The 288358-nt window shown below is 41.1% G+C and overlaps 3 protein-coding genes and 2 pseudogenes across 4 annotated transcripts in view; 3 read left to right on the plus strand and 2 right to left on the minus strand.

The window, feature by feature from the left end:
• The window catches only part of LOC149440062 (aspartyl/asparaginyl beta-hydroxylase-like), a 6266-nt gene extending 166 nt beyond the window's left edge, over positions 1 to 6100 (plus strand). Inside the window, exons 2-4 of the mRNA XM_089658981.1 lie at positions 1155 to 1246; positions 3015 to 3148; positions 5524 to 6100. Of these exons, the coding sequence (XP_089515107.1) occupies positions 1155 to 1246; positions 3015 to 3148; positions 5524 to 5674 (377 nt within the window). The 3' untranslated portion in view covers positions 5675 to 6100. The remainder of the gene's footprint in view (positions 1 to 1154; positions 1247 to 3014; positions 3149 to 5523) is intronic.
• Positions 6101 to 9081: 2981 nt separating this feature from the next.
• LOC149440063 (U2 spliceosomal RNA) lies at positions 9082 to 9256 on the plus strand (annotated as a pseudogene).
• An 18125-nt stretch (positions 9257 to 27381) lies between these two features.
• LOC149440064 (clavesin-1) lies at positions 27382 to 175607 on the minus strand. 2 transcript variants are annotated; one of them, XM_089658979.1, is made up of 7 exons: positions 175423 to 175607; positions 171120 to 171192; positions 150204 to 150733; positions 97958 to 98132; positions 62168 to 62278; positions 54991 to 55226; positions 27382 to 27635 (listed from the first exon to the last, which is right to left on the minus strand). In XM_089658979.1, exons 3-7 carry the CDS (start codon positions 150590 to 150592, stop codon positions 27548 to 27550), a joined length of 999 nt encoding a protein of 332 aa, XP_089515105.1. In that variant the 5' UTR covers positions 150593 to 150733; positions 171120 to 171192; positions 175423 to 175607; the 3' UTR covers positions 27382 to 27547. The 2 variants fall into 2 exon arrangements, with proteins under 2 accessions (XP_089515105.1, XP_089515104.1); XM_089658978.1 differs by lacking the exon at positions 171120 to 171192.
• On the plus strand, positions 91511 to 96553 carry LOC149440065 (uncharacterized). The gene is made up of 4 exons (XM_089658977.1): positions 91511 to 91712; positions 93612 to 93776; positions 94326 to 94987; positions 96410 to 96553. Exons 1-4 carry the CDS (start codon positions 91511 to 91513, stop codon positions 96551 to 96553), a joined length of 1173 nt encoding a protein of 390 aa, XP_089515103.1.
• A 93711-nt stretch (positions 175608 to 269318) lies between the features above and the next one.
• LOC149440066 (U2 spliceosomal RNA) lies at positions 269319 to 269436 on the minus strand (annotated as a pseudogene).
• Between the last annotated feature and the right edge of the window lie 18922 nt (positions 269437 to 288358).

The following is a 288358-nucleotide window of genomic DNA, read 5'->3' on the forward strand; positions in this document are numbered from 1 at the left end:
AGTAGGAAAGAAAAATGCTAATGAAATTGATTTAAAAAAAAAAAAAATGAAATAGATTTTTATGCATATGTGATAATGTTAGGTAAATTCAAAACCAACATATCTGTACTTAGTGGATGCTATCATACTTGATAACCCACAGCTTTTGGATTTTCTAGAGATATTATACTGTATCTCCACTTGAGTTCCCTAAAACACCCACCTTCTTTGCCTTACTATTACCGCTGGATCTACATATTTTTCATTATTTGGAAAAAAACAAAGGCACGAGGTAGGAAAGAGACTTCTTGGTCTGCAGTGTGAGAGCACAGCCAGGAACTTCAGATTTGAGATCTTACCGGAGGGAGTTCAAAGAGGGTGTTCAATGCAAGACTGTCTACCTGTAATTTGGATACATTTATTAAACCTAAAAGCAGGCACTTAAAGGTGGCTGCATATACTAAATTTTAGTCTCCAGAGCACCCCAGGAGTGCCCAAGCCCAGGGCACCGTGTAAATATCAATATCTCAGCTGGAAGATTAGCACTGTGCAACACTCTTGACTCTCTTGGACATTTTTATGTTGCTAAATACAGATGCGGGCGATGGGAGACTTGGATCTCCTGGTAGCTTCCATTTTATACAGTCTCTGGGGCTCCCAGAATAAAAAGAAATATGTACAGAGTAGAATCTTTAGCCATTTAGATAACTTTATCCACCTGAAAGATTCGCTTTCAGATTTCAGATGCGTCAGATTTACTTGGTTTCCATGCAGGTTTCCTTTACATTTTCCATTCACCCACTGACAAAAAATGGCCATGCAATTTATTAGATTGGCTACACAAACCTATGACTAAAGTGTGTAGAAGTTCAGTACCTAACCCAGATTTTTAGACAACAAATAGGGGTAATGAAGGTGGTAGTTTTATGACCATGTGTGCTGACGGACACAGGCAGCACATGACAGCCTGTTTGATAAACATTTGTTAATTAGATGTCATTTTGAAAAATATTAATGAAGCAAGATGGATTTTGAACCTGACCTACCTGAAGTTAGACATTTGTTCATGTCATTCTGAATGCTGCTGAATTGAAATGAACAAGGTCTGAATGATGTGAGACAAGTGGAGTTATAAACAGAGTCTTTCGTTCCATGAATGTTTGTCTTTTCTTTAGGTCGGAAAAATGAAAAGTCCTGTACCGCTGCACCTAGGACATGTGCTTTATTAGAAAGATTTCCTGAATCCATTGGATGCCGCAGGGGGCAGGTACAGTTCATCAGTCTTTTTCTCTAAGCCCAACAAATGTGGGTAAAGGCCCGGCTGGGGTGTATGGGGGTCTCTAATGATCCAAGATTTCAATACATTGTAGTAGAAACCACATCATTTGATATGCCCTATCATAATTGTATAATTAACTACCAAGATCCCAAAGTAATGGCATGCTAACTTCTGGAGTCCAGATTTTATTGAGTGTTAGCACTGCCACTGTATTTTAATATGCATGTTTTGAGCTAAGAGAACATATAGAGTAGCACTTGTTGAGTACACTGCTATATTTTGCAACAAAATGCTTGGTTCAGATCACATTTCTATTCCGCTCAAGCATTTAGTAATGACGGGCACTGCAGAGCATCGATTGCAATTATACACACACCAGCCACTTTATTAGGTACACCTGTTCAATTGCTTGGTAGCACAAATTGCTAATCAGCCAATCACATGACAGCAACTCAATGCATTTAAGCATCTAGACGTGGTGAAGACAACTTGCTGTTCAAAAGTTCAAACCGAGCATCAGAATGGGTAAGAAAGGGGATTTAAGTGGCTTTGAACGTGGCATGGTTGTTGGTGCCAAACGAGCTGGTCTGAGTATTTAAAAAACGACTGGGATTTTCATGCACAACTATCTCTAGGGTTCACAGAGAATGGTTCGAAAAAGAGAAAATATCCAGTGAGCGACAGTTGTGTGGACAAAAATGCTTTGTTGATGTCAGAGGAGAATGAACAGACTGGTTCGAGATGATAGAAAGGCAACAGTAACTCAAATAACCATTCGTTACAAACAAGGTATGCAGAATACCATCTCTGAATGCACAACATGTCGAACCTTGAAGCAGATGGGCTACAGCAGCAGAAGACCACACTGGGTGCCACGCCTGTCAGCTAAGAACAGGAAATGGAGGCTACAATTTGCATAGGCCCAGGTATGGTAGGGTCAGAATTTGGCGTAAATAACATGAAAGCATCAATCTATCCTGCTTTGTATTATTATACAGGATATATATAGCGCCAACAGTTTGCACAGCGCTTTACAAAATGAGGTAGACATTACAGTTACAATACAATTTGGTACAAGAGGAAACAGAGGGCCCTGCTCGTTAGAGCTTACAATCTAGGAGATTTTGTATGAACTGTTCAGGCTGGTGGTGTAATGGTGTAGGGGATATTTTCTTGGCACACTTTGGACCCCTTAGTACCAACTGAGCATTGTTTAAATGCTATGGACTACCTGAGTATTGTTGCTGACCATGGTCATCCATTTATGACTGCAGTTAACCTATCTTCTGATGGCTACTTCCAGCAGGATAATGCACCATGTCACAAAGCTTAAATCATCTCAAACTGGTTTCTTGAACATGGCAATGACTTCACTGTACTCCAATGATCTCCACAGTCACCAGATCTCAATTCAACAGAGCACCTTTGGGATGTGGTGGAATGGGAGATTTGCATCATGGTTGTGCAGCTGACAAATCAGCAGCAACAGCATGATGCTATCATGTCAATATGGACCAAAATCTCCGAGGAATGTTTCCAACACCTTGTTGAATCTATGCCATGAAGAATTAAGAAAGTTCTGAAGACAAAAGAGGATCCAACCCGATACTAGCAAGGTGTACCTGATAAAGTGGCTGGTGAGTGTATATAGAGATCTGATCATCACATTAGAAGCACAGAGTGCTGTGTCCTAGCGAAGGGGTCATTGGTAGTATTCATGACATGACATTTCTTAAACTTTTGTCTTTGTGCTTAGATAAAATATTCTGTCATGCACCCTGGAACTCATGTGTGGCCCCATACAGGACCAACAAACTGCAGACTGCGAATGCACTTAGGACTGGTTATACCAAAGACCGGTTGTAAAATAAGATGTGCCAATGATACTAGGTAAGAGTATAATGTTATATTCACATGCCTTATATTTGTAGTTCTAAGTTTGATCTTTCTATTTTTAAACTTCCTGAAAAACTATGTTGTATTGTCAGTTAAGAATAGGTCATTACAAAAAGAATTTAGCATGAAGAACCGAGCTGTGATAGATGATGCAGCCATCATGGAGCTTGGGAATAGACATCCTAAATTATTCTCATTGAATAGCATTTAATTGCTGCTTTTAGTTTAGTGTATCAAGACTCCAAAAGCTCCCCAGTCCATTTTGGGGTCCCTGTATTGTATCTGTTCAAATATGCATGTCACAGAACAACACACAGTTTCAGGATCTCTCCAAGTTCCTTAAAGTGTTACTAAACCCAGGACCCTGTATTCTGCTCCAGAGCGAAGTAAATTATACTTAAATTTGCAAAGAATACCCAATCACATGCAAGGAAAAAAAAAAACAATATTTTTGCTTGCACATGATTGGATGATGAAAGTCAGCAGAGCTTTCCCAGTTACTAAGCTCTGGAGCAACTGCAATTGCAAAGTGCACAGTCTATTTGCCTTTAGTAAATCAACCCACTATGGTGACACTTGTAGATTGTTTTTTATTCAGCAGGAATTCCTAAATCAAAGGCAAACTGACAGTTCTTGGTCCCAATAATACTTAGAATTGCAGCATAAAAATGGTTGAGCACCTCTGATCTAGTCTACAAGTATGGTGATACATATGAAAAAAAAAATAATTAATTTAATAGGTCATTTTGGAAAGAAAGGAGAATTGTCTTAACATTAGTGCAACATTGCATTGAATTCGCTGCAGTGCTTTTATTTTTTCCCTTGTGTGTACTTTTTTAAACTTTTCCCATATTTTTTCACTTCGAGAAAAAGTATATATTTTTTTATTAGCATACACTGACCCGTAGAATGGTGAGATGTCTTGCCATTCAATAGCATATCTAAATATTTCTGATTCCTTCCATGCTATCATCTAATCTTTTAGTTTTGTGGTATTGCAATAGTAAACTTCCTGCTGCTTTGTTTTTTTTTATTTCAGGCATATATATATATATATATATATATATAGTAGTTTTTGTTTAGGTTTTTTTTCAGTTTTAAGCAGAATACTGTATGTGACGGTTGCAGAATTTGTTTTTTTATGCCAGCAAAAAAAAGGGCAATTTTCTACCACTTGGTAGATAGATCTAGATAGATAGCTAGCATTACTCATACTTGATATAGTAATTATTGCTTCTCAGTGCCACAAGGAGGATATCCAACACACATAGAGATTCTTACTTTATAAATGGAACATTCTGTAATTTTTATGGTCACCATAGCATTTAAACCTCCATCCTAAGGGCAGTCCCACAAGTGTAATTGTAACACTTTAAATAAGTTGTCATCACAGCATGCTAATTGATTGCTTGAGTTAGAGACTCCTGCATGCATTTACACAGAATATATATATATATATATATATATATATATATATATGTGTGTGTGTGTGTATATAACGCACACACACACTAACACCTTAGCAGTTCCTCTCACTTTAACTAAGGGGCCAAGCCCAACCCCTGAAAAACAACAGTAATCCCCCCGCCACCAAACTTTATACTTGGCACAATGCAGTCAGGCAAGTACCGTTCTCCTGGCAACCGCCAAACCCAGACACGTCCATTTGATTGCCAGACAGAGAAGCGTGATTCATCACTCCAGAGAACACGTCTCCACTGCTCTAGAGTCCAGTGGCAGCGTGGTTTACACCACTGCATCCGACACTTTGCATTGCACTCTGTGATGTGAGGCTTGGATGCAGCTGCTCGGCTACGGAAACCCATTCCATGAAGCTCTCTACGCATTGTTGTTGTGCTAATCTGAAGGCCACATGAAGTTTGGAGGTCTTTAGCTATTGACTCTGCAGACAGTTGGCGACTTCTGCGCACTGTGCACTTCAGCATGCGCTGGCCCCGCTCTGTCATTTTATGTGACCTACAACTTCGTGGCTGAGTTGCTGTTCCTAGTTTGTTTTAATACCACTAACAGCTGACCATGGAATATTTAGTAGCAAGGAAATTTCACGGATAGACTTATTGCACAGGTGGCAACCTATCACTGTACCACGCTTGAATTCACTGAGCTTATGAGAGCGACCCATTCTTTCACAAATGTTTGTAGAAGCAGTCTGCATGCCATGTGCTTCATATTATAAATGGAGGTGATTGGAACACCTGAATCCAATGATTTGAGGGCAACCAACACACTGTGTGTCTACGAGGTGTAGAAGAAACCATACACAATGAAATCAGCTCTGGTTTTTCCTACAGCATATGGGTTGAGCAAGCTTTAAGGAAATGTTTTCATATGATATTGTTATTTTACAGGAGTTGGGCAGAAGGGAATGTGCTGATTTTTGACGACTCTTTCGAACATGAGGTGTGGCAAGAAGCGGACTCCTATCGGTTAATATTTATTGTGGACGTTTGGCACCCAGAGCTTACACAACATCAAAGGAAGACTCTGCCTGCCATTTAAATGTGATGTGAATGGATTTAAAGAGCATAATCAGATGAAGGAAATTTGTAAAGCACTAAACACACCCTGATATCACTGTTACACATGTACAGTGTGGGTATTCCTGATATTTCTTGTATATACAACATCATTTTTGTGCCAGATTTCTGTTGGTGATGGTTTATAGTACAGTTTCTTTGAATTTATGTTCACTTATACTACTATTCTGAAAAAGGTAAACCACTATTAATTGTTCTGTAATACTTTTTTAAAACCTGCCTCAATGTACTGAACTATCAGCACTGTATTCTCTTTCAAACATCACTATGTACTGAGCAAACATTTTTATATACTGAACAAATTGTACTATATGGGTTAAATATGAAGAAAGTCCTGGTTGTACAGCTGCTACTTTGTTTATTTGAATAAACCTGGAACTGAACTGTATATTTTCACTAGATGGGCGCGAAAGCGGTTCTATTGGTGTTGGGTGAATGCTGTTAAAGTGCCTGCTGGCTGGATGGAAATCTATCTGAAGATCACCTTGCTGGATTTTTCTCCACCCTTGCTATGGCCTTCTTTTCTAGCCCATTGGGCTTCAGGCCACGTGTGGTATCTAAGTTTGGTTTTCTACATTTTGTAGTAAGTAATATTGAAATTTTCCATTGAGAAATTGTGGCTCAATTGCAAAAAAAATGCTTGTGTCTCTTTTACACAATAGAGTCAGCCATTGTGTAAGTTGCCACTTTGAGCCTACATTTTATCCCCCTTGCTCTTATTTAGCACATACACTTCCCTAGCTGCACGTATTATAATTCTAATAAAATAATTCACTAGACATACAGTATGTACTCCATAATTCCTTCATTCCTTTTGAAAGAACTGGTGTTCTACACTGTTGCGGAAATAGATTTAGTGACCTGCAATACACTATAATCTTTAAAGAAGAGATCATGCCAGAAGATGAAAAAGTTTGTGCACATCACATATGATCCCATTTAAATCTATGCAGGGACTTTCAAATAAAATGGCATTTTTTAGTGCTGGCTGTAGCTGCACCCCAAGCTAAAGCCCAAATTATGGGCATTCCTCTGGGGTGTTACAGCCAGCATTGAGCCACCGCCCTACAGTGTACACAGATCCCACACAAACCCATTCCCTTTTCTGAAAGCTGCCAAAAGAAAAGGGGAAGTCTGAAGCGCTGCTCTCTGATAATAAAACCCTGTGCCTCTACTTCGGTCTTCCTTTTTACTGCAAAGAAAGATTACAGACCAAAGAATCTGCTAACCTTGACCCCTTTTAGATTGGAGGAGAAACAGTACAGCTGTAACTTTTAGCAACCTTGTGCTCTTCACAAAGACACTAGCCCGCAACAATCCACACCAGCTACTTCACTAGTCTAGTCTACTGTAATAACTGGTGTAGGTTATTGTGGGCTTGTGTTTTTACGAATTACTGCTCTGCTCTCCAGTGTGGTAATTCAGAGTCCTCATGCACATGGGACGTTTTGATAACACTGGTAATGTTAGCTGTGTAAAATCATGTTAAAAACATGAGTTTTTCAGCTTTTTTTGTGGTTTTGCATTAGCGTTTAGCGGCGTTTTTCGTGTTTGCATTTTTAGCATTTTTTTTTACCAAAAAAAAAAAAATTGGAGGGGGGGGGGGTCAAAAAAAGTCCAAAAATGCCAGTTTGCAGTGTTTTACTGCGTTTTTCAACGTTAGAGCTTTTTTACAGCTAAAAAACTCCACTAAAAACCCACTAGTACTGGGTTTTTTATTCCATCCAAAAAACGTCCCAGCCAAAAAACGTTGATTACAGTCTATGTGTGCGTGAGCACATAGGATAACATGCTGGGGGGTTTACTAGCTGTAGAAAAAAACGTCAACAGCCAAAAACATCAAGTGTGCATGAGGACTAAATCTGTACTGTTTCCTCTGATCCAAAACAGGTTGCAGCTTGTGGGTAGGCACTTTGGTCTGTAATCATTAGCTTTCTTTGCAGTTAAAACAATATTATTATTATACAGTATTTATATAGCGCTAAAAGGTTTGCTCAGCGCTGTACATTATAGTGGGGGACTGTACATGAGACAAACAGTAACAATACAATACACGAGGGGGTCAAGGGCCCTGCTCTTTCGAGCTTACAATCTAGGATTGAAGTAGAGGCATACAGCTTTACTATTACACTGCAGATTTCCCCTTGTTGTCTGGCAGCTTTTAGGGGGCAAAGGGGTGGGGTTGTGCAGGCTCTGTGTACACCCCTCTCCTCTGCACTGTCAGTGAGAGCTCTGTTGCCTTCATTCAGCATTGCCAAATAGGAGTTTCAGAAAGGGGGAGATGCTCAGGAACCCCTGCACAATTTTGAATGAGACCCAGTACAATGTGCACCGATTCCCCTGGAAAGGTTTAACAAGCATTTTCATCTTTTAGCGAGACTTCTTTAAGTTACATCAAGACCACCGTGTTTAGGCAGGTAAACTTCTAGCCATATTTTCCTGCACCTTTGCTATATGGCCCTTACCTTGAAAGTTCATATTCTGACATAAATATCTATGACAATTAGGAAAATGTCTTTTTACAATTGTGAAAGTACAGCAGAATATTTGACAGAGTTTTATCATTGTCCTTTACATTTCTGCAGTTTTTTACTCTTCATTTTCTTTAAAATGTAAATTGAAATTCATCCATTCTCCCAGCTACAGAGAATTCTGAGAAGTGATTATAAGCCATACCAGGGTCAGTGGATTATCAGCGCATTTAATACCTGGACTGACCTAAAGCTACCTCATAGTCATTCACACAACCACCTGATGCTACTTTTGACTACAGTTAATATAATTGCCTTTAAATGATGAAACCAAGTTGGCATTAAGGATGCATGTGAAATAAAAAGTTTCACATTTTTTAACCTTTTTCGGCTTAAATGGCAACTTTATACATCGTCTACTTTAGAGTGTAAAAGTTGCATGTAAAATATTTTTGCTTTCATTTCCTTGTTCCTTTTGCAACTTGTCCCCCAATCTTCCTGAGAATAAGCGGCTTTCTCGTGGACCTCTGTGGGACTGATTTACAGTGGCTGAAAGCTGGAGCAAAAATGGGACAGTATCTTACAGCAGCCAGTCATGTTTCATTGTTTGCTTCAAATTCTTGTCCTGGGTAAATGCTGCAGTTTTCTTTGCTCTGTCTTTGCTTGTGTTCCCCAAGGCAGAGAAAGACAGGCACCCTAACTGACAGTACCTGGAAGTCTCACTAACCAGATGGATTGGAAACAAGGATATTAGGTTGGGTGTAATGTACACAATACAATCTTCTAAACCCCAACCCACTAAACTTTGTCATCAATATCTGTGCCTATCCTTATGAACTTTATAGAAATCAGTTTTTGAGTGTTTTTCCTTATTACTGTATTAGATATTAAGCAGTCCATCACTTCTCTGCCTTTTGGCTAAGATCAAGTGTAGATATTAAGCATTCCAACATATCATGATGTTTCCATGCCATTTCTTAATAGTATGTTTAGCATTTGATTATGTTTTTAGCTGTTACAGCCAAGTTAGATGAGTAAATAGATGTGCAATCCTCTGTAAACATGTTGCTCTTCATTAAATATCCTTGTGCCTTATGCAGCCACTTACATATAATTAGGTATTGCTTTGGTTTAATGTTTGACATACAGTTTATGTTTATGTATCCTAATGACTCGTTATAAATATGTATGGGATGCTTTTTCTAGCAGATCTTTTTGTTCATGATTTTTTCAAGTGAGGTGGTTCACACATTAGAATTTGTTTTGATACAGTATTTTTTGTGTTTATATTCCCAAACCTAAAATACATTTTGAAATATACTCCCATACTCTTCCCTATTCCAGCCAACAACAGTTGTACATCTAAAACACAGTCAGAAACCCTTAGGTGCTTAAATGATGGCATAGGCATGGTCAGAAACCCTTAGGTAGCCATATGATGGCATTAGTTGGGTAATTCCACAAGTAAGATACTATCAGTTTGCTTAAGTTACATAGTTAATCTGGTTGAAAAAAGACACAAGACCATCCAGTTCAACCAACAAAGTGGCACCCATTATTGTATTATGACTACAATACAGGCATGGGTTTGCAGTTGGGGCAGAAAACAGCCAAAAGTTAAGCAGGAGGGTGCAGTTTTCCTATTCTGAACAAATATTTCTGCTGGCCTGATTAATATGCATGTGATTAATTCCCATTTCTGGTTCTGAGCCCAAACATGCAGTGATATGAGGCCTAATTAAGCACTAATTAGTATAACGTTTTCTAAGTGCTTTCTCTGCTTAATTAGGTAAATTTAGATGTTATTAAAGCACATTGCCATTACTTTTGCTGTATTGCATTGATATTTGATAGCATTTGAAGTGCTGTTACAGATGTAGTTAGTTTAGAGTCCTTTCATCATGTTTTTGCTTTAAATCAAAGTTAATTACTCCTGTAAAAATAATTTTCTATATTAATACCTAGACAATTGAATGTCTGCTTGAGAGATCTCTAACACACAGTAATGTCAGTGCTTTCTAATTAATATATATCAAGCACCAGGTTATTTTATGTCAGCTGTCAGACTGCATGATCCTTCCTAACGAATAGTTCATAAGTGGGGTTTTATATAAAGATATTTTATGTAACACCTAATAGATTATTGCAACAGGAAATGTCAGTCAATAAAATAGACAAGAAAAAATGAAAGAAGAAATATAAGTACATGTTGAGTAAGCATTTTGTATAACGCATACAGTGCAAAAACTTTGTTGCTGGCTGACCATTGCAAATTCCAAAGCGTAGATAAGGTAGGTTATACTTCAGCATGAATTTTTTTGTAAATGTGAGAAAGGGTCTAAAGTAGGGATAAGGAAAATTAAGCATTTTATCATTTCCCCATGGAGTAGATGACATGAATGTGGTTTTCAAGGGTTTTAAATGGATTATGGAAGATGCTTTAAATTATCCTGGATGGATGTGCTCTTGTGCCTCCAGTTTTAGCAAACCAACCCCATTACTGGACTAAACTGCTGCTGCATTAGTAATATGTTATATGTTACACTCTGAGTACGGGCGTACCATGTAACATGTTACTAAAGGTGAACTTACTGTATCCATTAGTGTACTGATGCCATGTTAGTTATTCTAGTGATTTTTTTCAGCTTTATTCACAGGACAAATATTTTGTTTCCTAAATAAATGTCTACAGTTTTCTATATTTTACTTCTTTTGTAAAAGTGTTATTCTATTTTGAAATAGAAAACTTTTTGATCCTTTAGCACTAAACGTGCGGGCTGGATTGTCAAGTTCTATTTTATCACAGATGTACTGAAGCTTGTAAATCGACTTTCAGAAAAACATCAAAATTTTCTTTGCTCCCTTTTTTTGTTTGATGACTTGACTAGAATACATTATCAATGAATGCAGAACAGAGTTTTTTGGAGGGGTTTTCTTTGTGTGTAGGCTTTTTAATGTGTGTGCCATCACACAATAAATGCAGTTTTGTAAATAAACTGTTTTTGACTAGATTCCTTTTGTTTCTGGGAATTAACAGGCCAAATTATATATCCTGCTGTAAAAGCAGGATATACCATTTGCCAAAGGCATCTCTACATACTAATGTAAAGGTATAAGGACAAATAGATGCAGCGACAGTTTTACATAAAAGTTACTTTTCAAGTCTAGAGAAAAGAATTAGAAATAAAAATGGTCAAAGGTGATCAAATAAGACGTTTAATAAATGGGTCCCAGAGGGAAAGAATTATGAAAATTTCCACCAATGTTTTCTGTTTTTTCCTGACCGGTAGCTAGATTCAGAACCCAATCTAATTTTATATTACAAACATCATACAGTAAATTGCTAGTACCCCTTCACTGATTGGAGTTTTATTTTTTTTCTGGTAATATTTGTGTTTTGCCCATGTTTACAACACAGCTTGTGATGATGTGAAGTAGATTTTATATCTGGGCTAAAATAATGTGAAGTTTTGTGTGTATAATAATGCCACCGTAAATAGTTTGTAAAAGGGATTTATAAGAAAACCTGTAGATTGGACTCCATTGTATTGTAATACAGGAGACCCTCTCAGCATTACTTGGGACAGAATTTTCAGTTACAGATATATCTCACATAGCAGTGCAGCCACTAAAAATGTAGAAGCATTGTATTTCAAAATGCGAACACAAGTCTACCAAGTGATGTCAATTGTGCCATCACACAGGGTCCAGCTGTTGCTTATAAAGAGGGCAGTGAACGGTGGGATCCCCTCGTGTTACTAAATGTAGGGACCTAAAAAAAGACAATTTTGTTTATTCGTTGAAACCAAAATATAAAGACTCAGCTTGAATACTAATGCACAACTTACAAGACCCGTTACATAAATGTATATCTGAGAGAAACAGTTGTATATTATTAAAATGTAACAGCATCTTTGGTACATTTATGTAGTAGTCCTCCTCCTTACCAGTCTTATATTTACATCATGATTCAGCTATAAATCATTGATTAGCTGGTAGACCATCTTACCTAAATCCTCCCACCGTAATGTATAGCATATGCACTTCCATTCATTGCTATGAAGCGTTAGGCCATAGTAGGTACACTTTAAGACCATCCACCTGTCATCACATTCATAAACAATGCAGGAATCCATGTAAAGTGAACTTATACATAACATAATAAAATTAGTTGCTGAATTGAATCAGTAGCATTCTGCATAGTTACCAAATTTCGAATTTTCAACGAGTAAGACATTTTTATGGTTTAAACTCCTTTTTCCATAGGAGTGCAATAATGGCTCAAATAATTTGGAAAAATAAACTAGCAAGGACAAACCGCGTCAAGCCTCAAAGTCTCAGTATTACGAGACAAAGACTTATAGACATTTTAACCTGTCTGGTGGAGGGCCTGTGAGATTTTTGGGTAACCTTACAAAATTTTAATTTCTCACCCTATACTGGAAAACATCAAGTGGTGGGTTAAGGGTATTGGAACCCTGATGTTTGGTTTAATGATGTCATCCAACAGTATGATGATGGTGTGACTTGTAGTCAATGTGAATAGTAGGCTGACCACTTCTGCACATTAATGGATTTCTGTAATTGTCTTGGATTGTGTTTGAATTAGGTAAATTTAGAACTGAAGTGCCACACCATAAAATTCAACTCCAAAAGATAGTTTTTTCCAAACGTAATGTGTATAAATATATCTTTTTGGGAGGCATACCCTAACCCCTCCATCATTGTTGAAAAACAACATATAAAATAAAAAAAAACACTATTAAATGTTTATTAAAAAACATCAAAGTTAGGATATGGAGTTTAGTAATGCAAATATATTTTTTGTACTATAAATCTAAAATTGGTACAGGCATTTTTAAGATGAATTGAAAATTGAGGAATGCATCCAGGAGAAAAGTAAGACATTTTGATTCAAAGGATAAGTTCACCTTTGGGAAATGTTACATGTTCCACCCATGGGTGCAATTCTTTTCAGGCCCGTAATAAAAAGCAAATAATAAATGTACATTTGTTTACCTGCAAAAAGATGTTCATTTATTATTTTGAACATATGCTTTAAACTTCATCAGTAATCTTATGGAGCAGGGGTACTGAATTAAAATTCACAGAGGTCCGTTTGGTAACATTTTCTTTCTTTCTGCAGAGATCCAAAACTAATTTTTCTTCTATTACTCAGGTTTTTCACATTACAGCCCCCTTTGCATTAATGCCCTCAGTCCCCCCTTTCCCATCACAGCCCCCCCGTACATCACAACTCCCTTTCACATTAGAGCCCCCCAACATTATAGCTCCACTTCCATCACAGCCCTCCTTCACATCACAGTTTTTCCTTGACATCACAGTCCCCCTTGCAATCACAATCCCCCACATCACAGCTCCCCCTCTCCTGACATCCCAGACCCTTCATATCACAGCTCCCTCCTCTCACATCACAGCCCCTCATATCACAGTTCCCCCATATAACAGCTCTCCTCACATCACAGCCCCCCATAGCACAGCTATCCTCACATCACAGCCCCTAAGTATTATAGCTCCCCCCTCTCAAATTACAACTCCCTCCTATCATAGCCCCCCATTTCACAGCTCCTCCTCCTCACAACACAGCCCCCCATATCACAGCTCCCTCCTCTTGCAGCCCCCCCATATCACAGCTCCCTCCTCTTGCAGCCCCCCCATATCACAGCTCCCCCCTCTCACTTCTTAGTCCCCCATATCATAGCTCCCCACTTTCACTTCTCAGTCCCCCATATCACAGCTCCCCCCCCTCACTTCTCAGTCCCCCATATCACAGCTCCCCCCTCTCACTTCACAGCCCCCCATATCACAGCTTCCCCCTCACTTCACAGCCTTCCATATCAAAGCTCCCTCTCCTCTAACAGCACCCCCATATCACAGCTTCCCCCTCTCACAGCCCCCCACATCACAGCTCCCCCATATCACAGTTCCCCAATCTCAGCCCCCCATATCACAGATCCCCCCTCTGATATCACAGCCCTCTCTGCTTCATAATCTTCCCCATACCTTAACACTTTGGGGAGGGCGGAAGGAATGGCGGGGTGGACTCTTGTTCTGTATGTACTCATCTGCTGCCATCGTCGCCGCTGCTGTTGAAATCACAGCAGAGAAGAGGGTGGGAGGATTGAAAGGAAGGACTCCTCTTCTGAATGTACTGGCTTGCTGCCCTCACTGCTGAACTCGGAGGAGGGCAGGAGGAATGGAAGGACAGACTCCTCTTCTGAATGTACGGCCACTGCTGAACTCAGAGCAGGGAGGAGAACGGGAGGCATAGAAGGTTTCCACTGAGGGTGGGAGCTGCTCAACTCTTCCTGGTAAAAAGTGTTTTCTGCCCTCCTCCCTGCTGAGTTCAGTGGCGGCAAGCTGGTACAATCAGAAGAGAAGTCCGCCTTTCCATTCCTCCTGCCCTCTTCCCTGCTGAAATTCAACAGCAGCAGAGACAATGGCCACGGCAGCAGAGTACATACAGAACAGGAGTCCACCCTGCCGTTCCTCCCAATTACTAACAGCTGCAGCGGCAGGAGGAGAGGAGTCCACTCAGGCTGCTAAGTGGTGTGGCCGCAGACCGGACAGGACTATCACTCGGTCTGTATTCGGTCCACGGTCTGCCATTTAGTGATGCCTGTTATAGAGGCTGGGCAGTGGCTATGAGTTCAGTTGTTTGTACCAATTTTAGATGTATAGTAAAAAACATATGTTTGTTTTTTTGAAAAGAAAAGGTATACCATAATAATTTGATGTGTATGTTATCTATCATATTATTTTTTTATGTTGTGTTTCTGCCATGTTTAAGAAGGTGGAATATTGTTCACAAAACCCATTAGCTTTTATATGCAATTTATGAATAAACCTATCTTATGAACTTGAATATTGCTGCATGGTGCTTCAATCCTAGAGATACCTGTACTAGAAAATGGACAGGCTTGATCCATGTCATTGTCCCAACACCTGGATAGAGTATGTGTATAATGGGGGCAGAGAACAGAGATGGGCTGTTAGAAATATAACTGAGCAACAATTTGCCTAATTTAAAATGTAGATTCATGGAAAGCAAGTACCAGAGGTGATGGAGCAGAGAATGCCCAACTTTTCACTGTTTAGATTTTGATAAGAATTCAGACCTCAAGATAAAGCTGCCTATTTTGTACTTGTTTCAGAGTTTTTGATATTTTTGTAATGAATGTTTTGATATCATACTTGTGCTTTGTAGACACATTGTTTAATTATTTTAAGAAGACCTTGCTCTTTTTGAAATAAATTCTGTTACTAAATAAACCCTGATTTGTGTGTCTGTTTTTCATGCATGTAATCTATACTTACATAATTGTTGTGGGTCAACCACAGAATGAAAATGCTGCGATGAGTCTGTCCTGTTTTAGTAAAGCGAGATAATGTATCACAGTAGGCCTGTGTTGATGGCATTGGGCTGGTATCAATGGGTAAAAGCAGATTGGTTTTAACATCAGTTCAAGATGCACAATAGGAAAAACAAAAGAAGGCACACCAGCCTATACATTATCCAAAGCATTATGTATTCAAAATAAAAATAGGTAATTATACGTACTGTATGGGCAGCACAGTGGCTAAATGGTTAGCACTTTCACCTGGTAGTACTAGGGTCGTTGGTTCGAATCCCAGCCACGGCACCACCTGCCTGGAGTTTGCATGTTCTCCCTGTATCTGTGTGGGTTTCCTCCGGGTGCTCCGGTTTCCTCCCACACTCCAAAGACATGCTGCTAGGTTAATTGGCTCCTGTCTAAATTGTCCCTAGTATGTATGTGTATGTATGAATGTGAGTTAGGGACCTTAGATTGTACACCCCTTTAGGGTTAGGGACTGATGTGAATGTACAATATAAATGTAAAGCGCTGCGTAAATTGACGGCCCTATATAAGTACCTGAAATAAATACTTACAAATGTGAACATATAAAAGGCTCATCTTTAAACACTAGGAAAGACCTCAATCAGAACCACTGTATTTACCCCAGGTCTGCTCAGATGACATTCAACAAGCTTAATCTGCGGACATTGACGTGTTTCAATGGTGTCCCCTCTTCCACAGAGCTCATTCACTAAGAACATTCAGAGTTAATTGTCAGGTTCATTTGACCTGCTTCAAGCTGCTTTTGCATTCCCGTAGATTTGTATAGGTCAAGAAGAAGCTCTGACTCATTCAAAGGCATAAACTCTGAAATCCCTGTGGTACATTTGTTTTGTAATTTATTTATATTGTCCTTCCCTATTACCAAGTACAAAATAAATTGGCCAGCCATTGCCAACCACAAAAAATTCTGTATATTTTGTTATAAAAATTCAAGCAAAAACAAATGCTCTAGCATAGATTTTATTTTAGTGATGAAGAACATTGTGCAAAAGAAAACAAAAAAACAAAGTCTTTGGCACTTGAATTAAGTGTATTCTGCTGCCATCCACACACTGTAACCTTCATTCCATAGAGTTGTGGTTACATTTTAAATATAGAATGTTAAGATGCATTATATGCTTTGCCAGCTCTGTTAAAACATCTGCAATTAAACAACAGATGGGGTATAATCAAATGTGAGCTGTTGAGAGATCTGATTACTGTCACCACGTATTAGTACCAGTAAAATTAAAGAAACATGAAATATTCAGTGGCTGAAAAGAGCTCATTTTTAATAAATGAATACTCTGGTATACCAGATATTACGGGATTATGCCAGATGAGGATTGTTTTACTGCATTCTACACACTACACAATGAAATCAGGTAAATGTGCATGTTTGTGCTATTGGAGGAGAGGTATACTGCACATACATCCCCAAAACTGGCCTATCTCAAAGAAAACCTAGTGACCACCCAGGAAAATCCCATTTGGCTAAATTATGCAGGCCATAGATGATGTATTTTTTTCATTCAATCAACGGGTTGAATGAAAAAATAAAAATGGTTCAGTAGGTCATGTGCTGCTGGTAGGCTACTATTAAAGTAAACTTGTTGCTTTGCCCTTCTTTTTAAGGGTACAAAATGAAAAATACATGTACAGGGTATTCTGATGAAAGAAATTACTATTAATAAAGAACTGAAATAAGGAGATAGCATATTTACTGCTCTTTTTAACTTCATCTTGCAGTATGTAAGGATAACCTATAACCCTAATATACCAGGAAGAAATTGGGACTTTCTAATAAATAAGGTGAACAAACTAGTAAGGAAAACTGGGGTTGATTTAGTAAAACTGGAGAGTGCAAAATCTGGTGCAGCTGTGCATGGTAGCCAATCAGCTTCTGACTTCAGCTTGTTCATTTAAAGGATAAGTTCCCCTTTGGGGACATGTTGCATGTTCCAACCATTTTTAGGGTGTAACATGTTTCCGATTCTGCAGCCACTGCCCGACTTCCCCCCCTCCCTGTGACAGCAGTACGGGGAGAAGTTCCCCGCACTAGCTGTCACTTTTTAAAAACAGCGCGCCCATGCGGGGCTCTGCGCACACGGCCACGTCATTCATTTACAGTATTAGATGAATGAATAGACAAGTCCCAACAGCCTTAGCGGCTGTATGCTTGTAGTTCTCCATGAACTACCATGGTAATGTGAGCGCTGTGGTAGTTCATTGAGTCTTCCTATCAGAAGTATCGGCTTGCCTGTATGGGATGAACGAGCAAACTGATACACTGACAGTTTACAGGAGACTTGCATGGCATCAGCAATCTTCTGATCGCTGGTACAATGCTTTACAGGCACCTACTACAAAAAATAATGCATGCATATTTTTTTGCCTGCAAGAACAAATGTGCATTTATTTTTTTTTGCAGAAAGGTGAACTTAGCCTTTAAGCTTTGACAATAAGGCTTGGTTTACACCTATGCAGTTTGCTTTTTATCCATTTCTGCAGTGCTTTCTGTGGTGAGTTTAGCATTGGATGTGTTTTTTATGTGCTTTGCTTTTTTTATGCTTTATTTTTGGCCAGTTTGTTGTTAAGCAGATTGAAAATGCAAAACACGTCAAAAACACACTGCATGCTTTTCTGCAGCTTCTCCATTGAAGTCCCTGACCCTTTACAAAAACACAGCAGCTGAAAAAAATCATAGATGTGAATGTGCCCCATAGGAAACCACGTTATATGGACTGTAGTGTGTTTCTGCAAAAAGCACCAAAAACAGGTGCGAACCAGGCCTAAAACCTGGAAGCTTGCTTGGTTTCTATGCAGAGCTGCACTAGATTTTGCACTCTCCAGTTTTATTAAATCAACCCCACTGAGTACATGGCTATGTCAAGGAAAAAGAAGGAACTGAAAAATGTAGAGAGAATCTATTTTGAAACTTATCGTTACATATTCACAATGACCTGAGTACTAGTGAACTTTCAATGAAGAAACTGGGTGAAAAATTATCAGCTGAACAGCAGCTACATCCAATCAAATGCAATCACTGTTAAGGAAGACACCTGCTTGAGTCAACTGTCAGAATACAATAGCCCACAGTGACAGATGTGTCCATCCAAGCTGTTTAGCGTGGATGGATAATCTACACTGCTCCAAAAAATTAAAGGAACACTTTTTAATTAGAGTATAGCATGAGGCCAATAAACTCCTAGGATATTGAACTGGTCAGTTAAGTAGCAAAAGGAGTTCTTAATCAGTTTCAGCTGCTTTGGTGTTAATGACATTAACAACACGTGCACTAGATGGGCAACAATGAGACAACCCTCAAAACAGGAAAGGTTTTACAGGTGGAGGCCACTGACATTTATTTCCCTACTCATCTTTTCTGACTGTTTTTCACTAGCTTTGTATTTGGTTAGGGTCAGTGTCACTACTGGTAGCATGAGATGATACCTAGCCCTACAGAGGTTGCACAGGCAGTCCAACTCCTCCAGGATAGCACATCAATACGTGCCATTGCCAGAAGGTTTGCTGTGTCTTCCAGCACAGTCATAAGAGCATGGAGGAGATTCCAGGAGACAGGCAGTTACTCTAGGAGAGCTGGACAGGGCCATAGAAAGTCCTTAACCCATCAGCAGGACCAGTATCTGCTCCTTTGTGCAAGGAGGAACAGGATGAGCATTGCCAGATCCCTACAAAATGACCTCCAGCAGGCCACTGGTGTGAATGTCTCTGACCAAACAATCAGAAACAGACTTCATGAGGGTGGCCTGAGGGCCCGACAACCTCTACTAGGCCCTGTGCTCACTGCCCGACACCGTAGATCTCGATTGGCATTTGCCATTGAACACCAGAATTGGCAAGTCCGCCACTGGTGCCCTGTGCTTTTCACAGATGATAGCAGGTTCACTCTTGAGCACATGTGACAGACAGAATGTTATGCTGCCTGTAACATCGTTCAGCATGACTGATTTGGTGGTGGGTCAGTGATGGTCTGGGGAGGCACATCCATGGAGGGATGTACAGACCTCTACAAGCTAGACAATGGCACCCTGACTGCCATTAGGTATTGGGATGAAATCCTTGGACCATTGTAAGACCCTATGCTGGTGCACTGGGTCCTGGGTTCCTCCTGGTATGCGACAATACCCGACCTCGTGGCGAGAGTATGCAGGCATACACCATTTGTTGTCTGTTTAGGAGGATGCCCCAATTTTGTCAGTCATGCATACAAGCATGTGGGGACCATAAAAAATAATGAGAACCATTTTGAGTTGCTGCAATGAAATTTCAGCAAAATGTATTAGCCTGCTGCATCATTTTTTCACTTTCATTTTCGGGGTGTCTTTAAATTCAGTCCTCTGTAGGTTGATAATTTTCAGTTCCATCAAACGATGGGGCATCCTTACGATTCTAACACATTAACCAGTCCATATCAGTATAGATATATCGGGCAGCACAGTGGCTAAATGGTTAGCACTTCTGCCTGGCAGTACTAGGGTTGTTGGTTCAAATCCTAACCACAGCACCACCTGCCTGGAGTTTGCATGTTCTGCCTGTGTGGGTTTCCTCCAGGTACTCTGGTTTCCTCCCACACTCCAAAGACATGCTGGTAGGTTAATTGGATCCTGTCTAAATTGTCCCTAGTATGTGTATGTGAGTGAATGTGAGTTAGGGACCTTAGACTGTACGCCCCTTGAGGGTTAGGGACTGATGTGAATGTAAATATATATGTAAAGCGCTGCGTAAATTGACGGTGCTATATAAGTATTTGTAATAATAATATCCAGCATGATATTTTCCCCACTGAGATCTGATGTGTTTTCAAAGTGTTCCCTTGATTTTTTGAGAAGTGTATATGTGAATGGCTAGCCTTAAGTGGTACTTTGTATGTTAATGCAAAAATAAAAGCACCACATTGTCCCCTAATTGCATATTGGATGTTATCAGTATCAGATCACAGTCCTCTGTATAAACCTGTTGCCAGGAAACCCCTAGAAAGGAAAGAATGGGAACATGTAGCAAATATATAATGGGGGTTTCTCAAATTTGTCTTCAAAAGTGAAAGTACACTTTAAAAACTAAAGTTAACATAGATAGTAAGTTGTTCAAAGTCATTCTGAGATTTAAAACAGCACTAAAAGAAGAATAGTGAAGTCAGCGTATAGTATGGAAGCATACAGGTGAAACTTGAAAAATTAGAATATCGTGCAAAAGTTCATTTATTTCAGTAATGCAACTTAAAAGGTGAAACTAATATATGAGATAGACTCATTACATGCAAATCAAGATAGTTCAAGCCGTGATTTGTCATAATTGTGATGATTATGGCTTACAGCTCATGAAAACGCCAAATCCACAATCTCAGAAAATTAGAATATTACATGCAATCAATAAAACAAGGATTGTACATAGAACAATATTGGACCTCTGAAAAGTATAAGCATGCATATGTACTCAGTACTTGATTTGGGCCCCTTTTGCAGCAATTAGTGCCTCAATGCGGCATGACATGGAAGCTATCAGCCTGTGGCACTGCTGAGGTGTTATGGAAGACCAGAATGCTTCAATAGCGGCCTTCAGCTCTTCTGCATTGTTTGGTCTCATGAGTCTCATCTTTCTCTTGGCAATGCCCCATAGATTCTCTATGGGGTTCAGGTCAGGCGAGTTTGCTGGCCAATCAAGCACAGTAATCCCATGGTCATTGAACCAGGTTTTGGTGCTTTTGGCAGTGTGGGCAGGTGCCAAGTCCTGCTGGAAAATGAAGTCAGCATCCCCATAAAGCTCGTCTGCGGAAGGAAGCATGAAGTGCCCCAAAATCTCCTGGTAGACGGCTGCATTGACCCTGGACTTAATGAAGCACAGTGGACCAACACCAGCAGATGACATGGCTCCCCAAATCAACACAAACTGTGGAAACTTCACACTGGACTTCAAGCATCTTGCAGTGTGTGCCTCTCCATTCTTCCTCCATACTCTGGGTCCTTGGTTTCCAAATGAAATGCAAAAGTTGCTCTCATCAGGAAAGAGGACTTTGGACCACTGAGCAACAGACCAGATCTGTTTTTCTTTAGCCCAGGTAAGACGCTTCTGACATTGTTTGTTGTTCAGGAAAGGCTTGACAAGCGGAATACGACATTTGAAGCCCATGTCCAGGATCCGTCTGTGTGTGGTGGCTCTTGATGCACTGACTCCAGCCTCAGTCCACTCCTTGTGAAAGTCCCCAACACTTTTGAATGGCCTTTTCCTGACAATCCTCTCCAGCCTGCGGCCATCCCTGCTGTTTGTGCACCTTTTTCTTCCACACTTTTCCACATAACTTTCTATTAATGTGCTTTGATACAGCACTTTGGGAACATCCAACTTCTTTTGCAATTACCTTTTGAGGCTTTCCCTCCTTATGGAGGGTGTCAATGATGGTTTTCTGCACAACTGTCAGGTCAGCAGTCTTTCCCATGATTGTGATTCCTACTGAACCAGACTGAGAGACCATTTAAAGGCTCAGGAACCCTTTGCAGGTGTTATGGCTTAATTAGCTGATTAGAGTGGGACACTTTGAGCCTAGAATATTGCACCTTTTCACAATATTCTAATTTTCTGAGATTGTAGATTTGGGGTTTTCATGAGCTGTAAGCCATAATCATCACAATTATGACAAATCACGGCTTGAACTATCTTGATTTGCATGTAATGAGTCTATCTCATATATTAGTTTCACCTTTTAAGTTGCATTACTGAAATAAATGAACTTTTGCATGATATTCTAATTTTTCGAGTTTCACCTGTATGTAATAAAAGAATATGGCTGCTCCTATGTATAAATATACTTATTTCCAAATAGTACCCTGAAAAAAGAGTTTTTCATTGCGCTGATCACATTTAAATAAGAAACTGTGAACATGCTCTGTCTTTTGAAAAAATGAGTCCTTCTAACATTGAAGTTAAAGGTTTAGACATATAACAGTGAGTTAACGTTAAGCTTAAAATACTTTTCACCTACAATTTTAGTGACCTAACTTGTAATGAAGTATGTCCAATATTGTGCAGGCAGCTGAATTCTGGAGAAATCTTCCATGCAAGGTGTCTGGTCCTCTTCCTGTCTCTGAACTTCCATTGCAGAGGAGATTTATAGGCTTGGGTCTCCAGACTAAACTCTATAGAGGAGGGTCAGGGACCTGCCCCCTCCTCCCTTCTTATTCAATAAGACAAGCTTGTGTATAGTGTTCACTGCATAAAAGATGATCTGTGGATGAGGGAGTTTCTGATGAATGACAGGATTCTCGACCCCTTCACTGATCAACTACATGCAGTGTAGTCTATACACAGGTTAATGGATAATAAGTCAATGAGATGGCAGGAATGGGCAGACTCCCTTCAGGAGCTTCTTCTATTTAGTTCTGTCTGAAGATCTGAACCTATAAACTCCCACGGTGCTGGAAATTCAGTGCCAGGAAGAGGACTGGGCACTCTGCACAAGATATTTCTACAGAATGCAGCTGCTTGCACAATGTGGGACATACTTTTTTACAGGTTGGTAGGGCCACTAATGCTGTGGGGGAACAAAACAGGTAAATATTTAGCTTTAAATTGTTTACAACTATTTATATCCTTCATTAATGCTGTTGTAGGTCCCCTCTATTATACCTTACAGAGTTCAGCAGAGTGGGGGAGCCACAGGGGAAGATCTTGGATACACAGCAAGAAACCAGTGGCAGATTCAGACTAGCCAAATCCACCCATAAGTGAGGATGGACATAAGTCATTTTGTCATGGTTCTAACCCCATGATGTGCAGTATGACTTTTTTCATTGCAGCACTATTTAAAGTGTTACTAAACCCAGGACACTGCATTCACTATATATCAGCTCCCACAGAACACAGAATATGGAAGTGCAATTATTTTAGTAAATAGAAACTAAATACCTTTTCTCATCAGCGTTTAGAGCAGTCTTGAGTCTCCTATCAGTGTCCACCTCAGCCCTGGTTAAAGCTTGTAGGAGGAGTTTTCTTTCTGCTCTAGGATGATGAAAAACCCCTGACCTCTATCTGGACAGTGCTGATTGGCCCTGTGCTGATCACATGCACTCTCCCAAGAAAATAAAAACCTCTCTAGCAATACACACTAAACTGCGCATGTGCATGTGGCTATGGATTTAGTCTGTCTTATCAGGAGATAAGACATGGACATTTGAACAAGAGGAGGGGCAGAGAAAACAGGATCAAATGACCTTTTTTACACAATGCAGAAGATTAACCCCTTAGGTTCCACAGTGAGTATAACAAGCATGCTTTACTGCATATACAGACTGATTTTACTGTCGTGGGTTTAGTAACACTTTGGATGACCCTTTTTTAATGCATTGATAGTTTAGTAACACGTTAAGTGGCAAATAGCATATCACATTTTAGTTGCAAATATAAAATCGGCTACATGAATGTTTATAATTCTAATAGTAAAAATCAGAACTGTATCTAAATGTCATTTAAACACACATTTTGCAGTTTTTAGAGGGCAGCCTCGCTACACAAACATTGAATGTACATATTAAAATACTGAAATTAATACATTTATTTTAGCTTTGTATCTCTAGCTCCCTTTTTAAATAGTACGAATTTAAATCCAATTTAGATCAAATGTAAAACACAGGAAGTCCTAATTAAAAATATGATCAATAAGAATGAATTAAAAAATTGTATCTAATGAAACCAATTGCTCCATCTTTAATAATTAATGTGGTATATACAGTAAAAGAGAGCGTTTCCTGCACACCATGTCTGCAGAGGCTTGTTCACCTTTCACATGTACTGTATGTACAGTATGTATGTATTTGGCTCAGCAGAAATCTGTATCAACTGAAATGCCCAGATATGGTTCTGACCCCCATCTACTACTACGCACCCAGTGCACAGCTTCTCAGCTTTCCCTGCATTTCTACAGCACCACCTGCTGGTAAAATTGGAGACTGTACCTCATTCACTGAGACATGAGGACCCTCTACCAGTGATATACTTTTTGGGAAGGATTCAGTTGCAATTAGGGCAGGGCTTCCAATCTTCAAAAATTAAAAAAGAAAGAGCTCCCCGTGCTATTAAAGATGAGAAAAATTAGGCACACAAATATAATAATTGAAAGCAGCTACCACCCAACAGTGCAGTCTCTACACTGAGCTAAGATACATAAATTACTATGATGACTTCCCTAATTTCAATATACTCTTAAAGTGACATACACTCAATATATCAATCTAAACAAAATATGATAAATACAACACATATCATATACAATGTATTTACAAAGTTAAGATCTAGTAAAAAATGTGTAATCAAAAACAGTGTTCATAAACAAATCATCCAATATAAAAGTCCCACACACCATTCGTACAATCCCCAATCAACTTCAGATTCTTTTTAAAATAAATAATTTTCTTCGACCTGAACAATCACCAGAGTGCCTTTCACCACACCTTATGGGTGTCTTCTCATCCGGTCTGTAGGGCCCCACTATAACACAGGAGGTCAAATGCGCTTTTTTAACATTTAAACGCTGCTCCTCTCCCAATCCTCCTGACATAATGGTCACCGATCTCCCAGGAATAGAAGTGGCATAAAGGAAGCATAAAACAAACCAATAAAGCACACTGCTGATTCTTTTTTATTGTAAAAGACTAAAATGCGCTCACATGTAATTGAAGATAGGCATATCAAACAGCATTATTAAACTTCTCCTTCACCTGGGCAGAGGCGGGCAGTAACATCATCACGTTGGGCAGAGTCAACGCGTCATGTTCGGATGCTGTGTTTATGAATACTGTTTGATATGCCTATTAAATATATGTTATTTTGGTGTGTGTCAGTTTAAGAGTATATTGTAAGTGCGTCACCTTTCTAGTAATGTATTAATCATCAAAAATGGCTAGTGCTCTAAAAATGCTAATTTTTAATGGTAACCAAAAAAATAGTAAAAATCTTCTGGTTTTGCCTGTATACAAAACACTCAATGATGATTTTAAGGCTTAATGCTGCCAGCAGAGTAATGTCAGCCTGTTTCAGTCTTGCTCTTGTGATGTACAATGGTTGGATGTTAATACATGACATCATTACAACAACTCTACTTATACGGGGTCACGTTTAAAGTTAACCACCACAATTATTATGGCTAGTCTAACATTGGTGTGGTGAATTGTCCATGGGAATGTTGAGCTGTCATTCAAACAAACTTATACTGCGAACACAAATAGGCTTCTATTGTTGACCTTTGTTTTGAAAATACCAGTTGCCTATTATGTTGGTCTAAAAAAGTTCACTACTTTGAGTCACTGTCCAGAAAGAAGTCCTGGATTTTCTCTGACTTCACCCTCTGCGTGCTTTTCCAGCACAGTTATTCAGAAAGCGCTGAGGCTAGAGACAGCCAGGCAACTAGAGATTTCAGAAGCATATTTATCTCAGTACCGGTTTCTAGAATAAAATAAATTTCAGTTACATACCCCTGAATGGTCTTCCTGCTCCTGAGGGATGTGTTGTTGGAGACCTGCCTGAAATGCTACACTATGGTGTCAGAAAACTCCAGTAATCAAATTTAGGTGGAATATGGCTTCTGATGGGCATTCACTTTCAAAGCTTGTGGTATTGATGATTTCAAAGAAAACTAAACACTTCATGTTTGTTTAAGAGCCTCTGTATGTACTATCTTGAGAAAGACCACTGCAAATGTATAATCCATGTGCCACCTGCTGGTAATATCTGCTATTGCAGTGTGACCCTAAAAGACAACAGGTGCTAGAACCATGGTATGGCTTTGCTTGTCCTACACTCCAAATATTGCTGGCAACAGCATTCTGCCATTGCTGGCAAACAGTCATGCCAGGTAGACACCCTTCCATGTTATTACTGGCACACCCCAAGTCAAATAGAGGATTTGCATGGTTTCTTGTTACATCCATCTAAGCATGTGCGCAGGTCTAACTTAGCTTGTTCATCCAAGAACTCAACTTACACCCAAAACAACCGTACAGTGATCGCAGGGAAAGGGCTCTTCTATAATATATATTGTTTACTTTGTATTTAATAATAGACTTATATGGCAAGTAAATATCATTTTGTCAGATTATTGTAAAGGTATATCTTTTAACATTCTGCTGGTGGTTTACGTGATAAAATAATTAAATCTCATGGGTCCATTAATCATGATCTAAAATACTAACTGTTAAATCTGAACTCCAGGCAGATATAAAAAAAATTCCAGTTATGTATTCCTTTAAAAAGATTATTAAATGTATTGTTACTTATGACTAGCAAAATTACCTGAATCTGTATTTACATCAGCATCCTGTAATCTCCTATACAGCAGCAATCATGCTGAGAGACAAAGGCTTATCACTCATAGCCAATCAGGTTCTGCTGTAGTGCACAGACCTGTCACTCTAACACTGTGAACATGCCGACAGGAAGGGAGAGCACAGTGAGTACCTCATCATTGTTATCGTGCTCCTTCATTGTGCGATCACAGACTAAGACAGGTTCCTGGACATGTTTATATGTAGTGTAGTCTACAGAAAAGTTTCAGACCTGTGCTGTGTGGCAGGAGTAGTGAATTCCAATTCTATTATTAGAAATTAGAAATCTTTTGGCAGGTTAAACAATTCCCATATATAATATCCACCTAAGTCTTTGTTTGCCTGGAGTTCAGCTGTAAGCCTTTTCTAGCCAAAAGACAGCTATAATACATTTCCCTTGCAGAGGGCAGCATATATTTTACAACATGGAAAGCTCTAATGCACTTTGTCTGGGTCCTTTTTGGCAGTAAAAGAACGTCACAGTTATTTATAAAGTTGATCCTGTTTATTGGCACTATGGTTATGAAATTAAATAGGTCTTTGCACAGCGACACCTTGTGCAATTAGCTGGTGAATATTCTGCAGAGTGAGAAGAAAAAAAAAGACCCATCTGTGGAATCTACAGTGACTGCAATGATGCTGGGGGGGATCAGTCCAGGGCAAGAAGCGGCTGGGTGTTCTCGTTATCTCTGTGGTCCTCGTGCATCAGTGTGCCAGGCTCTACCACTGACTGGGACCTGCAATGAGAAAGAAGTGTAATAGTTACTGATAATACACCAAGACACTGTTGATGGAATGTTTTGAAAGAAAAGCGGTTTTTATTCTTATTAAATAAAAATAAATATCATAAGGACAAGTTAGAATATATCTCTGTGTACCCCCAAACAAACCAAGGCTTCATCCCTTTTGACCACATCAGGCTCTTTTACCTCTATGATCCACAACAGTCCAGCTTCTTTTCTCTATAGGCATGTCCAGGGATGTCCCTACTACAAAACAAGTGGAGAGCCCTAAAGGGCAAAGTAAATGGTTCATTTAGTTCCCTCCACCATGGCAGCATATAATCACATTTCCTTCACTACCCCACCATGCCATGTATCACCAGGAACCAAAAGAAATACTGAATAATCCTGGTATGGAGATGCATAGATGGGACTCATTCCATGTGACATCGCTGGGCCAAGTAGCACTGTCACACTGGAGTCTATAGCCCTGTGTATGTTATAACGTCAGCATCTCATAGCTTTACTTTGTTCCCAATGGCTGAATGGATTGATAAGAAGGTAAGTACAGTGGGGATCGAAAGTTTGGGCACCCCAGCTAAACATTTGTATTAATGTGCATAAAGAAGCCAAGGAAAGATGGAAAAATCTCCAAAAGGCATCAAATTACAGATTAGACATTCTTATAATATGTCAACAAAAGTTAGATTTTATTTCCATCATTTACACTTTCAAAATAACAGAAAACAAAAAAAATGGCGTCTGCAAAAGTTTGGGCACCCTGCAGAATTTATAGCATGCACTGCCCCCTTTGCCAAGCTGAGACCTGCCAGTGTCATGGATTGTTCTCAATCATCGTCTGGGAAGACCAGGTTATGTCAATCTCAAAGGTTTTAAATGCCCAGACTCATCTGACCTTGCCCCAACAATCAGCACCATGGGTTCTTCTAAGCAGTTGTCTAGAAAACTGAAACTGAAAATAGTTGACGCTCACAAAGCTGGAGAAGGCTATAAGAAGATAGCAAAGCGTTTTCAGATGTCAATATCCTCTGTTCAGAATGTAATTAAGAAATGGCAGTCATCAGGAACAGTGGAAGTTAAAGCAACATCTGGAAGACCAAGAAAAATATCAGACAGAACAGCTCGCAGGATTGTGAGAAAAACAATTCAAAACCCACGTTTGACTGCACGATCCCTCCAGAAAGATCTGGCAGACACTGGACTTGTGGTACACTATTCCACTATAAAGAGATACTTGTACAAATATGGTCTTCATGGAAGAGTCATCAGAAGAAAACCTCTTCTACATCCTCACCACAAAAATCATCGTTTGAACTTTGCAAATGAACATATAGACAAGCCTGATGCATTTTGGAAACAAGTTCTGTGGACCGATGAGGTTTAAAAGAACTTTTTGGCCGGAATGAGCAAAGGTACGTTTGGAGAAGAAGGGGCACAGAATTTAATGAAAAGAACCTCTGTCCAACTGTTAAGCATGGGGTTGGATCAATCATGCTTTGGGGTTGTGTTGCAGCCAGTGGCACAGGGAACATCTCACGAGTAGAAGGAAAAATGGATTCAATAAAATTTCAGCAAATTTTGGATGGTAACTTGATGCCATCTGTGAAAAAGCTGAAGTTAAAGAAAGGATGGCTTCTACAAATGGATAATGATCCTAAACACACCTCGAAATCCACGGGGGATTACATCAAGAGGTGTAAACTGAAGGTTTTGCCATGGCCTTCACAATCTCCTGACCTCAACATTATTGAAAATCTATGGATAGACCTTAAAAGAGCAGTGCGTGACAGACAGCCCAGAAATCTCAAAGAACTGGAAGACTTTTGTAAGGAAGAATGGGCAAAGATACCTCAAACAAGAATTGAAAGACTCTTGGCTGGCTACAAAAAGCATTTACAAGCTGTGATACTTGCCAAAGGGGGCAGTACAAGATATTAACTCTGCAGGGTGCCCAAACTTTTGCAGACGCCATTTTTTTGTTTTCTGTTATTTTGAAAGTGTAAATGATGGAAATAAAATCTAACTTTTGTTGACATACTATAAGAATGTCTAATCTGTAATTTAATGCCTTTTGGAGATTTTTCCATCTTTCCTTGGCTTCTTTATGCACATTAATACAAATTTTTAGCTGGGGTGCCCAAACTTTCGATCCCCACTGTATATGCGTCTGTGGTGACTTGCATAGAAGTAAGCCTATTGCTCTGCCCTGCACATGTAAAGCACAGGTTTACTTTAAGCCCAATGTCTGAAAGGGATTTAACCCACTGCACCCAGTGTAAGAATATATATCTCTTCCTAAGGCCGCATTTCCATGTATAGACTGTCATTTTATCTTGTTCACATTCTTAACACAACAGAAGCCTCCTTATTATTGCAGAGAAAGAATACAAATCACTTGAAACCATGTATGGCAGCATTATAAATGTACTTTCTATTTTAATTGCAAGTGTGTCCTTGGTCTAGGTCAACATCATTAATCTGATTGCAGTTCACAGTTACTAATGCTGAACCATACTCTTGCACCACAGTATCCACACTGCTTCTCTTCTATTCAAAACCAATGTAACATATTCCTTTTATATAGACTGTCAAATAATTGCCTTTATTCAATAAATCAATGCAACTTGCTTATTCCATAGCAACCAATAAGATAGGTTTACTGTGGTCAAATCAGCATTGTCCAATAACACTTGCCAATCATTTATCAGATTATTAGTTTACTGTAGTCAGACCAGTAAACCACACCAACCAATCAGATATCAAGTTATTATGGAAACCTCAGTTAAAGATGAATTTTAATAAACTCATTTAGAAACAGAACTAGAATGGACTATTGTGCTAGGTAGGTATCCAACATCCCTGATTATATACTCAAAACCAAGAAACCCCTTTGTTAATTGGAACTTTTAGAGGCTATATCAAAAACCAACAATTAGTATAAAATATGAATTCTTTATTCATACAAATATTAAAACATACGTTAAACCCCAAAGTGGTACTATTCTTACAGCTACAAATATCAATTTGTGCATGTACAGGGCTATATAGTAAAGCCAGAAGGTTAAAGACTGCATAGATAATCCAAAAATACAACACCCTGTTCCAATCACCATGGAAAGGTAGATATAATTTTCCAACAAAATGATGGGAGGTGTAAAACTGTGGAACCACCCTGTTCTAGTTACATATTCCTATCCTTGGTGTCAGGAAGGCTTCATAGGTGTTAATCCTTGAAATTACATAGTTGAAATTGTGAATTGTTGTCAATAACACAAATATCTGCAAGTTCATGGTGATTAGAGTTCTAACTGAAAATAAATCGAGGTATTTTCTTGACTTAGAACTGCAGAAGTGACTTTGATAAACTATGAAAGGGCTTCAACATTACAGAACAAGTCCAGTTGAATGTGACTAATTACTACTAGATATAACATGACCTACAAAATCTGAACTTCCACAGTCATGTATAGTATAGGGCCTCATACGCACTAGGCACCAAAAACAATGCTTTTAAGGGCATTTGACATTTTTTCAGCCTCTAAACAACCCTCTATGTCAGACCATGTAGTGATGGGCAGCACGGTGCTTAAGCAGTTAGCACTTCTGCCTGGCAACACAAGAGTCATCGGTTTGAATCCCAACCATTGCGCTACCTTCCTGGAGTTTGCATGTTCTCCCTGTGGCTTTCCTCTGGGTACTCTGGCACCCCTAAGACATGTTGGTAGGTTAATTGGCTCTGACTAAATTGTTCCTAGTATGTGTATGTATGAATTTGAGTTAGGGACCTTAAATTGTAATCTCTTTAAGGGCTAATGTGAATGTACAATATACTTGTAAAGCATTGTGTAAATTGTCAGCGCTATATAGCTCCCTATAATATTAAATAGGAGTTTAGTGGCAAAAAGACCCCAGGGCTTGTGTGTTCAGGAGAGCAGTGTTTTGGTGCAAAAAAAGCCTAATGCGTGTGGACGGGGCCTACCCACCTTACACATGGGAGTACCCTTCTAACATGTGCACACTCATCAATGCCCAGGACCAGGTGGGGCTGTGATCATGTGAAAGGCAAACCTTATAGTGCTATATACTGTAAATCCTGTATAAAAATAATAATATTACCCTGGTTTAGAGATGAGCCATACACTGTGTGCAGTAGTTAAATGTACAGAACATTCTCTGTGAAGTGTACTGTCTTGTGTTACTACACACCTTCCTCATTGTATGTTGCATTTAGGAGGGACACTGCTGAACCTGTGCCCTCTCCACCAGTCCAGCATACCTCTGCCACTTTACTCCCAGTGACAGAATGGGGTCCTGCCAAGCACTAGTGCAGACCTCATACATTGTCTCACTTAACTCCTTCACTCTCCCATACCATTGATCCCAGTTACCTTTGGGGAACCGACCACTAGAGGGAGAGCCAGATCACTGACCCCCTCACTGCGGGAGGGCCTGTCACACTTGCCAGGTACTATACTTCATGACTGGCTGCTATACACTCCCACCAGTTCTTGGTTACCTGTGGCAACTTCTCTCTAACTCCAACGATCCCCTTCAAATCAACCTTTCGTAGTGGCCTTACTTTGTATCCCATATGTGCTTTACAAGCTCTGTTCTTCTGATACGCCACATGTTACTATGCATCCCTTGAATATCTTCAGACCAGATCATTTTGAAAGACTTTACTGAAAACTCTTTTGTGATCATGTCCAAACAACTGTCTTACAGTTCCAACCCTACCTAAGCTGAGCCTGGGACTACATGATGCAGCAGCCCCTTCTTAGCATCCCATGTGTAGGCTCTCTTGGATGTTGCTGATTACATGCTTTGGCTTGTCCTCTCTGTATTTCCCATTCAGGTAGCTTTAGCTCTGAGCCCTTCCCTTTGCATTTAGGGTTACAGAAGGGTGCAGGACTCAGAAAGCCCGGAAAGAGTCTAGACACAACCCCTTACCATCCTGGGCAGCCTGAACAAACTACATGAATACAACAACAGAAATACATTCAATGGCACCCCACAAGCACCTGTGTAGCGTTTGAGTGTTCATTCATGTCAATGGCCAGAATAAATTAATATTCTGGCCAATGAAATGAATAAATGCCATATTGCTTGACGTGTCTAAACGCATTTGAAAAAAACGTGACTTTAAGCATGTTTTTAATGCTGATTTCTCCTGCCAGGAGCAAGCTGTTTAGAAGAGTTGCAGTGAGCATGAGGCCTTAAATGTATAGTTAAAGCACGGCCTGTAAAAAAGGAGGAACAGTCATGACTGGATGGATACCTTTGGAGTCTCACACCACTATGGTGACTACAGTTACTTCTAGCTTGTACCTCCAGTTCTAGCAGCTAAACAATACAGAATGTGTATGACTACATGTTTAATGGCAGTAAGATGTCCTGGCTTTTCCTGCTTCGCTGCTGTCATAATTCAGATTAAATTATATAACTGATGTCTTAAGGTATTTTATATTATTATTTATGCTTCGCTCATGCTATGATATTATAGCAAACTACATTTTATCAGTTTTCTCATTACTTCCAAACATGCAAGCTGCGCCCTGTTTAATTACATATAAGCACATGAGTGCAGATTAAATAAAGCTTCTTATACATCAGCCTTATCTTGGCTCTCATTATTTCCACAATAGGTGCATCTTGTGCATTATTCACTTCCAGCTCATTAATGGTGTTATCAAGCCAGGGAAATATTAAACTAGCAGCTCACCCAGAAGAAAGACATTAAAAAGGTTTAGTGTGATTGCTTAACCAGTCTTATAACAGAACCAGCCAATAGGAAGAAAGAACTTTGGTATAATTAAATGGTGGCCTGTTTTTTTTAAATTGCAACTTATTAAGATGATTAAATATATGCATGGCACCCCCATAAAGGATTTGTTTGTGCTAACTCCTTCCATACAGGTTATATTATAAGCCTAGTATAGTTTTTTTTTTAGATATGTAAATAGCAGATATCTGCTTGAAGTGAATAATACTTTAAATGTGTTGAAGTGGAAGGCAAGTCAACACCTAACTAAGCTTAAATATACTCTCACCCCATTCTGAGGGTATTCTATCTACCCGGTAAAAAGAAAGATGTCTATACTTACCATTTTTGAAGTTGTCCAATCCCATCACACGATCTCTCCAGCGCCAGCTTCTGTGTAGAGGAGAAATCACCAACAACAGCTGCAGAGCCTATGTGATGAAGTCACCCATAGGCTTACTATAGGGCATCTATTGTTGGCTATCTCTTCTCTACATTGAAGCTGGTTCTGGGACCCAATCATGTGACTGGACCGGAGAGATTTCAAAATAGGTAAGTATAGACATCTTTACTGTTACAGGGTAGACAGAATAGTCTTTGAATGGGCATGCAAGTAGATTTAAGCTTAGTTTTGACTTACCTTTCACTTTATCGTTAAAGCATTGTTTCTATTTAAAGTTTATAGCTATATATGTACATGGGAGCAGCCATATTTTATATTCCCAAGCTCAGCTTCTGGTTTTGAAGTACTACACAATGATATAACACTTCCAGACTGAAAGCTGAGCCTGAGCATATAAAATCTAGCTGCCCCCAGGTGTATTTTAGGTTGTTTTTATACTTACCTCTTCAGGCTGGTCACACGACACCACAGGGTCCTTTTCATCTCCCCATCTTCTCCGAACTGGGTGGCCTTTATTGATGCAGAAAGCAGTGCTGAGATGGTGATACCAGTGCCACTCTCTGCACGTTGTGAATGAAGAACTTTATAGTGAAGACCTCTCATGGAGTGGGTCATGAAACCGTGCTCTTTTTTTTTTTTTGCCATAGCCCCTCTATGATTTATAGTTCAGCCCAGAATTGGGCTTTCACTGCTCCTTTTCAAAAGTCCAGTCTAGAAGTCTGATAATTCTATGAGTCATACATCTATAAACCTGACGACTCAGTGAAAACAACACAATCCCCACATGGCTGGTCTTTTCAAGCAGTCAAATACACAGTCATTTTAGGGACTATTCTACTCATTTTTATTTGCAGGTATGCCTTTTTTACATTCCTGACAGCTTTCACTATGTATACCCACTCCCAAAAAATCCACACCCTCAAATTAAAGGGAAAAAAGCAGCTAGATTTTTTTTCAATCAAATCATTTCTAAGTAGCTCAGTCAAACCAGGTGATTAGCATTTGCAGCATGAGAAGTCAGCAACAGCAGGTTTCCTTTTCTAGAAGTCAGATAAGAAATCATTTTAGTGACTATTTTATCCCCTTTTCTGCCTAATCTGAAAAATCTCTACTTTAAATACATACACAATGATATGGAATCTTTGCAGATTGTAGAATGTGGCAGCTTTCTAGTGATCTGTTGTTTGTTGTGATCCATAGTGTGTTAAAGAAAAATAATTATCATGTAATTTACTAAAGATTAAATGAAATTACTAAGCGCTTGTATACTAATGTTAGGTTCTTTTATAATAACCGGTTCACTTACTTGAATTAATTTGCAGAAAGATATTATTAAAACTAATTGTTTCCTTCTATATTCTTGGAATGTTAAAAGGGGGCACAAAATATGTGCCCACTTACATGGGCATGCGGCCGCCTCTCCCTCTAATTGATTATAGGGTTGTTAATAGGTTTAATTAATCACAGGGAAACGTAAATTAAAGGTTAGTGTCCCTTTAAGAAACTGCAGGAGTTTGAGCGGGAAGAAAAGTAACCCACGTGACCCAGGGAAAGTTCTAGAATTAGGGGCTTATTATATAAGGAACCGCCTGAGGAGGAATTGTGCCAGTTGGTCAGCTCCCCACCCTCCCAGCCCTTCTCGCATGGCACTTTATGTGGTTTGTCACCCTTTCGGCAAAAAAAGGGGGGACTTGTGTTGTATTTTATTTATACTATGCTCGAGTCCTTAATGGCTGAGCAATTCAGTTTTGGATGTTAACATTCAGTAGTATATAAAAATAATAAGAACATTTTAAAGATATTATATATTATTTGAGTATTACACCAATAAAAGTGCCACGACCAAAATTTATGCCAACAAAAGCGTTTTGTGTCATTATTTATTTATAGGTAGTAGTATTCAGGGGAGGGAGTATGTGCGGCCTGCATTCCCATGTCTTGTTGTGGAACATAGAGACAGTTATTTTTCTTGATTTATGGTGAGGTAATTATGAGTCTAGAGGTCAAGCTGATAAAGTGTTCCAAGATAGCAGAAATGAATGTCTCTCGTAATTAATCTTGTGCTGCTGTTCAAATTCTTAAGTAAAATGTTTATGTTCGGTCAGGTCCTATATTTCAGCTGTTCAGAATAGGGGCTTAAAAGTCTTCATTTTTGGTCAACAGACCAAATCCTTAAAAACTGAACCATTTCGAAGGGTCTCCTTGCATACTAATGACTCTACTTTCTAATCTTTAATTTTACCTTGGAAGGGCCCAGTAATACCAAAATGTATTGCATTGAGCTTGGCAACCTTTGCCCAATGCAGCCCGCCACACTGACAAGGTAATGCCCTACTTTTTTTTCACCAATGCTCACAATGTATCACAACATGCTGCAGTGCATAAAGAAGAATAGGATGTAATTTTGGTATTTTAATAAAGTTATACAAGATAAAATGTAAACAGTGCAATGTGATTTATTCATCACAGCACAGCATACACTAGAGGCCATGTTATAACATGGTTGATGTGTATAGGCTCTAACTTTTCTCTTCTAAAAAAAACTCTTTCAAAGTCTTCACCATGTGAAACGGTTGTTGAGTGTCTTATCAAGTGTTAAGTATCCCGTTGCAATAGACATAGCCATAGGGGACCTCTCTGCAAGGGCATATATGTGAAGTGTATTGTGTGCAAATGGCTTTGTAATTCTGTTCAGCCAGTCTTGTGTTGCACACCTCTTAACACTACAAAGGACATGACTTCTGTGTTTTTTTTGTTCTGCTTTGAAGCTTCTATTGTCATCTGTCTGCTCCAGCCTCCCCACCAGATAATGAATCATCAGCTCTGTACGGTCAGCAGGGAGGTGACCTTGAAAGTTTTAAGGCTGGATGAGTAAATCGTGGACTTATCTTCCTTGCTAAGGTTTTATTCCATAAATGTGCACATTACAAGGCTGGCTGAACAGAAATCTGTTGGCAGGAAGATCTTATGATATTTAAGGAGTCAAAAAAATATATATATAAATGAATCTTTAAAAATCCTCCACTCATTACCCTTTCCCAGGTCGCTGCAAGGCATGGTAACTCACTGACCATTCAGGATAACACTAATGCATTTGTAAGCATGTCAGAGACTCACGCAAGAATGCCCAATGTCAGTCTATATTTTGTGACTGTACACCTATGAAAAAGCCTTCTTCATCTCAATTCCTGTCTGCCCTGATCTGCCTTAATCTTGCCTTAAAATCATGCTGATAATTTATACATACAGGCTTACCTCGGGTTACGAACGCCTTGGTTAACGTAATTTTCGGTTTACAAATGAAAATCCATCGAAAATAATGCCTCGGTTTAAAATTTTTTTTCACAATACGAATGGATTAATTGGTTTTCAATGCATTTACAATTTTTTATTTATCATGTCCCTGTACAGTACTATGCCTTTAAAGTTCATTTTATAAAGAGTTTTGAACAAATAAGACTTTTTTTTACTATTTTCTGACCTCTGAAACGGATTAATTGGTTTTCAATGCATTTACAAATTTTTTTTTAATCATGTCCCTGTACAGTATTTATGCCTTTAAAGTGCACGTTATAAAGAGTTTTGAACAGATAAAAGACTTTTTTTAAACTTTTTTCTGACCTCCGGAACAGATTAATTGGTTTTCGGTGCATTCCTATTGGAAACTGCATTTCGGTTTACGAATTTTTCGCAATACGAAAAGTCCCACAGAACACATTAAATTCGTAAACCGAGGTACGCCTGTATTTATATTACTAGTGTTGTGATGTGCTATCAAAGGATAAAAAAGGCTCTCCTAAATGAAAGGGGGACCTTTGGCCTCTACCGCTGCATTATGCTGCTCGGTGCACTTACTGTATGCAGTATTGTGATACTTGGAGGGCTTAGGAAGTAAATATCTAGTGCTACATATACACACCAAGCAAGGATAATAATTGCTGGAGTCTTCTTTCTTCCTACCTAAACAGAAGTCATCAACAGGAACATCTGTGATACATTGTTCTAATTATGCAGATATACAGTAGCTCTCAGGGATTACATTTTATTATGTCCATGTACTCCCTCCCTTTTATGAGCAGATTGACATTCTGAATTTTAGGTGTCTTATTAGCTGCCTGACATCAGTTCTTATACCAGATACTCAAAACATTCAACAAAGGTGCTGTCAGGATTACACAAAAAACCCCTAATGCTTTAACCGTCATTGTCACTATACTCCAGCAGTACAAACTCAGTGATAGATATCAGTCCTGTGTTTAGACAGGAGAGTGGTCAGACTTGGAGGAGTCTAACAGCTTGAATCAACATTTCTGTCCTAATAGGAAGAGAATACAAGCGAATAAAAACACAAAACACCTATCCCTGGAAAACCCTAATGCCCCCAAGGACAGCTCAAATTTCAGATGATTCCTACTAAATTATCTAAAATTTGAGCCATGGATGGCCCTGTGGGTACAACCCAGGTTCAACAAAAGTTGATTGAAAATTGGAATATTGGTGGACATTTATTAACTGTACAGTAACTGCATCCTATCAAATGCAGTCACTGTTCATCAGTGCGCTCAGACAGCCATGGGTGCTGCAACCACCCGAATACAATAGCTGGCAGTGGAGACTCCACACTGTTAGCATGCATGGTATAATCAAATGATTTTCTCTCATTCATCCTGTAGGTAGAACAAGGGAAAATCTTGTTATGTATGGTTGCCTTGACAATGAACGTCTCTTATTTGGTTTGCTAAATATACAATTGAAAGCGTTTTGTTAAGGCTCCATTCACACTAATGTGCAATTTGAGCCGCACAGAATCACATGACAAGGGAAATCACATTATTATTAGTTACATAAATGCAATCAGCATTGTGCAATTCCAAAAAACAGTGCTACTTTGGAAAAGGAATATGCAAAAATGCAACCAAGTCACATCAAAGTTGCACTACATAATCACACTGAAAATCATGCCAAAATTGCATTGCATTACTGTGAACTGAGCCTAAATCAGAGGATCTTGACAGAAGTCATGTGTGCTGAAACTTCCTGAGCTCTCCCGTATCCACCCTCCCTATGTTCCTGAGATGAGAAGAAAGGAAGGTGTTCTGTAGTCCTAACAAATTTCCTGACAATGATTTAGCACTACATTTGTATATCTCTGAAATAAAATAATATACTGTATATATTCTGGACAGAAAGGAATACAACAACTGCAGATAGCAAGTGGAAACGCACATATTTTTAAGGAAGCCAACCCAAAAGCACACTGCACTGTACATAAGCTTTAGACTATAGTAACAGATGGAAAAAAAAATAAAAAGATGATTTTATTTGTAGGACAGTTGTATTCAAGTGATATTATACATTCAAGTGGTTTTAAAGGCAGAAGGTTTTTTACCTTTGTACATTCTATGCAGCAAAGTAAAAAAAAATGATATGCAGCTCCCGCCCCATCCCACCATTATACTTACAAAAGCCTAATCTTGATCCAGTGATGATGTGCATGAGGGTAGAGTCTCTCTTGGCTCTCTCCTTCCTCATTGGTTTAGAGACAGCTGCAAGACCTATTGGCTCCTGCTGCTGTCAATCACAGCCAGTGAGGTGGGAGCTGGGCCTAGCCACAGAGTTGGCTCGGGAGCGAGCAAAGCACAAGTGTCCCCAGAGCAAGCAGCTTGTGATGGAGGCACTTGGTGAGGGTAGGACCCAGGAGCGTCAGGGACCCGAGAAGAGGAGGATTGGGGCTGCTCTGTGCAAAACCATTTTACATAGCTAAAAACAAATACAAAACGTGTCACGCTCCACTAATAAGTGTGAAATATATTCAACGGACTTATTTATAAACAATATAAAATTCAAAGTATTTTCAATAAATTATAAACATATGTGAGTCCAACTTTCCTGTGCAGTCCTGAAACTGCGTACCTATTTTAAACGCAATCTCACAATTTAGGTGTCTTCCTCTAGTCTAGTGAAAGATAAAGAAGTCCACAAAAATGTTTACTTATGTGCTCCTTCACCAGTGTGCGCTCACCTGATTTATATGACCAAACTATTAAGTGGGGTCAAAAACCTCAAAAACGTAACGGTTTGGTCATACAAGTCAGGTGAGCGCACACTGGTGAAGGAGCACATAAGCAAACGTTTTTGTGGACTTATTTATGTTTCACTAGAGGAAGACACCTAAATAAGCACGGATTGTGTTTAAAATAACCATGCAGTTTCAGAAGGACTGCACACGAAAGTTGGATTCACATATGTTATTTATAATTTATTGAAAATACTTTGGATTTTATATTGTTTATGAATAAGTCCATTGAGTATACTTTACACATATATTAGTGGAGCACAACACGTTTTGTATTTGTTTTTGATTACAGTGACACAAAATTATGAGTGTGTATGGTGTGTAGGTGATCCACTTAATTATTTAGTATTATTTTTATTAATTATATTTTTATGTTTGAAAAAATATTTTTTATAACACATACAACTATATGTAAAAAATGTATAGCACTCCATTCAAAGTAGTGTTTATATATATACACATATTGGAGATATAGATATTTTAGATATACAATAATTTTTCACATAATAAATACACCATAGTAGCTCACAGGAACTCAGCTTTATAATTCACATAGTATGACATGTTTGCTATTTTTAAAAAATAAAAAATCTGCCTTTACAATCACTTTTAGTTGCAGCAGCTGATTTAATTATTTACGGAGTATACGGCTCCTTTTTTTCAATCCTTGCCTATTTTTCCACATATTTCCTGTTTTAGGGTGGATCCTCATTTAGCATCCTATAGGGCCATCCTTGCATACAGGGACTAGAGCTGTGCCTGGATGTCTAGAGTCTGTCTGCATCAATAGAAACACACAGCCCTATAGCCTAAGATGGAAAGGCACTCCTCTGCTCCTCCTTCCTCTTTCTCCCTCCCCTCCCTAAGACCTCATGCACATTGCAACTCTTCTAAACTCTTTTCTTCTGGCAGGAGTAAGCAGCATTAAAAAGGCGCCTAAAGCCACTTTTTTTCAAAGGCTCATTTAAGTTCAATCAGGCATGTCAAGCATTTTGGCATTCATTAATTTCATTGGCTGATCACTGAAATGAATGAACGCTCAAGCGCTAAACGCACCTAACACTGAAGCACATTTACATGCATTTACCTGTGTTTAGACGTGTGAAACTTTTTTTTTATAAAATGGTCCTCTCCGAAATGCACTGGTCCTGTTTTTGTTTCTGCCCCTAAACTCCCCTTCCTTTAAACGTCTGTAAACGCCTATCTGTGCATGGACAGATAGGCTAACATAGAGATGCGTTTAGCGGCAGAAAAAAGTAAAAGTCAAACACCCCTTATAAGTGGCTTTTTGACACCTAGTGTGTGAGGCCTGAGCTAATAAATTGATAGGAAACAGCACTGTCTTCTATTATCTCTTTCACGGGCAGACTGGAAGTTCAGGAAAGTTGCAGAGAGAAAGTCAGAGCCAGCAGCATTGAAAGTCGTAAACTGCAAGTGTTGGGATAAGAATTTTAACAAATAGTTTATTGGGGAATGTTTATTTTATTTTATTGTGCCCAATGTGTTCAGCAGTGAAATGCTGACGGTTTAATACTACTTCAATTCATTTTATAGATAATGGGCTATAGATACAACTATAGCCATATAATAACTGAATTCATGTTTTAGCAGTTGACCATGCTAGACTACAGTGCAGTCCAAGAAACAGAAATAATTTTCACTTGGATTTTGATACTTTGCATTGATTCTTGCAATATAATTCTAACATAATATCTAGAGCCAAAATACCATTGTATTAATAACTTCAATACAATATCCTTGAAAATAAGATGTTATCACACAGCAATAACTTATATACTTATTATATTATTTCTTTCAAGCTGCAGAGGAGAGCCTGAGCTATATACATATATATATACAGTGTGGGAAAAAAGTATTTAGTCAGCCACCAATTGTGCAAGTTCTCCCACTTAAAAAGATGAGTGAGGCCTGTAATTGGCATCATAGGTAGACCTCAACTATGAGAGACAAAATGAGAAAAAAAATCCAGACAATCACATTGGCTGATTTGGAAAGAATTTATTTGCAAATTATGGTGGAAAATAAGTATTTGGTCAATATCAAAGGTTCATCTCAATACTTTGTTATATATCCTTTGTTGGCAATGACAGAGGTCAAACGTTTCCTGTAAGTCTTCACAAGGTTGGCACACACTGTTGCTGGTATGTTGGCCCATTCCTCCATGCAGATCTCCTCTGGAGCAGTGATGTTTTAGGGCTATCGCTGGGCAACACGGACTTTCAACTCCCTCCAAAGGTTTTCTATGGGGTTGAGATCTGGAGACTGGCTAGGCCACTCCAGGAGCTTGAAATGCTTCTTACGAAGCCACTCCTTCGTTTCCTGGGCGGTATGTTTGGGATCATTGTCATGTTGGAAGACCCAGCCACGTTTCATATTCAATGCCCTTGCTGATGGAAGGAGGTTTGCACTCAAAATCTCACGATACATGGCCCCATTCATTCTGTCCTGTACATGGATCAGTTTGCGGAGAAACAGCCTCAAAGCATGATGCTGCCACCCCCATGCTTCACAGTAGGTATGGTGTTCTTTGGATGCAACTACGCATTCTCTCTCCTCCAGACACGACGAGTTGTGTTTCTACCAAACAGTTCTATTTTGGTTTCATCTGACCATATGACATTCTCCCAGTCCTCTTCTGGATCATCCAAATGCTCTCTAGCAAACTTCAGATGGGCCCGGACATGTACTGGCTTAAGCAGGGGGACACGTCTGGCACTGCAGGATCTGAGTCCCTGGCGGCGTAGTGTGTTACTGATGGTAGCCTTTGTTACATTGGTCCCAGCTCTCTGCAGGTCATTCACTAGGTCCCCCCGTGTGGTCCTTGGATTTTTGCTCACCGTTCTTGTGATCATTTAGACCCCACGGGGTGAGATCTTGCATGGAGCCCCAGATCGAGGGAGATTATCAGTGGTCTTGTATGTCTTCCATTTTCTAATTATTGCTCCCACAGTTGATTTGTTCACACCAAGCTGCTTGCCTATTGTAGATTCAGTCTTCCCAGCCTGGTGCAGGTCTACAATTTTGTTTCTGGTGTCCTTCGACAGCTCTTTGGTCTTCACCATAGTGGAGTTTGGAGTGTGACTGTTTGAGGTTGTGGACAGGTGTCTTTTATACTGATAACAAGTTCAAACAGATGCCATTGATAGAGGTAATGAGTGCAGGACAGAGGAGCCTCTTAAAGAAGAAGGTACAGGTCTGTGAGAGCCAGAAATCTTGCTTGTTTGTAGGTGACCAAATGCTTATTTTCCACCATAATTTGCAAATAAATTCTTTCCAAATCAGCCAATGTGATTGTCTGGATTTTTTTCTCATTTTGTCTCTCATAGTTGAGGTCTACCTATGATGCCAATTACAGGCCTCTCTCATCTTTTTAAGTGGGAGAACTTGCACAATTGGTGGCTGACTATATATTTTTTTGCCCCACTGTGTATATATACAGTCAGGTCCATAAGTATTGGGACATCAACACAATTCTAACATTTTTGGCTCTATACACCACCACAATGGATTTGAAATGAAACGAACAAGATGTGCTTTAACTGCAGACGGTCAGCTTTAATTTGAGGGTATTTACATCCAAATCAGGTGACCGGTGTAGGAATTACAACAGTTTGCATATGTGCCTCCCACTTGTTAAGGGATCAAAAGTAATGGGACAGAATAATAATCATAAATCAAACTTTTACTTTTTAATACTTGGTTGCAAATCCTTTGCAGTCAATTACAGCCTGAAGTCTGGAACACATAAACATCACCAGACATTGGGTTTCATCCCTGGTGATGCTCTGCCAAGCCTCTACTGCAAATGTCTTCAGTTCCTGCTTGTTCTTGGGGCATTTTCCCTTCAGTTTTGTCTTCAGCAAGTGAAATGCATGCTCAATCGGATTCAAGTCAGGTGATTGACTTGGCCATTGCATAACATTCCACTTCTTTCCCTTAAAAAACTCTTTGGTTGCTTTTGCAGTATGCTTTGGGTCATTGTCCATCTGCACTGTGAAGCTGCGTCCAATGAGTTCTGAAGCATTTGGCTGAATATGAGCAGATAATATTGCCCGAAACACTTCAGAATTCATCCTGCTGCTTTTGTCAGCAGTCACATCATCAATAAATACAAGAGAACCAGTTCCATTGGCAGCCATACATGCCCACGCCATGAAACTACCACCACCATGCTTCACTGATGAGGTGGTATGCTTAGGATCATGAGCAGTTCCTTTCCTTCTCCATACTCTTCTCTTCCCATCACTCTGGTACAAGTTGATCTTGGTCTCATCTGTCCATAGGATGTTGTTCCAGAACTGTGAAGGCTTTTTAGATGTCATTTGGCAAACTCTAATCTGGCCTTCCTGTTTTTGAGGCTCACCAATGGTTTACATCTTGTGGTGAACCCTCTGTATTCACTCTGGTGAATTCTTCTCTTGATTGTTGACTTTGACACACATACACCTACCTCCTGGAGAGTGTTCCTGATCTGGCCAACTGTTGTAAAGGGTGTTTTCTTCACCAGGGAAAGAATTCTTCAGTCATCCACGACAGTTGTTTTCCGTGGTCTTCCGGGTCTTTTGGTGTTGCTGAGCTCACCAGTGCGTTCCTTCTTTTTAAGAACGTTCCAAACAGTTGTTTTGACCATGCCTAATGTTTTTGCTATCTCTCTGATGGGTTTGTTTTGTTTTTTTCAGCCTAATGATGGCTTGCTTCACTGATAGTGACAGCTCTTTGGATCTCATCTTGAGAGTTGACAGCAACAGATTCCAAATGCAAATAGCACACTTGAAATGAACTCTGGACCTTTTATCTGCTCATTGTAATTGGGATAATGAGGGAATAACACACACCTGACCATGGAACAGCTGAGAAGCCAATTGTCCCATTAATTTTGGTCCCTTAACAAGTGGGAGGCACATATGCAAACTGCTGTAATTCCTACACCATTCACCTGATTTGGATGTAAATACCCTCAAATTAAAGCTGACAGTCTGCAGTTAAAGCACATCTTGTTTGTTTCATTTCAAATCCATTGTGGTGGTGTATAGAGCCAAAAATGTTAGAATTGTGTTGATGTCCCAATATTTATGGACCTGACTGTATATATATATATATTTATTGTGCAGGATAGCGGGTTTTTTCTCATTTACTTTGCCACCATTGCAGCTTTCTCTCAGTCTACTATGGGTATACAGCCCAGGCTAACCTAATAGCAATCTTTCTTCCAGAAATTGGTGTAATAAATATAATCTAATTCAAACCAATACATTGAATGTGTATCACAACACTTCAGTTGAAGCAGAACTTCAGAAAAGCAGATCATATATATGAACTGTAATTACTCCCAAAGGATTTGTAAATGTACACAGCTAGTCTTGTAATGCAGGCACTTCTGTCGTTGCTGTTTTCATATTTACCTGTAGAGCAGATCTAAAAAACTTAAGAAAAACAGAACTGCTTCTTATGGCATACCTTTCCATGTTATTTTCTTTATTTTTGTACATTTTTTTGCCTTTGCCAGGCAGAATTTTTTAGAATTGCTTTACTATATTCATGGCAACAGTACAATTGTATAAGGTATCCAGGGATTCTCATCTTCCTGATCATGTAGCTAGTTGACTGATTTTTTTAGAACTCTGCATAGAGCTTGAGAAAAAATGTATTGACAGGTACCTGCTCCGACTTCCAGCTCAGTTTGTCACAGAAAACTGAGCACATGTTCAGCCCCCCCTCCTCCTGCAGTCTGCTGGGACACTTCACAGGTCCCAGGAGACTACGGGACCAATCACAAGGCACAGTGCAACTTATGCATGCGCAGTAGTAGTGCTTGCAATGCTAGCGCCAGGAACCTGGAGGCTAGTGAAGAACTAGCGCTGGACCCCTGGACAGACAAGGGTCTACCCACATGGAAGAAAAATATAGTTTAAATATATTTAAAAAATATTCTTCCCAAATATATTGACATATATTTGAAATACTACAAGTTTGGCCATATTCAATATATATTTATATATATAAAATACATTAAAAATATTTTAAAAAATACATTTTCAAATATACAGTATGTCTTTAAAAATACATTTAATCAACATTTTTGGAAGGCATTTACATATATATGTAAAAATCTATGTTAAAATTACTTTTTTATATGTTAAAAAAAATCTGAAGAATATATAAAAAATTCATTTCAACATTTTATAAATATACTATTATATATATATATATATACAGTCATGGCCGAAATTGTTGGCACCCTTGATATTTCTCCAGGAAATCATGTATTTCTCACGAAACGTATTGCATTAACACATGTTTTGCTATACACATGTTTATTCCCTTTGTGTGTATTGGGACAAAACAAAAAAAGGGAGGAAAGAAAGCAAATTCGACATAATGTCACACAAACCTCCAAAAATGGGCTGGACAAAAGTATTGGCACCCTTTCACAACTGCGGATAAATAAGAATGTTACAAGCATGTGATGCTCCTGTAAACTCACCTGGGGCAAGTAACAGGTGTGGGCAATATAGAAATCACACCTGAAAGCAGATAAAAAGGAGAGACGTTCACTTAACCTTTGCATTGTGTGTCTGTCTGTGCCACACTAAGCATGGACAACAGAAAGAGGAGACGAGAACTGTCTGAGGACCTGAGAACCAAAATTGTGGCAAAATATCAACAATCTCAAGGTTACAAGTCCATCTCCAGAGAACTAGATTTGCCTTTGTCCACAGTGCGCAACATTATCAAGAAGTTTGCAACCCATGGCACTGTAGCTAATCTCCCTGGTCGTGGACGGATGAGGAAAATTGATGAAAGATTGCAACGCAGAATAGTCCGGATGGTGGATAAGCAGCCCCAAACATGTTCCAAAGACATTCAAGCTGTCCTGCAGGCTCAGGGAGCATCAGTGTCAGCGCGAACTATCCGTCGACATTTAAATGAAATGAAACGCTATGGCAGGAGACCCAGGAGGACCCCACTGCTGACACAGAGACATAAAAAAGCAAGACTACAGTTTGCCAAAATGTACTTGAGTAAGCCAAAAGCCTTCTGGGAAAACGTCTTGTGGACAGATGAGACCAAGATAGAGCTTTTCGGTAAAGCACATCATTCTACTGTTTACCGAAAACGGAATGAGGCCTACAAAGAACAAAACACAGTACCTACGGTAAAATATGGTGGAGGTTCAATGATGTTTTGGGGTTGTTTTGCTGCCTCTGGCACTGGGTGCCTTGACTGTGTGCAAGGCATCATGAAATCTGAGGATTACCAAAGGATTTTGGGTCGCACTGTAGGGCCCAGTGTCAGAAAGCTGGGTTTGCGTCCAAGATCCTGGGTCTTCCAGCAGGACAATGACCCCAAACATACGTCAAAAAGCACTCAGAAATGGATGGCAAAGAAGCGCTGGAGAGTTCTGAAGTGGCCAGCAATGAGCCCAGATCTAAATCCCATTGAACACCTGTGGAGAGATCTTAAAATTGCTGTTGGGAAAAGGTGTCCTTCCAATAAGAGAGACCTGGAGCTGTTTGCAAAGGAAGAGTGGTCCAAAATTCCGGGTGAGAGGTGTCAGAAGCTTATTGATGGTTATAGGAAGCGACTGATTTCAGTTATGTTTTCCAAAGGGTGTGCAACCAAATATTAAGTTAAGGGTGCCAATACTTTTGTCCAGCCCATTTTTGGGGTTTTGTGTGACATTATGTCATATTTGCTTTTCTGCCTCTGTTTTATATTTGTTCCAATACATACAAAGGGAATAAACATGTGTATAGCAAAACATGTGTTAATGCAATACCTTTTTTGTGTGAAATACTTGATTTTCAGGAAAAATATCAAGGGTGCCAACAATTTCGGCCATGACTGTATATATATATACTGTATATACCGTATTTTTCGCTCCACAAGACGCACCTGACCATAAGATGCACCTAGGTTTTAGAGGAGAAAAACAAAGGAAAAAATATTCTGAACCGATGGACTGCAGACATAGTACAGGAGATGACCAGAGACTGCGGACACAGTACAGAAGGACCAGAGACTGCGGACACAGTACAGGAGAAGGACCAGAGACTGCGGACACAGTACAGGAGAAGGACCAGAGACTGCGGACACAGTACAGGAGAAGGACCAGAGACTGCGGACACAGCACAGGAGAAGGACCAGAGACTGCGGACACAGCACAGGAGAAGGACCAGAGACTGCGGACACAGTACAAGAGATGACAAGAGACTGCGGACACAGTACAGGGAATGACAAGAGACTGTGGACACAGTACAGATGACCAGAGACAGCGGACACAGTACAGGAGATGACCAGAGACTGCAGACAGTACAGGAGATGACCAGAGACTGCAGACAGTACAGGGGATGACCAGAGACTGCAGACAGTACAGGGGATGACCAGAGACTGCAGACAGTACAGGGGATGACCAGAGACTGCAGACAGTACAGGGGATGACCAGAGACTGCAGACAGTACAGGGGATGACCAGAGACTGCAGACAGTACAGGGGAGGACCAGAGACTGCAGACAGTACAGGGGATGACCAAGAGACTGCGGACCTTTGGGGAGGGAGGGGGCAGCAGGTACCTGAATTTGACAGGTACCCGCTCCCACTTCCACGGAGTTGTCCTCCCTTTAGTGTGAACACCCAGCTGTGACAGGTAAGGTCCTGCAGCAGAGAAGAGCTGAGCGGCCGGCCCGGTATTCTGACACAGTGGCGGTGACGGAAATACCGGACCGGACGCACTGACATTTTCCTCCCTTTTTTAGGGGGAAAAAAGTGCGTCTTATGGAGCGAAAAATACGGTATATGTATTAAAATATATTGAATACTGCCAAAATTGTAGTGTTTCAAATATATGTCAATATGTTTGGGAAGAATATTTTAAAAATATATTTCAAATATATTTTTATTCCATTTGGGTAGGTCTAGTGTAGCTGCTGAGTTTAATTTATTGGGGGAGCCTGGAACTCCTCTTTAAGGTTCTAGTGGTATCTCAACCTGATATTTCAAGGCAGGACAGCTGAGATGGTTCCTGTGTATACTCCTCACTGAACCAGTCACCTACTACATCCCATGTGGTCGGTAGTCACAGTTGCTTCCTGCAGGCCCTTAGCCTCCAGCAGTAAGTATCTTCAAGGATAACACCCAGGTAAAAAGAACACTGCTTCTTTCCAACCCCTAGACCCAAAGGCCTAGGAAGAGACAATTCTCCCAGCACGTATTGCCAAGCACCCAAAGTCTTCTGATTGGCTAGATCAGCCTTCCTCAACCTTTTCAACACATAGGGAACCTTGAAATAACTTTTAGGTCTCAGGGAACACCTGATAAAAATTACTTTATCTACAACTCATGATACATTATTGTTATTATCAGTGGGAAGATTGCTCCGTACACTTGTGAATATTGTGAAGAATTACCCTCTTACACATAGCTTAAAGGATCAATGGTGCCAAAGGGAACTTGCTTATTGCTCAAGGAACCTCTAGCAACCTCTGGAGGAACCCTAGGGTGCCTTGGAACCCTGGTTGAGGAGCCCTGGGCTAGATAATTAAAGAACACTAGAAGTGACGCTATTATTTAATATGTGGTGGTTTACAATGAGTTAAGTCCAACAGGGTGTATGCCACCTTGTGTAATTATCTCTTATTTACAATTGACAGTTTTACTGAGAACCCTACTAAACTCCACCTAAAACAGCCCTGATGGCTCCATGTCAGCACAGCAGGTATTGCCCCCAGCAGGTATGCCCCCCCCCCCATCCTTCCAGGACCTAACTCATAAATTTGAGCCCACCTGCAGCCTTGGCGTTCTTCTTTTCTCCTCCTATGTGCAGGACCTAGGAGTGCTCCTTTACCTGGCTGATCTAAATGGCTGGATGCCAAAATGCGTTTGGGTTTAGATTGGACACGGTCCATGGTGTACCAGCTAAATAACCCATAATCCAGGGAGCCCCTCTGCTGGTCCTCAGGGCAGCTTTCATCATGGCTAACAGCCTTGTTTGGAGTCCATGTACATTTGGCAGCTGTATAGCTGTATTTAACTGTAGGGTTGCCACCTTATTCCTTTAAAACTGAACACATATTAATTGCACAGGTTCCGATGCTAATTCAATGCAGATAAGGCACTGAGTGATTTTAATTACCACCTTAATCAGTCACAGAACCTGTGTAATTAATATGTGTTTGGTTTTAAAGGGATGAGGTGGCAACCCTAGTTAGCAGAATCTCCCCTAGGTACAGCAGAGATTGAGTGAGCTAAATTTAAAAATGCTTTGTATCCAAATGAATGCTGCATTGCTAGGTATTTTTGTGCTAATGCACACCCTGAGCTCCCCACAGGTAGTATTCTGCATACCAGGTGCTCAAAGTAATACTTTGTCTGTTCACATATAGCATTAAACCGTTGGTGGCTTCTCATGTTTGCTTTACTATTGTGTCATTAGACCCAAAAAAAAACAGCATTCTCAGAGAAGGCAGAGGAGTCACCTGTGGATGACTACTGTAACCAGCTATTGCCTGTTGAAGTATAAGAAATCATTTATATTTTTTGTGCTCTCCAGTTTATCAACCAAAAAAAAAGAAAGAAAAAGATAAGGTCTTTATGATGTCAACTATTCCCTTGGATGGTTTGTGTACATTGCAGAATGCTATTGTAATTCTGTTGCAGATTCCTACCTTTTGTTGCTCTTCTGAACAAAACTTTTTCATCATTAACCACCTGGTGAAATCTCAGGGCTGTAGATGGAAGCTGCAGGATCAGCCTCCCTTTAGGTGTAGTTAACCCTTCAGAATTTGTTACCAAGCAAATTTCTACTGCATTGAATTTTGTTTTTAATGTTTGTGTTAATCGCCAGGCAAAACCCTGTGAAATAGGATTATCTATTCTGGCAATGAGCAGTCTCAGAGCTACCCCAACCAAAACTGCCCTCTTCAGGCGCTTCAAAAAAGAAGATGCGGATGAGCATGACTGTGTGAATCTTGTTTTGTTCAAGCAACCAAAGATGAGAATGACGACAACTTCCAGGTTGTGGCATTCATTAGATAAGTAGGCAATTCACTCAAAATAAGTTTCCACTTACACTGAGAAAGGGTTATCTATTCTATCAAGGAGCAGTCTGTTAGCCTTCCAGGCAAATAGCCCTCTTCAGACTCTTCCAAAAAGAAGAAACAGATGAGCATGACTGTATGAACCCTGCTGGTTCAAGCAACCAGGGATAAAGATGTGGACATCTAACAAATTGTCACATTCATTAAAAATGTGGTCAATGCATTTTAAAGGAGTTGCTTCCATGCAGCCTGTTAATGGATCATACATTCTGCCAATGAGCAGTCTCAGAACCTTCTAGGACAAATCAATCCTTGTCAGATTCTTCCAAATAAGAATATGGATGAACATGACTGTATGATTCCTGCTTTGTTCAAGCATACAGTGATTAAGATGATGGTGACCAAGTTGTTCCAATTAATTAAGCATGTGGTCAAGACACTCCTGGCAATGTCCAGCCTTCCTTTTAGGATCATTAAAACTTTTCTCTGAGCCTTCTCAAGCCAATCAATCCTCTGCAGTCTCTTCTGAAGAAGAAGATGAGGACAACCTTTGTTCAGATTTTTGATTTCTTCTTTTGTACAGTTGGTGATATGCCTTTAAAAGAGAAGCAATGCTGTGGAAGTATTTCAAATACCTCCAGAGGACAGCTGGACAATTACCTTATAGTGACTGAATTTAGTGCTCGTTCTACAAGCATTGATGTCAAAATTGCCTTTTAAACAGGGATGTGTTGAAATCACCTCTTTTGTCAATGTGTCCCTTATGGGATCGGCTAGATACATGACCTTACCATTAGAAGTTGCTGTGGCCTTTATGGACGCACTAAGTCACTGCAGTGTTTGGGAAATATTTCTTCCTTCACGTCTCATACTGGTAGCAGAAATTGCCTCACTCCAGCAGGTCAGGTAGGCTCAGTTGAACTCTTGTTCTCTTTCAATTCGGGTTTCTGGACCAGTGGAGGTCAGAGAGCCTAGGTTAGAAGATATGGATTACGCTCTGTATGATACCCCTAAACTTGTGGTTGGAGAAGCAGACTCTTCTATGTCATTTCCTTCTAACGACCTAGTGTCTGGTGGTGCAGTCAGACACCAGCAAAGTAGTTGGGGAGCCCTATTTCAGGAGCAATGGGCTCAGGGCCAAGAGCCTTTTCAAGGGTTCAAGATGGTGTCCAACATTCTGGAGTTGAGTGAGGCATTTCAGACTCTCCTAGCAGTCAGTCACCTCATCCGGGGTGGATCTGTCCTGGAGAAGTCAGCACAACGACTGTGTCCTACATTCGGAAACAAGGGAACACTCAGTCTCTCTCTCCTGAAGGAGTTTTCTCCGATTCTAGAGTTGGCCCAAGTCAATCCTCTGTAGCTATCTGTGGCCTATGTGCCTGGTCATAAGAATCTTGAAGCGAACTATTTGTCCAAGAAAATAATGATTGGTCCAAACTATCACAAGTCTTTCGAGAACTAACGGACCTTGGTAGAGTCCAGAGGCAATCAGGGTGAAGATGCTGATTGCAGAGTGGATGTCCAAGACAGCTTATGCCTTTCTGATGCTCTCTGATTCTAAGCCCCCTGCTGGGGCTGTGGCTGGGAAAGGTGGCAGTTCTGATGGTGATCCCAGATTGTCTGAAGGGGCCTTGGTATTCTCTGCTCCTTATGAAGAGTGTTAAGGATCCACTCCCTCTGCTGGTAAGATCAAATCTTCTCCAATGTCCCATTCGTCCGCACCCAACAGGCTCAAGCTGATGGCCTGGGTATTGTGAGGAGTGGCTAATAGGTCTCCGGTGCTCTGTAAAGGTTGGGAACACTCCCATGAAAGCAAGTAAGGACAGCATTAACAATGCCTGTAGTAGAATATGGCATAAATTCACAAGAGTGCTGCTGATCAAGATTTTACACTGGTCTCTTCACAAGTCTATCACGTTTTGAAGTTACTGCAGGTGGGGCTTCATTTAGGTCTATGCATAAGTATGCTATAGCCCACATTTCAGGCTATTTCTGTCTTCACCGGCATACAGTGGGCATCCAACACTTAATTATACTTTTCTTCAAGCTGCAAAGTGTTTGAAACATCCCTAGGGGATTGTTGTTCCAGAAGTGGAATCCCCCCTTGGTGTTAGACCTTTTTTCATCAGATGCCTTCAATTGAAGTGGCCCCCTGTAGTACCTCTCACTGAAAACTGCTTTCCTGGTGGCAATTACATTAACCAGAAGAGTGTCGGTATTAGCGGCCTTCGGGTTTAAAGAACCCTTTCTCACATTTATCCCAGGCAGGGAGGTACTCGGTGGGGTGCATTGGACACCTTGGCTGCCATTGTGCTATTTGCTGGGTGTCCAGTACACTCTTGTACCTTTAAGGAGGGGTGGGCCCCCTCAGGTTCACCTGCCCTAAGTCTATCCATTAAAAATATGTGCATGTACTATGAGGGCTCTCAAAATTTGTAGAGTTAGGATCTGCAGAATATCGGGGTGCTGTGAAGAGGCTCTGCATCTTATGCATGTGTTTGCAAATATGTGCTAAATAAACCCCTGTTTTTAACGCATACTGTTGGACAGGCTAATTCGGTTTGTTTGCAAGCTGGTTGGTAAGTTGAGCTAGGAAATTTTCTCTTTTATTGTTTGACAAGGGTGGTACTCATGCTGATGTTCAAAATCGTGCCTAAGTGGCCTTCAGAGTCCATATCACACAAGAGGTTGTCCTTCCTATGTCTCTCTTTGGGAGTACCCAAGACGTTAGCCCATCAGATGTGGGCCAAGCTTTAAAATGTTACATCAAGGTGATATCTGGTATCAGAAAGTCAAAGTTTTTGTCATTACAGGTAGAGAAGGGTATTGATTTCATGGCTTCCAACAAGATTATTGCTTCTTCGTTGGTGAAGCTCATCTCCTTGGTCCTAAAGCTGAAAGGGTTGGCTGTGCAAGGGGGATCACAACCCTTTCCCCTAGAAGGGTCTTGACCTTGTGAGCGGCAGCAGACTGATTGTTCTCAGAGATGATCTGTAAGGCAGTTACATGGGCGTCAATATATATGCCATAGCTCATTACTGTATTGAAGTAGCCTTAATGACAGTTGAGTTTGTCAGAGGCATCCTGGCTTCTGCTTTTAGCCAGAATTGAAGAGTGTGTAGCATTATCCCTCCCCTGTGTGGCTAGCTAGTTCCCAGCTGTGCTGACATGGAGGCTTCAGGGAAAACAGAGAATTGAATGACAGATACTTACTGTAATTTTCCTTTCCCGACAAGCTTCATTTCAGTGCAATTCCAACCCAGCTTGGTAGGACTAGTTATGGAGCGCTGAGGCTGCAGGTGGGCTCAAATTTATACATTAGGCCCTGGAAGCATTTCGGGGAAGGTCCCATACCAGCTGTACTGACATGAAGCTCATCAGGAAAGGAATATTACGGTAAGTATCTGTCTTTCAATTTTCCTTTTGTTGTATGATGTTATCAATTAACCCTAGATTTTTGTCTTACAAAGTACATGCACAAAAAACACCAGCATAAAAAATGTTCCTGTTACAATGCTTTCACTCATTTCATTGTATCTAGTGTTGCTTTATAAAAAATGAATGATAACTTGAGCATAAATTAAGAACGCATGAGGCAAATACTTAAGCGGAAAACCATTAGCAAAAACAATAATGTAATTATGTAAATGACTGGGGATTTAAGCTGGCCGTACACCAGTAAAATTTCATTAGAAAATGTTTGTTTTCGGAAAGGTTGTTTTTGATTTTTATAAAAGTTAATGGGGTCAAAGCGACAATAATTTTTTATCATAGTGATGAAAAAAGTTGAAGGCGAAGGATAGAAACTTTTTCTCAAGCGAACAAAATTCTGACAGTAAATGCAATTTTTGTTTAGTAAATTCCATTCATTCCAAAATTGAATGACACACAAAAAAAAACTTGGGAGTGGTGTTGAACAACATTTGCTACTGCTCTGATGGCATTATTGGATGTACTGATTTTTCGTATAAAAAAAATTGTCCAGTATATGGCCAGCTTAAGAGTCAGTTTTGGCAAAGTAGTTACTCGATAGCTAGATAAGAAATGAGTACCTTTTCATGAATTTTGGAGAACACTCTGTTTCTAAATTGGTAGGTGCATACTTCACGTGCATAGCGTTGTAGGATGTGTGAGTGTACTCATTGTCATCGTTGTAATCAGGACCAAGCAATGTCCTAGCCCAGGTGCCCATGTCATAAGGCGGAAGGGTTCCGCCAAATTCAGATGGCAAACATTCTGGGTGGATTAGCTGGTGCAGACTGTTCAGATTGTTCCCATGAAGAAAAATCTGTGAGAAATAAAAAAATATATAAAAAAATACTATTATGGATAGTGTAGGATGTTTTCGAACACACATTATCATATTTAATATTGAAAAAAAATCTTTTTAAAATGAAAGATGGGAGGATGGGTGGGTTTTACTCATATAGCACACAATACTTGTATGTGCACACCTACCCTTTAGGTTGACCTCCTGCAGCGATGTGACATCCATGCTCCCCTTCATTGCTTCGCTCATGACTGCTGACATTCTATTGGTCTTCTTCGGGTTCCCTGTAGGTTTATGTAACTCCTACACATGCATGCTGTGTTTACATTGTCCCACTACTGCAATTCCATTGCCAGCATTAGTTCTTCAGATGCCAGGAATGAGATGACAGTGTACGCTACATTGCATATGTACCACAGGCAGTGTACATAAGATGAAAATTTGCTGGAAATCTGGGAAAGAAGTTGTTTTTTTTGTTTTTTTGCAAAAGAGACTTTGCATTTCACTATTGCCAAAAAAAATCTACCCCTAGCATTTTTTGTTATTAATAACTTCAGTTCTGCAAGTCAAAAACCATCCTTTACCAGCTGGATTTTTCATAAAAAAAGTAATTTCTGATTGGTTGCCGTTTACTCAGTTTGATTTAGAGAGAATGCATAAAGGTAAAAAAAACCTTTACAACCACTTAGGCTGCATGCACACTGGATTAAAAGATAACTCCAATGCTCTTGGCACAAAAAAACGCTAATTTTGAGTGTTTATTTTACTAGCGGTTACCATTTTTTCTGCCAGGAAAATACTCTCAAAAATGCAAAAGAGAAGGGTTTTTTTCTGCCTCTAAATACTGAGCTTAACAAAAATTGCCTCTAGACTTCCTAATGTGCATAGACACAGAGGATAACATTAGTCGAATAAACAGGCAAACCGCTAAACTCCTCTAGGAGCTGCATTTTTTTAAGCCAGTGTGCATGGAGCCTAAGTGGTTGTAAAGGTTTTTGTACCTTCATGCATTCTCTGCATTAAGGTAAAACCCTTATAGGTTCAGCCAGCCAGCCCCCCCCCCCCCCTCCAAAATACTTACCTGAGCCTGATCTTGATCCAGTGCTGTGCACTAGAGATGCTCTCTCTCTCCACTAAACTCAGTGAGAGCAGTGGGAGCCATTGGCTGTTGGTGCTGTCAATCAAATCCAGTGACAAGGGGGCAGGGTTAGACGCATACGGTGAGGCTTGGGATCAAGCCTGCAAAAGTGCTCCTCTAGCAAGTAGCTTGCTAGGGGGGTACTCGGCAAGGAGGAGCCCCAGAAGAGAATGATCAGGGCTGCTCTGTGCAAAACCATTGTATATACTGTAAGTAATAATATGTTTATTATTAAAAAAAGACCCTTTACAATCACTTTAAGATGAACAGGAAAATAAATATTTTCATATCAATAGAAGAAAAAAATGCCTGGAGGATTGTTCAACACTTGCAAGGCTATTGGTACACAGGTGATTTTTAGTAGTTCAATCACACTCTCTTTGTACCATGTTACTTTTGGTGAGCTGCTATGAACAAGTTGCAAATGAACAATCTTTTTCCCATAATAACACATTGCTGCAATTTAAGGGTGAACTCCATGCAGATTTAAAAGACACAAATTAGTGCAGTTCTGTATTCATTATTACATACCTAAATGTATTTTTAACAGTAATCAGAATAATACTAAGTGCAAGGAGCATGCTGATAGAAGGAGAGTGCAGAGTGACAGAAAGATGAGCTCATTAGCCTTTTACTTTCCATCCACAGGCTGAGGGACAGACAAGCCCTTTAAGTGTTACTGAACTGCAGCGTAGAAAATCAAGTCTCCTGGCCTGCCAGACAGGGTTGTGCTGGGTGGTAGAGATGCGTAAATCTCAGAACTGGATAGACAGAAATACAAATCCTTTAGCAGGTAAACAGTTTCCTTATATGTACAGTGCTGTTAAAAAGTATTTGCCCCTTCCTGATTTTTTTTTTTTGTGGATTTGTCACACTTCAATGATTCAGATGATCAAAAAAAATTGTAATATTACACAAAGATAACCCGGGTAAATACAAAATGCAGTTTTTAAATGATGGTTTCAATTACACTGTTCAACAAATTTTTATTTTTTGCCAGTTTTGGAAACAAAAGGATCCATTTCTTAATGAATTTCACATTCTAAGTTCAAATATAACAATGAAATTTGTCAATTGGCTCTAGTTTTTCTGTAAACGGAAAGTTTCCTACTATAGGCGTAATGACTACATAATGCACAATAATTATATAGATAGATGTCTTTCCACAAATATAAAGCAAGTGATATTGACTACATAACAAAGCCTAAATGGCATAATATATTGCCTAGGATTACCAAGAAAAATTATAGCTATAAGCTAAGTTGAATCATTTTAATACTTAGGATTCTCACTAGTTTTGTCTTCAGTTTGTGTCAGTTTTGCTTCTCTTGGCTTTTCTCTTGTATTCGAGGAAAGGGCTCTCTCTTACAACTGTCCAGCAATAGTCAGCAAGCATTGATGGGCTCCATTTACCTTGATATCTTCTTTCCATAGCTGCAATGTCTTGATGGAAGCGCTCTCCGTGTTCATCACTCACTGCTCCACAGTTTGGTGGGAAAAAATCCAGATGCGAATGTAGAAAATGAATTTTTAGAGACATGTTGCAACCCAGATTTCTGTAAGTCTGGATGAGTTTTTCTACCACTTTCTTGTAGTCTGGTGTTTTATTGTTTCCAAGAAAATTTGATGTCACTGATACAAATGCTGTCCAGGCAGCCTTTTCCTTTCCACGCAACAGAGAAAGAAACTCATCATCATGAATAAGTTTATGAATCTGTGGCCCAACAAAGACTCCTTCATTTATTTTTGCAGCACTAAGTGCTGGAAATTTGCTAATCAGGTACTTGAAACCTGCTTTATTCTTGTCCATTGCCTTAACAAAGTTTTTCATTAATCCCAACTTGATGTGTAATGTGTCTCCTATCTTGCAGCCAAAATACAAGTTGTAGGCTTTCTTAATCATTCCTGTTATCCTCCTTTTTTGTGAGATAAAAGTTATTTCACCGCAGATATAGCAGAAATTATCTGCTTTATTCACACAAGTTCGAGGCATTACTGAGTAGCCTATATAAGCATAAAACGAAATGTAAAGACGCTGTCGAACTACAATCAGCTATAGATACTGCAGCTTTTATGCAGTGAAGTGATGCAATTAAAGGCTAATATTGCATCATCTCAGTATACATGCAATTTTCTATTGGTCACCAGTATCAATTCTGCAATATGCAGCTGAAGTTGCATCATAATTTTGAATGGCTTACGTCATTAGATGGGTGAATATATCATGGAAACTAGAGCCAATCAACATTTTTTAGGGTCATTTTCGTTTTCAGCACCCCAAAATTATGTAAGATTAGCTAATTTTATGCCCAAAACTTTTTACCTGTTGAACAGTGTTATTAGTGTAAGGGAAAAAAAAAACTGTCCAAACCTGCCTGGCCCTATGTAAAAAAATAATTGCCCCCCCCTTCCTTACTAAATCGTAATAGAACTGTGCTTAGCCACATTTTTTGGAAAGCTGAATTAAATTGCACTTGCCACACCCAGGCTTGATTACTAACAGACCTGTTGAATCAAGAAATCACTTCAAAAGAATCTGTCTGACAAAGTGAAGCACTCGAAGATCTAAAAAAGCAACACATCATGTTGCGATCTAAAGAATTTCAAGAACAGATGAGAAACAAAGTAATTGACATATATCAGTCTGGAAAGGATTACAGAGCCATTTCTAAGGCTTTGGGACTCCAGCAAACCTCGGTGAGAGCCATTATCCACAAATGGAGAAAAGTTGGGACAGTGGTCAACCTTCCTAGGAGTGGCCAGCCTACCATAATTACTCCAAGAGCACAAAGACAACTTATCCAGGAGGTAATAAAAAAACCCAGTAAACATCTAAAGAACTGCAGGCCTCAGTTGCTTCAGTTAAGGTCAATGTTCATGATTCAAGAATGAGAAAAAGACTTGGCAAAAATGGCATCCATGGGAGAGTTCCAAGACAAAAGCCACTGCTGATTAAAAAGAACACAGAGGTTTGTCTCCCATTTGACAAAACAGTCTTGATTATCCCCAAGATTATTGGCCAAATATTCTGTGGGCTGATGAGACAAAAGTTGAACTTTTTGGAAGTTTTGGAAGAACTACATCTGTAGTAAAACTAACACAGCATTTCATAAAAAGAACATCATACCAACAGTCAAACATGGTGGTGGTAGTGTGGTGGTCTGGGGCTGCTTTTCAGCTTCAGGACCCAGGCGACTTGCCATAAATAATGAAAACATGAATTCTGCGCTCTACCAGAAAATCCTGATTTTAAAATTAAGGTTTTGGAGTGGCCTAGTCAAAGTCTGGACTTAAATCTGATTTAGATTCTATGACATGACCTTAAACAGGCTGTTCATGCTTGAAAACCCTCCACTGTAAGTTAAAACAATCCTGCAAAGAAGAGTGGGCCAAAATTCCTCCACAATGATGTGAAAGACTCATTGCCAGTTATTGCAAACACTTGATTGCAGTTGTTGCCAACAAGGGTGCCACAACCAGTTATTAGGTTTAGGGGCAATTACTTTTTCACATAGGGCCAGGAAGGTTTGGACAGCTTTTTTCCCTTAATAAATGAAATCATCATTTAAAAACTGCATTTTGTATTTACTTGGGTTATTCTTATGTAATATTAACATTTATTTTATGATCTGAATCATTTAAGTGTGATAAATATGCAAAAAAAAAAAATCAGGAAGGGGCAAATACTTTTTCATAGCACTGTATGTCATCTGTGCTGTTAGCTGTTTGCCTGGAATTTAGCTTTAATGGTGTAACAGAAAATATTACAGTCCATTTACACTATCTGTTGTGTTTCTGCATTGAGGTATATTTTAAATGGGCTGACAGTACAGCTCCATACATTAAAAATGTACCTGCACCCATTTGTTATAGTTTTGTTATTAATGGTATATAGATTTATTACCAACAGAGGAGATTTGTTACCAACAAGAGGTGCCACTTATACAGTTATCAGTAACTAAGTTCCCTATACCCTTGCATCAAGGGGGTGAGGTGGTATGAGGACACCTGATGGCCATAGATGACTGCCATCCTAAGGGTGCCCCACACCCTTGATAACAATTCCTAAGGGTGCCCCACACCCTTGATGACAAGTCCTAAGGGTGCCCCATATTGTTTTCTCCATCACTCTTGCTTTCCTTGATGCTAAAGGGTGTTTTATCCCATGTTGCACCCTCTCTTTGAGTGGGTCCTGGGTCTTGGGACTGAGGTTTCTTGTATCATTGGAATACACATCTGCATGTACGAACCCTATATACATTTTTAAAGTTCCACAGTTTTGTGATGAAGCAGTTGTTAACCTGTAAAAGGCATCCAAGAGTTATACTACTATATTCCTTGGTTAGAATAATATTTCATATAAAGTAGTAAAATGTGTCATTAGCTGACCAAAATATCTGTATACTGGCAATCTGGGATATTGTATGGGCTGTGTCTGTGGTACAATGTAATGATATACCATGTGAAAAACTCACTGTTATCCTAGGGTTGATACCCTGGTTCATGGTAACACATCTTAAACATTTTTTTATTATGCACAAAACGTTTTGGTACAATAAAATTTTGAAGCAAACGTTATTTAAAGTAATTATAAACCCTTAAATTTACCCAGCAAAGGGACTGGCCTTAGATGATACACAGAGATTAAACAAAGCCTCTTACATAAATTGTACCTGTCTATCTGCAGTCTTTTCATTTGTACATGTGTTCAAAGTTCAGAATTTATAAAGCCTGTTAAAAAACAGGTGGAGGAGAGCTGAATTTGCACCCTGCAGAGCTCAGTGAGGAGAACTCTGAAAGCTGATTGGAGGAGGGACACACCTCCCCCCCGCCTTCACATAGCTCACAGGAATAGAACCGAGGCTATCAATCTGCTAAAGGCCCCTCCCCTGCTACAATTTTTCTCTTGATGTCAGGAAAACTTGTCAGATAGAGGAACTAGACAGCAGAAATAAATTATACTTAGTGTTCTTGATGAGACAAGAACACACTATAGAGGGATATGCTTTGTTCATATGTCATGTCTGAGGTTTACAACCACTTTAAAGTTCGTCATTGATAATTGTATGATTGGAACATGAAAAGTCCTATTTCATTTCTCCTCTATGTTAGTATACTATATAGTACAGGGATGTGGTGCATTTAAATATATGGCCAGACACTTGTAGTTCACCTATATATAAATGTATTATTGTTTATAGATTCACTAGCATGTTTAATTCTTACTAGCAGCTATTTTATATGGCCATCAAACAGTTAACACCTTTTCATGTATCAAGCAATGGAGTTGAAGCTATGAGAACAATTAAATGATTTTAAAGAAAAATTGTTCCATTCTCATGATAAGAAAAGAATGTGCATCTGAGCGTTAGCACATTGAAAAGAAAAGCTCTGGGCTCAATAGATCCAGGTAGAGGAAGATAATGAAATTATGAAATGGAACACCTTGTGCTGTAAACAGATATACTTGATTATTCACAGCAGCCAAACCTTCCCTCCATTGCATGTAATTACAGATTCTTGGCTCTGTCAGGAGGTTTAATATATTTTCCCTTTATCATATAAGAAATGAGATTCCAACTGGTTCATTCCTGTTCTCTCTGAAGATCAAAGATACCCATAGCAGAGTGACTCCCACTGAATATAATCCATTGTCACAGTTTTATTGATCAGGCGCAGACAATCTGCAGCCTACAGCTGTGACCACGGTATGTCACATGACTTCATCTCAGAGGTCACCAGGAAAATCAGGTTAACTAGAGTCTGTAGGGATTTAGAGGCAAGCCAGGAAGCCAGCCTTACATGTGTTCACAAGCCTTACCCTTTTCCGGGTCTTGTCTTTAAGAAACGGCTTAATTATTGTATACAAAGCATGGATGTACCACGGCTGATTGACAAAATGAACGCCTCCGAAACGGGCTGGAAAACTGTCCTAGAAAAAAGAGAAATACAGGAGCTCATTACTGGACATAATCTCTCTGCCAGTTGGCTACAAAGGCAATCCATTATACATGTGACATGACAATAACACAATTGTACCACCACAATGAATGGAAACTGCAACCGTTAAATTCAGATGGACATTAAAGGACTGCTATTGCCAAAAATATTGTATTGTGTGTTGTAGTTACAGTAGTACTTGTAATGATGGTATTTAGTTTATAAATTGTCTTTTTTTATTACACATTTTATAGCCGCATTCATCTTGGCATCAAAATCATCATGAACTTACTTGAAGTTACTATTTTATAAGTATTCTGGAACATTTGCTGTATGTTCAGCCAACATTTACTCAAAATTCACTAGATAACATTCACCCTGTGCATATAGCACATTTCCATGTACATTTAGCCAAGATTGCTTGACATTCATTCACCTGTTTTTGCACAAGAAAAGGTGCTTACTGTAACATCCATTTTAGCGATAAAAGGGTGAATATTACCTTCCTTGCACATTCACCTGATATTCACTTCACACATTTGAAACTAATGTTCAACAGATGTGGAACCATTGTATTATGGAAATTCAGTTATTGCCTACAGAGCAGTGGTGTTCAACTTTCTTGATATGGGGGGTCTCAAGTGTGGTCCTTAACATCACCAAAGGTCTGCACATAAAGTTTGGTTAATACTCATTATCAGAGACAGCAAACACACAACAAGATACAGTATAAGACTATGGGCATGATACAAGAGATGGTCAAAGACTACAGACATGATAAAGAGATGGTCAGAAATTGGGGACATGGTACAGGAGATGGTCAGAGACTGCACACTTGGTACAGGAGGTGGTCAGAGACTAAGGGCATGTTGCAAGAGACTGTCACAGACTGTGAACATGCTATAGGAGTTGTTGGCAACTGGGGACATGCTTCAGGAAACAGACATAGACTGGAGATATATTACTTGAGACTTATCAATCACTGCTATAACAGGGCAGTAGATTAATTAACAAATATTACCACAAATTAATGTATGCAGAGGTCCTGAGGGCTGCACAAAACATGTGAACTGCAGGTTGGGCACCAGTGCTATAGAGAGTGCCAAACTTGTGTTTAACAACATTTTAAGCACTTCTAGGCCTAATTTACTTTTTTGCTTAATAAAAGAAATTACAGGAATAACCACCACACTGGGCATGCCAGCTGGTATACTCATGGCAAAGGTGCAGTAAATATGCAGTTCCCTGGCATGATGATACCAGCTAGCATGACTTTCAGTTCTGGGGGCAGTATTAAAGGACTTTCCCAAAATTGGGGATATCCCACTCAAAATACAGATACTGGGTTCTTTGAAAACATGAGAAGTAAAATGGAACTCTGCACCTCTTTTTTGGATTCCTGCACTGGTGGAGACCTATGTAATGCAAGTATTGGAAAAGTTTACAACAGTAAAACTATTGTGTGCGTGTAATGTTTTATTCTTACTGATCCACATTGCACAGTGATTTGGTTAGGGATTCCCAGGGAGGGGTCTACTTGTTCATCACTGGTGGTAGTTGGCACATAAAGCTCCCTCTTGACAACATCCTCTTCTGGACACTAAGGGTACTTGTCAGCATCAGGGATTTGTGCACTGGGAAGGGTAGCCCTGTTTTGGGCAACCCTTTATATGCATGCCTGAAGGGCATGAAGGCTGGCATCAACATGGCAGGAGGCTGCATACTCTTTACCCTATTGTTATGAGGATGTAAGATGGCATGCTCTTTTTACAGCTTTCTGTAATAGTGATATTCATTAGCTGTTCACTGGCTGTAACATTTGGCTGACACACATTCACCCTATGATAAAAAAGAGTGAATATAAGCATATGATCAAATATCAAAAGAGTGAATTGACAAATATGCACTGGCAAAATTGCTGCTGAATTTTGAACTTAAATATACTCCTTAAACTATATGTAGCATTACCCCCTTAGAAGTTACAAGAGATTTGGGTCCCCCTATAGACCTGCACAGCCAGGCACCATGTATTTCCTTCACTCAGACTTGCAGTACGAGGCAGTAACCAGTCCTTGAGCTTTGTTTTGAAGTTGTATTAGGGGGTTAGAACTTGGATGGGGTAAGAGGTGTATAGGATGCTCAAAGGAATGGCAACTGAGGACAAACTCCTTAGCAACTATGTACAAGTCTTTACAGCAAAGTTTATCTTCTGGAGAGCTAGCCAGCATCTCTTGTAGTACCACCCCAGACCCCAGATGACTCCTCTCCTCATCCAGCTGTACTGGGCGCAGGGCAGACTGACAACTCATGGGGCCCCCATGCAATAGGGGGATCATGGGGCGCCTGTGTCCTTGCCCAAACTCAAAAAAGCCTATGAAAAAGGTACCAGGGGCATCTCTTCGGGCCCCCTACTGACCCCGAGCCCTTGGGCAGTGCCCGAGTTTGCAAATGGTCAGTCTGCCCCTGACTGGGTGAATCTCTGGGCAGGGGATCCAGTGCCTGCCACTGCAGTGTAAACAGTCCCAGGTAAGATATCAAATCCAGTTCCCCACTAAAGTGCTTCTTTTCACTTACTGGCCCAGGGGGTGCAGGTTTACTCACTTGATCCCTCTCTTGTGCTGCCGGAGGGTTGGTGGCTGCTACCAGGCATTCTAGCTGGGCCGCTCCTTCCCTGCCATCCTCTCTCAGGGGGGCAGTGAAGTCCCAAGTTTTCAGTCTTAGAAGGTCCTCCATCTGCAGGTGATCCCCTCTTCCATCTGGGCCCCTCACAGGCTCCTGCCTTCAGCCTCACATCCTTCTCTCTCTCTCTCTTCTGAACTCTCCTCCAAATCTCCTGCTGCTGCTACTCTTAAAAGTTGTCCTGGCCCATTAAAAAACCTCCTGTTGGGGATTGACCAGGATTCCCTAAGAGTACAAACCAGCCACTCCTTTAGATCTGCCCATTGCCTCTAAACCTCTCTCCAAAGCTCTAGAGCAGGGGGAAATTCCAGAGGGGCTGGTCTGCAGAGCCTCTCAGCCCTGAATGAAATTTGACCTCCCTCTGACTGTTGCACCAAGCTGCTACTCAGCCTCTGCCTAATAGAAACTAGCTCCCCTAGCTACCTAGGAGGGTGCTACATTTGTAAAGACAAGATCTAATGAAACCTGACATGAGATTGGCAGCTATCAGTTACTGCTCTCTGTTGCAATTTCCAAGTAATTAAATAGTTGCAGAGAGTGACAGTTGAACTGTTTACTGAAAGAGATCATTTCAGAAATCCACAATATTAGACCATTCCATTACTGGCCAAAACTGACCAATGGGTGTACCTTATTGCCTACCCATTAAAAACAAAACAAATTGAGATAAATACAGTGTGGCATTGCTAATCAAGTGGTAGCCACATCTTCTAAAAGCTGTATTTTTGGCAATGGATCATTATATATTAATGTGTAATCAGTGATGTACAGTATGTTGCTGCAAGTGGCTACTACGTGCTCTAAACAATGCATATTAAACACTTTAGATACAAACAGTGTCCAGCAGAGTTCTTCATTAAAAGCAATCTAATAAAAAGTAACATCGCTACTGAAGAAGCCTTAGATTGAAGCTGACACTTGCTGACTTCAGGACTATGTTACTCACAGTAACTCTGAATACATTCAGTTTTAATACCTCAAAACTAGTATTTCTTCTTGTTTACTCCTTTGCAGCCTAATGGGGAGCAAGTTGTTTTCTCAACCAACATGCTGCTGTAGGTGCTGCTGAATTCCGTGTGTTGTTCTCAATACACTTGCATCCTTGGTGAATGGTGGCGATATTCTTTTTAGTCACTGGTTACTTAGAACTTTCTCAAATTGTTTGAGCTACATTTTTTGGTGCTGCTCATTAAAGCCTCAAGTAGTTACTCTTGCCAAAGGACTTTATATGGCAGCTGACTTTTATTTATTCTGCAAATATGACCCAACCCTAGCAGTCTGAGTTTTTGTATTTGAATTTGTTCTTCAACTGAAGGTTGATGGTCACAATTTGTTCAAACTGTCTTGTTCCACTGGCAATCAGGAAGAGAAACACCCAAAATCTGTGTAAGGCATTGCATATTGAAGACTTCAAGCTTATTCATGTAAAGTTTGAGCAGAGTCCATTTTTGTGATCCTTACAGGAGAATTGGCAGCATCAATGTTTGGAAGGGGTGAATTTTTGTCTTGGTGGATATGTTAGCCTTCTTCCAGAGACACCATTTGAGCAAGCCCCATGCTACTGTTGCCTGGCCAATCCTGTTGAGGACTTTGGCGTTGGATGCCACCTTCTTCTCCTGCACCAATAACTCAAGGTTGAATTATTGTGCCTGCCCAATTTGGATTCAATCAAAGCAAACTCTGCTTTGGATGGTCTCAAGCCCGACTGAAAAAGAAGGATGGTCACCCTGCTGTGGTGGACATTCGAACAAAACTAGTATAGAGCCCAGAAGTGCAAAAACAGCAAATTCAATTTTAGGATTCTCATCTCATTAGGATTATCATTCCATTTAATACAGTACTAAAACATTTTTCTAGAATAACAAAATATCTTGGCTCCCTTATCTGCCATTGTTAATAAAATTAAATGTAAAATTCTTATTAAGTCACACATTTTAAGGCTTCATTATGATCTAAAGAATGTGCATACAATAGCGCAGACATCCCAATGGCTCCTGAAATGCTGATTTTTCTCACCCACGTAATCCCTCAAGACTTGGGTAAAACCAGCTGAACGGATCTGTTTAGAGCACAATGAATGCCTGCATATAATGAACTGTGGACATTAATTCCCACTGAATAAACAGAGATGCTAAGCAGAAATAAGAGATAATTAAATATTAACATATTATTTGCTTCTGAAAAGCCTGTGCTTTACTCAGATATTTAGACATGAGTGAATAAAGCCACTGAGGTAATTAGTTCATAGTTACACTAAGCTATTATATTTCTACTGCAGTGTTGGATCAAGGTCGTCAATTGTCCAGAAAGTACAGGCACACCATAAAAACAGCAGACTGCAGCTGTAAAGCCCTTGAAAATAAATGCTGATTTCCTAGCAAGGAACTTACGCTTGGCCTAGAATAGACAAACTAACAGGTAAGCTTAATACCAAACTCCACAAGGAATTACATTCCAGACACCCCACTATAGCTTCCCAAATCTGGTGCTTTCATGGATAGGGGAACATGAGACATGCCCCCCTGCTTCCCACAATGCACTGTTCAATGCTCAAGCGCCCAATCGCTAGGCATAAATTGAACTCCAACCTTACTTTTAGTCTTGCACAGTTGTGCAGGCTTCTCTCCTGTACTGAAAGTGACCTCTCTAAGCTTCTCACATATGGGCATTAACTAGGGTGATCTGCATGCAAATCTCTGCCTAGAAACTCCCACTCATCCGAACTAACATCCACCCATCAACGCATTTGGATATTTGCATAATTCCTCCAAGAGCCAGCCCACTGCTAACATCAGGGCTGGAGGTTCTTGACAGGAATGCTGATAAAACCTGTCTTCATTTAATACATGATTTTATTTGTCATTATTGGGTCTCTGTGCTTCTCTGCACAGGCAGTTCATGGATGCTGGAAGGGTCCGGCAGTGTGCTGTGCACAGTTTCTTGAAAACATTACACCCTGCCTCAATACTCCTCTCAAGTGTCCTCAGCCCTAATGCAAGCATGAGTCGGCAGGCTCTTGGGACTCGCCCCATTGCAAAACTTGGTGGATTGATTAAATGGAGTTTTTTTTTGCACAGAGCACCAGTCACTTTCCTATAAAAGATTTGTAACACATGAGTTTTGTACGCAAGCACTTTGAAGATTTGAAATGCACATTATCCCTGGTTCACACTGGATCCGACTTTGAAATCGTATGACTGCACTTGAAGTCACTCAATTTCAAGGCCACATGTCAGTGCAATTTCGGGTGAAACTTGGATGACATCAGTGCGACTACAGGCACAGAAGTCTATGCAAGTTGCATCTGAAAATTGCAAACAATTGTGCATGAACCTTATTTTCAAATTGATGTGGCACCACAAAGTCAGAGTAGCACTAATTTGAACGGTTTCATTGCCGACAAGAGCATACAACTTGTCATGCGATTTGAAACTGTCACCCCAGTTTGAACCAGGGCTTAGTGTTGTTTTGCACTTTACAAAAACTGTTTGCACATTTTGTTCATGCTGAACATGTAATATATTGATATATGAAAGCATATCATATTTTTATTATATTTATTGATTGAAAGGGAAGTAAAAGTGAGAACACTTTAGCAGTCTTCACACATTTCTTCATAAGTATATTTTTATGGTTTTGGATTAATTTGAATATTTTGTGTGATCTATTATTGTACACTGTATGTCGGGATTTATGCTTAAAGGGTAAGTGCAGCCCTTTTTTTGTTTATATCATATGGTGTATGAGTTTACATACCATTGAGAACAGCAGCTACCTATAATCGTATGTACCTTTGGGCAGGTGCTTTAGAGATCAATGTTTCTCAACGCCCACATGTTATCCAAAGCCTCTATAACTGAAAGAACTGAAATCTAGTCAATAAAAGGGGCTGGCAAGAGAAAATAAAGCTGGGGATGAATTGTTTTAGATGACGAAGTATAGTCTTCAGCCATGAAATTAGGTGGATTCTATCTGACTTGCTGTTCTTTCAAATGTACACTGTTAGAACAACTGTGCAAGACTAAAGGTAAAGCTGGAGGCCAGCCTAAAATATACCTGTACTTTTCACATTCAACCATGAGGTTACTCAAAGCAAACGACCACCCCTCCACAAAGTGACAATACTCAGGCCTGTTTATTGCTTGCACTTGGCTGCTTAGGCACCCAAAACTGCATTGTGGGAGAAAGGGTGGATAGTCACATGCTCTCCCATACCTGGAAGTACTGCGTACCATATTTGACTCTGGCAGGTAATTGAGACATCAGGGGAGTACAAGCAGGTATAAGCAATAAGGAGGAACGATCAAGTGAACCTGTCACTTTGCCTGGGGGTAGTATAAAAGTATAAATGCATAGAACCATCAATAAAATATTTCATAATAGTTTATCAGTGTTGTAAATTAGACACTATGTTCATTGTGGGCATTCTGGGAATATGTCTCTTCATACACATCCTCATTCACTAAACCTTTTCTCTCACTGGATTGATCAGAATCAGTATAATACCAGATGGGTAGCACTCAGTATGGTGGGGAGAATTATTAAAAAGACAACTTCAGCAAAGAACCTTTAAACAATTCAACAGCTTTGGCATATTATGAAACCCTCTGCTAACATCACAAAAATAAATAAATGTCAGTAGTGAAGACGCCAGTATAGGAGCAGAAGAAGCAAATGAAGCAATGAATGGTGGAGCAATGGAATGGTAGATGGAATGTGACAGGTAATGCTTTAAATTAGGTAGCTTTAATTTCAGGTAGAACATTTGGTATGTTTTCCTGAACCCATTAAGATATTCTCCCCGCCAACTTGGCAGACTTTTACCCCCAGTGTGAAACATTTTCATACACTCCAGTGTTTATAAGGGTCTCCTACATGATCTAATTACCACAAACAGTTCTTGATGCCTTTGCATGGTTTAGGAAACTGTCTCCTGTATTGGTGATCTCTCTTCCTATTTATTTGTATTGGTCCGTGTACACACATCTCTGTTTGCAGTTCTTGGATGATGCCGTTCATTCATTGTTCATTCATAACACACCTCTGTAATTGTACACAAGGATTTTGTTTGGCCATAAATGTGTTAATACAATTTCCCGAGCACCAAGTGACAAGATTAAGAACCAATTTGGCCTTACAACTAGTGAGTATTGATTCTGGTGTCTCTGGGTCATTTGTTGACAGCTGCAGTTTTTAAAACAAGAAGAGAGGAAAAATTGGGTTGAGACCATATTGCCCTATTACACACCTTGTTTCTGGCAAAGAATAAAAAAATTGTTCCTACAGAGAACTTCCTGTGTGGTAATGACTATATCACTTTCCTCTGATGGTAGCACCCCTTCACCTCCTCCCAATAATGCTGAGACATAAACTAGGCAAGGTAGCACATGGATAATATATTGGTAATAAGAAATATGGATAAGGCACATATTTACAAGTATGCATGCTTAATTTTTAACTTGCATTTTCATGGTGTATGCATTAAAAAGATACTTAAGTTCTGCTTTAACATACAGTATTAGCACTCTCTTTTCTTGGCTATTTGTATTGGTGAGTGTACATGCATCTCTATTGTTAGTTCTCAGTCTAAGCCACTCTTTCATAACACACCTCTGTACTTGTATTTAAGGATCCTGTTTGGTCACAAATGGGTTAATACGACTTCCTAAGCACCAAGTGACAAGATTAAAAACCAATTTGGCCCTACAACTAGTGAGTATTGATCCTGGTGTCTCTGGGGACTGTTAATACAGTTGGAAAATGATTGCTGACACAGACAGATAACGGTTATCATCTTCCGAATGTATTTACCAACATGTTTGGTAATCTTCCTATTCTGAACAGAGAATAGCCTGGAGTCATTTTTTTTAAGGTCACAATCTGCAATATTTGACCAGTTGACCTAGGCTGTCCATTGGTATTAAAGGATGGTTGGCATCAAGGCATGATTTGGTCACCTTCAGTGCTGACAATCTAAAAAGTGCTCAGAGGGTTTTTATAAATGTGCCAGTTCAGCTGTGCAAATATCACATGATCACATCATATGTGAAGGAAGAGAAGAGGAGGAGATCAGCACAGGAAGACACAGCCAATGGTGTTATTCCTGAAAAGAAAAATAGCAATCCATACAGGTTTTCTAACATGCACTATCTATTGTTATCCCGATAACAGTCAATGAGTGGCATCCAGATCTTTACCAATCTGCCCACAAATAGCCTGATCGAGTAATCATCAATTTATGTCTATGGATAAATTAAAAGAGGCTACAGATGGGCAGATTTCTTACTGAGAATTCACAAGTGGGGAGTTATCTGCCTGTTGATTGAGCACTGGGACCTGCTGTGATCCTTTCCCAGCAGTGACAACAATGCTCATGCTATACTTTGCTCCATAGCAGAAGAACTGGTTAGAAGCACTGACAACTTGTTAGAAAAATGTAAGTGTATATAGCCACTCTTATATTACTAACACAATTATATGCATTGTAAAGTGTACACAGATATTAGAAGAAGATCTCAGGCAGGTTCCTGACATCTGCTCAACACTTCCTAACACCCAGCTTGGAGCGGTGAATCTAGCCACATGGCCTAGTATAACACTGGATCTAAGCTTAAAGGTTGAACTCCAGGTGTGGATATCTTTACACAATTACATCGAACCAGCTTGAACCAATGTAACTATATATATATATATATATATATATATATATATATATATATATATATATATATATATATATATATACATATACATATACACACACATATATATATATATATATATACACATATATATATATATATATATATATACACACATACATACACACACACACACACACACACACATATACATACACACATACACACACAGTTGTGTTCAAAATAATAGCATTCAGACATTACTAACCTGATCAATCACTATTTTTGGTAGAAATGATATTTCTACATGGCAAATAATTTACTAGCAGGTGTAGTAGAGTAACAGAAATCCAAAAAACCCAACAGTCATGACATGCATGCTGCTGATTCTGTGTAATTGAATCACTAAATGAAAGGGGCATGTTCACAATAATAGCAGTGTGGAGTTCTATTAGTGAGGTCATTCGTTCTTTGAAATACAGGTGGTAATTATTGCCCTTATTTAAGGAAGGAAGGCAGCAAATGTTGTACATGCTGGTTACAGTGCATTTTCTCTGAAATTCTGAGGAAAATGGATCATTCCAGACATTGTTCAGAAGAACAGCGTACCTTGATTAAAAAGTTGATTGGAGAGGGAAAAACATATAAAGAAGTGCAGAAAATGATAGGCTGCTCAGCTAAAATGATTGCAAATGCTTTAAAATGGCAACCAAAACCTGAAAGACGTGGAAGAAAGCGAAAAACTACCATTCGAATAGATAGAAGAATAGCCAAAATGACAGGGAATCAGCCAACAATCAGCTCCAGGAAGATCAAAGAAGGTCTAAAGTTACCTGTGAGTACTGTTACAATTAGAAGACGCCTATGTGAAGCCAAACTATCTGCAAGAAGCCCCCGCAAAGTCCCACTATTGAAAAAAAACACATGCTGAAAAGGTTACAATTTGCCAAAGAGCACATTGACTGGCCTAAAGAGAAATGGCGCAACATTTTGTGGACTGATGAAAGTAAGATTGTTCTTTTTGGGTCTAGTGGCCGGAGACAGTTTTCAGACAACCCCCAAACACTGAATTCAAGCCACAGTACAACGTGAAGACAGTGAAGCATGGTTGCGCAAGCATCATGATATGGGGATGTTTCTCATACTACGGTGTTGGGCCTATTTATCGCATACCAGGGATCATGGATCACTTTGAATATATCAGAATACTTGAAGAGGTCATGCTGCCTTATGCTGAAGAGGAAATGCCCTTGAAATGGGTGTTCCAACAAGACAACAACCTCAAACACACCAGTAAACGTGCAACATCTTGGTTCCAGACCAACAAGATTGACGTTATGGAGTGGCCAGCCCAATCCCCGGTTCTTAATCCAATAGAAAACTTGTGGGGTGACATCAAAAATGCAGTTTGAGGCAAAACCAAGAAATAGAGAAGAACTGTGCAATGTAGTCCAATCATCCTGGGCTGGAATACCTGTTCACAGGTGCCAGAAGTTGGTTGACTCCATGCAACACATATGTACAGCAGTTCTCAGAAACAATGGTTATACAACTAAATATTAAGTGATTCAAAGGAAAGTAAAATCTTCAAACATTTTTCAGTTTATATAGTGAATGTTTGAGTTTGTAAAGAAGAATACAAACACTGCTATTTTTTTGAACAGTCTAATATTCACTTTTCTTCAATTTTTTTTAGAGGAACACAAATTTGATATACTTTTCTTCATGTTTTGATTTGGAATAGAATGTGGTGTACCCAATGCATTTGTGTGTATGGAGAAAAAAGCTATTAGAAGGATTTTCAACACACTGCTATTATTTTGAACTCAACTGTAATATATATATATATATATATATATATATATATAATCATATTTAACTGATCCCCCTGAAAGCTGGAAATCACAGTATCTCCCCCTCTCGGCAAAGGTGACAGTCTCTCAATGCCATTGAAACTGAAATCTGAGAGATCACCTCCATGACAATCCCCAATGTTTCCCATCATTTTAGGGATTGTCATGGAGGTGATCTCTCAGATTTCTGTTTCAATAGCATTGACAGACTGTCAATTCTGCCGAGAGAAGGAGACTTTGTAGTAGGGAAGCGTGGTGGATTTTAAAATCCAGACTAGATCACCACAGGGGTTAAATGTCAGATGGGATCTGGACTTACATTTACAACAGATTTTCTCCTTCCTGTTTCTTACATTTTTTCTATATTGTTGCTAATTTTTGCATTTTCTGTATGGCGATCTAGCTCTCTTTCCTACCCTCTGCAAGCTTTTATTGGCGTGTGTTTTTTGTTTTTATTTTTGTTTATTCTGAATGATGTTCATGCGGTGATTCTGATTCAGGCTGTTTCCCATGCATTCCACCTGTTGAGTATTTTGCCATTATGGTGATCAACTAATTGATGGGCTCAACTTGTCTCTCTACCACCATATATATATATATATATATATATATATATATATATAGTTTTCATTTTTTATGTTCCATGGTACATTATAGGTTACGACTAAGGCTTTTTAGCTGAAACGTGTCAACCTATTGTATTTGTGATGTAATCTTTTGTGGTCGCATCAATAAACAGGATGATTTTAGTGCAATGGCAGTCGTGCTGATCTTTTCTTACCCAGTGTTAGAAATGAGGTCTCTGTCAGAGGACATGTGTCTTACAGCAGGACAATGACCCAAAGCACACATCAAAAAGCACCCAGAAATGGTTTGAGACAAACTCTGTGAGTACTAAACTGACCCACAATTATTATTATATTATTATACAGGATATATATAGCGCCAACAGTTTGCTCAGCGCTTTACAATATAACAGGAGACAATACAGCAACAATACAGTTCAATACAAGAGGGATAGGAGGACCCTGCTCCTTGGAGCTTACAATCTAGGAGGGAGGGGCTAGTGGTACAAAAGGTAGTAACTGTAGGGGATGGACTGGTTAGAAGAGTAGAAGATTCCATTATTAGCTGAGGGCAGGATAGGCTTCCCTGAAGAGATAGGTTTTCAGAGATTGCCTAAAAGTGAGCAGAGTAGGAGATAGTCTGATAAATTGGGGTAGAGAGTTCCAGAGGATGGGGGAAGCTCTGGAGAAATGCTGGAGATGAGCATGGGAGGAGACAAGGGAGCTAGAGAGTAGGAGGTCTTGCGAGGAGTGGAGAGTACGGTTTGGGTGATATTTAGTACCCTGGCATGAGGGGAGGGACTGATGATTGTGTTATTGATCTTGATGGAGAAGTCAGGGGAGGGGGCATGGGCTGGGGGGAATACTAAGAGCTCAGTTTTGGAAAGACTGAGTTTGAGGAAGTGAATTGACATCCATGCCGATATGTCACTTGGTAGGTTAGTAATGCGAGAGGAGACTAAAAGGGTGAGGGGTAGAAAGATAGATTTGTGTGTCATCAGCATAGAGATGGTACTTAAAGCCATGGGAGTTTATCAAGTGACCAAGGGAGGAGGTGTAGATGGAGAAGAGAAGGGGTCCAAGGACAGAACCTTGAGGGACCCCTACAGAAAGAGGGAGTGAAGAGGAGGAGGCAGCGTTATAGGCAAGGCTGAAGGAGCGCTGCGATAGGTAGGAGGAGAACCAGGAGAGAGCAGAGTCTCGGAGGCCAAGAGAGTGGAGTTTTTTGAGGAGGAGGGGATGGTCAACCATCTCAAAAGCCGCAGAGAGGTCAAGTAGTAAGAGTAGAGAGTAGTGGCCATTGGTTTTAGCAGTTAGTAGATCATTTGTGAGTTTTAGTAGGGCAGTTTCAGTGGAGTGTAGTGAGCGAAAGCCAGACTGTAAAGGGTCAAGAAGGTTGTTGTCAGTGAGGTGGGAGCTCAGGCGAACATAGACTAAGCGTTCTAGGAGTTTAGAGGTAAATGGCAACAGGGAGATGGGTCTTAAGTTGTTCAGGTTGGTGGGGTCCAGGAAGGGCTATTTAAGTATGGGAGTGATGTGCGCATGCTTTAGAGGGGAGGGGAAAACACCAGTAGAGAGGGAAAGATTGAAGATGTGAGTGAGGGAGCATAGTATGGAAGAAGAGGGTGACCGTAGTAGTTGTGAGAGGACAGGATCCAGGGGGCAGGTAGTGAGACAGGCTTCTGAGAAAACCTTAGTGACCTCTTTAGTAGTAGCAAGGTCAAAAGAGGAAAGTGTTGAAGGAGGTTTAGTATAAGGTATGCTACGTGGGATGGATGTCTGTGCAGTGGCGATGCCCCTACGAATTGCGTCAATCTTGATTTTTAAATTATTTGCAATCTCATGAGCAGTGAGTGAGGTACTGGGTGGAGGTGGAGAAAGTAGAGAGTTAAAAGTAGAGGAGACGACGAGGACTGAATGACAAGGTATTAATAAGATTGACAAAGTAGGCTTGTTTGGCAGCATGAAGGGAAGAATTGTATGTTAAGAAAGCAGATTTATATAGGGTGAATGCTTGCTGAGATTTGGTTTCACTCCACAATCACTCCAGCGCACGACTATGTCATTTAAGATTTCTGGGGTCGTCAGTCTGCCAAGGTTGTAACGGTCGGGGCCTGATGCTTCGTGTTGTTAGAGGAGCAAATGAGTCTAATGTGGATGAAAGCAAACTGTTGTAGACAGTAGTGGCCAGGTCAGGGCAGCATAGGGGAGAGATTCTGTCATAGAGGCGGTCAGTTGCAGAGTGGAAAGGAGCAGGGTTCAAGTTGTGAAGGTTTCTGCGGGTAATTGTTTGCTGCTTGGAGGGATAGGTGTTTGAAGATGAGGACACTGTGAAGGTGATGAGATTGTGATCAGAGAGAGGAAAGGGGGTGTTTGTGAGGTTGTAGGGAGTGCAAAGATGGGAGAAAACAAGGTCTAATGTATTCCCATCAGAGTGAGTGGAGGACTGTATACATTGTGCTAATGCAAAAGATGAGGTTAGGTTGAAGAGTTGGGATGTAGCCGGGTTGTTGACATTAATAGGGATGTTAAAATCTCCGAGAATAATAGTGGGTAGTTCAGAGGAGAGAACGTAGGGTAGCTAGGCGAAGAAATCATTAATAATATAAGAAATAGAGAAAAAAAGCGCCACAAACTAAATAGAACAAAAGCTGCACTCCTAACCAAAAAAAGGTAAAAATGTGAATAAATCAAAGAGTGCGCTAAATATAAGTAAATACAAAAATTATTAGTTTAAAATAATGATGTCTGTGATAAAAAAATATTATATAAAAGTCCATCCACCATCACAAAGTAATTAAACAGTTCTGAAATCTTGTATAAATCAGACACCGTGCAAAAAGAAAAAAAAAAAATTCACCACCGAATGAAATGGGTACACTCACCAGAGCTCCATGCTGACCAGATTATAAATCAGCAAAGATAGCGTTTGTTCTGGGAGCGAATTCCGCCCCGTGGGGACGTCGGATGACGAAACTAGTAGGGCGGGGCTTCTTTTGGATGTGACGTCAGGACACTCTTCGTAGACTTCAGCTGTGATATCGCGGTGAGCGAGGCTCGTCCCTGCTTTCTTGAGGCTGTCATTGCTGGTGTCGGCTAGACACCCTGTTTGTGAGTGCATTTCTGACGTTTTCATAAAACAATTTGGTTTTAAACGTACTGCACCATGATTTCCTTTTTTGATTCCCCGAACATGATGTATGGTATGGAGACGTGATGACTACCTGCTGTTAAGGCTATTCCATATTGTGCTGATTGGCTGGTTGCAGTGTATTGCTCCCAGTTTGGATTACTTCTGCTGATCATCGCTCCCAGAGAAACGCTATCTTTGCTGATTTATAATCTGGTCAGCATGGAGCTCTGGTAAGTGTACCCATTTCATTCGTTGGTGGATTTTTTTTTTTTTTTGCACAGTGTTTGATTTATACAAGATTTCAGAACTGTTTAATTACTTTGTGATGGTGGATGGACTTTTATATAATATTTTTTTATCACGGACATCATTATTTTAAACTAATAATTTTTGTATTTACTTATATTTAGCGCACTCTTTGATTTATTCACAAAGCAATCATCAAGAAAGCGGGACACCGGTCCAGGAGGCCGATAGATCACTGCAATCCTCAGAGAAATGGGAGAAAACAGCTGGATACAGTGAGTCTCGAAAGAAGAGAAGGATAGAGAGGGAGAGTTAGGGAGAACTTGAAAGGTGCTCAGTGGGGATAGAAGCAAACCAACTCCACCACCTTTCCGACCACTGGGTCTGGGTGAATGGGTCCAGAGGAGGCCTCCATAGGAAAGTGCTGCGGGAGAAGAAGAATCTGCTGCTTTAAGCCAGGTTTCTGTAATAGCTAGTAGGTTAAGGGAGCAGGAGACAAAAAGGTCATGGACAGAGGTGAGCTTATTGCAGACAGAGCAGGCATTCCATAGTGCACATGAAAAAGGGAGGGTGGTTTTTGGGAGCACAGGGACTGATTAAATTGAGGGGATTGCTGCTATTCCCGGAAGAAAGAGGATGCCTGGTGTGGGGGTGAGATACTGGAGGACCAGGGTTTGGGGAGCTATCCCTAGAGGTTAAGAGAAGAAGGGTGAGGAAAGTAACATGGGAGCGGGATGTACATGAGTGTACATGCCTTCCAGTCCTGGTGTTTGGGTCAGCAGGTGAGTGAAGTATCAGCAGGAGGTGATGAGAGCAGTAGTAGGGAGATGGTAGCAATGAGGGTGAGATGTACAAGTTTTGGGGTGGAGCAGAGGGGTAAAGAAATGAGATTTTGGGAACGCAGGATAGTAATATGAAAAGGAGGAGTGGAGGGGACATATTAAAAGGTACACGGAGTGGGACCAAGACTTGTAAGAGATGTTTCCCAGGGTGTTTGCTTTCAGTCTATCCAGTGCACAGTAGAGTTTCTTGTTGTTGTATCTTCCTGCTGCTTGAGTTATCCTGCTTTAGTTCAACTGCTGTGTTCAACTGCGTCTTAGCACTCCATCAAAAACAGCACTCACGCAAAAGCAGCACCCCATCTCTGACTATGCCCCCCGATCTGTGACCTCCCCCCATGAGCTGATCTAAATTTATAGGGAGATGGTCAAATGAGCACTTTTCTCCGCCCCAATTAGGAACTGATAATCACATGAATGGGGGGGATGTTTCTCAAACACAGACCAAACACAGGCCACAGTCATAAAAAGAGTGCAACTAGAGGTGAGAACTAAATCAACATAGACAAAAATATATTTACACTATTTGTTCTGAAATTAGTCAAGATCTCAATCCCATAGAGCACTTGTGGAGACATCTCAAACCAGCAGTTGAGAAAGGAATCCTTCCAACCTGAGAGACCTGGAGCAGTTGGTGAAAGAAGAGTGGTCCAAAATTCCAGTAGAGAGGTGTAAGAGCTCATTGATGATTACAGGAAGTGATTGATTTCAGTTATTTTTTTGCAAAGCGTGTGCTACCAAATATTAAACTGAAGGTGCCGAAAATTTTGTCCAATCCATTTTTGGGGTTGTGTGGAATGTGTAAGATTTGTTTTTTTGTTTCTCCACTTTTTTGTGCCATACCAGTACAAACAAAAGAAATAAACATGAGAATGCCTAAACATTTGTAATTGCATCAATTTTCTGGGCAAAGTAGTGCATTATTTGACAGAAATGCAGGGGTGCCAATATTTTTGGCCATGACTGTATCTAACATGCTCTGTGTATGCTCTATGGTAGTAATTACTATGCCTGAAGACAGTGACTGTGGATACTGTCCAAAGGCATCTATAGCAACTGTGATGTAAGAACAGGTTTGGTTGCCCAGCAAATAATTTATTAATTGCTTATATTGATTTCTTTGTCTGAATCAATTATCCTTTTTAGCACAGGCAATAAATGCTATAGCACGCTCATTTATATTTAACAGGCTTTTTTATGTGTGCCATGTTGAGCAATGGGTGGGCCTGCAAGCAACTCTTGGCTCAAAAGAAGTAGATTTAACCATGAGAAGACCACACTGTTTAAGATTTCAGCGTAGTCACACTTTGAATGCAAATTCAAATGCAACACTGTACCCAAATTAATTTTATATCATAAATTTTATATCATTTATATTATTTTTCGCTATATTAAGGATAAAATTAGTTTCTGTTATAAAATTTAGCAAATAAATATTCTTTCTTAATAAATTTAAGCCAAATGGATTTTGCTACATCTCTTTGATGAAAAACACAAATCAGTGTATATTATTTAGTCTGTGTAAAAATTACCTATAGTCTGCAAACTATACTGTATATTTGAAAATTGATCAATCCTGATGTCCTTCTCATTTCTGGAGGCCCTAAATTGCCAGGAAAGTACAAATACACCCAAAATGAAAAATAGAAAGTCCAAGGCACGTAAGAGGTATGGTGAGTTTTTGAAGTTCAAATTGTTTTGGCCACATTTTAGGGGGGAAAATGAAGAAATTACATACATTTTTTTTTCACAAAGTTGTTACTTTAAGTTCTTTCTCAAACACTGCATTAGCATACTTATAACCACACCCCAAAGTAATTCTGCTATTCTTCCCAAGTACAGGGATACCACAATGCTATAGCAGGCTCATTTATATTTAACAGGCTTTTTTATGTGTGCCATGTTTCATAATAAACACACAAACACAGCATTAACATACTTATAATCACACCCCAAAGAAATTCTACTATTCTTCCCAAGTTCAGGGAGACCACACTGCTATAGCACGCTCATTTATATTTAACAGGATTTTTTATGTGTGCCATGTTTCATAATAAATACACAAACTCCTGGACTACAAGTATGGTGGGCCATAGACGGCTCAAATTTCAGCCAGTTCCTGCTAAATTGGCCGATTTGTGAGCAATGGGTGGGCCTGCAAGCACCACTTGGCTCAAAAGAAGTAGATTTAACCATGATACTACATTTTATGAGACTTTTTCACAGACTTACCGCATACATGGGCCAAAAATCCAAGGAGCACTTTCAGGCTTTTTAGGGACATAAACTATGCATATAATTTCCTAATTTTCTATCATATTTTTAGAGGCCCTGGAGCACAAGTAGAGTGGAAACATTCACAAAATGACCCCATTTTGAAAAGCAAACACCCTAAGGTATTTTCCAAGAAGCAAGTCTTTTGAAAATGTAATTTTTTTGCCACAAGTTTTTGGAAATTGCGAAAAGAAAATGTATTTTGTTTAAACAAAGTTATCTATTAATGAGATATTTCTAACACACAGCATAGGCATTCTTAGAATTATGCCTCAAAACACATTCTACCATTTTTGAGTATGGGGATACCACATGCATGAGACTTTTTCACAGCCATAACAACATAGAGGGGCCCAAAGGCCCCCATAGGCTCTCTGGGGGCATAAATTAAATATCTAATTTCCTGTAAACCTTTCATATTTTTTAAGGCCCTGGATAGTAGAAACACTGACAAAATTACCACATTTTGGAGAGAAAACAAAGGTATTTTTAGAGACTTTTAAAGACTGCATTTTTTTCCCACAAGTTTTACAAAGTGAGGAAATAAGATAAAAATGATTTTTTTTACATAAAGTTGTCAGTTTTATAAGATATGTTTCACACACACAACATGGATATAATTAGAGTTGTACCCCAAAACACATTCTGCTACTCTTCCTGAGAATGGGGATACCACATGTTTGAGACTTTTTCAATGATTATGGACTTATTATGTACTGGACATTGCATCTTGTGTATCACAAAAATCAACCAATAGTATCAAGTACAGCGTACTGTAAAGGTCGTCTCTGTACAAGTGATCAGGGAATATACCTTAATGTAGTGTCACTTATAGCAGTCCCATTCCAAGCCTTGACTAGTGGCTGCCCCCAGGAATGCTATGTTCACTGGCTAGGAGGTACAGGAGGCTGAACAAAGGGTGAACAAAATTATTCCAGTGGTTCCAGTAGTGGGGGATGGGTGGGACTGATGTCTCTCAGGAATGTAGTCAGCAGGATGTATAGAGGAGTCAGTTCAGTTCAGGCAGCAGGCAGAGATATGGTCAATAAACAAGAAAAGGATTTGTCCGGAAAAAGGCAGAAAGGAGGTCAGTAAGACCAGGGTCAGTATAGATGGTAGGCAGAGGAAACACTGCACTGGTGTGGCAGTGATCAAGAACATTTTGCATATTGCTGGCTGCACTGGCTCTGGTGACACTGTACTGATGTGGTGGAAATCAGGGAGACTGTTTATTGCTGCCCAGGCTCTTTTGACTGTGGCACTGGTGTGGCTCGCGAACCGGATAATTGTTGCTAGCTGCACTGGTCTGGTGGCATTATCACTGGTCTGGTAGTGATCAGGAACATTGTTCTGGTCTGGTGACACTGTGACTAGTGTGATGGTGATCTCATGATCAGCCAGTCACACTGTGTGCATTCTGGGCCTCGCATGCTCACCCACATGGAAGTCAGTTTGTGAGAAACACCTGTGTCCTTGCATCTGGTGAGTCCCAATAGACATTGTTGGGACTGCCTGCACAGGGATGCATGAAGCATCTGTGCATCCCTGTGTGGGTAAACATGGCCCTTGCACAGGATACACATTGATACGTCTCATATAAACGAGGCCTATTAGTGACACAGGGATCATTACTGGCTATAGTATTTGTCACAATCTGGGTCAGGTTCAGAGACCAGTTGCTACAGCAGTTGTAAGGCTTACCTGAAACCAGCAGGATTGGTACACCAGCGGCCCACCCTGGGAATAACGCAGGCTCACCTGAGGTGCAGGGTCTAAGCATCCACCGGTCTTCCCCAGAGCTCCTAATGGTGGAGATGGATTTGGCTGCGTGTGAATGCCAGGTCGCAGATCTCAGGATCACCCCACCAGGGAATGAGTAGGCTGGAAACCAAAGCGGATCAAACAGTTCAGGGATCAAACAGAAGTGGAGTCAGTCACAAGCCAAGGGTCGGTCACCAATTGTAGTAGATAGGATGAGGCAGAATCGTAGTCAGTAGCAAGCCAAAGGTCGGTAACGTAGATGAAGACAGCAGCAGGAACAGTAAGCAGGATATTGGCTGGTAAGGCACAATAATCTGGCAACCAGGAAGTGCAGAGACATGGCTTTTATAGGAAGTTCATGGGAGGAGCAAGGAGTTCAAGGTTCAAGTCAAAACAGGGCAAAGGCAGGATCATCCAAAGAATTGTCAAGGGAGCTGTCCAGCATTCCAGGTGGCTCAGTGAGAAGAAACACTGTCCCTCACTGCAGAAGGCCCAGGTTCGATTCCAGGCCCTGACAGTATTAGTATTAGGTCTTGTTCACACAGAGTGTTTTGATGGCAGGGAGACCCGGCCGTCAGAACACCCTGATCAGTGGTGCCAGCTATAGCCTGCGGTGTTGATCAAGTGGGATTTATCCAACATCCTGGTTGTACTGAAATCGATTGGTATATCAGCTTCTGTACAACCACGGTGCTCATACATGAATCGAGATTTGGCCAATCGCTGTTGAACCAGCCAAAATTTTCATCCATGTATGTATGGACAGTTTAAGACACTTAGGTTGATTTACTAAAACTGGAGAGTGCAAAATCTGGTGCAGCTTTGCATAGAAACCTTCCAGTTTTTTTGTCAAAGTTTAATATAACAAGCTGAAGTTTGGTACATCAACCCCGCGGAATCTCTGACTGCTAATCCAGCAAGATTTGGAATGAGGTTTCGTAATGTCAGTACTGTGCTGCTCACTGTTCTTCTTGCTGAGGATTCTGTACTTCCTGAAACTGCCCTGCTTGCTGCTGCTGCTGCCTAAATATTGCCCCTTCAGTCAACATATCAACATGTCATCTGGGGGTAATTCTGACTCTGGTCTTGTCTCTAACAAGATGACCGCCCCCACAAAGTGACACAGTGGAGAACACGGCATGGTAAATCATTAATGAGTAAAAAATGAGCTGCATGTTCTCCACTGGTAATACTGGTGACTAGTTCTTTGCCTTTTTTTGGGCACAGCTTCCAAAATTTAGGTCCTCTTTAAGGGATGCTGAGATAAGGAGACAAGTCACATGATTCTCTGAAACTCAGACAAGAATTCTTGATTTTTGGAGTTAACTGTATGGGCCATTGGAAGCAGACAGACAAACATTTTGCTTCTAAATGATTTAAAGTTCACCTTTTTGACAAAAATAATATATGCACATTTTTTTGCAGGCACAAAAATGTGGATTTATTATTTTGGTCTGCAGGAGCCTGCAAAGCATTGCACCATTGATCAGTAGGTCACTGATGCCATGCAGGTCTCCTGCAGATCTGTCAGTATATGTGCTTGCCGTACGGAATGTTCGAGCAAGCAGATATTCTGAGAGGAAGAATCAATGAACTACCACGGCTCTCCACAGCGCTATGGTAGTTCATTGAATACTACAAGCTGACAGCCACTAAGGCCACTAAGAACTCTGTGAATGAGTGATGCGGCCGTGTGGACGGAGCCCTGAATGGCCGAGATGTTTTCAAACCTGACAGATAGTATGGGGAAACTTCTCCCCATACTATCTGTCAGAGGGAGGGGGAAGGGCGGACACGGCTGCAGCTATGGGAACATATTACATGTTCCACCCTAAAAATGGGTGGAACATGTAACATGTTCCCAAAGGTTAACTTAAATTATTCTAACAATATTTTTAATGTAACCTTGTAAAAGTATGCCCCTTCTACAGAAAGCAACAGGAAAAATTGTACAATAGAAAAGCTAATATAGATATGAAATGCTTGAAAGAAGAGCTGTCTGTAGAGCTCCATGGCATATCCCAATTTTAATTCTTTCATATCGTGCACCCTTTGTGTGCCACCACATTGTGCAGTGTACCATTGTCCAGAAGATGCTAAACAGGCTAACCAATGGTGATGGTACAGACAAAACTACTTACCGTACATTTCACATAATAAAAAGTAAGATGTACCCCTGCAAAGTAGAAGGTAGCTCTTTACCTAATTACTTCTTGTCTCTGCACTGGTAACCTCAGCTGTTTTGTTCTGCCCAAAGTGGAATGCTGCTCATATCAAGTAGTCAGGAATTCCCCAAAACACATTGGGGGGAATTACTAAAACTGAAGAGTGCATAATTTTGTGATGTCTCTTACGTATAGGGGAGATTTATTAAAAGTGCTGCACAAAGAATCTTGTGAAGCTGTGCATAGAAACCAATCAGCTTCCATTTTTTGTCAAAGCTTAATTAAACAAGCTGAAGTTAGAAGCTGATTGGCTACCATGCACTGCTGCACCAGATTTTCCACTCTCCAGTTTTAGTAAATCAACTCCATTCTGTACATTCTGTAGATCTGCACCAGCCTTTAACTGGATACTGAAAACAATGCAGTTTGTGGTGTATGATGGCGTACTACAGTAATAAAGTGTTACAACGCATGTGCCAAATCACAATGTGTGCGACTAAGTAGAGGATCAATTGAGTGAAACTACTGCAATAAAAAGAGTCTAGAATGCAGTAAAGAAAATCGTTGTGTGTAAAATATCAGCATTGTTCTAGCAATGAGGCATCTGATTAGCAGCATGTAATTCTATAACTGTGTAATGTGGCTTTTATAGCCTCTAGAAAACAATCACATTCTGTATAGGAAACCCTGTGCTTTCACTTGAAACAAGGCCCAGAACAGCAAGGCCAGCTTTCTATGCTGCAGGTTAGAAATTACCAGCCATTTTTATGTATAATATGTATTCCAAAGGTTTCAGTTCCCTTACTGCAGAAAATTATACAGTGACGTAATGGCCTCTTCCAGTAGTGTACGAGATGCTTCTAGCATGTCAGGTTCAGCACCTGCTATATTACACACTTCTTGTAATAGCTGTAAACTTTAAAATGCTTAATAAAATAATGCCTTATCCTGCATATTTTCAAGTCAGCCAATTTGTATTCATGTGGTCCCTGTATTTTTCCTTTTTTTAATCTAGTGATCCTGTCAGATTTAAATATCTTGGATCATTTCAATGCTACATTGCTGCTGCTGCTGCTGCTACAACAGCAGCTTTGGAATTCACCCACTGGCATGCATTGTCCATCACAAGCAAGATGGACATGATGGAGAATTTGAGAGTTCCCCATCAAGCACCACCTACTGTCATTTCAATGTGACTTGCTTTATTGGTTGGTAGAATGCTGGCGGCCCTCATCCTAACCACCAGTCAAGTACATCTAAAATACATTTAAACATATTAATAAAGTAATGAACAAACAACATCCCCCTCCCCCTTTGAGGGTCCCAACTTTGAGTTGGTCTTAATTACTGCTAGTTTTTTTATCTGTGAAATGGTGGTAATTCTTTTAGAATCTGTGGCAGCTGTAGTGACAGATTCTAAAAGTAGCAGTGATAAAAACTACCTGAATCTGGCACACATGTACTTGTACTAAAACTGGTGCAAGGCTTTCATGAATGGACACTGGCCATGTTAAAGGGCCATACCACCAAGAAGGTGTCGTTAATGCTTTATTGAATTTCCCTACAAGCTTCCTATTTTATGTGAGCTGCTAAAGCTTTCTCGAAACAACATACCACCATAAGCCAAACAGCAATATACATGAGGGTGCCAGACAGTCATAAATGATTGCTTTTTTTGCATTTCAACCTGCAGCCAGCTATGATGTTCTGAAAAAAAATTAAAACTGCTTTTCCTTGCTACCAGTACTCTTTGTGCACCTCTGAATTCCTATTCCTCTACTTACATGATTGGTTCACTGTTTTTTCAAAAGGTTTTCACAGAGCTTGAGGCCAAATTATGGGCATCCCCCAGATTTAAGAGTTTCATCACCCACATGTTCAAGGTACCATTAAGGTCTACACCAATTTCCTCAAAAAAAGACACAGTTATGATTCTGTAATGAAGTTTGCTTAAGTACTTCAAATTGAACTAGTTTGTCTAGGGGTGACTGTTTTTTTTTCCTTTTTAAAGCGGAGTTCTGGCCCTTGCCACCTCGCAAAAAAAATTAAAAGCCGTCAGCTACAAATACTGTAGCTGGTGACTTTTAATATTAGGGCACCTACCTGTCCATGCATCCAGTGGTGTCCTCAGACTGAGCCAATTCTTCAATTGGCTGTCGGGTCCTGGGGCCACCATCTTGACTAAGGGAAACCAGCAGTGAAGCCGACGGTTTCCTACTGTGCATGCGCAAAGTGCACTGTGCTTTGTGAATGGCTGCAGTCCTCTGGGACCTTGAAAGTGTCCCAGAGTGCTGCAGGGTACCCAAACTTCGAAACCTGAATCTTTCCCCAAAAGGTGACAGATGTGGAGGAGGCAGAAAAGCAGAGCTTCCATTTTAAAACTAGAATTTGACTTTAACACTTTGTTTGCATTTACTTAATACAGAAGAGGTGAGATAATGATCACTCAGTCTGTCTATGGTGGACAGATGCATGACAGCCAGCAACTCTCAGGAGGAGCACTGGTCAGGAATACTACTCTTCTTGAAAAAGTACTCTTATACGTAAGAGGTTACTTAAAAGAGAAGTATGGGATGTTTTTTTTTTTTTTTATTCAAAATCATACCTAGGTGGATGTTGCATCTGTCCCCCACCGGCTCTAAGTAAGAGAACTCAGCAATCACATAACCGCTGGTCGCTGAGTGACAGTGGGTATCAGTCCACTGTCAGTTGAAAACGAGTCACATGAGTGCAGAACTAACTGTCTTCCTGTGATCCAAAGGAGAAGTGCAGCCAAAATAACTTTGGCTGTACTTCTTTAAGCAGACCCATGTGGTTTAAATAGTTTTATTAAAAAAAAAAAAAAAAAATTATATATATATATATATATATATATATATATATATATATATTCAATTATGGTGAATTCACAAAACACCTACTTCCCCCACCAATAAAATTGAAAACGTTATCAAAAGTCACCCCAAAACACACAGTCTAGACTACCACTCATGACAAACATTCATTAACCTCCTAAAGTAGAAAACCAGACTGTGTATTTTGGGGTGACATTTGACAATATTGTTATTGGTAGAGGAAGAAGGTTTTATTGGATTTGCCATATTATTCTCCATCAAGGCAAAAGGCAACAGTATCTTCATTGAGTACAGATAAAAACAAACAGAGGGTGCACTGGCCTAGCGCATTACCTTTAAAAAATGTTTTTAATAATGATAAAAGTAGGTATTGTACTCACAAAATGTCAATACAGTCAAGGGTACATCGTGAAAGAACCGCTTTGTCCAATCCGCACTACGTGTCTGTCCATAATGGGAACTCTTGTCCCTTCCTCAGAGCCAACTCAGAGTTGGTTCTTTCACGATGTACCCTTGACTGTATTGACATTTTGTGAGTACAATACCTACTTTTATCATTATTAAAAATATTTTTTAAAGGTAATGCACTAGGCCAGTGTGCCCTCTGTTTGTTTTTATCTCTACTCAGTATATATGGACTTTCCCAGTCTTTGGAGGGCAGCAAGGCATGCATATCCCAAGAAACTCATGATGTGGTCCTATCCCTACAGAATCCATCCCTAAGCGCAGGAGTATCTGGGTTTGCCATTTTCTTAACAGTATCTTCATGCAGCATTTGACAGCAACCAATCAATTGACATGATCTGTTTTGTACTATTATTGGCAATCAATAGATCACTGATCTGTTGGTGTACTGGGAGACAGGACAGGTCCGGATCATCTCTGCCCTGTTCTAAAATTACCACTGGAGCTCAAAGAGAACCCCAGTAACTTCAGTGGTTCTGAGGCTGTAATTTTACATGTAATATTAATGTGCTTGTGCCACAAAGAGTTGTTAAAAAAAGCTCTAACAGGACAGGAAGCTGATGTTACCTTTTTGCTTGGTTCCTAGCTGTTGCAGTCAAGTTTAGTAGTAACACTACAAACAGATATGGCTGAAAACCACTTGTTGGCTCCACTGGCCTGGGGAGTTGTAAATAAAATTCCATTTTTGTTTTTAAATTAAAATGATTCTGATATACAATTTTATTATTACGCTGAGATGTATAATAATTTTATGTATATTTGTATCACCTTGAGATGACATGTTTTTGTTTGCTTCATTTCAACATATGCTGTGCATTTTAATCCAGAAAACATTGTGAGAAAATTAAGCTGCAGATCTTCAAATTGCACTTAGTAAATAGTATTCCAGCTGTAATTATGATTTTAGCAGCAATAAAAAACACATGCAAATGCTTCCTATAAATCAAATGTATATAGAAGCATAACAAACTCTTCAGTTCTGTTTGCCAACATCCACAATGTTCTGGCACTGTTGGTACACTACAGAGCAAATTCAGGACCCTGAGGGGCAATTATTTTTATAGACACAGAAAAAACTTTTCATAATGTTTAAAATCTCTTAAGGCGAAAATGTATATTCCACATTTACTGTCTGCCCACATATAACTTCAGGAAGGCGCCGCCAGGCATGTTTTCTAGTTTTGCTGCTTTTCAACCTTGCAGTAGAGCCCTTATCTAGTTATATCCTATTGATAAATAATTTACATGGCATTAGGCTGGGAGGACAGCTTTATTAACTGATGATCTCTTGGTGTTTACGTCAAGGATAGATCAGCACCTACCAAAGCTGAGAAACAACATGGAGGATTATAGGTCTTTTCAGGCTACAAAATTAATATAGAAAAATGTGAAATCCTATTGCTGTCTCAATCCTCTCCCTCCTCCCAATCATGCACACACATGTTGGATTTCCCAGTAGTCAGTGACCACATCACCTACTGTACCTTGGTATCAAAATTGGTATACTCCCCTTTACTTAACCTACAAGCCTCTCTTCTCTAAAATGATAAGGACATTTTGGGATCTGGGCAGATTTATCCCTCTTTCTTTTTGGCAGGACTCATCTACTAAAGATGAGCAGATTCCCAGACTCCTTTATCTTCTTGAAACTATACATTTACTTCTGAAACCTAGCAATATCACAATGTTAAAGAGACAGTATGCAAAATTTCTTGGCATACTCCATGACCCCCAAAGGACAGGAACACCAGGTCTATGCCAGAAAAACACAGTTCCACCTGTTCAAAACACATATACTGTACTTGATACTCTGATCCATAAGCATTCATAGTCAATCACAAATATGTAATGCTACATTACTATCTCCACTGGGAAAATCTAATGGTCAGAAATTACATTTTGTCTTCCCAGAGGAAGATACACTATATTGCCAAAAGTATCAGGACGCCTGCCTTTTCATGCACATGAACTTTATTGGCATCCCAGTCTTAGTCCGTATGGTACAATATTGAGTTGGCCCACCCTTTGCAGCTATAACAGTTTCAACTCTTCTGGGAATGCTGTCCATAAGGTTTAGGAGTGTGTCTATGGGAATGTTTGACCATTCTTCCAGAAGCGCATTTGTAAGATCAGGCACTGATGTCAGACAAGAAGGCCTGTGTCAGAGCCTGGGATCGAACCTGGTCCTTCTGCAGTGAGAGGCAATGTCTCTTTTCACTGAGCTATCTGGAATGCTGGACAGCTCTCTTGACAATTCTTGGATAATCCTGCCTTGTGCCTTGATTACTCTTGAACCTTGAACTCCTTGCTCCTCCCATGAACTTCCTTATAAAAGCCATGTCCATGCACTTCCTCCTTGCCAGATTAATGTGCCTTTCTAGCCAATATCCCGCTACTGTTCCTGCTGCTGTCTACACCTCCGCTACTGATCTTTGGCTTGTTCCGGACCACGATTTCGTCTCATCTAACGTACTACGATTGATTTGCTACCATTTGTGACCGACCCTTGGCTTGTGACTGACTCTGCTTTCGTCTGATCCCTAACCTGTTGATCCGCTATTGGTTCCCAGTCTGCTCATTCCCTGGTGGGGTGATCCTGAGATCTGCGACCTGATATTAACACGCAGCCCAATCCATCTCCACCATTAGGAGCTCTGGTGAATACCGGTTAATACTTAGACTCCGCACCTCAGGTGAGCCTGCATCATTCCCAGGGGGATCTGCTGGTCTCAGGTAAGCCTTTTACTGCTATAGTAACTGGTCTCTGAACCTGACCTTATATCGTGACAGAATAATCTGGCCCAAACATGGAGGCCGCTATAGCAAGTGTTGTGAATCCTCTTAGGCAGCAAATCGCTGAGCTGCAGGAATTTGGGGTTACCCATCAGGAAAAAGTTGCCAAACTGGAAAGCATTGTGGATAGGCAACAGGGAGAGATTCAGGCTCTGCAGAGGCAACTGCTGAACTGTGATGATCCTAGCTCACATATGCCCCAGCCCCAACCATCTAAGTTTAATGGAGACCGCCACCAATACAGTGGTTTCCTTAATCAATGTCGTGTATATTTCCAAATGTACCCTGCTGTGTTCCCTTTAGAGAAAAAGAAGGTAATGTTTATTATTGGGCTTCTGACTGGGGAAGCCTTAGCTTGGGCCTCCCCTTATATAGAGCAAAACCATGGCATTCTAAATAATTTAGATACCTTTTTGACCGCGATGAATCAGGTTTTTGATGATCCCAACCGTTGTGCTTCTGCCGAAGCAAAATTACATAGTCTAAGGCAGGGTAGACACTCGGTCGCTGAATACACAGCCGAGTTCAGAAGTTGGGTTACAGATACCACTTGGAACCCTGCAGCACAAAAGAGCCAGTTCCGCCAAGGGCTTTCTGAACAGGTAAAGGATGAGCTTGCCAGAGGCTATACTCCTAATGATCTTGAGGAATTCATCCAATTGTGTATCCGAATCGATCAAAGACTTACAGAAAGGAGAAGGGAGAAGCTGGGAATACTTGGAAGTAATAGGGGCATGCATCTCTCTGCTAGTCCTTTTGTTCAACAGGATTCAAGAGTCTCTCTGGGTTCTAACACTCCTGAGCCTATGCAGGTTGATGCAATCAAGAGATCCATCTCCATTCAGGAGAAAGAGAGAAGACGTTCAGAGAATTTATGTCTATATTTGTGGGGATTCTGGTCATTATGCAATTAATTGTCCTAACAAGGTAAAAAGAACTATTGCTGTGACTGATATGATTGAGCCTGCACACATAAACTCCATAAGCCAGTCGGTCTCCCCGCTGATTCCTGAAGAGAATAAGGTGAACTCCCTGCTTTCTCATTTTGTTATCCCCATTAAACTGGTATCTGAGGGCCGTGAAATTTCCTGCTCTGCTATGCTGGATTCCGGGGCTGGGGGGAACTTTATGGATATAGAGTTTGCTCACAACCATGGTATTCAAGCCAGAAACACATTTACCCCTATTGATATGGAGACAGTAGATGGGTCACCTTTATCTTCAGGACCTGTTACCCATCAAACGGTTCCCCTGGTACTGCTGTTTGAGGCTGACCATAGTGAGACTAACAGCTTTCAGCTGATTACATCACCCAAGTTTCCCATCATCCTGGGCATTCCTTGGTTCTCCACTCACAATCCTTCCATCAATTGGGGAGCTCGGACTATAGATTTTACGTCCCCCCACTATGAAAAACATTGCAAAAAACCTTGCCGACCAAGTTAATCACCAACCAAGGAAGCGCAAGTTGACATAGTGGCTACCCAGTCATATGACAACTTGCCCACACATTACCATGAGTTCCAGGATGTCTGTGACAAGAAGAATGCAGATCAATTACCCCCTCATCGCCCATATGATTGCCCCATTGAGCTGCTCCCAGGGGCAGAAATACCTTTCGGTCGCCTTTTCAATCTGTCGGAACCCAAATTAAAAGTACTCAGGGTGTGGATCAATGAGAACTTGGAGAAGGGCTTTATTAGACACTCAACTTCTCCTGCGGGGGCAGCCCTGTTCTTCGTTGAAAAGAAGGACTCCACCTTGCGTCCATGCATTGACTACAGAGAAATGAATAAGATCACTATTAAAAACCGCTATCCATTACCCTTGATCTCTGAAATGTTGGAAAGACTTCGTTCTGCCAAGATCTTTACCAAGCTTGACCTACCAGGGGCATATAACCTTGTCCGCATTCGTAAAGGAGACTAATGGAAGACTGCCTTCAGAACCAGGTATGGGCATTTCGAATCCTTGGTGATGCCGTATGGACTTTGCAACGCCCCTGCAACGTTTCAGCATTTTATCAACAATGTTTTTCGTGATCTGTTGGACCAATTTGTAATTGCTTATCTGGATGATATTCTTATTTTTTCTGATAATTGGGAAGAGCACCGCAAACATGTTTGCATGGTCTTTGAAAGATTAAGGCAAAATAGACTTTACATCAAATTGGAGAAATGTGAGTTTGAACAAACCCAGATCCAGTTCTTAGGCTATATCATTTCTCCAGAAGGAGTGAGCATGGATCCCCAGAAAATCAAAGCAGTGATAGATTGGTCAGCACCAGGAAATGTTAAGGAGATTCAACGTTTCGTCAGGTTTGCCAATTTCTACAGAAAATTCATAAGAAACTTTTCTAAAGTAATAGCTCCAATCACACAGCTGACAAAAAAAGGGGTACCCTTCGTATGGACTTCTGAGGCACAGGCTGCATTTGAAAAGCTGAAGACTCTTTTCACTTCTGCACCAATTTTGGTACATCCCGACCCTGAACTACCCTTTATAGTGGAAGTGGATGCTTCCAATTCTGCCGTGGGAGCGATCCTGTCTCAGCGAAGTGGTGAAAAGATGCAGCTTCATCCTTGTGCCTACTTTTCCCGTTTGATGTCCTCAGCCGAAAGAAATTATGACATTGGGAATAAAGAGCTACTGGCAGTTAAGGAAGCCTTTTCTGAATGGAGGCATCTGCTAGAAGGGGCCAATCATCCTGTAACTGTTCTCGCTGACCATAAAAATCTGGAATTCATTCGCTCGGCCAAGAGATTGTCTTCCAGACAAGCACGCTGGTCTTTATTCTTTTCAAGATTCAATTTTGTTATATCATATCGACCTGAATCGAGGAATGGTAAGGCCGATGCCTTATCAAGGATGCTGTCTGAGCCTCCCCAGGAGGACAATTCCGAATGTTCAATCCTAACGCAAAAGAACTTCCTGGGGGCCACAAGTGCAAAGACATTCTTGAGCCTCCTCAAAGAGGGGTATGAGAATGATCCGCTTCTCAGGGATCCTCCTAAGGACATAAACCTTGAGTACAAGAACGGCTTTTGGACTCTAGCACATCGTCTCTATGTACCTGAGTCTGCTCGGGTGGAAGTCCTCAAATTAGTTCATGACTCCAAACTGGCAGGACACTTTGGGATTTCAAAGACTGATGACCTTCTGTCACGTTCCTTCTGGTGGCCCAGTTACAAGAAGGATATCAAACGCTACGTGGCCTCTTGTCTGACGTGCGCACGTCATAAGACACCCTGAGCTTCTCCTTTGGGGTTACTCCAGCCACTTCCTGTTCCATCGAGACCTTGGGGGTCAATTTCTATGGACTTTGTGGTCGAATTGCCTCCCTCAAAAGAAATGACTACTATCTTGGTAGTCGTTGACCGCCTTACTAAAATGGCTAATTTTATACCTGTCAAGGGGGTACCTTCTGCCGAACAAACTGCAGAGTTGATTATACGAGAAGTTTTTAAATTACATGGAATTCCTGATGATGTGGTATCTGATAGAGGAGTACAGTTTACATCAAAATTTTGGAAAAGCTTTTGTTCAGCCTTAGGGGTAACTGTTAACCTGTCCTCTGCTTTTCATCCACAATCTAATAGTCAGACAAAGAGGACCAATCAAACTTTGGAACAGTACCTTCAGTGTTTTGTCAGCTATCTTCAGGATGACTAGGTGGACTATTTACCTACGGCAGAGTTTGCCTATAACAATGCTAAACATAGCTCCACCTCCCAAAGCCCTTTTTTCCTCAATATGGGGTATCATACAGTTTTTATTCCGGATCTCCCTATCACAATTCAAATTCCTGCTGTTGCCAACAGATTAACTACGTTGCAGGAGACTCAAGCGAAGTTGATCGAGACCTTGGGGGAGGCTCAGGAATGTTATAAAAGGGCTGCCGACAGTCATCTCAGATCACTTCCTACCTTTCATGTGGGTGACAAGGTTTGGCTATCTACTAAAAATCTGAAGGTTCATGTTCCATCTGCAAAGTTGGGCCAAATGTTTGTGGGACCTTTCCAGATTTCTGCTCAGATTAACCCAGTCACCTTTCGCTTAAAACTTCCTGACAGTATGAGGATTCACCCTGTTTTTCATGTATCACTTTTCAAACCATTTCATGAAAATCCTTTCTCTGGAAGAATTCTTCCTCCTCCTCCTCCTGTTGAGGTACAGGGTGAAGAAGAATATGTGGTAGAGAATATTCTTGACTCTAGGATGTTTAGAGGAAAATTTCAGTATCTTGTCCAATGGGAAGGATATGGGCAAGAGGAAAATTCTTGGGAACCTGAGGAAAACGTCCATGCTCCTAGATTGACAAAAGAATTTCACCAGAGGTTTCCTCACAAGCCTGGTCCTAAGACGTCCAGGGGACGTCCTGTGAGGAGGGGAGTACTGTCAGAGCCTGGGATCGAACCTGGTCCTTCTGCAGTGAGAGGCAATGTCTCTTCTCACTGAGCTATCTGGAATGCTGGACAGCTCCCTTGACAATTCTTGGATAATCCTGCCTTGTGCCTTGATTACTCTTGAACCTTGAACTCCTTCCTCCTCCCATGAACTTCCTTATAAAAGCCATGTCCATGCACTTCCTCCTTGCCAGATTATTGTGCCTTTCCAGCCAATATCCCGCTACTGTTCCTGCTGCTGTCTACACCTCCGCTACTGACCTTTGGCTTGTTCCTGACCACGATTTCGTCTCATCCTAACATACTACGATTAATCTGCTACCATTTGTGACTGACCCTTGGCTTGTGACTGACTCTGCTTTCGTCTGATCCCTAACCTGTTGATCCGCTATTGGTTCCCAGTCTGCTCATTCCCTGGTGGGGTGATCCTGAGATCTGCGACCTGGTATTAACACGCAGCCCAATCCATCTCCACCATTAGGAGCTCTGGTGAATACCGGTTAATACTTAGACTCCGCACCTCAGGTGAGCCTGCGTCATTCCCAGGGGGATCCTCTGGTGTACCTATCCTGCTGGTCTCAGGTAAGCCTTTTACTGCTATAGCAACTGGTCTCTGAACCTGACCTTATATCGTGACAGCCTGGCTCCCAGTCTCCACTTTAATTCATCCCAAGGGTATTCTATCAGGTTGAGGCCAGGACTCTGTCCAGCCAAGTTCCTCCACCCCAGACTCGCTCATCCATGTCTTTATGGACCTTGCTTTGTGCACTGGTGTGCAATCAGGTTGGAACAGGAAGGGGCCATCCCCAAACTGTTCCCACAAAGTTAGGAGCATGAAATTGTCCAAAATGTCTTGGTATGCTGACACCTTAAGAGTTCCCTTCATTGTAACTAAGAGGTCAACCCCTGAAAAACAACTCCACACATAATCCCCCTCCACCAAACTTTACACTTGGCACAATGCAGTCTGGCAAGTACCATTCTCCTGGCAACCGCCAAACCGAGACATGTCTATTGGATTGCCAGAGAAGCGTGATTCATTACTCCAGAGAACATGCCTCCACTGCTCTAGAGTCCAGTAGCAGTGTGCAGCCATCTAAGTGTATCAATTTAATTAAAAACAGTAAAGGGAAGGGTTAAAATGCACTTACAAGGATGAGAGTAAATGGGCAAATGATCAGTTCTTTTTCACTAGGAAGCCTCGGTGGACAGCAGGTGGATGGATGGATGATGTATCCTTAAAACAGCTCTGGATAAGAGCTCATGGTTTGACAAAGGAGCAATGGTGAGCTCTGAAACATGTTACCACCCATCACACTTTGACGTCAGTACGTCCAGACATCACTTCTGATTCCAGTCCTAGCACTGACTTGCATTCCAGTGTGGCTATATTTGCTGCTGGAAGAAGACGCAATCTATCATATGAACTTAATCTGCATTCTGACAGAGTCCAGCTTTATTTCACCTATCCTGCAGAGCTGTCCACCGAGACTTGCCACCAAATAAGGACTTCTGTTTGTTTATTGTTTTAGTGCGCAGACACATCCAATACCCTGTTAGAAGAGCTGCAGCCATTCTAGAAGTGGATTAACACACCTGGATCTACTATACAGAGACTACGGCTTCTTGCTCGGGACCTAATCTTTCTCCATTTGCGCTATAGAATTTTTTATGTTTTTGTTCTTCCACTTTGTTATAATACCACTAACAGTTGACTGTGGAATATTTAGTAGCAAGGAAATTTCACGGATGGACTTATTGCACAGGTGGCAACCTATCACGGTACCATGCTAGAATTCACTGAGCTCCTGAGAGCGATCCATTCTTTCATAAATGTTTGTAGAATCAGTTTCCATGCCTAGGTGCTTGATTTTATACACCTGTGGCCATGAAGGTGATTGGAACACTGGAATCCAATGATTTGGAGGGGTGTTCCAATACTTTTGATGATATAGTGTATATGTGGGAACAATTTACAGGTTTATATGAAGGTACGTAGTTGTACTGTAACCTGGAGTAAAACCGAACTTAAATTAATATACAGAGTTTATTATGCTTTTGATTCCTTCGAAATGATTCAGACTCCCAACCCTTACCTTAAACACTGTGCAAAATGCCACCTGGTGGGAACACCTTTGGCACATTGTTTATAGGATTGCCTCAATGTCTCATGCTTTTAGGATGTAACAATTCAATTTTCTTAGTCACAGGTATAGATCTTTCTAAAGACCCCTGAATTTGCTTGTTTAATGGTTTCCTCCAGCTCATCTCAACAGGGTAAAGGACAGATTGGGCTCATACTTGTCTCCTATTGACCCAGAGAGAATAACTGTCTGTCACTCAAGTTATCAACCTTTTCACTGCCATTAAAACAGTAATGTGGAGAGAATAGCTTGATTCCAAACTAAATAATGATACCCAAAACAAAGGTTTTTAAGAGGGTGTGTTTATTCACTACCTGCTCCTTGCACTGCAACATAGCTAATAACAATTATCCAGTCTCTCTGATATACCACTTGGTAGTCACCAGAAGATTTCTGCGGAACATTGACATTTTAAAATATCTGATACCTCTTAACACACCAAAATCTCTCTACAACCCGAATCATTGTCCAACATGGTCAAACATCCAATGGTTTTTCAATGATATTTCCAATACGATATATCTTTCTATGGAGGTCGATAATGAATGTTTCTTACTGGATCAACTCTTTAGCTGGATACAAACATTCCCAGCACAACTGTAGATACATGTCAACAATTATGGAAAAACAAAGCTATTTTTATTGTTCAGTCCTGTTTTATGTTTACCCAAGTTCCATTTGTATATTCTCTAGATTACCAATGCCTCCCCTTCCATTCCTGCATTGTTTGGGTTTGAATGGTTTGCCATTTGTACTTACATAACACTGTCAAGGTGTAGTAGCTACTTTATATACTTGTTCTCTGTAAATGTAATCACAATAAATAATAGAACATTTCAGTCTCCACATACCTGCAAGCCTTCAATGGCGAGCCTGAGAATTGAAGGGGTGAGCTTGGAGGCTTGCTTGAAGGAAAAATTGCTCCAGTCTATGATTAGAATAAATCCATTGATCTGAAGCTCGGGATCTTCAATAAGAACTTCTAGTGAGAGGAGAATGGCACGTAAGATGTCCACAAAGGAGTTCCTTGAACAAATGAATTGTACTTGAATTAGGATGTGTCCTTTGCAGAAATAAAATAATAAACCTTAAAAATAGAATATGATGCTGCAAATTTGAAATAAAAAAATAGGACACAAGTGTTAACAGAAACTTCTAGAGTCCATTAGAATACTTCATGCTGATATTCAAAACCCAAACCCCATCATGGAGAATAATGGAGCCTCAGCTACACCACAAGTTTTTCTTACTATACATTATAATATGTATGGTTGTTCAGAAATATATAAGTTATATTTATATATCCAAGCAATACATCAGAAAATGTTAAGTATTTCCTTTAAAATTATTAAAAAATGTTAAATATTTACAGGCAAATCCAGAAAAAAATGTGATACCTTTACAGCATAATAATAGCATAACAATAAACTAAGTCACTTCAGAAAATTTGCAGGAAGTAGTTTGTTTCAAGTGTGAATTCCGTCCCTATGCTTATTCATTTCATTTGTGAGGATGTTACTGTTTCAGATTTATTGTATTTCTGTAAAAATATGGTACAACTAGGCTTGCTACATTTTGCTCAGACCAAAAAACAGTGCATAGCAGAAAACTTAGCAGGGAATCAAGTTGTGAAGATTTCAGTGCTTCAGGCTGTTTGGCCAGACAAAATGCAAAGAGATCTTAAAGGAGCTAAGTATTAGCAAAGTAAACACTAATTATTATTTTACAGGATTTATATAGCATCAACGGTTTGTGAGGTGCTTTAAAATATAAAGAGAGTTAGTACATTTACAATACAATTCAAGACAAGTGAGTTAGGAGGGTCCTGATCATAAGAGCTAACAATCTAAAAGGGAAGGGCAAGTGATACAAAAGGTAATGACTGAGTAGGGATCAGTTTCTGGAAAATGTAGAATTCAGTTGTGACGCAGACAAATTATATGCTTCCCTGAGGAGCTGAGTTATCAGGGCAAACAGATAGAGTAGGAGATAGCCATACAAATTGGGTAGTTCCAGAGGATGCGAGAGACTCTAGAGAAGTCCTGGAGATGAGCATGAGAGGAGGAGAGATGGAGGATGGATGGAGGAATAATATAAGTTTGGTTTTTGAAATACTGAATTCTAGTAAGTGGTGTGACATCCATACTGATTTGTCATTTAGAGACATATCAGTATGGATGAGAGAGAGATTAGTTTACCAAAGTCAAATAGGCGGTTCACTTTGCTCGGGAAGTATTTTGCAAGTGAATTTGCCCCAGAGCTTAGTGAATAGGGTGAGGCTCTGCAGACTTCCATCATCCAAATATCATCATCATCAAATATATGCAAAAACATTTTCCTAGAGGATGTTGATGAGAGCAATGAAAGGTTTGCTTGACAGCTGGAGGGAGGAATTATATTTTAGGAAGGCAAATTTATACAGGGTGAAATGTTGCAGGGATTTAATTTGACCACACACTCATAGATGAGACTTCTGGTGTCATCTGTTTGCCAGGGTTGTAGTGGCAATTGGGACCTAATTCTGTTTGTAATGAGGTGAGCACTTGTGTCCAGGGAGGATAAAAGTGAGCTGTTGTAGACATAAATGTTGAGGTTAGGACAGGGCATAGTGAAATTTTGCTGCAGAGGTAGATGTCAGAGACAGAACAGAGATGAAAAGCATTAAATGGTGAAGGTTTCTAGAGGTAACTGGTAGTTGGTTGGAGGGATAGGGGTTTGAAGACAGGGAGAGTGTAAAACTGATAAGGCTGTGATCAGAGAAAGGAAAGCAGAAGCAGAAGAACAGGTCAAGAGTGTTCCTTTCAGAGTGAGTAGAAGAATATGTCCAGAAGAATATGTCCATTGTATTAGGTCAAAAGATGAGGTTAGATTGAAAAGCTAAGAAGTAGTTGAAATGCTCACATTAAAGTCACCAAGGAAGTATCTCAAATGAGAGAAAGTAGGGCAGACAGGCAAATAAGTAATCAAGTAAGCTTTACACCAGTCTAGGAGGCTGAAAAATAATAGCAATCCTCAGAGAAACTGGAGAAAAAAAAGGGAAAATATAATTTGCTTCAAAAGATGAGTGGGATAGAGAGGTAGGGGCTGGGAAGAGGGTCAACTGGTAATCCCACCATTGTTTGGTAATCTGAGTCAATTTCACAACTAACAGACACTGTGAGCCTTGATAAGGTTGGCATGTTTGTGCCGCTGACTACTCTTGTGGAATTTTATTGGACTATTTTAATGCAATATATATTTTGGACACTTTAGGTGAGGTGTTCCTACTTTCCCTTCTTCTTTCAATCTGAAGGGCCCCCAAGACATATGTATATGTAAGCTACCTCCTCAATTCAAATACATAACACATTTTAGATTCCAAATCACTCAAATCATTAATTAACTTACTCCAAGGATACTTACTCCTGTTTTAGCTTCATATAGCATCTTGGCGGGCTAGCTGTTAGCAACCTAATATCCTGTCATCTCTGCCATTTGTAAATGAACAGCACTTAAGACTGGGGTCAGAAGATTGACTGACTTTTTTTTTTAGCTTGGATGATTCTTGTTTCACTGTATCACCTTTGGTATCAATCCCAAGAATTGATGGTGTGAAGCTAGAGATGGTTGATAATGAATTTTCACAACACTCACAGTACTCACAACAAAAGTACAGCCAAATATTTCATACACATGCAGTATATGTTTATTAATTATTTTATTATTTATCTTCTGTTGGTGGTTGACAGTTACTGATCATGTTTTGTATTTCCCAGCAGAAATAACTGCTTATTTTTCGAAACATTCCCGTTCCTCAATGTGTTACAAAAAGTCATCAAGCCAATTTATTTCTGCCAAGCTCCTGTTATTGGTGACCATAGCTTTTTTTACCGCTTCTTTGCTTTTCCAATCCAAGGATTTGTTATAGGACCCGGCAGCATCCACTCTTAAAGAAAAAAAGCTCCTATCATGTTTGCATTTGCACCTTCAAATTTTACCACTACAGAAACCCCTTGAGGGTTTGAATGTCTCACTGGTTTCAGCACGGACTGGTGAAACTACAGGCAGATCAAATTATTAATTCATCACCATTTTCTAGTCTTTGAAGTTGTGCAGGATGATGAAATGGGAAAATATTTAGCTCATCTCCTTCTCAGATCCTCAAAGGTTCTAGCTGTAGTGCCTTTACAGTAAAGCAGGCCATAGATGAGTCAGTTCTTTTCATGTAACTACAGGGTTAAACAAAAAAAAAACTCACTTGATTCCCTCATCCACACACTCGAGATGAATTGGGGAATCCTCCGCTCTGAGACATTGTATTCTGACAGTAGTGAGACTTCCTTACAGTCAGAATATACTGATCAGGGCTTCCTGCTATAGCAAATGGTGCTGATTGAGGGAAATCTAACAGGGTATTTGTATAAAAGTCAATCGGTAGATCAACTTCTGTAAACCTCCCTGGCCATACATGGATCAAAATTCAAAGGGTCCCTGCTAAACCGAATTTCGATCTATGTATGGCTGGCTTATGTAAAATATACACTGCTGGAAGAAGCGGTGGAAGCAACATGAAATTTAAGCAAACATAAATTGAGGGAGCTGAACAAAAATCTGGAAGGTGGTCGGGAGTTGGATTTGAAATAAGGATGAAAAAATGAGAGCACTGATAAAAGAACAAAAGTGCATAATGAAGGGCACTGCACATGTTTCAATCCAAACCTGATTGTACCTGGTAATCTACAACTGAATTAAACGTAAGCCCTGTACGCATGGTGAGAATATTGGACAAATGATTGTCCATTTTTTTTGCATGTTAGTTTCATATTGAAAATGAAGAGATTACTAAAGTTATGAAAATTCTTGTATGATAGAATACAACTTTGGAAGTGAAGTAATGTACTGTATTGCAATGTATTCTTTTGTTTCTGAGTATGCGTGGTCATTAGAGATGAGCGAAGTATTCAAAAATTCGATTCGGCTGATTCGGCGAATTCGCGGAATAAATTCGATTCGAGTCGAATATATTCACTGCGAATTTAACTTATAAAAAGGGTGTTTCTAGGCTTCAGAGAGCCTTTATATTAGTGCAGAACACTGTACCTTTAATTTAAATGCCCTTGGAGTCTGCTGGGGAAGAGAAATAATACTGTCAGTCAGTATGACATGCAGATGAGTGCCGTCGATCTTAGAATCACCGCACACTTCACTCATTTGGGCAGTCACGGGGCCAAAACCAGAGTGTGGAGCCACAGTGTGGCGGTGGAGGCAGCAGCAATGGGAGGCCATACAGCACCCTATGACAAAATGGAACCCACCAGCAGTGTGAGGAGACCTGAAAGTGGCACATGGTAGAGTGTGGCGATGGAGACAGCAGCAATGGGAGGCCGTACAGGGACCCATGACACACTCTGGACCTGGCAGCAGCATGAGGAGGCGGTACGGGGGCCCATGGCAGATTACGGGCCTGGCAGCAGCAATGGGAGGCCCGTAATCTGCCAGCACCCTATGACAAAATGGAACCCACCAGCAGTGTGAGGAGACCTGAAAGTGGCACACGGCAGAGTGTGGCGATAGAGACAGCAGCAATGGGAGGCCGTACAGGGACCCATGACACACTCTGGACCTGGCAGCAGCATGAGGAGGCGGTACAGGGGCCCATGGCAGATTACGGGCCTGGCAGCAGCAATGGGAGGCCCGTAATCTGCCAGCACCCTATGACAAAATGGAACCCACCAGCAGTGTGAGGAGACCTGAAAGTGGCACATGGCAGAGTGTGGCGATGGAGACAGCAGCAATGGGAGGCCGTACAGGGACCCATGACAGATTACGGGCCTGGCAGCAGCATGAGGAGGCGGTACAGGGGCCCATGACAGATTACGGGCCTGGCAGCAGCAATGGGAGGCCCGTAATCTGCCAGCACCCTATGACAAAATGGAACCCACCAGCAGTGTGAGGAGACCTGAAAGTGGCACATGGCAGAGTGTGGCGATGGAGACAGCAGCAATGGGAGGCCGTACAGGGACCCATGACACACTCTGGACCTGGCAGCAGCATGAGGAGGCGGTACAGGGGCCCATGGCAGATTACGGGCCTGGCAGCAGCAATGGGAGGCCCATAATCTGCCAGCACCCTATGACAAAATGGAACCCACCTGCAGTGTGAGGAGACCTGAAAGTGGCACATGGCAGAGTGTGGCGATGGAGACAGCAGCAATGGGAGGCCGTACAGGGACCCATGACAGATTACGGGCCTGGCAGCAGCATGAGGAGGCGGTACAGGGGCCCATGACAGATTATGGGCCTGGCAGCAGCAATGGGAGGCCCGTAATCTGCCAGCACCCTATGACAAAATGGAACCCACCAGCAGTGTGAGGAGACCTGAAAGTGGCACATGGCAGAGTGTGGCGATGGAGACAGCAGCAATGGAAGGCCGTACAGGGACCCATGAGACACTCTGGACCTGGCAGCAGCATGAGGAGGCGGTATGGGGGCCCATGGCAGATTACGGGCCTGGCAGCAGCAATGGGAGGCCCGTAATCTGCCAGCACCCTATGACAAAATGGAACCCACCAGCAGTGTGAGGAGACCTGAAAGTGGCACATGGCAGAGTGTGGCGATGGAGACAGCAGCAATGGGAGGCCGTACAGGGACCCATGACACACTCTGGACCTGGCAGCAGCATGAGGAGGCGGTACGGGGGCCCATGGCAGATTATGGGCCTGGCAGCAGCAATGGGAGGCCCGTAATCTGCCAGCACCCTATGACAAAATGAAACCCACCAGCAGTGTGAGGAGACCTGAAAGTGGCACATGGCAGAGTGTGGCGATGGAGACATGGGCCCCCTGGCCACGCTTGACTTTCTGGCCACATAGTCGACATACGGCTACGTTTACTTCCTCGGGCGGCTTGACGAAAAATTGCCACACCGCCGAGTAGGAAACTTTGCCCCCGCTACTCCTCACTGGCTGACTGCTACTTCCTCCGTGCACACTGGCACCACTACTGGCCGTGGTGGTAGGCTGCAGTGGAGCTGGTGCTCTACTCCGTGGCCGTTTGCCTCCACTGACACTGCTGCGACCCTGCTGCCTCCTGAGCAACCCACCGACTGTTTTGCTCGCTGCCAAGCTGGCACCCTCTTCTCCTGATGATGCGGAAGCAATAGCCTGATGACGACGAGGCTGCCAAGTGCGATCAGCCTCATCATCATCAATTAGGGTCTCCGCCTCACTACTAGCCCCCTCGGCTGCGTGTGGGTCAGGAGACAGACCTGTCTCTAGACCGGCTACCGAGCCACTCTCCTCGCCACTACTTCTTCGCCTGGCTGCTGAAGAGGCGGATGTCTCCCCCCGTTCCTGACCGCCCTCTGTTAGCTCTTCCTCACTGTACAGTGGGGCTGAGCCCACAGCATGTGATACTTCGCTTGGTGAGGGAACACCAAAGGACAGGGGCAGGTAGAGGACACGTGATTTCAGTGGGCTTGCTCCCGGGCCATGCCAACTAACGGTTGTGTCTGACGTACCCACCGACCGTTGGCTGTAGGTGTCAGAGGTGACCTGGGAAGAGGAAGACGACCGAGCCAACCAATCGATGACGGCAGGGTTGTCGGTGGAGACACGACCGCTGGATGACACCGGGAGCACTGGCCTCTGGCTGCGACTAGTGCTGCCTCGACCCCTTCCTCTGCTGCCACGTCTGCTCGCTCCTGAAACATTACCTGCTCTGCCACTCCTCTGCGTGTTGTCTGACATACACTTTAATTCAACGATTCTGTGTCCCTGAGTAACGATTCTGTGTCCCTGAGTAACAATTCTGTGTCTGTCCCTGAGTAACAATTCTGTGTCCCTCAGTAACAATTCTGTGTCCCTCAGTAACAATTCTGTGTCCCTCAGTAACAATTCTGTGTCTGGCCATGAGTAACAATTCTGTGTCCCTCAGTAACAATTCTGTGTCCCTCAGTAACAATTCTGTGTCTGTCCCTGAGTAACAGTTCTCTGTCCCTGAGTAACAATTCTGTGTCCCTGAGTAACAGTTCTGTGTCCCTGAGTAACAGTTCTGTGTCCCTGAGTAACAGTTCTGTGTCCCTCAGTAACAGTTCTGTGTCCCTCAGTAACAATTCTGTGTCCCTCAGTAACAATTCTGTGTCCCTCAGTAACAATTCTGTGTCCCTCAGTAACAATTCTGTGTCTGTCCCTCAGTAACAATTCTGTGTCCCTCAGTAACAATTCTGTGTCTGTCCCTCAGTAACAATTCTGTGTCCCTCAGTAACAATTCTGTGTCCCTCAGTAACAATTCTGTGTCCCTCAGTAACAATTCTGTGTCTGTCCCTGAGTAACAATTCTGTGTCCCTGAGTAACAATTCTGTGTCCCTGAGTAACAGTTCTGTGTCCCTGAGTAACAATTCTGTGTCCCTCAGTAACAATTCTGTGTCCCTCAGTAACAATTCTGTGTCCCTCAGTAACAATTCTGTGTCTGTCCCTGAGTAATAGTTCTGTGTCCCTGAGTAACAGTTCTGTGTCCCTGAGTAACAATTCTGTGTCGCTCAGTAACAATTCTGTGTCCCTCAGTAACAATTCTGTGTCCCTCAGTAACAATTCTGTGTCTGTCCCTGAGTAACAATTCTGTGTCCCTCAGTAACAATTCTGTGTCCCTCAGTAACAATTCTGTGTCTGTCCCTCAGTAACAATTCTGTGTCCCTCAGTAACAATTCTGTGTCCCTCAGTAACAATTCTGTGTCCCTCAGTAACAATTCTGTGTCTGTCCCTGAGTAACAATTCTGTGTCCCTCAGTAACAATTCTGTGTCCCTGAGTAATGATTCTGTGGCCCTAAAGTCTCTTTGGCCCTAACTCTGTCCCTAATACAGAGAGGTCTGTCTCTGTTGAATGACCGGAGGCTAATGGAGAATTCTAAGATGGCCGCAATTTATAGCTCGACCATTACTCAGTGCTGGCTGGCTGGCTGCTGATTGGCTAATGCGATCACATGTCATGAATGAATGCATTATGGGTCAGCGCGCCTTGTCTGCGCGCCTTCCCAGAGATCCCCGCTCCGTCGCCACACATGTCGCCGCCATTTTTGGAAAATTTCGATTCGCGCATCCGAAGTCTGCTATATTTCGGATTCGGCACGAATCGAATTTTTCCTAATCTTCGAAACGAATTCCACTTCGCCAAGCTCGATTCGCTCATCTCTAGTGGTCATGGTCTTCCAGTTTTTTTTAATGACTACTATACTGATTAAACAAAAATCAAAATGTACAAAAACATTTTTCGTGTTTGTCCCTTTGGGACAAAAGCTGTGCACTAACGATCAGAATATCAGACGACTGCTCCTCGTATGGAAATTTTCGTATGATTTTCTTATTGTGTGTACAGGCCTTTACATGCAGATAAACAATTTCCTGGGTTTCTCTGCACTGCAGCATTATGCTAATTATTTTCTATCACAGTGTAAGACAGGTGTATCTTGCCCTTCCTCAGATGCCTACTGCATAAAAACACATAGATTAAGGGTAAGCACAAACAAAATCCACTGTAACTGATTGATGTGAAAAATAAACAGCCAAAATAGAGTCGCAGAAAGTATTCAAAGATATAATTTTCATATAACCCATTACTATATATTTATATGAATTCAACTTGCATATTCAAAACATTGCACATTGCAATAGAAGTATAGTAAAGTTAGTTTCTGCCAGAACATGCAAGGGTAATGACCCTGCTTCTCCAGAGATACAGTACAGTAGGTGTTGTCACCCTGGACAGAAACAATGTGACTGGCAGAACCACCAGGTGAAAGTAAAGGAAAATTGCATAAAAAAAAAATGAAACCACCACATTTAGGGATAAAGCTTTAGGTTCAGGTCAACCATGAGTTTGATGCAAAATGCCAATTGGCCTTGAAAAAGGACAGAAAAAAAAATAAAAATGACAGCTCCCATAAACTTTAAGGGGATTTGGGTGCTATGTTCAGGGTTCACAGATTTCCTGCTGGGTTAAGGGATATCCAGCAAACAAACGTTTACTTAGTTCACTCATCCTTACTAAGGACTGGTGATCTGCACTATATTACGTTTGTTCTTGGTTAAAATACACCATAAATATGTATGTTGATAAAAGATACATGTTCATGTAGTTCAACCAAAAAAAAAGGTAGTGAATTCTGGGGCAAATGCTTGGTGGAATGGTGGAATCTTTACTCAATTCTAACTGGGAATGCCTGTGATTGTTTCTGAAGTTAAGTGTGTAAATGTTTGAATGGCAACACAATCCAAAATAAATGGCTAGTTGAGGAAGCACAGGAATGAGGGAATGCGAGAGAATGCAGCAGAGACTAAAGGGAAGTAAATATGTGGTTTCAAACACAGCAAATGTGGAATGTAATTCACGAGTCTCACTTTTTAGAATAGACTGATATTCATCAAGCCACACTAGAGGTTTGGATGTAATATGGGGTTGCCATAGAGATCTCTGTGCATATTGGCTTCAAGGTGCTTGCAGATAGTATTATCATTGCTCAAGGCTGAATTCTTGATGTAAGGTACACAAGGTCACCTCTGAAATAATTATCTATCTTATCTGACTATGAATTATTAATGCTATTCTTTGTTTAACCAAATATTTATTACATTTATCTTAAATAAACTCAGCCTCATAAAAATATTGAAAGATGCAAAAGGAAAAATTTTTTAAATTCTTCATGACAAAAGGTTGTATCTTTGCTTTTTCCTCCTAAAAAATCAGCCCCGAGGTCAATCTCCTGCACAGCAGATGGCAAAAAGCAAATACTCTGATACAGATAAAATGTACAGTAGAAGGCTAAGGACTCACTATTTTTCTATGCCTTTGGCGTGGAGGGTGTGCGCTGCATACAACAAGGCTGCAAATGTGACTTGACCACTGTCAGCACTAGCAAATAAGACATCCAGGCCATAATTCAAGGAACACTTTAAAAGCTCAAACCACACAACACTGAATTCACAGTCTTTAGCAGAAGAACAAATGTAGAGACAATGACGTGAGTATTTCATATTGCTTTAGAAGTGGTCTTGAATCTGCAGCCACGTATTTACAATGTGTTTGCTAAAAAAAGAAACTTTAGAGCATTGGAAAGAAATGGATCATTTTAAACCTCCAAATCTTTTGATATTTTCTGTAAACCTCAGAGAAAACTGGAGGAGATAAGAACAAAAACTAGAGTTATTCCCGGCTGCAGATGGTGCTTGTAAATACCCAGAGAATCAGAAACAGCCTTTGAGTTGTATAACACTACGGATATAATGCACGACAATCTTAAAGCAAACACTATGGGAGAAGCATTCCTTCTATTTAAACACTATTGAAAACCAAAGAAAATGTCTTTTTACAGGATAACAGTTTTGTGCAGACATTTTCTTACGAAGGTAAAGCTAACCGCTATGGATTTGGAGACACTAAAAATCTTATAAGTACAGGTAATACTTTGTTCAGCTTTACCAATTGAGGCTTAAAAGCACAGTAACTAGCTGATCCTAACCCTAAAATAGGTAAATATGCCTTACTCTACAGAATTTCAGAGACAACTAAAATGGAGACTGAAGCAATGGGTTCTTGGCAAAAGTCACTTGCTACAGTTATTCAAGAATGATAACAGAATCCAGAAGGAGTGCCATATTTATTGCAGACTGGAGCCACACATTATACAAATAAACACAGATTTGGAGCAGTCTAGGAACTCCACAGAATGGAGTCTATTGCTAGTATCCCAAGAGTAAATAAGACTAGAGTGTACATAAAGTGTACTCTGGTTAAACCCAACTATTTTCTAATTTTGGGATAGTGAAGGGAAGAGTTAGAACCTCTTCTGGGTTTTGTTGCTTTACTTGTCCCTTTTGGGAAGATTCCCTCTCACTGTTGGTCCTGTTGACCCATGTCTCTGGTACAGAAAGTGATGGGAAATCCAATTTTTTTTAGCTTGAGTTCCCCCAGGAACAGTTAGTAACTGATAACATCCCAACAGGGAAACCCGGGACAAATGTCTACAGAGGGTTATCACCTCACTTATACAGGATTTATATAGCGCCAACAGTTTGCTCAGCGCTTTACAATATAACAGGAGACAATAAAGCAACAGTGCAGTTCAATACAAGAGGGATAGGAGACTCCTCAGAGTTTACAATATACAATCTTTGAAGAGACCTTCTTTTATTTCCTCTGGTGGCAAACAAACAGCAAAAGAAAAAAAGTTTCCCTTCTCTAGTCATAGAAAAAATTGTTTTGGCTCAACATACACTTGAATACATTACTTCCCACCCACCTAGTACCGTAAGAGCTTTACCCTTTAATATATCATTACATTTTGTTTGTATTATGTTTAAACTGTGTATTCCAGGGCAAATATATCTGTCATACACTTTTAATCATAATTCCTAGTATGGAAAAAAGCATCATATTTTTTTCTATCAAGAAGAGGAATGTGTCAAATATGACCTTTGGAGAGACCAGAAAATGCTATACAGAACAAGTGAACTTTCAAAACCTGACCTTAAAATTCTTTGAATATATGATCAGTTTCCATGTACTCACAGTCACCTGGGAACCTTTACAACATGAGGTTATAGATCAGACTGACCCACAAAGGAAGAGTGAAAGGATTGTGAAAGACTGGTTACTAAACAGGGACTTGATAGCTTGACATACTTGGCACCACGTTTTTCTTCAGTTTTGGATCTGTCATCCTATTACACAGTCCTTGGCCTCTGCATTACTATAACCCCAGCTCCATATCTCATGTTTTACAGATTTAAGCAACCTCTTTAGATGACACCCACTCAGGTTATTGTCTCTCATTTTGATTGTAAGCTTCTATAAATTATTTCTCCAGAAAAGCACAGATCTGGCAGGGAAATCTGTGTTGGAATACAATGTTCATGTATTTTGTACAATTACATCAGTATTCAGTAGAGATATATTCTGCAACCAGTAGTTGGCTGTGTTTATGAGTTTGTAGCTGCATCTATGGTTAAACTCTATGTATTTTCTCTAAATAAAAGTTCCTGTTTCCTTTTTGCAGAGAAGCAGCAGCTAAATACATGTGGACTATGCACTGTCTGTTTTGCAGGGTAATATACAGAATTTCTAACAGGTTATGGGCCCACATGCCCAGTCATAGCCTGCTACAGCAAGACGTGCAAGATACAGCAACAGAAAGAAGACTGCAACAGAATAAAAGAAAATGACCAGCAACACAGGTGCAACAAAGCTTTCATCTGCAAATCTGACAAACCAGAACTACTAGTCTTGGAAATTCAAGATGAAAATGTGGCTAAAAAGAGAAGGTACATGGAAATGCATAAATTAAGCGAGGCCAGAACAACCTTCAGATGAGTGGATAGATAAAGATCAAAAAGCTCAGAGCACAATCTCTCTTAGAATAGAAGATACATACTGTATGTGTAGTATATAAACTGTATATGTAAGTGTGAAGCTTCTAATGAAATGTTGGAAGGATTACAAAAGAAGCATGAAAGAGCTAATCCCAGCAATAAACTGTATTTGATTAGAAAGCTATACTAAACCAAGCTGTTGAAAGGCCAGGTTATGCAGGATTACATAAGATGCCCTGGAAATGGTTGAACACCTGAGAGATATAGAAGAAGTAATGAAAGACTTATGTCACAGCACTATTATTTAGGTTTACCAGAAAGTTATGAAATGCTTGTCACTGCACTTAATGCACAAACAGTATAGATGATGAACTGACACTAGAACATGTTAATGGAAAGCTTGTGGAGGAATATACGCATGAATAAAAGTTGCACCTCATCTTTGAAGGCATGGTGCATTGGTTCAGGAGCTATGAGTCACATGACAAATGACAGAAATTTCTTTATTCACCTTGACCAGAGTAAAACAGAAAAAAAAACACCGCAGCTAATGAACAAAGAATGGAAAAAGAATCCTAGAGTGTCACCAGAAAGATACCTTTGAAAAATGTCCAGTATGTCTCTGCTCTTGTAACTAATTGATGAAGAAGCTCACAAAACAAGGCAATGTAGTGTCTTTACAAGATGAGAGGTGTGCCATCACAAAAGGGGACATTTTACTTGCAAAGGCTAAAATTACAGATGAGCTGTATCTGCTGAACTGCAATGAGGTGGTTAATACTGCCAAGGAGGACAAACATTCAAACTGCATTCATACATGGCACTGACAACTTTGGCACATAAGTCCTGACATAAAACAGAAATTAACTGAGAATGGCTATGAAAGTGGAAAATGACAAGAAAAGCCTTACCAAAGTAGAGTAACAGCAAAGCTAAAAGAAAACCTCTTTGCTGTCCAATGGAAAAATTGACTCCAGGAAAGAAGAGAATTTTCTCACTTTTATAGATGATTACTCCTAGTATACTACACTATATCTGGTACACAAAAAAAAGTGAAGTATCAGAGAAACTTGAACAGTATTTGGCTCAAGTAAGCAACACATTTGGCAAAATGCAGAGTGTATTGTGGACAGACAATGGAACTGAATTTACTGGTGATAACACACAGGTGATTCTTAGAAATCATGACATAAAATTTTAAAAAACTGTACCATACATAGTTACATCTACATAGTTAGTCTGGCTGATAAAAGACAAACATCTATCCAATTCAACCATAAAAAAAAAGTTATAATCCTACACCCACAGTTGATCCAGAGGAAAGCAAAAAACCCAGCAAAGCATGATGCAATTTGCTCCTGCAGGGGAAAAAATTCCTTCTTGATCCCCCGAGAGGCAATTGGATATTCCCTGGATCAACTTTACCTATAAATGTTAGTAACCAGTTATATTCTGTGTATCCAAGAAAGAATCCAGGCCTTTTTAAAAGCAATCCACTGAGATGGCTAGAACCAACTCTTGAATGAGTCTATTCCACATTTTCACAGCTCTTACTGTGAAGAAACCTTTCCATATTTGGAGATTAAATTTATTTTCCTCCAGACGTAAAGAGTGCCCCCTTGTCCTCTGTGATGACCTCAAGGTGAATAACTCTACACCGAGTTCAGTATATGAACCACTGATGCATTTATACATGTTGATCATATGCTCCCTTAATCTCCTCTTCTGAAGAGAGAATAAATTCAGTTCCTCTAATATTTCCTCATAGCTGAGCTCCTCCATGCCTCTTATCAGTTTGGTTGCCCTTCTCTGTACTTTCTCCTGTTCCCCAATGTTCTTTTTTTGAATTGGTGCCCAAAACTGAACTGCATATTCCAGATGAGGTATTACTAATGATTTGTACAGGGGTAATATGATATCTCTCTCTCTGGAGTCTATACCTCTTTTAATACAAGAGAGGATTTTGCTCGCTTTAGAAACCACAGCTTGGCATTGCATGCCATTATTAAGCTTATGATCTACCAGAACCCAGATCCTTCTCCACCATTGATTCCCCCAGTTGTACTCCCCCTAGTATGTATGAGGCATGCATATTCTTAACCCCCATGTGCATAACCTTACATTTATCAACATTAAACCTCATTTGCCATATAGTTGCCCAATTAAACAGTGCAATGAGGTTGGCTTGTAAGTTGAAGACATCCTGTAAGGACGTTATGTCACTGCACAGCTTGGTGTCATCTGTAAAGACTTAAATTGTATGTTTAATCCCAGACCCTATATCGTTTATAAATATAGTAAAAAGTAAGGGTCCCAACACTGAACCTTGGGGTACACCACTAACAACCCTAGAGCATTCAGAGTATGCATCATTAACCACTGCTCTCTGAATGCGATCTTTTAGCCAGTTTTCTATCCATTTACATACGGATTTTTCGAAGCCTGTAGACTTTACCTTACACATTAGCCGTGTGTGGGGATGTCAGAAGCTGCCACGGCGTGTGGCTCGGCGCAGGCGCAGTGTGCCGGCTCGCACTGGTGTGCGGGCACTAGGTCCTGGCCGGCCGCGGCGGAGACGGAACTCGCGCATGCGCACTCGGAGCCGCGGGTGCGTGCCTGGCACCAATGACAGTGCAGGGTGCAGTATTTAAATCCGCTCTGCGCTGACACTGGTTGCCATTTGGTCTATCCTGTGTTCCTGCTTCTGTATTTGTTGGTATTTGATCGTTGCTGACCCGGATTGTTCCTGACCGTGCTGTACTCTCCTGCTCTGACCCCTGGCTTGCCTGACCTCTCTCTTGGGTGCCCCTAATTTGCTCTGACCTCTTGTTGCTGACCCGGCGTGTGACCTGACCATTCTCTGCCTGCTGCCTTGTACTGTGCTGCCCCCACGGTTACCGACTCAGCCTGTCTGACCACGCTTCTGCTCATCCATCCATCCATCCTGCTCAGGCCCATCCGCCTCTTCACATCAGGCTCTCAGTTTTCAGATACCTCTGGCAGATCCCTCTACCACGGGTGGGTGTACTCAGGGGCTGCGACCTGGTCTCGGTCTGCTCCAAGTCCATCCCCACCATCAGGGGCCCTGGTGAACAAGCAGACTGGGACTTAGACTCCGCGCTCTGGGGAACCCTATTCCGTGGATTGCTAGAGGTACCACCAGGCGGTTCATTACAGTACCAAACGGCCATGACAGAGCCCGGAAGAGGACCATCCCCACTAGAGGACATATGCCAGCACTTGGCGGCTCTGACCCAAGCCATCAAGACACTGCAAGATGGATACACACATCTGGAGAACCGCATTCAGACGCTAGCTGCACCTGCCACCACCTCCCAGAGTCCGGCTACCCCTGCTTCATCCGGGGAATCTCCAGGACCATCTACTGGAGCTATAGCCATGCTGCCTACTCCAGAACCCCGCGTTCCACTGCCGGAACGTTTCAGCGGGGACCAAGCACGGTTCAGGGCCTTGAGGCTCAGTCCAACCTTTGCTGGGAGGAAACCGGATCCCAGAGCCTGTGGATAACCCCGAACCCATGCAGCTTGGATTGGCTAGGCCATTATTATCGGTCGAAGAACGCCAGAGGAGAAGGTCTAGGAATCTGTGCCTGTATTGTGGAGAAGCCGGTCATATGGTGCGTTCCTGTCCAGTGAAAATGAGTAAGTCTGCCTCTCTTTTTTACTTCTGTATCTGCTGAAAGTCTCAGCCAGTCCAATTACTTAGCCATACCTGTTTCCTTTCAGCTCCCAGGAAGAACCGGGTCGGTGAAGGCAATAATTGATTCTGGAGCATGCAGTTGCTTTGTGGATTTAGACTTTGCCCATCAACAGAAAATCCCCCTCCAGACTAGGGAACGGGGTCTTAACATATTTTTTGCCGACGGGTCATGTATTAAGTCGGGGTTGGTAGACCGGGAGACTCCTCCTATCTGCACCACAGTAACTGGCCATCATCGGGAGTTCCTCTGACTGGACACTATAGCCTCCCCTCTTTTCTCAGTCATTCTGGGGCTTCCTTGGTTGCGGGCCCATAACCCCCAGATTGATTGGGAGACCAGGTCCATTCAGTTCCAATCCCTGTATTGTCGGGAACACTGCCACGCCTCTGCATGGACGGAGATACCAACCTAATTCAGGCCATCCCTCTGGCCTATCACAGTTTTTTGGACATCTTCAATAAACGGGGGGAAGACGTCCTTCCTCCACACCGAACATATGACTGTCCCATAGACCTCCTACCCGGTTCTGAAATTCCGTTCGGTCGGATTTTCCCCCTGTCTGAGCTAGATCTAGGGGTCCTCAAGGAGTATATCAATGAAAACCTCCGAAAGGGGTTCATCCGCCCCTCCACGTCTCCAGCCGGGGCTGGAATCTTTTTGTGGAAAAAAAAATATAAGTCCCTACGGCCCTGCATTGATTATCGCGATTTAAACAAGATCACAATAAAAAAAGATTGCTACCCACTGCCCCTGGTCCCAGAACTCTTCGAGACTAAAGTCAGCAGTGATCTTTACAAAACTAGATTTAAGGGGTGCATACAATCTGGTCCATATAAGGGAGGGGGATGAGTGGAAAACAGCGTTTCGTACTCGATTTGGCCATTTCGAGTATTTGGTCATGCCATTCGGACTCTGCAATGCCCCGGCCATGTTCCAGCACTTCATCAATGATGTATTTCGGGATTATCTTGATGTTTTCGTGGTCATCTATTTAGATGACATATTAATCTTCTCTCCCTCACTCGAACCTCATAGGGGTCATGTTACAAGTGAATTGGAACGATTACGCCAACATGGACTGTACGCTAAAGCTGACAAGTGCAGCTTCGAGCAGCGCAGTATTGCATTCCTGGGGCTGATCATCTCCACCACGGGAGTTGCGATGGATCCACAGAAAGTCTCGGCGATCTTGGATTGGCCAGTACCCATGGACAAGAAGGGCATGCAACGCTTTATTGGATTTTCAAATTTTTATAGAAAGTTTATCAGGAACGTCGCTGGTCTGGTTTCCCCCATTACCCAGCTGACCAAACAAGGGGTCCGTTTCAAATGGACACCTGAGGTTCAAGCGGCATTTGAAACTCTGAAGGGATTATTCACCACCACTCCCATTCTCAGTTATCCTGATTCCTCCCTGTCTTATGTCTTGGACGTTAATGCCTCCGAAAATGCCGTAGGGGCCGTCCTGTCCCAGAGGAAAGGCACCAAGGAGCTCCTGCACCCAGTGGCGTTCTTCTCGAGGAAACTTACACCGGCAGAAAGGAACTACGATATTGGAGATCGAGAACTTTTGGCCATAAAAAACGCACTGGAGGAGTGGAGATACTTGCTGGAAGGAGCCACGCAACCAATTCTGATCTTCACCGATCACAAGAATTTAGAATATTTGAGAATGGCAAAATGCTTGAGACCACGCCAAGCGAGATGGGCACTCTTTCTCCCGATTCTCCTTCCACATCACGTATAGGCCAGGCTCCAAGAACACGAAGCCTGACGCTCTTTCGCGCATGTTTGAAGACCCTGAAGAGGTCCCTAAACCTGACACTATCTTGTCCTCGGGGAACTTCCTGGACCTCCAAACAGAGCTACGTTTCAGGCTACAGGATGCATCTGTGGGAATGCCAAACCCACCCGGGGTGTCCCTCCAGAGCAAGGGAGGGCTCTTATGGAAGGAAGAGCGAATCGCGGTACCAGAAGAGGTCCGAACATTGGTCCTGGAACACTGCCACGATCACCCGATGGCAGGTCATTTCGGAATGGCGAAAACTCTGGAATTACAGTTGCAAGAAAAAGTATGTGAACCCCTTGGGATTACGTGGAGTTTTGCATGAATTGGGCATAAAATGTGCTCTGAACGTCATCTAAGTCACAACAATAGAAGAACACAGTCTGCTGAACCTAATACTACACAAACATTAGATGTTGCCATGATTTAATTGCACATAACATGTAAACATTCACAGTGCAGGGAGGAAAAAGTATGTGAGGCCCTAGCTTAATGACTTCTCCCAGAGCTAATTGGAGCCAGGAGTGAGCCAACCTTGACTCCAATCAGTGTGATGATATTGGATGTGTTGCTGACAGCTGTCCTGCCCTTAAAAAGCACACACCTGTTTTGGGTTGACTGGTTTCAAGAAGCACTGTCTGATGTGAACCATGCCTCACAGAAAAGAGCTCTCAGAAGACCTACGATCAAGAATTGTTGACTTGCATGAAGCTGGAAAGGGTTACAAAAGTATCTCCAAAAGCCTTGATGTTCATGTGTCCATGGTAAGACAGACTGTCTACAAATGGAGAAAGTTTAGCACTGTTGCTACTCTCCCTAGGCATGGTCGTCATGTAAAAATGACTGCAAGAGCACAGCGCAGAATGCTGCATGAGGTAAAGAAGAATCCCAGAGTGTCAGCTAAAGACCTACAGAAATCTCTGGCACATGCTAACATTTTTGTTGACACATCTACAATAAGGAAAACATTAAACAAGAATGGAGTACATGGGAGGACACCATGGAGGAAGCCATTGCTGTCCAAAAAGAATATTGCAGCACGTTTGAAGTTTGCAAAAGAGCACCTGGATGTTCCACAGCACTACTGGCAAAATATACTGTGGACAGATGAAACCAAGATTGAGTTGTTTGGGAAGAACACACAACACTATGTGTGGAGAAAAAAAAGGCACAGCACATCAACATCAAAACCTCATCCCCACTGTAAAACATGGTCAAGGGAGCATCATGGTTTGGAGCTGCTTTGCTGCCTCAGGGCCTGGACGGATTGTTGTCATTGATGGGAAAATGAATTCCAGAGTTTATCAAGACATTTTGCAGGAAAACGTACGACCATCTGTCCGCCAACTGAAGCTCCGCAGAGGATGGGTGATGCAACAGGACAATGACCCAAAGCATACAAGTAATTCAACAAAACAATGGCTGCAAAGGCACAGAATACGCCTTCTGGAGTGGCCCAGTCACAGTCCTGACCTCAACCCGATTGAAATGCTGTGGCATGACCTTAAGAGAGCGATTCACACCAGACATCCCAAGAATATTGCTACACTGAAACAGTTTTGTAAAGAGGAGTGGTCCAAAATTACTCCAGATCGTTGTGCAGGTCTGATCTGCAACTACAGGAAACGTTTGGTTGAGGTTATTGCTGCCAAAGGAGGGTCAACCAGTTATTAAGTCTAAAGGTTCACATACTTTTTCCTCCCTGCACTGTGAATGTTTACATGTTATGTGCAATTAAACCATGGCAACATCTAATGTTTGTGTAGTATTATATTCAGCAGACTGTGTTCTATTGTTGTGACTTAGATGACGTTCAGAGCACATTTTATGCCCAATTCATGCAAAACTCCACGTAATCCCAAGGGGTTCACATACTTTTTCTTGCAACTGTACTTCAGCGCACATTCTGGTGGCCAAGTATGATCAAGGATTGTGAGCTCTATGTCAAGACCTGTGCCACCTGCCAGAGGAACAAACCCTCCAGGAGCAAGGCCTGGGGTTTGCTATGCCCACTGCCTATACCTGATCGACCGTGGCAAATGATTGCAATCGACTTTATACTCGAGCTCCCTCCGTCTCAAGGCCACACCGCGATCTTCGTAATAGTGGATCGCCTGTCGAAGATGGCCCACTTCTTGCCTCTGAAGAATACACCATCGGCTCTGGAAACAGCACAAATCTTCATAAGAGAAGTGGTAAGACTGCATGGAGTTCCTGAAGACATTGTCTCAGACCGAGGAGTCCAGTTTACCTCAAAGTTCTGGAAGGCGTCATGCGAAGCATTATGAATCAGATTGTCCCTCTCTTCCGCTTACCACCCACAGACAAATGGGCAGACGGAGAGGACAAACGTTGGAGCAATACTTGAGATGCTACACGTCCTTCCTGCAGGCCGATTGGCTGGCACTTCTGACGCTTGCCGAATTTGCCTACAACAACGCAAATCATTCAGCTACGGGGCAATCACCATTTCTTGCAAATTATGAGCTCCATCCCACATTCCTGCCTGATCTGATTGCCAAAAGGTCCGTTCCTGACACTCAAACACGCTGAATTTGTTTTCTGCCAACAACAAGGTACTTCAGAAAGCCATTGCAAAAGCTCAGGAGGACAGCAAAAAGGTCTTCGACAGGAAGAGAAGGGGGGAACTAGTGTTGCAACCTGGGGATCAGGTCTGGCTGGCAACAATGAATTTTGAAGATGTCTTGTCCGTCGAAGAAACTGGGGCCGAAGTTTGTGGGTCCATTCCGGGTGAAGCGAATGATCAACAAGGTAGCATATGAGCTCACTCTTCCGGAAACTTTTGAAATTCACCCAGTTTTCCATGTGTCGCTACTGAAGCCAGCTAAGCTAGACCCCTTCCTGGATCGGAAGTCCAGACCTCCAGAAGCAATAACCATTGATGACCGAGAAGAATGAGGTGGAAGCAATCCTGAATTGCCGGAAAAGGGGGGGCCAGACACAGTTCCTGATCAAATGGAAGGGTTATGGCACTGAGGAGAACTCATGGGAACTGGCCCAAAATGTTCATGCCCCCAGGCTTGTATGGGAATTTTATCGCAACCACCCGCGGAGGAGATATCAGTTGGGAACCCGGAGGTTGCCCGTAGGGGGGGGGGCAATGTCAGGAGCCATCGCGGCGTGTGGCTCGGCGCAGGTGCAGTGTGCCGGCTCGCACTGGTGTGCGGGCACTAGGTCCTGGCCGGCCGCGGCGGATACGGATCTCGCGCATGTGCACTCGAGGCCGCGGGTGCGCGCCTGGCACCAATGACAGCGCAGGGCACGGTATTTAAATCCGCTCTGCGCTGACACTGGTTGCCATTTGGTCTATCCAGTGTTCCTGCTTCTGTATTCATTGGTATTTGATCGTTGCTGACCCGGATTGTTACTGACTGTGCTGTACTTTCCTGCTCTGACCCCTGGCTTGCCTGACCTCTCTCTTGGATGCCCCTAATTTGCTCTGACCTCTTGTTGCTGACCCGGCGTGTGACCCGACCATTCTCTGCCTGCTGCCTTGTACTGCGCTGCCCCCACGGTTACCGACTCGGCCTGTCTGACCACGCTTCTGCTCATCCATCCGTCCGTCCTGCTCAGGCCCATCCGCCTCTTCACATCAGGCTCTCAGTTTGCAGATACCTCTGGCAGATCCCTCTACCATGGGTGGGTGTACTTAGGGGCCGCGACCTGGTCTCGGTCTACTCCAAGTCCATCCCCACCATCAGGAGCCCTGGTGAACAAGCAGACTAGGACTTAGACTCCGCACTCTGGGGAACCCTATTCCGTGGATTGCTAGAGGTAACGCCAGGCAATTCATTACAGGGGAACTCTGTAAAACACTTTTGCAAAATCCAAGTATACCATGTCCACAGCCATCCCTCTTTCCAAGATTTTTCTTACCTCCTCATAAAAAGAAATCAGATTTGTTTGACAACTTCTGTCTTTCATGAATCTATACTTTCTGTTGCTTAAAATATTTTTTTACAGCAAGAACTCATCTATATGGTTTTTTATTAACCTCCCTAGCGGTATGATTATGTCAATATTTCTGTGCTCAAAGTGATAAATTGTTTGCATAATATGTCGTTTATTTATTGTAGGCCTGTAATTTTTAGGAATAACTCACTGAAATCTGTCCGAACAAGAGTCTAGTAAACATCCCGGATATGAAAAAATTTGAAACACGAAATCATAAATTATAATATAATAAATAATCTTAAAAAATAATAATATATATATATATATAAATTTAATTCAATAATGCAATCAAACCAAAAACAATGAAATTTGAAATATAGCGCCAAGTTTGCACGTCACTGAACTTAGTCGCAAAATCATTTCAGTGTCTGATGACGAATTTCCCTACGAATCATTATCACTCAATTCTGCAAGTGGTTCTGATTTACTATCGCTGTTCTATAGCTGGTCTAAAACCGCTTTTGACCTAAATGGACGCTTTTTGGACGCCATGGACTTTTCTCAGTTTCCAGGTAGAAAGAACAGTAAAAATACAGGCAGGGCACAGGACAAAGCACTAGGGACAAAATGTATGTGAAATGCTTTGAAACAGTAATGTTTTACTATGTGATTTTAGTGTATTTAGTGAATGTCACTTAAAATTTTTGAATTTCTCGCAGGTTCTGGCCCCCGTACGTCCCGATGCTCACAGGGACCGGAACCCGGAAGACATATGCCGTCTTCGGCCGGAGGAGTGCTGGGGACGCTGCAGGGGGGACATTGTGGGAGCGCAGGACAAGATAACTGAAACAGGGATTTCAGAGCAACGCTGCAGGGTAATCCCGAGTGTAGCTCGGGGTTACCGATGTTGGTAATGAAAATTTACCCCGAGCTACACTCGGGAATACCGCCAGGGAGGTTAAACTCTCCAGTATCTTCCCAACTGTAGCAGTTAAACTAACAAGTCTATAATTACTTGGTAAAGAGAGAGAAGCTCTCAGCTTTGTAAAATTAGCTCTCTTAAAGTTGAGTGGTTTATTTTTCCTGTATGTGCTTGATGTTTACAGCTAACAATAAATTAAATCATGTTATGGTCACTGCTACCCAGGTGTTCTTTTATATGGACATTCGTAATAAGGTCTGCATTGTTTGAGATTACCAGGTCCAGCAGAGCATCATTCCTAGTTGGGGCCTCTATGAACTGTACCATAAAATGTTCCTGTAGTTTGTAGGTTTATACATTTTTGCACTTTAACTGTTCCTGCAGTACCATTACTCCAATCAGTTTCCGTGTAGTTAATATCCCCATTATTATCACTGTTCCAGCCCTTGCAGCCCTTTCGATCTGTGCATGGAGCTGAGTCTCCACCACTTCATTTCCACTGGGAGGCCTAAAACAAACTTCAATAATTACCCCCATGCTTGAGCCTCATCACACTCTCCATTAACTAGGTCCTCTTTCACACTCACTCTGAGATCACGTCTCATATAGAGACAGACACCACCACCTTACCTTTCTACCCTGTCTCTCTGAAAGAAAACATAGCCAAAAATATTAATGGCCCAGTCATGTGAAGAATGAAGCCAAGATTCTACAATACCAATTAAATCATAATTCTCTTCTTGCTCCAAAGCTTCCAACTCACCTATGTTGCTTGGCAGACTTCTAGCATTGGTGAACAAACACTTTAATTCATTGACACCTTGTTCACATGTATTTTGCATATTTTTTATTTTCATACAAATGATACCAATTCCAATGGTTGTTTGTAACATGAGAACCTTCTTATCATCTGCCATAGCTCTCCCCCCCATCTTTCCCCATTCCACCCACCATTAAGTACTGACCCCTGTCTAATCTGTCTACTCCATTATAATCTAATTCTCCCTCCCCCCTCGATCCTAGTTTAAATACTCCTCCAGCCTCCCCATAAACCTCTCCCACAGCACAGCAGACTCCCTTCTATTTAGGTGCAAACCATCTCTAACATATAGGTTGCACCACAATGAAAAGGCAGCCAAGTGCTCTAGAAACTCAAATCTTTCCCTTTTACACCAGGTTTTTAGTCATGCATTTAGTTCTTTAATCTCCCCTGTCTTTCCTGAGTTGCGCATGACACAGGTAATATTTCAGAGAATATCACCTTGGAGGTCCTTCTCTTCAACTTGCAGCCTAGTTCTTTAAATTGATTCTTAAGGAGCCTCCACCTTTAATATATTCTGTCATTGGTTCCAACATGGACCAAGACAGCTGGGTCATGCCCAGCCACTCTCAGTAATTTATCAGCCTGGTCCACCACATGCCGAACCCTAGCACCAGGGAGACAGCAAACCATTCGGTTGAGGCGATCCTGGTGACAAATTTAAATTCAATAAATCAGGACTTCTGATTATATAATCCACTACAACCAGCAACTGTCTAGGCCTTCCTGCACTACCCTCACCACCCCTCCCAGATGGTCTGTCCTCCCAACTGTTAGGGATAACAGTGACATCCATGGCTATCACCCCTGAGCTTGCCACCCCCACATCTTCACCCAACTTGGCAAATATGTTTGGGTGCATAAACCCAGGGCTGGCCTTCCTTTTCTGTGAGCCCCTACCACTCCCTCTCACTACAGTAACCCAACTTCCTACCTAATAATCCTGATTAGTCCCACCACCCTCCACATCAATCCCATTAACTAACTGCTCAGGGAGCAGATGACCCCTTTCAAGGTTGTCAGTTTTGCCCAGTGCTGCAACTTGCTCTTCCAGATCTCTAATGTGAGCTTCCAGAAGGGCAGCCCCCTCACATATGTCACAGTGGTATCTATCCTGGAGCTGTTGCTCCATTGTTGCATAAATTCTGCACACTGTGTACTGCACACAACCTTCAACCCCGATAGCACTCATATCCCAGTTACAATATTAATATTACTAATAGGAAATATCAGTTGTCACTTACAGGTTAGTAGACGTCTGTTCAAGGGCGGACTGATAACTCATGGGGCTCCCGGGCAATAGGGGATCATGGGGCCCCTGTGTCCTTGCCCAAACTCAAAAAAGCCTATGAAAAAGGCACCAGGGGCATCTCATGGGGCCCCCTACTGACCCCGGGCCCTCAGGCAGTGCCTGAGTTTCCAAATGGTCAGTCCACCCCTGCATCTGTTATAATCTCCTGTTTTCCACTCCAGGTTTTTTACTCCATTTACTCAATGGTCCACTTGGTCAATGGTCCAGGAAGCAAAATACAGGCAAACTCAGAGTGAGCTCTACAGAGAGTTATATAGTACCTGGAGCACCTGTGACAAATGAATCCCTCCCCTCAATTAGCAGACTGAAGGAAGGCAAGGAAAGGAAGAAAAAAAAAGCTATTTAAAAAAGTGAATGAAAAAGTGATTTAAAAAGTAAAAGTTTCTAGCCAGACACCAAAGAAGAAAATAAAACAACTACAAGCACCAGTAATCACCAGCAGTCAAAAGTAAAACTGTTTTTCACTCTCCACTCAAACTTCCCACTCTTTTTAGCTGTCAGCAAGAAAAATGTGCTAGACAGGGCACATACAACCCAGAACAAAATGGGGTTGCAGAAAGAATGTACTGTACTCTATTTGGTAGTGGAAGAACCATGCCATTTGATGCAGATATGCCAACCACCTACTGGGAGGAGGCAATTATGACTGCATGCTTTCTCCAAAATCAACTACCAAGAAGATCAACTGAGAAAACTCCATATAAACTGTGGAATGGAAAGTCCCTGAATTTGAACCATCAAAAAACTTTGGAAGCAAAGCCTATGTGCACATCCCAAAAGAAAAACACACAAAAAGGGATGTTTGCGCCAAGGAAGGTGCATTTGTGGGGTACAGTGAATCTCAAAAGACGTAAACATTAGTAGAAGTGTAATTGTCAATGAAGCTTCAGTGTGTTCAAAATTTCATGAACTAAAACGAATGCTTCAAACTACATCAGTGTCACATGAAGATAAGCAACAAAGTGACACAGAAATAGAAATTTACACAGATAATCCAAGTATTGTAAAAGAAGAAACAAGCCACAAGAGGCTTCACTCAGGAAATCCACAGAAGCTACAAGGCATCCCAGCCAAACATATGCCCTATGTTGCTCGCATAGCATTAAAACCAGAGCCAGATTTATGGGATGAGATGCAAAGACTTTGAGAAACAAAAGTGGATCAGAGCTGCTGGTGAAGAGATGACATCTCTTAGTGAACTGAAACAGATTTATAGAACTGAGAACTGGGACCAATATAAAGAGTAGTTGCTGATTGGGGTGTTGGAATGCAATGTTTATGTATTTTTGTACAACTACATCAGTACTCAGTAGAGATATATTATTCAACAGTGGATGGCAGTGTTTATAAGTTTGTGGCTGCATTTATGGTTAATCTCTATGTCTTTAAACACATATGGAGCATGCACTGTCTGTTCTGTAGGGCTATATACAGTGCTCAGCATAAATGAGTACACCCCTTTTTAAAAGTAAAATTTTAATCAATAACTCAATAAACACAAGAACAATTTCCAAATTTTGACAAAACTTAGTTTTATAGATCATTTGCTTAGCTCATTACATGAAAGTAAGGTTAATAATATAACTTAGATTACAAAATCTTCAGTTTTACTCAAATGAGTTGATGCAAAAATGAATACACCTCACAACAAAAATTACTACATCAAATATTTTGTATGACCTCCATGATTTGTAAGGACAGCACCAAGTCTTCTAGCCATGGAATGAACAAGTTGACAACTTATTGCAACATTTATCTTTTTCCATTCATCAAGAACATCCTCTTTTGGAGCCTGGATGCTGGATGGAGAGCTATGCACAACTTGTCTCTTCAGAATTCCCCATAGATGTTCGATTGGGTTCAAATCAGGAGACATACTTAGCCACTCAATCACTTTCACCCTGTTCTTCATCAGAAATGCAACAGTGGCCTTAGATGTGTGTTTTGGATCCTTTTCATGTTGGAAAAGTACACGACAACCCAGGGCCATCTTTAATATTGATTGGACCCTGGGCAAACATTTTCTTGGCCCTCCCATGCAATTTCACTTTCCATCTGCTCTGAGACATACAATAAATAGCAGCTAGACTCAAAATCAGTTTATTTAGCAGATCAGGCAGCAGTTGCAATTGGTTGCCGGAGGTTACAGCATATCATTACAGCTCACTGACCAGTTGGTAGAGGTTACACCACACATTGTGGCTCACTAATTAGTTGCTAGAGGTTACAGCACATGATTTCTGCTTGGTTGCTAGAGGTTACTGCACATCATTACTGCTCACTGATTGGTTGATAGAGGTTACTGCACATCATTACTGGTCACTGATTGGTTGCTAGAGGTTACTACACATTATTACTGCTCATTGATTGGCTGCTAGAGGTTATTCCACATCATTATTGCTCATCCATTGGTTGCTAGAGGTTACTGCACATCCTTACCACTCATTGATTGGTTTCTAGTGGTTGCTGCATATTCTTACCACTCACTGATTGGTTGCTAGTGGTTACTGTACATCATTATTGCTCACTGATTTGTTGCTAAAGATTACAGCAGATCACTACTGTTCACTGATTAGTTGTTAGAGGTTTATGCACATCATTACTGCTCACTGGTTGCTAGGGGTTACTGCATATTAATACTGTTCACTGACTGGTTGCTTTTGGTTACTGTGCATCCTTACCACTTACTTATTGATTGCTAGAGGTTACAGCACATCATTACAGCTGATTTATTGGTTGCTGAAGGTTACAACACATCATCTCCTCAATGCCTGCACGCCATGGACTGGAAAGGTGAGGGTGCCCACGAATAGACAGAAAGCTCCTAGGGATTCTAGAACACCTTTAATCAGTGCCAGTGCTGGGGAGAGGGTGTGATCAGAGGTAGTGATGGGGGGATGGGATCAGTGGCAGTGGTGGGGGGATGGGATCAGTGGCAGTGCTGGGGGATGGAAGGAGTTACAGTGCTGGTGGAGGGATGGGATCAGTTGCAGTGCTTGGCGTGGATGGGATCAATGGCAGTGCTTGGGGTGGATAGGATCAGTGGCAGTGCTGGATGGGGATTGGAGGTAACATTTCTACATCAACCACCAATGTAAGAGGGGATTTACACTGACCACCAGTGTAAGGGCAATTCTGCACTTACCACCAATGTAAAGGGAAAATGTGTACTGACTACCAATGTAATGAAGAATTTACACTGGCAACTAATGTAATAGGGGATTTTACACCAACAACTGACCACAAATGCAAGTTAGGATTTTTACTGACTACCAATATAAAGATGTATGTAACTGACTGATGCTGTGCTACTCAATAAACAAACAGATGAATAAATAAATAAATGTACCCACACCCAAGAGTAAAAAACTACTGACAAGAAAATTATATTAAAGCGTGACCAAAAAAAAAAATGGGCAAAAATATTCAATCCGTATACACAAAAAAACACAGTGTATATACAGTGCCAGTGATAATCCAAGTGTACTGGTGACCAAATGTAAAATATATTGAAAGAATAAAAAGTGCCACAATATAGTGTACAGTCCCAAATAAATCTGTGTATCTTCAGCACAAGCCGTGAAACATCCAGTGATCACTGCAATAAAACAAATCCTCCACCAGCTAGCATACGCACTCATCTCCAAACTGCGACCCGTAAGAGGTCATACGGCTTTAAATGCACTCAATCGATTATATCCCTGTGTGTCCCCCTTGATGGTAATGAGGGCAATCCTCTATGGTGGAGATAATGAGCACTCACAGGCGTACCAGCAATAATAGCTCAGATGCCCCTTCATGGATATGGCCAAAATACTCTCCTCTCCAATGGCCCCACATGAAAAATTAAAATCCGAAGCTTCCCATAGTGTAGTAAGTCAATATTTATTTGTAAAAAGGAAAGCAAAGTGACTACTCACATTTAAAGCAGGGTCCGCAGACCCATACAAGCAAGAAACACTGCAATGCAGAGAGGTGTATAGACTTAAGGAGTACCAAGATGGCAGCTGCTGTCTGTACCGGAAATTATGTCAGCACGCTTTCATCCTATGTGTTTTGTCACGAGTCACGTGACTTCCTCAGGCCTCCTCATCTCATGAAAGCAACACAAAGCAATCCGCAAATCATAAGGCTGTAACAGAACAATGGAAACTCAACAGGCTGAAGCATTTCAAGGACTTAGAGCCCACCTTTTATACACCTTGTATACTTTTATACACTTGTGAGCATAATACTTACCATTTTATACATTAAAGTTCATTTTTAAAAGATAATGCACTAGGCCAGTGCACCCTCTGTTTGTTTATTATTGCAGTGTCTGTAGACTTCCCCGCTATTGTGAGGGCAGCAGGGTGAGTGCATCCCATGAGGGTCAGGATTTGACTGCAGTCCATTAACCTTTTTTGGACCTACTCTCCAAGCGCAGGAGCATTTAATTGTTTCCAGTTCTTTACCACCACGTTTCACTGTAGGCACCATGTATTGTTTTTTGTACTCCTCACCTTTGCGACGCCACACAGTTTTTAAGCCATCATTTCTAAAATCAGGTATCTTGGTCTCATCACTCCAGAGTACAGAGTCCCAGTAGTCTTCTTCTTTTTCAGCATGGGCCCTGGCAAATTTTAGGTGGGCTTTTTTGTGCATGGGCTTCAGGAGAGGCTTCTTTCGTTGATGACACCCATGGATGCCATTCCTCTGCAGTGTATGCTGTATTGTGTTACGGGAAATAATCACCCCAGTTTGACTTTCTACTTCTTTAGACAACTGTAGTATGCTTGCATGTTGACTTTCTTCAACCCTTCTCATCAGAAGATGCTTCTGTCGAGGTGTTAACTTCTGTGGATGGCCTGGATGTCTCTGTGAGATGGTTGCAGTTCCATCTTTGTTAAATTTTTGTATCACTTTTGCTACAGTATTCTGACTGATAAGTAAAACTTTGCTGATCCTCTAATAGCCTTTACCATTCTTGTGTAAAGAAAATATTTTCTTTCACAGGTCTTGTGACATTTCTCTTCCATGTGGTGCTATTGCTGACAGCATGCAATGGGAAGGGGTTTTCTTTCTTAGGTAACATTCTTTTATAATCAATTGTCTGCTGCACACCTGTTTAATGAATAATTAGATTCAGCTGTAGTTGAATTCTTGTTAATTAAGATTTTGTTGTCTAAAATGTAGCTTTTCTCCGAAGACTTTCATTGAGGTGTATTCATTTTTGCAACATTTTGTTCTTGAATGAATTTGTTAGGAAAAATACTTTTTTGTCTGTGCAAACTAACAAATCTTTCTTGCAATCAATGGCCCCCATTTGTGGGAGTATTTTGTAGTATAGTACCCCATAGAAAATGCTGATTCTGAAAGGAAAGGAAAGGTTTTCTGACAAATCTGTTGGGGTGTACTCATTTATGCTGAGCTCTGTACAGAATTTCTTACAATCTGTCTATATTCTATCTTTCTTAGACATCTCCTTTAATTATAAAAGAGAAAATGGAGCTTTGTCCCAATAATCTCAGCTAAAAGCACAGCCCAAAACATGTAGAGCTTACCCCCTTACTGCTCTATTAAACACAAGGCCCATAGGCTGAATCCGGCCCACCGAGCTATTTCATGTGGACCTCACACCTTCCTGCAGCTGAGGCACCCCCCTGTCTCTGCCTCCACCTTGTCTCAGCAGTCGGCAGCAGAAAGGATGACAGAACTCCTCCGCCAGATCCTGCGCTTCTCCATGCAGCTGCGGAGGGGCTCAGCTTTGCTTCTCCTCCACCCCCCATCTGAGCAGTTGGCAATAAAAAGAAGGATGGAACTCAGAACTCCTACAGATCCTGCACCTCTCTGTGCAGCTGCAGCACACCCACATCTTCTCCCCCTCTGGTCCTTCTCCAGACCCTGCACTTTCTGCTTCCTAGCTCTGCCCCCAGGCTTCTTCCTGGCAGCAAAACAAGGCAAGGGAGGTGCACTGTGATGTAAGGAAGGGTGGGGGACTCTTGACTTCTGATGGTGGGGGGCTCTGATGTAAGGGGGGATGGGGTGCTCTGGACATCTAGTCTTACATACACAACTAGCCCTTTGAGAACAGCTATAATGCTGATTCAGCCCGCAATGACATTGAATTTGACACCGCTGCTCTACTGTAATATATAGTAGATTCAAGTATTTTTTTAAATGCTTAAAGGGTTAGTTCACCTTTATAAAACAATACCCTATGCAGTTCATGAACACCATTCCATAATTCTAAACAATTCTATTTTTGAAAGTATGCATTTATACTCCTCCCACATGGGAAGACCATTTGTGTATTTGTGAGGGAAGCCTGCCCCAAAAGCTTTTCAAAACTTTTCACAGCACCATCCAGTCTTCTCTAAGAGGGACCGGCCATTAGTGCCCCTTAACAGTACAGGAGCCTCGCACATGCACACTGTGTTCTCTGCTGAGCAAATGAGAGCCCTGTACATGCGCTATCTCTTGTCACTGCAGATGATCTCGGCAGCTGTAAAGCTTCCTCTCCTGTTGCAGCCGCTGAGCTCATTCACTCAGCAGAGAGCACAATGTGCATGTGTAAGGCTCAAAAGGATGGAACTTGCTTCTGTATTGTTAGGGGGGCTCTCATTCTAATGGTTGGCCCTAGGGAAGAGGGCAGGATGGAGCTGTGAAACTATGAGAAGTGTTTAGGGCAGGCCTGCACAAATGGCCTACAGGTATGGTAAGAGCATAAATGCATATTTCTAAAATCCGATTAGTTTATTATTAGAATTATGGAATGGTGTTCATGGACTGCGTGGAGTATTTTTTTTAAGACAAGCTAACCCTTTCATTTCTTGGTACATTAATGCCTGTGGAGAATGTTTATTGACTAAACATGCTCACTACAGGATGTGGCATCAAAATATGAAAGGAAGACAACCTACCTCGTCAAATACAGAGGGACACCCATAAGCCTTTGCAAAATATACAGGTAACAATATACAGGTAACTTGTCCGTTCTCCCACAACCACTAAATTTTCTCTATTCTTCCTGGTATAGGTTATACTCTAGAAACATCATGTTTCTTCTACAGTGTTCAACAGTCTATTATAAAGAAACGTTTGGACTCATATCAGTGATTGCTCTGTCTACTGAATGTTGATGCATAGTACTCTAAAGCGTAAAAAAAGTACAGTATAACTAAAGGCAAAACGTTATTTTTTTACTGTTTTGGATAGAGTGGAGAGGAATGGGGACACCTGTTTTTATTGCTGTCTATGCGTTAGGGAGATTCATCCTCTCTATTTGTCCTGTTTACTGTTATCATCAAAAGTGAAAATGAAAGAAAATCCCACATTTTGGGTGCCAACCAGACCAGCATTAGATGGCAAATCTTCCAATAGGGATATTAGTTCTGGTAAACCTGGTGACAACCAGGGATTGCTCAATTGGAGGAATTTCCTCCCACACTGTTTTGGTTGTGGAAAAGGAAGTCAAGGGAAATGTCCCCAATTAGAAAGAGTGCAAAAATAAACCGGTAGGGGTTATAACTTTCCCTTACCATATCCCCAATTTAAAAAATAAGAAAGTTTTGCCTTTAGTATTGCTGAAACAAATAGAACATCTGTTTTGGTTCATAATGTCTAGTTGTTTTCATTTTCATGCATTATCTTTATAGAGACAACATAATACAAAGCAGTTCAGTGGCTGATCATGGCTGTTTTTGTAACCGGTTAGAAGACTTTGAATTTACAATGGAGCAATAAAATACAATATATATGTTTATTTTATTGCCAAAAAACTCAACCAATTTAAACCATTGTTTCTTGATATTCTTTTTCATTTTAAAAATAATACTGCTACCCAAGACTGTGTCTTTTTAAGTGTCTTGTCTCTAATTTGTGTAGAATCATCTCTGCTATAAAAATACACATTGATTCTTGTTAAAGTTGACACATACCATGAAGCATTTATATGAAACTCCAATAATTGATTTAGAAATCACTTACACTATCTCACTGATAATACACTTGACGATGTACATCAGCTGTACTAATCAATAAAAATATCATTTAGGGTAACATTTCCAGTGTATGTCAATTTAGGGAATTTGGGCTTCTTTGCAGAAAAACCTTTTATCAGCAAAACTGTATATATATAAGTGATCCTTTGAAGAATTCTAATTATGTGCCATGGACATTAATCCCTAAGGCTAAATACTGTATGTGTATTTGATTAGGATAGAGATGCTTATCTTTCAAGCTGAATTGCTATGGTAACCCCATCTGGTGAACAACACCGTGTGACTCTATGAGAGAAAAATCTACCTAACTCATTTATTTGTTCTACTAACTTAGTAATCATTAAAATATCTGTTTAAAACATGCAAACATAGACTATCAACATATCATCATGTTTTTTTCAGATTATCCAAATGTATTCAATTGAAACTGTAGCCAAAACTTTTTCATATGTACAGTTAGTCTGGCCAAAACATTTTTTCTTTCGGTAGAGTTGGAAGAATTAGACCTCCTGCCTAATTTTTATAACTGTTAGAGGCTCCATTAGAGAGATTTACCCTCACTTCCTGTCCTGCTGACAACATTTTACCAGATAAAGTGAAGGTACCTCTCTAACAATCTATCCTGTAAGATTGCTGTTTGTATCCCTGCTGCAGTTTTCTTCACTTTGGGTCCTTTCACACGGGCGTTCCGTATGTCCATTTTTCATTTGGCCATATTTCTATGGACTAGTGGATGATCATCTATTTACATCTGCTAATGTTTCCATCCATTAACATGCTTTTTTTTAACAGAAGAAAACCCTATTTTTCTTTTGTAAAAACCCCCCAGAATAGACGAAAAATAGATGTAAACGGACGAAAAATGGGTGTAAATGGATGTAAATGGGCATACAGTAAATTTTTGCATCTGTTTTTGTATTGGTAAAGGATGTAGAAAACGGATGAAAAACAGATGTAAATTGATGAAAAATGGATGTGAGCTGATGAAAAACTGATGTGAACTGATCCGTTTTTTCTTTGAAAAAACTTGACTGAACTGATGAGAAAAACAGAATGCCCATGTGAAAGGACCCTTTGCCAGCGGGAAAGGAAGTGAGGTAAATCTCTCCAACATCAATAGTAGTAAAAAAACATTTCTGGCTTGGCGTATACTTTAACCACTTGCTGTCCACAAGCCATATATATATATTTTTATATATTTTGACTTCAAGTGATTAAAACAGTCTTATGGGGCAGTAGCCTTAAGCTTGGTATTTGTTTTCTTTAGTCTCAGGATTCCCAGCCATCCAGGAAAAGGGAGTGGAAAGGCTGTAAAACAACCTGATCATATTTACGGTATTATCAAGATACTACAGCCCCCCAACCAGGGGCGTATTTACCACAAGGCAAACAAGGCACTTGCCTAGGGCGGCATTTTTCAGGGGGGCAGCACCTCCCCCCACAAGAAGGGACACATGTGCCATGGGAACCAGGTGGGATCCGAGAGAGGCTGCAGGCTGCTTGATGGTGTATGTACAGCCTGACTCTCGTTCCCCGGGATGTTCAAAGCTGTGAAGATGGGTGTATTTCTATCTATTGCCAGAAGAGGGTAATATAAGGCTCTCCCAAATGGGGGGCAGGGGTGTTGTTGGTCATTGTCAGGTTCTATGGGGGGGGGGTGTTGGTTAGTGTCCGTGGTGTCAGACAATTTTTGTTTTGCCTAGGGCAGCACAAAATCTAAATACACCACTGCCCCCAACCCCCAGCGCTGTATGCCATGGTTCATTGTAACTGGTGTCAGAATGGAGAGTGGAATTAGATCAGAGAACAGTTTTCCCTGTTCTGCTCTGCGATTAATGAGCCTGGAAATGCTCAGTCCACAAGCATTTTCAGATTCAGAGCTGTCAAACCTGGTCCTGTAGTTGACTGGCTGAAGTGAGGGGTAGGGAGGACAATAGGGGTCTAAAAGATCCCTGATGTCTATAAAAGAAGAAGCTGTCACCTGCCCATGCTATCACATAGGGGGCTTGTTAGTCCCTTATGATAGCAGTAAAGTTAAAGGTGATCTCCATGTTATATTGTACTTTAAATAGTTTGTGTGGACCAACCAACTAGAGAGATGTTGTTTTCCTGTAGGAAATGTATTCACCTGTTCTTTGCTGCTGGAAGGAGACTGTTGAACTCTGAATCAGAAGTGCTACTTTGCTTCTGGTTTGAAAGACTGCTGGCCCTTGCCCCCTGATTCACTAGTACCTTCTCATGCTGTCATGTTTTTGAATGAAAAACTGCTGGCTATTTTGTTCCTGAGCTGCCAGTAGCAAAAATTAAACTTGCAACTGTTATGGTGAAAACCCTTTATCACTTTAGCAAGTGATTAGTTGAACCTGAGGACTTTGCATACAATGGGACTTTTGTGCTCCATTTATATGTGTATATAGTTTGTAATTATTTAAATAAAGTTCTTTTCCCAGGTCAGATCTTCCTGGTCAAGCCACTAACCACGCTATTTCTACAAAACTACAAGTATTGCATAGAAGGACTTGTGTAAAAGATGTATACTGTTTTGTAGTTTGGGATGGACGTTTACCACTTGTAATGCTATTACCATAAAGTGAGTGCTTTGGAGTATCAGAGTATCATTTTTGTGAGAAAGGAGCTTCAGAAATTAATTGCTGCATTGCTGTTTTTTTTATACTCTTTTGCAGGTGGAGCAACTGGAGAATCTTATTTGCATTGTTTAATGAGGACGTTATTTACCATGTGATGTAATGTTGCTCTATAGTATCAAAGAGTACCTGTCACTGATTGTCTGTTTGGGATTAGCAGCATTTAGTCATTGTTCTTTGGGAAATGTAGTCAATACCCTTGAACCTTTTTTGCATTAACATGTGAAACTTCACATGCACTTTGTAGCCCAATCCTTTGCTGTTCCCTAAGTTGCCTTCCTTGTTCAATTGTAAACAGGATAATAAAGTTTCAGAAACAAAAGTATTTTTTTGATTTAGCATTTGAGGACAACATCTTTTTGAGTAGGGGGAGAGTGTAGAGGCCCTGTAGTATCAAATCCAAAAATGTAGTGGAGTAGTGGAGAATTGTATTATCGTAAAGACTTTTTCTACTTGTACTTGCCAAAAACACAATTGTACAGTGCTGTGAAAAAGTATTTGCCTCCATCCTGATTTTTTTTTTTGCATATTTGTTACACTTAAATGATTCAGAGAATCAAACAAATGTTAATATTACACAGAGATAACTCGAGTAAATACAAATTGCAGTTTTTTAATGATGATTTCATTTTTTTAAGAGAAAAAAACTGTCCAAACTTGCCTGTGAAAGGTAATTTCATTTGTCACACCCAGGCCTGATAACTGCCAGACCTTTTGTATCAAGGAATCACTTAAATAGAAGCTGTCTGACAAAGTGAAGCAAGCTAAAATATCTAAAAAAAACAACACATCATGCCATGAGCTAAAGAAATTCAAGAACAGATGAGAAACAAAGTAGTCAGCATGTATCAGTCTGGAAAGGGTTGCAAAGCCATTCTAAGGCTTTGGGACTCCAGCAAAACCATGGTGAGAGCCATTATCCACAAATGGAGTAAACTTGGAACAGTGGTGAACCTTTCCAGGAGTGGCAAGCCTACTAAAGTTACTCCAAAAGCACAATGATGATTCATCCAGGAGGTCATAAAAGAACCCAGAACAATATGTAAAGAACTGCAGGCCTCATTTGTCTCAGTTAAGGTCAGTGTTCATGATTCAACAGTAAGAAAGAGACTGGGTAAAAATGGCAACCATAGGAGAGTTCCAAGACAAAAGCCACTGCTGACCAAAAAAACACAAAGGCTTATCTCCCATTTGCCAAAAAACATCTTGATAATCCCCAAGACTTTTGGTCAAATATTCTGTGGACTGATGAGACAAAAGTTGAGCTTTTTGAAAGGTGTGCGTCCTGTTACATCTGGCATAAAACTAACACAGCATTTCATAATAAGTACATCATACCATCAGTCAAACATGGTGGTGGTAGTGTGATAGCTCAGGGCTGCTTTGCAGCTTCAGGACCTGGACGACTTGCCATAATTGATGGAACCATGAATTCTGCACTACTAGAAAATCCTGAAGGAGAATGCACAGCCCATCCGTTTGTGACCTCAAGCTCAAGTGCACTTGGGTTATGCAGCAGGACAATTATCTAAAACACACCAGCAAGTCCACCTCTGAATGGCGCAAAAAAAAATTAAGGTTTTGGAGAGACCTAGTGAGAGTCTGGATTTAAATCCAATTGAGATGCTGTGGCATGACCTTAAACAGGCCATTCATGCTCAAAAACCCTCCAATGTGGCTGAATTAAAACAATTCTGCAAAAAAGAGTGGGCCAACTTCCTCCACAATGATGTGAAAGACATATTGCCAGTTATCGCAAATGCTTGATTGCAGTTGTTGCTGTCAAGGGTGCAACAACCAGTTATTAGGTTTAGGGAGCAATTTCTTTTTTCCTGTATGGCCAGGTAGGTTTGGGCAGTTTTTTTCCTTAAAGTTTACCTTTCTACAAAGATAATAAATGCACATTTTTTTCAGGTAGAAAATGTACATTTATTTATTTTTTTGCATAGCTTGCAACTGTCCCTAATTTTGAGGGACTGTCCCTCATTCAGGACAAAGTCCCTCTGTCCTTCATTCCTCCTCATTTGTCCCTAATTTTGGTTTTATAAAATGCACTACTTAGTTATCAAAATGTTTTTCACAGTGCTAAACCTTTCATCCAGTTACTAAATTGTTGCATTTGTAAAATTCAAAAGCCAATATAAAGGAATAGCAGTGGTAAAAATGCACTTGTCAGTTTAATCTAACATTTTTTTCCCTGTACCATTCTCCTTTAACCACTAGCCTACAGGGCACTTATACCCCCTCCCTGCCCAGGCCAATTTCCAGCTTTCAGTTGCATTTTGAATGACAATTGCGCGGTCATGCTACACTGTACCCATATGAAATTTTTATCATTTTTTTGTGACAGAGCTTTATTTGTGTGATATTTAATCACCTCTGTGTTTTTTTTTCTTAAACAAACCAAAAACCACTGAAAATTTTGAAAAAAAAAATGTTTTTTCTTAGTTTTTGTTATAAAACTTTGTAAATAAGTGATTTTTCTCCTTCACTGATGTGCGCTAATGAGGCTGCAGTGATGGGCACTGATATGCTGCACTGATGGACACTGAAAGGTGGCACTGATGGGCACTGATGAGGAGGCACAGGTAGGTGGCACTGATGGGCATTGACAGGCATCACTGATGGGCACTGAAAGGCAGCACTGATAGGTGGCACTGATAGGTGGCACTGACTGGCACTGATAGGCAACACTGATGGGCACTGATATGCGGCACTGGTGCACACTGATAGGCGGCACTGACTGACACTGATAGGTGGCATTGACTGGCACTGATAGGTGGCACTGACTGGCATTGATAGGTGACACTGACTGGCACTGAAGGGTGACACTGAAAGGCAGCTCAGATGGACACTGATATGTGGCATTGATGTGGCACTGATGTGGCACTGGCAGGTGGCATGGATGAGCACTGAGAGCTGGCACTGATGGACACTGACCGGTGGCACAGCTGGGGCTACACAGATCATCAGGGCACACTGATCATCAGTGCCCTGTTGATCAGTGTACATGTCCCCTCCGAGGAATGCCGATTACTGGCTCTCCTCTTCTCACAAGCTGTCAGCGTGACAGCTCATGGGGAGAGAAATGCCAATAACCGGCAATTCCCTGTTTACATGTGATCAGCTGTGATTGGAACAGCTGATCACATGACTGAGCCGACATCTTTGGCTCTTTCCGTGGATCGGTGATCCGCTGTGTCCAAGGGACACAGATCACCGCCGATTGCTGCGCCGCGCGCTCCGGTAGCCGCGCATGCGTGGTTAGAATGGGAGTATGTCATATGACGTCCTTCCAGAACGAGAGAACCACCTTGCGTCCGTCATATTACTATATGGTGAGAGGCGGTTAAGGGGGGTGTGGCAGGGGGATGTTTCCTATGCCTACATACTTTTGCTAGGGCAGCACAAAACCTAAATACACCACTGCTAGTAGGTATCCCTCATTCCCATCTCAGAAAGTTGGGAGGTATGTTTTTTGTAGTAGAAGCCTGTAAAGCATTGCTTCAGTGATCAGCAGGTCACTGGTGCCATGCAGGTCTATTGTTTATCTGCTTGCTCATACATCCGTACAGGAAAACTGATACTTCTTACAGGAAGACTCAATGAACTACCACAGCTCTCACAGTGATGTGGCAGTTAATTGAGAAATACAAACCAACAGCCGCTAGTACTGTCGGGACTTGTAATCCATTCATACACAGAACACTGCCTAAAATTGCATGGAACATGTAACATGTTCCCAAAGCTGAACTTATTCTTTAATAAATTAAATCATCATTTAAAAACTGTATTTTGTATTTACTTGGGTTATCTTTGTGCAATACTAAAATTTGTTCGATGATCTGAATCATTTAAGTGTGACCAGTGGCGGACTAAACATTCGAGCACTCGGGCACTGCCCGAGGGCCGGGGTCAGTAGGGGGCCCCATGAGTTGCCCCTGGTACCTTTCATTGGCTTTTAAATAGGCTTTTTTGGGTCTGGGCAAGGACACAGGGGCCCCATGATCCCCTATTGCCTGATGGGCCCCCATGAGTTGTCAGTCCACCCCTGAGTGTGACAAATATGCAAAAAATTAAAAAAATCTGAAAGGGGGCAAATACATTTTCACAGCACTGTATGCTTTACATATTGGATTTTGTATTCATGACTGTACAGCGTTGTCTACTCTGGATGGCTGAGATATATAAAATAAAAATATTCTTTGAAAAACAAATCCAAAATGTAATATATTGCAGTTTACCAATCTGTAGATGTGGTGGCTGCATTAGTTTTCTAATTTTAGGGTGTTTTTTTCCTTTTTCACCTAGTAATCCAACCAGTAACATGCTTCCTGTCTTAGAGTATCTACATTCTGGATGAAGTAGTAAAGCGGACACCTTTTCATAGCAGTATTGTCAGTCTGGGGAGAGAATATTTTTTTCCTTTTGGGATAAAGGCTTTACATAAATCAATAAAAGTTGACCATTGTACCTGTCAGTGTTAAATAATTTGTCTCAACCCCCTAATTGCTACTTTTTCTGGAAAGTTTGGTGTGTTAAAGTAAGTTTAAAAATAACACACCAGGTGAAAATAAAGAAAAAAAACATAAAAAAAGAAATCAAATGCAGCTATCACATCTAAGAATTAGTAAGTTGCAATAAAATAAATGTCTGCTTTCGGGTTTAATACTGACTTAAGCTGGACTATCCCTATTCTATCTTCCATGTTGCCGCTAGGTTGTAGCCAGCCTGAGCTTTGAATTCTATTGATATCTGAATTTGTCAGCTTTCCCCTAAGCCTAGGATATTAATTGCTTCTGGCAACTACTGGACAGTGTTCTCCCACAGTTAAAGTGACAAGATACAATATAAGGAGTTATACATTTTTATTATGATTTGTCTGTTTCATCCGTTGATGCATGCTGGGCAAGGGTATAAATACTTAAGGAGACTTTCCAGAAGCATCTTTGCCTCCTGGCCTTGAGAGGATGTAGTTCCTGGGGAGGGTATTTCTAGAGAGGTTCATGCTTTCCAAGCCTTTTACTTAGTATGATTGTCGATTGTCAGGTTAAAGGTCCACAACTAGCCTGTGGGAAGGGCTATACTTAAATAAAGCTGTCCATCTGAACTGCCTGTTCTAAACTAGCTTGTAAAGAAGGCAAAAGAGTTCACTCTTGGCCTGTGACATAGGTAAGAAGATATTACAGAGTGAAGGAATTTTTGCTGTTTTTGTATATTCTGTACACCAGCCCTCTATGCCCTGAACATTTGAGTCAATAAATTTTGCAAAAGATTATCAATCATTTGGTAGCTGTTGATGGGTTGGTAATGGTTTGAGTGCAGCTGTAGGCCAAATCAACCAGTAGATAGGCTACGAGGGTGCAAGAGGATGAAGCTCCTAAGGAGCTTTTCCTTTCCTTTAATTGGGTGACATTATTGTTCATTATGCAATGAAATCACACAGCAATGTTGTCCCCTTGACAGGGTCGTCTTAGATGGACACGTAACTTTAAACTGACTTTACTTAAAAAGTAGCTACAATAACAGTTTTTTTTTCTTTTGAAAACAAAAAACATGTGAATAAAAGTTGACTGTTGTAAGTACCCCTATCAGTGTTATATTTGTTCCAACACCTGTAACAGAAACTTTTGCTGGACAACTTGATCTGTTTTAAGGTGAAGAAATGTTAAATCTACTGGCAGGATCAACAGGTAATAAACACTGTTACAGGTGGAACACAGAAAAACAAAAACTCTTTTATCTTAGATGAAAGTCTTTATCTTGCCCATAGTTCCACTTGAATGGCTTTAATGAACACATTACTGAACTAAAGTTTCTTTTTTTTCTTATCTTGCTTAAAGTTACTCAGATTGTCACCACACTTTGTATATTTCCTTTACCTGTTGATACAATATATTTATTATTTGGCTTCCTTAAAGTGTAGCTATGGCCCAAATAAAAAAATGACATACAATATATGATACTGTCTGTCAGTAGCATTAATAGATCAGTCTTTGTTTTTCTGATTCCCCTTGTAACACCGTTTATCCTGGTGATCCGGTCAGTAAGTCTGTTGTTGTTCAATTTCCTTTAACAGAACAAGCTGTCTAGCAACGATGGCAATTAGAGGGTGGAGACAAACCATTTAACACTGCTTATAATTGCCAGCTTTTATTCCCAAAGGGAAAAAAAATTGCTATTGTTACAAGGTGTTAGATGGAGTTGGGTTTTAAATTCTTAGTCACTTATGTAAAGTTCATCTAAATCTACCAGTCCATCTAAAACTACACTCTCCAATGATTGACAGTGCTGCTGAACAAGGGTAGCTATATTGCTCCTCAATAGATACAGCAGGGGAGTGAATGTAGCCACCCTAAGACAGGGTGTGTCTTACTGGCTGATCACCAAAAGAAAAAAGGAATAAAATTGGAAAAAAGAATACTAATGCAGCCACTACATCAATGATTGGCAAGCCATATAATAATACATTTTTGTTTTTAGATTCAGTGAAGCTTTAAGGGCTTGTATACACTTGCATTGGGTGGGGCAGTAAAAAATAGCTGGCTGACCTATAGTTTTCTAGTTTTCCTGACCACACTCCTTAGAATAACAGATGAAGTTGAATACATGCCACATATGTTATGCTTGGTGGCCATTGAAAAATGATACCCTACCTGACATGTTTCCTGGGCAGTACTACAGGCGAATGTGACCCATTCAAGTGAATAGGGCCTTGTGGCTGCAGTACAATATTCCCACTCAAAAGCACTGCTCAACTGTAAAAAAAAAACAGGTGGAGGTGGCAGTATCAATTCATGAATGCCTGATTCTGTCCTGCTCTCTGAAAAAATGATCCAAGTCAAATCGCTTTTCAGAGTCCAATGCAAGTGTAAACAAGGCCTACTTCAGAGTTTTGGACTAACTACCAACAAATGTCATTTCGAAAACAGTATTCTGAAACCATGAAACCCCAAGTCTTTAAGAAGAAGTATTTTTCTATACCTTCCCTGAAATTCTGCATTTAGCTCATAGTAATGAGGTGAGTCTGGGGAATTGTTTTTGGATTTACTTTGCTTTAGGCTGGAGGGTTCTACAGGTCAGGCCTCTGGTACCTCCCTTTATTTATGGAAGTTTCCAGAAGATTCTAGAAGCTAGTGGGTGGAGGCAAAGAGGTGGTGATCTGCATGTCTATGACCAATCCCAGATAGGAGGCCTGGCAATGTGGTGAGATGGGACTATAAATATGAAAGCGCCTAGCCAGCAAGAGGAGTCTGGTGATTGGGTGGAAGATGGAGTACTGAGGATCGTAAGGTCCGGGTGGGGACCCCGGAGAAGGAGGGATCTGCCTCCAGGCAAAAGGAGAAGGAAGGGAAGGAAGCTGGAAAGAGGGATCTCTACTACTCTGCGGTCTAAAGAAGGGGACAGCCTGCCTACCTTTCTGAAGACTAGCACAGCCAAAGTTCTGGAAGCATTCTCATCCATAGCAGCAGTATACAAGGGTCAGTATGAGTACCTCTACATCCCCAGGGCCTACATAGGGGAGGGCTGCTAGATGCAATATCCAACAAGCTTTCATTAGATCAGTGTCACAGCTACCTAAATACCTTGCTCTGGGACAGTCTTCAAGGCAAGCAGGTGGGCTGCTGGTATTGCTAACGTGGGCTTTGAAAGTTCATTCAAGGGGACCTAGTGCTCCTTAAAGTAACATTGCTAATGATCCTTTAGAGACTGATACCACTCCAGTGGGAGTACAGTCCAGGATCCATTTTTCTTGTACATTTTGCAGAAAGTTGTCCTCACCAAGTCAAGTTGGACATCCCATAATCCCTTATCCCTATCCAAGTTGTTTTCCGCTCAATAAAACAACAAACGCAAGCCCCTGGACTGGATTTCTGACTTTGTGTGTCTACTGAAAATGCATGTCGCATGGCTGTGCAGGAATACGGGGGACCCAAAAATCCAGCGGCTCCTTAGGATGGTAGCACTACAGCTAGTCAACATCATTCCACCATTTGTAAATGTTTACCTTTGATTGAAAGTCCCTTCAGAAATATACAGTACATAGATATGTTTGTTTTGTTGTGACTCACAACCACTCCTACTGACCCTGGTAGCACAGCAAACTGTACTGTAGACCCTTATGCTTCATATATCTTCTAAAGCTCTGTTACTGATATTTGTATCAATTATTACTGTGATAATCTTAATTTGTTTATTGAATATACTTTGCTATATCTAACCCAGATTGTTTATGTTTGGGGTATGCTGCACTCATGTACATTGTTTTTAATCTCATGATAAAGAAAATACCTTTCTGGTTCTGCTGTGTGCATATTTTGTTTGGACTGTAGAACACATAAGCAACGATAGTCATCCATCATTCATCAATGTCTACAAATGTCCTAGGGTAGTCTTACACAGGACAGATATTGACCCCATTAGCCCATAATCGACCTAAATTTTAAAGCAAAAAATCACCCAAAAAGGAAAGTTCTGCTTTAAGTCCTCCTCTACCACATTTGGCAGATCATTTTTTTTGGGGGGGGTGGGTAGCTTTGACAGGTACTCGCACCCACTTCTACTCAGGTCACCTAGCCGAGTGGAAGTTCAGGCCCCCTCTCTTTGTCCACAGCCTTCTGAGACACATCACAGGTCCCAGAAAGCTGTGGGCCCATTCACAAAGCACAGCGCATCTCATGTAGGAAGCTGGGTGTGAAGCTGCAATCTGTCAAAGTTGGCTTCCCACACTAAAGATGCTGGCGTAGGAACCTGAAGACCAGTTAAGAACTGGTTCTGGTTAGGTTGGCGCTGGATCCTTGGACAGGTAAGTGCCCTTTTATTAAAAGTCAGCAGCTACAGGATTTGTACCTGCTGACTTTTAATTTTTTTTTTTACGGTGAACAGGGGCGGACTGACAACTCATGGGGCCTCCGGGCAATAGGTGATAATGGGGCCCCTGTGTCCTTGCCCAAACTCAAAAAAGCCTATGAAAAAGGTACCAGGGCATCTCATGGGGCCCCCTACTGACCCTAGGCCCTCGGGCAGTGCCCAAGTTTCCAAATGGTCAGTCCGCCCCTGACGGTGAAGAAACGCTTTAAATGCCCACACAAGGGCAAATTGGACTGCTTGACACTTTTCAATATGCTTCTTCATATGAAATACATCACATTTAGAAAAATAAAATTCTAATCAAATCCAGTAAAAATAATAACAATAGCATAAGGTATGCTGAATATCTCAAAACAGTTCCTTGAACGCACTCCCTATGTTACAATAATAAAATGAAAGCACCAGCACAAAGCGAAAGAAACTTTTACAAAATAAAATAAAGTGCAGCGCTCTAAACAAAGAAATAGTATAAGAAAATACAATAAAAATCTCCCACCTACTTTATTGGTCAATTATGTGCAGAGCCATGAATTTACAACACGTAGGGTTTTTCACTCTGATCTAGAGTATACTACCACACCATAATTATGCTTGTGCATACAAACGCCAATCTGTTCAAACAAACAGCAATAAATGATTACTATTATTATTATTATACAGGATTTATATACCGCCAGCAGTTTGTGCAGCGCTTAATGATAATAATAATAAAGTGCTAGAGTGCTACAAAGTTTGTGATATTACTTGAAACCGTAATTTAAAACAAAATTCTCCACCACAATCTTCTTACACCAATTTGTTATTCTCTACACATCAAGCACATTAAACATAAATCTTCTTGAATGATAAGTTCAACTTCGGGAACATGTTACATGTTCCACCCGTTTTTAACGTGTTCTCGCTCCTGCAGGTGCTCATCTGAACACATGGTGAAGTTCCCTGCACCAGCTGTCACTTTTTGAAAAAAGCATGGCTGTGTGGGGCTCCACCCACATGTCCGCCTCATTCATTCACAGAGTTCTGTTAATGAATGAACTACAAGTACAGACATCCTTTGTGGCTGTCAGTTTGTAGCTCTCAATGAGCTACCACTGCACTGTTGAGCACTATGGTCAGGGCTGTTGTTAAAAACCACGGGGTCCCATACAGAAAACCTGACAGGGCCCCCCCCAAAAAAAACAGTTTACTATGCTTCAGTTATGAATGAACACAGTAAATGATCAGTACTGATCACTCACTATGTTCATTCAGGAAAGAAAGGGGTTGGTTAATGTAGCATATAAGGAGAGGAGGGAAGCCGACACTGTGGGGGCCCAGGCAGCTGGTTGAATCAAATGTACACAGGGAGGGTGATCGGCATGGTGGGCGTGGGGGGGCAATTACTGAAACCGCTCCCCTGTAGGGCTCTCTCTGCAGGAGCTAAAAACCAGCGGGAGGGAGAGGAGAAGAATCCAGCTTTCAGATGCTGCAGAGAGAGTCATACAGAGGATCAATTCCAAATATTGCCCCCCCACTGTGCCAATCACCCTGCACACATACAATTCACCCAGCTGCCTGGGTCCGCCTGCTGGCCTGGGCCCTGTACAGAAGGACTGGTGGTACCGCCGTATCCTCAGCCCTGACTGTGGTAGTTAACTGATTCTTCTTGTCAGTGTCAAACTGCCTGCCCATATGATGTAGGGGCAGCCAGATTACACTGACAGTCTGCAGGAGTCCTACATGGCACCAGCGATCTAGGCTCCTAAAAAATAGTAAATACACATGCAAAAAAATGTGAATTTATTTTTTTTTGAAAGGTGAACCTATCCTTTAAATTTGTGTAAATCTATGATATCCATGCATCCACTCCTCCTTTCCTAAATCACTGTGAACAGCCTGAAGTGATGATCCCAATGGTACTCCCCATTCCTCAATTTGATCGACTTAGTTTCCTTGTGCACAGACCACACAGCTATTTATTTGTGGTGTGTTTTTAATATTGTTTTAATAAAAATTGTAATGGTTTTCATGTTTGTTGGTTATCTCTCCTTGCCTCTGAGTGTTGGTGTTTGTAAAGTAGGGAAGACCAAATTCTATTTGATCTGTAAATAGACGCAAGCGATTTTAACCTATTAGTTATGTTAGTTTAAATCTGGTCTAAAAGCTGAGTCTGATTCCAGAGAAATTCAACCTTGATCCACTTGATTTAGAGAGGATAACAAGCTGTAATATAAAGATTGCAGAGAATTGTTTTAAATAACAGTTTCAAGTACTATGAATTTTGGTGCACTATAGCACATTATTATTATCATCATTATTTTTGTTTTTGCACACATTGGCATTAGTTTGCACAAGCATATTTATAATGTGGATGTAGTGATTTATATCCTGTTACACATGTACTGCCTGTTTGCCTTAAATTATTTTGTCCCTACCTCACTCCATAGCTTGGAGATGCTCTCTATAGTTAGTCCCATCCTTCTTCTTCATGCTTTAGCCTTCATTTCTTCACATATACTGCATTCTGCTGTAGCTATGATTTTTGACCTATCTGAGGTTCATTTGTTATGATCTGCACAAGTTTGGGGTTAAAGCTTTCTATGATCTGCAAAATGTCATTTGGGTCACATCACTGTCTGCCAGATTACTGAGACTGTAAATTAGGCTATCTCACTATAACTGGATCAGTTATAGAGGACACACTTTCAGTGCTTAGATTGTGGAAGCAGAACAATTTACATTAATGTGTTATAAATTTTATTGCTCTCTACATAATTCATCTCAATAGTGTGAGTGGGGGATATTTATTGTGATTTCTTATACTTTTTGTTTAGAACACTGCAGTTTATTTTATAACAGAAGGCATAATTTTTACCAGCAATCATCCCACAAAATAACACAAAAATACCCACCAAATTACCTCATAATAAATATGTAAAAACATTGAAATGAAAAGATTGCAGATTTCATGTCTAAAAAAGTATACACAATAAACCAGCAGGCATTATCAGGATTACCAATTCTCATAATATAAAGACTAGAGCTGAGGAAAGATTTACAGCATTATATTAAATTATTTAAGGGCAGATGATGCCATTGCTACGTATGGGCTAAGGATAAGCCCTTTGTTATTACAGATTTAGGGTAAGGTCACAAAGGCGCCTTGATATGCTGCACTTTCTTTGATATGACAATGGACATTGTCAGTTGCCACCCTGCAATTCAATCAGCAGCAGGTGACCGCATGGACAAATAGTGATTGAACTCTTTATGCCACACAATTGTGAGGGAGAGCAATCAGCTTCAAGAAAGGCGTGTAACGTCTCTGTTCTTCTCTAGGGTAATGGAGAAGAACAATCCACCAATAAAATCTCTGCTGAGTTGCTGCACCGTGGGGGGAGGGGAAGATACTGGTTTGTTTCTACTTTTAAAAAAACGCTTAGCATGCTAGTAAACTCCTACTCTGGGACTACATTGACAACTCTGAATTTTCATGCGGTGCATTTTAGGTGCAGTGTTTTTCAGGCACTTTGCTGCCTTCCCATTCATCTCTATAGAAGGTGTGTTTTGCTAGAAATCAAACCAAAAATGCAGCAAGCAGCACAATTATACACAGAGATGTAATGTAACCTAAAAGCTGGTCATCATGCAAAATGCAATTTTTTTGTTAGAGATGCAAATGATCTTCAGCTTTGCTGATAATCCGCTTCAGTGGTCAGCTAATAAATGTGTAATTAAACAGGCACTTGTGTATGACGAGAGAGATCTCAAAGCATGCTTTCTGATGCTATCCTTTTAGAAGGTCATAGCAGCACAGCACCCCCCTGTCCTCATTTGAAGTGGCTGTCCCTCTTTTGAAACCAAATCCCTCAGTCTCTAGTTGCTCCTCATTTCTCCCTTTTTGGTCTGATGTATTGACCTCTTTAAATAAATGTACTCTATATTTACCAGAAGTGTTTTACTCTAGTAAACTATACATTCAACCAGTAAATTATTGAATTTGTTCATTTGGAAAGGCAGAACAAAGGAAAATTAGTATAAAAGAAGACTTGTGGGTTTAAAGCCTAACTTCAGCTTCACTATCACTTTAGCAGGGGCGGACTGACCATTTGGAAACTCAGGCACTGCCCAAGGGCCCGGGGTCAGTATGGGGCCCCATGAGATGCCCCTGGTACCTTTTTCATAGGCTTTTTTGAGTTTGGGCAAGGACACAGGGGCCCCATTATCCCCTATTGACCGGAGGCCCCATGAGTTGTCAGTCCGCCCCTGCACTTTAGTGATACTTACATCAGCTACATACAGTATACAACACAGTGTTCCAGCAGATACATAGTTACATAGTTAGCCTGGTTGAAAAGAGACACAAGTCCATCTAGTTCAGCTAATTAATATAATATAATATAATTAATATACAATCCTATATACACAATTCTATACCCACAGTTGATACAGAGGAAGTAAAAAAAAAACCCCAGCAAAGCATGATCCAATTTTCTCCAGCAGGGGAACAAATTCCTTCCTGATGCCCCAAGGGGCAATTGGATATTCCCTAGATGAACTTTACCTTTACCTAAACACATGTTAGCAGGGATTTGTTCTCAGAAAATATGTGCAGATAATCCCCCTTCTGAGTCACCCTTGTCTCCGTCCCCTACCCAACTACGTGCACAATCCCCTGTAGCCAACAACAATAGATCCCCCCAACAACAGTAATTCCCTCCCATCAACAATAGATCCCCCGAGAAACAATAGATTCCCCTAGCAACAATACATCCCCCGCCAGCAACAATAACCCCCCTGCCAGTAACAATACAATAGATCTCCCAACAGCCAGCATCAGTAAACCCTCCAGAAGCCAGCAACAACAGACCCCTCTCTCAACAATAAATCCTTCCCAGAAACAATTGACCCACAAGAAACAATAGATCCCCCACCAGCAACAATGGATCTCCCCAGCAACAATAACCCCCCCACACCAGTAACAATACAACAGATCTCCCAACAGCCAGGATCAGTAAGCCCTCCAGAAGCCAGCAACAATAAACCCCTCCCTCAACAATAAATCCTTCTCAGCAACAATTGACCCCTTAGCAACCTAAGATCTCCCAGCAAAAATAGATCCCCCACCAGCAACAATAGACCCCCTCAGCTGCAAATAATCTTCCCCAGCGACAATAGACCCTCCAGCAAATCCCCAGCACCCCATTCAGTGCTGGAGGTGGTGGAACTGTGTTCCACCATGCTCTCGCTGAAAAAAAGCCATACATGTTAGTGTCCAGTTATATTATGTGCATTTAGGAACTAATCCAGGCCCTTTTGAAAGCAATCCACTTAGCTGGCCAGAACCAGCTCTTGAGGGAGTCTATTCCACATTTTCACAGCTCTTTCTGTATTTGGAGATACATTTCTTTTCCTCCAGACATAAAGAGTGCCCCCTTGTCCCCTGTGATGACCTCATTGTGAATAACTCTACACCGAGTTCACTATATGAACCACTGATGTATTTATACATGTTGATGATATCCCCCCTTAATCTCCTCTTCTCAAGAGAGAATAAATTCAGTTCCTCTTATCTTTCCTCATAGCTGAGCTCCTCCATGCCTCTTATCAGTATGGATGTGCTTCTCTGCACTTTCTCCAATTGTAATGGTCCACGGAGTTCCCATCCTGTTCCTGGAACAAAATTGAGTCGGGCTGAACACTGCTCAGCCATTCACAGGAAGCCTTGCATTTTTATGAATGAATACAAAACTTCCGCTGATTGGCCAAAGTGGCGAGGCGAGTAAATGATGTCACAAACTCTACCTTAATCATGTGGAGGAAGCCTTCATTCATGTATTCACTCATAAAATTACAAGGATTCCTCTGAACAGCTCAGTAGCAATCAGCTTGACTCAATTTTGCACAGACGAGAGGTCCCCGTACAGTGCTGACAGTGTGCGTATGTATTAGGAAATGGTTTGTTTGGGCAAAAATTGGAGCAAGTTGATGTTAGGCTTTAATCAATCATTTTTTGTGTATCAATTCTTCATGGCCCACAAAACTTGGTGCATTACAGCGGTGTGTCCCTTCTCTTAAATCCAAAGTTTGTGATTTTTGGTGTTTTTATCAACGTTGCAAAATATTGTAGGTGAAAAATACCCATATGATAAATTATTGATCGTGGTTTATTGAGGTGTACAAGGAACAGCGCTGGAGTCTTGAAGAATATGTTGGGATAAAGCACAAATACTCAACTAAGAGGTTTGATTCAGAACTGCTTTTCTCCCTTTTGAAGTCTGGAGAATTTATTGCAGGTGCATTTGTTCTTCTTTAGCATTCCCATAAACTTAGATTTTCTGAGAAAAGCGCAAGTAAACAAAAGACCAAATCATTGGCCTTAGAAGTACATGCAGGGGTGCTCTGCATACTGGGCTCTGCCAGCATACAAAGGGGTTGATTTACTAAAGGCAAATATACCGTGCACTGCAAGTGCGCTTGCTTCAGAGCTTAGTAAATGAGGTAAAGATTCACTTTGCAAAGTACCGTATACCAAATCACAACCAAGTAAAATAAAAACAGCATTTTTGCTTGCACATGATTAGATGATAAAAACCAGCAGAGCTTCCCCTCATTTCAGAGCTTCCTTTTAGATCTAGAGCAACAGCACTTGCAGTAACCAGTATATTTGACTTTAGTAAATTAACCCCATGTTGTCACTTTGGTGATGCAAAGACCCTCATGAACCATTTAGGTCTGTTACCTAATACTATTGCCCAGCAAAGAAGCAACATATCTGCCATGCAGGATGGGAGGAGGGATATTGTCAATCAGCAGGCTATATGAGGCAGGTGCCAAGTGAGCAATCACTACACATAACGTGAACAGTTCCCAAACCTCCTAGGAATGCAGCTGTTACAGGAAACATTTACATTTAGTAAAGCCAGGATTCAGTAAACGTTTGCTAACCCAAGCCAGAACAATTGAGTCATTTAATATCAACATTCAATAATGACTTATGGATTCATTATTGATAAGCAAACCTACTCAGCAAATGTACCGGACATAGTATTACACTACATTATTTAGCCATTGAAGCTGAACATGCAAATATAAAGCAAAGTAAACAAGTCAGGAATTTACTAGAAAATAATTACATGTATTTTACATAAAAGTTATTGAATCTGACTAGTCTTCAGTAGTTTCCTCATACTAGGAGGAAGCAAAGCAGCACTCATACTAGGAGTAAGCAAAGTGTCTCTATTTATTGCACAATGCTGACCATCTAATACCGAGAACTTACTGAAAAAAGGAGCGAGCAGCGTGATAACTTTATGAGTGTGCTGCTGTTCCTATTAATTCCAATCAAAAGCTGGGGCAGGTCATGAGCCAGACTGTATTGTTCAGGTGCAGTGCAGTCTGTAGAGAGGTCTCAAATAGTGCAGGATCTCTCTTTGCTCTCCTTCAGGTTTCCTGAATCAGAAAAGCAGCTTAACAGAATTACAAATGCTCTAAAGGGAAAATAGTCCTCATATATGAATATTAACTGTGTTATTTTCTATTTGACTTGAGGGCTGGGAAAAGTAGCACAATTTGCTATTGTATAGATATATGTAAATACTACAGGCCTCAGGCCCAAATGTTAAAGGTCAATGCTTACAAACTACTGTATTAGCAGCTTGTCAGGATGTTTTAATGCTTTATTTAAGTTACTGTATACATCAGGAACATTATTTCCGCTATCCCTACTGACTTTTTTCACTATTTGCCATCTTCCCTTTAACATATAAATTAGAAGAAAATATTTAAACACTATCTACATTTACCTACTCTGGTCCCAGTTGGCTGCAAAAAGTAGAAGAATCTTCCTTCCATAGTGGTCACGAGTGTCAAGCACACCTGGAAAGCCATCCATAAGAGCTCTTTTAATCCCAGGATCATCTGCTTTAAGGTTTTTGAACATGTCCAAGTTAAGTTGACGATACTGGAAATACTGGGCGAGAAGTCGGAATGCTTCCATCTGGTTGAACTTCCTAGCTCTTAGAAACCTTAAGATGAACGCATCATCTGTCCGTAGAAAACCAATATCTGGTCTAGTGATTATCATGTCTCTAACTTGTTGGATATCCTGGTGTAAAGTGTCCGGATTCTCATTTAATTCCAATCGGGCTTTTTCTATCGTCTCTTGACTGAGTCCAGCTTGTAAGTGAGTCATCTTTATAACCTGTAGAGTTCACCAGTTTCAATATCTTAATTATTTGATGAGATACAGATCCCATCCAACAAAACTCCTTCAAATTCACCTTGGTATTTCAGAATAGAGGGACACTTTAAACCTTCCACACAGTCTGAAATTCTGTAAGGGAAAATAAACTGTTTAAGAAAGCAAATAAAATTAAATTAAATATGTAACATTATTGAGCTGACCTGATAAGGCAAAGAATGTTGTGCAATGCATTTGCATCCAAAAGCAACCAATCAGAGTTCTTCTAATGTGATTTCAGTATTGGGTAATTTGGCTGTCATGGATTACTGCACCTTGTACAATGTTGCTAATTTTAGCAAAGAATAAACCCAAGAAAACAATGAGTAAATTATAATGTTCTCAGCTCTGACTTTTGAATCCTTTGAATTGTTGGCAACTGTTAACAGCTCTTTGCTGCAGGTTAAAATAAGACATCATGATTTATGTTTTTATTTAAGGACCGATGCTATACCTGGGTAAAATGTTTAATACCTAATAATATATGTACATGCATGCTTGATGGTTTGCTCATGTTAGATAGGAAATAATATTCTTACTACCGGGCTTACTTAATAATGTGTGCAAAAACTGAAGATTTGACACAAAAGGTAAGCAACCACAGCAACCAATAATGCTTTAGATAGCTTAAGTCAGCACTAGGACAGTAAATGGGACTTCCTCCACTTGCCAGGCTGACATGCTCATTCAGTAGCCTCCAGTACTACAGAGTAGTACTACATACTCTTTCTTCAGTACAAGTTTCCTTTAAAAATAGGATTTAAGCATTATAAGAAAATAGGACCTGCAACAAGGCAGTTGATAAGACAAAGTACAATAATCAAAACAAATATATCTAATTATCAAATCTATGCATGCAACAATAATGAAAACCCTCCATCAAGAAAAACAATAAAAAATCCCAAGTTCACAGCACACTTCCTCCTCTAAGATATAATAACTACAATAATTAATATATCAATACGCTGATGTTAAATTTGAGAAATGCACTTTCTGTTTGGTTTCTATGGTCACTGAACTTTGCTTTGTTTCTGTACTCAATAACGACCCTGTCATTGCTACAGTTTAGTGCACATTATGCTATGACATTATAACATTATATGCAATGCCATTATCTTTTTTATGTGCAGTGATGTTACCAGTCCTGCCTCATTTCCTGAATAAGCCCTCAGCAATTGATAGCTACAACTCTGTCATCCAGACACACATTAACCTACTTCTTGGACTATGGGAATCCTTTACAGCTAAATTCAGTAATGGTATAACCTGTATTTAAAATAGACATTGTGTTGAACCCTTGTGGGATCTCAAAGCACTTGTGATGTACTTGAAGCAGTATAAAAGTGAGACTGGAAAAGACTATATTGGTAAACCCTGTTTAAACAATCAGGTTTCATATGTCTGTTTCTTGAGTAGATTAGAGTAGTTCCTCGAAAGCTTGCACTGCAGTCTATACCAATAAATAGTATCACTCTAAACCCAAAAATTCAACAGAAGGCTGTACACTGATGAAGTCACTCTGCATAAAAAAATACTTATTTAGCTAGAACTGACATGCTGGAATTCCCTGCCTAGAGCTACCTCTGGTCAGGGAGATTTGAAGCGGTGCATGTTATTCTGCCATCTACACTAAATCTAAACTAGGGATGAGTTTGGGCATGTTCAAATGCACTTGTGAATCTGCATGGCTCTGCCACCCAAGAAGCTTTCACCTGTAATAGGCCAATCATTCCATCTGGCTGAGGAATTTACTGCTTTGCAAGGGGGATATACGTATGTTTTTGGGCAGGGAATGCCTTGGATGCAAATAATTGACCCATTACAGGTCAAAGCATTCTGGAGAGCTCAGTCACGTAGGTTCAGAGGTGCATATGAACATGTCTGAACCTATCTCTCATCCAAACTTCTACTTTTGTTGATGGCTAACACAGCACACACCTCTAGACCTAGCGTACGTTAGGAAATTAAAGAAAGGAGTTTTAGCTACACAGTGATATACAGTGAATGCAGATCTTTAATGAAAAATCAATTTTTGCTTTGGGTAGGTAGTGGAAAGGTTGGAACATCTGTTAGACTTTGGTTGAGGTCTGTGACCCATTTTGGGAAAAGTCCCCTACACTTCCTGTTCAATCATAATACTATCAGGGGACAGGAAGTAAAGAGAAATAAGTAAAAAGCTTGCCATACATGGGTCCATTTTTTTCATTCAACCAGTGAGTTGTATGAAAAAACTGACCTGAGTCCCCCATCCATACATTCAATTTTGATGGGGGAATCCTCCCCACTGTGTCATTGTATTCTGACAGTGGGGAGACTTCCCAACCATCAGCATACACAGATCATTGTTGCAACCTATTGCCAGTGGTGCTGATTGAGTGAGAATATACAGACAGGGTGGTGGAACAGAAGTCAATTGGTACCAACCACAGTGGCCATACATTGATCTAAATTCATCCAGTCCCTGCTGAACAGGCTAGATTTTGATCCATAGGGTGAAACTAGGTTGAAACCTTGTTTAGCATTTTGTTGTGGCTTCTGTTTCTCTTGAATATTTCCTCTTCTGTGACAAAGCTGGCACCATCATGACCAACAACAGCAATAAAAACTTGAGATCCCCATTCAGCCCAAAACTAAAGTTGTATACAAGTTTTTGCTTGTATGCAAAGATTATTTTTGCTTTTGCCAAAACAGGGTTGTGCATTATTCAGTATTTATTGTGAACAAATATAATCAAATGACTTCATAACAGTCTAGTACAGTCTCCAGCTATTTGCAACTGTGTAAATTACATTTTTATAGGGTTGTCTAGGCAGGTGTTTAAACTAAAAAGCTAACATAATTGTCTCACCAGTTAATCACCATTTTAAGACTTTTCCAGCCCTAGAAAACTTTCAACACTTCTAATGGCGAAACCATCAGAAAACTCTGGTAAGGTCTCTAATGAGTTTAACCTCCTCAATACTGGCATGTTTCTTTGTTTCCAATAACATTGTGGCAAATAAAAAGTAGACCACCCGGGGAGTCTATTTTCTTAAAAGGGGTTATTTTGGGAGCATTTGTATTGTTCTAGTATTTTTATTTCATATGTTTTATAAAAAAAGTAAGGGGAATAAGTTTTTTCTCCCAACATCGTTGTCGTTGTTACCCTTATACTCTATGAAATAAAAAATAAGTGGTTATTAAATATCAAGAAAAGCACTACCTGTCTAAAAATTATATAAAATTAATTTGGGTACAGTGTTGCGTGACCAAGTAATCATAAGTCAAACTATCACAGCGCCTTAAACTGAAATGGTCTGACAATGAAGGGGTATATACAGGCTATAACTCAACTGTTAGTTACATAAAATCTTTTTAGGCCCATCACACCAGATTTTCAGAGCTTTTTTGGTTTTCAAAAGAAAAGATATGATAGTAGCTTTTTCCTTTGTGACTGCCTATGTGTAAATGAATATTCAATTCGAAAACAGTCTGAACAAAGCAGGAAGGAATGGAGGTAATGTCTGAGCTTTAGCACTGTAAAAAAAACATTTTGCTTTTTTTTAAAAAAGCAGCAAAGCCTAAACATGTGAACAGGAGACCATATATATATATATATATATATATATATATATATATATATATATACACACACACAGTATATACAGTATATATATATATATATTTTTTATTTTTTTTATTTTACTTGTTTCTTATAAACATGACTGCAAGCTATTCACATTTACTTTAAAAAGGGGACACAGAGTCAGATTCCCCATGTTCCTCATACAATACGGTTTCAAAGGTATAGGCCAGTGTGAAGAAATGATGCAAAGTAAGAATGCTTTCAAAAATATATATTTTAATAGTTTATTTTTAGCAATTTACAAAATGCAAAGGGAGCAAATCTAAATCAAATCGATATTTGATGTGACTACCTTTTGGCTTCAAGCCAACATCAATGCTTACACTTGCACACTTTGTACACTTGCACAAAGTTAGAGATTTTTTATAGGATTTTTAACCGTCTGTTGTGACAGTGTTGAAATCTTGTTTTTAATTGATAATGAAGTTCTGCCAGCACAGTACAAAGGGGGTCTGGTTATGGTAAACATTACCCTCATAGACCTCTTCTTAAAGTATAACTAAAGGCAAAACCTTTTTTTTTTTTTAGAAAATGGAGAGGAATCAGAACACCAGTTGGGGTTTTATTGCTGTCTGTGTCTCTGCTAGGGAGACATAGACTTCAATTGTCATGTTTACCATTATTACAAAAAGTTACAGTGAAAGAAAATCCCAAGTTTATGGTTGTTCCTTGAAAAGTATCATGAGGCAAATCGTCCAATGGAGACAGCAAGGAATTCCCTTACATTTGAGGGATTTCCTCTCACATCCTGTTTAAGCTTTGGGACAGGAAGTTTGGCGTGTCAGCAACAATAAAAGCTGTGGCTAAAACACAGACTGTGTCATTGTCCTGTTATAAAATGTTCTCTTGACTGACTTCATCACAGTGCCAAGGGATATGGGATCACATGTACCATTCCATCCCTTCTGCTTCTCTACACCTTCTAGTTTACACAGCGGGATGGAAAAACAAACTAGGAGCAAAATGTTTGACTGAGAAAAACTTGGTTATGCAACCTTACAAAAGAAAGATAAACGTGACCACAATTTGAATTTTCAGAAACTGTTAGACACATAGCGCGTTAGGAGCAGAAACATACAAACTGAAATTCACTTTTGAGGGGCAAGGAGGGAATTCCCATTTGTGAAGAATGCTAGCACTGTATCAGAGGCTGCAGAGGCAAGCAAGCTCACCATCCACATACTGGGGCTGTCAAAATGGGCCATTTTCTGAGACACTGCCACAACTGTGAAGCCATGAAATCTTAAGGTCCCACAGCCAGGTGTTAAGCAACTGGGTGCCAAAGCAGAATGACTCCCCACCTGATGAGGCAGATGTAGCTGTGAAGTGATCTGCTGCCAGGTGAGAGATCCTACACTGTCAGACCCTGCATATTGGCAGCTGGGTAAGAGCCTAATAGCATGTAGCTTCCCTGACAGACCCAGATAGACCTAGATCTAGTGGGGTGACTTTTTGTCCTTGGCCTTTGACCTCAAGCTGTTCACCTATGCTACCTGAGCTACCCTGGACGTCACTGAGAAGTAGCTATTTGTGTTCTTCCCTCTTTTACTGAAGTAGCGATTTTCAGTTACACTCTCTGTCATATAAAGTAGTCATTTGTAACCAGGGTTCTGTAAAACCCTAGGGTTCCTCCAAAGGTCACTAGGGGCTCCTTGAGCTGGGGCTAACTGACCTTTCATCAGGTAGTGTCTACATAGCTCTGGGTCCAACACCAGTGATCATTTCAGTTGTCTGTAACAGTGGTATTCTTACCACCACTGTAGGGAGAGAATTCTTTGCACTGACTGCCAAAGTAAGGGACAATATTCCCACTGGCCCTTAATGGAACCTGATAATAATTTCATGATTTCCCCTGGGATAAAAAGGTTGAGAAAGGCTGTTAAATAGTCTTATAAAGACTAAGCCATGCCGCCACGTGTTGCCATGATGCAGCCACAGAGACACTGCTGTGAACAGCCCATGTTTGTGCAACTTTCATAATCTATTTTGTATTTTTTCTTGGTTAATAAACTGCAAATGACAGTGAGTCTGTCTACAATGTCTGATTATTTGGATAATTACTTATTCTGTTAAAAATGCATTAGCCAACAATATAAGGAGTGCTATGAGATTACTCTCCATATCTGTAAATAAAAAAATAAAATTCCTGACATTTGTACATGTCATACACTTAAATAATTTATGCCAAAAATACAAAAATAATTGATGTGTACTCATTTCTATCTTAGTCAAAATGACTGAATACATCTCTATGATTATGGCTGCCTAATCTAGAGTCCTTTGTAAGTAAAAGAGTTCAAGCCAGCGCTCAGTCGCACTAAGCTTTACTATACAAAGACTCCTGAAGATTTGCTTTGCATCTAAGGCAGAATGTGTGTGCTTTACAATGGAGCAGATGTTTCATTGAGGGGAATGTGTGCACATATGCTAATACTCTGTTATACAGAATATACATAATATCCCCAACTACTTCAGTGTTGTGTACGGAAATGACTATCCTGTGCATAACAACTCAAGATAGTTTATTGAAAATGAACCGTTGTTACAGAATTGTAAATAAAATGCTACTAGCAAGTGATGGGGGAAGATATCTCAATATGATTGCCTATATTTTAATAAATACGTAATTTTGTCTTTGCGTAATGTTTAAATTTATGTGGATTTGACCTGTCTTTCTTGAAGCAAAAGATTCTAATAGCAGAACTTTTACACTGCTATTTTTGGTGCAGGAAGGTTGATCTTTGGCACAGAAGTTCCCAACACAGGTGAGGCAAGTAGGCAAGCAAGGGGTAAAAGTAGATCCTAACCCAATAAATAAAATATAAGATTTAAAATATTAATGGTATTTCAGAACTTTTCATTCTTGTGCACCTTTGTGGAACAAACCAATTTGCATAGCTCTGGGGAGAAGCTTTATATACATACCTAACTGCATGTTTATGTTTGTTCAGCTGCAATTCTCAGATCTGAGGTTCCATTGTGAGGTTACCATCAGTGAAAACTGTATGCCTGCTCATTTCCAACTCTGAAGCCTCTCTACTGGTCACTGAGATCACCCTTCACATTAATGAGCTAACAGGATGGCTTACAGGATGGCTTGGGGAATTAAGGGAAAAACCTAAGCCTGGCATTTAGAGGAAGTCAAGAATTGCATATTTATTCATTTGCTTATTTCCCAAATTTTATCCCTCAAGACAATTATGACTCTTCAAAAATATATTGTAAAAAAAAGTATATGTTTACATTGCAAGAAAGTGGATTATGCCTTTGCTGTTACCCCCCTCCCTCCTCCTCAAGTATGCCATATGGCACCAAGTGACTTTCTCCATTGCTATGCATATTAGGGAATGATGGCAGGCTTGCTTATACACTGTTTCCTCTAATTACAAAGCCAGTAGAGTATTAGAGAAGCTGTACAGGGAGGATGTAGATACGATAGAGACAAGCCTGGGTTGAGACAAGAAGGAAAGCTGAGAACCTCACACCTTCTCTGGAAAAAAGTTGCTTGAGAAGAGATGCTCAGTGCTTGCCTCATGTTTAATTATATTCATGTTCGTTATGCAAATAAGTGGATAGAATTTTAACTATTTCCCATCTTTTTTTAAAGAAAAACTCATGTGTTGCTATCTACTGATTTTAACAATATTTTACTAGACTTTAATGTGGGATCCAATATTTATATGTATTGTGTACACATCTACATAGCAGGATGTAGATCACATTGGTCACTGCTACTGAAGATGCCCAAATGTTATTATTAGACACAGATACATAGACTATGCTCAGTTTCTGTAGACAATTATTACCATAATTGTGTGTGGAAGCTAGGGAACATTGGAGGAAACACACACAAATTCAAAGAAGATTGTGTCCTTAGCAAACTCAGGACCCCAGCACTGTAAAGCAGGGCACTGACTTCTTAGTCGCTGTACTGAGGGGTTAGCATGGTTGCTATTTTAATATTTGTTTAGAAAAAACTCTATATGGAAAATACAAAAGTGCCCTTGACTGTTGTGTTTTCTGATTGTTATATACAATATGTTATGGATTTATACATAGTCTTCGTGGACACAGGTTTTATCATTCATTCTTATGGGCTGTTGAATCAATGGTACCTGGCACTGTGAAAAACTTTGCATCTGTACCTACCCTTTCCATGTCATTTTGATGAGCTTCTATAGAGTTTTTTTTCTTAATTCAGAATGCGGATGGGTGCGGTCTAGTTAGATCCAACACACAGATCTTCTTACATTCCCTGAACCCTTTACTATGTTGTTAGCTGCAGACATTTATGGGCATTGGGACAATTATTTGTTAGAAGGATTCATAGTGGATATGTGGACTTCTGAAAGATTTCTTATCTGGATGATATCATTGGACATGTCACATATACAACACATTTAACATGACCTTTGAAACTACTGAGTGTTACTACCATTTCTACGTCATATCCTGGATGCTTAACCTCAGCATAAGCCTCACTTCATACACCCTGCAACCTAATACCCCACTTGGATATATCCTTTGGAAATTACATCATCTTTGGATTGTGTGGACTGTAGTTTGACAATCATTACAGGGTTATGAATTATGTCACAAGAACCTTTATATGTGTATAGGTTTATCAGGTTCTATTGCTCTGTCTTGTACTAATTTTATAGTTTGCAGGCATAGGCACTAGATCACCACTTTAAATGACTGTTCCATTTGGTTATACATATCTTCTTTTTTAGTGATACTGGCACGTGTGTTTTCTGTCTTAAATAGCAGGAGACTTTGCTGTAAGTGGTTCAGGAGGTGGTGTTTGACTGTTGTATTATTATTATTATTATTATACAGTGTTTATATAGCGCCAAAAAGTTTGCTCACCGCTGTACAATATAGGGGGGGACAGTACATGAGACAATACAGTAACAAGACAATATACAAGAGGTTCAAGGGCCCTGCTCTTTTGAGCTTACAATCTAGGAGGGAGGGGATAGTGGTACAGGAGGAAGTGACTGTGGGGGATTGAGTGGTGGGAGGAGTGGAAGAGATCGGCTGTTAGGTAAGGGTGGGGTAGGCTTCCCTGAAGAGATGGGTTTTCAGGGTGCACCTAAAGGTGAGGAGGGTAGATGACAGTCTGATGGATCGGGGTAGTGAGTTCCAGAGGATGGGGGAAGTCCTGGAGAAGTCCTGCAGTCGGGCGTGGGAGGAGGAGATCAGGGAGGTAGAAAGTAGGAGGTCTTGTGAGGAGCGAAGAGTACGGGTTGGGTGGTTTTTCAGTATCAGGTTGGTAAGGTAGTTTGGGGCAATGTTATGAATGGCTTTGTACGTCAATGTTAGTAGTTTGAATTTAATGCGTTGGGCAATTGGAAGCCAATGGAGGGAATGACAGAGGAGGGTGGCTGATGCGGAGTGGTTGGTAAGGTGGATGAGTCTGGCCGCTGAGTTCAGGATAGACTGAAGCGGTGATAGTCTGCGATGAGGTAGGCCGGAGAGGAGGGAGTTGCAGTAGTTGAGTCGTGAGATAATAAGGGAGTGAATGAGTTGTTTAGTAGTGTCTGGGGTTAGGAACGTACGTATTTTGGAGATGTTGCAGAGGTGGAGCCTGCATGAGTTTGCCAGCGATTGGACATGGGGTTGGAAGGACAGAGTCTAGAGTGACACCTAGGACTTTGGCTTGTGGGGTGGGACTGATGGTGGCGTTTTTGGTCGTGATGGAGAGGGTGGGGGGTGCGGGCTGGGGGGAAAATTAGGAGCTCGGTTTTGGAAAGGTTTAATTTGAGGAAGCGGAGTGACATCCAGTCTGATATGTCGTTCAGTAGGCGGGTGATTCGGGCGGAGACTGAAGGGGTGAGGCGAGGGGTAGAGAGGTAGATTTGCGTGTTATCGGCGTAGAGGTGGTAGTTGAAGCCGTGGGAGTGTATCAGTTGGCCAAGGGAGGAGGTGTAGATGGAGAAGAGGAGGGGCCCAAGGACAGAGCCTTGGGGGACCCCAACAGAGAGGGGGAGAGAGGGGGAGGTGGCAGCATTATAGGTAACGCTGAAGGAGCGTTGGGATAGATAGGAGGAGAGCCAGGAGAGAGCGGAATCTCTGATGCCAAGGGAGTATAGTTTATTAAGGAGGAGGGGGTGGTCAACTGTGTCAAAGGCCACGGAGAGGTCGAGGAGTAGGAGCACTGAGTAGTGGCCATTAGCTTTGGTGGTTAGCAGGTTATTAGTGATTTTGAGTAGGGCGGTTTTGGTGGAGTGTAGGGGACAGAAGCCAGACTGTAATGGATCGAGGAGGTTGTTGTCATTGAGGTGGGAGCTTGTAGACTAAGCGCTCGAGGAGTGGGAGATTGTAGACTAAGCGCTCGAGGAGTTTGGATGAAAATGGCAGCAGGGAGATGGGTCTAAGGTTGTTCAGGTCGGTGGGGTCCAGGGAGGGTTTTTTGAGTATGGGAGTGATGTGCGCGTGCTTTAGGGGGAGGGGAATGCATCAGTAGAGAGGGAGAGATTGAAGCTGTGGGTGAGGGAGCATAGGATGGAGGAGGAAGGAGACCGGAGGAGTTGTGTGGGGACAGGGTCAAGGGGGCAAGTGGTGAGGCGGGCTTCTGAGAAGGCCTTAGTTACCTCTTTAAGGGTAGCAAGGCTGAAGGAGTGGAGTGCCGGGGAGGTTATAGTGTGCAGGATGTTACATGTGGTGGGGGTCAGGGCGGTTGCGAGGTCAGAGGAGGGGAGAGTTGAGGGGGTTATCATGGGAGGGAGGCTAGGTGGGGAGGTAGATCTTGCGTCGATCTTGTTTTGGAAGTGGTTGGCAATCTCGTGGGTGGTGAGTAAGGTACTGGGTGGAGGTAGGCGGGGAGAGAGTAGGGAGTTGAAAGTGGAGAAGACCCGGCGAGGACAGGTGGAGAGGGTATTGATGAGGGTTACGAAGTAGGCTTGTTTGGTGGCATGGAGGGAGGAGGAGTAGGTGAGGAAGGCAGATTTGTAGAGGGAGAATGCTTGAGGAGATCTGGTTTTGCGCCATAATCGCTCCAGCACGCGACTACGTCGTTTAAGATTTTTGGTGTGGTCGTTCTGCCAGGGTTGAACCGGTCGGGGTCTAATGCTACGTGTGGTTAGGGGTGCTAAGGAGTCTAAGGCAGCTGACAGCTAGTTTTTATATGCAGTAGTGGCCAGGTCAGGGCAGGACAGTGGAAGGATACTGTCGTAAGGCGGTCAGCTGCAGAGTGGAGAGGGGCCGGGTTCAGGTTACGAAGGATACGGCTGGTGATGGTTTGACGTTTGGGGGGGAGGTGTTTGAGGACGGGGAGACGGAGAACGTAATGAGCTTGTGGTCAGAGAGAGGGACATCACATTCCTAATGGAGGATTCCGTCATACTTTTAGAGGTTGTATCACATTCCTAATGGAGGATTGTCCTTCTGGTACTTTCTTACAATAAACAGTGATTAGTCGCTTTGGTATGACTACTGAGTACAATATGGCAGGCATCAAATACAACTGCCATACTCTTTATTTTATTCTCTACCAATGGGCAGGTACTGAGGTGGCATGTCTGCCATGTTCCAGGTTGTCTGGGGTACATTTTGAGTCACATTAGGACACTTATCAGAAAATTCCCACCCCTAATCTCACATGGGCTATATTTTGTATATATACAAGTTCTGACTTCATATTTTCTTTCCCTACTGTCTCATTTTCTCAGCTGTTGGGTGTTGACTTTTTGATGTATATACCTGCAACTATTCATGAACTAATACCAGAGCCAATGTTCCTGATATACATGCTTCTCACAAACTCTGTATGTTAATTTTGAATGGCATTGGGTTATAGGGGGATGATGTATATCTGTGATGTGGGATATTTTATTTTTCACCATGGTTTTTAAATATGTTTGGATTATATGCGTGACATCATTACACTTATAATATTTTGTGGAATATAGTTCATGCTGGTCTGTGTATTCCTTCATAGTTTTAATGATTATCTGTGGAATGTGTTTTTGTTGAGTTTATACTTCAGGTTTTCTATCTTTTGATGCTGACATGCTGATAGCTGCTCATATGAATTTCAGGATCTGCCACTGTGAAAAACATTGAGTCTATGCGCACACTTTCCATGCCATCTTGATGAGCTTCTACAGAGTTTTTTTCCTGATTCAGAACAGCAAATACATGCTGATGGAGCTCGGTGGTCACACACTGGTGCTTATAGTATATGGGACATTCATGGATCTTATAGTAAGGATCATGTTTATGAAAAATTGTTTGCCTTTGTCTACTTTTTGCCCATTTATAAGGTTGATGAGGGCAATTCCCCTACTCATTTTAAATTAACCCAGTACGATCTGTTGTGTTTTTTTTAACTAGAACTCACCATTTTGTACTTTCTTTTTCAAATGTTCAGCAAGCATTTATGCAACTCTAGTCCAGTCTATCTACATTTTTCAGTATTCTTATGTTACAGCAAGTCAAAATGCCAACATTTTCAAATTAGTAAAAAGAGGGCAACATTTTGCATGATTGCAATGATTTTGCTGTTGTATTTCTTAACAGAATAGTGCTTAGCAGTGTTCTACTTTAAGCTTTAAATGCTAACTGTACAAATTACACAGCAGAGGCAATAACTGTACAGTGCTTGATTTTTAAATCGAATTCTCAATAAGAAATGCAAGTTAATCAATGTTAAGTAATTGTTATCATGGCACATTTCCATTTGCACCCTGCTTCTTTTCAAGTCCTTTCTTTGTGTGCCTTCCATCTGTCACCGTCTAGCAAATTCCTAATAGTCAATGAAAACATGCCTCCAAATTGTCCTTAGCATTACCTCTATTAAAAAGGCCATGAACCAAAATCAGGCATCTGCTTCCCTCTCTAATTATGTGTCTTATTAAATTTCAGCACTTTCATTTTTTACAATCACAGCTTCACAGCTGAGATTTAGCTTCGCTAGGGGCAATATGGAGAATAAAAAATATTTATTAAAAGGACAAGGAAAAAAACATCAAAATTCAACACAGCACAACAGGGGGATTATTGTGTGAAATAAAACTAGGTTCTTTGTTATGCATTAATTTATTAAAATACAGAATAATTATGTCGCTATTATTACTTTAGATAATTATAACACACAATCAAACCAGCATTATTGTGATCTGAATTGTTTTCAGTCTATTATTTTGCTAGGAATAATGGAATCACCACTAAATGGTAGACTTTGGTGCAGATATATGAACTGCTGTTTCTGCTGACAACAAACGGGGTAGTTACTATATTTGTCCCATATGTATGTCATGACACACCATATACATAACTCTACCTTTACATCTCCACAAATTTCTGAAATGTCAGATATTTAAAACCTCCTGAGAATGATGGATATGACAGTACTTGGCTGTCTTGGTGCATAATGATTTGGTGTATGATTTAATGTAAATATTAAATATATCTGCTTTGTGTAAAAGAGTTAAATCTAAACTCCAGACAAATATAAGTGTTGCAGTGTTATTTTTCTTTTTTTTTATTTAGGCAGTACAAGTACCTATATTTGATTTGGTATTAACAGAGCACAGAGAGAGGGAGGGAGAAGCAACACAAGGAGCCAAACTAGTGTGCTGCAAAAAAAGGAGCATGCTGATAGGAGAAGACATCAGAATAACAGAGAAATGCATTGCTCGGTGTGCTGCTTCACTGTTTAATGTATCTAGTCACATGGTGGGGAGATCAGACCTCCTACCATGCTAGGCAGGGATGTGTTGTGCGGAAAAGCTGTGAATCTCAGGATTGGATTGACAGAAATACAAATGCTTAGGCAGGTAAATCCGTTTTCATACAGTATTTGTTTCATCTGTTCATTTATGTGAAGCTCAGCTCAGTTTACATTTCCGTGAATTGGGATCCAACTTGTGAGACCCAAAGTCGCATGAAGTGAAATCCCATGTTAGTCAAAGAGAGCTGTCTTAATTAGTACTACTGAACTCTGACTTTAGAAAAGGTTCCTGTACTACTTCAAGGCAACTTCTATCCGACTTTTGCCCATAGATTTTAATGGATTTCACTTCCAACTCAAATCCTCATCTATATTGATGTGATTTCGATCCAACATTACAGGAAGATTACCCAGGCAAAGTCGCATGACATGAAAGTCACGCATCAAATCGCATCAAAGTTGTATTCCTATAAGTCACGTGACTTTCAAGTTGCAGTAGTGTGAACCAAGCCTTAACATGGTGCTTGATACATATTATTATGATGTTATATCTAATAAACAATGTATAATATCAATATTATTAATACAAACTTGGATAATGACTGTTAGTCCTTGACAACACTTATTTTGTTTCCTAAAATACCATTACTTTAAAAAGAAAGTCATTTTAATTCCAGAAAATGAGCACCATTCTAGCTTATTTAAACTCATTAATTATGAAGAAGGCACATACAATTAAAATGCAATTATTCAGTGCCTATAATTTTCACATGCAAATAAGATATGTTGTGTGCACCACCAAATGCAGTTATTGGTTAAAAAGTAATGATTAGCTATAAATTATAAGGTGCTATAGATTTGTAAAGCATAATGAGAACCCAGGACCCTTTTGATCCTAGATAATAAAACCTCGGGCTGCTCTTAGAAAGTTAACGCCCCGCTCCAGGTAGGAAAATAATTTAGCCTTACAGTGGGGCCTTCTGATACTGCAAGGCTTAAATCCTGGTTAAGTCTGAGGGTAGAGGAATATGTTGTAATACTCCTTGCTTCAGCAGGTCCCCACCATCTGTGTGACTGGCCCCCGATGCTTCATCTCTACAACACTTCAGCCAGCAGTCACATTAAGTATAATGCAGGATCAATCGTCCTGCATGGTATGTGAGGATGCTGAGGGCCAACCCACAACCCAAAGTATCAGAGAAGAATAGAGTGCTGGTGAATATTACAGCCTTTTCTTTTACCCCCTAGACTTAAGGAGCATTTAACTCTTTAATAAAGTAGGGCTCTCACTGCAAAGGGTTTTTTTTCATAATAGTGATACAGAGACTACCTTCTCTAACCTCTGTTGAAAAAACTAGTTTCCTGGCTTCAGATTGGCATGAAAAGCAGGTATACAGATCAGGAAAGGCATTAAGTTTTATCTGTATACTCTTCCAGTTTACTCACTCAAAATACAGTATATTAAGTGTAGCTGTTTGTTTTAAAAAAAAACCTTGATGTGCCTTCTCGCAAATCTCCTTATAAAAAAATACCCATTTCCCACAGGCCCTAGATGCAGCATAGAGCCACTCTCCACTACCCCTGTGTCAGTGGTTCCATGCACTATTTGCAGCTTGTCTGGAGATTGGCACCACTGCTGCAGTGAACAGTCACCTGTCAATAGTCCTGAGCTATATCTATGTGCTACAGATGGGACATTCAGTTTTACACAATCTTCTAAACTTTCAAGGGCTGTAAATACCAGGGAATTAGGGCCCTAACTGCACCTGCTTTCTGTATGTCATGGATTTTTCTCATGAGGGTGATGGGGAAACAGACATAGAATGGACTTATAGACCTGCAATAAAAATTGAAGGTAAAAGTACAGAAAAATAAAGTATTTTACATGCTTATTACATGCTAGTGTTTTTTCTTTACATAAATAATTTTTATTCACTTGCAAAGTGGCTTTGCGCTGCTAGAAAATTTGACTAGTCAATTCCCTGGCACAGCCCTTCTCTCCATGCACATCAGAGTCCTCTTCTCTATTGGGAGTGTCTAATTAATGTTTGTTTTGCCCAAGGTCCTCCATCCCCTCCTTTCATCTCCCTACATACCCTTTTATGTAGCTGGAGGAGTGAAGGGGAATACTATACTATACACCTAAGTGACAGCTCTGAGTCTGCTGGGGTTTCTGACATCACATCCAACATGGTGGCACCCAGCAGCAGTCTCAGAACTTTTGGATGTCTAAACAAGGGAGGATTTTACAGTTACAGTTGCAAGAAAAAGTATGTGAACCCCTTGGGATTACGTGGAGTTTTGCATGAATTGGGCATAAAATGTGCTCTAAGTCATCTAAGTCACAACAATAGAAGAACACAGTCTGCTGAACATAATACTACACAAACATTAGATGTTGCCATGGTTTAATTGCACATAACATGTAAACATTCACAGTGCAGGGAAGAAAAAGTATGTGAGGCCCTAGCTTAATGACTTCTCCCAGAGCTAATTGGAGCCAGGAGTGAGCTAACCTTGACTCCAATCAGTGTGATGATATTGGATGTGTTGCTGACAGCTGTTCTGCCCTTAAAAAACACACACCTGTTCTGGGTTTACTGGTTTCAAGAAGCACTGTCTGATGTGAACCATGCCTCGCAGAAAAGAGCTCTCAGAAGACCTACGATCAAGAATTGTTGACTTGCATGAAGCTGGAAAGGGTTACAAAAGTATCCCCAAAAGCCTTGATGTTCATGTGTCCACAGTAAGACAGACTGTCTACAAATGGAGAAAGTTTTTAGCACTGTTGCTACTCTCTCTAGGCGTGGTCGTCCTGTAAAAATGACTGCAAGAGCACAGTGCAGAATGCTGCATGAGATAAAGAAGAATCCCAGAGTGTCAGCTAAAGACCTACAGAAATCTCTGGCACATGCTAACATTTTTGTTGACACATCTACAATAAGGAAAACATTAAACAAGAATGGAGTACATGGGAGGATACCACGGAGGAAGCCATTGCTGTCCAAAAAGAATATTGCAGCACGTTTGAAGTTTGCAAAAGAGCACCTGGATGTTCCACAGCACTACTGGCAAAATATACTGTGGACAGATGAAACCAAGATTGAGATGTTTGGGAAGAACACACAACACTATGTGTGGAGAAAAAAAGGCACAGCACACCAACATCAAAACCTCATCCCCACTATAAAATATGGCGGAGGGAGCATCATGGTTTGGGGCTGCTTTGCTGCCTCAGGGTCTGGACGGATTGTTGTCATTGATGGGAAAATGAATTCCAGAGTTTATCAAGACATTTTGCAGGAAAACGTACGACCATCTGTCCGCCAACTGAAGCTCCGCAGAGGATGGGTGATGCAACAGGACAATGACCCAAAGCATACAAGTAATTCAACAAAACAATGGCTGCAACAGCACAGAATACGCCTTCTGGAGTGGCCCAGTCAGAGTCCTGACCTCAACCCGATTGAAATGCTGTGACATGACCTTAAGAGAGCGATTCACACCAGACATCCCAAAAATATTGCTACACTGAAACAGTTTTGTGAAGAGGAGTGGACCAAAATTACTCCAGATCGTTGTGCAGGTCTGATCTGCAACTACAGGAAACGTTTGGTTGAGGTGATTGCTGCCAAAGCAGGGTCAACCATTTATTAAGTCCAAAGGTTCACATACTTTTTCCTCCCTGCACTGTGAATGTTTACATGTTATGTGCAATTAAACCATAGCAACATCTAATGTTTGTGTAGTATCATGTTCAGCAGACTGTGTTCTTCTATTGTTGTGACTTAGATGACGTTCAGAGCACATTTTATGCCCAATTCATGGAAAACTCCACGTAATCCGAAGGGGTTCACATACTTTTTCTTGCAGCTGTATAAGGTATAAAATGCATTAAATGCATACACAATCCTATTGGAAATGTTTGCTTAAATAAATGGTCTGGCAAAGGGGTCTTTTTGAGCAAGTGGATCAACATCACACTTAAACAACTATCATTTTTAGCAGCAGAGGTCAGCAATGGTAGCCTTCATATCATGATACATTTCTTTAAAGGGAATTCTAGACCCAAAGCAATTCCCTAAGCAGCTGCTTTGCCAGTTTTCAGCAGTTTAGAAATTATAGAAAGTCCACCTGGTCATGAAGCTCATTCCTACCACAAGCCACTGAAGCTAAGTATTATTATCCCTGACTTAATTCTTTGGTCTCTTTATGTAATTTATTCAGTTTCCTTGGTTATATTTTATTTGATATTAATATTCTTATTCATTATTAGCGCTATAATAAAGATAAATGTTATGCTGCAGATGTGGCTTGTCTCTAACTCAGGGTTTCTCAAACAGGGTTCAGTGGAAGCCTAGGGTTCCTATAGAGGTTGCTAGGGGTGCCTTCAGCAATATGTGATTTCTGCTCAGATGAGTAACCACAGACACCAATTATATTTTTATCTATCTGTAAGGGGGGAAATCTTTCCAATGACCATAAATGTAACATTCTTTCTACTGACCATTACACTAATGTTCTATGAGCTGTAAATATAACATTTATTAACAGAGATTCCAGAAGGCAACAGGTTATTTCAAGGGTTCCTCTCTGTTAAAAAGGTTGAGAAAGGCTGCTCTAACTGTTAAAGCATACAGCTAAGAAAAGTAAAGAACCAAATGAAAAAAGTTTGTTTCTTCATTACAGTCTAGATCAGGGGTGGGCAAACCTTTTGACTTGAGGGCCGCAATGGGTTCATATATTGGACCCGGGGGCCGGACCAAGAGTAGATGAATTATGTGTATGTGTCATCCATAGTAAGTATAGTAATATTCCCCCATAGTAAGCATACTAATTAATCCCCCATATAGTAATTCATCCCCCATAGTAATTCATCCCCCATATAGTAATTCATCCCCCATAGTAATTCATCCCCCATATAGTAATTCATCCCCCATAGTAATTCATCCCCCCTATAGTAATTCATCCTCCATAGTAATTCATCCCCCATAGTAATTCATCCCCCATATAGTAATTCATCCCCCATAGTAATTCATCCCCCCTATAGTAATTCATCCCCCATAGTAATTCATCCCCCCTATAGTAATTCATCCCCCCTATAGTAATTCATCCCCCATAGTAATTCATCCCCCATATAGTAATTCATCCCCCATATAGTAATTCATCCCCCATAGTAATTCATCCTCCCTATAGTAATTCATCCCCCCTATAGTAATTCATCCCCCATATAGTAATTCATCCCCCCTATAGTAATTCATCCCCCATAGTAATTCATCCCCCATATAGTAATTCATCCCCCATAGTAATTCATCCCCCATATAGTAATTCATCCCCCATATAGTAATTCATCCCCCCTATAGTATTTCATCCCCCATATAGTAATTCATCCCCCATAGTAATTCATCCCCCATATAGTAATTCATCCCCCATATAGTAATTCATCCCCCATAGTAATTCATCCCCCATATAGTAATTCATCCCCCATAGTAATTCATCCCCCATATAGTAATTCATCCCCCATAGTAATTCATCCCCCATAGTAATTCATCCCCCATATAGTAATTCATCCCCCATATAGTAATTCATCCCCATAGTAATTCATCCCCCATATAGTAATTCATCCCCCATAGTAATTCATTCACATAGTAATTCATCCCCCATAGTAATTCATCCCCCATATAGTAATTGATCCCCCATAGTAATTCATCCCCCATATAGTAATTGATCCCCCATAGTAATTCATCCCCATAGTAATTCATCCCCCATATAGTAATTCATCCCCCATAGTAATTCATCCACATAGTAATTCATCCCCCATATAGTAATTCATCCCCCATATAGTAATTCATTCCCCATATTAATTCATCCCCCATATTAAGTCCCCAAGTCCCCCTGTGTCAATTCACTTACCTTTGCTCCGCGTGTTCCTCTCGCCGTGTCCCGCGCCGTTCAGGTGTAGCATGAAAATCTGTCTCCTATGAGGATCTGTCCCCCTCGACGTATCTGCGCATGTGCCAGTTTCAGGCATTAGCAGCCGATCGGCGATCTCCGGCACATGCGCAGATACGTCGAGGGGGGACAGATCCTCATAGGAGACAGATTTTCATGCTACACCGGTCTTCAGGGCGGACTGTGAGAGGAGCCTAGCTCCGCGGTCCGGATTAAAAGGTCCGCCGGGCCATATACGGCCCGCGGGCCGTAGTTTGCCCATTCCTGGTCTAGATGTACAGAAATCCTGACATATATGAGGTTTTTATGACTTTATACACGTCTCTATGCTAGAAGGGATACTTTGTAGTAAAAGCAATGGACTACAGATACAACCCTTTCATACATCTGCCCCTTTTTGATGAGAAGCAGGGTATCAGTTCATACATTTTTCATAGGGCATCCCTTTTTCTGAAAATCAGTTAAAGCCAACAAGTGAAACAACGAAAACACAATTAAATTCACCTTTAATATACATGTTATATAATCCGATGATTTAACGTGTTTCAGGTGAGACTGCAACATCTTGACCTATGAACTGGTCTTGTGCAGCCTCCCTCTCATGCTGCAATATCTACTAAAGGCAGGAGCAAGTGCAGTGATAGGCTGGTGCGCACTGACTTACTGACCTGCATGGAGAAAAGGATATCTATAAATAGAGGGATTTAGCTAGTGGGGCAGATTGTAGAAAATGAATGCTTGAATGAAAATTATTTCATACTCCCTTGAAATAATTTTAAGATTTTAGGAAACCCCTGCTAAATTGAATTTATCAGAGATCAGTTGGAAGAACAGTGGTAGTCAGAATGTCCCCCTTACAGACACTTTAAAAGATCATCAGTCAAGTGGTATTGCCACCCAGACTATGTAGGGATCATCATATGAGAGGTCAATCAGCAACATCTTAAAGAACCCCTAGAAAACTCTGGAGGAACCCTATGGTTCTACAGAACCCTGGTTGAGAATGATTGGTCTACAGCAGCCTTTATTAACCTTTTCAACACAAAGAAGTCCTCAAAATAACTTTTCGGTATCAGGGAACCCCTGCTAAAATTGACTATATTTACAACTCATGATACATTAATGTAATCAGCCAGTGGGAAGAAAGATTCTTATACATGTGGTCACTGGAACGAATTACCAACTTACAGATAGTAAAAAGATCAATGGTGTCAGTGGGAACTTACCTGAGAGGCAGAGATTGCTCATTGCTTAAGAAACCTCTAGAAAACTCTGGATAACCCTTAGGGTTCCATGGACCTGATTGATAAAGAGAGTGCTGCTGTATAAATGAATACATGAAATAATCAGAATAATCCATATGCCTAATTCAAAAGAAATCACAAAGTGTTAAATAAGACTTAACAGACTGCTGACACTTTGTAAGCTGGTGGTATGCAGGAGGCGTGTTGCTAAGTGAATCTCCTGACTGGCGTGTAAGCTTTGATTGAATACAGTTACATATCTCTTTACAAAGAGCAATGCAAGGCTAATGTGTTTCATACTCTTCTACCATCCTGCCATCACATAACCTTCTAATGTCTGCTCTATTGTCTCTATAAGCCTTTGAGCTTCTGTGATCTCAGGGATCTTATATTTTTGCTTTTAATTTGGCTTGACAGTAGCAGAAGTTGTCATAAGTAAACTGACAGATTTGATTTATTTACTGATAGACTAAAGGCTGGTGGATGTTCTGCCTGAGAAGTCACAGCTAAAATCATTTTTTGCATTTGTATAACTAATTCCAGTAACACATACTAGCCATAACATCTATAGTACAGCTTAGGGTGATGTCAGACAGATGTTGCCACATCCAGCAAATAAAACGCCAACATCATTTTTTAGGTTTGTGGTCCTGCAATGTCCATCCAGGTGCTTATCCTGCCCCGAAGAAAGATTATTACAGAAAGGCATAGCACAGAGCAGGGGCGGACTGACCATTTGGAAACTCGGGCACTGCCCAAGGGCCCGGGTCAGTAGGGGGCCCCATGAGATGCCCCTGGTACCTTTTTCATTGGCTTTTTTGAGTTTGGGCAAGGACACAGGGGCCCCATTATCCCCTATTGACCGGAGGCCCCATGAGTTGTCAGTCCGCCCCTGCACTTTAGTGATACTTACATCAGCTACATACAGTATACAACACAGTGTTCCAGCAGATACATAGTTAGCCTGGTTGAAAAGAGACACAAGTCCATCTAGTTCAGCTAATTAATATAATATAATATAATTAATATACAATCCTATATACACAATTCTATACCCACAGTTGATCCAGAGGAAGTAAAAAAAAAACCCCAGCAAAGCATGATCCAATTTTCTCCAGCAGGGGAACAAATTCCTTCCTGATGCCCCAAGGAGCAATTGGATATTCCCTAGATGAACTTTACCTTTACCTAAACACATGATCCCCTATTGCCCGGAGGCCCTATGGGTTGTCAGTCCCCCCCTGGCACAAAGCATTACAAAATGCTGCTTGATGCTTTTTTTGGTGTACAATACAGTACAAGGACAGCATTTGTTACATTTTAAATCTGCATAGGTAATAAAGGCAGGCTCAAGTAAACTGCAAGTGAAAAGCATTTAGGTATTTAAGTGATTCCCATAGAAAATGAGATCATTCACTGTAAACTGACCTCAATACAGGACAACTACTCTGGATAAGATACAAGTTTGCTTGTACATAATAAATAACATAAAATGAATCTTCACTATGCCCCAAAACACACAGTATCCACCTTGTCTATGCAGGACTCAAGCTTCATTGGTGTCAATATACAGTATATTATATTGATCACTCTTAAAGACTCAGACGCTCACTGGCCAAAAAGTAAAAAGGAACTATACCAAAATGTACAATAATCATACAATCTCATTTTTCATCACTGGATGCATAGAGCTATTGCCCTTGGCAACTCTATTATTACCTAGTTCATTTTCAATCACCTGGTGTATGGAAACTTTACCACCACTCTTTAGGCTGGGAATTTGTCTCTTGAATTTCTCTACTCTCAAAGGAGATCAAGGGGTAAAACAACTTCAGCCAATCAACTTTTATTCTGCTGCCTATTATGATCAATGGTACCATACACTACATTATCACTGAGCAGACCTCTTATAAAAAAAAAGCCTGTATAGGAGGTTAGGATTGTGAGGATGTCATTTTTTCAGAGTGAAATCAATAGTGTCTTTTAAATCCTAAGTATGGCCTGCAGTGACATTTATCAGTATCAGTAATGTTCGACAGGTATTGTATCCCCTTGCACCCATGCCATACATGTAACAATCTGATCAAATGATTCTTAACAGAAAATGCACTTACTGAGTCATCGACCAATTTTGAGCAAAACTGATTGATTTTATCCAAATTATTATGGATTGGAAATGCATGACATGTATTGTATTCCTCTGCACATTTCAGTATTAAGGTGGCCATACACATAAAGATCCAATTGAACAATTCTCCATTGAATCAGGCAATATGATTGAATCTATATAAAAAAAAAGACATATACTGGGGGAGATTTACTAAAACTGAAGTGTGCAAAATCTGGTGCAGCTGTGCAGTGTCGGGACAAGGTCATTTAGGGCCCAGAGTGAAGATGACAAACAGTACCCCCCCCTCAAAAATGTTGAGCACTAATCTTCACACTTACCCCCTAAGCATAAATTCTCTTTTGCAAGCCAAAATTCTTCCCAAACAAAAATGTCCCCTCTTCCAGTACAAATCCCCCCTTCGAGCTCAAATTATCTCCCTCCCCAAATCCCCCTCCTAGCACAAATCCTCTACCCCTCAAATTTCCCCTCTGACCATAAATCCCCCCCCCAAAATCCCCTCTCCCCCCCAATCCCCTCTCTTAGCACTAATTTTACTCCTCCCCACATTTCCCCTCCTAGCATAAATCCCCCCAATTATCCCCACTAGTGCAAATCCTTCCCCCCAAATCCCCCTTCCTAACACAAATCCACCTTCCTAGTACAAACCTCCAACTCCAAATCACCCCTTCTAGGACAACCTGCCAAATCCTTACAGCACCCAGGGCAGTTGTCCTGTGCATAGTAACCAAAACTTTTCTAGATTTTATTCACAAAGAATAATTGAATAAGTTGAAGTTAGAAGCTGATTGGTTACTATGCACAGCTGCTCCAGATTCTGAATGCTCCAGTTATAGTGAATCTCCTTCACTGAGTCATTGACCAATTTTGATCAAAACTGATTGGTTTCAACAAACGTATTCTGATTGGTCTGGACTGGAAATGCATGACAGGTATTGTATCCCCTTGCACCTTGCAGTCTTATGGTGGCCATACACGTAAGATCTGATCAAATCTATCCATTATAAAAAAGACCCATACTGTGTCTTTGATTAATTTTTGAGCAAAACTGATTGATTTCATTGAAATCATTCTGATTGGTCTGGGTGGAAAAAGCATTAAAGGTATTGTATCCCCTTTGCACCCAACAGACATATGGTGGCCATACACATAATGATCTGATTGAAAAATTCTTCACAGAATCAGACAATATGATTGAATCAATGAATTATCAAAAAGAAACATACAAAACTGGTGCACACAGAATTTGGTGCAGCTTTACATGGCAGCCAATCAGCTTTTAACTTCAGCTTGTTCAATTAAGCTTTGACAATAAAACCTGGAAGCTGATTGGTTTCTATGCATAGTTGCCAGTTTTAGCAAATCTCCCCCATTGTGTCATCATTCAGTTTTGAACAAAAACTGATCAATTTCATTGATTGGTCTGGACATAAATCCAATTATAGGAAAGCAGATAGATCAATATGATCATTAGGTGTATGGCACATCGAACGTTCTTTGCGATCTTCCAATCGTATTTTTCTACAGGACTAACAAAACGATCATATATAATATCTTTATATGCATGGGCACCATTAGATCTGGAAGTCTACCTGCCCCCACCTCATTTTCAGCCTACGTTATCCCATCACTTCTGAAGCCCACGCCAACGCGTACAATCATCCTATAACAATCCACATGCAATCTTTACCCAGGCACCAGTCCCCATCACTGCCCACCTTTACATCATTTAACCCCTTCTGCTCATTGACTGGAATTAATTCTCTCTGATATGATCTGAGATCATTAAAAAAAATCAGGGTATTGTGTGCTAGATGCTAAACTCATCAGTGTCGATGAAATCCATATGCTATGTAGGTTTCCCTGGTCTGTAGTGTACTAGCAATGGCCCATGTTAGCATGGATTGTGCATCGTTTTGCTGACTCACAGCCTGCCCAGGACCTGTGGCCCCTGCAGCCTCCCTGGGCTGTTGTGTGTGTGTGTGGGGGGCAATGTGTGCGGAGCATTGTTCCCCGGCGGGCAGAGCTGAGCATCCAGGAGGGGAGCGTCGGCGCTGAATACTGCAGATGGGAGCTGTCCATGCGCTAAAGTGCTGAACCACTGCAGCTCCATGTCAGCGATCCTGGCTGCCAGCTCAGTCCTCTGTCTGCACATACCTGTTACACGTCAGATCCCTCTGCTAGCAGCCCAGCTGTCCATCCTGCTCCATGCCTCCATCAGTCCCCTGGATGGTGTCTTCAGATGGAGGGAGGGTGTCACATGAAACACAAGGTTGGCTGCCAGAGAATGAACTGGAAGGAGGCAGTGAAAGGGTCCTCCCAAGCAGAGAAAAGAAGAAGAAAGCTTCCACAGGGGATCCACCCCCAGCATCTCATTGGGCGCTTTGAAATTTTGAGCAAATACTGAAAACTAAATATTATCTTATCATGTTCACATCGAATGATAAAGGATCGATGAATCAATGCAGATATATTTTCCAGGCTCATCATTTGACTTTCATATGAAAATCTCTCCAATGTATATGAATAATAGGACCATAGTAATTTCATTTGTAGATTCTGCAGCAATTGCAGCTTAAAGTGACACTAAGCTCTGGTTTAACCACTTGCCTACTGAACACTTTCACCCCCTCCCTGTCCAGGCCAATTTTCAGCTTTCTGTGCTGTCACACTTTGAATGACTATTGCGCGGTCATGCAACACTGCACCCAAATGAAATGTTTATTTTTTTTAGACATATGGTGCTCTCTTTTGGTGGTATTTACTCACCACTGTTTTTTTTTATTTGTTGCTAAACAAACGATAAAACATTTTTTCTTAGTTTCTGTTATAACATTTTGCAAACAAGTAATTTTTGTCCTTCACTGATATGCGCTGATGAGGCTGCACTGATGGGCACTGATATGCAACACTGATGGGCACTGATAAGCTGCACTGATAGGTACTGATGAGGCAGCACTGATAGGCAGCACTGAAGGGCATTGATAGGCTGCACTGATGGGCACCAATGAAGGTGCACTGATATGCGGCACTGATAGGCACTGAGAGGTGGCACTGAAGGTCAATGATAGACAGCACTGACTGGTAGCACTGATGAGTACTGACTGGCGACACTGATGGACACCCATTGGTGGCACTGATGGACACTGACTGGCAGCACTAATGAAAGATGACTTGCAGCACTGATGGACACTGACCTGCAGTACTGATGGACACTTCTGGGACTGCACTGATGTCGCCTTAGGGCTGCACCGATGTCCTCTGATGTTTGTATACACTTGCAGATTACTGGCTCTCCTCTATCCTCCCACTGTGACAGCGTGAGGAAAGTGCAGTTGATAACTGCCAACTGTGTTTACATTGTGATCAGTGGTGTCATTGGACACAGCTGATCACATGGTAAAAGGGTTTTGTGATTAGCCCCTTACCATGTCATGTGATCAGCTGTGTCCAAAGCTGTATCACAGAGCTCGCCAGGTGTACACCCCAGGGGGCACGCGTGATGCGCTGTTCTGGAGCACATCATATGATGCTCTCCCAGAACTATACAACCGCGCTGTAGCTGGTATTCGGCTATAGCCCAGTTGTCAAGTGGTTAAAGCTATTGTTTTTTAAATGGGCTCTTAGGAAGTTTATTCAACAGCCCCAGGGAAATTGTTTATTTATTGAAGGTACTTATTTAACGCCGTCAATTTACATATATGTCCTCTTCCTTCATAGTCACCATGATGTCTGTCCTCTTCCTTCATAGTCACCGTGATGTCCGTCCTCTTCCTTCATAGTCACTGTGATGTCCGTCCTCTTCCTCCATAGTCCTCATGATGTCCGCCCTCTTCCTCCATAGTCATGTCCGTTCTCTTCTTTCATAGTCACTGTGATGTCCATCCTCTTCCTCCATAGTCACCGTGATGTCCGTCCTCTTCCTTCATAGTCACTGTGATGTCCGTCCTCTTCTTTCATAGTCCTCATGATGTCCGTCCTCTTCCTCCATAGTCATGTCCGTTCTCTTCTTTCATAGTCACTGTGATGTCCATCCTCTTCCTCCATAGTCACCGTGATGTCCGTCCTCTTCCTCCATAGTCATGTCCATCCACTTCCTCCTTAGTCATGTCTGTCCTCTTCCTTCGTAGTCACTGTGATGTCCGTAATCTTCCTCCACAGTTTCTGTAACTTCCGTCCCCTTCCTCCATAATCACCGTGATTCCCGTCCTCTTCCCCCATAGTCACCGTGATGTCCGTCTTCTTCCTCCATAGCCATGTCCATCCTCTTCCTCTGTAGTCACTGTGATGTCTGTCTTCTTCCTCCATAGTCATTTCCGTCCTCTTCCTCCATAGTCTCTGTGATGTCCATCCTCTTCCTCCATAGTCTCTGTGATGTCCATCCTCTTCCTCCATAGTCTCTGTGATATCCATCCTCTTCCTCCATAGTCACCGTAATGTCCATCCTCTTCCTCCATAGTTACTGCGATGTCCGTCCTCTTCCTCTATAGTCACTGTGACGTCTTTTATCTCCAGCAGATGCTGATATACAGAAACAAATGTATATACAGTGTATACTGTATACGCCTAGATTGTAAGCTCGAAAGAGCAGGGCCCTCGAACCCCTCGTGTATTGTATTGTACTGTATTGTCTCATGTTCTGTCCCCCTCGCTAATGTACAGCGCTGAGCAAACCCTTTGGCGCTATATAAATACTGTATATTAATAATATAATAATAATAATATATACACTCACCAGCCACTTTATTAGGTACACCTGTTCAATTGCTTGGTAACACAAATTGCTAATCAGCCAATCACATGGCAGCAGCTTAATGCATTTAGGCATCTAGACATGGTGAAGACAACTTGCTGAAGGGATTCAAGTAACTTTGAATATGGCATGGTTGTTGGGGCCAGATGGGCTGGTCTGAGTGTTTCAAAACCTGCTGATCTACTGGGATTTTCATGCATAACTATCTCTTGAGTTTACAGAGAATGGCTAGAAAAAGAGAAAATATCCAGTGAGCTGCAGTTTTGTGGACAAAAATGCCTCGTTGATGTCAGAGGATAATGGGAAGAATGGTTGCTGCGACATTCAGGTGGTAGGGTCAGAATTTGGCATAAACAACATGAAAACATGGTTCTCCATCAATCGTTCAGGCTGGTGGTGGTGGTGTAATGGTGTGGGGGATATTTTCTTGGCACTAGCAAAACGTACCTAATATAGTGGCCAGTGAGTGTATACACTGTATACATTGTACATTCACATCAGTCCTTAATTCTCAAGGAGCATACAATCTAAGGTCCTTAACTCACATTCATACATACACATACTAGGGCCAATTTAGACAGGAGCCTATTAACCTACAAGCATGTATTTGAAGTGTGGGAGGAAACCAGAGTACCCAGAGGAAACCCACACAAGCAGAACATGCAAACTCCAGGCAGGTGGTGCCGTGGTTGGGATTCAAACTGATGACTCTAGTGCTGCCAGTTGGAAGTGCTAACCATTTAGCCACTGTGCTGCCCCATACAATTAATTTGGCATTTAGTCACACCACATCCCATAAATGTCATGAAAAGCAAAAAACAAAACCAGGAAAAATGGGGACATTTAAGGTGTGATTCCTCAACAAATGAACAACCAAATGAAATCTTATACAATATCATTTTTATTCAATGTACTGTATATAACTAAAAATGCCCAATCAACAACAGTATAAAACAGTACATATAAATATAAATGAAAGAATGAATAATACCCAAAAATGGAGGTAACGTGAGAAAGCAGTATAGTGACGTAACAATCCTATAAATGTTTATAAAGGGGTTAGACAACAAAAATGGCAACACTACATGATTTGCAGGTGTGAAAGTGATGACATGTTTCGCTTTAAAAGCAGAAGTGATGTAAGATTCTTTTTCATCCGCTGTGTGATGAGACACCTAGCTAACAGCTGGGAAGCTTCACTTTCATCATTCGCTGCATGCACTGCTAGTAATACGGAGTCACTTCAAAGCTTACTGAGCTTCCAAGAGGGCAAATTGTTGGTGCCTCTGTGACTGAAGTTACCAGTTTATTTGCTGTGTCTCAATGTACAGTATCAAAGGCATATATAGATTCCATGAATACATAGTCTAAGCATAAGCATGGTCAACTGACCAAAAGAGACAAAAGGACATTGAGCAGGATTGTGACCTGGAATAAATAAACAACTGCTGCAAAAGTGACTGCAGAGCTCAATCTCAGTCTACCCCATGACCAAGGAAAAAATTTGGCAACTTCAGTCACAGAAGCACCAGCTTAGCAGGCAGCCACAATTTGCCCTCTATGAAGCTCAGTAAGCTCTGACATGACTCCGTATTACTAGTAGCGCACGCAGCGAATGATGAAAGTGAGGCTTCCCACCTGTTAGTTAGGTGTCTCCAGGGGTGGAGACAACTCATGGGGCCCCCGGGCAATAGGGGATCATGGGGCCCCGTGTCCTTGCCCAAACTCAAAAAAGCCTATGAAAAAGGTACCAGGGGTATCTCATGGGGCCCCCTACTGGCCCCGGGCCCTCGGGCAGTGCCCGAGTTTCCAAATGGTCAGTCCGCCCCTGGGTGTCTCATCACACAGCGGAAGCAAAAGAATGTTACATCACTTCCACTTTCAACATGAAACATGTTGTCACGTTCACGCCTGAAAATCATGTAGTGTTTCCATTTTTTATCCAAACCCTGTATACCTTTTATCCAAACCCTGTATTTGCATCATAATACAGATATTGCTGGTATCTTAATGTAGATGACCTATTCTCAATATGTTTCGCTACATCGGGTGATCCCAATGTGTGTCCAATGTGGTTAAAAGCAGAAAAAACACATGCATATCCTGGATATTTGCATACCCCACACGTGACACTCAGACAATTGGGGAAAGAAAATCTTCAAATGTGAAAAGGAGCCACTCAAAAGGAGTCCAATTCTCATGTCCAAAATAGACTCCACTCCCCGAGCCCCATACAGAAGGAAGTTCATGCCATATTGTGCTAGTATGAACCACATATTAGTATATTATGGCATACTTACTTGTCAAACAAGGCCCTCCAGCACTGCATTGTCAGTGCTGATTCTGTGCGCGTCCATCTCCTTCTGGTCTTTTTGGTTCACTCTCTTTGGCCGCTTGAATTGCCAACATAACTCCTGTACATAAGAGTAACTTCATTACAGCACAGAACAGTGGCGTAAATATACCCTGAGCTGTGTATGCACAACTCAGTGTTACGACTGGCGGGCAAGGATAAATGTTTATGACAGAAGAGACAACTAGGGTTTCTTCTATTATAATAACCCTGCCTGTTAGCAGTTCTGCTTGAAAGTATGTATTTTTTTTGTGTTTACAAACCTTTATTAGAAAAGCTTGGTTGAGAATATAAAGAACAAATCCATGTTAAGTGCTAACAAGCAGCATGTTACATAAACCATGAGATACAAAATTATAGAATGATGTAAAGTCAATCTTAATCAAACAGAACCAAAAAAAATGTAAAATAATTTACAAATATATTAAATACAACTGATATCAAGTATGCATTCTTAAAGCAGAACTAAACCCATCAATTTATTAGTTCAGAAAACAGTTACTTTCTCGGCATGCCGAAAATGCTGTCACATTTGCTGTGCTCCCAACCAAACTGTCAAACCATCAAATGGTTGGTGTCATAACAGATCACATGTGCAGCACCATGGCAGTTGTAGATCAAAAAGAGGCCAAGATGGCAGCTTCCTTGGCTGAAAAGGGTAGGAGGGTTTAGTTTGACTTTAAAGCAGATTTTCACTTTGCTCTCCACCTCCACACCCAACACTTTTAAATTTTTTTCAACAGTTCCACTCCTACTTCCTCATTTCTCAGCTGGGTGAAAATTACGTTACTTGCCCCCAACCTCTTCCCTGCCTGTAGCCTCCTAAGACATTTCACACATCCAGGAGGCTGCAGAACCAGTCTTCATGTAACGTGCAATCTCACACAATAGGGAGCCAGCTGTGATCCTTCAGGAAGTCACATCCAGTTCCCAAATCCAAGATGGCAGCACCAGGGACCCACAGTGGTGAGGAGAACTGGCTGCAGGATGACAGCGATGAACTCCAGAGACTGGTAAGTACCATTTTTTTTAGAAAAGCAGCAGCTTGACTGTTTGTAACTGCAGACTTTGATTTTCTCCTTAACTCAGAAAAGTATCAAGTATCTTCTATTGTTCTCTGCCTCCTCCAAATCTCCTACTTTTGGCTGCTGTAATCACACTTCCTATTAGAGGGTGGCAATCTTTGTTCTCCATGATCCCACTGTATAACTGTTTGTAGGAATGTAGCCACCCTTGCTCACTCCTGAAATAGACTATAGACTAGTGACTATGGATTTTCATATTTGTAGTGTGTGTAGAGCACATAACTACAACTAACGTATACTGCTTCCTCCAAACCAACAGGAGTGATACAGAAAGGGAGAGGTTTGGGAGCACATGAAGGATGTTACAAGGAGGCATAAAAACACAGTAAGGAACAATTACAGTGGCATTACGTAATGGATGTGTATGGATTCTTTATGGAGAATAAGGGATGTGTTATTTAGTCCTAACTCGCCTAGGGTGACAACGCTACACCTCCTAGATAGGGTACAGTTATACCTGCAGAACAGGAAGTATGTTCCTGCAGGATCATCAGATGAAAATAAAAAAGTGTGAAAAAGGAAAATTAATTGAGCCATCACATCTAAAGAAAGATAAGCTGCAATACATTCAGTTTTTGTTCTTGGGTTTAGGTACACTTTAAAGAAACCTTTCACATTAGTCCCTGCTCCTGAAAGAACCTACAGTATAACATCATTTAGTTCCTAATGGGACAAAATACATATAGTACTTTATCTCACCTTTTCAGGAAGGTGAGGCTGGCACACATCACCTCCGTTTGCATTCCTTGTGCTTGGTTCCAATGAATGGGCTGCTGTGATTGTGCAAATGTGGCATGCAGAATGTGAACTTAGCCTAAGAGGGGATGTTTCTCATTCTCATTCTGGAGATATTTTCTCTCAGTTCCTGTTGTGTCTCTGGGACAAGAGATGAAGGGAAATCTCCATAAGTCTAGGTTCACACCTAAGTGTTTTCCTCAGCCTTTTGCGGAAATGCACAGCAGTCCATGTAACATGATTTCCTATGGGACACGTTCACATCTCCGCGTTTTTACCCAGTGCATTTTTTGGAGAGGGTCAAGGACCTTTTTAAATGCAAAAAGTTGCGTTTTTGGTTCTATAGACTACAGTGGAGACGCTGCAGAAAAGCATGTAGTGCATTTTTGCTGCGTTTTTTATGTGTTTTTGATCTGTTTTTATGCATTTTAATTTGCCTAGAAGCAAGAAAAAAAACACTGCAAAACACATAAAAAATGTGGCTAAAACGCAAAAATGCATGTGCAAAAAAACCGCACCAAAAAAAGCACTGCAGAAACTGATCAATTGCAAACTGCATAGGCGTGAACCTAGCCTAAGAGGATAGACAGCAGATAAATTCCTGACACAGGATCTAGTCATTGTATATGTATACACTGGGAAATTCTGGGGACGTCACTTCTGCTGTTTGAAACTCAGGTGGAACAAAAACCAGCGATTTCAGTTTCTATTTGCATGTACTTTTAATATGAATATAAGTGCAATGCTACTTCCCAATGAGATTACAATAAAAATGCTACACTGTATGTGGCTTTCCCTACTCTCTCTTTGTACTGAGGATGCCTAAAAGGACAGAGGCATTGCAGAGATATTAAAGGAGTGACCATCACTTAAAAGGACCAGGGAGCACCATTTGCTACATGCATGATACGCCGATGGAAAAGTGCTATTTGAATTCTTTTTACTTAGAAGTTAACAACATTTGGTGAGTGCGGTGTGCGTGCTTTCTTAAAGGCACAGAAGAACACACATAGATTTGAGCACAATGCATGATTATTCTATGGATTGATGACACTATATGAATAAATAGTTTATGCACAAGGGCACTTTATTCACAAGTTATATATATCGGATTTAATTTTCACAACATATTACCCCCTATTGTATGGGATTTTTTGAGCAAATTTAGTGACAGTGTTAAAAAATAGTCTTTATTATAATAGTATCTAAAAAGTATAACACCACATCCAAGCGTTGGCTCTTGGCGTGACGTGGAGACCCCCTTCTTCTTTCCATCTGAAGAGGGATGCTTGGATGTGATGACATTTGGTCACGTTGTTTCCAATAGATTTTTATCTCTATATAGTTCATTGATTTGTGAGTATCATATGACTCTAGCTAGACTGGTAACATGTAAATTATATACTGTATATTCTATAAAATGTATATTTTCAATCTTGCTACAGATTATACTATATTGTATGCATAGTCATCCCTGAAGAAGGAGTTGTTGGTTCTGAAACGTGTCGGATACTCAGTATAGAGCCTCTGCTTATATAACAAATTGTTGTGTACTCTTCTGTAACAATACTGTATGGATAACAATGTAAAATATCATGTTTTATACTTTTTATACTTTTTAGATACTATTATAATAAAGACTTTTTTGTAATATTTTAACACTGTCTCTAAATTTGCCCCAAAAATCCCATACAGTAGGGGGTAATTTGTTGTGTAAATTCTATAAGAGGGATGTTGGCAAACATGTAGGTGACTTCCCATACCTGCTACTATATATATTGGGTTTATGTTGAAATGGTAGCGCTGTCTTCATCCTGAAGGACTTTTATTCAAGGATCTAGTTATTGCTTACTATATCCTAAACTAGAAAATCGTATTGGCTTTAGAGATACTTTAACAACAGCTATAACTGTTGTTATTATAATTCAGGTCAGGATTATCAATGCAGTTACTTTTGATAGTCCCAGGCTTATGTAAGATCATATGAGGAGAGATGAGTTTATAATTAATGGTAATGCCCCACACTGCTAATTGTGTTAAGGCAATCAGGACGTGTGAAGCCCCACTTAGATTATTACTACAGCATATAGAATTTTAGAGATTTACACATGTAGCACTACCTCCTTAAGAGTTGTTGAGTTTTGGGTCCCCCTATAGTCCTTCACAGCCAGGCAACACACATATTCTTTCTCCAAACTTGCACATGGAAGACAATAACAGGTCCTTAGGCTTTTTTGTGTGATTTTATTAAGGGGTAATAAACTTGGATGGGGTTGAGGGATGTATGGGATGCCCAAGGTAAAATGAGGGCAGCTCCTGAATAACTATGTACAAGCCTCTACAGTAGATCTCTTCTTGGAGAGCTCTCCAGCCTCTCCTGGTGTACCACCCCCGACCCCAGATGAATCCTCTTCTCATCCAGCTGTACTGAGGGAGTCCTCGAACAAGGGGTCCCAGAATCTGTTGCTTTAAATGCACAGTCCCAGATGGGGGCTAGTCAGGCTACCCACCAGAATGCCCAGAACACTTGCTATCTGGCCCAAGGGGTGCAGGACTACGCACTGTTCCTTGTCTGCAGGCTTGTTGGGTTGGTGGCTGCCTTTAGGCCTTCTGCTGGGCTGGCTACCCCCGGCTCTACAGGTAGTCCTCTCTCTGGGACCGGTGAGGTCATCCTATGCTCCTTTCCAAGTCCAACTTGGAGGCAGGCCCCTTCACACTGGGCCCCCTCCCAGGCTTCTGCATCCCAGCCTCTCACTCAATCCTCCACCCAAACTCTCCCATGCTTAAGGGCTGCCCTGACCCCATGCTAAGCCTCCTGCCTGTGGATTGGTCAAGATCCCTTAAGTATGCAGATCAGCCCCTCCTCACTCCCACTCATTGCCGTCTAAAAACTTCACAAGTCTCTAGAGCAGGGGGAGGCATCACGGAACTGATCTGCAGAGCCCCCAGCCCTGACCTGGAATAACCTGGCTGATTCACACCCAGGCTGACTCATGCCCAGGCTGCTATCCAGCCTTTCTGTCTAAATAAAACTAGCTAGCTCCCCCTAGCTATCTAGAGGGGTGCTACATACATATACAATAAAATATAGAAAATATACAGTTGTGTTCAAAATAATAGCAGTCCAACATCACTAGTCAGATCAATCACTTTTTTTCCATATAAACTATAATTTACATTTACAATTTCTACATGGCAAATAATTTACTAGTAGGTGCAGTAGAGTAATAGAAAACCAACAGACCCAACAGTCATGACATGCATGCTGCTGATTCTGTGCAATTGAATCATTAATTGAAAGGGACACGTTCAAAATAATAGCAGTGTGGAGTTCAATTAGTGAGGTCATTCAGTCTGTGAAAAAACAGGTGACAAACAGGTGGCCCTTATTTAAGGATGAAGGCAGCAAATGTTGTACGTGCTGGGTATAGTGCATTTCTCTCTGAAAATCTGGGTAAAATGGGTCGTTCCCGACATTGTTCAGAAGAACAGCGTACCTTGATTAAAAAGTTGTTTGGAGAGGGGAAAAAATATAAAGAAGTGCAGAAACTAATAGGCTGCTCAGCTAAAATGATCTCAAATTCTTTAACATGGCAACCAAAACCAGAAAGACGTGGAAGAAAACAGAAAACTACCATTCAAATGGATTGAAGAATAGGCAAAATGGCAAAGACAGAGCCAATGATCAGCTCCAGGGTGATCAAAGAAGGTCTAAAGTTACCTGTGAGTACTGTAATAATTATAAGACACCTATGTGAAGCCAAGCAATCGGCAAGAAGCCCCCGCAAAGTCCCATTGTTGAAATAAACGACGTGCTGAAGAGGTTACAATTTGCCAAAGAACACATTGACTGGCCTAAAGTGAAATGGCTTAATATTTTGTGGACTGATGAAAGCAAAACTGTTATTTTTGGGTCTAGGGGGTCTCAAACAGTTTGTCAGACGACCCCAAAAACTGAATTTAAGCCACAGTGCACTGTGAAGACAGTGAAGCATGGTGGCGCAAGCATCATGATATGGGGATGTTTCTCATACTATAGTGTTGGGCCTATTTATCGCAGACCAGGGATCATGGATCAGTTTGAATACATCAAAATACTTGAAGAGGTCATGTTGCCTTATACCAAAGAGGAAATGCCTTTGAATTGGGTGTTTCAACAAGACAACGACCCCAAACACACCAGTAAGGGAACAGCATCTTGTTTCCAGACCAACAAGATTAATGTTATGGAGTGGCCAAACCCATCCCCAGACCTTAATCCAATAGAAAACTTTTGGGGTGACTTAAAAAATGCTGTTTCTAAGGTAAAACCAAGAAATACAGAGGAATTGTGGAATGTAGTGCAATTGTCCTGGGCTGGAATACAAGTGCCAGAAGTTGGTCGACTCCATGCAACACAGATGTGAAGCAGTTCTCTGAAACAGTGGGTATACAAATAAATATTAGTTCAGTGATTCACAGAAAAGCTACATTTCCAAGCCTTTTCCAGTTTATACAGTTAGGGTTTGAGTTTGTAAAGAAAAATGCAGATACTGCTATTTTTTTGAACAGCCTAATATTCCTTTTTCTTCACTTTCTGTAAAGTAATAACAAACTTGAAACATTTTTCTTCATGCTTTGATTTGGAATAGACCTTGCAGTGTTCCCAATGCATTTGTGTGTATAGAAATAAAAGCTATTATAAGGATTTTGAGCTTTACTCGCTTTTCTAAACACACTGCTATTATTTTGAACACAACTGTATGTTAAATAAGTGAGGTGCTGTTAAATGAAGTTAGGAATGTGTAGCTACACTTTATTCATGTGGATGAATTATAACTGGAACTTGCTGACTTCTGAGGACAATTAAAACTCCAAAGGACTATAAGATTTGCCTGTCTATTGGACAGCCTAAGCTTTAAATAAAGGCTTTAAAACACATCAAACTGAGGTGTTGTTGGTCACAAATAGCTTTCTCATTCCTTTCCTATAGCCAATGACCTGGTAAGGAAAAATGTTTTCTTTACAAACTCTCCAATCTGTCTAATATCTATTTATCTATCTATCTATCTATCTATCTATCTATCTATCTATCTATCTATTTATCTATCTATATATTAGCAGTGTTTTTCATTTGATAAACCTTCATCAAGAGAACAAAACAGAACTAAGTAATATTAGGGGACTGGCAAAGGGTTAAGGTAAAGATTCTGTCATTGGTGGTGGGGGAGGGATGACTTAAATTAATTTTACTGCTGCTGTTTTGCAAGACATTGTCTGTGAGCACTGAGAAGGGTCTGATCACATCAATGAACCATGGAATACTAGAGATTAGATACAAAGTACAGGCACTGAAATGCTGGAATCTTAAAACACTACAAACCAGCTGGAAAGTTACATTTTTTTTGGTTACAAAATAAGTAACCAAGTACACCCATACTTGAACAATACACGCCTCCCACTGCCCTTGTCAGACTCAGAGGGGTTTATTTACTAAAGCTGGAGAGTCCAAAATCAGACTCCCTTCTGCATAGAAACCAATCAGCTTCCAGGTTTCATTGCCAAAGCTTCATTGAACAAGCTGAGGTTAGAAGCTGATTGGTTTCTATGCAGAAGGGAGTCTGATTTTGGACTCTCCAGCTTTAGTAAATAAACCCCAGAGAGTCTGTGTTGCATGTATGGAGGTTCCCTTAGAACGGGCCCAGGGAAATCTGTGTTTATGGTGCATTGGCATGGGATGGTGTTGTGGGAACCCTTGTTTGCAGGAGTCTGATCTTATTGCTCCAAAAGGGTGGTGGTATGGTTGTAAGAAGGTGTTTTGGAAAATTAGAAGATTTGGAGAATTTAAGAGTTATGGAGCACTGCTGTTTAATAGACCATAATTCTTGAGTTGAAGGAACAGGATAGGTATAATCAGTCTGTCTGTGGGTAAGTGGAATGCAGACACAGTGGGGTTATTTACAAAAACTGCATGGTGCAAAATCTGATGCAGCTCTGCATAGAAACCAATCAGCTTTCAAGTTTTATTGCCAAAGCCTAATTGAATAAGCTAAAGTTCGAAGTTGATTGCCTACCATGCACAGCTGCATTAGATTCTGAGTTCACCAGTTTTAATAAATCTCACCCAGTGTCTTCTATTTTTTTACGAAGGAAGTTAAACTTTGGTATATAACAATTATTAGAGAAGTAAGCAGCCCAGGAACCACTGTGTTGTGTTTTTCATACAGAGAAATTAATTGTGTTGCGGCATGGCACATGGCATAGTTTTTGGCAGTAGCTTTGTCATCAGCCTAAGAGCCATGGGCTTTCCTAACAGGTCCACTTGTCAATTTTTCAGCGGACCTGATTGGAAGCTCCATGCAGATCTCCATGTCTTACATCTTTATCCTTCCAGCCTCCCACAGAGAGGATATTTTGAAGAAGGTTTTCTTGTCCATTTATTGAACACTTCTGTGATTGGTACCACCAAAAGGCCCAATACCCCTTTAGGTTCCTCAAACCTGTTCTGTTCATTGTAAAAAGTTCACATTCAAAGAGATTTAAAACAGAGAGTTGATATTGCATTGTTGCTGTGTTTTCAGAAACACTTATGGAGATTGCAAGCGTGGGTAAAATTATGTTCCAGGGCAAGATTTCTATTTCTCTTGCCACAGAATGTATACACTACCTCCTATGAAACTCCATATTTAGTAGATGCATTCTATACTCACATATTTGTAAACCTTGTATAAAATAAATCAGTCCAAACAGATTATTTCAATGTAAATCTTTAATACCTTATACAGATTCATGCTTTACAAAGAATTCATTTGGAGGTTTGGTATTAATGAGTGACTGGGTCCTCCTGTTTCCAGGAAGCACATAGGCATGTACACGCATATCTTCAGAACATACATTACCTTGTGCACAGCAGTCACCATGTGGGAATACTTTTTTTAAGTGAACAATAGCCTTTAGCCAAATAGCTTTTTCCCCTCAAATCCCTCAGCTTGGAGTATTTGCCGACTCTGAGCTCTGAGTGTCCAGTATGCATTTACCACATATTCTAGTCTAACACATCAATATCTAATGATAAACATCTGAAATCTATGGATTCTCTTACATAAGCATGAAAATTTATAATGTCATACCATGATTTTTCTTATCCCAGATCCAAGCCTGTAAAGTCTTTCCTCCCATGTAGGGATAAAATGTATTCACAGACAAGTCTCATAACTGAGAAATACAACTTTATATCAGGTGTCATCTGTTCAAACTGAACTGTTAAAGATATATTATTTATTATTACAGATACTTATATAGTACCATCCATTTAGCAGCGCTTTACATATATACTGTATATTGCACATTTGCATCAGTCCCTGCCCTCAAGAAGCTTACAACCTAAGGTCCCTAACACACACTCGTGCATACACATACCAGAGTCAGTTTAGACAGGAGTCAATTAATCTACCAGCATGTCTTTGGAGTGTGGATGGAAAACCATGCAGGTACAGGGAGAACATGCAAACTCCAGGCAGGTAGTGCCATGGTTGGGATTTGAACCGATGACCCTTGCACTGCTAGGCAGAGAGGCTAACCACTTATCCAGTGTGCTGCCCGTTTACATCCAGTAACTCTCTGAATATACTAATATACATTAAATATACAGATGCTGTACAGTATACTGTATATTATTATTATTATTATTATTATACAGTATTTATAAAGCGCCGATAGTTCGCTCAGCGCTGTACATTACAAAGGGAGACAGAACATGTGACAGAACAATACCAATACAATGCAAAACATGAGGGGATCAAGGGCCCTGCTCTTTCGAGCTTATTAATATCCTTATTAATATAATAGACACAGTAAGTCCTATTTCTGTTTGACCACTGGGGATTCCAGTGGCAATTTTTTTCTTCCTCCTTCCTGTCTGGAGGACTTTTAGTCATCTGCCTCTTCTGCTCCACAGTAATATGTTCTTACTAATGTAGTGCTACTCCCGTAGGAGCCACTAGATCGTAGTTCAGATTTCCCACAATCTTCACCCTGTAGCCAGGCACACAGGCTTCATCACGTTTCTTCGATGACCAGTCCAGGGGTGTTATTTTTATTTTTGAAGAACTTGGATAGGGTTGAGGCAATTAGTTGGGATACTCCAAAAACAAGAACTATGTACACTTAAGGACTTACGTATGTAATCTTCAAGACAAGTTATAATAAAGTCTGTGCTTGCAGCAAACAGTAGACTTTAGCTTTAAGGTAGTAGTAGTAGTAGTAGTAGTAATAGTAGTAGTAGTGATAGTTAGCTATAAATCTCTGTCTTAGAGCCTTAAGAGCAGTTTAGGTGGACAATGCTCTTCAGGACATCGACCAAGTCCCCTTTAATTAGACCTACGACTGACTCTGTAGCACAGGGGTCCTCAAACTTTTTAAACAGGGGGGCAGTTCACGGACCTTGACAAAGCTGGGGGGCTGGACTATAGTTTGAAAAAAATATGAACAAATTCCTATGCACACCGCACATATCTTATTTGTAGTGCAAAAAACAGGAAAAAACAATACAATATTTAAAATGCACTGTACACTGTAATGCACTGTACTCTGTAACACAGTGGACACCACAATGCACTGTACTTTGTAACGCACTGGACACTGCAATGCATTGTGCTCTGTAACGCACTGGACACCGCAATGCACTGTACTCTGTAATGCACTGGACACCAATATGCACTGTACACTGTAATGCACTGGACACCACAATGCACTGTACACTAACATACTGGACACCGCAATGCAATGTACTCTGTAACGCACTGGATACTGCAAAGCACTATACTCTGTAACGCACTGGACACAAATATGCGCTGGACACTGCAATGCACTGTACTCTGTAATGCACTGTACACCAATATGTACTGTACACCAATATGTACTGTACACTGTAATGTACTGGACACTGCAATGCACTATACACTAACTCACTGGACACCGCAATGCACTGTACTCTGTAACGCACTGGACACCTATATGCACTGTACATTGTAACGCACTGGACACCGCAGTGCACTGTACACTGTAACGCACTGTACTCTGATACACTGGACACTGCAATGCATTGCACACTGTAATGCACTGGACACTGTAATGCACTGTACTCTAATGTAATGTACACTGACACATTGGACACCGCAATGCACTGTACTTGGTGCCTGGTGTGCACTCCTCCTCTCCTGTTGCTCCTCTTGCTGCAGCAGGTGAAATCTTGCGCTTCCAGGCTGCTGCCTGCTGGGTCCCCATGGCCGAGGACCCAGTGAGCAGCCTAGCTATTTGCCGGCCGGCGCCTGTTTTTTTTTCCCCAGATTTTTGTTTTCCCCGGCTGGGCTGGTGGGCTGGATAAATGACTTTGGCAGGCTGTATCCAGCCCACGGGCCGTAGTTTGAGGACCCCTGCTCTAGCTCCAGGGGGTATTAGCTGCACACAGTTTCTTCAGAAGTTCCTCTATTCACAATTCCCAAGGACAGCTGGTTGCCTTCTTCCATGATACCAGATCAGATCTTCAGTAGACAGCCCCCCAGTCAGCTCTTACCAGTACCCTGGTCTCTGCATTCAGGCCCTCAAGTTACCGACCTGAGGCCTCACGAAAGCAAACATAGCGGTATTGCTTGGAAAGGACAGCATTTCCCCTCCAGGCTGGACTAATTCTCTCCAGGAAAAGACCTAGAGTTCAGTGTATTCACCTAATATATACAGTCTTCCAACATGTCATCAGAGCCTGCCTCTCTGGCAGGGGTGGACTGACCATTTGGAAACTCGGGCACTGCCCGAGGGCCCAGGGTCAGTAGGGGGCCCCATGAGATGCCTCTGGTACCTTTTTCATAGGCATTTTTGAGTTTGGGCAAGGACACAGGGGCCCCATGATCCCCTATTGCCCGGGGGCCCCATGAGTTTTTAGTCTGCCCCTGCTCTCTGGGATAGGCCATGGCTGTATCAGTATTCATGCTGCCATCTGCACAGCTCCATGCCTATCAACCAGAACTTTCTCGAGCTCTCTGGTTTCAGAGGGAGCTATCAGACTGGCAGCAGCTAAACTCACTGAGCAGATCTGGGTAGCAGAATACAGCTTCATAAAGTACAGTGAGTTCATTATGTTTTTACCTAACAAATAATCACAGTCACACACTGACCACAGTGTGGTAACAAATTTATCAATTTATCTATCAAAACACATACTAAACCTATCTATCTAAACCTAGCACCTAACTAGGAGGGTGCTGGACTAAATTCCTCATTCCACGACCTCAGCCCTGGCAGGGAGCTTCACATTGCACACAGTCTGATTCTGCTGCACTGCCACCCTCAGTCACTGCCGGGTCACCCAAGTCACTGCTACCCTTCATACTCCTGTCGACAGGACTCTGAGCTACTTTGCCTTACCTAATCACAACTGCCCACTGACAGCTATGACCCTGCTCCCTGGTTTTCATCATTACTGCAACCTACCCTGGGATGGCAACCTCAGATCCCTTCAGAGAGCCTCTGCCAGAGGCACCACATTCCACCCAACTTCCCCTGCCTCCATTCAGCATACAGTCACTTACAGCCAGCACCACTGCTTGGTCCCCTCAGCTTACAGCTTGTTCCAGCAGCTGCTGCCAAGCAGTGATGAGCCATAGCTGAGGTGTTGGTGTGGTCTCCATCAGCTGCAGGAGTGTGTTAGAGGGGAAGTTTGAATGCTGGGTACACAGGGCTATATGTAGACTGATGTGTGATCCCTCATTGTCATACTGCATACTGGAACCCCTACCCTCAAACTACTGCACCTGCACATCCTTCCACTGAGCAATCTGCTCTGCACCCATCCCACTCTGCCTAACTCCCCTTCTTCTCTGCTCTCACCACCACAATTGTATACCAAACCTCACCCCTCCCCACTCTCACCACCACATCTTAATGCCTAACCTCCATTTCCCCCCAATCTCACCAGCACACCTGAATGTTTAACCCCACCCCTTCCCCATTCTCACCACAACACCTGACTGCCCAACCACACCTCTTCCCTACTCTCACCACAACACCTAAATATCCAACCCCATCCCTTCCCCACTCTCACCACCACAGCTGTCCTCCTAACCCCAACCCCACTCTCACCACCACACCGGAATGCCTAACCTCACCCCCCTCTCCTACTACCACAACTACAGACCTTATATCACCCCTCTCCCGCTCTTACCAACATACCTGCATACTTAACATGGCCCCTTTTCCACTCTCCTCAGGTTACCTATACACCTAACACCAACTTTCCCCTGCTTTCCTTACCACATGTAGGCAGGGCCAAGACAAAGTAAGAACAACATACTGTACCTTGGGTACCATTAGCAGGCTAGAGGCCCAATTCTTACTAATGTGAATTCCCAGAGGGAATAATTGTACCCTTGTCTTTGTGTCACACACCCAGTAACATAAACATTCACATATCTTCTGCTCCTCCTCTGGAGGATCCAGAGGCTAAGTTAGTTCCCCCAGGTACAGGCCACAGCGCTGTAAATAAGGAGAGTCCAGTCCAAAAGTTCTTTCTGCTTTTCTTTACTAAAGAGCCAACAACATCTAAACATCTTTACCATAGTCAGCAAGCACCTTCAAACATAATAATCTGGTGATGTCCCTGAAAACAACTGGGGGATTCAAGGGTGGAGAAGGATCTGGGTGTTCTGGTAGATTGTAGACTTAATAATAGCATGTAATGCCAAGCTGCATTTTCTAGAGCAAGCAACGTACTTTCTTGTATTTAAAGAGGTATTGACTCCAGAGAAAGAGTCATCATTGTGTCCCTGTACAAATAATTAGTAATACCTCATCTGAAATATGTAGTTCAATTTTGTAACAGTACCACAAAAGGGATATCGGGGAACTGGAGATAGTGCAGAGAAGGGCAACCAAACTGAAAAGAGGCATGGAGAAGATCAGCTTTGAGGAAAGATTAGAGGGATTGAATGTATTCTCTCTTGAGAAGAGGATATTAAGGGGGGATATGATCAACATGTAAAAATACTTAAGTTGTCTATACAATGAGCTTGGTCACTTTCAGGTCATTACAGAGGACATTGGGGCACTCTTTATCTCTTTATCTCTAGTTCAAGCTGTGATTTGTCATAATTGTGATGATTATGGTTTACAGCTCATGAAAACCCCAAGTCCACAACTCAAAAAATTAGAATATTGTGAAAAGGTGCAATATTCTCTGCTCAAAGTGTCCCACTCTAATCAGCTAATTAAGCTGAGCCTTTAAAGAGTATGGAGGAAGAATGGAGAGGCACACACTGCAAGATGCTTGAAGTCCAGTGTGAAGTTTCCACAGTTTATGTTGATTTGGGGAGCCATGGCATATGCTGGTGTTGGTCCACTGTGCTTCATTAAGTCCAGGGTCAACGCAGCCGTCTACCATTACATTTTGGAGCACTTCATGCTTCCTTCCACAGATGAGCTTTATGGGGATGCTGCCTTCATTTTCCAGCAGGACTTGGCACCTGCCCACACTGCCAAAAGCACCAAAACCTGGTTCAATGACCGTGGGATTACTGTGCTTGATTGACCAGCAAACTCTCCTGACCTGAACCCCATAGAGAATCTATGGGGCATTGCCAAGAGAAAGATGAGAGACATGAGACCGAACAATGCAGAAGAGCTGAAGGCTGCTATTGAAGCATCCTGGTCTTCCATAACACCTCAGCAGTGCCACAGGCTGATAGCTTCCATGCCACCCCGCATTGAGGCAGTAATTGCTGCAAAAGGGGCCCAAACCAAGTACTGAGTACATATGCATGCTTATACTTTTCAGAGGTCCGATATTGTTCTATGTACAATCCTTGTTTTATTGATTGCATGTAATATTCTAATTTTCTGAGATTGTGGATTTGGGGATTTCATGAGCTATAAGCCATAATCATCACAATTATGACAAATCACAGCTTGAACTATCTTGCTTTGCATGTAATAAGTCTATTTCATATATTAGTTTCACCTTTTAAGTTGCCTTACTGAAATAAATGAACTTTTGCACGATATTCTAATTTTTCGAGTTTCACCTGTATAGTGTAGTATGTTTATTAAAAATAAGAAATTTCACATAAAAAAGTAAAAGGCTCCATCCAAATGCTAGTAAAACGATTGTCATAACAAATAAAACAGTGCACCTACAAAGAAAGCAGCCAATTCCAGACATGGAAGTGGTGGCAAGACATCAGAGTGTAGCTCCTAGATCAGGGGTCTCCAAACTTTCTAAGCAAAGGGCCAGTTTACTGTCCTACAGATTTTGGACTAGAAAATGAGTGGGAGTAAACAATGCCCCAACTCTGGTGTTTGAGGAATTGTGCCCCATCAATGGTGTCATTGGGAGAAATTGTGCCCAATCATTGGTGTCATTGGGCCCCATTCTTGGTGTCATTGAGATGAACTGTGCCCCATCATTGGTGTCATTGGTGGGAATTGTGCCCCATTGTGATATCATTGGGAGGAATTTGTTGGTATCAGTAGAATAAATAGTGCCCCAAGGACCAGATAAAAGCAAGTAAAGGGCCACATCCAGCCCCCAGCCACAGTTTGGAGACTGCTGTCCTAGATAATAGCAGCAAAGATTGTTGATCCAGTTGCCTCATGAGGGATCATCCTACTGGAGCAAATTGGATCATGCTTTATTGGGTTTTTGCCTTCCTCTGGATCAACTGTGTACATAGGATTGTGTATATAGAGGTTTTCTATTTGTTTGTTTTATCATACTGGTTGAACTAGATGGACTTGTGTCTTTTTTTCAATCTGACTAACTATGTACCTAGGTCCTCTCTTGTCCTCTATCTGAGCTATCAACACCCAACCTGGAAAGTCAAATTCCAGAAGGCCTACATCTTTCCTAAGAGAGCCCTAAAATTTCCCTTAGGGTCAATCCTGCTTTCTTCTTCCTACACCTGAGCTCCCACACACAGAACCCCACAGCTGTATTTACTGTATATCCTATCTGTAGGGAAAGGGAGACCTCTATGGCCAAATCGTGAACTACACCAGGGGCCACTTGTAGTTGTAAACATATATTATAGATACTTTCTAATACAGTTATACCTATGCAGGTACCATAACTGCTTTTGCTTAGTTTCAGAAATGACATTTCTTACCTTTTTTAAAAGAGTAAAAAGTTCTGTCATGATGTGACACTATGACGACATTATTGTGTGGCGAAACACGTACGTTGGCACATGACATGACTTCATCACACATAGTGGCCAGATAATCAGGACTGGTTTGTGCTGCAACATTTTCTTAGTGTATGGTACCAATGATTTGTATTGTAAGTCCAATGCTTGCTTTAATAAAGATGTTTAATATACTTACTACACTATGAGGTTTTGGTTCTCTTCTCCGTCTTCCTTTTCTATGAGCTGAATTTGGCTGTAGTTTGGAGTATTCTTGCCCTTTGGTGTATTGGGATTAAATCCCACAAGTGCTTATGGCTGCTCAATAAATAGAGTGCCATGGATTTTTCTGTAAGCCTTGGAGGTGGAATGCTGCATTACACTGTATAGTGTTGACTTTGAGGAACACATATGATTGACAACAGATTGTTTTGTGTATGACCTGCTGAATTTTGGTTGGTCACCACATTTGGGGGGCAACCTTTCCGAGACCTCTGTCCAATTCACAACTTAACAAAACCTACACAGAATTAATAAAATCCAATGGGACCAAGACACGTTAATATTAAGTATATATTTGAATAGGGAATATCATATCAAACAAATCAAGGTCATACACGACTAAGCTAGCACATACGAAAGGGTAGATAGCAGTTTTCTACCTCCTGGGTGACAGACCCATCCGAATCTCTGGACATGAAGAATAATGCTAAACAATAATCTACCAATTTCCAAAATGCAACCTGTACATAGTGGAGGATATTAATATTAGTATGAACTATGTGTAAGGGAGGGCCACGATACAGTCTTAAACGTGGTGACCTCCCAGCCACCACCCCTTAAACTGGGTAATTTGTCAGATGGCCTCTGTCAACACCCCCCTTGATGTCAGATAAAATACAGAGATTGCAAGCAGTTTGAAAGCTCTCATTTTAACATCAACCAAAGAACACTTAACCGGACTTGAGAAAGCCAAGGTACTGATTTGCTTGATCAGTTGGACTCTGCTAACGCCAAGGACTTTGCAAGTATTATTCATTTTCAACTCCTTTTTAATTCTCTGTTGCTTTATTGTCGCTTTGTTTTCTTGTAACACCCTTTTTTCTGTAAATATTTTATTTGCACCAGTTTGACCATTTCATTATTGAATCATATTTTGAAAAGTGTTGAAATTGTCCCTAAGGCGTTTAATGCAAATCAAAGAATCCCTGTCTCTTGAAGAGTGCTACTGTATAAGAATAATCTCTGAATATACCTGTCTGTGGTCACAGTGTGTGTACAGATGTTTATTTTTCATCTTTGTTCTTTATACGATTGTGAGTTTCTGCCTTCTCAGTCAAAAGTTGGTGGTAGCTTAAAGAGTTAATTGCTTAATTAACTTAACTCAGTGACAATCACTGTCAGACTGCTGGCACCTAGATTGTGGAGATTTCTGGAAATTTTTTGTGAAGGGTGCAGCTGAGAGTAGAATTGTTATGTAAGTGACAGCACGGTGTGAGATTTGCCAGTCCTTTGTCAGGAGTTGGTGAGATGGGCAGGGGTTGGGCACCACGTTCATCACACCCAAGGCCATCCGCTTGGTCTGTGGTGTATTAGGAGTCATGTCTTTCCTGGTGAAGCCCACTAGGAAACAGAATGCCCTGGGCGATCCCCAGCCAGGTAAAGCCAAATTCCAGAAGGCCTACATTTTTCCTAAGATGGTTTCAAGACTTCCCATGGAGGCCAATCCTGCTGTCTTCTTCCAACACCCAAAGTCCCTCTCACAGAACCCTGCAGCTATATTTATATCCTATTTGTAGGGAAAGGAGACCACTAGTGGCAAAACTTGGGGCCAGACACAACTTAAAACCTTCCTACACACACTTTCACACCTAATTCCCCAATCCCCCATGCTCCCTGATCATCACCTCACCATAGCACCTGCATACCCCCATCATTACTGTGTCTAAACACCCCCTCACCCCATTGTCACCACCCACCCTTATCTCATCTGGAACAGGCATACAATTGCTAGTATATATAAAGAAAGCCACAAAATATTCCACTATTAAAAAATCTTTAATCATTTATAATATTGTAAAAGACTAGACTAATCCAGTGGGAACAGGATCATACAACTTAATTAAAAATACACAGGATTAGTCCTTTGGTGAAGAATGGTAATTACACGGTTTCTTCCGGGAATGTGAAGTAATAGATCAGGAGCGGATCCAGGCATACATCACTCATGCTTTTTTACATCAGTATAAGCCAGGTTATATTCTGGATCAAGGAATACAGTTTGACTATGCGCTTGTCATGCATTTTGCAGCTTTCGCAATAAAGGTAAACTGACATACAAAGTGTTTCACTTGCTATAGGTCATGTTCTTATCAATGCATTGGATTACAGAATCTTATAAATCTTGCATGCTTCATTTTTGGTGCATCACCCTACATGATCCCACTCAAGCCTTTTCATAACTTGACAGGACAAAAGCACAAGCAACTCTAACACTTATCATCCAAGATAATTCTTGAATGTAGTTATTATGGTAAACAGATAAAGTGTTACTAAACCCACAGCAGTAAAATCAGTCTGTATGTGCAGTAAAGCATGCTTGTTATACTCACTGTGGAAGCTAAGGGGTTAATCCTCTGCATTGTGTAAAAACGCTGTTTGATTCTGTCTTCTCTGATTCTCCTGTTCTTCCAGTGCCCCCCTCTTATTTCCTGATAAGACATATTATGTGGAGTCATTCTGCACATGCTCAGTTTGGAGTGTAGTCCTAGAGAGTTTTTTTTCTTGAGAGAGTGCATGTGATCAGCACAGGGCCAATCAGCACTGTCCAAACAGAGGTCAGGAGTCCTGCATCCTTCTAGAGCAGAATGCAAACTCCCCCTACAAGCTTTAAAATGTGCACTGCTTGCCATTGATAGAAGTTGCAAGACTGCTATAACTGCTGATGAGAAAGGTATTTAGCAGTTTAAATTTACTACAATTATTGCACTTCCATGTTCTGTGTATTGTGGAAGACCAGATATAGTGAATACAGGGTCCTGGGTTTAGTAACACTTTAAGTCGTGGGGATTAAAAGCATCTTGGTATGTGATATCTCTATAACAGTCAAGCAGATCTTACAGTTATGGCAAATATTAGCACCCCTGCATTTCTGTCAGACAATGCATCGCTTCGTCTAGAAAATTGTTGCAACTACAAATGTTTAGGGATTCTCATGTTTATTTCTTTTGTTTGCATTGGTATGACACAAAAAAAGTGGAGAAACAAAAAGCCAAATCTGACACAGTCCACACAGTCCACACAAAACCCCAGAAATGGACTGGACAAAATTGTAAGAAATAATTACATTCCAAGTTTGTGATGCTCCTGTAATTTGTAATTAAACTCACCTGTAACAAATAACAGGTGCTGACAATATAAAATATCACACTGACAACCAGTTAAAATGGTGAAAAATTAACTCAGCCTTTCTGTTGTGTATCTCTGTGTGCCACATGGAGCATGGAGAAAATAAAGAGCAGCTAAGAAATGTCTGAGGATATGAGAACAAAAATTGTGGAAAAGCATGGACAATCTCAAGGTTTCAAGTCAATCTCCAGAGATCTTAATGTTCCCGTGTCCACTGTGTGCAACATTGTCAAGAAGTTTACAGCCCATGGCATTGTAGCCAATCTCCCTGGACAAGGACGAAGGGAGAAAAATAATTAAATATTGAAACAAAGGATTGTTCAAATGGTGGCTAGAGAACCTTGATCAACTTCCAGACAAATTCAAGCTGCCGTTCAGGCACAGGGTACAACTGTGTCAGCTCACACTATACATCGCCATCTGAATGAAAAGAGATGCTATGGTAGGAGACCCAGGATGACCCCACTGCTGGCAAAGGAAGACAAAAAGCCAGATTGGCGTTTGCCAAAACTTACCTGAGGAAGCCAAAATCCTTTTGGCAGAATGTGCTGTGGACAGATGAAATAAAATTACAGCCTTTTGGTAAAGCCCATCATTCTACTGTTTTCAGAAAAAGCAATGAGGCCTTAAAAAAAAGAATACAGTCCCTGCAGGCAAACATAGTGGAGGTTCATTGATGTTTTGAGGTTGCATTGCTGCTTCAGGCACTGGATGTTTTGACTGTGTGCATGGTGTAACACCCTTCTACAAGTGTGGGTGCAGGATGTTAAAATGAACACAAGATGGCAGTGTCCTATAGAACAGTGGCAGTCACATTCTAAAGAGCAGCCCCATGGAACCTGTATGCTGAACCACAGGACTTTACTAAGGACCATGCAGTGTAGTAAATAACTACATTTCCCAGAGGAGCTGGCATGTGGGCGGAGGCTTATATATGTGAAGATGTGGAGATGGGATGGGAAGTGGTGGGGAGAGATCAGGAGAGAGTAGTGTGCTGACTGCAGGAGGTCCGGACCAGACTGTGGAGAAAAAGAGAGAGAAAGGAGGCAAGGAAAGTCAGCTTATTGCTGACCTTGCTGCATCATGGAGAAAGCTAATCTAGCAGGTGACCGGAAGGAGTGCTGCAGGTGGGACCGGACAGTGTGTGGAGGCCTTATCAAAGGAGAGAGAAAGACTGCCAGAATTCACCAGATGCCATCCCTCTGGTGAGAGAGTCCCAAGGATTACCCAAGACAAGGGACATTGACACCTGCTCCACCTTTCCTATTTTCCTGTACAAGGTCGAGGACATTGCACATAATTATTACAATTTGCAGCCTAGTTCCTTCAGCTGCTATCGTTTGACCACACTTAGCACAGCCTTATCATCAGAGCTGATAGCAGGACAGTCCACCAGATGAACCTCCGCTGTGTCACCATCATCATCAATTTACTCAATTTACTCTATTGAGGCCTTTTCCTAATGTGCTGATAATGTTGCAGTCCAGAGAAAAATTGCCCTGTGCCAACAATCACTTTTGCTAGCTTAGCCACTTGTTGCTTTAGATTCACTAGTGACTAATGCTTCAAAGGAACATTACACCAGTCAATTGCTGCTTCCAGGGGGCGTTCTATTTATTTATTTCCTTTATTGCATTGTTCCTCAGAGAACCATAATTCACACTTCTTCTCACTGTGCACCAACTGGTCCCCATCAAGAAGACTCTTCACTGCCCCTGAGCCTGGGTTCACACTGATGAGGTGCAGCACATTACAAGTGATTCGCACATGAACCACACCGCATTCCTGTGCAAATCACATGCCATTTCTGTGTGGTACATTTTGTATGGCTCAAATTGCACCACATCCGCACCAAAAAGGTGCCAGACCCTTTTTTTGGTCCGCACTAGAATTGGATCGCATGATGGGTATTCACACCCATTTGATCCAATTCTACACATTGCACTGTGTTTTGCGAACCAAGTTCAGGGTGTTGTTAACTTAACATACACATCCGCAGCGGTTCGCATGAACGGGGTGTGATTGTGATGCAATGCGGAATTCGCACAGAAACCGCAGTGAATTCTGTACCGCATCAGTGTGAACCCAGGCCTAAAGAAGATTGTTTGTTTTGGGGTAAAGAGCTCCTTTCCTTATTTCAGGCTATCTCCTTGCCATCAGGTCATGAGGGCCCAAAGTGAGCTATTCTACTTGTTTGATAGTTCTCACTGCTCACTGGGGACTTTCAAGCTACCTCAAGGTATTGGACAAATTTATGAAAAACAGGCCTGCTAACACTAACTGTGATTCTGTAATAAGTCCTGTTTCCTTTCTTTGCATAAAGTTCACATAAGTAGTAACTGACTCTGCACATGCCAATTCTGTTTATGTTGCGTACCCAATCTACATTGAAGTTGCTATAAATCTTTTACCAGGTTATCGCGATCAGTGTGTGAGTCTACTTCTTGTGGGTGATTTATCCAGCTAAAAGTGTAGTGGTGTCAACATTGGTTGGGCTTTCAAAGAGGGGTCAAGAGCAACAGGGAGCCCACAAATCATCTAGTAACTCCTAAGGGGGTAGTGCTACAATGGCATTATGAAATCTGAAGACTACCAAAGAATTCTGGGGTGCAATGTAGAGCCCAGTTTCGGAAAGTTGGGTCTCCATCAGAGGTCAGGAGTCTTACAGCAGGACAGTGAACCAAAGCACACCTTAAAAAGACAAAGTGCTGGAGAGTGCTGAACTGGCCAGCAAAGAGTCCAGATCTTAATCCCATAGAGCACCCATGGAGACATCTCAAAACAGCAGTTGGGACAGGGAACCCTTCCAATATGAGAGACCTGGGGCAATTGGCGAAAGAAGAGTGGTCCAAAATTCCAGTAAAAAGGTGTAAGAAATTAATTGATGGTTACAGAAAGCGACTGATTTCCGTTATTTTTTCCAAGGGGTGTGCTACCAAATATTAAAATGTGGGTGACAATAATTGTGTCCAGTCCATTTTTGGGATTTTTAATAGAATGTGTTAGATTTGGCTTTTTGTTTCTCTGCTGTTTGTGTCATACCAATACAAACAAAATAAATAAACATGAGAATGCCTAAATATTTGTAATTGCAACAATTTTCTGGACAAAGTGATGCATTATCTGACAGAAATGCCAAGATGTCCATATTTTTGGCCATGACTGTAGATCAATCTACAGTAATTAAAAACTAAAATCTTATTTTTTGTTGTCACGGCATACCACCCAGCGGTGGATCTACCGTGAGACAAACAAGACGTTTGCATTTTACAAGGGCTTGCGCCAACTCCAGGTAGAAAGAACGTACGTGGGTGTGAGCAGCATGGCCGCCATAAGGGGGGAGACAACTGATACACAGGTAGAGGGACTGGCTGCAGAGGAGGGCAGAGTGGTGGGCAGACCCTGGTGTGCGCAGTGAGGGCTGGGGCCTGCTGCCAGACAGACTCTGGTCAGAATCTGCAATGTGCTCCGGGCTGTGTGGGTTGTGTGAGGCCAGAGGGATGCCAGCAGAGGGCCTGTGAAATAGGAGGAAGGAGAGGACGAGGTCAGGGTGGAGGAGCCCCTCAGCTCTTTGTTGTAGCTGCAGCTGGAGATCCTGGTGAAGCTGGGACACAGGCTCAGATATTGCTCCTGGCACCAGTGCTTGCCCCCATCCAGTGGCCTCCCCATCATGCTGCCCCCTCCTGTCCCACTGCCTCCTCCCTTCCCACATCCCTCCAGCTGTTCAACTCTGTTGCCAGAGCTACACTGGACTGTGAGGGGTGCTGTTTATGAAGATAAGTGCAACAGTGTTCAGTACTGTTTTATTGAAAGTTGAGATTCTCAGTTAGACTCACAAAATCGCCATTTACCAGACTGCCCATTCCAGGTTATTAAAGACTAACTGCCATTGGTAATTAACATCAGGACTATCGATAGACAGTATAGAAGAGGCACAGTGGGCAGGGGCGCATCTACTGTGAGGCAAACAAGGCATTTTCCTAGGGTGGCAATTTGTAGAGGGGTGGCACCCGGAAGAAAGGACCTGGTGAGCAACGGCAGACAGAGCCATGCAGGGCCACCATCAGAGGAGAATCACCAGTACTCCTGTAGATGGCCCGGACAGCAGGAGGATCGGTGTGGTGGGAGAGAGCAGTTGCAGAAGGATGCATTGTGTATCTCTTCCTCTAGCAGCTGAAAGCTGGTTTGAGGTTTCTCCCCCTCTCCCTCACGCCCGCTTTCTGCTGCTGGAGGGAGAGACAGACCTGGCTGGATGAAGGGGGTGCCCTGGTGTTTCTGAGTGGCCGCTGAGCTCCTTCCCCCACCTGCACTCAAAGTCAGGACCAGCGGATAGCCTGGAGCAGGGAGAGGAGAAGTGGTGGAGAGGAAAGAGATAGGAGGAGGTGAGCTGTTTTGTGTTCTGGTCTCTCCCTCCTGTTGTCCATGCAGCACATGATAGATCATATGGGACTGAACATACAGTATGATTACCACCCCCTGCCCACATTTTCTGTTGCCCGGAGATCAGCAGCCCTTGGAGGAGAGGGGTGTGTGTGTGTGTGTGTGTGTGTGTGTGTGTGGAAAGAGAGAAAGAGAGAGAAGAGAGAAAGAGAAAAGAGAGAAAAGAGAGAGAGAGAAGGAGAGGGGGAGAGAGAGGGAAGAGAGAAAGTGGGAAGAGAGAGGGAAGAGAGAGGGGGGGAGAAATAGAGAGGGGAAGAGAGAGAGGGGGGGAGAGAGAGAGGAAAGAGAGAGGGGGGAGAGGGGGGAAGAGAGAGAGGAAAGAGAGAGGGGGGAGAGGGGGGAAGAGAGAGAGGAAAGAGAGAGAGGGGAGAGGGAGGGAAGAGAGAGAGGGAAGAGAGAGAGAGGAAAGAGAGAGGGGGGGAAGAGCGAGAGAAAGCGGGGGAAGAGAGAGGGAAGATAAAGAGAGGGGGGAGTGAGAGTGGAGAGAGAGAAGTAAGAGAGAGAGAGGGAAGAGAGGGAAGAGAGAGGGAAGAGAGAGAGGAGAGGGAAGAGAGAGAGACGAGAAAGACAGAGAATCATATATATATTACACACATATTGAATCCTCTCGCTCTCTCATTCGGGGCGCAAAATTTTTGTGTTGCCTAGGGCAGCACAAAATCTAAATACACCACTGACAGTGGGTAGCCTATACAGATGATTTCCAGTGGTAACAATATATCCCCCATCATGTTGTGTTTATATTGTGTCAGTGAGTGGAACAGCAGATCCCCCAAGCTCCTTCAACCACTGCTGTGAGAGCGAGCACCTGTGCAGTGTTCCAGACACTGTTATCTGCATAGCCCTGCCTCTTGTCTGGCTGCTGATTTACCATGCCTGAATGGAGCCAGAAGTCAATTGGTCTGCTACCCAGTAGCTGCACTGACTCAATACCTGCTGGTTTCTGAGGCTATAGCTGTGTATGTGCTATGTTCAGTCTGAAGAGTAAAAGTTGAACTCTAATAATAATACAATAATTTTCATATATATATATATATATATATATATATATATATATATACAGTTGCAAGAAAAAGTATGTGAACCCCTTGGGATTACGTGGAGTTTTGCATGAATTGGGCATAAAATGTGCTCTGAACGTTATCTAAGTCACAACAATAGAAGAACACAGTCTGCTGAACATAATACTACACAAACATTAGATGTTGCCATGGTTTAATTACACATAACATGTAAACATTCACAGTGCAGGGAGGAAAAAGTATGTGAACCTTTGGACTTAATAACTGGTTGACCCTCCTTTGGCAGCAATAACCTCAACCAAACGTTTCCTGTAGTTGTAGATCAGACCTGCACAACGATCTGGAGTAATTTTGGACCACTCCTCTTCACAAAACTGTTTCAGTGTAGCAATATTCTTGGGATGTCTGGTGTGAATCGCTCTCTTAAGGTCATGCCACAGCATTTCAATCGGGTTGAGGTCAGGACACTGACTGGGCCACTCCAAAAGGCGTATTCTGTGCTGTTGCAGCCATTGTTTTATTGAATTACTTGTATGCTTTGGGTCATTGTCCTGTTGCATCGCCCATCCTCTGCAGGGCTTCAGTTGGCGGACAGATGGTCGTACGTTTTCCTGCAAAATGTCTTGATAAACTCTGGAATTCATTTTCCCATCAATGACAACAATCCATCTAGGCCCTGAGGCAGCAAAGCAGCCCCAAACCATAATGCTCCCTCCGCCATGTTTTACAGCGGAGATGAGGTTTTGATGTTGGTGTGCTGTGCCTTTTTTTCACCACACAGTGTTGTGTGTTCTTCCCAAACAACTCAATCTTGGTTTCATCTGTCCACAGTATATTTTGCCAGTAGTGCTGTGGAACATCCAGGTGCTCTTTTGCAAACTTCAAACATGCTGCAATATTCTTTTTGGACAGCAATGGCTTCCTCCGTGGTGTCCTCCCATGTACTCCATTCTTGTTTAATGTTTTCCTTATTGTAGATGTGTCAACAAAAATGTTAGCATGTGCCAGAGATTTCTGTAGGTCTTTAGCTGACACTCTGGGATTCTTCTTTACCTCATGCAGCATTCTGCGCTGTGCTCTTGCAGTCATTTTTACAGGACGACCACGCCTAGGGAGAGTAGCAACAGTGCTAAACTTTCTCCATTTGTAGACAGTCTGTCTTACCGTGGACACATGAACATCAAGCCTTTTGGAGATACTTTTGTAACCCTTTCCAGCTTCACGCAAGTCAACAATTCTTGATCGTAGGTCTTCTGAGAGCTCTTTTCTGCGAGGCATGGTTCACATCAGACAGTGCTTCTTGAAACCAATAAACCCAAAACAGGTGTGTGTTTTTTAAGGGCAGGACAGCTGTCAGCAACACATCCAATATCATCACACTGATTGGAGTCAAGGTTGGCTCACTCCTGACTCCAATTAGCTCTGGGAGAAGTCATTAAGCTAGGGACTCACATACTTTTTCCTCCCTGCACTGTGAATGTTTACATGATATTAAACCATGGCAACATCTAATGTTTGTGTAGTATTATGTGCAGCAGACTGTGTTCTTCTATTGTTGTGACTTAGATGACGTTCAGAGCACATTTTATGCCCAATTCATGCAAAACTCCACGTAATCCCAAGGGCTTCACATACTTTTTCTTGCAACTGTATACTCAAACAAATTAAAGGAACTCTTTTTAATCAGAGTGTAGCATCAAGTCAATTAAACATCTGGCATATTGATCTGGTCAGTTAAGTAGCAGAGGGGGTTGTTAATCAGTTTCAGATGCTTTGGTGTTAATGAAATTAACAGGTGCACTAGATGGGCAACAATGAGATGACCCCCAAAACAGGAATGATTTTACAGGTGGAGGCCACTGACATTTTTTTTCCTACTCATCGTTTCTGACAGTTTTTCACTAGTTTTGTATTTGGCTAGGGTCAGTGTCACTACTGGTAGCATACCTCGACCCTAAAGAGGTTGCACAGGCAGTCCAACTCCTGCAGGATGGCACATCAATACATGCCATTGCCAGAAGGTTTTCTGTGTCTCCCAGCACAGTCTCAAGAGCATGGAGCACATTTCAGGAGACAGGCAGTTACTCTAAGAGAGCTGAACAGGGCCGTAGAAAGTCATTAACTCATCAGCAGGACCGGTATCTGCTCCTTTGTGCAAGGAGGAACAGAATGAGCACTGCCAGAGCCCTACAAAATGACCTCCAGCAGGCTACTGGTGTAAATGTCTATGATCAAACGATCAAAAACAGACTTTGAACCCGACGTCCTCTAGTGGGCCCTGTGCTCACTGCCCGGCACCATAGAGCTCTATTGGCATTTGCCATTGAACGCCAGAATTGGCAGGTCCGCCACTGGTGCCCTGTGCTTTTCACAGATGAGAGCAGGTTCACCCTGAGCACATGCGACAGATGTGAAAGGGTCTGGAGAAGCCGTGGAGAACGTTATGCTACCTGTGACATAGTTCAGCATGACTGTTTTGGTGGTGGGTCAGTGATGGTCTGGGGAGGCATGTCCATGGAGGGACGCACAGACCACTACAGGCTAGACAATGGCACCCTGACTGCCATTAGGTATCGGGATGAAATCTTTGAACCCATTGCCAGACCCTACGCTGGTGCAGTGGGTCCTGGGTACCTCCTGGTTGATAACAATGCCTGGTCTCATGTAGCAAGAGTATGCAGGCAGTTCCAGGAGGATGAAGGAATTGATACAATTGAATGGCCCCCCATGTTCACCTGACCTAAATCCAATAGAACACCTCTGGGATATCATGTTTTGGTCCATCCGATGCCACCAGGTTGCACCTCAGACTGTCCAGGAGCTCAGTGATGCCTTGGTCTAGATCTGGGAGGAAATACCCCAGGACATCATCTGTTGTCTCATTAGGAGCATGCCCCAACATTTTCAGGCATGCATTCAAGCACTTGGGGGCTATACAAGCTACTGTGTACCATTTTGAGTGGCTGCAATGAAATTTCAGCAAAATGGACTAGCCTGCTGCATAATATTTTCACTTTGATTTTCAGGGTGTCTTTGAATTCAGTCCTCTGTAGGTTGATCATTTTCATTTCCATCAAAGGATGGGGCATCCTTAAATTCACATATTAAAAACACATTACCCAGTCCATATCAGTATAGATATCCAGCATGATATTTTTCCCCATTGAGATCTGATGTGTTTTCAAAGTGTTCCTTTAATATTTGTGAGCAGTATATATATATATATATATATATATATATATATATATCTTGTAAAGATAGCTGAGTAGCTGAGACATCATCACTGTGCTGTTTAGGGAACCATGGGAGGGGCCCAGCAGGCCCATCCACTACTGGCTGCCTGCAGAAAACTAGGAGGGGGTGGATACAAGACCGGTCACCCTGCATAAGAAGAAAGAGCAACAGTGAGCTGTCTTTATTACAGGAATCTCCTGTAAAAAGGGAACATTTTACACTGGATTACTGCCAGGCCCAGACTGGGATAAAAGACCCAGCCTCAAGACCAGGGGACCTTCCTTTGGAACCCACTAGCGGAACGCCAGAGCCAGGTCGCAACTGTGACCTTTGCAACCCTGGTAGTTCTGCCACTGGTGTCAGAAGTTTTTTTTATTTTATTTTTTATTTTTCTACCATTTTATTTATTTACCGTATTTTTGTACATTTAATTTTTTATGATTTTTTACAATTTTTTTAAGAGCCCCATGGTGGTGCTTAGGTGAGATATCAGTTGTTTAAACAGGCCCCTGACATCTCACCTTTGGACAGAGAAAGGAGATTAAGGACACAGCCCTAAATCTCCATCTCTGCAGCCTCAGAAGCACAGAATGAATAGCTCAATACAGAGCTCCCCGTTTATTCATAAACTGAAGTATAGTAAACACAGTTTACTATGCCTCCATTATGAATGGACAAAGTCAGTGATCGGTACTGATCACTGACTGTCCATTCAGACAAGACAGATTTACCTGCCCCTTCCCCGCTCTCCATCCTGACAGAAGAAGGATGGGGGGCTGAGAGAGAGGATAAGGGGACCAAGAGAAAGGACAGGGGCCTGGGGGCAGCAGAAAGAAGATGAATAGGAGGGGCAGCATATAGATGAACCATTTCTCTCAAGCAGCTGCTGAATGCTTATAGGAGGGAGGAGGACAAATTAGTTCCTCTATGTACTGTCCCCTCCACCCCTCATATCCAGGTGGCCCCAGCCCAAGGGGCAAATGTTTGATGTGCCCTATTGCCAGTGTGGGCCTGATTACTGCACCGATCTGAAAGAGTTACACAATTCACTCCAAGATTCAAGTAACAAGACACATGTTCAGCTTTAAATGTGTGCTGGAGCCAGGAGCTGGGGTGGTGAAAGCCAGGGGCCTTCCTGACAAAGCTGTATACTTAACCCTGCCTGCCATCACTATGCCCTTATCTGTATATCCAACATTGACACACTGCCTGCTCTCTATACATCCCCAGCACTGCAGCAATGTCTTCTTCTCTACAGACCTGAAGGTCATCAATATCCCTGAGCTTCACTTGTATCATCTCTACCCAGTATTGGAGATCAGTATGTATGACATACCATACAGTACATACCCAGTACTATAAACATGCCATGTAAATCATGTCCAACACTACCGATATTGTGCACATCCTGATATTGTACATACCCAAATATGCACATTTTCTCTACGTCCTGATATACCAAAAAATTATTCCACATATTATTATTTCTTGTGTGACTTCCAGTATTCCATACATCCTGATATCATATATGCATATCCAATTCTGTAAAGATTTTGGATATCTTTATATCATAATAAACCCTGTATATTTTTCAGAGGAGCCCTGTCAGGAAGACTGTATGTGGCCCCATGATTTCTCATGGTGGCCCTGATAATCACCATTGCTTTATGTAACGTTTTATTGAATAAATCCAACAGATCTGTTAACTTTTGTTCCTGCTGTACAGCGTGTCTTCTGCGAATAACTAGGGAATGAAGGATCAGCGGATGTCCTGATTACCATAGTCGCAGTGTTTCCTCCTAGTATGAGGCCACTGAACACAGACAGCGAGCAGTGATCAGGCCTTCACTGAGTTGTATAAATCTCAGATTTTATGAACCTCTGCAGGCTGTTCAGACTCATTTGGTCATGTTGTTTTAACAGAACAGCAAAACTGACTGCAGCCTGTACGTAGATTGCACTTTGTTGGCTATTGTTCCAGTTCATGGGAAATATTGCTGTGGTATGCTTAGCAAGGTTTTGTGACATAGAACATGTGAGTTTATACAATATAACTGATTAGCTCTGAGGAAGGGATCTTGTACCCTAAAATGTGTTAGCCTTCTAATTGTTCGCATTATAATGAAATGACATTGGATATGGCTGGGGAATTTGTTTTTTGACGTGCCTGCTATTATTCATGTTTGTGAGTATACAACTATTTTTAAATTGAAGAAGCTTATGGTGGTAATGCACTAGGCATTTGTGCCCTCCTGTCTGTGTTTTTTTAATGGAAGATTACCCAATCTGAGGAGGGCTGCATCAAGTGAAGAATTACAAGCCAAGATCTTTTGAGGATCACCTTGGTTTGAGAGCAGGAGTGTTTGGAAGAATGCAGTAAAAAGTTACTCCACAGTCAATTGGTCTTTTGGACATGCTAACCCGAATCACTGGTCTTATGCTGATGAGGCCCAGAGGCTGAAACAGATCCTTCCAGAGGCTAGCGTTCTGGTTCACCAAAAATGATGGTTTATAGTGTATTTCCACTTTTACAGCCAAACTGGGCTAACACTTTCAATGTGTACTTTATATTTGCATTTCTATGTATATATGTTGTAAATACCTTTTTTTCTTGTTTTATAAGTGATCACATAACCTCTGTTCTGAGCTGCATAAGGTGCTTGAAGAGGTGGGGGTGGAGAAGCAGCAGTACACTGATCTTCCCAAAGAATGGCTGTGCAGGGGGTGTTTCAGAAGAAATCTGATCACTGGAGGACAGGCAGGTTGTTCTTCCAGCACAGCCATAAAACGGACCAGGCCGAGATACAAATGACTTAGGCGGACTGCAGTGGACATTCTGACACTGGGGGGAACTGATTTGGTGTTACTGACATCCCCAGTGACACCAATACAGTGATGAGTGCTAAAAAAAAGCACTGACACTGTACTAATGGCACTGGGCAGGAAGGGGATAACATGAGGGGCGATCAAAGGTTAACTGTGTGCAGGGAGTTTTTTACTAGGGGGCCCTGTCAGTGTGCTTCACTGTAAGCACACTGCTTTGGATGGCTGTGCTGTGCACAGCCATCCAAAGCAGTGTAACCTAGCTGACAGGGAGGAGAACTGTTAGTAAACAAAACAGTCCACCTCCCCATCGTAGATGCCCGGTAATCACTGGGCACCGGCGGGTAATCACAGGCTGGGACCCGGTGATCAACAGACGTGGCCGCAAATGGCGGCGTGGGTAGAGCGTGTGCCCCCTACCCGGAAATGCAAAATCACGTATATATACATGATTTTGCACACCCCTGCCAGCTGCCCGGCGGGAAAGTGGTTAAAGTGTAAGATAAGTGTTCTGTATATCATGATTGTATTGAGTAAGGAACCATCTATTGGGTGATCACTGCAACTGCACCTGTTTTTATTATTCCTTTCAACAAGAATATGGAGTGTGTTCATAAATATTTCCCATCTACTACTGCAGCCATTTTAGCTTTCTGAAGACCACCAGTAAAGGTCTCCTATATTCTCCCTTTCATACACATATGCCTGTAAGTTAATTTGTTGTGTTTGTTAAAGTCACGTATATATCCAGATCATATTTAAATGTATTTAATGTGATTTGTAGGTAGCTGTTTGCAAGACATATGTTCATTGTAAGCATTTGTGAGAGACATGTTTCCAAACATATTGTAACTTCAGTTTATGTAATTGTATTGCAGTTTTACAGAACTTTTCACAGAAGTAAATTCAGCTTTGGAATGAAACACAATGCTGCTTCTATGAGTTTTGTTAGCTAGCTGTCGACTAGGACAGCACAATGAGGCTAATTAAGGCTGCTTCTCCCCTCCTTCTACCTATTCTGCATAGCCTATATGAAAAAGATCTCTGTACTTACCTTTTTTTTATCCAGTCCAGCCCAGTCAAAATCTGCCCAGGGACCCACTGAATTTTGATTGGTGCGTAGGCTCCCCTGCTTGCCAGAAGTTGCACAGTGTCTTATGTTCCAGTATGACCAGTCATAGCCATGGGGAAAACAAAATCCCACCCTGTCTCTGGGGGTCCCTTACATACCTCTGGGTGTCAGGGGTGTGTTACAGGCATGTTTTTGAAATAAAATATACTTTAAGCCCTTTCTGCTTTAAATATATACAGATCTTGCTGTTGCCACCCTCCACTTACTAAAGCTAGTTTCTTTCTATTTCTATATTGCCTTCATCACCATGAAAACTGTGTATAAAGAAAATCAACATTTCAGATAATTAATATTTCCATATTAATACTGTAGAATGGCTTTTTCATAGCTTTTATTCTAGACTTGCACAGACCTGCAAACCATTAGCTAAAATGAAAGAGCTACAAACTTTTTACATTCCAAAGTTAACATCCCTTGACAATTTGAAGCAATTACTTTTGTTTCACACCATTAAAAATGACCTTTATATTCCGGTGACTGATAAAATTATTACTTTAAGTGGTGATGCTTTTTAATAGAATTTATGGCACCCTGAAGAGATTCAGCCACTTGTATTCTCTATAGTGCTAATAGTTTCCCTAAAAGGAGAACTAGAGAATATGCATATCATTTGCAGTGACTCTAAGGACAGAGTAATCTTTGAGTCTAGATTTATAATTCCTGCTCTCCTTGAAAGGCTCATGGGACTGTCTAACCTCACCCTCCATCACTGCAGGGCTGCACTGCCTTTTCACAGCTGTGATTAATTAATAAAATAGACATAAAATGACTGAAGGAAAAACCATGCTTTTTGCCTATAGCAAGCAATTAGATTCTCCATGTCAAGGTTCTCGTGCACTATGGAAGCATAAAGAGGAAAATCTGATTTTCTGGTTTCTGTGTTCACCCAACAGTTGCAAGCAAATAGCTTTAATTAGACTGCTCCAGTGAGAAAGTGTGGTCTCTCTGCAGAGGTCCACCGGCTGCGTCCCCCCTGGTTCGAAATCAGAGCTAGAGCTCCCAATCAGCAGGAGCATGGATGTTTTCATTTGTGGAGCTATAGTAGCAGGAGGTGTGTCATATTCCACAAAGAGCAGGGCCCTCTAGCTGCTGAAGAAGGATTTTTCGACAGGCTTCTATAGGTGGTTACCTTTATGTGATATAAAATGTTTCTTGTAATAATGACATTATGCATTTTGTTTTTTCATTATTGCAAATTTACTATGAAAATGATTATTTCAGTTGATTATTGAGCTATTATTGAACATTCAAATGCCAGCAGCTTACCAGAGGAATAGAACCCCACACTAAAAGTGATCTATAACTGGATACTAACATTTATAGGTAAAGTTGATCCAGGGAATATCTGATTGCCTCTCGGGGGATCAGGAAGGATTTTTTTCCCTGCAGGAGCAAATTAGATCATGCTTTGCTGGGGTTTGTTTCCTTCCTCTGGGTCAACTGTGGGTGTAGGATTATAACTTTTTTTTTAATGGTTGAACTGGATGGACTTTTGTCTTTTTTCAGCCAGACTAACTATGTAACTATGTCTAATGCACTTAGTATAAAACCAGGAAGCCCTTGGAATGGTGTTATGCAAGGACAAGGAAACCAGTCAACAGGGTCTGTTCATGTCTGTCAGCTCCACCAGGCAAAACATAAACACAAAGGTTCCATAGTGTAAAACCTCTAGGTGACTTGATTGCCATAAAAGAAAAGTAGTCACATTTCTAATGTAAATCATAAAGAACCCAGACACCCCTCTGCCTTTGACGTGTTTTGTCATAGAAGACATTATCAGGGGGCCAGTGGATGGTGCTGACAGCCATCTTCAGTATATAAAGCCTACAGATGCCGCTTCTTTGTCAAGCACACCAATACCACATTAAAAACATTTATAATTATTATGTTTCCAGCAACTACTGCCTACATAAACCAAATAATAACCAAAAAGGGCATATTAAATTAAAAATTATACTCCTTATATGCTCTAACAATAGGAACATTGGAGGAGAAAATCTCCTTAAATGCTGACGATGCCTTATTGTATCTCAGAGGCGCTAATGACTTATTATTGGTGACCCTGTCTGTTCTTAATGACTTTGGAAACTACACAGGAAGCCGTATTAACTGGGGAAAATGTGTTCTTTTTTCTCTTCACCCTTTAGCTGCCCCTCCCATGATGGCCATCCTGCTGCAAAGGGTCTCCCAGGTTCAATACTTTGGGTGTCGAAATCCATAGTGATTTAACACAGAACATTTCTCTAAAACTGAACGTGGTGGTCTTTGCCATACTCAGAAATGTGCTGCATTGAAATCGGTACCCTTAACACCAGATGGACGCATTTATTTAATTAAAATGTCTTTTTTACCTAATTTTTTATATTTGTTTAGGCAGACACCAATACCTATACCTAATGCCTTCTTCCTTAGAATGAACAGTATAGTCACCTCCTTTACTTGGAAATGTGCTATGCTCAGAGTAACCAAAACTACTTTATAATTACCAATTACCATTGGAGGCCTAGCACTCCCAAGTGATGTATCTTTTACTTACAGGTAAGCTTACAATAAAACTTACCTGTAGGTATTATTATTATTATACAGTGTTTATATAGCGCCAAAAAGTTTGCTCAGCGCTGTACAATATAGTGGGGACGGTGCATGAGGTAAAATGAATATCTCCTAATTGTGCACTGTTTAGGAGATATTCGCTCTTTTGTCCGCTGGCGCATGCCCTCTGAAGGAATGGCAAACCCTTGCTGTTCCTTCAGAGCACTGTGCTGTGTCCCAAGACTCCCACACATATGCATGACGTCAGTGTGGCTCAGTCAGACGGCCAGGACTCCTGAACCCAGAAAGAAGACCGGGTGAAGATGGAAGCCTCTGCAGTGGGGACACCACAACGCTGGAGGCCTTCTTGGTAAGGTAAGTTCTGCGTAATGTGCTAGTATGCAATGCATACTAGCACATTATGACATTACCTTCCAGGGGATGTTTTAATTTTTTTTTTTCAAGCTGTGGTTTACTACCTCTAAGTTTTTACACCGAATCTTTTACTCACCCATTCGTCTATCAATAATCTATGCCACTAGGGATGCACTCTGCCTTAAATGCAGCTTGGAACATTTTTTCACATGGTGTGGGCATGCCCACAAGTACAGGAGTTCTGGAATGGAGTAGTGAAGGATAATAACATGTTTGGTAAACTGCAGATCTTTTGGAATCCAATTTATTTATTGTTAGGGATCTGTGACACTATAGAGGCCCTTCAGCCTCCAATGCATTTTGTCTTTTATATGGCATTTTATGCTAGGAAGGCGTTTCTACTCCAATGGAAAAAGCCCCATCCCCCAACCGTACATCAGTGGAAGACCTTGGTCAATGCTGCTTTGCCCCAATAAATTTAATAAAGATATGGGCAGCTTGGATGAAGGCAAGACAGTTATCTCTACAAAGGGTTACCAGTTTCATGCTTTCCATACAGTATTTTCTACAGCCTATTGATGCAGAGGGGGCTCCTTTACTGGTTCCCAGGGGGCTCCTCCTTATGTTCTCTTGTCACTTTTACTCTCTCCCCTACCCTTTGACATGCACAGACCCCCCCCCCCCTTTTTTGTCTTCAAATTTTTACTGTTTTTTTTTCCCTTTCCTTTATTCCCTCCCATCTTCCTTTGCCCCTTATTTTATTAGTTGCACTGTAACTTGACTGTGGATCATTTCTATGTGTGTGGGAGAATGTTGCTGCAATGTTCTATACACACCCTGCCTGATATGTACTGTGAACCTTGTATACCTCTGTACTTTTTTATCCTATGTTATCACTGCTTGTTTGCTGAAGATGTGTCACTGCTATACATTTTGCTTTAATAAACTTCAATAAAACTTTTCGTTAAAAAGACCACAAAAATGATACTCAAACCCAATCCATTAAGATCAACTAGTAAATACCATTAATAGAAGGTACCATACTAGCACCATCTAGTGTGCGAAATTGGAACTCCACATATCAATTAGCATAAAAAAACAATTATCAAAGGAGTGGCATTTGATATACTAAAAACATAAAAAATCCATAAAAACACCTTATTCAAAAAATGATCTGTCTAAAACCCAAATTCCTATTTTAACTTTTTGCCAATACACTTGCAAGTTAAAAAATTACAGCCCAACAAAAAAGAACTATTTTTCTTGGTGCCTTGCTTTTAAGACCTGTTCTTTGGGTTTTGGGGGGCATTGATTTGGAAAATTGCATTGGCTAGACTACATCCGCTCTAGTTTCTTAGATAAAGTAGAATCCATATAATTATTTAGTCCCTTTTTGAAAAGATCTTGCTGATCAACTTATTCTTCTGTTATCTAGGTTGTGTTTTTGCATGCAAGTTAGCAGATATAGTGATTATGTACTTACAACTGTAATTTTACATCAGAAATTTTGTATTCTAAAGTGTAAGTTATTATACATATTATAGTTATGATCAAATAGGAGGTGTGTGTATATTGCCACTCAGATTTGTTTATTTTTGAAGATTGAGCACTGTACAGGATTTGGCTACTTTTTTAAGTGTTTCTTTCATGAAATTAAATAAAACACTACAGTAAAATATTCTGATTTTTGATGGGCGACCAGAGTGAAGAGTGATATGTGGCATTTATGCTGTATTTCTAACATTAGAGCTGATACAGAACAATTGGTGTAATTTTTGGAATCATCAAGTCAAATATACCCAGGAACAGGTCTAACATTGAAGGCACCATTGTGTTGGCCTGCGTAACTCATGTAAGACACACGTAAAGCACAATACTGCAAAGATGTGAACCAGGTTGGTCCTTAAAGTTATCCCTCATAATCTCAAACCACTGTACAGCCTCCTTATGCTTATCCATCAGCAGCCCCCCTCACTTGCATTTATTACCAGTCCTCAATGTACAGTCCACCTCACATGCATCCATCACCAATGCTCAATTTACAGATCCCTGTCCCCATATTTATTCATCACCAGTCCTTACTTACTGTACAACCCCCCATATTCACACTTAAACAGTACTCAGTGTACAGCTTCCACTCATATTCATTCATCCATCACCAGTCCTGACTCTACAGTCCTTTTCACATGCATCCACCACTAGTCCTCAATGTACAGCCCTCACCCACCACATATTGATCCATCTTTAGTGCCCCTCATACACATCCATCACCAATCCTCCTGCTCTCTAATGTGCAGCTCCTGCATCAAATCAGTCCCTTTATTTCTTAGTGCTCTCTAGATAATCCCCCAATCCTCTTAAGGTCTGCACTCACCTGATGTGTGCATGAAGAGGTGTCCCAGCAGTCTTCTTTAGCCTGAAGCATGAAGTTGGCACTGAATAGTGAAACTCAGTGAAACTCACAGCAACACAAAGAAGGTGACATCTGAATTATGCTGTTTTTCATGTGCCTAGCAAGACCAAGTAGCATCCTCCCTGGTGACCACATGACTGAGGTAGCTGCAGAGACATTGTTTAGGCTGGGGGTCCACCAGAGGATCCCTCGGATCAAGCCTGTTTGTGACTGTGCTTAAAGCCAGTGTGGGCACATGTGCATATTGTATCAGGTGGACCGACACCTGCACTTGAATCTTAGTGGATGCGCACAAGCGTTCACACACTGCACATGCATAAGTAATGTGCATGCCCAGTGCTGGCCTTGGCTCAAAGTAACTTATTTAATGTACAGAATTACCTGGAGAAGTTGTTAAGTTGTGGCAAATTTATGTGCAGATACTGTAGTGCTACCCACAGAGGAGCCATTGAATTGTCTTGTGATTTCCCTGCACACCTGAAGATGACATACTTTGCTCTCCCAGCACTTACTGACACACCTTGAGAGATATTTCAAAGAATTTATTAGGCCAAGCATAGCCTAAGGCTGGCCATACATGGGTTGATTTTGGAATGATTTTTCATTCGAAAATCGGACCTAAGAATAATCGGACGATTTTCGCTCTGTTAGTGGGGCAATGGCATGGCTGATTTTCGTGGTTCATCCCCATTTTATTTATTGGGCATGCTGGAAAATTCCATGATAAATGACCGATTTTCGACATCAATGGTGGCACCATCGGATTACAGAACTAACAATGTTTTCGATTTTCGATTGAAAAATCGTTCAGAATTCGACCCATGTATGGCCTGCTTAAAAGAAGAAAGGATTAGCAAATGTACCTATACAATCAATCAATAAGACAATAAAGTTACTCTGAGAGATATGATGAATCGCCTGTAGTATTCTAACTAACAGGTATTAACAAAACTGAACTGCATTTACCAGCAACAGGATATAAAGACAATCCTTAATTGCTATAACATCCTCCATTTTAGCACACTGGCTAGCGACTGATGAAAAAAAGAAATCTTTGGCCCACTATATTGGGGCCATTAAAGAATTTTCCTTCCTTACAAGCAGTGAGGATGATCTCGAGTACAGTCTGATCACACCAAGCATCCAAATCATACCTCACGCCCTCCCCAGGCCTCTCCACATTGTGGTCAACCGTGGTAGGGTTCCGTTCGGCCAGCAATCTGGTCCCTTTTTTGGTCCCCTTCTAGCTTTAAAACTGTCCTCTCCACAGCCTTCAGACACACTTCTCCTTGCTTTTTTGCATCAGCTAATCACCGTACTCCGAGATTGATCCAGACACAGCCAAGATGGCTGCCCCCCTACACTGAAAACACTCTATAGATGAGCATTGCAAAATGGTCTCCTTAAATATGGCTGCTACATTAATGAATATTCAGTTTAACCTCCGCAGAATTCTCCTGCACTCATCCCACCATCTCCAGCATCATCCTTCCAAAGGCAGGTGTCTTTTCTGCAGCCGCTAGAGTGGAAGAAAAAAATCTCCCCTACTCACCCCTTTGCCCATGTCTTAATACCTGCTTGGCAAAACAGTTGGCTTTGTAGCTGCTACTACTCTAGCTCATGGAATCTTCCCCCTTTCACGAGTTTAGGTTTTTGTAGCAAAGGAGCAGATACCTAGCTGGTATTATTTTGCTTAGAAAACCAGCATGTGGAATGTAATGCGTCCGTGTCACCAGGCCACGCAGTCATTGGGAAGGTACACATGACCATGGACACATCCAGTATGCATAGACAAGGATGCTACAAATCCTTCATGACACACTGGTCAATATTCTGGTGGCTGGGAAGGATGCAGGATAGGACACGCCTCTGGAGCAGATCGTGTCACCATACGTATTGGGCGATGGTGAAAGCATACTCACCTCTAACCCATATTCACTGACCTTATCTTCCAACTCATTGAAACTAGCAGTCCCCCCAAGCACTACAGAGCATATGCAACATCACAGGCTAAATGCTGCCTGGGGGACAGGAGCCACATTGGGTCAGAGCTACTGGCAGTTCTCCAGGTTCAGACCAAGAGGTAGCTGACCTCACACCATTTGCAGCCAGGCATGGTCATGTGTGACAACAGTTATAACTCTCTTGCCACCCTTAAATTGTGAAAAATCACACATGTCCAAAACATGGCTCCCAGGAGGTCCTTCATCAGGCCAGAAGTTGTGGCCACTTTAGGTGTTCATACTTGACTGCACACGACTGCCATGACTTGCCTGCACACTTTTTTTCCACAGGTACCAAAAAGATCTTGGATACAAAATGAAATTTCCCACACTTTGTCAAGGCTGTCAGTTTTGAACAGTGGGAGCACTAAAACTATTATCTTTCAAGTGGCAAAGTTGATTTTGCCCAAGGGGTTTAGCAACATATATAGGAGATTGAGAATGTGATCCTGAGGAAGGAAGCAAGACGTCAGGAATGTGTGGAGTCATCATAGCTAAACAAATGAAGACAAGAACAAAAATGTAATATATTGCTGCGTACTCATCCATAGATTAGGTGGCTGCATTTGTTTTATTTCTTAGGCTAAGAACTTTCAGTAAGTACAGAAATTACTCGTTGATCTTGCCAGGGATGCAGTGCCCATGTTACTTGCTATGAGCTGAACAGAAATAAAATTCAATCTTAATTTCTCTCTGTAAACAACTAATCTCTCCACCACCCATGTAATGAAGATGAACAAAAGCAAACATGTTAGTAGTCCAGCCTGGTTGGCGACTAATACTCCCTCCATAGATACAGTGGATGAGTGAACATATCCAGGGACAGGAAATGTGTTATTTGCAGGATTGTAGATGAAAATAAAAGGGAAAAAAATAAAAAAAAGGACTGTAAAGCTGCAATATATTTTGATTTTAGGCTTAGATAGGCTTTAAATCTCCAAGCATGTTTTAGCTGTTATAGGGATCAAGGCTGGTCAGGACACAAAGGGGAGATTTACTAAAATTGGTGGACACAGAATCTGATGCAGCTATGTATAGTAACCAATCAGCTTCCAGATTTTACTGTCAAAACTTAATTGAACAAGATGAAGTTAGTAACTGATTGGTTACAATGCAGAGCTGTATCAGTTTCTATGTGCACCAGTTAAGTAAATCTCTCCCTTAGTGTCCTGACAAAAGTTTTCATTTTTGATTTGTTGAACTATTAAACATATGAAACATGGCCATTCACAAAAAAAGCTCAGTGGAAATGAGTCGGAAAAAAGACACATGCGCTAGTGTCTAATGAATTTGCAGCAGTGATGAAGGCAGCATGCCGAAAATACAGATGGATCTGTACTATCTAGGAGAACTAAGATAACAGTTTTCAAACAGAGAGAAGAAAGCCACCCATACAGTACTACAAAACATCCTTAGAAATCTTTGTCCAGTGAAATTGCCATGCCTAGAGCTGGGTTTTAAGACAAGACTTTAATTATATTTGGGTGGAAGTTAATCAAGCAAATACCACCGTGCCAAGTGTTTGTGCTTTTGTGCTTCTACTGTTTTGTTAGCAATTGTTTAGTAATCTTTATGTACTGAAATTAGCCCTGCTGTCCAATCATTTTACCAAACATTGATTTTTTTATTCATTGTTTTAGATATTTGCATGACAGCTTCCAACAGGTACATGCAACTATCGCAAACACCAACAGTTGTTGCACAGAGGTATGACAGTATGTCCCTTCTACTAATAAAATCCTGCCTTTTCAAAGATTTTTTTTTTTAAGTGTATTCCACTTCCATCTAGTGGCCAAAATGCAGTATATTTTTCTGAAGTAACTCAATCAGAAAATATACTGTGCTTTGGCCACTAGATGGCGCAGATGATCATAGGAAGTCATAGGGGTTGATTTACTAAAACTGAGGAGTGCAAAATCTGGTGCAGCTGTGCATAGAAACCAATTAGCTTCCAGTTTTGTTTTTTTTGTCAAAGCTTAAGTGAACAAGCTGAAATTAGAAGTTGATTGGCTACCATGCACAGCTGCTCTCTCCCATTTTAGTAAATCAACCTTATAGTATTAGAGAAAATACAGGAAAATTTCTGCAGCCTGGAAGAATGCTTATGACATTCATCCAACAATGGTTTTTAAATGGATCTTCCAAAAACAATCCTGTGTAGGCTTCAAACCAGCATAAAAGAACAGCACTGCAGAGTGGTAGTGGAAGGCTTGTGCTTGGATTCTGGTGGAACATCTGTTATTGACTACAGGGGAAAGCATGTGCAGCAGTTGGCAGCTGTCTGAGTAAATGAGCTCTCTAGAGTTTAGCATTTTGCATTTAAAATATATTTCAAATCAAACCAAACTAACTTTTTGCTTCAGTTTTAAAATGAGTAAGGAAAGATTAGAATTTCTGACAGGATTTTTTGTCTTTGTCACTATTGGGGGAATTTTCCCCATATACTAAACTGAGCAGCAAAAAATTTCTATATTATAGTGTTTGAACCTGAATTAATTCCTAAAGATTTCAGACTTTTCCATGCAATTCATTCAATTAATATAATATAGTCACTGTAGTTTAAAAATGTCCCTGTTGTATTTGATGCCTGATTTTCAGCTTTTCCGAACAGTTACTTAATGCCTACACTGCTGTCAGGTGAAAAGATTTTCTGCCAAGCAATATCTGATCAAGAGCTTCCATGGGATGATGGATAAAGACTGGTAAGCTGCAATGTATACAGTTTTTGATCTTGGGTTTAGAGACTTGAAGTGTCCCTTTATTCCTTGTACTGCATGGACATAGAATGGGGTCACTTTAAGACATTAGGTAAACAATGTCAAAGGTATATAAAGCTTTCTCCATTGCTGATAATCTTTGCATGATTCAAGTTACAAAATTACTGGAAAATTGGTGCCGACACAATCAATACCAGCAAATCTTCTTCTATGCAGACCCTAAACCAAGGGCTTCCTAATATACAGTATAAACATCCTTAAACATACATTGAAGTAGCTGTCTCCTTATGGATTAATGAGGCTATGTATCAAATTGATGAACCAATAGAGAGCCACAGGATATGGATGGGGGTGAGACAAATATCACCTAGAAAGGTCACTATTTGCATAGCAATCCATTATTTAGGGTCTCCTGGGTGCTCCTAAAGATAATGAGTGAAATGTGTAGGCATCTCTAAACATTCTGATGTCATCTTACTGTGTATGAGAGTAAAGTAAAGATGCATCATCCCTAACAACTGGATCTTTGTCAAGTGATTGAAGAGTAGTATTCACCCCTCTAGAGCAACACTACTCTCTAGAGCATATAGACTACCAAATACACAGTCCTGAAAAAGGTCTTACATGATATATACTACACGGTCTCACCTGTCAGATTGACATGTAATAACACCTCATTCGGCACTGTCTACCTAGCAGACATTGGCAGCCATTGAGGTACAACCCATGCCCAACCTTCCCAGTGGAAGTTCACCATGCATGAACCCTTTGCTGAAAATCTCCAGGGGACCCTGAAATGAATCTCTTGTTTTAAGTACCTACTCAAAACTCACATGACAAGTGCAGCTTACTTCACAACAGTCCCTTTACACCTTGCTTGTGTCACCATGCTCATTTGCAGGCCTCAAACATCTCTGGTACAAAGAGCTACACCCAGTGAAACAAGTGGTTGGGTCACCTAGTGTCACTTTTTCAGACAGTAATATCATCCATAGTATTTGACAAAATTGTAAGGGACAAGGACGCTATAAAGAAATGCGTCTGTGATAAAGGTACCATAAGTGACAACTAGCATGTATTTATGAAAGACTGTTCTTGTCAGACCAACCTGTTATTTATATAGTTATTTATTTTAAGTAAGTGAGAAATTGAATGGAGGAAGCCCAGTGAGATACTGTACCTCATAATAATTTAACCTATAAAATAATATCTGTTGGAGTTGATGAAATTGTATGCACATGTGTCGCGCTACCCTCTTGAGGGCCACTGAGTTTTTGGGTCCCCCTAAGCTCTGCACAGCTAGGCAACACACATTTTCCACACTTTCATCCAAAATCAGTAAACAGTCCATGAGGTTCTTTTTTTTTATTAGGGGTTAACAAATTGGATGGGGTCTAGGGGTATAGAGGAACTGAACAACATGGAACAAAAGACAAAATGCAAAATATTGAGTATGCAGTGCTAAATAATAACATAGGAGACAAGGATAAATATAACCAAATATTCATCAACTGTAAATCAGTCCCAAAAGATAAAACGAAATATAATGAAATAAATTAGTCTTTCTATATTTGGATTATTCAGACCATAAATTTGGGTGTTAACCCATGAGATGATGAAATAGTTCTCCAATCCCTGGTGCGGTCAAACCGTATGCCTCTAGTAATGAGTACTCCACGAGGTGATAGTAAAGTAATGTGCTTACCAGAAGTACATACAAACTGCGCATTTGTATGTAAATAATCTATGAAGGCATCAGGGTCTGGTCACTGGTGACACATGATGTCAACAGGTACAATGGTGGTGCAGTGGTGTCATCTCAAGAATGATGTTGGTCCTACTTATGGTCCTCCTCAGACTCACCAGAGGGTCCAACGCCGTCAGAGTTCAAGAGGTGACTCAACCTTAAAGGGGCTCGTATAATAATGAGCCAGGAAGGCAAAATGGTACTAATAGTGTAATACTGTCTTTATTAGTAGAATCCAAAAAGGTACAGGAAAGGCACTCACATTAAATATAATGGCTTCCAATCAATTCCATAGGTGTCTGGTCACCTAAGCGTCACAATGAGGGATTCCCCTGACATGCTTCGTGCCCACAGCACGTTCTCAAAGGGGTAAATCCCTTCAGTGGGACTTACCCCTTTACCCCTGAATAATCCAAATATAGAAAGACTAATTTATTTCATTATATTTCGTTTTATCTTTTGGGACTGATTTACAGTTGATGAATATTTGGTTATATTTATCCTTGTCTCCTATGTTATTATTTAGCGCTGCATACTCAATATTTTGAATTTTGTTACTGAGGTGCTGAGGTATACCTTTTATGCTAGCAGCTTCTTGGTCAATTTTTTCTTTACTGATCAAGTCGCGCTCATTCATTGTGTTGTATTTAAAAGACAAAATGGTAAGAATCCAGCACACAGCACAAAATAGATTCTAGGTTCTCTACTCCTTCAGGAGTGGCAGTTCCCTTCTGACCGATTAGCACACAGTCTTTGCAAGGAGCACTTGGTTCCCTTAAAGGAACTTCCTCAGACCCTGGATGAAAATCTCGTCATCCACCTGGCTGTTTTTAGAGTATCCCAGGTCAAGGAATTCTGAGACACAGAAAGAATGAAGTCCAAAGGAGAACTAGTTGGGTATTGTACCTGACTGCCCTCTCCCTTCTTTGGCCCAGGGGGGGCCATAAGTACTCACACTGTCCTGTTCTTGTAGCTTAATGGTTGAAGCTGCTTTCAGGCCTTAAACTGGGCTGGCTCCTTCCCTGCTCACAGGCTGTATTTCCCTGGTATACTGTGAGATAGTAGGGTCCTTCTGTCCAGCTTCAGCCTGTAGGCAGACTCCCCCCCCCCCTCCTCTGGGGCCCCATCCCAGTCTCCACACCAGCCGCACTTCCTCACTCCATCTTCCACCTGACTTCTCTGCTGACCAGGCTCTCTCATATTTAGGGGCTGACCTAGCCACCATGCCAAGCCTCCTGTTTTTGGATTAGACATATTCCCCTCAGTATGCAGATCAACCCCTCCTCACTCCCACCCACTGCTTCTAGAAGCTTCTCCAAGTTCCTAGAGCAGGGGGGTACCAGAGAATTGACCTACAGAGCTCTCCAGCCTAACTTGAAATAACTTCACCGACTCATTCCCAGGCTGACTTATACCCATGCTTCTAACAAGCCTCTAACTATGCACAAAAAAAATCTTACACTAGAAGGCGCTCCACATTGATAGCAAACTGGTTACATGAACTGGTCCAGAGAGTGGTGAATGATTCTCTGAATGGTTTAAAGTTGTGAGTGGTGTGCTCCAGGGTTCTGTCTTGGGTCCAATGCAGTTTAATTTGTTTATTAATAATATAGATATTGAAATCAAGAGCTCAATTTCAGCGTTTGCTGATGATACAAAATTATGTTGGGAAATAATGTTGACACAGGATATAGCATCAGTACAGAAAGACCTTGACAAAATAGGGGGTTGGGCAGCTATATGGCAGATGAAGTTCAAACATTAGAAGAGTAAAGTGATGCATTTGGGTGCCAAAAATCGCTTGCAAAATAGGAAGAAGGGTCAGCCACACACTGGAGGATTGATGAATATAATGTATATTTATTGATCCATAGGACACACAAAACACCAGGATATGAATACAGGACCTGTTAATGCGTTTCACACAATCTCATGTTTAATCATAATGATCATAACACTGGTTATGATTAAGCACGAGATCGTAGGCCATTTAAGTAACTCTTGAAACCTGGCTGGAAAACCCCCCATCACGTGGATAAGAGAGACCCAACTGTTACTGTTCACCTTCGCAGGAATGAACTCTTAAATGCTGAGATCAGAGCTACTGCATCAGGGCAGAGAAAGAGGGAGCATGTGAAGGACTTTGGATCAGGGAAAGAACGTGGGGAACAGTAACAGCTAGGTCTCTCTTAGCAACACCCTTAGCAACTCCATAGGAGATTTCCAGTTAGGCTTCATGAGGTACGTAAATATCCTACACCTATAGCAAGGACATTATTCAATTTGCTGCAGTTTTTTTATCTACAGATACCACTTATCTGCATCGGCAGGATTTTTAGTAGAGCTGAATTAACTCTTTAACACTTTCTAGATCGTCTCTGTTTTCCCTGAGAATGGGAGCAAAGTCACCCTCTGGCAGCCTGTACTTGAAGGGTGCAGCTTGTGTAAGAAATTACGTCACGCACACCGTGCTTCTTTGCATCTCTGGAATAGAAATTTTGGGGATGTAAGCATTCTGGTAATGATGTAGCCGGTAAGCTCTTAGCTGTGTGATGGGTGATAGAGGACCTCAGCTATGAAGATCAATTACATAATTAGTTATTCACTCTAGAGATGAGGTGCCTTAGAGGGGATATGGTTACAATGTACGAACATATCAAAGGTGACTCCATTAAAGGAAAAGCAGAACCTAAGCTCTGTTGGTCTTACTTCTCCTATGGGTCACTGGAGTGTTCTGGACTCCTGTGACCCATTTTCAGCTGACACCAGGCTAAAGTCTGCTGTTGGCTGACGCCACTGAGCCAGTCCAGGCTCTGAAGAGATCCAACCAGATTCCTGACTGGCAGCTGGCTCAGCCTCCCAACATGAAAAAAATTGGTTTAGTTTTTGTATCAATTTGCTAAGTTACTAATTTAATTTATTTACATTTGCAACAAAATTTGTTCATTTAGTTTTGTTTCAGTTATTCGTTCTTGACCGGATTCAGTTTTTTTCCAATGGATTCCAAATATTCAAAATGAAAATATCAAATCCCTTCAAATTCATTGTGAAATATAGCAGGTTTTTAAGAAGGAGAGGGGGCATGCCGGCCACGGCATCCTTGGCAACCATGGCTCATCTGTTGCCAGCAGGATATGACAGCAGGGATGTGACAGTAGAATATAAACAAACCAGTGCCAGCATTAAAAAAAAACAGCATGGGGGTCCCCCCCAATCCATACCAGGTTCTTTGGGTCTGGTACGCATTGTAAGGGGGAACTCAGACCCTTGGCGTCTGGTATGGATTTTAAGGGGAAATTCACACCAAAATGTGGGGTCTCGTCCAAAATCTGTGTATTCAGCCCAAAAGGTCAGGAAAGGGAGGGACGAGCGAGCACCCTCTCCTGAACCATACCAGGCCACATGCCCTTTACATGCGGGTGTTTTGAGGCAGGGGGGACTGCTTTGGGGCAGTTTTTGACAAGTCCTATATTAAAAAATATAAATGTCCCCGGAAGAGGTAAATTCAGCGTAAATCATGGTGAACGTCCCATTAAAAAAAATAAAGAAAGAGAGCTACACACATATTGCTTGCCTCCTCGCACCTGACATGTCCAGTTTTTTTTCAAGTTTTAAAACAGCTATTCACAGGTTATTAAGGATGCTCACGGCTGCCCGTTAACAAAAAAAAAAATACACACCGGAAACCAGCTCTTAGGTGCAGTTAGCAGCATTTAGGAGAGTTCAGCATTTTCTTTAGCTGGTAAAATACAAACAAAAGAGTTTTTTTTTAGCTTTAGTGTATAAAAGAGATAGCTGATAACAGATGCCCCATAGTAAGTCTATGGGTAATGTCACAGCGTAGGCACTGCAGCCATTGTAGGCGATCTCTCCTAATCACTGAAGCTGGCCTCTAGAGATATCATTTGACCAGACTGGAGCGCCCTCAAAATAGGTAAATATAGACATCTTTCCTTTACAGTGTAGATAGAATAGGCTTACAATTGAAGTGGGAGCAGGTTTACATATAGCTAGTATTTGACTGGACTTCTACTTTAATACCGCTGAAATTTCATTTAGTTTGCACAAATGTTTCTGACATTCATGCAAAAAATGTTTTATAAATAGACCATTTTATGTAGCTACACATTCTGATATATTATAAAACATAAATTATATTGACATGTCTTCACATTTTTTAACATTTGCTTTCTGTACTGTTATTTAATAATGGGATTGCCAACCCATATTTGTAGATTTCGGCTTCAGACAGCTACATCAGTGAGATTGCTGAATGACTGGCAAGGAAAAAAATATAAGTTACACAAAAAGCCACCTAGAGGTTTTTATTGTGTTTATTAGACATAAGCTTTTAATGTGAAGGCCAGTTATAGACTGGGGCAGTGGACATTTTTTGTACTGTTGAATTGTTGGTCGAGGGGGCACACTGGACACCTTGGCTGACATTGTGCTACATGCTGGGTGTCCAGTGTGCTCCTGTACCTTTAAGGACGGGTAGCGCCCTCAGGTTCATCTGCCCTTGGTCTATCCATTAAATGCATCTGCCTTTACTATGGGGGCTCTTAAAATTTGTAGAGTTAGGAATTGCAGAATATCGGGGTGCTGTGACGAGGCTCTGTAGCTTACGCATGTGTTTGCAAATGTGTGCCAACTAAACCCATTTTTAACGCATACTGTTAGACAGGTTAATTCTGTTTGTTTTCAAGTTGAGCTGGGAATTTTTCTGTTTTGTTGTTTGACGTGTCACCCTTCTATGTGCTCCTTGCTGTGAAGGCCAGTTATAGACTGGGGCAGTGGCCATTTTTTGTACATAAGCTTTTAATGTGGCTAAAGTAGAACTAAAGGTCAAATTTTCTTTTTCATTTTGGATAGAATAATGGAGGGTTAAACTGTAACTCCCATCAGTTTCTTTTTTAGCCATCTGTGTCCTTTTTTATTTCCTGTCCCATAGCCAAAACAGGAAGTGAGAGGGGTAATCCCTCCACAGTGATTGAATCCTGGGGTATCACTGGGGGTATCCAGTGTCCCCTTTATTCCTGCTCTGGGGAAAACCCAAAATCACAGTAAACAGGACAAACGGAGATGAATGAGGTGACAGGTATTTTAATCCCTCCCCACTCTATCCAAAGCTAACAACATAAATAAATAAAATATTATTCATAATAATAATAATAATAATAATAAAGTGATAGTGTGCATGATCATATCTCTATTCCATTGCATCCTATGATTGCTATATAGGTTGTGCCACTCAATTGTCTGCTGCTGTCCCTTGAATTATTATTTACCTGTTTTTTATTATCTCTATTACTCACACCTTTTTGCATCACATTTGTGTTGCTAATGAAATATTTGGTTTATTCCTCCAATGTATGGTGGTACGGCAGCACAGTCCTATATGCAGAACATTGACGAATCTCATTCACCAGACATCACTGAATGGCTATATCAGGAAGCCCTATCTTTATGCTGTACTGACCTCTGCTGTCCAACAAAATATTTTTGCTGATGTAGTTTATTCATTTAGAGCATATTGTTCAGCAAAAGATAGAGCGCACCAGAGTAGACCATATGTATTTCTTTTATTTGTCTTGTGCATTAACCAATTTAACCACAATCCTAATACCTTTTCAAAGTGTCCTTACCCTAGAGGTTCACTTGCTTTTAATATCACAGGCTATTTAAACTATGTTTTACATGAAAGTGACGCTAAATGATATCCTTATTCTCCAAATATAATCTCTTCACATCCAATATTTAATGCCCCTGTAATGTATTTTTTATTAAATAATTTCTTGCTGTTTTTCTGCCTCCTTGTAACCTTCTGTGTGAGCTCTCACACCTCTCATTTTCCCCATCACTTCCATTTGTTTGGAATGAGCAGTTCTCATTATTTATTATTATTATGGATTTATATAGGATTTACAGTATATAACGCAGTACTTTAAAATATGAGAGCAGACAATACACATACAATACAATTCAATACACGAGGAATCAGAAGGCCTTGTTCTTTATAGCTTACAATCTAAAAAGGAGGGTCAGGTAATAACTGGGGGGGATGAGCTGATGGAGAAAATAAAAATACAGTTTTTAGATGGAGACAGTATAGTGAACAAGAGAGGGTGGCTACATTAATGCATACATTGGAACCATGTGGGCTGTGGAGCAGGTAGTTCATTGGAAAATACAGGCTGACAACTGCAAAGGATGTTGGAACTTGTAGTTTTCCCATTCACAGAATACTGTGAATGTGAGACGTGGCTGGGAGGGCATTGCCCCGCACAGCCATGTTTTTTTTTTAAATTGTGACAGCTAGCAGGGAGGAGAAGATCCCCCCCTAGCTGTCACAATGAGGATTGAGGGGGTGCGGGGGCTGGTCCGATTGTAACATGTTATACCCTGAATATGGGTGTAACATGTAAGATGTTACAAAAGATGAAGTTATCATTTAACATTGTAACAGTAAAGTTCTTGCTCACCTGCTGTTCCTTTTCAGTGACTGTATACAGTATATGTATGTATATTCAGCTACTCAGAACCTTTAAGTGTAACTTACCAGTCCTTAGATGTGGTGGGTGCATTAGTTTCCTTTTTTGTGCTTTTTTTCCTTCTATTTATAACTGGTGATCCTGTCAATAACGCACTTACTGTCCAAGTGTGGACGCTAGGCTGCTTTCCTGGTTTGGGCTACAAACACCTCCCACTCACTTCATCCTTGTTACATAGAGATGTGTTACTTTGTATCTAGCAGAAGACAGCTGAAAAAGCTGATAACATTGTTTGAGATTTCAGGTTACAGAAAGTTACACAAACACAAGATTTTGACAGGATCAGCAAATATTAGTGCTTGCAGAAATTGTATCTGACTCTAAAAGGAAAACTAATGTAGCCACAATATTTAGGACTTGTGAGCTGCAGTATATGGCAATTTGTCGTAGATATACTTTATTATGCCTTGCAATGAAAAATACAAATGAGATATGTAAAGGTTTATACAGTATACAGTGATATGCTGTATAATACTGTAAATCTAACTGTAGTTTAGCAGTACCTGTAAGATTTAACAAGGTCATTATTTCCATTTCTAATCAGTAGATGGCAGCAATAGTATTCCTGACTTGCAATAGCAGTTTAACATGTTTTAACGTGATAAAGAGTGGTTTAAAAAAATCAGCCACTAAGGTTTTTTAAATTAAAAATTGAATAATGTTTATAGCATACATTACAGTAAAAAAATATAAAACAATAAGTAGTGTAAAAAATATAAATTTATGAGATTATTCGCTAAAAGGTAACCAATATTTTTTTATTACTTTTAACGACTGAACGCTAGAAGGATTTTACCTGAGTAATGACCAGAGAACAAGGAAAATATTAAGGGAAGGACTGAATTGTTAGAGACTAAAGGCTAGGTTCACTTTTGAAAAAAATAAATGCAAAAGATGTATTTAGCTAATTTTTTACAGGAGCTTGTAAAACATTGCACCCACTATCAGGCTCCTGAAGACTCTTCCTACAGCTCTGTTCTCATACCTCTGTATGGGCTGTCAGTTGGAGATCTGGAGGAAGGTTCCGTGGACTACAAGTGCGCTTATTATTGCACTCCTAGTCCATTGAGAACTACAAGTCTGTCTGCAGAAATGGCAGCCAGGACTTGGAGTTCACTCATTCATAGATCCCTGTGAATGAATGATGTAGCTGTGTGGACAGAGCACTGCACCGACATGGCGATTTTAAATTTGACAGTGACTGCAGGGTAGAAGAACTACCGCCCAATATCATTTGTGTCATTGAAGTTGGGAGGGGAGTCATTTGCACCATGTTACATGTTAGACCCTTAGTACAGGTGTAACATGTAACATGGTGCAAAAGGTTAACCTAACAAAGCAAAGGCTGAGGGCTCGTTCACATGGGTGCAGAGCCCTGTATATCATGAAGAGCCATTTATTTACACTTTTGTACCAGTGTGATCTGAAGTAGTAAATGTAGCAAATGAAGGAATGGGGAGAGGTTGATTATAAGATTTTGAAATGATATTGGAAATGTCTTCCAATTAGCAATTTTGAAGTGAAACGCTAGTAATGGTGTACTAGATGTGCTCCCCTTTGTATTTTGCTACTTTAGTGATTTGAAGGGCATGTTGGACCTTATCAAGGCTATGGACACAATGGGGTTGATTTACTAAAGGCAAACAGGTTGTTAACTTTGCAAGAAAGTTGTCCCTTAGCTTAGTTTATGAGATGAAAATCTGCTGACTTTCATCATTCAATAATTTGCAAGCAAAAATACTTTTTTTTTTAATCTTCCTTGCATGTTACTGGGTTTTCTTTGCAAAGTATATTTTACAACATAAAAGGGGTGTGTGACCCTACTGGGGAGACTTACTTAATTTCCTTTTCCCTGTGATGTCCATACAAGAAAACAAAGGAGCAAGCCCTGTTGGCTTTCTGCTTTTAATCCAGACATTGCTGTACTGCTCCAGTCTGCTCCACCCTACTTCCCTTCTGCTAGTGATGTTTGCTGTCCCTCTCATCAGGCATGTCTGATGTAAAAAAACTTTATTACTAAAGCTGATGAATTGGCCAAAATTCACTGGTCCTGTCAGCCGCCTACTGCCCAACATGCTTTGATGGTAACAAGTCAAATCTTAACTATTTTGTTGAAAAGTAAGTTTACAGAGCCCAATAACTCAAATTATAAAAATGAACACACACAGCTGAATGACAGATTGCACCTTACGTCTCCACTTTCATCTATGCTCTGTATGCCTCTTTGTAGACTTTCAGTTAGGTAGTGATATTCTGAAGGCAAACAGCTTCTATTGTGCTCTCATTTAAAGCAGTATTAAATCCAAAAGCTATAATTTATTATATTGCAGCTTACCAATTCTTAGATGTGATGGCTGCATTTGTTTGTTTTTTTTTGGGGGGGGGGGTTTAGGCGTTCTTTCATCTGTATTTTGATCCATTGATTTGGCCAGTAAGTCTGTTGTTTTTCAAAAGAACAAGCTCTTTTCCAGCTGTATCAGTTTACAGGGTTGAGAGAAACCAGTTACCACTGGCAGGGGTGCTTACTATGATCAGCTTTCATTTATTAATGTAAAACCTTTGTACTGAGAGGAAAAAAACTGTTTGCTGTGACTCATTATAAAGCGCCAGCTGGAGTTTGGCTTCAATTTGTAAGTGTATTTAAATCTGCTAGTACATGTAACACTACTTTCCCCCGAGACTGCCAATGTTGCTGTCTGCTGTGCTCCCTGCAGGCAGTTCCTGGAGGATGTAGGAATTGATACCACTGACTGGCCCCCATGCTCACCTGAGCTAAATCCAATAGAACACCTCTGGGACATCATGTTTCGGTCCATCTGACGCCACCAGGTTGCACCTCAGACTGTCCAGGAGCTCAGTGATGCCCTGGTCCAGATCTGGGAGGTAATACCCCAGGACACCATCCATCGTCTCATTAGGAGCATGCCCCAACATTGTCAGGCATGCATACAAGCAAACTACTGAGTACCATTTTGAGTTGTTGCAATGAAATTTCAGCAAAATGGACTAGCCTGCTGCATCATTTTTTTGCTTTGATTTTCGGGGTTTCTTTGAATTCAGTCCTCTGTAGGTTGATAATTTTCATTTCCATCAAACAATGGGGCATCCTTACATTCCTAAAACATTACCCAGTCCATATCAGTATAGATATCTAGCATAATATTTTTCCCCATTGAGATCTGATATGTTTTCAAAGTGTTTCTTTAAGTTTTTTGAGCAGTGTACAGCCAGTTGAATACATTTCCTGTTTTTGGATTTCAGATGTTACTGATGATGCAGGAAACAGAGAAGTTACCCAGCACAGGGTTCAGTAAGTATGCTCCTACTGCTCTCTTACTGACCCTTAGTACAGCTGCGTGTGCTTATTCTGCAAAGGATTACACAGAATTTAGATTAAGGTAAACTGAGTGGATTTTATGACATTGGCACAGTTTCTGTGTTTAATGGACAGCATTAGTAGCTTACTGAATGCATTTACTTATTGCCTTGAATTGCTCTTTGAACCTATTGTCAGGTACCGCTAACAGGACATATTTTCCAGACTCCCAAGCACTAACACAGCTGGGTGAGTCATCTTATAATTTAAAAAAGCACTTTTATATTTTCAATTGTACTTTTAGGAAGAATCTGTAAAAATGACCTTTTAGTGGTCTTTAAGGAATGCTTAGGAAACACTGGTCCAGCTGCTTTGAAAAGCCATTGGAGACTCATTTAAAGCAAGGTAAGAAGGGGAAGATTTGGTGTAATGATTATGTTGAGATTTTCCTCTGTTACCTTTGAGGAAGCATTGACAAGGACAAGGCAGATAGAAGTGATGATGGTGATTCATTTCAAGGGCATATACTGTGTGGCTTTTAGTGGAAATGTTGACTTATATCACCTAAATAACAGGACATTGCCGAACAATTTCCTAACACACTGCCATCTATCACAATAGGATTGTTGTGTGGTGAAATTGGAGGTGCACCTTTAATTTCTGTAGGGTGCTATTCATCTTCAACAACTTGGTTCCTTTTATTTTGCTTTTTCTAGTCATTTTTGCTCTGCTCTGTAGTTGTTAGGACTGCTTTGCTGACTTGTCTTATTTCTACAGCTATAGATTCCTGAAGTTGATACTGGTGGAGGAACAATATGGGGTTCCATGTCCCAATCCAACTTTGTGATAATGGCTAGCCTGCTGCAATGATCAGTAAATACAGCAGATGGGCAACTTTGTATATCTCTTTGCAGACTTTTAGTTAGAAAGAGACATCCTGAAGGTAAACAACTTCCACTGTGCTCTCACTTAAAGCGGAACTTCACTCAATCAACATTGACTGTTTTTAATGTATATGCTGCTAGCATTAGTAAATAGATAGAAAAGTATAGCATATTAACTTGTTTTAAACTTTTTTTACATTTCTTCAGTTACTTCCTGGTTTCCAGACCTAGGAAATTGCTGCTATATGTCCCAGACGTCTTCAGCAGTGGAGAGCTAAGGGCAGATGGATTCCAGCAAGTAAACGCTACATGAATCATCTGCCCTTACTTAAGATGGCCATCGCCAGAAATGCTAGGGGGTGTTTTTCAAAGTGATCTCTTAGCAAAATAAAACACAGAGACATGGATGGATAGGTGAGTTTGCTTTCAGTATTAAAAATTAAATAAAATGAAATAGTGTTTTTGGTTTGTGCTGCTCAGATGCAGTGTACTTCCGCTTTGAGAAAACCTATAATGCTCTGGGACTGCTGTGCTATGAGTACCCCATGTATTCAAACTTGATTTGTAAAACAGATTTTATAAAAACAAAAAAAAACATATAAACATCACAGTACAGTTGTTCTTGGCACCAGGGAAGAATGCTGAAGAGGCCTCTTAAATCTTGGTGGGAAACAGTAGTGATTAGACAAGGTTTTCCATACCATTCAATCACCTCTTCTTTAGGCCTCGTTCACACCATATGTGTAGAAAAACTGATGGAAAAACTGTGTAGATTGCATTTGCAAAGACATAAGTTTACATCAGTTTTCATGCACGTTTCAATTAATTTTATACACGTTGCAGATTCCTGCTCAGAAAAAATCCACACATTATATAAGTGTTGTGGTGTGTACAGGACACATAAATAACAATTGTTTTATTTGTGTCCTTGCAGAATATGTGCAGAAAAAGTCACGTCTCTGCACACTGGTGTGAACGAGGCCTTAAAAAACCTCAAAAGATGAGATTGTCACAATTTAGATGCCTCTGGCTAGATGAAGCAACTGTCATCTTATGTCTATGTATAGATTTAAGTTAGCAAGTGAAATTAGCTGGGTGAGATTAAGAGAGACAGCCAATAAACTAATATAGTAAGCAGCTACAATTCAGATACTGAGAGCATCTGACTTTGTATATGTGGCATGAGCAGTAGGCCACCTCCTCTGTCAGAAGCCTTGGTCCTCTTTATCATATTGCAGATAGGAGGTCAGGAAGGTAAGCAGTCCAAGTGGGTATATAGAGGGAGGGGCAGTGAATACTAAGACAGCCCAAAGAAAGTACAATACATGAACAATTAATACAAATACAAAATAAGGCTAAATTAAAAATTTATGTTTCTCTTTAAAGGGATTTCCATTAGATTGCAATCATCTCATGAACCTTTTGATGATTAGAAAATAAATCTTTCTATATCTCAGTTTCTTTAGACAGATTAATTAGCAGTAGAAACACCCTAATGATCGCAAGGTTTGCACTGCCACAGCAGCTTACTTATTATTCTTTATTTGTGTACTTGTTATGTTCTTTGTTCCCCCATTTTCTGTTACTAAACTCCAGCTAGAAATTCCCAGTCTCACTGTACTGTTCAGACATGTTTTGTTTTACCACAGCAGAGTTAGGGTTCTGGAATTGCATTGCCATCTTACATTTCAAAAGACTGGAACAACATCCTCTATCTTGTACTAAGCTGAAGTGTAAGGCTCCATGCACACTACCTTTTTAAGCTCCTAGAAGCTGTTATCAGCAATTTTTTTTCTGCTCCTAGAAACTAAATAGTGTTATCCTAAGTGTCCATGCACACTATTTTAGGCTAGTAGCGTTTTTCAAGCTTCAGCGTTTAGGAGCAGAAATTTTTTTTTTGTAGTTTATGGGAGCATTTTTCCACCAGAAAAAAATGCTGAATACTCCTAAATGCTCCTGAGTGCTACTAAATGCCACTAAAAATAGCTATTAGCAGCATTTTTTATCCAGCATTTTTTTAGATGAAAAAACTCTAGTGTGCATTGAGTCAACAGATGCCAAAACATCCATGCAGACTGAGTCTCAGAAGGTATGCCATTGTACAAAGCGGTTTTTGAAACAAAACAAGGTTATGTTTCTATCTGCAACATTAAAAAATCAGCATTCTTGCTCTATAAGTAAACTGTAAAGTTTTAAAAGAGCGCATTTTCACTCGTGACAGTGGATAGACTTTTACTAATGCAGCTGGAAATTCATAAACTTTTTTGTACTACCTGTTCATAGGTTCATTGTGCAAGGTATAAAACATTTACCAGAAAATCTCAAATATATAATTTTGAAAACCGTTTTCTTTATTGTCAAAGTGTAACTAAAGGCAATTTTTGGTTTTCAATACACTAGGTAAGAGTTAGAACAACTGTCAGCTTTTCTTTGCTGTCTTTGTCCTCGCTCTGGAGATTCACCCAGAATGTCTGAATTACTGTTGTAACCAGGACTGAAATTAAAGTAGAGGCCAAAACTTCACTGGAAGAAGAATAGATAGAAATGTATCCAACAATTGCTACTGTTGTGAAATTTCCCCCTCCTACGCACCACTGGCACCTCTTGCTGCCACATTATTATCTATTTGTTTCTTTGTAATACTCTTTTTCTATAAATATTTTATTTTGCACCATTTGTTACCTTTTCATTATTTAACCATATTTTTCAAAAGTGTTAAAACTGCCTTTAATGCCCTAATGCAAACTTAAAGAATCCCTGTCTCTTGAAGAATACTACTACATGATAAATCTCTGAATATACCTGTCTGTGGTGACAGTGTGTGCACAGACGTTTATTTTAAAATCATAATTGTTATTGCTAATATTATGAAAGTTTCCTACATTTCTAAAAGTAGGTGGTGGCAGTTTAAAGGGTTAATTGCTTAGTTAACAAAACCCAGTGAAAATTGCTCCCGAAACCATTTTGTGAGAGAGATTGGTCTTTGACCTGGACGAGGAGTTGCCATCATCCCCCGAACCTGAAATCTCTCGTCCATGTCCCCCTCCACCTTGGGTATCGCCAGCTGCTGTTACAGCCCTAATGGAGCGTATAGGGTACAAATATTTCAGGTCACACAACGCTTATTTGCCGGAAGGGTCACTACACTACAAGCCGTGGATCACTTGTTTAGCACAGCTCCAGCGGTACATTGAACGATATGTATGCACCCAATATGGGAAGATATTTCCTTATGTTCCGGAGCAGTTCTTTTTGGAGGAGGAAAGACCCAGGATCTACTGGAAAGTTGTTTGGGAAAAGATGCTTGTTCCCGAACACAAGTGGGACTTTGCCAAACCAACTGAGTACAAAAAGGCAGAGTTCCACAAACTTTACAAGTACTACAATGTGGGGAGGCAAATCTACATGGACCGTGTGGAGATTGCGAAGCCTGAAAGTCGTCTCCCAGTTGTGCACTGTGTCCGTGGACCTCCCCCCATCATAGGTAACCCAATATTTTTGCCAGACGCTGACTTTTATGTTTGAATCTGTTCATGTGCCTGATGTTTTACTGCTGCCAGATATACAGTAACCTATTTATTGCACTTGGAGTGTACTTTACTATGCTGTTGTTGCACTTATTGTTTAGGCATACTGGTTAATAGTGATGGGTCGAAATCCACCCTGTTTGGTTCATCGTCAAACATTCGAACCTAATGAATGTTTGACCGTGAACTTCGAACCTAATGTAAGTCTATGGGACTCGAGCTTGTAAATTCAAAAGTGCCCACTTTGAAGGCTTATATGCAAATTATTGGCCATAAAAGGGGTATGGGGACTCAGGTACTGCCTTGAAGGACATGAATCAGTGAAAAAAAACATTTCAAGAAGTAACTTTTTAAAGGGGCAGTCATTTTTCATTGCTTAAAGTAAAAAAAAAAAAAAAAAAGAAAAGTTCCATTAAATAGCATGCCTGGGGGGGTCCCCTTAAACTACCTGCAAGGTTGCACATCTGTACAATGTATAGAACCTGCCGCAGCAGGACTGGCATTTTTTTTTTTAATTACATTTTTATATTAAACAACAAAAAAAAACAGTGTGCCACGCCTCCCACCATTTAGATCTGGCAGGAAGGTTAGGAGGGTAATCCATCATCAATCACAGCGTCCAGCATTGTCACTCGCTGTAATAAGAAAAACACTGATGCCCAACGACCCGTCTGCACCCACCAAGCACTCGCCGCAATCTGACAGGTCTGACAGTTGCCGATCAGATGTAAACACTTGGGCGGATCTAGCAGTGATGTCAGCGGTGCTTTAAGGCAGGGGGGTTTCCCCACCCAAAAAACCTTGTCCCTATGTTGATGGAGACAGGGGCCTCTTCTCCACAACTGTGGCAGGTGGTTATGGGGTTCTGCAGGCAGGGGGGCTTATCGGAATCTGGAAGCCTCCTTTAACAAGGGAGCCCCCAGATCCTGGCTTCCCCCCTATCTGAATGTATATGGGGTACACGGTTTTTCACCAAAAAAAAGTGTACTATAAAATGACAGTAGACAGTCTTTGACAAATCCTTTATTAAAAACAAAAATAAAAAAATGTCCCCCAAAGTAGATGCAACGTCAATCACGATGCCCGACACCACCCAAAAAAAGAAAAAAAAACGCTCCGCTCTCAACGCTTGCTCCCGGTCATCTGACAGCTGTGCCAGCCTGACTGTTCTTAAATATCTAAGGGGTGGGGCCACCCAGTGATGTCAACTGGGTGAACCCGCCCCCTTGTGACATCGTGTGCTGTGATTGGCCATAGCATTGCACCTAGCCTGTGTTCTTTCTTTTTTTGCCATTGTCAAAGTTAAAATTGAAAATTTTGAGATGTCTCCAGAACAGGAATAGACAGGAAATCTTCCAATAGGAGCACTTGTTTTGGTGACAGCTGTTTTAAAGACTTTTGCACTTACTTCCTGTTGTATTGATATGTAGTACTACTCCCATGAGAGCTGTTGTAATACTGTCCAGGTCTTCCCTCTTTTTGTTGCAGCCAAGTACAAGGTAGTTCCACAGCCAGGTACACACACATATTCATTCGTTGTCTTCATTGATCAGTCTAGGGGTTGTTGTTTTTGTAGTTTTTTTGTTGGAGAACTTGGATAGGGAGAAGGGGATTTAGTAGGATACTCCAAGAATAAAACTAGTTACAGGTGAGAACAGAACTTCATTAAAGGATGATTTCACCTTTGGGAACATGTAACATGTTCCCATAGCCACAGCCGCCACCTCCCGCCCCCCTTCCCCTCCCACTGACAAACAGTATGTGGACAAGTCTCCCCGTACTATCTGTCAAATTTGAAAACAGCATGGCAATGCAGGGCTCATCATTCATTCACTGATTTCCGTAAATGAATGAACTGCAAGTCCCAAAAACCTTAGCGGCTGTCGGCTGTGGAGCACAGTGGTAGTTCATTGAAGCTTACTATCAGAATATCTGCTTGCTTGTACATCCTGTAAGGCAGGCAGATATTCTGACAGGTCTGCAGGAGACCTGCTTGGCATCAGCGATCTACTGATCGCTGGTGCAATGCTTTACAGGCTCCTGTAGACATAAATAATACATTTTAAATTTTTTTACCAGAATAAAAATGTGCATTTATTATTTTTGTCTAAAAGGTGAACTTATCCTTTAAATAGCAATCTTGAGTAAAGCCCCATAGTCCAAAAAGGGTTAAACAGACAGTGCTCTTCAGGACACCAACTGGTGTCCCCTTTTTCAGACCTAAGCTGACTATACAGCACCAGAAGGGTAGCAAAGCACACAGAGTCCCCAAGATCCCAAAGTGTCTGTACTCACAAGACCCAAGGACAGAATGGTAGCCTCCTTCTAATCTTCCAAACGATGCCCTCCAGACATACCAGACAGATCCTTGGCAGACAGCTCCCCTCAATCAGCTTCCTGAAGAATCAGGATCACTCTTTCTTACTTCAGGCCCCATGGCAGCAGGTGCCTGTTGAGGCAGTGTGCCATCCCCCAGGCTGGTAGAATCCTTTCCAGGAAAGAGCCAGGGCTTAGTATGCCCAAAGAATGAAAACTCTCTCCTAGCATCCTTCAGGGCTACACTCCCTGGGATTGGCTAGAGCAGCATTAACATTCATACTGTGTTCTGCATGAGTTCCACCTATACATCCAGAACCTTCCTAGCTTGGAAACAGAGGAAGCCAGAGGCAGAAACTAGCAGCACCTTAATACACTGAGCAGGCATTACTAAACAAGCAGCTCTCAGTTAAAGGATAATTTCACCTTTGGAACATGTTACATGGTCCACCCGTTTTTAGGGTGGACCATGTAACATGTCCCCATAGCCGCAGTCATGCCTGTTGCCCCCCTCCCTCTGACAGATAGTATGGGAAGAAGTATCCCCATACTATCTGTCATATTTTAAAACAGCGCAGCCATGCAGGGCTCCAAACACATGCCGCGTCACTCATTCACAGTGTTCTGTGAATGAGTGCCTACAAGTCCCAACAGCCTTAGCGGCTGTGGGCTTGTAGTTTTCAATGAACTAACTACGAAAAAATGTGCATTTATTATTTTTGTCCATAAGGTGAACTTATCCTTTAAGCAGAAAGCCTTATTAGATTTTCCTGACAGTTCTCCTGTTAAACGTGTTACTAAACCCAAAACGTTGTATTCACTATATCTGGTCTCCCACTGTACCCAGAACATGGAGGTGCAATTATTTTAGTAAATACAAACTGCTAAATACCTTTTCTCATCAGGAGTTAGAGCAGTTTACTACTATCAGTGTTCAGCAGAGCACTAGTTAAAGCTTGAAGGAGGATTTTTCATTCTCCCCTGATTGTCCTATGAGGCTGCAGAATCCCTGATCCTCTGTCTGGACAGCGCTGATTGGCCCTGTGCTGATCACAAGAAAAAAAAAATCTCTAACAATACACACCAAACTGAGCTTGTGCAGCTTGATACCAAGGCTCTGTTCTATCAGCATATGAATTGGGGACTGTGGAAGAAGGTGGAGGGGAGGATCAGAGAAGAGAGGATCAAACATCCTTTTTACACAATGCAGAGGATTAACCCATTAGGTTCCACAGTGAATATATCAAGCATGCTTTACTGCATAAACAGACTGATTTTACTGTTGTAGGTTTAGTAACACTTTAAGCAGAGAAACTAACTATAATCTGGTTAACTTAGCACCTATCTAGGAGGCTGACACAGATAAAATAGGAAGAGAAGGGAAATATTTCCAATAGGACACAAAAAGAAAAAACAATCCTTTCCTACACTATCCAAAATGAAAAAAAGGTTATTCTTTAGATATGCCAACTTGTTGCTATTTATTCATTTGTATGAGTAACTGGGGTACCCTCAAAGGGGCAGCTACACCTATCCACATGATATATTTTTTGTGAGATTTTTTTTATGGTATAACGGTATATATTCTTTCTGTGGTGCGGCAAATTTACAGTGCACCTACATGTTGGTTATGTATGCGATATATTGAAGTTTTTTTAATCATTTTTAATTCATTTACAGTATTTGTATATTGCCTATCCTATTTCACTAATCACATCATTTTCGGAATAGGTTTGGGTGGTATTTGAAAAACTTTAATACGGAGAGTGGGTGCCATACCTTTCTTTTCCATACTTTTGTTCACGTCTAGTGTGGTTACAGAGAACAGGTGTCACTGGTCAAACCTATGGGCTATATGCACACTCTGTCTAGGAATTAAAAATACAGCAGTGATTGCACTGTGGCAACAAGCCACATTGTATAAATCTTTCCAGCACAGGCTTTAGTTGACATACTTATCCACATTTTTATGGGTAAATATGAAGTACTCTTGTAAATTTACCCCCGAAGGAGCCGCTGGTGGGCGGGTCCCTTGAATGACAGTGACTCTTTTCACAATGCCACAATTTCTGCTACACCAAGGCTAAAGAAAGAGGTTTTGTTTTCAGGAAATACTCCCCACAAAAGAAACATGGGGTAACAATAAGCAATGACAGATAACAATTTTGTACAACACAAACAATGGGACTTCCTAAAGTGTCTCTGTACCTGAACCCTAAATCTAGGGAGGCCATAACTACAAGGGTGGTACTGTCAGCTAAAAGGCCCTTCAGTCTCTTAAACCCCTCCCACTGGCAGTGTACAATGTTCCTCTGTTAGAGTGTTCAGTTTTAAGTGGATTCAAATGGTACAGGGCACAAATATCCAAGATGTGGCCTGCTGCCTCTTGCCACTTTACTGTCTGTAACTTTTTTCTTCCTGCTCTCTAGTGTCAGGAGCCAGTGGTGTTACGGGTGATCTATCGCACAACCAGTGATGCCCCTGTCGTCCAGGAACTTAAAGCTCTGGGAAACCTGAAAATGTTCCCTTGCAGTGAGGCTGCAACCACACTGCAAGGGATAACTGCTTTTTAGTTTAGGGACTGCAAAAAGCACTTTTACTTACATGATCCTCCACTCCTCCAGCAGACAGCACTCCTTTATGCTCCACTGATGGATATGTTCCTCCACGTACTTACGTCTAGTGCTGGCCTATGAATTCTGCATTGATCTCGATGGTGTCAGGACCTCAAACCACTGCAGCATGGGGAGAAGAAGCTGTGGTGACCACTCTAGAAGTACAGAGGAGCGAAGAATCAGGTAAGTAAATCTACTTTTCCATGTCACCTAAACTTAATGAGCATTTAACCCCTGCAATGTGGGCACAGCCAGGGAGATTTTTCAAGTTTCCTGGAGTTCAACTTTAAGCTGGCCATACACATATAGGTTTTTTCCATGTAGGCCTCCAGGCTGAACCATATTTCTTCATCCACTCAATGCAGTGCAAATATACAAATCTTCTGCTGAAGCTATTATATGTTGACAGCGCTACTGGGTGGCAGTTGTCACTCCATAACAGGAAGGCTTAAGAAGGACCTTTGTGGCAGGATCATCAAGTATTATGTTAATACAAGCTGCAGATATAAAAAGAACATAATGATTTTATACCATCTGACATGTTTTTGGCTAATCAACATTCGGCTTGATACAGTCTATAGTGATCGGATTAAGGTGACTGAGTATCAGTGTGGCTATAAAAGCTGGTATATGTTCTTGATGCAGATTAGAACTGAGGACGTGTTGTTTGAAATAACAACACGTAAGTAACTGGTTGAGGTTGTCTTCATATTCAAGTCTATTTTGCCATCCCTTCCCGGGTGCATACTGCCCTAAGCATCAGAACATCTCAGGGCCCATTCAAACCAAGTGCAGTGGGGCTGAGCTTTGGTGGCTATTCCAGCGTAGTTCCACCACAAGACATGGCAAAATGCACCTGGCGACAGACAACAGAAATTAATGAAAGGTCACTGTGTGATATTTCAATAAAGTTTGTTTTTAAAAAAGTAAACACAGTTGGTGCAATGGCACTGCAGTAATCCAACAACATTGTACCCATTTCACCTGCTGTAGGCTTCAATGAGTAGGCCCTCATAGAGTTTTACAGGCTAGCAGCAATGAGGCTGGATTGTGTTCCTGAGCCTTCTGCCTGCATGACAATGGGACAGCTTTGTTTTTCATTTTTGGGGGGCTTTCCAGGGAGGTCTGCAAGGTTTTCGTAAGTATCTGCAGGTACTATTAGGTGCCTGTTTTTTCTGCATATCATCAGTTTAAAATTAATTAAGTGACCATAAGGTTAATTTAAGAAGCAAAGTAATGGCACCATGATCTATAATAACAGTTTTTATGTTTTTTTGTATTTTGGCATACTGTAATAGAAAATGTTCATTTTATATGTGTTATTTCCTCTGTGACTTTTATCATGAGTACATGGTATCTTGTGTAGGAGTAAATGCCAGTGTAATCTCAATCACATTTAGTGTTGCCCATTTCCGCAGAGATACTGTCAGAAAAGGAGGAAATACAATTTCAGAGATTATATGATTTTTCATTTAAAAATGCTTCTTTGCATTTCCAGGATTCTAGTAAAGCAGTTAATGACTATTTGATGTGTTATGTAAAAACCAGCCTCACATTCAGCTGTAATTGGTTGTGCTGGGTGCCAAAGCCTCTATAAATCATTAGTCTTGTTGTGAGACCTCTACGGAATGGAAAAGCTCACAGGAGGGAGTGTTATAAATATCACTAGCATGAAGGCCTACGTTTATAATTTTTATCGTGGAGCGTTTGCATTATGCTATTAAGCTAAAATATCATTTGGGAATGGATTATAAAACTTGTATTTGTAAGCAATTACATTTTTAATGTTACACTGTAGAGGCAGAAATGTCATCCAATATATTTGTAGCGGCTGCATCTAAAATAATTGTGAAGTTAGGTATATTGCATTACATGGGAAAATTACTAACAGGACTGCTTCTACTATGAAATGAGATGGCTATCTTGCATGAATTGGCAAGAAGACATTGCACCCCCATCATTGGCCTTCACACAATATTCTGTCTCATTCAGTAGAAAGTGAGCAAGGAAAGGAAACCAATATTGTTTGTCTTGACACATCTGACCATCTGAGTATGCTGTAATAACTGCAAAAATTCCTCAGCACTCTCAGCATACACAGATGGTAAGAGGCAGCTATAGGACATAAGAGAGACTGCTGAGGAGGAGAACAATTATTTACAGGGGTAGGCAGTCCAAGGTTTTCAAATATTGCCCCTAGGAATATCTGTCCTTGAAAATGGCCTTGTATTCCAGTAAAAGCCTGTTTGTAAAATAAGTAAACTCAGGGAATATTTATATTAGGGATTGTTGTACGGAAAGATACATTCAGAATGTAATGTTTAAATGTAATTAAAGCAGCATTAAATTCAAAAGCAAGCATTTATTATATTACAGCTTCTGAATTCTTAGATGTGCTGACTGTATTCATTTTCTTTATTTAGGCTTAATTTATTTTATTGCCACTTGGTGATCCAGCCATTAGGTCTGTTGTTTTTCAAAAGAACAAGCTTTCTTGTAGATATAGCAGATACAGGGATAAGACAAACCATTTATCACTGACAGGGGTGTTACAATGATCAGCTTTATTTGGCTGTGTAAAACCTTTATCCCAAAAGAAAAAAATGTTGTAACTGATAAAGTGTTAACTGGAATTTGGCTTCAATTTGTTGGTGTATTTATTTATTTAAGGTACATATAGCTCCGTCAATTTACGCAGTGCTTTACATATATATTGTACATTCACATCAGTCCCTAACCCTCAAGGGGCATACAATCTAAGGATCCTAAACTTACATTCATACATACACATACTAGGGCCAATTTAGACAAGATCCAATTAACCTACCAGCATGTCTTTTGGAGAGTGGGAGGAAACAAAAGTACCCGGAGAAAACCCACGCATGCAAACGGTGTATCTATATCTATTAGTATATTTTACACTCTCTTTCCCCTGACTAACAATGCTGCTGTTTGCTGTGGCCCTGTGCTCATTCATCCAGATTGGGGGTACTCTAATGCAGGAAGTGTATTACAGACCAGATCCCCAGGTGAAAACAGGGGGAAAAAAAGCCTAAACAAAGTAAACTGATACAGCTACCACATCTAATGATTGATAAGCTGCAAAATATTACATTTTTGGTTTTGGGTTTAATACCACATTAAATGCTTCTACCCAACAGCAAGTATTTTAAAGAACATTGTTGAAGTATGGTTGCTGCTAATACTGAGCTTTGCTGCCCTGGTCTAAATGATCTGCTCTACAACATGTCCAGCATGTCCCATGAAATGCAAGTCATATCTTATTTCCATTAATACACTGGGCTCTATTTCGAAGTTCATTCATGTGAATGGGTGTCTTTTTACATGTTTCATGATTTTTCCCACCAACCATGCTATATTTACATTATTAAAGTGGAACTCCAAATACACACTGTATATGTTTAAAGTTATACCAGACAAGGGATTTGTATTTTTTGCCAATTTTCTGATTTACGCACTTTAATCCAGTGTTTCTCCCATTTTTTCAGTCAAGGAAGCCTTGGCTATCTTGAGGCACCTCATTCTAAATTTCTAAAAACTAAACTAATAGCTTTACATAATGCAGCAACATCCATACATGTAGGGCACCCAGCTGTAGAGGTGATTCATTCCTATTTCATACTTGCATTGACTAGTGTTCCAGCATTTCTCCTCTCCCTTAGTGTCTTTCCTTCACCCAGTTAATGTGACCACAGTGCTCATGGAGAGGGGCAGGGAAAGGGCAAACAAGGATGCTGTGCAGGCGCCTGATATCATCCTTATCAGCTAATGAAGGTTGTAATGTTGCACAATGAAAACCTGTGGCTCTGTGTAACTAAAAGGCAGGCTTAATCCATCCTCTGGTTTGTATTAAATTTGTGGGCAATATTTAGGCATTTTGTCATTTTGTCAAGACACCCCTGAAAAAACATGAAGGCACCGCAGGGTGCCTGGACTTCATGGTTGAGAAAGGCTGCCTTAATCACAATTCACAGCCTGGAAGTATGTAATACAACTTGATGATTTAGCTCAACTATTTTTGGATTTAGCTCAACTATTTTTAGATTCAATTCGTAGTTGTCCTGTCTGCTGATTGGATACAGGTGATAATGCTGATTCATTGTCCACTGAGAAGGCTGAAGTTGTAAAGTGAACATAGGATGAGTTAGTGGGCATTGGGATTGTGTAGATGGGTAATTGATTGCTTTTAGGGGCATTCTGTTTGCATTTGAGATGAGTTTGAGATGCTTGAGATGCTTTTTCTGCCTAAGCTGTATCATCTTAAATCAAGCAGCATTTGCATTCCCATTTGTACAGTGGGAGAAACAGTTCTGAAGCAAACAAAAGCCTGAATTCACATAGGTGTAAAGTAAACATATATTTAAAAACTGTGTATGTCCATGGGTATGTTAAGGGCATCCAAAAATGAACTAAACCCACTGATTTAAATGTATTCCCAAGAGGTAAAAGGCATGCCTTGAATTATAACTGTTACATTTACAATTGTGTAAGCAGATGCAGTCTTTTTTCTCCACTGCAGGTGGTACTCAACTGCAGCGGCACTGCAGAGGGATAGGAAGTAAGGAGGAACATTCTCCTTCCTGGTTTCCTGGGTCACTGGGGAAGCTATTCCGTTGGATGTTGCTACCCCATGTGACTCTAGTGGCCATCTTGTGTCTGGCTCCCAGGTTTGGCAAGCATTTATTATTATTATAGAGTATTAATAAAGCGCCAACAGTTCGCTCAGCGCTGTACAATACAAATGTGAGTGGTAGTGCAGGGACAGGTCACCCATCTGAAAGGGACAGTGAATAGCAGTAGAGAAAGGTTCCAGACGAGTAGGAAAAGCAGAGGGACACATCATCCTTCTTGGCATCCTCTCATTTGGGTGCAGACTGGCCAGGCCGAATTCTGCCTTTCAAGACAGACTCTGTTGGAACATATGAAGCCTGCTCCATTCTACAGTGCTGTTACATCTGTGAATTCCTCGGTTGGGTGCCTTTCCTTTGGGTTGTTGAAGTTTGAACTCTGATTTTAATTCAAGTTTACTGCAACTGGATTCTGTGTGTTTACTGCCGCCTCACCATGCTGAACCTCCCCACAAGTGTGCCTATGTCAGCTCTCTATTAAATTGTCATGTCATCAAATGACTGGTGTCATAGCTGATCACATGTACAGTGCCATGGCACATGATGGACAGCTACATGGGACACCAGGAGAGTTACCATTCATCGCCATTTAAGTAAAGGGACCCAATGGGTTTTGGTTTATTTTGTGATAGACCTGTATGGCATTAATTGAGAGTATTTACAGGGGTTCCCACAGAGGAGCAGTATAAGATTAACTTTATGTTGGAGTTGCTTGTTTATAATAAATATAGAAATATCTAAGATAGGCATGCAGTAAAGGTTGGGTTTAATCTATGGGAGGCTTATTTTTACACAATGGGACCTATTGTTTTGCAGCATCCTTGAAGCTTATATTCACTCATCAGTTGGGATAAAAGGATTGACTTTTCCTAGCTGCAAGACAGTGTATGCTGGGTACAAGAAGTCTTATCCTTCTTAGCTCCCTGAGGTAAAGGATGCCATTATGGGATACTGTTATAAACACCCCACTCACTCAGGGCCCACAATAACTTAGCATATTATGCTCCTCCTCTTTTATATACAGACATTATCTTGGCTTGTTTATGCTTTAAGAAGCTATTGATACTATCACTAATCACTTCTTATAAGGAAACCTCTTTACATGTCAAGGTTTCCTTGTAGAAAGCGGGAGTGGGGCTATCTGCTTCCCCGATCCCGCTCTCTACAGCAAACCCCCACCTTGCTGCCAAGAAAACTGACAGGGAGGCTGCAGGAGTGGCTCTGTATGATCCTGACCATGGTTTAAACCCCCCCCCAGCTGGACTGGCATTCCCAGCCAGAACGATTCAATCGCACCCTTCTAGATATGTTTGGGACACTTACTGCTTAAAAGAAGCAACATTGGAGCAGACACATTGCAGCTATCATACATGTCTATAGTGGCTTTGAAAATGATGCCACAGACTAGTCACCATACAGACCATGCCTTGATGATGTTCCACAGAGGATAAGTGGTCCACTTGAGGAAGAGTCTGAGAACAGCATACAAGAAAGTCCAGGCTGCCTCAGACTCCCAGGGGCAACTAAACAAAAGGAACTTTTGGGGTGCATGTCCTACAGCCTGGCGACAGAGTGTTGCTGAGGAATCTGGGAGTCCCTGGGAAACACAAACTAGTCACAGCCCAATATCATCTGTAAGCAGTTCCCAGGGTTGCTAGTATACCAGATCCGCCCAGTGGGAGGCACGGGCCCTCTAAAGATCTGGCACTGTAATCAATTACTGCCCCTTTCAGAAGCAGTTCATGCACCTCAACAACCAGGTACATGGCCTACCCCTTTCAAAGATCACGTCCAATAACCAGGTCTTAATCTTCGCCACCAAACAAAGATTAGGAGTACAGTGAGGAAGCAATGATCGGCATTGACTGACGGTGACCTTTCACTATGTCAGAGACTACCATTCCTCCCCCTTCTAGAGAGACAGATATTTGGACCCTCAGGCCTTAGGCTCCAGAATTCAAACCCCAAAGTCATTTCCTGCCAGGTTAAGAAGACCCTCCAACCCCCCCTTACTACAGAGGACACATAAACTCTCCAACCATCTGTAGCACCAGAGGAAAAGCTAGTTGTATCCAGGGGTGGACTAACAACTCATGGGGCCCCCAGGCAATAGGGGATCATGGGGCCCCTGTGTCCTCGCCCACTCTCAAACCACACCCAAAAAGCCTATGAAAGATACCAGGGACCTCTGATAGGGCCCCCTACTGACCCTGGGCCATTGGGAACTCATGAGATGCCTACTCCTCCAACCACAGATTCAGTGGGGGGTGGTTCCAACTCACCCCCTGGCACACCTAAGTGGGCCATCCAAATATCGGTGGCTTGAGGACAACACAACCTCAACCCTTATGACAAATGGTGGGAGGTTCCCTCATCAAATTTAAGAGAATTATCTGGGTTAATGTGAATGTTAACTAAAGCTGCTTTTAGCTGTTGATTTACGTTAATCTAAAGTTATAGAAATTATATGTTGATGGACATGTCATTCCTTTTGGAAGGTCCTTCCCATTCACAATCAGTCTGGTGAAAGGAGCAGTTATTTCTATCTAGCAGCATAAGGTAGATCTCCAACTTTCCAGGCTTGACTAACTCAACAGTTGATCATTGCTGTGCAGTTTGCAACTAATGAAGTTCTTCTTTAAGATGGATAACTCGGACAGTGAAGGAGACATCACTCCTTCAGACAAGGAGACATTAGACATCCTGGACATCCCACAACAGTCTACAAAAGGGACACATGCTATATATGACCTCACTTAGTGGTTTGTCATATACACCAACTTGAGAAGGGAGTGCACTTCTGCTGTCTAGTGGTTTAGTGCATGCTCCAAAACGCGCCAATTTGTATGCTGGTCTCTCACACATCACCACGCTGACGTTGCGCTTCAAGGTGCACTCCAGACACCATCTTCAGAGACTTCATATGCTGGCCAGTTTCTTGTGACATCCACAGTCTCCCTTAGCATGGATGCGGCTATTGCAGAGAGGACTCAGCCATTACCTTACGTACCTGAGCTTTCTTACCTTTTTCACCATGTGAATTCTTTTACATTGCTCCCTAATAAATATTTTGACATACTGCACTTAGAGGCACTTTTTTCTTTCCTTATCTTCACACAGAGCCTGCTACAGCTATAAGAGCTTGCCCTAGTGCTGTATGGACTTATTTTGCATTATGACCGTATATTTTGTGTCCCTTGACATTAGGATTTGGGGAATCTGTATGTGCTGATTTTTTGCTTCTGAGACTGTTGAGATGATTTGAGGTATAATAGGGTTAGGGATCCTAGATGAGGAGCAAGGAGAAGTCTGCAATTTTTTGAGAAGTGGGTATCTCAGGTGCTATTGCCAACGGGCTGCATGGCAGGTTGTCATATGTCTTGTCAAACGTGTTGCCCAAGCAGCTGGTGTTTTGGCCATGCTTGATCCGCTTCAGACAGATTCTGTAAACATCAATGCTGCGGTCTGCTGCACATGTGTTGAAAAAATCCCACACCAATGAACTTTTGGAAGTCAGTGGGGAGTCAGCAGTGCCCTGCACCTGTGGAGCTCTGTCGTGTGATGCAATAGGGTGGCTGTCCTTATGCCTGCCCCTTAAGGACATCCTGCCTCGTTGGAGTTGTGCCTCCTCCTCACTTTCCTCCTCTGTTCTCACAGGCACCCAAGTACAGTTAGTGACCTCATCATCCCCTCCTTCCTCATCACGGGAGACAACTTGTCAGTATGCTGCAGCTAAGGGAAATGACTACCAATTTCTTGTCCGTCATTGGCACCCCCTCTCTTTAGGCTCACGACACTCACTTCCTCAACCTGGGAACCAACATCGGGGCATTCAAATTGCTGTGCATCCTCCAGCAGCATGTAACTGACACTATGATTGAATAATTCAGATGACTCCTCCGTGCATGATGGTGGGGCTACAGAAGAAGTAGCTGTGGGCAAGGCACCTGTGGAATGGGCCATTTTGGCAGCTGCTGTGGAAGACAAACTAGTATGAGCCTGGGTGACAGAGGATGAAGAGGATGAGGATGGCTTCATTATCCACTACACCACCTTTTCTGCATGTTGTGGCTCAATAACATGGCCAGCACTGGAAAAAAAAGACAAGAATGCCCTGCCTGCAGAGAATACACTATGTCCACGACCACCACTTTTCACTGTGGACACAGAGGCTACTTGCCCTCTTTTAGCTGCCCGTGAACATCTGCCTCTCCTTGTTGACCTTTTGGACATGATCAGGGGTGGACTGTAACTCATGGGGCCCCCGGGCAATAGGGGATCATGGGGCCCCTGTGTCCTTGCCCACACTCGAAGCACACCCAAAAAAGCCTATAAAAAGGTACCAGGGGCATTTCATGGGGCCCCCTACTGACCCCGGGCCCTCTGGCAGTTCCCAAGTGCTCGAATGGTCAGTCTGTCCCTGGTCATGATGGGGATTTTTTGGGGGGGATTTTTATAACTTTTTATTTGAGAGTATGGGATGGGAATTTGGTGCTTGGGTGCAATACTTTTGTGCTTGGTGCACAATAAACCATTATATTATTGTTTTTTTTTAATAAAGAAAGTAGAGGGTACAGCAATTATGGAAAGTTTTTTTTAATGCTGCTGCCACTGCTGCTGCTGCTGCTGCTGCTGGAAAAAAATAAACAAAACATTTCAAACAGCAAAAAAAAAAAAAAAAATCACTGCTGATACAGAAGGAAGAACACCTGCGATGCAAAAGGGGAACAGCAATTATGCTCAAAATATTTTAGTTGCTGTGGCAAAAAGGAAAAAAATAAAATAAAGTTTAAAAAATTCAGAAAGCTTTGCGACACAGAAGGGGGATTAGCAATAATGCCATAAATAGTTTTAGTGCTGCTGTGACAAAAAATAAATAAATACAATTACAATAATTTAAAAAACTAAACAAAAAAAAAGGTAACCACTGCTAACACAGGAGGAACACCTGTGACAACAGAACATAATGCTGAAAAAATAAAAAACAAATTAATGAAAAAAATATAACAAAGAAAAAAGAAAAATACATGGGAACAGCGGTGATGCAGTAGTGCGGTCAAAAACACTGATAGTTCACTGACACCACTGCTCTTCACAACACCACACTACACTGTTAGTGACTACACTACACTTTGGTCAATCATGGCTCTCACAGTGCATTGTGGGATGCTCGGCAGGCGAATAGGCCTCTGACGCCTTTACCGTTCGCTTATTCCCCGAATACATGAACACCTGATGTTCGAGTCGAACATATGTTTGACTCAAACATCAAGCCCAACGCTATTACCATTCTGAGAGACTGAGCCATTAAACACCACTTAATCAGCTTCCTTATAGTTATTGAACTGCCAGCAGACCTTGTTGACTGCCTTAACGAGTGCTAACGGTTACTGGGCCCTTGATTCCCAATACCTGTCAGAGATAGGTCCATGAAACTGTTGGAACACAGAACTTAGGTCAGAGTGTCCATAATGGACACTCCTTCTTCTGTGCGATCCCTCTGTAGCCACTGGCCCCATCACACTAACAGGAGCATGTCCAAGGAACCTAGCACTGCGGTAAAAAACCAGTTCTCCATCAAGTCTGTTTTGCTGTTAATTTATAGTAAATGGCAGTGGGTGGATCTACAGCCACTATTCAGACAAATAGGGCCTTTTGAATCCACACACTGCCATACTCTGTCAAATACAGACAGGACCTGCAGCCATAGGGACATGTTGCTTATTAGGTCCACCTCCCTGTGACTCAAGTCATTTCTCAGTTATGGACATTGTCATATTTAGGTAATGACATCACCAATATCCCCTGCCCCTTTGTTTCCCTTTCTTCAGACTGGCAGCTGAGTGGGGCAGGGGATAGAGCCTTGTGTGGGAACCTATCATATTCATGACAGTTTTCCAGTACAGACATGCCCCACTCTGAGCACTGGTATACCACTGTATGCCAGCACAGAGCTGGTTTTAATTACCACCAGTTTCCTTAACTGCAAACATAGCGACAGATTCTTAAAGTAGGTAGTATTTAGAATTATCTGAACTTGGCATCAGTGTCGGTATTGTGACTAAAACTGGCGCAAATGCTTGCCCAAATAAGGCACAGGTAGCTTTAAAGGGAACTACCACCAGAAAAGTGTTGTTAAGGCTTTATTAAATTCCCCAGGTTGTATTGATGGCTTTAAATACTTTATGTCTTATGTGCATTGTTTTTTTTTTTGTTGGTTGAACTGGATGGTCTTTTTTTAACTAGAAGTAATACTAAAGGCAATTTTTTATTTTAAATTAAAATAATAAACATGTCATACTTACTTGCGTGGTACATGTGGTGTTTTGCACAGAGCAGCCCCGATCCTCCTCTTCTGGGGTCCCCCGCACCTCTAACTCTCCCTGTGCCCCCATAGTAAGCCACTTGCTATGGGGGCACACAGTGCTTGCTTGTTCCTGAGCTAAGTGTGTTTATGGTGCTGTGCTCCATACACACACACAGTGGGGCTTTACAGCAGCAGAAGCTAAAGATAAGTATTAAGGGAGGAGGGCTGCAAGATGTAAATGTGCTGTAAATGCACTTTTTACCTTGATGCATGCAATGTATTATAGTAAAAAACATTTTGGCTTTAGAACCACTTTAACTATGTAACTATCTAATTTCTGTTTTTACAAGCTGGACAATAGCTGTTGAACAATACTTAGCAAACTGGGGAATGACATCACAGGGGTTGCTATTGGTTGTGAAAAATAAACATTTTATGTCCTGTCATTATTTATGTATCAATACCATACATTTTATCTATTTGTCTTTTTTGATTTACATAGCTCCAGGCGGTTAAGGTTGAATATCTACAGAATCTATTGTGCCCTGAAAACCAAAGAGGATTTATTGAAGAATGATCTCAGTGATGGGACCCTCTCCCTGAGAAGAGTATGTCTGAAGATGGAGACCACCTCCTGTTTTCCTGGCATAGATTTCCTCCTAAGGCATTTTTCTTAGACATGACATTTGTCATCTAGATTTCTTTTTCTCTCTTTCCCGAGGCGAAAATATTTTCTGCTCTCGTTCACCAAAGAGAAATCCTATAAAAGGTTCTTGCCAAATGGCTTGTCATAATGTATAAGCACCTCATTCACAAGACAATTGTCCCTTTTCTCTGGCAGTTTTCTTGACCTTTTGCATTGAAGTGCCAGTGAATATGACTATGTATGATGAACTCATTTTGCATTTTACTTTATTAGAATAGCAGAAGTGCATCTGCTTAATAAATGGTAAGAAGATAGAACGTAAAAAGCTTGAATGTATGTAAAAAAAAAAAAAAGAATCAACACATGTCCACATTATCTAACACTACACATATGATATAAATATATATATATATATATATATATATATAGTGTTAGATAGTGTTGACATGTGTTGATTCTTTTTTTTACATACATTCAAGCTTTTTATGTTCTATCTACTTACCATTCATTAAGCAGATGCACTTCTGCTATTCTATTCACCAAACATTACACTTGGCACAATGCAGTCAGGCAAGTACCGTTCTTCTGGCAACTGCCAGACCCAGACACATTCATCAGATTGCCAAGCAGAGAAGTATGATTCATCACTCCAGAGAACACATCTCCACTGCTATAGAGTCCAGTGGCAGAGTGCTTTACACCACTGCATCCGACACTTTGCATTGCACTTGGTGATGTAAGGCTTGGATGCAGCTGCTCGGCCATGGACACCTCATTCCATGAAGCTCTCTGCACACTATTGTTGTGCTATTCAGAGGGCCACATGATGTTTGGTGGCCTTTAGCTATTGACTCTGCAGACAGATGGCAACTTCTGTGCACTGTGTGCCTCAGCATGCGCTGACCCCACTCTATCATTATACATGGTCTACCACTTTGTGGCTGAGTTGCTGTTGTTCCCAGTTGCTTCCACTTTGTTATAATACCACTAACAGTTGACCGTGGAATATTTAGTAGCAAGGATATTTCATAGATAGACTTTTTTGCACAGGTGGTAACCTATCACGGTACCACTCTTGAATTCACTGAGATCTTGAGAGCGACGCATTCTTTCATAAATGTTTGTAGAAGCAGTTTGCATGCCTAGGTGCTTGATTTTATACACCTGTAGCTATGGAGGTGATTGGAATACCTGAATCCAATGATTTGGAGGGGTGTCTCAATAATTTTGGCAATATAGTGTGTATGTATATGGCATGTTGCTGGTACACTTGGGACAGAAAGAACTTGTGGCCAGCTTGAACGTGTATTTTAATATATGCAAACCAACTAATCCTGTTTGTAAAGCCGACCTTTATCCTGCAAACATAAAGCGAAACTTCACCCTAATAAAAGGGAAGTTCTGCTGTATGCCCCCCCCTTCTATTTTTGGCACTTTGGGGAGGAAGGGGAACTGGTACCTTAATTTTACAGGTTCCTGCTCCCACGTTCAGTCAGATTGCCATGGTGATCCACCAGAAGTTCTCTTCCCCCATATCTGCAACCTTTTGGGACACATCACAGGTCCCAGAAGATTGCGGGACCATTCACAAGGTGCAGTGTGGCTCGAGCATGCACAGTGGGCAGCCGGCTGTGAAGCAGCAAGGAATCACAGCCGACTGCCCACAGTAAGCATGCCAGTGCCTGGGGCAACCCGAAGTCAGCCAAAACAAACAATTTCAGTATTCATTCAACCAATGGGATCCCAAATTCTCTCAATAATTGTTGATGAGTATGTTAACATATGGCACATGAGCAAGATTAGATTTGCCCTTCGACAATACACTTTTCTGTTGGAAAGATAGCCTTTCCCTCAAGATCTCTCCACAGTTTAGAAGAAAAATCTGCCTGGAAGGCAATAGTAAATTGGCTTTGCCATTCCACATCTATGAGGCCTTGGCTATGTCACCAATGACTCAGGTAAACAAGGAAGTGAAGGGGAAAATAAGGTAGGTTGGCAACTAAATCTCTCTTTGTTGGTAGGACTACAGGCAGATTACAGATACAGTTGCAAGAAAAAGTATGTTAACCCCTTGGGATTACGTGGAGTTTTGCATGAACTGGGCATAAAATGTGCTCTGAACGTCATCCAAGTCACAACAATAGAAGAACACAGTCTGCTGAACATAATACTACACAAACATTAGATGTTGCCATGGTTTAATTGCACATAACATGTAAACATTCACAGTGCAGGGAGAAAAAAGTATGTGAACCTTTGGACTTAATAACTGGTTGACCCTCCTTTGGCAGCAATAACCTCAACCAAACGTTTCCTGTAGTTGCAGATCAGACCTGCACAACGATCTGGAGTAATTTTGGACCACTCCTCTTCACAAAACTGTTTCAGTGTAGCAATATTCTTGGGATGTCTGGTGTGAATCGCTCTCTTAAGGTCATGCCACAGCATTTCAATTGGGTTGAGGTCAGGACTCTGACTGGGCCACTCCAGAAGGCGTATTCTGTACTGTTGCAGCCATTGTTTTGTTGAATTACTTGTATGCTTTGGGTCATTTTCCGGTTGCATCACCCATCCTCTGTGGAGCTTCAGTTGGCGGACAGATGGTCATACGTTTTCCTGCAAAATGTCTTGATAAACTCTGGAATTCATTTTCCCATCAATGACAACAATCCGTCCAGGCCCTGAGGCAGCAAAGCAGCCCCAAACCATGATGCTCCCTCCGCCATATTTTAAAGTGGGGATGAGGTTTTGATGTTGGTGTGCTGTGCCTTTTTTTCTCCACACATAGTGTTGTGTGTTCTTCCCAAACTCAATCTTGGTTTCATCTGTCCACAGTATATTTTGCCAGTAGTGCTGTGGAACATCCAGGTGCTCTTTTGCAAACTTCAAACGTGCTGCAATATTCTTTTTGGACAGCAATGGCTTCCTCCGTGGTGTCCTCCCATGTACTCCATTCTTCTTTAATGTTTTCCTTATTGTAGATGTGTCAACAAAAATGTTAGCATGTGCCAGAGATTTCTGTATGTCTTTAGCTGACACTCTGGGATTCTTCTTTACCTCATGCAGCATTCTGCGCTGTGCTCTTGCAGTAATTTTTACAGGACGACCACGCCTAGGGAGAGTAGCAACAGTGCTAAACTTTCTCCATTTGTAGACAGTCTGTCTTACCGTGGACACATGAACATCAAGGCTTTTGGAGATACTTTTGTAACCCTTTCCAGCTTCATGCAAGTCAACAATTCTTGATCGTAGGTCTTCTGAGAGCTCTTTTCTGCTCTTTTAGCTCTGGGAGAAGTCATTAAGCTAGGGCCTCACATACTTTTTCCTCCCTGCACTGTGAATGTTTACATGTTATGTGCAATTAAACCATGGCAACATCTAATGTTTGTGTAGTATTATGTTCAGCAGACTGTGTTCTTCTATTGTTGTGACTTAGATGACGTTCAGAGCACATTTTATGCCCAATTCATGCAAAACTCCACGTAACCCCAAGGGGTTCACATATTTTTTCTTGCAACTGTAAGCATGCAAAACTGCATGCTCGCCAATTATTTAAAGCGGTTCTTTTCCTTTTTTTTAAAAAAAAGATAAATAAATAAAAGACAGAAGCTACAAATACTGTAGCTGCTGACTTTTAATAAAGGGACACTTACATGTCCCTCGTAGGTAGTATTACTGATAGTGCTTCTCCCAGTCTGCATTTTAGTTGAATATGTATAGTCTCCCGTGTCCTACAGTTTGTGATGTTATTGCAGTGTCACCTCTGCTCTAATCAGTGATTCTATTTATGTTGTTTTTCTCCTCTATACCCTTACCGTTGTTGCATTCTTTTCTTTATGTGAATGACTTTCAATGAATTTTTTGTGAAACAAAAAAAAGGCTGTAGACCCAGGAGCATCAAAGCACTGCTATTTTTTAGGAAGCATTCAAGACTAAAGGTACATTTTCAGCATATTTCTTAGATATGATTAATTTAAATAAATGTTTCCTATAACATGGCAAATCTTTTTTTTTTTAAGTTCAATCCAAAAGTATGGCTCCGCTATTGCTGTCTCTTTTTTATAAATACTGGTTACACAGCAGTTTCTGCCATCAACACTTTTGAGTCACAGACCAGAACAAGCATGTTGTAAATAAGTGTCCAAAAAGTGTCAGAATTCCTTATCTCTATACTTAGGTCCTAAACTGACAGATGCCAAAACATCAGCATGACAGCCATTACAACTACATAACATTCTCAAAGGAGAGGTCAGCAATGTCAGTCCCTATATTTTTTCGTGACAGAGTCGCTTTAACTGAGCATAACTCAACATAACACGATGCAGAATTTACAAGAGAGAAAGGACAATATAGTGAAAACACATTTCCTTCCATGAAAAGGCATTGAAATATACTTAGTTTAGAAATAATATGTCTAATCATAATTTCAGATCTGTCACACTAGCTATTTGATTAATTTGCAGCCCATTTATCACCAACCTATTATGCAATGCCCAAGTTCAGACTGATGTTTCCTGCCCTAGTTGCACACAGGGTGAGAGGTCAATTAACCTACCAATATATTTTTGGATGGTGGGAGCGAATAAATGCCATGTACATGCCCTTGTTGAATTAAACCCAGGACCCCAGTGTTGCCTTATAGGCCCTCTATTTTCCAAGTCTACTCTAACATTTCCATGCAGATGACAACAAATTGTTTATTCTATCAGACCCAACAGAATGTTAGATGTGTATAGCATAATACTGCCTATGCTATTTATTGAGAGTTGAGGGAAGTTTCAGGAATATTTATTTAAGCTGAATTCCAGACAGATGTTAACAATCTTTTAATCTAGTTTTGAATATAATAAATAAATATTAATAAATATGATTTTTTTTCTAGCTCCAGCTATCAAAAATGTATATTTTTTATCAGCCTCCTGGTATCACATGCATTGAAAGATTTAAGCCTTGTACACACAGGCCTGAATGTCAGGCCACATCTGCTGGTTCAATAGAAACCAGTAGACATTAGCCCATGTGTACGGCAGCTGGACTGATTGAACCTGGTCATTGAGCCGGCTTCTGTCAAAGGGGCATGACCAAAACAGGCCGATCTGCTCCTGATCAGTGATTTCAGCCAATGGCTGAGAGCACTGACCGGAGTGGTTTGGCAGTTTGTTTGTGTTTTTCATTCAGTCCACTGGGCTGAACTAAAAAAAACTAGTAGTGTCTACCAGGCTTGGGGCTGGGATGGAAGGGAAAGTAGTGTGAGCCAAACAGGCCCTGTTAAGTATATGTTGACTGAAGGAGGGAGCCAAGTGATGATGTCATTAGTGTGTTTGTTTTCCAGAACTGTCTAGCCGCAGGCTGGAGTAAGTTCTAGAACAGGAGTAAATTGCTCTAGTGTGGTGAGTCCGTAGAGGTTACTTGGGAAGTGCATCACCTGGCTAGGGTGCCAAATTTATAAGACAAGCTAAACATAATTACAAATCCTTTGGCAAATTAGACAATGCTTATTTATGTAATTCAAATATATATATTTGTCTGCTTCATTGAGTTTATGTGTTGTTTATAGCTAGTCACATAGCTCAACATTTGTTCCAGCTTTCTAGGTTCTAGACAAGCAATAGATAGGGAATTACTATATGCACTTTAAAGAGAATTTTTACCATCTCCACCTCTGCTTTTTTTAAATCCTCTGTTATGCCAGAATGAAAGAAGAAAAATATAAACACCAAAAACTGTTGTTTTAATATTGCAGCTGGAAGGGGGTTCCATAGAGGAAAAGTCAATTTTAAGGGTGAATGTCTATTTTAGCCTGTATAACATTTACCATAAGCAGGATTGATAGCACAGTTGCAATGCAAGCATGCCTTTGTTAGGAATCTGATTTGTACTTTGACATTTGATAAACGAGACTTATATGTTCAGATTGATAGCAGTGACCTTGACAAGGATCAAAAGCCAATGGTAGGGCAAGTAACAGTCGCATTCACAGACAGAGAAGACTTAGCCACATAACGTCAGCTTAGCATTAAGATTTCCCTAGTGTACATTGTGACACATCCAACGTGGTGCTACTGGAAGAAAATTGTTATACAACGTAACACTCTATATAAGAATCACTGTCACTGAAACTCTTTACAAATACAGTATGTCAGGGCACGCGATCACAGCAGAGCATTTGTAAATTGACATTCTTAAAAGAGAACAAAATGTATCAAAATGTAATAATGACTGTTTCAATTTATTTCACAGAGATGAAGATGTGAGAATTTCAATTATCTAGTTAGCACTATGTTTTTCCACTTCATAATGTATAAAAGTTCACCTAAATTATCACCTTCAAGAGCACTTTTATCATTTTTGCTGACATTGATATCTGCTTGGATTTTATCTTAGCAGGTAAACCAGATGGTGATTTTTAAGCTATATATATTGTATTTCAGATCTAAATGTTTTCTTTTTCTTAGGTTGACTCAATGACCTGACAAACCTATCGAAACATTAAAGTGATACTGAACCTACAAATGTTTCCTTAATGCATTACTTGCAATAAGGTATAAATCATTTTTATTTTCTCTGTCCTCCTCCTTCCCAGTGTGAAGGGGAAGAGAAGGGAGAATAAATCCAGGGCTGTGCATGGCTGCATGTCTTCTCTCTCTTCCAATTCACACAGGATTCGAGCAGCAGCAGGAGCCATTGGTTTTTTGCTGCTGTCAATCAAATTCAGTGAAGAGGACATGGGGGGCAGAGTTAAGTCCCACTGTGTGTCTATGGAGCACAGCTCTGTAGACACACAGCAAGAGAACAAGTAGATACCGTGTGCCCGCATAGCAAACAACTTGCTATGGGGACACACGAAGAAGAGGAGGAGCCAAGATCGCGGCCGGGGACCCGAGAAGAGGAGGATCGGGCTGCTCTGTGCAATACCATTGCACAGAGCAGGTGAGTATAACGTGTTTGCTATTTTCATTTACAAAAACTTCAGACTTTAGTAACACTTTAAATTTTATTGATTTATCATACATAATACTTAAAGAGAACCAAAAAATACAGTAGGTATATAGTGGCAGGTGACAAATCTCATCTCTGTGTAGGTTGCAACAGGTACCCATCAATGGTCAATACAACGTGGTGTACAATTTACAACCAGTCATTGGATGACATAGGGTCACTGACAGACTTTATACATAAATAAAAACTGCACCCTAAATGGGAAAAATGGCTTTTAAGAGCCACCCCCAACATTATTGCCACTTTAGTTTGGGGGGGCCTTCTTTCCCCGGAATTTCTAAACCCTCCCCGCCCACAACCTTCTGGGACATGTCCTTCTGGACAGGTAAGTGTCCTTTTTATTAAAAGTCAGCAGCTACAGTATTTGTAGCTGCTGACTTTCCTTTTTTTTTTTCCCAGTGACCGAAGATCCTCTTTAAAGCAGTTCTTCACTCTAGAAAAGAAAAGGGATCCAGCACTGTACTCACCTCAACCAGTTCTTTGCTGGTCTTTTGGTTCTTGGCACCGGCATCTTTAGCATGGGAAGCTGACTGAGACAGCTTGTGGCTTCACAGCAGCTTCCTACTGAGCATATGCAAGCCACACTGAGCTTTGTGAATGATCCCGCTGTCTTTTGGGACCTGTGATGTGTCCTAGAAGGCTGCAGGCAAAGAGAGCGGGGCCAAACTTCTAATCAGATCACCTAGGCTATAAGTTGGAGCGGGTACTTGTCAAAACTAGGCACCCCTTCCCCCTAAAAAATATGCCAAATGTGGTAAAGGAGGGGGAAGGAGAACATAAAGAAGAACTTCCCCTTTTGGGCCAAGTTCTGCTTTAGGTATTTAATGACAGCAGACTGTTGTGTTTATTTTAAAGAAAGCAGAAAAAATGTATTCAGTTTTTTTATTAGTTTCTCTAAGGTCCTCAGATAATGTCCTGGTCTGACAATCTAGTGTGTTTCGAGGATATATCCTCTTTTACAATCTAGGCTTGAAAAAAGATATATACTTGAAATGCAATGCATAGCCCTTCATCTGGAAATAGGCTATACCTAATTCCACGAGAGGTGCCACCAGGCGATAAGGATTGCTGCTTGTCTTGAGATCCTTGGAGCAGGTCCTGTCTGAAGAGTCATACTGACAGCCACAAAGAACATATCTGGGCACTGGTGGGTGGCACTGCTGGGCACAGGTGGGTGACAATGCTAGGCACTGATGGGCACAGGTGAGTGGCACTGCTGGGCACAGGTGGGTGGCACTGCTTGGCACTTGTGGGTGGCACTGCTGGGCACAGGTGGGTGGAACTGCTGGGCACTGATCATCAGGGCATTGGTCATCAGTGCCCTGATAATCAGTACCGATCTGTTTTCTGACAATTGGCAGTTATCGGCAGTACTTTTCTCACGCTCTGACAGCGTGAGGAAAGTGCAGCCGATAACCGGCAACTGCATTTACCCGGTGATCTGCTGTGCAATTGAAACCCTCTGCTATCAATCTGCCCAGCCGCTGCTCTCGTGCGCATCACTGGATTGGATCAGTCTCAGGTAAGATTAAGGAGGGGCTGGGGAGTATTGTGCAGCACAGAAGGTTTTTCACCTTAACCACTTCAATACGGGGCACTTTTACCCCCTTCATGCTCAGGCCAATTTTCAGCTTTCAGCACTGTCTCACTTTGAATGGCAATTGCGCCATCATGCAACACTGTACCCATATGCAAATTTTATCTTTTTTTCACACAAATAGAGCTTTCTTTTGGTGGTATTTAATCACCACTGAATTTTTTTATTTTTTTGCTAAAAAAAAAAACCCGAAAAAATTTTGAAAAAAAAGCATTTTTCTTTGTTTCTGTTATAAAATTTTGCAAATAAATAACATTTCTTCATAAATTAGGTATAAATGTATTCTGCTACATTTATTTGGTGAAAATACCCCAAATTAGTGTATATTATTTAGTCTGTAGGAAAGTTATAGAGTCCACAAACCAAGGTATATACTGTATATCTGACAAATTATCAATCCTGATGTATTGATGGCCCATCTCATTTTTTGAGGCCCGAAAATACCAAGATAATACAAATACCCCCCAAATCACCAATTTTTGGAAAATAGACAGTTCAAGGTATTTAGTAAGAGGCATAGTGAGTTTTTTGGAGGTTGTAATTTTTTGTTACAATTTTTTGGAAAATGTAGAAATTAAAATAAAAATCACAATTTTATTATTATATAACTGGTGTGGCAGTGATCAGAGACACTGACTGGTGACAGTATGTAAAAAAAATAAAAATAATAATAATTTAATTTGTATTTTTTTTTCAAAATTTTCAATTATTATTTTTTTTATTAAATTTGTTTTTTTTTTCCTGTTTTTTTTTTCAACACACTGTGACCAAAGCAATACAATGTTACCATAGTAACATTGAACTACTCTGTGCAAGTAATCAAGATTTTTTTAACACATTATGATTTCTAATACCAAGGTATTTCATTGATATTTGCAATCATTGTTACTGTATGAAACTGATTCATTCAGTCTTTTGTTGTGATTAGCTGTGATAGGCTCAACACATGATACAGATGGGCTGTGATTGGCTCTGTCTGTATCATGTGACTGCTTTGACCAGTCTCGGCCAACAACATAATTGTATACAATGGATGGCATGACGGGAAGCAATCCATTGTATACAATTGACATGTGATCTGCTGTTCACAATGGTCACATGACACTGGCAATAGGCCGGTGTAGCGACATGTCATCGCCACTGCGCAACCCTGCGGCTGCGTGAGAGGCTCATTTTGACAGGATGTCATATGATGCCGAGTCACAACGAGGAGTGTCCCGCCTGGCCTTCAATCTGCTATAGGCCAGGTGGGAAGGTGTTAACCATAGAATGCATTAAGGTGAAAAACCTTAAGGCTTTAGAACCACTTTAATCCAGACACTGACAAACCCAACACAAACATGTGTCTTTATCTAATATTGTATCAAACCTCTCAACATTCTGAGATGGGAAAGAGGGACACCTATTAGCAAAAAGTAGGTGGGCAAAGGTCAAACACTTGCTTCATACCCCTTGCATGGAGAATGAATGCATTAAAAAAAATGTATTTGTTATTTATTATTCGTACTTATATAATTGGTTAAACCCACTAGTCATTTTTTTACCACTACTGCTCCATTAAACTGGCTTGTGACATTTACACATGCAACAGTTTTGAAATATTTTGCACTATAAAACAAATTTTGATTGAAAAATTGTGTATTTTTTATACAGGTCTGTACATCAGAACACCAAAATGAGGGACAAATAATGAGGAAAGATAGACAGAGAGACTGTGTTCCAAAAGAGGGACAGTCCCTCCATATCAAGGACAGTTAGAAGCTATATTGTATTTGTATTTTTGTCCAAGACAGATTCCAATTAGGCAGAAGGAATTAAAACTACTGATATTCCTTGGTATTGACATCCTGAATTTAAAAAGCAGAAATAATTTTTTTTATATTGTTTTACATTTTTTAAAATTTAAAACAATGTGATCTTGCTTTACATGGGACAGAAATGTGTCATAATTATATACTGTACAGAGCAATGTGATTAATTTGTTCATTGTCCTTTTTAAATAGCTACAACAGTTGAATTACATAGAGTTGAGCACATACTCAGCATTATTGTCGCTTTTGTTTGATGTTAATATAGATATTGTTACTATTTAGTTGACCGCAGTGCCCCCTTTTCTTTGTTGTGGGCATTCAGAATCTATGACATGACCTCAGAGCACATACTCTTTCTGCATATTAGTGATCTTTTGCTTTGTGCTACAATGAGCAGATGGTTTCCTTCAGAAATAGAACGAGAGAGGGAGAAAGGATGCTAGGACTCATCCAATGACATAACGATTCACATATAGCCTTTGGTCCATTTCTGGGTTTGTTGTGTCATTCCATCCCTACAAGCACACATTGATTACAGGGAGGGGGGTTATTAAAAACTGAGAAATACAGCTGTGAGCTAATATTAGCAGATGCATTAGAAGACATTGATAAAGACAGGATAAAATGTCACTTAGAGCTGCTGCATGCTGCATTAGTCATTAGTGATGAGCCAATGGATTTTGGATTTGCAAAACAGGCCCAATGCAAATTTTCTGATTCGTCTGAATATATTATTTCAGTTTTCTCCAATGTGTCAAGGCTTAGCTGCATCTCTGTAAAATATTATCCACACCTATTTTAACCAAAGCAGAGATGTTTCTAGGTCCTAAAAAGATGCAGGTGGCAAAGTGAACTGTGTTCATGTCCCTATCTTTCTTTCTGCTCTCTCCCTGCTACCAGAGACTCATTTCCCCAACTAACACCTTTGGTAATATTAAACCCTTGTTAGAGAGACAGTTTAAGGCAAAAAGCTTTTAGTACACTTTAGGCTCCATCACTAGAGGCCGGACAGTATACGAAAAGACCCCTATGCATCTGTTACACTGAATGACAATTTATTTCTTTGCGACTTTCCTTTCCTTGATGCAAGCAGTTACCACTTTGACCATTTCTAGGAGATAGCAGCTGCAGGCCCAAATTTGAGTATCACAAAGAAAGGATTTCCCAGCACACTTTCCAGCCACCCTACAAAATAACCAAATTGGCCCTATCTAAGTGTTTACGATAAAAGCAGAGGGTTTTGTTTGCACACATTTGCAAATACATGCATAAGCCGCAGTTCTGTGTCAAGGGGCTTCTGTATACTGTGGTCCTAACTGTAAAATTTCCAGAGTCTCCACAGTGGGAGCACATAAACTATATTGCGAAAAGTATCAGGACACTCCTCCAAATCATTGGATTCAGGTGTTCCAATCACCTCCATGGCCACAGGTGTATAAAATCAAGCACCTAGGCATTCAGACTGCTTCTACAAACATTTATGAAAGAGTGGGTCGCTCTCAGGAGCTCAGTGAATTCAAGTGTGGTACCGCGATAGGTTGCCACCTGTGCAATAAGTCTATCCATGAAATTTCCTTGCTACTAAATATTCCACGGTCAACTGTTACTGGTATTATAACAAAGTGGAAGCAACTGGGAACAGCGGCAACCTAGCCACAAAATGATAGGCCACGCAAAATGACAGAGCGGGTCAGCGCATGCTGAAGAGCACAGTGTACAGAATGTGCCAACTGTCTGCAGAGTCAATAGCTAAAGACCTTGAAACTTTGTGTGGCTTTCAGATTAGCACAACATCTGAGTGCAGAGAGCTTCATGGAATGGGTTTCCATGGCCGAGCAGCTGCAACCAAGCCTTACATCACCAAGTGCAATGCAAAGCGTTGGATGCAGTGGTATAAAGCATGGCACCACTGGACTCTAGAGCAGTGGAGACGTGTTCTCTGGAGTGACGAATCACATTTCTCTGCCTGGCAATCCGTTGGATGTGTCTGGGTTTGGCGGTTGCAAGGAGAATGGCACTTGACTGACTGCATTGTGGCAAGTGTAAAGTTTGGTGGAGGGGGCATTATGGTTTGGGGTTGTTTCTCAGGGGTTGGGCTTGGCCCCTTAGTTCTAGTGAAGGGAACTCTTAAGGTCTCAGTATAGCAAGACATTTTGCTCCCAACTTTGTGGGAAGAGTTTTGTGATGGCCTTTTCCTGATCCAACATGACTGCACATCAGTGCACAAAGCAAGGTCCATAAAGACATGGATGAGCAAGTTTGGGGTGGAGGAACTTGGCTGGTCTGCACCTCAACCCAATAGAACACCTTTGGGATGAATTAGAGCGGAGGCTGCAAGCCAGGTCTTCTCGTCCGAAATAAGTGCCTGACCTCACAAATGCGCTTCTGGAAGAATGGTCAAACATTCCCATAGACACACTCCTAAACCTTGTGGACAGCCTTTTGAAAATGTCTATTGTTTTTTTTCTGCTTATATTATGCTAGCTATATACAGTATGTCACTCTTTAAAAACAATTGTTGTCTACACTTATTATAGAATGTATCCTGCGCCTGTTTGAGTTCTATCTATGTCATCTTTTAGTTGACTATATATTATATGAAGAATTACTGCACTCACTGTGGTTAGAATATACACTTAATATATGAAAACATAAAAAATGACACTTAGAAGTATTGTGCAGTTATTTATAGTTTATACATCTCAGAAAAGACACACTTTTCTGCACACAGTTATGGACAAATCAATCTAGTTTTATCTGTGTATTTTATAAACCAATACAGAAGTGAACAAGAAAAAAGAGTTATGATTATGAAATATGGAATTTGGAGATTTTTTTATCAGTTATTGTAGGTCTTACTTATTGATGAAACGTATAGTTTTAGAGGAAAATCAAACATCTTGCCAGTTTTTAAATGTGGAAGGTTAAGTACCTCTGTTGAGTTTTTATCGCTACCTGTGTCCTAGTGGAATAATTTCCCTTTACTTCCTGTTTTGGTGACTGTAATAGATATTTTGGGCCTACAATAATTTGTAATATTATTGTGAACTTCTGATAGGGGTTTCAATTCCTGAACCTTATTTACCATTTTTTTTTTTTCTTGAAGTCCGCGGAAGTGCGAAAAACGAAAACCCATAAGTAAACAAAAAACGTACTAGTGCAAAACCAACACAAAAAAGTGCACTTAGGGGTGTGCTTTGTCCATTCCCCGAAGGGGTAGGATCTCTACCGTGATCCCCCGGGGCACGAAGCTCCTGACAGGGACTAAGGTTTCCATGTGGTCCACCTAGCCAAAAGGCCTGGCGGACCCCTTTCCTTGTGGCTAGCCTAAGCCACCCACCAAGTACTAGGTCAGGGGGCTTTCCCGAAGAGAGACCCCCTAGGGACAGGGGAGGAAGGAACCAAAAAGCCACACATCCTCCCCCTAGACTTCAGGGTAGGCCCGAGGACCCACACCCTACCATCCGTGAGAAAAAAACACACACATAAGTGAAAAGTGAAACAAACGTGGGAGAAAAAATAAATTAAATAAATAAGTAAAAATAATTGTGCACTGGCTAGGCCCTGAGGCCTGTAGCATAAAAATTGCCCTGGACTTAGCCAAAAGGCCTAGCCCTAAAAGACGCAGTGCAGAAAAAGTGTTTTGGATCAGTGACCATGTGCACGTTTCACACTTGGGATCCCATCCCAATGTGCTACTAAGAGCACCCCTGAGGCGACCACTCAGGGGGCACTGTTCCGCAGACTCTCTGCCTCCCCGGCCCCTGGCCAGACAAGGTAGATCCGTTCAAACCAGGAGGAACTGGGCCCCTCTGGCGTTCCTGGGGGAATTACTCCAACTGCCCCAACTGCCTGTGGGCACCTTAGTTTCTGTTCCAGGCTGTATTACCCATTAGGGCCCCCATCCTTCCAGCAGGAGTACTATACAGCCAAACATCCTCGCTAAGCAAGAATGATGGCATAACACCCCCACTGGACACTGATAAGAACAGATACTACACTTGATCTTTGCCTAAAGGCAGAGAAGCGATATTTACCATCTGTTGCATCACCTCAACACCCCCCTTAGGTTTCCTGTAGAGGTTTATGACAGTAAGACCATCCAGCTGAATAAGCCCTGGATCTGTCATTTCTAACACCTCCTAGGAAGTATTGTCATAGATTTTCCTGTGGGAACTGGATTTTCAAAGGAGGTATGCTTCCTGGATATTGGCTCATCCTAAATTCCATCTGATGAAATACAGTTGGCCAATGTCTTTCACAAATCATAGAGCCCCCCTTTGAACAGAAATGGCAAAATACTGGAACCTATTGAAGGGTGGGACTACCTGGAAGGGAGGGGGTATAAAGTTCTACCTTTATGTCCCTTTGTCCTTTCCAGAGCCCAGACCTCAGGACATTAGGATGTCTGTGTAATGTATCAGCATTGCTCTATTTCTTTTCTATACCTTTCTTTCTTATAGTCATCTCTCTATACTAATAATACTGTACTGTATGTTATACTGTAACATCAATTATTTTTTTTGTAATATCAAATCTTTTGTTTGATTCAATTAGTAACTACTTTTCTTCTGTATAAATAAATTAGATTTCTATTTTCTTTTTATTCATTTTATTCTTATTATTCAGCACAGTATTTATCGGTTAGTAATAATCTATAACTGAGAGAGAGGTAACAATGCCTGATTCTGATGTGGGCAAAAGGTTGTAATCACTTATTTCATTTATAATCATAGATAGAACCAAGTAAATAAGTGTGGTAGCAAAACCACCAAAACAGTGACACAGAAGGGATAGGCAATCTCCCCAAATTGAGAGGAAATTCCCTCTGCCACCAAAACAAGCAACCAAATGCAGAGATTGTGCTTCAGCTCCTATTCCGATAACTGTAAACGTTTATGATTTTCTTCATTTTTGGTCTTGTCACAATGGTAACCACGGTTGACGGTGAGAGAGAATCTCCCCAATGTGGGCACAGACCACAATAAAAATGGACAGATAATGTAATCCTTCCTCATTATGTCTAAAATCAGAAAAAGATTTTGACTGGAGTCCCAGAATAAAAAACAGTAAACTAATACATTTCAAAATAAATTCACTGTCGAGTTTATTTTTTATTAGATTATACATAAATTAATACAGACTATAGAGAGGCACCATTAACATCATATCACTGCAGTGCATAGAAAAGTTAAAGCAGTAATAAACTCAAAAGCAAACATTTATTATATTTCAGCTTAGCAATTCTTAGTTAGTTTTCTTTTTCAGACTTTCTTTCTTTTATTTTCACCTCTGATCTGGCCAGTAGGCTTGTTGTTTTTCAAGAGAAAAAGCTGTCCTGCAGATGTAGCCATTAGAGGGATGAGGGAAACCATTTAACACTGACATGGGTGAATAAAATAATAGCTTTTATTTATTTATGTAAAACCTTTATCCCAAAAGGAAATCAACAGTTACTGTATCTGCTTATAAAGTGTTAGCTGGAGTTTGGCATCAGTTTGTTTAATGTATCTAAATCTGCTACTGTATCGAGCACTCCCCTCCCCCAAGTTAAAATGCTGCTGTGCAAAGGTGTCTTTGTGCTCTTTCATCCAGAGTGTAAGCATTGTAATGCAGAGGACGCAGTACTGGCCAGATAACCAGGTGAACACAGTAAAAAAAAAAAAAACGAATGCAGACCAGGGGCGGACTGACAACTCATGGGGCCCCCAGGCAATAGGAGATCATGGGGCCCCTGTGTCCTTGCCTCAAAAAAGCCTATGAAAAAGGTACCAGGGGCATCTCATGGGGCCCCATACTGACCCCGGGCCCTTGGACAGTGCCCAAATTTCCAAATGGTCAGTCCGCCCCTGATGCAGACACCATATCTAATGATTGGTATGCTGCAATATATTACACTTTCTTGATTTGGGCTTGGTTTGTGCCGTGCTTTATGGTGCCATTCTGCACTCCTACTTACATAGGGAGCACACTTGTGTTATAGAGCATTGGGGCTTATTTACTAAAACCAAAGAGTGCAAAATCTAGTACAGCTCCATATAGAAACCAATCAGCTTCCGAGTTTTATTGCCAAAAATAATTGAACAAGCTGAAGTTAGAAGCTGATTGGCTACCATGCACAGATGCACCAGATTCTGAGTGCTCCAGTTTTAGTAAATGTCCCCTATAATATTAGATACACATTTGGACCATTTGTGTTTGCAGCGTGTTATAAAAAATTGCTGCATGATGTGTTTTTGGCACACTGAGAAACGTTGGCAGTCCATTCAAACTAAATGGGCAGCCTAATGCAACGCTTATTTAACTTGCAAACACTGTGCATTAAAATGACACTAAATGATATCCTTATTCTCCAATCATCATCCATACACATCTACTACTTAATGGCCCTGCAATTCATTTACCTGAAATCATTTCTTACTGTGTATTTCTGCCTCCTCATAATGTCTTCCATAAGCTCCTGAAACTCTCCTTTTCCCCCTCACCTCCAATTGTTTGAATCCCATAATCCACAGTCAATCTCAAGAATTAGCAAGAGAGGGGGGCTTCATTCCTACATAAAGGCAACCATGGATAATGAACATAGCCACCCTCTAACATGTAGTTGGATCTCCGCAGCACAAAAAAACCCCAGGTATTTTCAGATTTGGAGGAGGCTGTGAGCAATAGGAGGTACTCTTTTGAGGCAAGAATACATACTTGAATAATTTTTTTATTATTTATTTTATTATAATAAGTTTATTATCACTTTAAACACACAGGGGTAACCACAATGCACTAGTATGTACACGCTTTCAGGCCCCATTCACATTTTGAATCGTGGGCATAATCAACGTGATTCTGCCCACGATTTAAAAAATGCTTTGCTAAAATAAAAAACTGCACAACAGCGTGTTCAGGTGTCATTCATTTTAATGGCACCTAAAAATGCGGTACGGTTCTGCCACAATTGCTGTCCGAGAAATCGGGCTGCAATTGCGGCAAACCGCTTCGCACAAAACAAAGCTCAGGATCTTTTGGGCACCACGCTTCACGCAATGCAGTTTGACGCGATTGCAGCACAATTTATCGTGCGACAATCGCAGCAGAAATGCCCAGCGTTTTTAGGTGCTGTTTTAGGTTTTTAGGTGCCGTTTTTAGGTTACAGTCATATCTGTATGTTAAAGCTGTTGTGTGATTTGTTATTTTAAGTGTTTTGAAATCACGGGGAAGAATTACATCAAACCTGCCCGTGATTCAAAACGGGGCCTAAATGTTTCTCTGTACCCTCTTGCTGCCCACATAACGCATATGTTCAGCAACAAAGAGGGTGGAATTTAATGCCACACACAGTATGTGTCCATGGGCAGCAGAGCATCCGGTGCTGAGAGCATGCTCCCAGTACAGTGCCCGAGTCATCAAAGACAGCTCTCAGCTCGTACTAATGATCATGGAATTGGTGGCACCGGCTCGTTACCACTGTGACATCCAATCACAGTGGTCACGTGATTGGTCGATCCTTCCCGCTTTCCCCCATCCCCCGTGTGTACAGACCCTATTAAAGGGATTCAGGGGCTGGGATTAACAAAGGAGGTCTGTCGTTGCTTCTTTACATAAAAACTGTCGCTCTTAGAATGACTGATTTTCCTTGTGTTCTAAAATGACCCATTAGCATAAACCACTGACCAGCTATTCTAACTGGAATATTGTTCTATTCATCACAATACTTTGGTAGATGAAACTGGTACAGCCACTGTGAATGCAAATTAATTCTGTTGCAAAGGAAGAGAGTTTACATTGACCTGTGCTGCCACCCATCCCTGCAATCATCTCTCTATCACACTACGGATGTGTCTGATGTATGGTCCCATGCTGCATGCTGAGGTTTCTTCTGTCAGCCTTTATGTATCTGCAGGCTAGTGGAATGAACCACAGTTCACACCAGGGTACACAGGCATCTAACACCATCAGAAGTGTGGCGAATGTGAAGAGACTTTAGGCAACCATGGCTAAGCAAAGATCAGAGGTATTGACACGGTACAGAGTCATATCTGAATTTTGACAAAAGGGCTCTTATTAAGGAAAAAACATGTTAAAACTCATATTTTAAATTCATTTTGAAGCATCAGCCTTTTTATTTTGTTATAGTCCTGTATTTTCACATTATGATTTGTTGACTGTTTTTTTTTCTTAGAAACGTCTTAAAATACCTTTTTTCGTTAAAGTGATATTAAAGAATATGTTACCCCAATATTTCATATTCCTGATATGTGTCTGTTGCTCCATTTACAGTACTTACAGTGTTAAAAAGTGTCCTGTTCTGTTTGTATTGCTTTCTTTGTGTGAAATCCCTAATAGTCTTGTCAGTCCATCTGCTTTTCAATTTCAAACTGATCACACTAGGCAGGAGAGCACATCTATTACAGTGTGGTCAGTTTCCTGGCTGTGCTAGAAGAACAGCCTGCCTGTCATCCAATGACCAGATTACTATTGATCATTAAAAAGATAAAAAAGCCATATATAATGTTTTATATATATATATATATATATATATATATATATACACACACACACACTATATTGCCAAAAGTGTTGGGATGCCTGCCTTTACATGCGCATGAGCTTTAACCACTTCAATACCGGGCACTTATTCCCCCTTCCTGCCCAGGCCAATTTTCAGCTTTCAATGCTGTCGCACTTTGAATGACAATTGCGCGGTCATGTAACACTGTACCCATATGAAATGTTTATAATTTTTTTCACACAAATAGAGCTTTCTTTTGGTGGTATTTAATCACCACTGAGTTTTTTATTTTTTGCCAAATAAAACAAAAAATACCTGAAACTTTTGAAAAAAATGCACTTTTCTTTGTTTCTGTTATAAAATTTTGCAAATAAATAACATTTCTTCATAAATTTAGGTCAAAATGTATTCTGCTACATTTATTTGGTGAAAATAATAATAATTATTGAATTTTAATTTTTTTTTAAATGTTTCTATTTTTTTTATTTTTTTATTAAATTTTTTCTTTTTTTTACTATTTTATTTTTCAGCACACTTTGACCAAAGCAATACCATAGTAACGTTGAACTACTCTGGGAAAGTGATCAGGATTTTTCTTTTTTTTTTACACATTATGATTGCTAATACCAGTGTATTTCATAGATATGTGCAATCGTTGTTACTGAATGAAACTGATTCATTCAGTCTTTTGTTGTGATTAGCTGTGATTGGGCAAAGCTGATCACATGATACAGATGGGCTGTGATTGGCCCTGTCTGTATCATGTGACTGCCTTGACTAGTCACAGCTAACAACATAATTGTATACAATGGATGGCATGACAGGAAGCCATCCAGTGTATACAATTGACATTTGATCTGTTGTGATTGGTCACAGCAGTCACATGACACTGGCAACGGGCCAGTGCAATGATATGTAATCAACTGTGTCCCGTAGACACAGCCGGTGACAGATCGCGCCGCTGTGCAGCCTCGCGGCTGCGTGAGTGGCTTGTTTTGACAGGACGTCATATGACAACTAGTAACAACGACGAGTGTCCCGCCCAGTTGTCAATCTGCTATAGGCCGGGTGGGAAGCTGTTAATGGCATTTCAGTCTTAGTCTGTGGTGTTTAAGAGTTGGCCAACCTTTTGCAGCTATAACAGTTTCAACTCTTCTGGGAAGGCTGTCCTCAAGGTTTAGGAGTGTGTCTATGGGAAGGTTTGACCACTGTTCCAAAAGCACATTTGTGAGGTCAGGTACTGATGTCAGACAAGAAGGCCTGGCTCACAGTCTCCGCTCTAATTCATCCCAAAGGTGTTCAATCGGGTTGAGGTCAGAAAAGTCAAGTTCCTCCACCCCAAACCACAACTCATGGGGCCCCCAGGCAATAGGGGATCATGGGGCCCCTGTGTCCTTGCTCAAACTCAAAAAAGCCTATGAAAAAGGTACCAGGGGCATCTCATGGGGCCCCCTACTGACCCCGGGCCCTCGGGCAGTGCCCGAGTTTCCAAATGGTCAGTCCGCCCCTGCCCCAAACTCACTCATCCATGTCTTTATGGACCTTGCTTTGTGCACTGGTGCGCAGTCATGTTGGAACAGGAAGGGGCCATCCCCAATCTGTTCCCACAAAGTTGGGAGCGTGAAATTGTCCAAAATGTCTTGGTATGCTGACGCCTGAAGAGTTCCCTTCACTGGAACTAAGGGGCCAAGCCCAACCCCTGAAAAACAACCCCACACCATAATCCCCCCTCCACCAAACTTTACACTTGGCACAATGCAGTCATGCAAGTACTTTTCTCCTGGCAACCACCAGCAGACACGTCCATCAGATTGCAATACAGAGAAGCGTGATTCATCACTCCAGAGAACACGTCTCCACTGTTCTAGAGTCCAGTGGCAGCGTGCTTTACACCACTGCATCCAACGCTTTGCATTTCATTTGGTGATGTAAGGCTTGGATGCAGCTGCTCGGCCATGGAAACCCATTCCATGAAGCTCTATACGCACTGTTGTTGTGCTAATCTGAAGGCCACATGGAGTTTGGAGGTCTTTAGCTGCTGACTGCAGACAGTTGATGACTTATGCGCACTGTGCACTTCAGCATGCACTGACTCCGCTCTGTCATTATACATGGCCTACCACTTCGTGGCAGCATTGTTCTTCCTAGTTGCTTCCACTTTGTAACAATAGCAGTAACAGTTGACTGTGGAATATTTAGCAGCAAGGAAATATCACAGATGGACTTATTGCACAGGTGGAAACCTATCATGGTACCACACTTGAATTCACTGAGCTCCTGAGAGCAACTTATTTCGCAAATGTTTGTAGGAGCAGTGTGCATGACTAGGTGCTTGATTTTATATACCTGTGGCCATAGAGGTGATTGGAACACCTGAATCCAATGATTTGGAGGGCTGTCCCAATACATTTAGCAATATATTGTGTCTATATATATATATATATATGTCTATATTTATATATGTATATATACAGTATATCTATCTATATATATATATATATATATATATATAGTTAAGGAAATACGTATTTGATCCCCTGCTGATTTTAAATATTTGCCCACTCACAAAGAAATAATTATGCGCTGATTTGCATGCTGCATGTTCATGAGGGAAATAAGTATTTGATCTCCTTCACAAAACATGATTTAGTACTTGGTGGCAAATCTCTTGTTGGCAATCGCAGAGTTCAGACGTTTCCTGTAGTTGGCCAACAGGTTTGCACACATCTCAGGAGGGATTTTGGCCCATTCCTCTTGGCAGATCCTCTCCAAGTCATTAAGGTTTGGTGGCTGACGTTTGGCAACTTGAACTTTCAGCTGCCTCCACAAATTTTCAATCGGATTAGAGTCTGGAGACTGGCTAGGCCACTCCAGGACCTTAATGTGCTTCTTCTTGAGCCACTCCTTTGTTGCCTTGGCCATGTGTTTTGGGTCATTGTCATGCTGGAACACCCACCCACGACCCATTTTCAATGCCTTGGCTCAGGGAAGAAAGTTCTCACCCAAGATTTGACGGTACATTGCCCCGTCCATTGCCCCTTTGATGCGGTGCAGTTGTCTTGTCCCCTTAGCAGAAAAACACCCCCAAAGCAGAATGTTTCCACCACCATGTTTGACAGTTGGGATGGTGTTCTTGGGGTCATAGGCAGCATTCCTCCTCCTCCAAACATGGCGAGTTGAGTTGATGCCAAAGAGCTTGACTTTAGTCTCATCTGACCACAACACTTTCAACCAGTCCTCCTCTGCATCATTCAGATGTTCAGTGGCAAACTTCAGACTGGCCTGGACATGTGCTTCCTTGAGCAGAGGGACCTTGCAGGCACTGCAGGATTTCAATCCTTGTGGTGTAGTGTGTTACCAATTGTTTTCTTGGTGACTATGGTCCCATACAATATATATATATATATATATATATATATATTGTAAGGGGGTTTGCTCAGCAGCGGGCGTGTGTGACCCCCCGGGTGGGTTCACAACACAAAAAACATAGGCACAGCACAACAGTGTAGGTGAAAAAACAAAAAGGTGCTGTTTATTTACAATATTTACAAGAAAACAGCAAACCAAAAAGAAACATGAAATAAAATCCTTGCCAACTTGGCCACTCACTAAACAACAGCTTCCCTAGTTATCCACTAGGTACAGCCTTATGCTACACCTAGTCCCTACCAGTTGGAGGCTAGCCACACAGGCCTTTGTCTCACCGCACTCAGATAAGTATGGTGCTCCCCAGTCTAGTCAGGCACAGAACTGGTTCCAGGATGGAGAAACTCCCTAAGCAGGCTGGGAAGTTTTATAGAGGCCCTAATGAGCCCACTACCTTAAGCTGGTCTCATTACCCCACTGCTGAAGGACTCAGCACTTCCCCCCTACTGGAACAAATCCACATAGAGCCTAAATCTTGGACAAATGTATCGTCCATCCAGGATGCAACCAGGTGATTTTTTCCTGCCTACTGTCACAATATATATATATATATATATATATATACTTTAAAGGATGGTGTTTTTTTTTACTTAAAATGGAAAAGGAGGTTTATACTTACCTGCTCTGTGCAGGGATATTGTACAGAGCGGCCCCTTACTTCTTCTTCTGGGGTCCCCTGCCAATGCTTTTTGCTCCTACTCTCCTGAGTGTGCCCCCATAGCAAGCATGTGCATGGGCACACTAGTGGGTGCGCTCCGGAGCCAGGTTGTGTGCATCAATAGAAAACTAAAGCTTGTTTACAACCACTTTTGGAAGTGGTACTTTCTGTCTTTCTTTCCAGTGCCCTCTACTGGCATAGCTGAGTAACAGTCACAATTCCTATCACCACTGTCCTCACATGAAGTGGTAATACAGAGGAACAGAAGGGGCTTGTTATAACAGAACATTGGAGGTTGTTAGTGCAATGCCTATCTGACTGTGGTACTTGTGCCCCAAGAGCGGCTGTCCAGGGGTACCAGAAACCCTCACAGTGAGGGAGTTCACTTTGAGTTTATGATGGCACAAAGATCACATGCACTTCAGCATGCTCTTTTCACACCTGCCTCCTTTTCTGGTCCTTTTGGCTGGGACCGGAAGAAATTTTATAATGGCTGCAAGGCCAGCCTTGTATAATACTTTGGCACCTGAAGCATTTTTCTTTTTCTCTGTTCCTCTTTTTATGTCGTTTTTGTTTGTCTTTTTGTGCAAGTATGCACTGCACTGGCACTTTATTCATTCCCGACTATTAGAGTGTAGGCAGATTTGCCCTGAATATCATGTGGGAGAGGTGGCCTTTTGGTCAGGTTCCTCCCTTCCCATAGGGTCTCCCACTGGGGGAGCCCCACCTAGCACTTGGGTAGACCTTGCTTTGTCAAGCTTCCCGAAGAAAGGGGTCTGTCTGGCATTGGCTAGATGGATCACAAGTTCCTTAGTCCCTGTCAGGAGCCTTAGGCCTTGGGGGATCAGGGCCAGGGTCCTTTTTCTTTGAAGGGGTGCCTTGTGTACATCCTGTGCACCTTTTTGTGTTCTTCACTTTTGTGTGCTCAGTTTCTTTTTTTGCACCTGGTATTAGTGACCACTGCACCTTGGATCTGATTGTATATCTATTTTTGTGAATTCACTTGGGCTTTACAAGAAAACGTTGTGTCTCAGAAAAAACAGCCACCAAAAGAGGACTTTACTAACTTTTAACAGACAGAAAAGCCTCTGACGAGGAACTCTCAAATCCAAAGAAAAAAGAAGCCACTGCACTCTGGAAGATTCAAACAATGAATCTTCCCTGATCTGGACAAAATGAACAGAGACTGCTCAACTGGTGCCTCCTTATTAGAGGATGTGTAGGGCAGAGGATGAGCCCCTGCTGGCATCTTACACCCGGTCTCTGTGAGGATGACCCAAGTTCAGACTTGGGAGCAGCACATTCCAAATTTGATTTACTGAGGCACACTCAAAGAACAGTGGAATGGCAATGAAGTCAGGGGAAGTCTGGCCCCAGCAAATCCGGGAGGGGTACAGAGAAGCCTTTCTAGCTAGTTGTAATAGCCTGCATCTTTTTCTTGCCTGCTTTTAGGAAAGATTTACTTGAAACATGTAATAAGGAGCACAGGTTCACCTAAACATGGAACAATTGCCAGAATGCTAGAAAAATTATGCTTCATCTAATACATTTTTTATGAACTGTTTAGAGACCTGAATATTAATGCTAATAATTGAATCCATGACAATCCTAGCATAAATCAGGTATTGTAATTCTCACCATACTGACCCAAGTCTTCAGTATTCATTGGTTTCTTAAAGTGGTTGTAAAGGCTCAAGGTTTTTTACCTTCATGCATTCTATACATGAAATTAAAAAACCTTCTGTGTGCAGCCAGAGAGAAGCTGAAAGAGTTGGGTTTTTTAAGTTGCTGATATCTTCTCTCAGAGCAATAACAACCGTTTTTTATGTAAAACAAACAGCTTTTATTGTACAATTCATTTAAAAGTTTGCAGGATATTACATATTCCCAAAATAAAGATCAAGAAATCTTAAAACTACAGAATCACATTTTTGTCCTCAATATCACATTCCCCATAATACACTTCCCCTCCCACATAGACATATGATATCAAGTATTGCTTGCCAAAGTGTGCCAGTCTATAAAAGGGAGGATGTGCCAAGTCCCGAAGTGTTTCACAATTAAACTTTTTCAGGGGTTCAGGGGTACAGTTGTGATTTGATATTCAAATTGAAGAGATACAAATTGCATGTCATATTGAGGTTACACTCTTACAGATATGTCAGCAGACGCATGGGCAAAGAGATAGTACCACAGCGGAGGGAAAGGAAGTCAGAAACCAGCCCATAGAAATCATACACACAGAGAGGGATGGTGGCAATGCTCCCCAAAGGCTGGAAAAAAACATGTCAATCTTTCAGGCTATAAAGGCAGTTTGATGATCTTTTGTGTATTACACTTTTGAAGGTGCTCACACCTATTGTGGATGGAGAGATTTAACACTGGCAATTTTTGAAAGATCATCAGACTTCCTCATAGCCTGAAAGATGGACACAGTTTTTTCCAGCCTTTGGGGAGCATTACCATCTTCCCATCCTGTGTGTATGATCCCTGGGGCTGTGGGACAGTTTCTGACTGCCTTTCCCTCCACTGTGGTGCCATCTCTTTGCCCATGCGTCTGTTGACATATCTGTAAGAACGCAATGTCAATATGACATGCAATTTGTGTCTCTTCAATTTGAATATCTAATCACAACTGTACCCCTGAACCCCTGAAGAAACTTCATTGCAAAATGCGTTGTGACTTGGCAGGACGCCATTCATAGGCTGGCACACTTTGGCAACCAATGCTTGATATCTATGTGGGAGGGGAAGTGTATTATGGGGCATGTAATACTCTTTAGTATAGAAGTTTGTTGGGTTTGTGCATATAGGAATTCACACTGACAGGTTTTAAATCTCAAAAATCTGAATGAGATGGTACATGACCACTTCCCGACTGCCCTATAGCAGATATACTGCTACAGGGTGGCACGGGTACACAAAATCACTTACATATACTGTACATGATTTTGCATTTCTGGCTAGGGGGCGTGTGCGCCCTACCTACGCTGCCATTCACGGCTGTCAATCATCAGGTCCCGGTCGGTGATCAATCACCGGCCCCCAATGATTCACGAACATCTCCGATTTGGAGGAGAACTGTTTGTAAACAAAACAGTTCTCCTTCCTGTCAGCTCTTGCACAGCACAGCCATCCAAAGCAGTGTGCTTACAGTGAAGGACCAACACACAGCACATAGTAAAACAGAACACAGCACACAGTTAACCCCAGTTGATCGCCACTCATGTTAACCCCTTCCTGCCCAGTGCCATTAGTGCAGTGTCAGTGCTTTTGTTTTAGCACTGATCACTGTATTGGTGTTACTAGGGATGCCAGTGACACCAAGTCAGTTCCCCCCAGTGTCAGAATGCCCGCCACAGTCCAACAGTTCCGCTATAATTCAATGATCGCCGCCATTACTAGTAAAAATTTAAAAAAAATTAGCAAAGACGTAGCAGAATACAGTTTGACCTAAATTTATGATGAAATTTGATTTTTACTGGATATTTTTATTAGCAAAAAGTCAAAAATATTGTTTTTTTCTCAAAATTGTTGGTCTTTTTTTTACAGGGCAAAAAATAAAAAATGCACAAGCGATGAAATACCGCCAAAGAAAGCTCAATTTGTGGGGAAAAAAGGACATAAATTTCATTTGGGTGCAGCATTGCAAGACTGCGCAATTGTCAGTTAAAGTAACGCAGCGCCATAATGCAAAAAAATGGCCTGGTCAGGAAGTGGGGTAAATCCTCAGGAGGGCAAGTAGTTAATGTGGCTGTAAACCTCTGAAAAATGAGCAAAGCGGATCCTTCTACAGCGTGTACTTGCCTTGATCCAAAGCACCTACTGAGATTTGTGTCTGCTCTGTCATTCCTCTGAGCTCTGTATGTGTCACTTCTGACAGTCTATGCTGACACCAGACAATCCCAGGAGGTGTCCCCACATTCCCCTCCAGCATGCATAAGGTGATTGACAGCCTCAGCTGTGCATGTTTACCTATGAAACTGTATAGAGGGGAGGGGGGATCCATTCCCTCCACTCAGGTCTCAGGCTACACTCAGCTCTGTGCCCTATGCTGTGCAATGTGTGACTTCAGATACCCACCTTCTGCTGTCTGGAACTCAGAAATGCTGTGCAAAATATGTGCTTTAGGAGGCTGTAGAGGTGAGATGGCTGCAATCAAATAGGTAAAACATATTTTCATTTGTTTCATCTCTGTGTATTACCTGAGGCCAGTCACTTCAGTGGGTACCACTTTAAGTGTTTGACACAAACAGTAAGCACAAAGGTCATCCAGATCATAGGGATATATTGGGGCCTGGGGATATAATTATCTATTTTCCATGATATATTTTATTTGTATTCTTTTTTTTAATGTGAGACCTGATCCAGACCCCATGGTATCTCTGCAACAACAGACACCTATAATAGGGATTTGCTTATCAGAGTTATCAGGAAGAAAAGATGACAGGTAAAATGATCAGCTGCTGATAACAGAGGCATGGCAGAGCTGGATCAGCTGTTCCTAATGTAAAAATGGTTGCTGATGTCACAGATGGCATCAGAGCCCTTCCCTTTTTAACACAAGCTGCTGGCACCAAACATTGTATTGTATTGTAACCATACTTGGACAAACAAGAATATTTCCAGTGCATTTTACATAAAACATTTCTTGTGTTACTGGTCCTAACCTGGCTTAGAATACTGTGACAATATATAGATAAACCCATGTGTAATTACTCAAGAGTAATTATTTTATTTGCACAGATGACTGTACAAAAAGAAAAAAAGGTGTCCATAGACACATGCCTACTGTGCCTAATAGTAAATCCAGCCCTTTAGCATGTGTCGTGGATATTTCTGGTTGAGACCATACAAATGAAGCAATTGCTTGGAACAGAGAGGACAGCAAAACTCAACTCTCTCTCTAGAGATCTGTTCTGGATTGTTTGTTATTTTATACATAAGATAAGAAAGGGGTGGTATCAGATGTTATTAAAAACCAGCAAATACCTAAATTTGGGCTTTTTTTGCTTGTCACTAAGCTTACTACACCTTGTTGCCCTGGTGTCTAATATACTATGTCTGCATTTGTATTCTCCTAGGACAACCTGGGAGATGTGACCATGCTGGGGGTATGGGTTTGTAAACACTGTATTTTGAAATTGATGGTCTATTCTTGTTAAATGTCTCATATGTTATGCTATTATATATTTAAATGCATACATAAGATTTCATTGAAAAAAAAACAGCAAATAGAATAATGTCACATTTCATATGTCAGCAAGTCAGCAGCTATCTCTAAAAGTTGTGAAATTAAAACCTTGAGATAGGAGTGGGAGGTGGGGTATAGCATTCTGCTCATAGTTCTGTCTACATACAACGCGGATATTGTAAAACCTTTATACAGAATAGATGATCTTGAGCTTAAATGAACAATATAATGAATTTCTTTATCACATGGAATACTTACAAGATGATTATACAGTATGCTCATATGTATGAAGAGGCTTTTCAGCAACAACTAATTGTCTCCAGTCAATTTTATCTGAACGATAATGGCTTCTATACAATCCAAATGCTGATTCTTACAGAGTGGTGAAGTGACCACAGGAATGCAGCAAGCACAGAAGCTCAAAGACAAAGGTAGAAAGTTCAGGATAGCTTCGCAAACAACAGACGCAGTTCCATAGCATTTACCATCACTGGCATAGATTGAAAGTTCTTCTCAGTATTGCCAGTCTTTATTCAACCAGTGCTGATCATCTGATGAGTGTTCCCTATATCTTTAAATATCTGCAAACTCATGGAGTTTGATAATCCAAAATAGTCATAAAATAAATATATACAGTAGCTTAAAAATATAAAGTTTGTGTGACTGTTATAGTCAGCATATTCGCTAGCAGAACTGATAGTGCTTATATAAGGTTTCTATTTAGATGTGTACAACATATGGGCTGCCTGGCCTTCCCAACAAGGCCATATTCAAAAGATGTCCTCGGTTGGAAGTGGAATACCAGGGTTATGGCTGCAGCAATGTGTCATAACCCCAGTATTGTTTTTTTCAGCCAGCAATTCACTTTCTGCTATAAGTGATCCTAGCAGCAGATTCAGGGCTGGGTCACTTTTAGAAGCGGTGGGAAGGATCGCTCCACCAGCTGCTTGCAGGTGGTTTCTCGGGGCTTACCTAGGTGACCGGAGAGCCCAAGAACCAATCTAACATTCGTGGCAGCTAGGCATAGAGATGAGTGAAGGAAAGATGGCTTCCACTCATTTCTATGGCCTAGGAGGATCAGAGCGACATCAATCATTACGTCACTTCCGGTTCCCGCCTAATGTAAACAAGGCCTTTTATTTTTTTTTAAAAGCATTAGATCAATGCTTTTTTTTTTCTATCTAATGCTTTACATTGTAGAGGAGAGATATGGGGTCTTATTGACCCCAGATCTCTCCCTCCATAAAGAGAACCTGTCACTGCTTATTCACAGGGGATGTTTACATTCCTTGTGATAGGAATAACAGTGATCAAAACATTTTTTTAAAGGGACAATGTAAAAATTAAAAAAGTGTAATAAAATAAATAAATAAATGTAAAGCCCCCCCCCCCCTGTGCTCATGTGCAGTGACAATTGCATACGTAGGTCCCACCCACATATGTAAACAGTGTTCAAGCCACACATGTGAGGTATCGCCGTGAACGTCAGAGGGAGAGCAATCATTTTAGCACTAGATTTCCTCTGTAACTCTAAACTATTAGCCTGTAGAAATATTTAAAATGTCACCTATGGAGATCTTTAATTACTGTAGTTTGGCATCATTACACGAGCATGCGCAATTCTAAAGCATGACATGTTGGGTATCTATTTACTCAGCATAACATTATCTTTCATGTTGTACAAAAAACATTAGTTATATATTGTGTTTTTTTGTTAAATCCATTAAAGTGTATTCCAAAAAAATAGCATCTGAAAAATTGTGCAAATACCACGCAACATAAAAATTGCAGCAACCGCTATTTTATTATCTAGGGCACATGTGTCAAACACAAAGCCCGTGAGCTGAATCCGGCCCTCCAGGCCATTTCATGTGGCCCTTGCATTGCAGTCTTCACCCTCAACTTGTCTCAGCAATTGGCAGCAGGAAGGAGGAAAGAACTCCTCCTACAGATCCTTCACCTCTCTGTGCAGCCGCAGCACCCCCTCATCTCCGCCTCACCTGGTCTCAGCATTCAGCTGACTCTGCCCTCCTCTGTCCTCCTGCAGACCCTGGACATTTTGCTTTCCTACTTTGCCCCCAGCTTCTTCCCTACAGCAGCACAAGGTAAGGGGGGGGGGGTGCACTGTGATGTAAGGGAGGATGGGGACTCTTGACTTCCCATGGTGGGGGGCTATTGATATCTAGGGGGTGAGGTGAGGTGCTCTGGACACATATTCTTACAGATACAACTGGCCCTTTGAGGGCAAACATAATGCTGATATGCCCCCTATGAAATTGAGTTTGACGCCTCTGATCTAGGGCCTCTGCTACAAAAAATATATAATGTTTGGGGGTTACGAGTAATTTTCTAGCAAAAAATAATAGATTTGTACATATATGAGAGAAGTGTCAGAATTGGAAGGAAGTGGTTAAAATGGAGATCAAGCATAAACTAGGGTCATTTAGTTATGTCCGATATTTGCCAACAATTCTTCACCAAACTGAACTTCGAGTATATAAAATGGCCAGAGACCAGAACTTACAGGCCAGACATCTGCTAGTCTGTGACATCAGCATGTATACATAACAGCTCTTAGTAATGTTGCTGCTTAGCTGAATTTTGTGAAATGATTTTCAGCTATGGGAAAGAATAAAGCTATATGAAACCCAATGTTGGGTCCTGACTGAGTCTTCACTTCATCAAGGTTATCACATTGTTATCTTTCATCTCTCTGTTCTCTGCCCTGTGCTCCATACAATTCCCAGAATGACTGACATAGGGATCCACATCTAGTGCTTCCCCGATCAATCACCAAAGATAGGCAGTGCACACCCACTGAGCAATATCAAGGAACTCTTCTCCTAATCATCTCGGCAGCAGTCCATTTGGCTCAAGGAACTTCATGGCACTTTCTGAATCCCCCCACTTATTACTATACACTCCAGGAATTCAATAAATCCCTAATAATGTGTTAAATCTATTTAAAACCACTTTAAAGAGCATGCATTCCCCTTGAGGGTTTGTTTCATTATTGTAATTTTGCTGGCTTATTACAAATTTTTAACCCATATAGCACCAATTAGAATGCATGATTGTTCCCTATGTGTTACTTGTAGTACATTGTAGTTTCGTTGTGTTCTTTGACCTGCTACCAAGCTGAATAAGCCTATTTAAGATTTACTATTACTATGTTCAGTGGATGTCAAATCTTTACATCTATAATAGATATTTAATTATTTTATATTTTTATATATTATTTTTGTAGATACAGCTCCTGTAATCTGTTGTTGGTAGATTTTGGAGAGCTACATTTTTTGGTACTTCAGTTGTGCCATTTTGTATGAATATCTTTATTTCATTTCAATCTGCAACTGGGCCATCGACCTTGGGAGAAGAGTGGATTGCAGGTGAAGTATACACTGCTATGTACCCTGGGATGAAGCACTAGAATGGTGAGAGATTGTTAATATGGCGTAAAGTAGTAACCCATTATTAGCTGCACTTTGTGTTCTGAGTGCTTGTCACTGATCTATGTATGTACAGGCTGTGCATTGTTCTGGGTATTAGATACTGAACAACATTGTGAGCAAAGTACTTAAGGCACACTTACACACACATCAATATACATACTCCAGTGACTGTCAAAATGAACACTTAGAACTTCACAGGAAAAGTAGTTTTAATGCATGGCCCTCCAATTCAAGGCTGTGCATTAAAACTTTCGTATATGCAAAATTTCTCCTGTGAAGTAATGTGAGCAAACTATGAAATATGGTATAAGCCAGTGTTCTCCAAGCTGTGACCCAGGGACCAGATGTGACCTTTTGCTTGCCCTTTTCTGGCCCACTTATATGAGATGCTATTCTGCCCCCTAACACCAACAATTGGGAATAATTCCTGCCACTAAAATAAAAAATGGGGCACTATTCCTCCCCTAATACCAAATATGGGACACTGCTTACTCCCACAGATGCCAGAAAAAAAATATTTTCCTGCTGGCCACAATCCGGCCCCCCTAAAGTCTGAAGGACAGTAAACTAGCCCTTTGTTCAGAAACTTTGGAGACCCCTGATGTGAGCCTTCAAACATCACAAACTGTTGGCCAGGAGGCTGGAACTTTTGTGTTGCGCCTGATATTAAATATTAAGTGTATTAAAGTACCGTATATACTCGAGTATACGCCGACCCGAATATAAGCCGAGGTACCGAATTTTACCACAAAAAACTGGGAAAAACTATTGACTCGAGTATAAGCCGAGGGTATCAGTGGGAGGAATAGTGCCCCATCATTGGTGTCAGTGGGAGGAATAGTGCCCCATCATTGGTATCAGTGGGAGGAATAGTGCCCCATCATTGGTGTCAGTGGGAGGAATAGTGCCCCATCATTGGTGTCAGTGGGAGGAATAGTGCCCCATCATTGGTATCACTGGGAGGAATAGTGCCCCATCGTTGGTGTCAGTGGGAGGAATAATGCCCCATCATTAGTATCAGTGACACCAATGATGCGGCACTATTCCTCCCACTGACACCAATGACACTTGCTGACCCCTGTTGCAGTATGGTGCTGCTGCAGCCAGCATATGTGGTTGCAGCAGCACCTCTGCACTGCACACTTACCGACTTTTCCCTCACTCGATTTTCGCGGGTCCGCTCGGCTCCGCCTCCTCGCCCGTGATTGGCCGCCTGTGTACCTTTCCTGAGCTACAGTTCTGGCGGCCAATCACCGGGGAGGAGGTGGAGCCGAGCGGCAGGAGTGAGGGAGTGGCCGGAGTGACGGAAGGAGCAGCGCTTCCTGGATGGATCATCGTGGGAGCCAGGTAAGAGACATCTGCAGACGTTGACTCGAGTATAAGCCGAGGGGGCCGTTTTTCAGCAAAAAAAATGTGCTGAAAAACTCGGCTTATACTCGAGTATATACGGTAAGTATTACATATTAAATGTCTGTAAGAAAACAACTGACACACTGTATTTGTATGGACAAAAGCATTGAATGAAAATGATGCCAAAATTTTAGCAAAATGTCTCCATTTGGTGAAATATTTAGAAGTCAATGTAGAAGGCAAAATTAAGGTGGTTTTTAAGAGGAACTGGGTTTTAAATGGTTCCTTAATGTGAAGGTTAAAATGTTTAAGTGATAGTACACTTTTTTCATCTAAGCAGAACATTTCAGATATTAGAGGCTGAATTTCC

The sequence above is a fragment of the Staurois parvus genome, unplaced genomic scaffold, assembly GCF_062004578.1.
Source record: "Staurois parvus isolate SC_StPar_1 unplaced genomic scaffold, SC_StPar_1.0 ptg001119l, whole genome shotgun sequence".
In the NCBI taxonomy this organism is placed as follows: domain Eukaryota; kingdom Metazoa; phylum Chordata; class Amphibia; order Anura; family Ranidae; genus Staurois; species Staurois parvus.

Coding starts and splice junctions, on each gene's coding strand:
- LOC149440065 (XM_089658977.1), top strand. CDS start 91,511: ATGATTGAGCCTGCACACATAAACTCCATAAGCCAGTCGGTCTCCCCG. Junction 91,713..93,611: donor AGAGTTTGCTCACAACCATG/GTATTCAAGCCA, acceptor TTTGGACTCTAG/CACATCGTCTCTATGTACCT. Junction 94,988..96,409: donor TCGAACCTGGTCCTTCTGCA/GTGAGAGGCAAT, acceptor GCATTCTGACAG/AGTCCAGCTTTATTTCACCT.
- LOC149440064 (XM_089658978.1), bottom strand. CDS start 150,592: ATGACTCACTTACAAGCTGGACTCAGTCAAGAGACGATAGAAAAAGCC. Junction 98,133..150,203: donor GCCAACTGGGACCAGAGTAG/GTAAATGTAGAT, acceptor CATTTGTTCAAG/GAACTCCTTTGTGGACATCT. Junction 27,636..54,990: donor TCTCCAAAATTCATGAAAAG/GTACTCATTTCT, acceptor TTCTCATTGCAG/GTCCCAGTCAGTGGTAGAGC.